General features: G+C 44.3%; 4 protein-coding genes across 5 annotated transcripts in view; 3 read left to right on the top strand and 1 right to left on the bottom strand.

The window, feature by feature from the left end:
- Nucleotides 1-33,915, top strand: part of VPS36 (vacuolar protein sorting 36 homolog) — a 77,873-nt gene extending 43,958 nt beyond the window's left edge. Inside the window, exons 9-14 of the mRNA XM_030200435.1 lie at nucleotides 396-530; nucleotides 3,199-3,264; nucleotides 14,425-14,489; nucleotides 29,595-29,679; nucleotides 32,057-32,133; nucleotides 32,223-33,915. Coding sequence (XP_030056295.1) covers nucleotides 396-530; nucleotides 3,199-3,264; nucleotides 14,425-14,489; nucleotides 29,595-29,679; nucleotides 32,057-32,133; nucleotides 32,223-32,316 — 522 coding nt within the window. The 3' untranslated portion in view covers nucleotides 32,317-33,915. The remainder of the gene's footprint in view (nucleotides 1-395; nucleotides 531-3,198; nucleotides 3,265-14,424; nucleotides 14,490-29,594; nucleotides 29,680-32,056; nucleotides 32,134-32,222) is intronic.
- A 17,937-nt stretch (nucleotides 33,916-51,852) lies between these two features.
- Nucleotides 51,853-76,631, top strand: THSD1 (thrombospondin type 1 domain containing 1). The gene is made up of 6 exons (XM_030200429.1): nucleotides 51,853-52,153; nucleotides 56,609-56,776; nucleotides 58,061-58,209; nucleotides 68,454-69,416; nucleotides 71,516-71,674; nucleotides 73,412-76,631. Exons 3-6 carry the CDS (start codon nucleotides 58,134-58,136, stop codon nucleotides 74,785-74,787), a joined length of 2,574 nt encoding a protein of 857 aa, XP_030056289.1. The 5' UTR covers nucleotides 51,853-52,153; nucleotides 56,609-56,776; nucleotides 58,061-58,133; the 3' UTR covers nucleotides 74,788-76,631.
- A 7,219-nt stretch (nucleotides 76,632-83,850) lies between these two features.
- Nucleotides 83,851-131,381, bottom strand: LOC115468606 (fibrinogen-like protein 1). Its single transcript, XM_030200428.1, has 9 exons — nucleotides 130,975-131,381; nucleotides 116,614-116,690; nucleotides 109,797-109,970; nucleotides 104,252-104,468; nucleotides 101,161-101,320; nucleotides 98,159-98,256; nucleotides 97,954-98,042; nucleotides 88,459-88,649; nucleotides 83,851-85,268 (listed from the first exon to the last, which is right to left on the bottom strand). The coding sequence occupies exons 3-9, from the start codon at nucleotides 109,935-109,937 to the stop codon at nucleotides 85,088-85,090; spliced, it is 1,077 nt and encodes a 358-aa protein (XP_030056288.1). The 5' UTR covers nucleotides 109,938-109,970; nucleotides 116,614-116,690; nucleotides 130,975-131,381; the 3' UTR covers nucleotides 83,851-85,087.
- LOC115468605 (phosphatidylinositol 3,4,5-trisphosphate 3-phosphatase TPTE2-like) lies at nucleotides 130,857-280,780 on the top strand. 2 transcript variants are annotated; one of them, XM_030200427.1, is made up of 19 exons: nucleotides 130,857-131,027; nucleotides 171,086-171,197; nucleotides 196,811-196,888; nucleotides 198,036-198,083; nucleotides 207,280-207,441; nucleotides 218,276-218,395; nucleotides 225,912-226,011; nucleotides 233,220-233,283; nucleotides 235,810-235,874; nucleotides 238,085-238,145; nucleotides 244,167-244,248; nucleotides 244,362-244,450; nucleotides 249,955-250,016; nucleotides 256,927-257,007; nucleotides 259,226-259,331; nucleotides 265,185-265,282; nucleotides 267,157-267,252; nucleotides 274,712-274,782; nucleotides 279,039-280,780. In XM_030200427.1, exons 2-19 carry the CDS (start codon nucleotides 171,115-171,117, stop codon nucleotides 279,139-279,141), a joined length of 1,569 nt encoding a protein of 522 aa, XP_030056287.1. In that variant the 5' UTR covers nucleotides 130,857-131,027; nucleotides 171,086-171,114; the 3' UTR covers nucleotides 279,142-280,780. The 2 variants fall into 2 exon arrangements, with proteins under 2 accessions (XP_030056287.1, XP_030056286.1); XM_030200426.1 differs by lacking the exon at nucleotides 130,857-131,027 and having other exon boundaries at nucleotides 170,900-171,197.
- Nucleotides 280,781-288,358: the final 7,578 nt, after the last annotated feature.

Here is a 288,358-nt window from a genome sequence, read left to right as displayed (position 1 = left end):
GGAAGAAAATGATTTATGTTACTTTTACTAGTGTTTTTACTACTTATAGAATCTGGCTTTCTTGTGGGGGGGGGGGGGTTCAAGGTGACTGTGGCATGACAAGAGCTTGGTGGGCCGGGAGCGGGAATGGAGGCGATTACTTGCGGCAGGGACGGGTTAGATTCCAGCGGGGGTGGGCGGGGATGTCTGTCCCTGTGCAACTCTCTATACCGTATGTGTTATGCAGTTGTGCGCTCTTTAGTTGTACTTTGAACATCTGTGTACCTCAACTCATGAGAGAGGGAGAGAAAGATGTATAAAGTGATGTGACATCTAAAATTATGTACCTTTGTGAATTCTTCCTTCTCAAGCTGGGCAGTATTTTTAATAGGTTTTTTTTTTTCTCATTGTACTAGACTATTAGATTCAAATCATACTTGCTAAGCATGGGCATAGCTAACCCTGTCACCAGAGAAACCTATGGCTCAGGAACCCATTACCACATGCAGCTGGCAAAGCAACTCGTTGGAATACTGCAGTCACCCCTGGAGGTAAAGCCTCAGCTCTGCTCTGTGTTAATCCTCAGTTTGAGGACTTGCAATGATGTCAGAAAAGATAACGTAGAGAAGGATATTACATTACATCATTTCTCTTGTATTCTGCTAATCATATAGTTCAAAGTGGATCACAAAAGAGAACTGGGTCAGTAATTGCAATCAATCAACAGCTGCAATATTAATATCTTGACAACTTGTTTAAAAGGTAAAATGCCACCCCACATTCCGATGTGTACTTGAATTAAGGGACAGCAGCACCACTGGGTAAAATAGGAGGAAAAACTTTGGTGGTTTATTTATTCACCTTGATATTCCCCCTTATTCCTTACATTAAGCCTTAGGGAGTTATAGTGGATCACAAGATAAACAGCTATGCAGCGCCCTTACTATATATCACTTTCACAAGCAGCAGCATTATATAAACACTTTTTTTTTTAAATCACACATTTGCCTGTTTATAAAACTTCAAATACTGACTCTCGTGGGCCAATGCACACAAAGCCTACCGTGCTAGGAATGTCCAATTTTGACTGGTTCTATCCAGTTTAGCATGCTTGTTATTTAGTGAGTATTTCACAAAGGGATTCTGCGTCCATCTTACCGATCGCAGTAGCAGGCAACAATAATCTGTGCAAATGTATTGCAACAAGCTGATTAGTATTAAAATGCTGCACGTCCTATCTTATACCTATGGACCACGTGGCACTTGGTGCATGCTGTCTGTTAGAGCACACTAAGCTTTAATAAAAGGGCTCCTTTATTTCTAATGCTTCCTAAAGGCCTTGCAGTCTTATGAGCAGAATGGAACAGGTAAACAGCTATTGTAAGGGCAACAAAACTTTTTTGTAAGGAAAGTAAATAAAAGTAAGAGGAAAAGAAGGCCGCTTTGCTTTTCAAAAGTAACTGAAAAGGTAAGGAAAAAGAGGTTAGATGTTATAAACTACAAGAGAGTATGGGAATAGTCAGTGCTATTTCCCATGTTTTGTATTATTTTTACTAGGGGTGAGCAACAATTTTAAAATGTTAATCGTGCTTAATAACGGCATGCAGTTTGGGCATTTCTGTCGCCCTTTCTTACTGGCTGTCTCCTATTGAACAGTCATCTCTCTTTCCCTCCTACCACTTCCCTAGCTTTCACTCAGTTTTTCTCATGCCCCCTTCACCCAGTTTCTCTTACACTCCCCCTCCGCAGCCTTCACCCAGATTCTCTCATGCCTGCAGATTTTTTTTTTTTTTTTTATTTACTCAGATCTTCTCCCTGTGAGACTTCCCCAACTTCCTGCTGGGTGTGGCTCTAGTATCTGCAGAACTCCGTGCAGGGGAAGAAGAGGCAGCGAGGAAGAAAAAAGCCCGAGCCCTGCTGTTGATGTAAACACAGGGGGAAAGGGACGGTTCTGCATTAAAAAAAAAATAATAATAATCGTACAGCATTAAAATGCTGTTACACGTTAAAATATTAATGCATTAATTGCCTGCCCCTATTTTTAACATGAAACAAGAAAAATACTGAAATTTTGGGATTTTCTCCTAATATAAATTGTGTGCGCAATTTATGACATAGCATCTAAAAAAAAAAAGAGAGAAAATGTGGATAAACATGAGAAACAAAGCAAAATGAAAATTATGGTCTGTGTACCCCTAGTATATAGGGAGCTTATTCAGTGCACGAGTAAGCTGTGGAATTTACCAGAACGTGTGATCAAGGCAGTGGCAGAGTTTAGACAGATTCCTGGAGGAAAAGTTTATAAACCATTCTTTAGGTAGTTTTGGGAAAGCATCTGTTTATCTCCTAGTATGAGCAGCAATGAATAGATCTAATCTTAGGGATTATGCTGGGTGTTTACAGCCCGGTTTGGCCACTGTTTAAAACAAGATGCTAGACTCGAACCTTTTGATCTGAGCCATTCTTACATTCTCATCACCTTGCTGTCCTTGAGAACTCTGAAAGTTTGATTTTTTAATGACCACATCATATGAAGGAATTGAATAGGATCCAAGAAGGGAATGTGGAATATATTGCAAAATGTTTAGATTGTATTAGTATATTTTTAGGGTTTTTATTTTCATTATGAATGTTTTATTTTATGAGTCATGATTATGATGACTGACCTATGTAAAATGTCATTAATACAAATCTTTAAAAAAAAAAAGTTGCCTAGATTTTTTTTCACATTTTACAAAAGGAAAAAATAATTTTTACAGGATGATTTGCTGTTCAGCCCTCCAAACCTCACATTTAAATATCACTATTTGTCCATTCCTTAGCTAGTTCATTTTAAAACGTGTAATATTTCTTCCCTTAGCGAACAAAATGTTAAAAATAAATTGTAGATAAGTGCAGCAGCTGTGAACTTGTGGTTCTTTCATAGATCCCTCATTTCACAGCTGTATTCCCATTGCTGTAAAAGTCTGTGTCCAGCTTTGCTTTCACATTTTCCTTTGAAACGTAAAAAAAAAAAAAAAAGATCAAAGGCATATGACTGGTCTGTAACTCGGGCAAAAGTCTTAATGTTTTCCCCTTGAGTTTCTGGAAACCTTTCCATCAGCAGACCATGCTTCTACTTTGTTTTAGTATTGTGGCACACACTTGTCTTGTTAACTTGCTTGAATGGATCCAGATGAGCTGTGTTAAGTACTAATAAATTCTTTGATATTCATATAGGAGCGAGGGGGAATAATGTCTCTGACAGAGGTATACTGTCTAGTGAATCGAGCTCGAGGACTGGAGGTAAATGGTCGACTTTTTGCTCTTTAGAAAATAAACCTTTAGTTTGGACAGAATACAGTGATATGTAAGAACCCTCTCCCCCCACTGCCCCGGATTTCACCTCTTATTACATATATGTCACACTGTATGGTTTGCAGTCTTTAAACAAAATGTAATGTTACACAAAGTGGGGCATTTTCGATGTGACGTCTAAGTCTGACTTAAAACATCCAGATTCCGAATAGTAAATATAGTGATTTTTACGAAACAGCAAAATGTCTATCTTTCCTCAGCGTCCCTCCGGACCAACCCAGAAAGTGACTGATGGGTTGTGCGTTCCTTCCAGGAGGTGGAGACTGAGGGCCAGGTGCACAAAGCTTACCGTGCTATTAACCTTTGCTTTAGACTGGTTCTAGCCAGTCTAAATCAAACGTTTAGGTAGCTAGTAATTTACAAAGGGGTTTTCCGTGGCTCTAACGTCTGCCGTTAGCAGCCACAGAGAACCCCATGCAAATGTATTACAGTGAGCTCATTCATAGTCTAATGTGGATTCCAGGGGTTACACAGTTCCAGAGCAGCCCTAATTTATCAAGCAAATTTTACGGCTGCCTTGGAGCTGTTGGAGAGGAGAAAAGCACAAGCAGGAAGCTATAAAGGCTGCCTGCTTGTGCTTCATACCTGTCACCTCCTGCCCCCCCCCCCCCCCCGTATTGTTTTCCCCCTGGTGGTCCAATGGACAACAACACCCCCTTCATCTTTGTTTTCTTTATTTCCCTGGTGGTCAAGTGGACCCTTACCCCACAATCTTTTTTTAAACTTTCCCTGTTGGACCATGAACCCCTTCCCCTATTCAGGCACACAACCCTCCCTCCTGCACCTGATTCACACCCCCGCCCCTCCCTGTACTTTTACAACAAGGTGGAGGCAAGAGGGCAGGAGCAATGGCTCCTGCCTCGGGCCTGCCCGGAGCAAAATGGCAACAACCATTCTGGAATGCACTGGGCAAGGCTAAAATACCATATAAGGGAAAACAAACTCCTTATATGGTGTTTAGCCCTGCCCAGTGCATCCCATAATGCACTGGGCAGGGCCTGGGCACCGCCATTTTGTTCCGTGTGGGATCAGGGAGGTCCAGTGCATCAGAGCTGTCAACTGGATTTGACAATTCAAAGTTGCAAACAGCAAGGATGTACAAAGGGGGATCTGTGCAGCTCATTTGCATGCGATCCCCTTTGTGCATTGCTGGCTGTTAGTGATTTGCTAAATTTTAACGAGGCAGCAGTATTGTTATGGCTGCCTTCGTGGATCAGGGCCTGAGAACTCTGACTCTCGTGACTAGAAGAAGATTCAGTGTTCTCAGTTTCCAGCAGGTGGTGAACCCTTTAGTCTCTTCTGTTTTTTCTCTCTTATTTTTGTCTGTCTTCTGTAAACACCAGATTTTTTTTTTTTAGTCAAATTTTTGGATTTTGACACTTCTTTTGTGCACCAACATTCCTGTTAGAATTGAGAGGCTGAGACCTGTGGGGGTTCTGTGTGAGACTCAGGGAAATCACTCTTGGGTGGCCAGGTCCCTCCCCCCTCAACTTCTTCCCCCCCCTCCCCCCCCCCCCCCCCCCCCCCCCGGTGATTATTCTTGGTGCAGGCACGAGTTTGTTTTGCCTGTAAAATGCTACACTATCTTTGACCCCTTCATGGGAAGGGAGTTCAGAGATTTGGGAGAGACAGCCTCTTTCTCGTTGAAAAAAAAAAGTGTGAACGAGCAAAGCAGCTCTGCTTCAGGTTTCTCTGCAGTTTTTCACAGTATTGACTGTTTGTCTTTGGTTACCTTTGTGTGGTTAGCGGATATCTCCTTTCGAGAGGGTTCCTGTTAAAAAAAAAATGGCCGTGCACCATGGCAGAAAAACTGCTGTATTGTTTGTCAGTGATGGGAGCTCACAGCGGCAGGAGTTTGTACATTTTGTACTGCTAGAGAAGTACCACTGGCCTCAGTCTGCTTCTACATCGGCCTCCATGGTCTTCTCAGCTGGAAGTGGGAGCTTCTCAGTCTCAAGCTCCCATTTCTGTGGGAAACGCTGCCATTTTGGATCAGCAGTCCGTCTCGGTGGAGCAGTCTGTTTCTGTTCAGGGGCAGTTTTCAGAGTCTTCATTGCTTCCCGCTGCTGAGCAGGGAGGGGTTCCTGAAGGGGGATTCCCTACTGAATTTGTCCTACAAATGTATAGGGCTTTTCTCATGCACAAATCAGGCCCTTCTTCCACAGCTCCCTCTGATTTGTCAGCAAAGCCTTTATCTTCACTTAAGTGGCCTAGGGTCTCCTGGAATTTGGAAAAAGAGAATGCTTTGGATACAGATGCAGAAATGCCCTACCTCGAAGAAGATGTTTGCATGGCGGATACAGAACATTCTGAGGACATTGGTCCAGGAGATCCGGGTGAAGATCTGATCCTCTCTGGAGAAGATCCTTCAGTGTTGAGAATTTTCCATAAAGATTTCTTTTGGTTTCTTCTGCCTTGCATTTTGATGAGGAGTCCATGGCCATGGAGGGGCGTAAGGTTGATCTTCTGGTCAAAGGCATTAGAAAAGCTGGCAAGACGTTTCCTATACATCAGGACATCAGGGATATCATGCAGGCACAGTGGGATGTGCCAGATGCTCCTTTTCGGCTCTCCAGATCCATGGTTCGTCTCTTCCCAGTTCCCGATCAAGATAAATCTCTCCTCAGGCCTCCGGTTGTTGATGTGGTCGTCTCCGCGGTTACCAAGAAAACTACAGTCCCTATGTAGCTCTGAAAGATGTCCAGGATCGGCATATGGAAACTGTGTTAAAGAATAGTTTTGATGTTTCTGCTTTGGCGGTAGAAGCAGCCATCTGTGGATCTTTAGTGGCCAGGGCTTGTTTTTGCTGGTGCGAGAGAGTTTTTAGATAGGACCAGATGATTTCTCCTTAATAGATGAGGAGGTGGCTAAGGTAGAGATGGGCTCTGCTTTCTTAGTGGATACCTTATATGATTTGCTGAGGGCTTCCTCAAAGTCTGTGGCATTGTTTAGCTGCATGTTGATCTCTTTGGCTTGAGTTCGGTCAGCTTCTAAGTCTAAGCTTAGTAAGTTTCCCTTTCGAGGATCTTTTCTGTTTGGTAAAGAGCTTGGTAAGATTGATTAAGAGTCTGGGAGATACTAAGGTTCCTCGACTGCCTGAGGATCATCCTAGGTCCTCTGGTCGCAGTTTTCTTTCTAGTCGTGGATGTAGCAGAATTTTTTGTCGGCTTAGTAGTCTCGGTTCTTTCAAAGATTTCAGTCCTTTCGAGGTGCCCGGTATGGAGGCAGAGATGCGGGTACTTTCTTTCAGTCCCCTGCGTGCCCTTCCCATTGAAGGTCTGTGGTCCTAACCTCTAATTCCTGTGGGAGCTTGCTTAGCTCAGTTTTATTGGAGGTGGGCCCAGAATACCTCAGATCAGTGGGTTCTCTAGGTTATTCGCGATGGTGTACACCTTAGAATTTGCGCAGCAGCTGCCAGATGCGTTCCTGGAGTTTCCCTGTTCTGGTCTCAAGGCAGGATTGGTCAGAGATATCTTGGAGAGGCTTCTCAAATTAAAGACTTTCTGTCCCATTCCACCCTCGGAGATCAGAACAGGTTGCTATACCATTTACTTTGTCGTCCCAAAGAAAGAAGGGTCATTCTAACCAATTTTGGATCTCAAAGCGGTCAACCGGATGCTCAAGGTCTCCAGTTTTCATATGGAAACTCTTTGCTCGGTCATAGTATCTGTTCATTCAGGGGCGTTGTTAACGGCTCTAGACTTAAAGCATGTCTGTACATCCTGATTCGGCCATTCCACCAGTGGTTTCTTTGCTTTGCGGTTTTGGGCAAGCATTATCAGTTTTGTGCTTTGCCTTTCGGCCTGCTACTGTTCCTTGTACGTCATGAAGGGCATGGTGGTGGTTGTGGTGGCAGTTGCTCTCAGAAAAGAGGACATTCTAGTTCATCCTTACCTGGATGATCAGGGCAAAGTCGTATCGGGAGAACCTGCAGGTCACAGCTCAAGTAGTCCAGTTTCTTCAGTTTCTCAGATGGGTGGTCAACCCTCTCAAGAGTCATTTAGTGCTGTCTGACTCTCAGCTATCTCAGGATCTCCTTTGATACTCTTGAGGGGCGAGTGTTTCTTCCACAGAGCAGAATTGTCAAACTGCAGGATGAGATTCGTAGCCTTTCGCACACAGTACCGGTTTGCACAGAAGAGTACCTTCAGGTCCTAAGGTCCATGGTGGCAACGATAGAGGTGGTTCCTTGGACCAGAGCACACAGAAGTCCCTCTTCCCATTGGTCTCCGCAGATGGATTCTCTGAATGTCAGACTGCTGCTTGGAACTCTGGAGCATTTGAGTCTCCATTGGTGGCTTTGGATGCAAAATATGGCCAAGGGTGTTCCTTTGGATCCACCTCGGTGGATAATAGTAACAACCAATGTCAGCCTCAGGGGCTGGGGGGCTTACTGTATGGGGCATCTTGCTTAAGGCTTTTGGTCCCAGGAAGAAGTGTGCTGTTCAATCAATCTGTTGGAAACAAGAGCAGTTCGTTTGGCCCTGCAGGCATTTCATCAGCTAGTTGAAAACAAGCCCATGCGTGTTCTTTCGGACAGTGCAACGGCAGTAGCTTATGTCAATTGGCAAGGAGGGACAAGGAGTCGACAGTTGGAACAGGAAGTAGCTCTTCTCATGGTTTGGGCAGAACATCATATCTCGGAGCTGTCAGCGTCTGATGTGGCAGGGACGACAAAAGTTTAGACAGACTTTCTCAGTTGCCACACTCTGGACCTGGGAGAATGGGAGCTCAATGTGGCAAGCTGTTGTGAATTACTGGGGTCTTCAGTCATGGATCTTATGGCAACAAATCTTAATTCCAAAGTGCTGCGATTCTTCAGTCACAGGAAGGATCACAACGTGAAGGGCATAAATTCTCTTCTTCAGCGTTTCCTCCATGGCCTCTTCTAGAGCATCTCATTCAAAGGATCAAGGTGCACAGGGGTCTCGTTATCTTGACAGCGTTGGATTGGCCCCTGAATTGATTTGCTCTTTTATTTATTTAGTTTATATCATTTATACCCCACAGTTTCCCACCACTGGCAGGCTCAATGTGGCTTACAACATTTAGGAAACATACAGTAAAGTACAATAAAGTGATAGGGATATGGATGGCGTAAAGTTACAGGGGCAAGATAAAGTAATTGAGTTCACAAAATCTTGATAGGATTTGTAGTCCAGGAATCACGGATGCAGGACTGGATCTTTAGGGTAAGCTTGCCCAAATAAGTAGGTCTTGAGAGACTTCCTGAAAGTCAGATGATCGTGAACCGTCTTTAGGCAATGCATTCCACAAATGAGTGCTGATGTAGGAAAAGGTGGAAGCGTATGTGGTTTTTCTGACCAATGACAGGTCGTTTATGACCTATGAACTGCATAGCTATAAGGCTCAAACTTCAGCATTCTGTGTAGTATGCTGAGAGCTGTGGAAAGCAGTGAATGCAAGGTTGTGCTGTCCCAGCAAGGAGCACTCTTCCCCCCCCTCCCTGGCAGAGCCGGTGCCACTTATTCAACGATTCACAAGGACACAAGAATGAATGTATAGTTTGAGAGTTAAGACATGTTGAGGTTTAGAGATAACACTATGATAAACATGGGTACTAGAGAAATTCCTATAACAAAATGGCGACTGCAATCCTTTGTAAAAACCTTGGAGGTGCTGAAGTTCTATAAACATTGTTCTATGTTTCATAACATTCGGATAGTATGTTCTATTTTATGTAAACAATGAAGTAAGACAGACAATTAGCTGAAATTGCAAGTTAGGAGGGGATTGATGCCCAATCCACTGTATATAAGGCACTGCTGTTCTGTATCTAGTCAGAGGGCTGAGATGATCAACCAAGTGACTCTTCATCACAGAGGTCTCCCTCTCGTAACAAATTGCTGTTGCCTGATTTCTTTACTATTCGTTACCTGCCTGATTGCTTTGTTATTACATGATCACTTTGTCTGATTACTCTGATTATTCTGATTACTCTAATTACTCTGATTACACTGATTACTTTGATTACTCTAAATACTTCGCCTGATTTATTTTGCCTAATTGCCTTATTGCCTTATCATCTATAATTGATAAGTAATAAAGACTTTTCCTTTAGAAGAAACATAGTCTCCGTCCTCTCTAATTTCTCTGTTCTTTCTGTCCTGTCACACTATATTTTGGGAATGGCTGGTCCACTGTATCTTGGGGTAAGTGTTGGGAGACAGAAACCCTATTGCCTCACATGTCCAAATTATTATATTCCTTATGATAAGTGGAAGGATAAGAAGGAAGACTATTACAGCCTTCTCTGGGACTGGGTAGTTATCAGGGGAGGACCGTATTATGGCCATCCCTAAGACTTCACTATAAACACCCCGCAGACCTTGCTATGCCCATCTTGTGCGTCTTCTAGTGGACACTCCGTTAAAGCTTCCAGAGTCTCCCAGCCTTCTGATCCAGGATCCAGTAGTTCATCCAGATCCAGCTTGATTTTTGTCTTATGGTTTGGCTCTCGAAAGGGCACTGTTGACAGAGAGGTTCCTCCGCCAATGTGATTGCCACAATGCATCATTTGCTACATCGATCGACTTCTCTGAATTATATTCAAACTTGGCGTATTTTCGAGTCTTTGTGTGACGACCGAGCCATTTCTCCATTTCGAGCTTTGGTGGCACAGGTCTTAGTTTTTTGCAGGAGTGTTTTGATAAAGGCTTGGCTTTTCTTAAGGTGCAGATTGCAGCTTTATCTTGTTTTCACGGTCATATCAAAAGAAAACCTTAGCTAGGTATCCAGACGTGGAGCGGGTCTAATTTGTCCTCCTAGATCGTTTTTCCTGCTTGGGACCTCAAATTTAGTTCTTTTGGTCCTTTTGAGCCTTTGACACCTTGCTCTCTTAAAGATTTGACGCTGAAGACGGAATTTTTACACGTATCCTGAGTTGCAGGAGTTTTTCTGTTGCTTTTTTTGGAGTTTTAAAAGGAACAGGTAGTTTCTTTCCTTCCTAAGGTCTTGTTGAGATTTCATTTGAGCCAAACAGTGGTTTTGCCGGTACTAGGTTCTTCTCCAGATCAGAAGACCGGCGACATTGGTGTAAACTGGATGTCAGGAGAGTTCTTAAGCAATATTTGCATTCAACGGAGGAATTTAGACAATCGGACCATCTTTTCCTGCTGATTGAGAGTCACCACAAAGGCTTGGTGGCATCTAAACCCACCATTTATAGGTAGCTTAAGGAGGTGATTACTTCCAGTTACCTTCTTTCCAGGAAACCTATTCCAGAAGGATAAAAGGGCTGAGGGATTCTTGGTGCCGCCTTTGGAAATATATAAAGCAGCAGCAGCATGGTCTCCCTTGCATTCTTTTTCTAAGTATTACAGACTTAATGTTCAGCGTCGTCAGTATGCAGCTTTTGGCACAAGTGTGCTTATGATGGAATTACTAGGGTCCCTTCCATGAATGTACTGCTTTGTTACTTCCCATCAGTCACTTTCTGGGCCGAACCAGAGGGATGCTAAAGAAGGAGAAATTAGATCTTACCTGCTAATTTGATTTCCTTTAGTCCCTCTGGACCGACCCAGATCCCTCCCTATGCTATTGCTTTTAATTAGATTATTTCCAGTTCTTTAAGGTCAACATGATTTACAGGTTCTTTAGGTTCCGTGTAGAGCTGCTTTGAGCATTTGTGGTTTGTCGAGAGTTAAAAAAAAAAAAAAAAAAAACAGAGTGAATTAAGTATTCTAAAAAGATATTTATCTATGAGGGTGTGCTTGTATATTAAGAGTGAATGTTTGAGTTCACTGGTTGCACAGAAGCTGCTCACTCTTGTTTGTTTTTTTTTCTCCTGCTTTGTAAAGATAATACCAAATCTTCCTCTAGCTAGCCAATGCTCTTATTGGCTCTCACAAGTCAGAGTTCTCAGTCTCCACCTGCTGGAAGGCGTGCACATCCCATCAGTCACTTTCTGGGCCGGTCCAGAGGGACTAAAGGAAAGCAAATTAGCAGGTAAGATCTAATTTCTCTCTTTTTTTTTTTTTAATGGCCACTTGCTAGATGTTTGTGCCCTGTTCATTTATCTGTTGGCCCATTTAAAAAAAAAAAAAAAAAGTCCAAGTGAAAAACACAGAAAATCAAGCCATTGGGATGTACGAAGAGCCAGCATTCTTAGTAGACTGGCCACAGACATTCCACAGAGCACTGAGACACCCTAGAGGAGACTGCAGTGGACTTCACCTAAAAGCTCCCAGGTACACATCTCACCATTGCTCTCTTATATCGTATGGTGAGCCCTCCAAAACCCACCAAAAACCTACTGTAGACAACTACAGTAGCCCTTATGGCTTTAGGTGTCACCTATATGTAGGTACGGTAGGCTTTTGGTGGGTTTTGAAGGGCTCACACTTTCTTCTTCTACTACTGTAACAGGTAGAGTGGGCTATTGGCCTGGGTCCCCTTCTACACAGTACACTGCACTACTCCAGTAGGCTACTCCAGGGATCTGCTTGCTGCTGTAATAGGACTGGCTATAACATCTGAAGCTGTCATAGAGGGTGGTATATACTGTTTCTTTCACATCTTTGGGGGGTGGGGAGGGGTGGAGACGACGGGGGGAGTAAGGGGAGGTCATTCCTTTATTCCTTCAATGGTCTTCTGTCACCTTCAAGCATGCTGTAGTCACACCACTCCTCAAAAGACCGTCACTAGACCCTACCTGTCCTTCCAACTACCGCCCCATCTCCCTCTTACCCTTCCTCTCCAAGATACTTGAACGTGCCGTTCACAGCCGCTGCCTTGATTTTCTCTCCTCTCATGCCATCCTCAATCTGCTTCAATCCAGTTTTCGCCCTCTACACTCGACAGAAATGGCACTCACTAAAGTCTGTAATGACCTGTTCCTTGCCAAATCCAAAGGTCACTACTCCATCCTCATCCTCCTCGACTTATCCGCCGCTTTTGACACTGTCAATCATAATTTACTCCTTGCCGCACCCTCCTCATTTGGATTCCAGAGCTCTGTCCTCTCCTGGTTCTCCTCTTATCTCTCCCACCGTACCTTTAGAGTACATTCTCATGGATCTTCCTCTACCCCCATCCCTCTCTCTGTTGGAGTTCCTCAGGGATCTGTCCTTGGACTCCTTCTTTTCTCAATCTACACCTCTTCCCTGGGCTCGCTGATCTCATCTCATGGTTTCCAATGTCATCTTTATGCTGATGACACCCAGCTTTATCTCTCCACACCAGACATCACTGCGGAAACCCAGGCCAAAGTATCGGCCTGCTTATTCGACATTGCTGCCTGGATGTCCAACCGCCACCTGAAACTGAACATGGCCAAGACCGAGCTCATTTTCTCCACCCAAACCCACTTCTCCTCTCCCTCCACTCTCTATTTCAGTCGCTAACACCCTCATCCTCCCCGTCTCATCTGCCCGCAACCTCGGAGTCATCTTCGACTCCTCCCTCTCCTTCTCTGCGCATATCCAGTAGACAGCCAAGACCTGTCGCTTCTTTCTCTATAGCATCAGCAAAATTCGCCCTTTCCTTTCTGAGCACACCAACCGAACTCTCATCCACTCTCTCATTACCTCTCGCCTTGACTACTGCAACGTACTCCTCACTGGCCTCCCCCTTCAATCCGTTCAGAACTCTGCTGCGCGTCTTATCTTCCGCCTAGACCGATATGCTTATATCACCCCTCTCCTCAAGTCACTTCACCGGCTTCCGATCAGGTACTGCATACAGTTCAAGCTTCTCCTACTTACCAATCTGTACCCTCATCTCCCCTTACGCTCCTACTCGTAACCTCCGCTCACAGGACAAATCCCTCCTCTCAGTACCCTTCTCCACCACCGCCAACTCCAGGCTCCGCCCTTTCTGCCTCGCCTCACCCTATGCTTGGAATAAACTCCCTGAGCCCATACGCCAAGCCCCCTCCCTGCCCATCTTCAAATCCTTGCTCAAAGCCCACCTCTTCAATGTCGCCTTCGGCACCTAACCATTATACTTCTATTCAGGAAATCTAGACTGCTCCAATTTGATTGACTGCACTTTTTGTCCTTTAGATTGTAAGCTCCTTTGAGTAGGGACTGTCCTCTGTGTTAAATTGTACAGCGCTGCGTAACCCTGGTAGCGCTTTAGAAATGTTAAGTAGTAGTAGTACTTAGGGCACTTTTGTGGCTAAATTGTTATTAAAACAGGTCTAAACCAAAACATCTTAGTTTTAGTCCTGGACATTTTCGTTTTGTTCCATTATGGCTGTAAAACGTCCGAAGTCTTAGGAACACTCAAATCCCGCCCTTAACATGCCCCCTTGAGAATCGGATGCACTGCAAACAAACAGCATAGAAAAAATGGGTTTCAAAAATACCAATGTGGCTGTTCTGGCGAGAAAAACGTCCAAATGCTGCTTTATGCCACTTTTTAGATGTTTTTCTCTTTTGAAAATGAGAATGTGTGTAACAGATTTTTAAATTGTTAATGTTATTTAAGGGACAAAGTTATGCAACATCCATATCACCCATAAGAAAAAGCAACGGCCCCCTAAATTTAATCTTTCACATCGCAGTTGAGGAATCAGCCCGCTGTTCTTTGTAAAACTACTTTAATTCAGACACATTTGTAGATTTTTGTGTACGACCTGCTCATTTCAGATTCTGCCACAGCATCTCTATTTGGGTTCAAGTCAGGACTTTGACTAAGACAGTCCATATCTTTAATGTTGTTCCTTCTCAGCCATTCAGATGTAGACTTGCTTGTGTAGTTTTGCTGTAATAACCCATTGCTTCAGCTTTAATGTCTGGATATATAGTTATCTGTACACTGTGATCTAGGTATTATAAACAGATAATCCAGCTGGTTTTTGACACGTATACAATGATGTGCCACTTTGAGTGAAGTCCTAGCAATTTTAGCGGAAAGAAATGGATATGTGCGAAACATGATTTACATATTCCCCATCTATCTAAAGGTGGGTTTCTGTCAGGTACTTGTGACCTGGATTGGCCACTGTTGAACGGGAATACTGGACTAGCCGGACTATTGATCTGACCCAGTATGGCTATTTTTATATTCTTATGTGATGTGTTGAACGTGTCCTCTCCTTAATCATGTTTTCATTTGTAACAGTTGCTCTCACCTGAAGATTTAGTGAACGCCTGCAAGATGTTAGAAGCACTGAAGCTGCCCTTAAGGTATGTGCCTTTGAAAAAGCCTGAGGTTGGGCTTGTGACGTGACCACTGGTGATTTGAATGGGGAGAGATTCCACAGTAGCTTTCCTTCCTTAGTCTGATTGTCACATGCATACAGGAACTCTTTTGTTCTGTCCCTTCAGGATGTCCTGTCAAGTTTCGATTCCCTGTTGGAATCCTGTGCTGTTTTCTCTTGTTGGGCCTTGCAGCATTACTTCATTACCAGACTCTAAGAGGATAATTTTATAACAGGATGACTTTGTGAGACGTTCAAAAAAGATGCCTATTTTAGGCTTATTGTATAAAGATGAAGTGGGTACCTATGTGCCTTTAAAAAAAAACAGGCTCCCAGATCGAGCCCTAATAGCGTATAAATGTACCTCTGCTGGGAGAAAGATGTAAAGTTGTGCATGTACTCTAGACATGTGTGCATGTATTTTGTAAAATATACATGTACATCACAACTGCGCCCTTGCTATACCCAGTCTACACCCCAGGAACACCTACACACAGTTCATGTAAAAGTAGGTGTACACTTTCCATTCATGTATTGGTCGTGCAGTTTTACAAAAGACTTTTCTGTTCTGAGAGGGTTTTTTTTTTTCAATAATAGGAATATATTGTAGGATTCCCTCTGGTTATTAGGTGGAGAGCAGGCTATAAGAATCAAAGCTTCTGTCCTATGTTTGAAGTATCTTAGTAGGTAGTACAGGTTTTTTTTGTTTTATGTGAGGTGTGGTCTTTGTGACCAATATTTGACATTTTATGGGGGGGGGGGGTTCTTTCTCAATGGGGAGGGGCGTGCTGGGGAGATTCCGTGCTGTTAGTGGAATATCAGTGCTTTTCATATTAATAGATTTTTTTCTTTTTTTTTTTTTTTCAATCCTCCATTCACCGATACAACTATGTATTCTGTTTTTGTCTATTTTTACTAGCTTCACCATGCACAGAATTCAAATAATGATGGGGAGGGGTACTTGAATGGGGTTGGATATGTTTAATAGTGCGTATTAACAAAACTCAAATACACATTGTACTGTTTACTTCTTTGTTTATTGACTTCTTTAATAATGCAAAGATTTAATAATAAAAGCACTTTTCTGCAAGTAAAGGAGGCTTGCATACAGAAAAGTGTTATCAAATTACTTCCTATGAGGGTTAACTTTATAACAGGGCACCTAGGCTAACAAGGTACATAGATGCGTATCTTGTGCCCATTTTATAATGACCCATGTATAATACACTCTGTAAAATATAAAAGGATCACTTACTTCTCCCCAGTAGCTAGATACTAATATCATACCAAATTGATATGTGACTCTAGAACCTAATAATGGCAACATGTATGCCTATGCACCTTTTATACATTTATCCCAGAGAAAGCAGGTGCTCACATTTACAACCCCTCCAAGTCACGAGTGATTGTGTGTGTGCATTAGAGGTGTGCACAGGGACGTAATCTGGTCCCCATCCCCACCCATCAATTCTTTTCCATTCCTGGTCAATTCTTCTCCATGCCCATCATATTGGTACCATCCCCAGTCAATTCTTTTCCGTTCACATCCCATCTCCATCATATTGCTGTTGTCCATGCAAAACATAAAATGTGTCTTATAACTTGTTAAAATTTAACATTAAAACGATAGGCATTCCTTTCTTAAGTATGCAAGATTTTTTAAATTGTTTCTAAGTTTTTCTTTTTGTTTTTGTTTTTTTAGCTGAGGTGCTGATGTTTTCAAGTTTTCAGAGTTGAGGTGTGCATGGGGACATAATCTGTTCCCCATCTCCTTCCAATACACCTGATGCTGTCCCCATTCACTTTGGATTCATCCCCTCCCCTCCCCGCAGTATTAGTGACTGTTGTGTTACCAACACCGTGGGTATCCCATTGTCCTCTTCCCCGTGCACACCTCGAGTGTGCATGTGCATATGTGCCAGTCCTGCCCGTGCACTGCCTATTGTTACTCTGGGGACACCTTCGTGTATATCGTGTGGAGAGACGCTGTGTTAGGTGATGTTGACCAGAGTGTGTGAATAAGAAAGGTTTAAGTGTGTTTTTTTTTTTGTTGTTGTTGAAAAGCTTCTCTAGTACTTGCAGTGGCGTACCTAGCGTACTTGACACCCGGGGCCGACCTTTTTTTAACCCCCCCCCCCCCCCCCCCCCCAATGAAAAAATTATTTATAGCAATAATCATTAAATGAGATAAATGGTCAGAAAAGAAACAGAGAACATTTTCTTTTATTGAAACTTGCATATGTAATCATCGTGCCAGACCTTTCCATCTAGAGTAGAGAGCTGCACGGGAACGGGGTTTGCGGGAATCCCGCGGAACCCGCAGGATTCCCGCGGGGACGGAGGCAGTTCTTGCAGGGTTCCCGCGGGGATGGAAGCAGGTCTGCGGGGTTCCCGCGGGAACGGAGGCAGTTCCTGCGGGGATGGAAGCAGTTCTGCGGTCTTCTCGTAGAAGTGTAAGCTGCACCTGCACCAGCCTCTCATCTACCGAATACCAATTTCTTTGAGTGCTGTCTTCTCCTCCTCTTCTTCTTCCTTGCTTTAACAGCACAAATGTGGAAAGTCTTCCATTAAGCAGGTGGTAGAGTCACAAATGATGATGGAATTCAAAAAGGCATGGGATGAACACAGAGGATCTCTAATTAGAAAATGGAAGTTATATAAAACCTAACCTTAAATGGCTGCATGTGTGTGGATGTGTCAAGTGACGCATAGATGGCGATTCTGGCTGTGATGAACTAGGGCTGATACCTGGCAGACTTGTATAGTCTCTGTCTCATACATGGCAATCTGGTTTAGGATGGGCTGGAAAGGGCTTAGACAGCAACTTCAGTGGCTGGAACATGAGGACAGTGCTGGACAGACTTTTATGTACCATTAAATTCTTACGGGGATGGGTGGGGATGGGTTAAATTCTTGCGGGGACGGGTGGGGATGGGTAAGATTCCAGCGGGGACGGGTGGGGACGGGTAAGATTCCAGCAGGGATGGGCGGGGATGGGTAAGATTTCTGTCCCTGTGCAACTCTCTAATCTCTAGAGTCTAGTCTGCCCCCTCTCTCTTCCCCTTTCCATCCAGCTGCGCAGTCTGCTCTCTCCCTTCCATCCAGCATATGCCCCCTCTCTCTCTGCCCCTTTCCATCCAGTATCTGCAGCCTCCCTCTGCCCCTTTCCATCCGGCGTCTGCCCCTCTATCTGCCCTGTTCTTCCAGCATCTGCCCCCTCTCTCTGCTCCTTTCCATCCAGCTGCACGTGTGCGTCTTCACTTTCTCTCCCTTCCATCCAGCTCCCTCTCTCTCTCTGCCCCTTTCCATCCAGCCGTGCATGCATCTGCCCTTTCTCTCCCTTCCATCAGGGTCTTTCTCTCCCTTCCATCAGGGCCATCCGGCCCCAAGTCTGTCCCTTCCATCCATCCAGCATGTCCTCTTTCCCATCCAGTGTTCTTGCCCCCCCCCCTCAGTCCTTTCACATTTTGTGACCCTCTCCCATGCTGCCGCAACCAAACTAGTAGTAGCAGCAAGCAAATGCAATATTCCCTGTCATCAAGCCGATCAATCCATAGACTGGTGGGTTGTGTCCATCTACCAGCAGGTGGAGATAGAGAGCAATCTTTGCCTCCCTATATGTGGTCATGTGCTGCCGGAAATTCCCCAGTATGTTCTCTATCTCAGCAGGTGTGTGGTCACACAGCAGCAGCTCTGGCTAGGTCTCCAAGCCTAATTGTTTAGGTTTTGTTGAGTTCCTGGGGTTGAGGGCTCATGAGCAAGTGCAAACCTGGTGGTGCCAGGTCCCTCCTTTTCTCCCCCCTCCCGCTGGCTCCGTTAAAAAAAAAAAAAAAATTTAAACGTTCAAAAAGGACGTCCATTTGCAGCTGCTCACTGGAACAAGTCGTCGCTGCTCGGAGCAAGAAGCAGGTAATTTTTACCTTTTACCAGCGGGCAGGGGGTTCCCCGAACGGTCTCCACGTGGCGATGGCCGCGGATGGCAAGGGCACGAAAAGACGCTTCCCGGAACGCGTGCGCACGCCTAGCGGGGAAGCAGGGGGCTCAAAGGTAGAGTCACCTTTTTTGGGCGCCCTTTCGGAGCCAGGAGAGTTCCCCGGTTTTTCCTCCGGCGCGGCGGCCTTTCCCACCTTAGGCGCCCATCCCCCGCTGGCCGCCCTCCCGGTCGTGACCGGCCACGCTGCTTGGACGGCGTCTTCTTGGGCCGCCCTCGAGGGGGGAGACGTTAACAGCTTGGTCGTCCTTGACTCGGGCGACGGTAAAAAGGTGGCAAAATTAAAGCGCCATTCTTCCCGCACGGCGGCTCCTCGGAGTTTCGCGCCGGACGCCATTTTGGACGCGCAACACTCCTCTCCCCCACTCCTGGGAGCGCTGATGGAGGGCGCCTCTAGGGCCGCGGCACAGGCTGCAGAAATGCACAGACTGGGGGGTTTCTCCCCTGAGTTCATTTTGCTGCTGCATCAGGCCTTTCTTATGCAGAACTCTGCCCCTGCTCACCTCTCTGATAGGGGTGATGAGGCCTCTATGCTTAAGCGCCCTCGGGTGGATCTTCCACCCCCGGGGGACTCGGTCTCCTCTGATGTGGATGACAGCAGCGTGTCTGAGTTCTCCCAGAGATCCTTAGCGGACTCTGGAAGAGACTGATCCTCGCTCGGATGGAGCGGACGACCCCTCTGCAGCACGGCTTTTTCGCTCAGAGGATTTGCCCAACCTGCTTGTGCAGGCCATGAGCATTTTGAAGATTCCCTCTCCGGAGGAAGGCCCTCTCTCAGCCTCTACTGGCTCCGCCATTATGCTGGGAACGAAGTGCCCGCCTAGAACCTTCTACGTTCATGAAGCCATGCAGACCTTAATTTCATCGCAATGGGATGCCCCTGAAGCGAGCCTGAAAGTAGCCAGGGCCATGTCCTGTCTGTACCCCTTGCCTGAGGGGGAACGGGAAGCCTTTGTGTGGCCCACGGTAGATTCCTTAATCACTGCCGTGACTAAGAAAACGGCGCTGCCGGTGGAAGGTGGCACTGCCCTGAAGGACGCTCAGGACAGGAGAATGGAGGCGGCTTTAAAGTCGTCCTTTGAGGCGGCCGCTCTGAGTTTGCAAGCCTTGGTTTGCGGCTCCTACGTGGCTAGGGCATGCCTGACTGTTTTGCAGCAGGCTTCCCCCTCGGATCCTTCCTGGAGGGCAGAATGGCCGACCCTGGAGTCGGGTTTGGCCTACTTGGCAGACTTGCTGTATGATGTTTTGAGTGCCTCGGCCAAAGGTATGGCTCAGACGGTCTCTGCGCAGCGGTGGCTCTGGCTTAAGCACTGGTCTGCTGATCATGCCTCTAAATCTCGCCTAGCCAAGTTGCCTTTTAAAGGCAAGCTGCTCTTTGGGGACGAGCTGCACAAGATCGTGACGGAGCTCGGCACGTCCAAGGGCAAGAGGTTGCCGGAGGTCAGGACTCGGGCCGGCAGTGCCTGTCCTGGTTCCTCTAAGGGCCGATTCCAGGAAGCCTGTCAGTATCGCCCGGGCAAGTCGGCCTCCTCTGCCTCTGCTTCCTTCAAACGGAACTTCTCCCCCAAGCAGCATTCCTTTCGCAGGGACCGCCGTCCCGGAGGTTCGTCCTCCGGCCCGCCCCCAGGGTCGCGTACCCAATGACGGGGACCTGGTCCATGGCCCAATGCAGATAGGAGGAAGGTTGTCCTCGTTTCTGGGCGAGTGGACCAGGGTAACTTCAGACGCTTGGGTTCTGGAAGTTATCAGAGACGGCTACAAGCTAGAGTTCTGCCGACCCCTAAGAGACGGGTTTGTAAACTCTCCTTGCAAGTCCCAGGTCAAAGCAGCTGCCGTGCAGCAGACTTTAAACAACCTGATCCGCCTGGGCGCGATGGTCCCGGTGCCAGTAGATCAGCTTGGCAAGGGGCGCTACTCCATTTACTTTGTGGTGCCAAAGAAAGAAGGTTCTGCTCGGCCTATTCTCGACCTCAAGGGAGTCAATCGAGCCTTGAAAGTTCGGCACTTCCGGATGGAGACCCTTCACTCCGTAGTAGCTGCGGTGAAAAAGGGAGAATTCCTGGCCTCCCTGGACATCAAGGAAGCTTACGTACATATTCTCATCTGGCCCCCTCATCAGCGCTTTCTGCGCTTTGCAGTATTGGGCCGACACTTCCAGTTCAGAGCCCTCCTGTTCGGGTTGGCTACGGCTCCGCGGACCTTCTCCAAAGTAATGGTGGTCATCGCGGCCTACCTCCGCAAGGAGGGAGTGCAAGTCCATCCTTATTTGGACGACTGGCTGAGCCGAGCCCGTTCCTACGCGGAGTGCGGGAGAGCTACAGACAGGGTCATTGCTCTTCTGAGCTCCCTGGGATGGGTCATCAACTGGGAGAAAAGCCAGCTGCGTCCGACTCAGTCCCTGGAGTATCTGGGAGTTCGATTCGACACCCAAGTGGGCAGAGTGTTCCTGCCGGACAACCGGAGCATCAAGCTTCGGACCCAGGTGGATCAGTTCCTAGCCTCCTCTACTCTTCGAGCTTGGGACTATGTGCAGCTGTTGGGCTCCATGACGGCCTCGATGGAGGTAGTGCCCTGGGCCAGGGCTCATATGAGACCACTACAGTACTCTCTTCTGCGGCGGTGGACTCCAGTCTCGGAGGATTACGCCGTACGACTTCCTTTGGATCCAGCGGTGCGAAAGGCGCTGAGCTGGTGGCTGAGGCCAGGCAAGCTGTCCGCAGGAATGCCTCTTACGACCCCGGAGTGGGTTGTCGTCACGACGGACGCCTGCTTGATGGGATGGAGAGCCCACTGCCTGGGACGGGCAGCACAGGGGCTCTGGTCTCCTGCAGAGACGAAATGGTCCATCAACCTCCTGGAACTCCGAGCCATTCGGTTGGCACTTCTAGAGTTTCTCCCGGTACTGGTGCTGAGGCCAGTACGGGTCCTGTCGGACAATGCCACGGCTGTGGCCTATGTCAATCGCCAGGGAGGTACCAGGAGCGCCCCTCTAGCCAAGAAAGCCATGAGGCTATGCCTGTGGACGGAAGCGAATCTGGAACAGCTGTCGGCGGCCCACATTGCGGGAGTCATGAATGTCAAGGCGGACTTTCTCAGTCGCCATACCTTGGATCCCGGAGAGTGGCAACTGTCTGCTCGGGCGTTCTTGGACATCATGAAATGCTGGGGCCGGCCGAGCCTGGTCTGATGGCGTCCTCGGCCAATTACCAAGTGCCGCGTTTTTTCAGGAGAGGACGGGACCCTCGATCTCTGGGAGTCGATGCTCTTCTCCAGCAGTGGCCGGCACAGGAGCTTCTCTACGTGTTTCCGCCCTGGCCCATGATGGGCAGGGTGCTAGGGCGGGTGGCAAAGCATCCGGGCCGGGTGATCCTGGTGGGTCCAGATTGGCCCAGACGTCCCTGGTATGCGGACTTAGTCAGACTCTCGGTGGACGGCCCTCTGCGGCTGCCAGCGGAGCGGGGCCTCTTACATCAGGGTCCCGTGGTATAGAGGATCCCTCCCCCTTTGGTCTTACGCTGGCTCTTGAGCGGAAGCGGCTGAGGAAGAAGGGCTTCTCAGACAAGGTCATCGCCACTATGCTGGGAGCAAGGAAGCGCTCTACTTCTACCACTTACGCCAGGGTTTGGCGTACCTTTGCTTTGTGGTGCGAGGCAGGCTCTGTATCGCCCTTCACTGCTCCAATATCTTTAGTGTTGGCGTTCCTGCAAGAGGGACTGGAGAAAGGCCTGTCGCTCAGTTTGCTGAAAGTCCAGGTGGCGGCTCTAGCTTGCTTCAGGAGTCGTCTGAAGGGGGCTTCCCTGGCTTCACAGCCAGATGTGGTACGCTTTCTCAAAGGAGTTAATCACCTGCGCCCCCCTCTGCACTCGATACTGCCTACGTGGAATCTCAATCTGGTGCTACGGACCTTGCAGAAGCTGCCCTTTGAGCCCTTGCCAAGGGCATCGCTGAAAGATCTGACGTTGAAAGCAGTCTTCCTGGTGGCTATCACATCAGCCAGAAGAGTTTCCGAGCTCCAGGCGCTCTCGTGTAGAGAGCCGTTCCTGCGATTCACTGAGGCAGGAGTATCGATTCGCCCAGTGCCTTCCTTCCTGCCCAAGATTGTTTCTCGATTCCATGTGAATCAGCAGCTTTACCTACCCTCCTTTCGTAGGGAGGATTACCCAGAGGAGTACCCTGCGCTCAAATACCTGGATGTTAGACGGGTCATCATCAGATACTTGGAAGTGACCAATGATTTCCGGAAGTCGGATCACCTGTTCGTGCTGTTCGCAGGCCCTCGTAAGGGTCTGCAGGCATCTAAGCCTACAGTGGCACGTTGGGTCAAGGAGACGATCGCGGCAGCTTATGTGGCGGCAGGGAAGATTCCGCCGATTCAGCTGAAGCCACACTACTAGAGCACAAGCAGCCTCAATGGCGGAGTCTAGATCTGTCTCCTTGGAAGAGATTTGCAGAGCGGCTACTTGGTTGTCGGCTCATACCTTCTCACGACATTACCGCTTGGATGTGGCTGCTCGGGCTGAGGCCCAGTTTGGGGCTTCAGTGTTGCGTTCAGGGATTTCCATGTCCCGCCCTGGGTGAGTACTGCTTCGGTACATCCCACCAGTCTATGGACTGATCGGCTTGATAATAGGGAAGGTAAAATTATGTATCATACCTGATAAATTTCTTTCCCTTAATCATAGCCGATCAATCCATAGCCCCTCCCAGATATCTGTATTGTTTGTGTTCTGGTTATAATTCAGGTTCAAGTTCAGTCTTCATTTCCTGTTCACGAGGACTTCGTGGTCAAGTTCTTCCAATTGAAGTCTCTTCGAGTTGAGACGATTTTGTGTTACAGTGAGCTGCTGCTTCCTCTCCCCCCGTTTTGGCGGTGGCTGGATTGATAACTAAATTATGCCGGCACTCCCGCTTCGTGCGGCTGTAGGGTAGCTTTGTATCCCTCCCGCTTCGGCGGTGTTAGGGTAAGCCAGCTCCTCCCGCGGTTGCGGTAGCAGAATAAGCCAGTTCCCCCCGCGTCGGCGGGTGTGGTTTCCCGCCCACCGCCCCGGCGGTGGTGCGCTGGAATATTTCCCCTCCCCCGCCTCGGCGGTGGTGAGCTGGGCAGAGTGTCCCGTTGTGGGTGTAATTCTCTGAGTGCTGAGTCCTGCGGATGGAGCTTTGATATCGACATACTGGGGAATTTCCGGCAGCACATGACCACATATAGGGAGGCAAAGATTGCTCTCTATCTCCACCTGCTGGTAGATGGACACAACCCACCAGTCTATGGATTGATCGGCTATGATTAAGGGAAAGAAAATTATCAGGTATGATACATAATTTTACCTTATGTGTAAAAAAAAAAAACACCAAAGCAGCACAGTGACAATTTAAATAAATAAATATTAAGATCGCATCGCAGGGCCTAATCTGCTAGTCCTGGAACGGAAGTCGAACGAATCAGAAGGCTCAAAGTGGAGGGGGTCAGCACCAACCTTGGAGCAGAGACACGGTTGACAATGTGACGATGGGTGATCCATTATATATCCACGCCAAAACATCCACTGTTTGATGCTGCGTGCTGCCGACGCTACCGGTGGACCAGCGGGGGTGGAGTGCAGCCTGGAAGTGAAAGACATGCAGACAGGCTGGCGGCGCATGAGCTGGGATGGAGAGAGGAGGAGGAGCAGAGCCAGCCACCTGGAGGAGAGGAGACGTCACTCCCGCAGGCGCAGTGGCAGGAAGACACACGAGCACTGGCACAGGGTGCCGCAGGGACAGAGGCCAGGAGAAAGGTGTTGAGTTAGGAGAGTTACAGTCGGGAGTCTCGCGATAGTAAGAGAGAGGAGCCGCGGCGCTAGGAGGAGACGCAGTGAGTGGTGCCGCTGAAGATGAAGACAGTGCAGTAGATAAGTTATTTAGTTAGGGGAAGGGCGAAGGCAGGGACTGACGAGGACCGACAGAGCAGAAACCCCCCCCCCCCCCCCCAATTGATTGCACCCGGGGCGGTCCGCCCCTACCGCCCCGCCCTCGGTACGCCACTGAGTACTTGGATAAATATAAGCAAGCTGGCATTGATTTAGTATTTTTATTAGTTTTGTGGTGTATTATGACTACAAACTCCTAATAATAATCGCCAACGGAGCAATAGGCAGTCGAATCTTTCATATATCAACACGCACATTAATAGATATTGATTGCGTGAAATATGAATTCTATTTAAATTATAAAGGAAAAGCCTCAATCTTGGCCGTGGACGGGGTTTATATGACTGTATTCCGTTTGTGAGACTGCCCAGAATTTTTCTAGCAGCAAGCTAAGTACCCATGAAATTTAATTTGATTAAAATAAGAAAATAGAAGTGGGTTACTTAATAGAGGTTTTTGAGCCAGTGATGATCAGGCGGTGCTCCCTAACGTTGTTTTACAACACAAGGAGCACACGCCAGGATTGAGGCTTTTCCTCTATAATTTAAATAGAATTCATATTTGACGCAATCAATATCTATTTAGGAGTCAAAAATTATATGTGTATTATGACTACAAACAGTAGGGGGGGGGTGTTTGTAAACTAGCCCTATAATTTGATATTAATTGCTGTTTGAATATCTTTTTAGGTGGAATTCTAGTTTTGTTTTTGTTTGCAAAAATGCTTTGAGAGTTTTGTTAAATATATTTTCAAAAATTAAACATTAAGGAAGCTTTTTACTAAAGTGTGTTAAACAGTTAATGCAGGAATTAACGTATGCTGTTAGTGTACGACTGCATTAACACTAAGGGGTAATTCTGTTTGGCCTAGCTCACACCTCATTCAGTTGTAGCTCAAGGTGACTCACATTCAAATACACTAGGTATTTCCCTGTCCCCAGATGGCTTACAATCTAAGGACCTTTTTTTAACTAAGCTGCGCTATAGGTGCACTAACGTTTTAGCACGTGCTAACGATAGAGACACCCATTATATTCCTATGGGTGTCTCTAGCATTAGCACGCTAAAACGTTTGCGTGCCTACAGCGCAGCTTAGTAAATAGGACCCTAAGTTTGTACCTGAGGTAATGGAGGGTTAAGTGACTTGTGGAAGATCACAAGGAGCAGCAGCAGTTGAATTTGAGCCAGGGTTCCCTGGATGTCAGCCCAGTGCTCTAACCACTAGGCTACTCATCTCCACTCCACTGTTCTGTAAAGAGGTCATCAAGAACATATATAAATGGCCAGAATGCCAGCATATGTATGTAGATACCAATATTCCAGCTATGCGCTGTTCTATAAAATGGCGCCTTAAATGCGATGTCACATAGTTTGAAGGTGAGCGTACACAATGGACAGAGTCTGGGTGGAATGTGGGTGAGGTGCACAATTACATATGTAAATTATAGAATAGTATAGCTTCTGTGCAACTTTTTAGCAATATAGTTGCAAGCTTTGACACTAGCTCTATGACTGGTGCATGTGGTCGCACCTAAAATATAGGTGGATATTTGCCTGCTACACTAGTATTCATTAAAGAATAGTAGGCACCTACTTTCCTTTATAAAATGGGTGCCTATAGGCACATCTTTATAGAATTACCTTGTTAATGCAGTGGCTTGACACTTAAAATTCAGGAATTAATGCATTCTAACTGCATAGTATGGAAAGGAGTTTGGAGTGGGTATGGACTGTGCCTTACAGATAATATGTAGTAACTTACTGTGCATTAACTGCTAATGTAGTGGAAAATAACAGAATATTTAACATTACCTCAGTTACCATGTGTTAATTTTTGCAGCTAACACAGTCGCAACAAGATTTTAGTGTATTTTAATAAAAGGGGCCCCTAAGAACTTTATTGAATGATTTCTTTTTTTTTAATATTCAGTTTTATCTTTTGATTAAAGGTGTGTGCACTATTTGAACGCCTTTTTATTCTGTAGCTCCATTCTTTTTCTTGCTCTTCTTTTTAACTCCAGTTGGTAAGGGTTAGCATTGTGTAACTCGGAAATGTTCTTAAAACTGAATCATGCAAAGTTAATTGTGGACATCTGTAAAGATCCACATGAGAGAGGTTATTTTTACTCATCGTGAAGAAATTATGGAATATTTTGCCAGTGGAAGTAACTTTTATAATGCTGAATCAGTTTAAAATTGAATGCAATGGGCTGGCTTGGTGGCTAAGCAGAAGTGACCTGGGTTCAGTTCCTGGGCCTAGCTTCTGCTCCGTGGGCTATCCAGAGCTGGGGATGCCGAGGAGGTGGTAGCTAGTTACTGCCTTTGTTCATCAGTGACACCTACTGGCTGGATTCAGAGTTCACTTGTTTTGGGTGCCAAACAGAGCCACAGGCTATATACCCTGGCAAAGGACTCTGGGTAATTGAGAGTGAAAACTTAGATGTCATATCGAAAATGCCCCTCTGTGTAATTTTGGAAGTATAAGTGTTTTGAAAATATGCCTCTTGGTCAGCTCCTGGAAGAGAATCACTTTAAAACTGTGGCAGAACTTCAGCAAGAATTGGGGTTACCTCCTACTCAGTTTTACTCATGGATGAAATTTCAGCATTCGATACTACACAATGAAGTAAACCTAGATGCACGTCTTAGTTTTAGGAAACTAGAACATATCAAGAGAGCTGAGCTCATTTTCACGTTTTGGTTTCCAAATACTATAAGCTGCTATGATCAGCCACAAAGGGTGCCAAATATTGGACATAAGAGTGGCACTGTGTTATAAGATTGTAATATGGAAATCTTGGAATTAGAATGGCAATTAAGTAAAGATAATGGTATTTGATTTGATTTTGTGTTGAGATCCTTAAAGCTTGTAATTGATAATTGAAAGACTCTACTTAGAGATGAGCAGGTGGTGGAACACCCTGTGTTTGCTTTGGAAATACGAAAGAGTGGTGGCAGAGAGAAGTAATTATTTTGTGAAGCTGCAAAGTAGGAGTCTAGACCTGTATATTGAAACCCACTTGAGTAACTCTTAATACTTAACCATACCAATGAATGACATTTTTTATGTAAACTACAAAACATTTGGGGCCCTATTTACTAAGCTGTGCTATCATTTTTAATGCATTCTCAACGCTAAAGACACCCATATATTCCTGTTTGTGTCACTAGCGTTAAGTGCGCGTTAAAAACACTAGCACACCTTAGTAAACAGGACCCCTGGGTTTTAGTTCTGGGCGCTTTATATTTCCTGATGATGCTTCCTTGTAAATATCTGGTCGCATATGTCTTCTTAAACCCTATTCACCTACAAAATTTCCTATCTGAAAAATCTGCAGCTTAATTGTACTTTTGGGGAAGGGGAAGTTATCAATGTGGGTTGTTAGTCGTGTTATTTTAGTGCAAGATCTCATTGCATAAAATGGGACTCTATGCAAAAATAACCCGATTTTACAGTAGCCCAAGTTGATAACTTCCCCCCTCCCCTTAATTTGGTCTTTTGAGTGGGTGGGTTATATAAATGGGGTTATATATAATTGGTTTGGCACCTCTTTAGAGTTAATGTTTACTTATTTTGTGTTAAGGTTTTTTTCTGTATGGATGTCTTTTCACTTGATGTGGGCTAGTTGCAATAACAAACTGTATTAATTATGCTTCCTTTTTTTTTTTTTTTTTTTTGCTAGTTTCCTTTCCCTTCTGAGTTTGTTGTCATGTGTAAACTCACTAAAAATCCAAATTAAAAAAATAAGGGCATTTGAACACAAAAACTCTTTCAACCTAAACCAAAGTATGTAACTTTTTTTAATTATTAGATTCCTACCTCTGTTTTTTTTTATAGCTATTTGTGTGTCTGGGGGCAGATGCAGAAAGCTACTGTGGACAGTAACAAGGGGTAGGCATGCAGGTTACCTGCCAAACAATGCAGAAACAGGTTGGGTGTGAGAGTTAGCTCACACCGTAGACGGCAGAATACATTAAAATAAATATAAAACAGGCTATTAGCTATTCAACCTTGATGTAGTGAAGTGTTTTAAGCAAGCACAACATGAGATCTCCAGGTCGGTCTGAGGTGGCACCAGAAGGGTTGTTTCACTCTCTGCATCAGGGAAAAAGCTAAGCTCCCCCCTACCAACATAGACCCCCATTCAGCCCCCTTCTTTTTTTCGGTGGGGGAAGTCAGTGGGGATGCTGCTAGTTACATGAGAATTGTTCTTTAAGTAGTGGGGAGAGCCATTAGACACCAGGGATTCTTTTTTTTTTTTTTTTTGGCGGAGGGGGAGGGTGCTGCTAGACATGCAATGACATGAAGGTGGATATTTTGTATTGAGCTTTGGATTACTGCCACTTTTTTTTTTTACATGGCAGTAATTTAAATGCCCATTGCATATTGCACAACTGAAGAATTTTTTATTGTAGCTTTCTGCATCAGCCCCAAGCGTGTGTAGTTGAATAAATAATGAACTGAGCTGTTTTCATAGATAAGGGGGAAGCCACTAGGTATAGGAAAATGTTTAAGTGTGCTTTAGCAGAAATTATCTTGAGCTTGTTTGGAGGTTCTAGCAAGGGAGCACAGCTATGACCACACTGGGATTCCCTTCCTTTGAATGCATCTGTCCTAATAACTTAATAAAATCATATAATTGCATTTTTTCTCTTTAATTTCTTATTTTTTTTATTCTTATTTTTTTTTTTATTAGGAAATAAGGTTTAAAGATTTTTGATAGCTCTAAAGGAGTGATAGGGAGAGTAGATGGCATGAATGGGCAGACTGGATAGGCTATATGGTCTTTATCTGCCTATGTGTTTCTATGTTTGTTTGTTTATTTATTTATTTATGACATTTATATCCCACAGTATTCCCGCCCAAGGGCAGGCTCAATGTGGCGTACAATAGTTAATAAGCAAACAATAGTACAAAATACAAGGTCACTATATCCTCCTTATATCAAAGGATTTTTTTTCCTGCCTTTTACTTGTAAAGAGTAAAATCTTGTTTGTCTAACAGCTATACTTAAAGGAATCAATTAAGATTCCATGGAAGCTTTTGTGACTCAGAAACTTTGTCCTGCAGCTGTTGTCATCAAAATTTGTACTCTTGGGTCTAAGTGTGAGCACTGTTATATTATAGAAAGTGTATGCCATTAATAAAGCCCAGCTTTTCCTTTCTTTTTCCTCATGTTGCTGTGTGTTACAGGTTGCGTGTATTTGACAGTGGGGTGATGGTGATTGAGCTGCAGTCTCACAATGAAGAGGAAATGGTGGCTTCAGCTCTCGAGACGGTGCGTGAACTTCACTTCCTCCCTCCCTTCCTCTACTCGTTAGCCCAGCCGGGGAACATACACACAATAGATGCAAAAGACAGAGTTCAGCATTTCCTTCTAATATTGGAAGCGGTGCCTTTTCCGTTTCCTACTTACACTATTAGTCTCAAATTTGTATTAAAAAATCAAGGTATCTTCCAAAATTTAAAGTTAAGATGGTTATTCTCCCCAGTAATACAGTACTTTGAGGGATGCTTGTAGAAATATCAAGAAAAAGTCCTGCTTGTGTAAACTGGCATTTGTCTTTAATGGCAGATATATCATCTTGTCGTGTGTTCTGGATGTGGTTGTCTAACAGCTATTATGTAGATAAACCTTTTATTCTGATCTGTTGCAGTGAAAACCCATGATTCGTGGGCTTTGACCTAAAGTCTTGTTTCTTTCCAGTATGTTTCAGAGGAGAAAACTATTATAATAAATATTTTATTGGAAGACAGATTACTTAGGTGTTTAGGTGCTATAATACCACACATTTCTTTACTGAATAAAGGATATGAAAGTGATAGAAAGCATTCACTCAGTGAAGCACAGATATATGCTAGGGAGAAAGTTTGTTTCTCCAGATCTGCTGGCATATTGAACTCTTGTGGCAAAGGATGCTCTCCATAAGAGCATTCCCTTGTATTCCAAATCTATCTGGCAGTGTTTCTTATCAGGGTGAGTGGAAATAGTAAGCTCCTCTAAGGTTTAGTGCCATTTTCCACCTTTGGGAGATCAGGGGGTTCTAGATTCCTGTCCCTTACAGTTCTGTTTTTTCAATGAGTGAAAAACAAAAAAGCCGCTCACTTTCTATGCAAAAGGAGAAACCATCATAAACAATATTCATATTCTTGGGAGGGATGCATGAAGCTCTTCCTTAGAAATGGTACAACCTTGTCTCGTAATCTGACATAAGGGGAAGGGGGTTTTGCTGTATTCCAAGGAGTTGGTTATAATAATGAGGGTCCTCTAGATATTTTTTTTCTTCTAGTACAGAGCACAAGGAGGATGGTGCTGAGTGTCAGTGTTCACTTTCAGACTAGGGCTTTCTCTATTGTTTTCTTCTCTCACGTTGCAGGGCAGGGTTAATGTTTGTGGGTTTAGATTTTGGGACCCTTTTACTAAGCTACGATAAGCACTAATGCGTGCTTACTGCTAGTTAAAACCGCCTCCCACAGGGCACACAGGTGTCCCACAGTAGTTTTGGCATGTAAACGTGCTTCCCGTGTGCTAAATAATTTAAATTTTTTTTAGTGTTGGGGTCATGTTTGGGGGCGGAGAGTGGATGTGTTCAGCATCGATGGGTTAGCGAGTAAACATTGCCATGTGCTAACCCATTAGCGTGTGAGCCATTACCACCAAGAAAATAGGTGTAGTTAAGGACTTGCGCACTAATGGAAAAATTGGCAGATGGCCTTTATTTCTGGTGTACAAAAATCATCCATTTTACCCCTGTGTTAAAAGGTGGCCTCGGCGCAAAGGAAACCCACATGCTAGTAATAGCACAGGCCACCTTTTAGTGCAGCTTAGTAAAAGGGCCCCTTAATTACTTATTAAATTTAAGGAAAGACTTTTTTAAAAAGAAGCTCCACAATTTTCAGTGAACCAGAGTAGCATAAGATTAAATTTTTCAGGACTTTATTGTTCCAGTCCCAGCTTTTTTTATTTCTCTCCACACGCAAAAAGTCCATTCATGCCATATGGCAAAAACCAGAACCAGATGAGCCTGGGGTTAATTTGGCCTCATTGTGAAAATGCTTACGGATGCCTGCTTATAGTACATACGAAACAGAAGATCCACAGATTTAACACCAAGCTTGAGGATTTAAAAAAAAATGATTTTACTGGTGTCAGGGGAAACTATAAGAATCAAAATACAGGTATAACAACAAATATATAAGACATTACTTAAAAATTGTAAGCAAAATAAATAATTATGAATAAAATCTTTTATGATTATATATTTGTTTTATGATTTATTGAATTTACTTTTTTATTTATAATTTTTTAAGTATGTCTTTTATGAGTATATATGTTAATATATCTGTATTTTGATTCGTACAGTTACTCCTGACAAAGATTCTTTTGCAACATGGCCATGTTGGGTCTTATGGTTACATGAACCAATAAAATTTGTCTTTGTCAACAACAAGGCTAAGGATGTGGAATCTGTGGATCTTCTCTTACGTATCGTTTTCAGATGTGGATCCTTACCTCTCACATATTCTGGTGCCTGCTTATAGTGATACAGGATTGGATTTCTGCAAAAAGTTATTCACTGGTCCGTTCACTGCATAGTATATAGGATTGATTAGAACACTGAAGGAAAGTTATTGTTTTATTTCATTTGCAACAGGTATCTGAGAAAGGTTCCCTTACATCAGAAGAGTTTGCCAAGCTTGTGGGAATGTCTGTTCTTTTGGCCAAAGAAAGGTAACTTCTTGGTTTTCTTTTTGTTCATGCTGTCTTGTATCCATGCTCTGCCTTTGAAATCTCACCCAGATCTCCGTTGTTTTCTTTAGGCTACTGCTGGCTGAAAAGATGGGACACCTCTGCAGAGATGACTCTGTGGAAGGCTTGCGCTTTTATCCAAATTTATTTATTGCACAGAGTTGAGGACTATTATCAACAGGTTATCCTCCTTTTAAATAGCTGTTACAATACATGGCAGTCTAAGAAAGCTTTGGACACAAGAGCTTTTGCTTCACTGATTGGCTGTTCCAATATTTCATTCTTCTATCCGGATATCTCATGACAGAAACCAAAGGATCAAGGTGACAAGGGCGTGCATTGAACCAGAAAATCAGTGTTTTGGCATAGTATACACACCAGAGCTGCCTACACACATCTTTTGGAGCAAGTACTGCATGCTATGAGTGGTTGTGCAGGAAGGAACCTAATAATATAGTAATGTGGTTCAAGTATGTTCTTGTGCTGATACTGCATTGAGTTCCATGAGTAGGTTGCAATCAGGCACTCCATAAGAAATGTGCACAGCGAACATTTTGGATATTGAGAAAAACCTACATAGGTTATGTTCCCTGTTGTATGTTTCAGATCACTGGCTAGTGGTGTCTCTCATGAAAAAGTGAACAAGGATACATGAAAATATCCCGTGTCCCAGGGAGCACCAAAAGCTTTTGTAGGGGAATGATACTGCATACTAAAATTATCCTTCCTGGAATTTTGCAAGCTCCCAATCTGGAACAGACAATGAAGTCTGTCTTGGGAATTCTGTGTATTTCTGGTGATTCAAATATGATGCTCTGCAGGTGCTTGAGCATCCCCAGTATTGTTCAAATGCTGTCACTTTCTCCAAATATAGGTAATTTGTGATAGGTTCAGCACTCCCAATAATTGAGAAAAGTTGGCTCCTATGGTGTTCAGAAATTTTAAAAAGGAGTAACTGCATTCAAATAGAAGATACATGATTTCTCTCCAAATAAGCAGCAGCTCTTAGACACTGTGAGCCCAGTATTGAGCAAAACATGTAGTGTAGATGTTTCCAAATTATTGCTACATTCAGTGGCCCTATATGTCTAGCGAGCGCCACTGTATATATAAATATAGTCAGATGTATAAGGTATACATAGAAACACCAAATAACATTTGGCTTGGGCACTTCAAGTTATGTTTGTCTTTTTTTCTCTGCGTCTGAACCAAATGTGGAATCTATATATAGCAGGTCAGATATTACTGCCTGTATGTATACCTTATATGCACAGTGAGGACCATCGCTAGAGCGCCCTAAGTGTGTCCTCAACGTATGGCTCTGTGGTGGTAATTCTATAAGTGGGCACCTCCTTTTAGCTACCCCAATGCCAGACGGTGAAAGCGTATTCTGTAACACAATATGGGTGGCCAAATGCAGCAAGGCCATGCGTACCTTACAGTATTCTGTAGTGACAGCCCCACCCATGTCTGTGCCCCTTGCCACTTAGGGCCAGATGCACTAAACTTTAACGAGCCAATAACGAACAAGTAGTAAACCGTGGCATGCACTAAACAGTGTTTTCCGATGTCGGTAGCAGGTAACGAAAATGGAATATAAACGAGTAACTACCATTGTAATGTGGACGATTCGGGGTGCACTAACCGTACCAACAATTGCACCGACTCATTTCCCGCGATATATTTAACGTGTGGTCAGAGCTGTCGGTAAGGCCGGAGCTGTCATACAGACACGTCATAACATGTCCTTGTGGGCGTCCTTGCCCCCCCCCCCCCCCCCCCCCCCCCCGCCCGAGGTCGCTACTGCTCCCCGCTCCCCCCTGCATTTAAAAAATCATGATTTTAGGCAGCCCCGGCCCCCCTCCCTCCCTCCCTTCCTTCCTTCATCTCTCTCTTTCTAAACAGCTCCCGCCATCCTCCACCCCGTGCCCTGCCCTCACCTCCCCCCCTCCATCTTACTTGGCCCTCGCAGCTCCTCTCGCCTCTGTGTGAAGGCGCGGCGACGGCAAGAACAGCTGATCCTCTTTGCTGAAGAGTCTTCGGACATCCCTCCTTTCATCCAGGGCCCGCCTTCGTTACGTCAGACGAGGGCGGGCCCTGGATGAAAGGAGGGACGTCCGAAGACTCTTCAGCGAAGAGGATCAGCTGTTCTTGCCATCGCAGCGCCTTCACACAGAGGTGAGAGGCGCTGCGAGGGCCCGGTAAGACAGAGGGGGGCCCGGTGGAGGGCGGGAGTGGTGGTGACGACCTCAGGGGGGGACGGCAGGGGCGGGCACGGGGCGGAGGATAGCGGGAGCTGTTTAGAAAGAGAGGAAGGGAGGGAGGGGGGCCGCCTAAAATCACGATTTTTTTTAAATGCAGGGGAGAGCGGGGAGCAGCGGCGACCTCGGGTGGGGGGGGGGGGAGGCCGTCCTTAACGGATGTCCATAGGCACTTTCTTTTTTTTTTTAACGTACCAACACTTTACCGAATGTATTCATGCATCCGACTTTTGAATACCTCACCGAACATTTCTGAGGTGTTTTTTTTTAGTGCATTCTTCGTTTTTTCAAATTCAGTAAGAACTTTACGTTTTACTTTCTTTTACGTTTGGTTAATGCATCTTGGCCTTAAGCTTCCTGCACAGATCCACATCCAAAGTAATTAGTTAATGGGCCATTAACAATCCATAATTGCTGTTAATTGGCACTCGTTTGGGTTTACACACTGATCTGCCCTGTACTATATTCTGTAAAATACACACCTAAATTTAACATCATGCAACTCAAAAGGGGGCGTGGACGGATCAAGGGGCGTTCCCATAAGGTAGGCATGTTATAGAATGCTAGCAGTTGCATGCCCAACTGCCATAAATTGGTTGGGTGCCAGCATTTACACCGGGTTTTGGCAGGTATAAATACTGGTGCACAAATCTGCACTACGCTAGTATGCTGCAAAAGGTGTATGCCTTTTGCAGCATACTATCTTAGCTTGGATCCTCTTGGCACCTACTTTTGGCCACTGTTTATGGAATTCCCCCCCCCCCCCCCCCATAATGTCATCCAGTAGTTAAGTAAGAAACCCTTAGACTTTGAGAAGAATGTCCGATGTAACATAGTAACATAGTAGATGATGGCAGATAAAGACCTGTATGGTCCATCCAGTCTGCCCAACAAGATAAACTCATTGTATGAGCTACTTTATATGTATACCTGACCTTGATTTGGCCTTGCCATTTTCAGGGCACAGCCTGTAGAAGTCTGACAAGCACTAGCTTTGCTTTCCAATTACTGGTGTTGCCACCCAATCTCCGCTAGGCTTTTCTGGATCCTATGGCATAGTTCCTAGTTCAGAAACATTACTGCAGTAACCAGACTAGATATTTTTGAGGGGAGGGGATACAAAAGGGGGTGGGGGAAATCCCCTGGTAGTTCTCAATAAGGGCTGATGGTGTGGCATCCCAGCTCTGTATCCAAGGAGTTGGAGGACTTGTGTTTTTGACATGTACATGTCAGTGGTCTTGTTGGGGGGGGGGGGGGGGGGGGCTTTTTATAAAGTCTACAGAATACAAATTTTGTGTCATCAAAAGGAACATCTGGTCTGTGTAGTCTGGATTTTGAAAATGCTTCAACATGGAACCAGTTTGCTGCCAGATCTGTTTGTCTGATTTTAATGGGCATGACAAGTGACTGTTGTCCCCAAAGGACCCAGCCAGAGCACATTCTTCAGCTGTGGCATTAAGGGACTTTCTGTAATGACTGCTGTTATTCAGCCGGGGGATGAAATTAAACTTGAATTGGCAAGGACTAGTTTGCTTTCTAAATGTGAGTGGGGGGGTTATGTTTTGATTGTACCATTCCTTGATTACTTCTAGAAAGACATGACAAAATAATGTTCAGTATTTTGCACCTTTGGGCGTGTTGCAGTCCAGCTATTTTAAGAAGAATCATTAGAGCAAAAATCTTGATATATCTGGATGACCATTTGGAAGGAAAGAATCATACCTAAGTTTTCCTTGCCCTGCTCTTTGATCATTCCTGGCAGCTGCCCTCTCATCAAGGATGAAACTCTGCAGTGATCACATACCCTGTATTACTCCTGGTGTAAATTCTCATTCCCGTCAAAGGGAAGTATCTTAGATATTGGAGGTATGCCATTATCTCTTACGTATGAAACTCCAAGTCCATTGCACTGCCTTGACTAACACATGATTTTTCAGGGAGCATGGAAGGACTTTTGCATGCAGGAGATAGGGCAGACTCCATGGTGCATCACTAAATTCTGTTGTACCAAAAATTCAGTCCCTCACAGTGCACTCAAACCCTTCTTTGTCTTCTTTCCTCTTGAAGGAAATTTGCCGAGCATCCTATTTCTGAGCCTGCGTTCACTAGGGGCCAGAATAATAGGTAACATCTGTAAAGGTAACAGCCATTTGGAAGAAATATCATTTTCATGATTTGTACCCTCCCCCACAAAGACATAAGCAATAATGTCCACGTTTCCATTTCTTGATACATACCACTTAAAAGGGGAGTGACATTTATAGTATAAAGGCCAGATCGATACTGTGGAATAAGTAGACTTGTGTTTTTTAATGAATGTTAAATCACATTCGAAAAAGGGCCCTAACTTTAAAAATTCTTATTATAGTGCTCTTTATTTCCAAAGGGAGTGGATACAGTAATGATAGGAAAATTTATTTTTTTATATTGAGAGGATGTAAAGTTTCATGATGTTGGCAATTATACCATGTTTTTGTTCAGGATGTAGATCAGAGCAGTAAGGGGCTCATGTTATTGAGGAAGATGTTCTCTGGTTATTTAGCAGAGGCAGGCATGACACTTTATTTCCAACTTTCCAACACTAAGGGGTCCTTTTACTAAGCTGGTGTAAATGCTAGTGCCTGCTTACCACAGTTTTAAAATGGCTTATTGCGGGATGTGCTCAGTCCTGTGGAAAGTTGCAAATCTGCTTGCGCTATCTGCGTGCTAAGAAACATTTTTAATTTTTGTTGGATGAGACTGTATCTGGGTGCAGAGAGTACACATTCCTGCACTAATCAGCACACCTGCATTACCATGTGCTAACTGGATAGCAGGATTACCGCGTGAGCTCTTAGGTATCAGTAAGTGCTCCTGCAGTAATTCTTTTTAATGGCGGTATGCTAATGACAACATTAATAGAAAATCAGCCATTTTTTGGCCTTAGTGTGCGAGAAATCCGCGTAAGGGTGTGCTAAGGTCACTTTAGACCACAGCTTAATAAACAGACTCCTAAATAAAGTAAGGGAAGTATGCATGAAGTGTATACATGAGTAAATCTTTAACACGTTCAAACCATGTTTGAAAAGCAACCTATGAAGAAAGGGGCCTGTATGTGTCTTGGAAGCTCAGGTATTCCAGTCGCAATTTACATTTCTTTTTTCCATCTGATTAAAAGTATCACTGCCAAAAGCCATTCCAATTTTCTCTAAAACCAATGCATCTACTGAAAATCTCCTCTACAGAATAAAATAATCTAGTTTTTCCTTGCTGCCTTTTATTTTTTCAGATTTTTTTTTTTAATTTTCATGAAGTCTTTATTGACATTTTGAAGTGACATCTCAACATACTTCAGAACAGAACAAGCAAACATCAAAGATGCTGGCTACCAAAGCCAGACCAATGTACAATATTATAAAGCTACACATATAGATAACAGTACTACCTTCGCAGCATATAGAAAGCACATGTAACTTCAAAAAATTTTCAAGCATTTCTGTTAATAAATCCTCCCCCCCCCCCCCCCCCCATCTCCAACCTCCCTCCCCCAATTCCGTTTATTGCTTTACAGGACAGGAATACACAACCAGTCAGGTCAATTCGAGCAATGTTTCAGAATAGGCTCCCAGATAGCCTCCCATTTAGCAAGAGAATGACATTTGATGGCCTAGAGTTTTTCCATCTCACAAATATACAAGAGCTTCTTTAACCATTTAGTCAAAGGGGGAACAGTGGGTTGTTTCTAGTGAGCAGCTAAAGTCACACGAGCCGCAGACATCGTATGGCGCACTAGCAGGGATTGGGATTTCGTTAATCCCAGAGGCTTTTAACAAAACAAAAAGTAGAGAGGGGATCATTGAATTGGTCTGGCTAACCGTCTCCGGAGCCTTTATTATATCGCCTTCCAATATGCCTTGGCATTTGAGGCAAAGGTATCCTAAGAAAAGGGGATGGGACTTGATAATACCCCCTTTCAGTGGTTACAATCAAAGCGGTTTACATATTATAAACAGGTACTTATTTTTGTACCTGGGGCAATGGAGGGTTAAGTGACTTGCCCAGAGTCATGAGGAGCTGCAGTGGGAATCGAACCCAGTTCACCAGGATCAAAGGCCGCTGTCCCACTGTTCCTGGGGACAGAACTCTTTAACAAACAAGGTCCGTAGGCTGTAGTTACAACTTTCCCTGTCCACAGGTCTTTGATGAATGAGCAATTATACTTCATATCCAAGACCTGGGTGGAAGAGAGTTATAGTCAAGGTCATTTTCTTCTCACATTCAATATTTGTAATGTGGTGGTAACTCTAGAATTAGCTTTCAGAAAAAAAAACATCCAAAGAGATGGAAATTGCTAGTATAAAATAAATAAAAGTTACATGATCTGCGTGTAAGTGTACCCAGGGGTGTAGCTGGTGCTATGTTGTGATGTGCATTATTTTATAAAATACATGTATACACACAGAGTACATATACACGTTTGCATCTTTAGAGCAATTGTGAATTTGTGTGCAGTTAAGTTCTTAGATCTATTTTACAAAGACCCATGACTATCTATATGTTGTCTGTATAAAACAAGTGCTTTTTCATATTACCAGTAGGTGCCCTGTTTTGAATTTGCTTCCAAAATGGATAGGTAGGGCTAGCATCTAGGCATGGAACGGAGTTTATCACGTTCAGCCTGTCTGGCTGCCTTGTGTAACCCCTCCCCCCCCCCCCCCCCCCCCCCCCCCTCTTATTACAAAGCACCTGTCTGAAGCTCCTCTAGTGTCAAACTGGGCTCTTTCTTTCTTTCTTTTGAAGGCTACAATGCCTTAATCAGATACTGAGCACTGGCTGGTTGACCCAACAAGGAGGTTGAGGTTCCTGCTGCTTGGGCAGCTGCCCTTTTGCTATGCTGAAAAAGTTCTTATTTGAAACTATGGAATGGTGCCCACCTAAAGGTTTTAAGCTTCTTGGTGTTTGGTTAGAGTAGGATGTCTTTTGCTATTGGTTACGGAGCCCTGGACTTTCCAGGAGGCTTACCTTATAAATAGCACCAGCTATGACCACTAATTCTGTACTTTGAATCTGCAGCATTTTTACAGGTGCTATACTCAGGCCTGGATTTACATCTGTGGTGACACAGGGAAAGGAAGTGGACAGTGGGAGAGGACAGCTGGGTCTGTTCGTACTGAAAAGAGAGGAACCCCAGCAAAGATGAAAAATGTGTTTCTATCTTCCCCCACATTATAGCTTCTCTCTTCCACCCCTACTGCCCTACATTCCCTTCATGGTCCCTGTCCCTTTCCTTCTGCCCTATAGTCCCTTCTCACCCCTGCCCCATATCTCATGTCTCTCTCACTCCCCTACCCTATATCTCCCTTCTATCTAGCTCCTTTGTTTCAAGTCCCCTCTCTGCTCCTCCTGTCTGTCCTCCCTCTCTGCCATACCTCTCACCTCGTCTCATTCCTTGCCTGTTGGTTCTTTTCTTCCCTTCTTTGCATCCCCTCTCCTCTACCATTGCAGTCTGCCCCCTCCCACTGATCAATAGACTGCATATCTCCAGTGTCCCTTTACCCATAAGAACGTAACCATTGCCATAACTGGGAAAGACCGAAGGTCCATCAAGCCCAGTATCCTGTTTCCAACAGTGGCCAATCCATATCACAAGTACCTGGCAAGATCCCAGCATAAATCAGATTATATGCTGCTTATCCTAGAAATACATCAATAGATGGATTTAAAGAATTATAAAGTGGCTCGTAGCTTCTGAGAAGATCAAGATAAGTTCTTTATATACTTTTGCATTTTTGATTAAGTTCACCATAACAGCGATATAGTTCTTTTGAAGATCTAGAATTTTACGGCAGTGCACGAAAAACTATTATAAAAAAAGTGATGTGGACACAATGTTGTACAAAAATATGTACATTTAAAATTTAGTATTAGTAAATTCACGATAAGCAAATACTGTGCACTACTGGAGGTTGGGGGCAGTCAATGATTATATCTTTAGATTGTTTTAAATGTGCTCAGACCATACCGTTTACACCCATTATATCCCCAAGAGGAATATGTGGTGGTGTCACAATGGAACCATCATTGCACATATGATGTTCCACCTCCTAATATTTGTGTATGTACATACAGCTGCGCCCAAGTAGATCTTACTCACCAATATATGCGTATGTCTATAATGCATATGTATAAGTCATGAACTACTCACATTAAATATTGCTAGACTTGAGCTCAAACCTCCGCCCATAAATTATGGTACATTCTTTAAAGGGAGCAGTTATTTTGATGGCAAGATTGGAATGGATGAATGATATGTGATTTTAATGAAGCACGAGCACAATATACCCCAAGGGAAGTGAAATAATTATGTGAATATGTGTGTATATCGCATTGTGGGTTGGTTTGTGTAAGATATGTGGGGGAAGAGAAATCAGGGTGTCATGAATTAACATATTCCTCCTTTAGGTTTAAACAAACGTTGAACTGTATGTTTTATTATCCATGTAGGTAATATGGAATGTACCATAATTTATGGGCGGAGGTTTGAGCTCAAGTCTAGCAATATTTAATGTGAGTAGTTCATGACTTATACATATGCATTATAGACATACGCATATATTGGTGAGTAAGATCTACTTGGGCGCAGCTGTATGTACATACACAAATATTAGGAGGTGGAACATCATATGTGCAATGATGGTTCCATTGTGACACCACCACATATTCCTCTTGGGGATATAATGGGTGTAAACGGTATGGTCTGAGCACATTTAAAACAATTTAAAACACTTTAGCATTTTTTTAAGTGCATACATATATATATATAAAAAGATAAATTATTCTGAACCCAAGTTTACTATAGTGAGTTTAAGGTTTAACTTGGCTGGTTGGATTTGATCTTCCTGATTTTTTGTAATTTATTAATGATTATATCTTGTCACAAGTGCAGATGCTTAATATAAGCTAGACACCTAGTGTGCCTGCATGACTATGAGACCTGACGTCCCCTCACTAACAACACACTGCTGTTGTGGTAATTTGCTCTTCCTACATAGATTTGTGTATTCTACAACATTATTAAGGCAGAGCGTAGCCAGTTTTTTCTTTTGAATATCCTAGAACTAAGCAGTGGATTTTCCCAAGTCCATCCTAATAATGGCTTATGGACTTTTCTTTTAGGATTAGCCAAACCTTTTTAAACCCTGCTAAGCTAACTGCTTTTACCACATTCTCTGGCAATGAATTCGAGTTTAATTACATATGGAGTGAAGAAATATTTTCTCTGTTTTAAATTTACTACTTCATAGCTTCATTGCATGCCCCCCTAGTCCTAGTATTTTTGGAAGAGTAAACAAGTAATTCATTCCACTCCATTTAGTATTTTATGGACCTTTATCATATGTCTCCTCAGCCGTCTCTTCTCCAAGCTGAAGAGCCCTAGCTGCTCTAGCCTTTCCTCATATGGAAGTTGTCCCATCCCCTTTATCATTTTTGTTTCCCTTCTCTGTACCTTTTCTAATTCTGCTATCACTTTTTTGAGATGTAGTAACCAGAATTGCAAACAGCATTTGAGATACGATCGCACAATGGAACAATACAAGGGCATAACATTCTCATTATTGTATTCGATTCCTTTCCTAATAATTCCTAATATTCTATTTGCTTTCTTAACCATCTCTGTACACTGAGCAGAGGGGTTCAACTTATCAACGATGCCACCTAGATCCTTTCCCTGGGCGATGATTCCTAATGTGGGACCTTGCATCATGTAACTATAGTTTGGGTTCCTCTTTCCCACATGCATCACTTTGGACTTGCTCACATTAAACATCTGCCATTTGGATGCCCTGTCTCATAAGGTCCTCCTACAAATTTTCACAACTTTGTCATCAGCAAATTTAATTACCTCACTTCTTGTTCCCATCTCTAGATCATTTATAAATAAGTTAAAAAGTAGTGGTTCCAGCACAGACCCCTGAGGGGAACCCCTTTACCCTTCTCCCTTGAGAATACTGACCATTTAACCCTACTCTGTTTTCTTTTAAACAGTTTTTAACCCACAATAGGACATTACCTCCTATCCCATGACTTTGTAATTTCCTCAGCAGTCTTTCATGAGGTACTTTATCAAGTACCTTTTGAAAATCCAGATACACAATATTGACCGGCTCACCTTTATCCAAATCTTCCCTTCTCATTGATGGCAGCTGTGGCCCTAAATCCAACAAGTGGGATTATGAAGTATGGGCATTTCAATTAGATAACTGAAGGATCCAGACCTCTTTACTAGTGCAAAGAAGAAGAAATTAAGAACCTATTTCCCTGCAGATCAGTATGTAGAAGACCTGAAGAAGGTATGTGAATTGCAGCCAATGAGTCGGAGCTGTTCTTTTAATTCATTGAAATTAGTATGTGAAGAGTAGTGTAGTTTCTGTGTTAGGCCACTTTAAAGGCAATATATAGAAATTTAAATAAAAAGGAAATAATGCAATAGAAAAGCTTATCATTTTAATACATTTTATGACCAACGTTTGAAGGCCAGAGTCACCTTCCTGAGGTCAGGATAGTATGAGCAAAAGATGACAAAATATCAGAATATAGAAGTAAAATGTAAATGTATTCCACTGGCAGTCCCGTGGGGTGTAGGAAATGGAGAGTTGGATGAGAACTCCTCAGCCTGGATGGCTTCTACTGTAGAAGCTTTTAGGGCATGGAATTATTTGGACTTTCATCTTATAAGCAATTCATGAAGCAGTTCATATGGGGTTGGGAGGAGAGCCTGATTACCCAGCTAGATTCAGGAGACTTGTTAGATTGCCAGTCATCATATTCTCAGCTGCTCTTCAAATTCAGAGCCTATGAAAAGGGGGCAGACATTAAGGAAGATGTGCTGTTTGGGCATAGTGCAAAGCTTCTGATACAAGCATTGCCTTCTAACTGGAGTCAGAAGTACGTGAACACTAAGTGGGAGTTTGTGCTAGGAGTATTTTCTAGAAGAGGAGACCATGACACTGCTTAACACAGTTACTACCTCGGAAGCCGTGAGCAGACCATCTGAAAACAGAGTGACACAGCTGTCTTCTTGGGTTAAGAAAGCTCCAGGTTTGCAGAGGCTCTGAACAGGTGCGTTTCTCCTGTAATGGTGGAGATCATGGGCTCATGATGGGGAAAGTTTCCAAATTCTGTGAAATCCCTTTTACTTCAACAGAAACTGCATAAGATATTTGAGGAGGAGGAAGGAACATTTATAGTCAGACAAGTTTTCCAGTGCCCCTTCAATACAGGCAGGTACTTTTTGTAGAGGAGGGAGGCACCATTTATAACCCTCTTAAGAGCCCAGATAAGAGATAAGGCATGATCAAACCTTGCTAGATTCTCCATCAGAAGATGCCCCCAACCACTTTGGGGGAAGGTTTGTTCTGCAATGGCCTACTGTGCGGTTCCTTTGTTTGCTAAACATAGGCTGGCAGGTATCATCTGTGTATCACTGGCATTTATCTCATCAGAATCTGCAGTCCTTGGGGCCAGCAATTTCCTTCCCGGTAAATCACTGAAGCTGAGGTGTGGTTTCCCAAAAATAACTGTGGAAGTGGAAATACTTCTGCCATGCATTCCCTGGTTTGTGCTGATCAGAAGAACAAAGTTGTACTTCTAATAGTGGGAACAAATGTTCTGTAAGACTGAAGGCCCTACTATATGCAGAGTTTGGTGTAGATAGAATGTATTTGGATACAGGCAGCAGATGATGTTTTGTATATTCCTGAGAATCTAGCATGTGATGTTTTTGTTCTTTCCTGAGAAAGTAGCAGAATAGCAGGTGATGTTTGTACATTCCTGAGCAGGTTCACGAGCTGTTCATGTAGAGTTGTTCTTGTAAGCAATGCATGATCATGGTTGTGTAAGCAAAATGTAACCAATAGTAATGATAATACATGTAATATCCATGAATATTCATAGAGTATATAAGAAGGGGATTGACTCCCAAATAAAGAGTTTTTTGCCCAGACGCACGAGAGGAGAGTTATTTTGCAACATCTGGTGATCCCCGACGTGATCGGTGAAAACGTGACGTACTTACTACGACTGGAACAGTCAGCGCGCCATTCCTTCTACGGAACACTGTAAGTATGGGGGGAAATTTAACATCATCACATAAACAACATGCACAGGAGCTATATACTATAACGCAAAGATATGGCTCCTCCCGAAATCCAATAACTCTTAAAGATATAGAGCGTTTAATTGAGGAAATAGTTTGTCAATGTCCCTGGTATCCAGAGAAGGGATCATTCGATCCTCAAACATGGGAAAAGATAGGGCAGCAGTTTCGTTTAGAGCCTAGAGTTTCGACTCCTATATTATTGACTTGGAGAGAGATATATTCTACTATAGTAATTCTCTCTTCTGGATTGACAGGCATTACTAACGAAAATATATCCAACAAATTGCCAGGCAAGACCTGGTCTCTTTTACCTCCCGCGACTCTTGGACCTACACCTTCTCCTCCTTCTTGTCGGCTGGCCACCGATATGGGAAGGGAAGAGCAAAACAAAACTCCTGACTTTACTACTACTACCCCTAATAAACCAATTGAAAATATCCAAAACAACAACGCTAATGATAGCGTTATTATTACCAAAACACCAAAGAGCGTAGAACGACCTAGTTTAATTCAATTAGGTATACAGCAAGCACGAAAAAATGGTGAATTCATTTGGAACGATGATCTATGGGATAATTCGGAACCTAATCCTAATTTATACCCAGTTACTAGAACTACAACAATAGAGGCAGGGAACGAAACACATCATGCAGAATGGACTGCTCTACCTTATCAAGTTTTGAGAGAATTACGTAGAGCTATCGTAGAATCAGGTTTAAAAAGTTCATTTGTTCAAGGCATGATAGAAGGGATTAGTAACGGTTACTTAATGACTCCAAAAGATTGGAAAGACCTTTTCCGTATGCTGTTAACTCCTGCGCAATATGTAGTGTGGGATAATGAATATAAGCAAGCAGCACAACTTATCACTGGGACTAATTTGGTGCCTGATCAAATTTATGGATCGGGACCATTTTCAACCCTTGATATGCAAATTCAACAAAACGATACCTGTTTTCAAGCCATAGGCACTTGTATCTTGCGAGCATTTAAAAGAACACCAGAAGGGAATAAACCAACAAAATCTTTTGCATCAATTAAACAGGGTGCAACCGAATCTTACCTTCAATTTGTTAATCGATTGCAGGAAGCTGTAACTAGGCAAATTGATAATCTTGATGCGCAAACAGAGTTATTGATTAAATTAGCCCAAGAAAATGCAAATTCAGATTGCAAAAAGGCATTGCAGACTGTAGCTCATCGCCCAGGAATTACTTTAGCAGATTTATTGAGCGCATGTGCAGATGTGGGGACTCATGGTTATTCTATGAATTTGTTAGCAGGAGCTATACAAAAAGGTAATAAGCCACAGGGGACGTGTTTTAATTGTAAGAAACCAGGACATTTTCGAGCTCAGTGTAGAGCCCCAGGAGGGGGTGCCAACTTTGCAAAAGGACCTTCTCGACCTTCTCGAAAATGTCCTCGATGTCAAAAAGGATATCATTGGGCCAATCAATGTCGCTCTAATCCAATTAATTCCACACCGCCACCCCCAAAAAACTTTGCTCCGGGTTAACTCCTAACCTCGGTCCAAAGGGAGTGCAAGGGTCTTTTGCTCATAGTACTACTGCTACACAAGGTAGTGCAGGAATTGACCTTATTGCAGCGGAATGTAAAACTGCCATCTTACCTCATGAAGTTTTGGTATATAATACTACCTTTAAAGGACCCATTCCAGCGGCTACTGTAGGTTTAGTATTACCTCGCTCCTCTGCATCGAAGGCAGGTATTCATGTTATCCCTGGAGTTATTGATGCTGATTACACAGGCATTGTTAAAATTCAAGTATGGTCCTCATCACCTTTAACAATTTCTCCCGGGGACTCGTGGGCACAATTAATTATTTTACCATATTTTACAGCACCTATTCCTTCTACTGTCTCTCGTACAGGGGGCTTTGGATCTACGCGACAGGTAAGTGCAGTTTTAAAACCGGTTTCTAATGCACGACCCACTGCTCAATTTTTATTGCAACAAAAGCCCTTTGTTGGTATATTAGATACCGGGGCGGATGTTTCTGTCATAGCTTATAAACAATGGCCTGTGGAATGGCCCATTAAAGATACTTCACATGTGACAGGAATAGGGGGAACTCAGTCAGCCTCCCAAAGTTCTCAATGGTTATCTATTACATATCCTAACGATACCAAGGTTCTAGGACATATTAAGCCCTGTATTTTACAAGTACCCTTTAATTTATGGGGTCGTGACCTTTTGGAACAATTAGATGCATCATTGATCCTACCTGATTAACAGTTCATAAATATGTCTTTTTCTCTTCCTTTGGAATGGAAAACTGACAAACCTGTTTGGGTAGAGCAGTGGCCGATTACCAGAGAAAAACTGTTGATTTTACATCAATTGGTGGAAGAACAATTACAATTAAATCACATTGAGCCTACCAATTCTCCATATAATACTCCGGTATTTGTGATCAAGAAAAAATCCGGAAAATGGAGATTTTTACATGACCTACGAGCTATTAATGCGATTTTAGAACCAATGGGCCCGTTACAATGTGGTATTCCAAATCCTAATTTGATTCCTTATGATTATCAATTAGCTATTATAGATCTGAAGGATTGTTCTTTTTCAATTCCTCTCCAGGAAAAAGATTATAAATACTTTGCTTTTACTGTACCTGTTTACAATAATGCACACCCTACTACTAGGTATTGTTGGAAAGTTTTGCCCCAGGGAATGTTAAATTCACCCACTATTTGTCAATACTATGTTCATCAAGCCTTGCAACCATTTCGTGCCTATTTCCCTCAACTTTTGGTATATCATTATATGGATGATATACTAATTGCAGGGATAACTCTTCCCCCTTCTTGGAAATCTACTTTAATTTCTATCTTGGCCTCCTCAGGATTAACAATTGCCTCAGAGAAGGTTCAAGAAAAGGAACCCTATTTATATCTAGGTTTCCGTATGACTAAAGCTGCAGCCCAACCTGTCGCTCCTCATCTCAATTTACAGTCTCCCACGACATTACATCAATTACAAGAGATTTTAGGAAATCTCAATTGGTTACGTCCCTACTTGAAACTTCCTACAGAATTTTTACAACCCCTGTTTCTCGCATTAAAAGGTCATAAAACACCTGCTGAATTAATTACACTCACTGCATCGCAACAAACAATTCTGTCACAATTGGATCAAATCTTACAAACAAAATGGACAGATAGACGAGATGCATTTGCCCTTTTTTGTTTTTGCGTTCTCAAAGACCCCACCCACCGACAACCGTTTGGTGTCTTATATCAAGATACAACTCCTCCGAAATTGATAGAATGGGTCTATTTACAGAATACTCTCCATTCTACTATTACACAATGGCCCCAGCAACTAGCCTTGCTGATTACTAAAGCTCGAGAGCGAGCAACATTCATGACTGGTTTCGACATTCTTAAACTCATCATTCCTCATTCTTTGTGGCAGTGGGAAAAAATGATTCAGTTCTCCGACGACTTGCAATTTATTTTAGCCACTTATGTTGGTATTATAGATTGCCACTATCCTAAAGACCCTCGCATACAGGGCACATCCATTTTGCCAATCACTCTTCATGATCCCATTTCTTTACGTCCACTCCCTACTGCTCTCACCGTCTTTACAGATGGTAGTCCCACTCGTGGGGTGGTTACTTGGTACAATCTGAACAAATGGCACGTCAAATTTACCTCTCCACAAACCTCTGCTCAACGTTCAGAGCTTGCTGCCATCATCCTGGCTCTTTCTTTATTTTCAGATCAACCACTGAATCTTATTGTTGACAGTCAATATTGTGCTAATCTTGTCCGTCGCATGCCCGACAGTTATGTATCATTCAAAATGGATGCCTCTTTTTATGCTTTACTGTTAACCCTCCAAGGTTACTTGGAGAATCGCCTTTCTTCTCTCTTTATAGGTCATATCCGCAGTCATCAACCTTTTCCTGGTGGTCTGTCTGAAGGGAATGCTCGAGCGGATCGCCATCTTCATTTTTTCTCCACAGCACACTGCAGTCATGAACTTCATCATCAAAATGCACCTAGCCTAGCTCGCCAGTTTCAAATTTCTTTAGAAGAAGCTAGAGCTATTATCAAAAATTGTCCACAATGTTCCTTTTCAGCTCCTACTACCTTTTTTCCTGGAGTTAATCCTCGTGGTCTGGAAGTTAATAGCCTCTGGCAAATGGACGTTACTCACTTTCCCCCTTTTGGTCAATGGTCTAAGCTTCATGTGGTTGTTGATACTCATTCTGGATTTTTGTGGGTCACTGCACAAAAAGGGGAAACTACATCTCATGTCCGCTCTCATCTTCTCCAAGCTTTTGCGGTCATGGGTGTTCCTAAAACTCTCAAGACAGACAATGCCCCTGCTTATACTTCCACCTCCTTACAGGAGTTCCTGACCCTCTGGCATATTGAGCACCTTTTTGGTATCCCCTATAACTCCACTGGTCAAGCTATTGTTGAACGTGCTAATCGCACACTGAAAACTGCTTTAAGTAATCTGACTACAAAAAAAGACGGTATTCTCCGTCATAGAGTAAGCATTGATGAATGCTTAGCACAAATCCTTTACACACTGAATCATCTCAATCTCATCAATAATCCTGCTACAAAAACTTTTTCTTCCAGATTTGAACAACATTTTCGTACTCCTGCCCCACCTTTATCTCGTCCTTTGGTCATATACCGACAACTACCTTCTGATCAGTGGAGTTCCCCTGTGCCTCTCCTTACCTGGGGTCGTGGTTACGCTGCTGTTCAAACAGATTCTGGCCCGGTGTGGATTCCAGCAAAGTGGGTGAAACCTCATGTCGTGGCATCAAGGTCTTCACAACCCAATTCCCAATTTCACACTCACCCTTCAAGGACCGCAGATGCAAACACGCAAACGGTCAGTGACTCGTCAACCTAATGCTCCTGTTACTTGGGGACAAATTAAAGCCTTGAGTCAACAAGCTACAGAGACTTTAGAAAAAGCTCATATTGAAAAGACTGATGATAACTTCGTAGTGGCTATTATTGCAGCGCTTAATGCTAATTCCATTACATTGCTTCTACTGTGTTGTTGTTTGTACATACCTTGTGGACAGTCACAATTACTTCCCACAAAAAATATTTGGGAAGCGTTTGCAATTTCACTGAACCAAACTGATTTCTGTCTTTCTCATCAAAAGGCAGTTGGAGAAGTTTTGGCAACTTGCCTGATTCCAGTATGTCATGATCCTAAAGATATGCAAAATGATACTTGGTTTTATTCACAGCTTCCTGTTAATTCATCCTATCGAAATGCTTCTTATGAATACCATAATTGGGGAACACAAACCCTGTTGCCGCCTACTTTGGCAATGCATGTGAGAACCAATCAAATAGCTAGTATCAATATGACATGTGCTCGTATGGTTAATTGTACCCGATCAAATTGTGTTAATTTTGGACCAACTTTGTTAAATTGTAGCTCCTACGAAAATGTTTCATATATTTATAAATTTACTCATTTACCCCCTGGCTGGTTTTGGTCATGTGGAATGTATACCTTTAATTATATTCCAGCTAATATATCTGATGGTACTACATGCTGTCTAAGTCGACTCACTATGGTACTTCCCAGTAAACATATTTTATTTTCTAACTCCTCACATATGCGATCCAAGCGTATGACCCTTGCTGCCAATTGCAATGATAATGTTAAATTTCTGAGTCAAACTGAATATCTGGCACTTGCATTTTCATTAATAGGTGTCCCTGCATTGGCAGCGGCAAATGCAAAAAATATTCGTGAATTAGCCTGTTGGGCAATTAAATCAATCAATGCAACCTCCACTGCTATTAGTTTACTTAATGCTGAGCAACAGCAATTACGTCATGGAGTTTTACAAAATCGAGCAGCCATTGATTATCTTTTATTACTTAACCATCATGGTTGCGAAGAGTTTCAGGACATGTGCTGTTTTAATTTATCTGACAATTCAAAGGCCATTGACAAACAATTAGCTTTCCTACGGAATTTAACTACTCATATTACTATTCATAATAACCTACTCTCTGATGTATGGGATCAATTGTGGCAATGGATCCCTTGGACCTGGCTCCGCCCTATTATCCAGTATTTAGTCATTGGTATTTTTGTTTTCACTATTTTTTGCTGTTGTATACAATGCATTCCTAACCTTTTTTCTTTATGTTTTCCTCGTCCATTCGCTCCAACACGTCACTCTGCTCAATATGTTTATAAGCTATTACAAACATCTCCACCTCCATCTCCAGCTGGCACACCACGGAGATTTCATTAAAAAAAAAAAAAAAAAAAAAAAGGTGGAGATGTAGATAGAATGTATTTGGATACAGGCAGCAGATGATGTTTTGTATATTCCTGAGAATCTAGCATGTGATGTTTTTGTTCTTTCCTGAGAAAGTAGCAGAATAGCAGGTGATGTTTGTACATTCCTGAGCAGGTTCACGAGCTGTTCATGTAGAGTTGTTCTTGTAAGCAATGCATGATCATGGTTGTGTAAGCAAAATGTAACCAATAGTAATGATAATACATGTAATATCCATGAATATTCATAGAGTATATAAGAAGGGGATTGACTCCCAAATAAAGAGTTTTTTGCCCAGACGCACGAGAGGAGAGTTATTTTGCAACAGTTTGGATATATACAAATGGGCTGCAGCAGTGTCTCAGGATAGGGGCAATCAAGAGACTCACTAGCACAGTAGATACTTGAGACACAACACATCCACCGTGAACAGGCTTTTAATTTTATGCAAATGTATTTCGTGCCTATTTGTTATGGATATTCTGAAAACTAGATTGGGTTGAAAATCAATGCACTAGGTTAATGGCAGCCAGATTATAAAGTGCTAAACCTGGCATTTTTGCCAAAGCTGAATTTTAAAAAGTTAAGTGTATCTTGAAGCCTCCTTGGCTCAAATCTGGTAATAAGCAACTAAAAATAAATATTGGGGGGGTGGGGGGAGGACTTGGAAAAACAATAACATGAAGTGCATACTTTTAATTTCTTTTTGTAAAAAAAATGCTGGTCAGATACCTTTCTTCTGCCAACTTAGCACCTCAAAACGTTAAAGTGTATTTCACTAAAGCAAAGCTCTTTCATTTTTTAAATTGTTGGAAGGCCTTCACACAATACTCCAGTGTCTTGCATGTTTCCTGCCTCGTTTCCTGGGGAAAAAAATGGGATGCGATGCATTAAGAGTACAGACTTTTTCCAGTGTGAACATGTCTGTGTGTGGGCTCTGTCTGTCTTTCCTCTGCTGCAGTTCAGGGCTCCATCAGACTGGGAAGGGCATTAGCTCAGTCCAGAACCCCTTTCCCTCCTCTTCCTCCCTCAGGGTGCAGTGTGCACTTGAAGCGTTCCTCCAGCAGCTAGTGTGAAGGATCCCAAACCAGGATCCATTCCAAAAAAATGAAGAGCTGCCTAGGGAGAAAACTCATAGCACAATTTATCAGGAAAAGGGGTGTGGAGAAATTACAGCTCTCTGTGAAAAGATTCTGACTCCCCTCTCGCCGGTGCTTAGAGCAAAGCAGAATGATGGGGGAGTGCATGGAGACCCTGGTGTCTGCCAAGTTGGTGACTTATTGCAAGGTAAGACACTGCCCATCAGTCCTGCCAAGGATGGGGTCAATTTCAGATGGCTGTAGTGTTTTACGTTTATTTTTCCTAGGGGACGTTTTTGTATTTTGTTTCTTCACCTAGGAGCCTTTTATTCGTAGATATATTGCTGGGCTTCATTACACAGTGCTGTTCATAAGTTGAGTTCCAAGACTTAGCCATTTGTTTTATTGCGGGCATGCTTCTGTATGGAGAAGAGGCTCTAGGAGTTAGGGGTCAAATGAAGCTGAAAGGAGACATAGTAGTAATCTAAAGAAATATTTATGTACAGAAAGGGTGGTATATGATAGACAAGGAGACTATCTGAATTCATGAAAGCATGTGGCAAGCACAGAGGATCTCTGAGGGAGAGGAAGGGTTGTAGAAGACTAAGCACTTGGCTGGAATGAGCACACTGAATAGACCGTATGGCTGTCTTCTGTCTTCATTTTCAGTGTTTGTTTTCTATTTTCCTCAGGTGTTTTCTTCTTAGTGTTTATCACAAAAGTTTGGAACAGTGTCCTTTTTTACTAGGTTTTCTTAAAGGAAACACTGTTTTGGATTTTCAATATGGCTTTTGTCATATTGTTGTGTTACTTTTGATTCTGAGCAAGTCACTTAACCCTCCATTTCCCCAGTTACAAAATTAGTACCTGTATATAATATATAAACCGCTTTGGTTGTAACTACAGAAAGTGGGTATATCAAATCCCTTGCCCTTTCCTTTCTTGTTATATACCATTTTACCATGGGGACAGTGTGATCATCTAATACATAAGATATCTAATAGATAAGATATCTGAGGTTTGTTTTCAGTGGTATAATGCTGAGAGTAAACAATAGTCCTAACTGGAGAGACAGAGTTGAGTCCATTATATAGCTCTGTTCAAATTCCAGACTGGCCCTGCCACTAAGTGAACTGAATAGTGCCAGAATTTAGGGGGTTGACAAAGGACAATTTAAAGCTAGCTGATGGAGCAGCATGGCTAGAGGAGATATCCAGGTCCCACCAGCTGAAGAGAGACCTGAGTCGACCAGACATGGCGGTGGGAGCCTGCAGTGCATTTCCCTATCCCCCCTCCGCCTTAAAGCTGGAACTATTTCTTGAGGTTGATCTTGTGCATTTGAGGATAAACGTGCTGGCCCAGGGACCATGTCTTTTGTATGTGCTCACGATGTCAGCATTAAGGAGGAGGAAGCGTAGAAAGCCACAAGGTGCAACCATAATTAGGGGCAGTGTACAGTGTAGGTGTCTTGCACCAACGCTGTCTTATATATTGTAAAATGATTCAGCAGGGGCTTACTGGTTGTACTGAATGAAAAGCAAAGCCATGGAAAAGGGTTGGATGGGAGGGTTATCTAATGGACCAAGGTTTACATTTAGGAGTTTTTTTTTTTTTTGCTTTTTTTTTAAAGATTACTTCCTTTCATCCTGCTGGAGATTTGCTCCAGCAAAAACAGCTTGCTGGAAATCGCACTATTCCAGGCAATGAAAACTTTATAGTTTTTATAATTGTACAGTATATACATGTATATGTTTTCATGGACATGAGTTTGGAAAGATTTCATTGCATTTCTTCTTGGATATCAGGGACAAAGGAATAGCTTTGTGCCAGCTTTGAACCTTTCAGAATGGTTTCCGTGTTGTCATGTTATAAACCTCCTGTTTTCATGACATTTCACTGAATTGTTTTATAATCAGAACGTGTATAGATGGTGCTAGACTGAAATGTGTAACCTATGTTCACCAATATAAAATGTTTTTATTGGCAAGCAGAACCAAAGTCAGAAACTAAAATGTATTAGTTCCATACTGGCGCACAAATTTGGTTAGACTTGATAACCTACATTATTTTTAACAGGGAACAACAGGGAAGGGCCACAACCTAGTTGGGTTTTCAAGATTTCTATAGTTAATATGCCTGAGATTGATTTGCATGTACTGCCTCCATTGTATGCAAATTGATCTCATGCATATTCATTGTGAAAATCTTGAAAACTCGGTTGTGGCCCTCGAGGACTAGGTTGCCCACCCCTGGGATACAATAACAAAAACTTTATAATATAATGGGGAAAAAAACATAAATCAAGCTTCAAATAAAATCTTAATCACAAGGTCTAGCAAGGGAGTTCTTTCTAAAACAAGGGTTCTCAATCCATTCCGCAGGGTACACTCAGCCAATTAGGTTTTCAGTATACCTACAATAAATTTGCACACACTGCCTCTGTTGTACGCAGATCTCTCTCATGCATGTTCATTGTGGGTATCCTAAAATCCTGACTGGCTGGGTGTGCCCTGAAGTCTTGGTTGAGAACTTTGGCCCTAAAAGGAAGGTAGCTAGACTGCAGCCTAGCCTAGCCTCAAAAGGAACTGAGTTTCATAGGGTCGGTATGGGGGAAAGAAAAGTTTTGTGGTAACTCTTGTTGCTGTTGAAAATGTTGGTACAGCCAGCAGAGCTTCTGAGATTGACCCAAGTACATTGGTAGGCTTATAGCAATGTAATAAGTCACTCAGCTATTTTGCTTTTATGATTTAACTTTCTCAGGTATCTTCAGGAATTTACCTCTGCAGTTGGGCTCCAGTGCAAGTCCCCGATATAGCAGATGAATGACAGAGAAAACTGCTGCCCCTGTAGCTGTAGCCAATTTGATCATAGCACACCGCTCTTAATATACAGCTTATTGTCTTGTTTAAATTCGCCGCTTTATATCCCAGCACAATCTTGCCTGGCCTCTCCAATGTCCGTTAACCCTATTCACTGTGCCACTCAACAGCTTTGTTGTTCCCTATACCTTGCACATGTGAGAAAAGCAGTCTCCATAACTCATTTATAACTATCTCTTAGAAAGGGAAAGGGAAATGGGACTTGATATACCGCCTTTCTGAGGTTTTTGCAACTACATTCAAAGTGGTTTACATATATTCAGGTACTTATTTTGTACCAGGGGCAATGGAGGGTTAAGTGACTTGCCCAGAGTCACAAGGAGCTGCAGTGGGAACTGAACTCAGTTCCCCAGGATCAAAGTCCACTGCACTAACCACTAGGCTAAAGTTATAGAAACTCACTCACTGATCGGTGAGAAAAGAAAAGATTTTATTGAGTAGTCATTATATGTTCTCTAGTCATGCAAGTGTCATCTTTGAAATTATATGACATATTTTCCCTACATGTGTCTCAGATCTATGAGAATACTTAGTATTTTATGATATGTTTATTAAAAAAAAATATATATATATATCCTGTTCCATCTACAATTTTGGGTGGTTCACAACTAAACATACGTGCATTGAGACATTATTAAAAAAAAAAAAAATTAGTCCCAGCATAAGAATGTGCCATGAAGAGACTTGCAGTTCTATCAGACTCTAAACTGGCCAGTGCTAGAACAACATTATCAGTGTGGGGAGGGGAGATTTTGATTTAGTTCTAGCTTTTTTAATAGTAGGGCAGGGTGAGTTACTTTCAGATACACTAGGTATTTCCTCCTCCCCTGGAGGACTCACAATCTTAAGTGTGTACCTGAGGCAATGGAGGGTTGTGACATGCCCAAGATAACAAAGAGCAGCAGTAGGTTTTGAACCCTGTCTTTCAGCTTGCTGCTCTAACCAGTGGCATAGCCAGGTCTGCCAACTTGGGTGGGTCCTTCTGATTCTCCCCTCCCCCCCCCCCCCCCCCCCCCCACACACACACACACACACACACTTGTTCTGCATCTCTCTCCCTCTCCTGCAACTTCCCCTCTCTCTGAACCCCCTACCTCAGAACCAGCCAATGAGTAAACAGGAAGTGATGTCAGTGAGGGCTGGATGCAGCAGAGGGAAACTTGCAAGGCTGGTGCAGGCAGACTATGAATTGCAGCTGCTGCCAGAGATGGAACTGAAGTAGGGAGGGGGAGGTTCAGAGAGAGGGGCAGATGCCAGATCCTGGGGGCAGAGGAGAGGGGAGGAGAGTGAGGCGGCTGCTAAGGAGGTGTTTGGGGGCCTCATTGGCTACCAGACTGGATGGCCCTGTTCTCACCCAGGTCTACTCGTAGCTATGCCACTAGCTCAAACCTTTAGGCTATTACTCCAATCCTGTTGACAGCATAGTCTGTTGTCCCACAATCACATTATAAATATTGAACTGTATCTTATTAAACTTAAGCTCAGCTTTTAAAAGTTTTACTGTCTAAATTCATTTAAGTAAAGACAAGTAATTGGCTGCAGTCAAGACCACTCATGACAAAGCTATTGCATTAGGCATCAGAATAGAGTGGGCTATGGCCCAACCAATATTTTGCCCAATCCAGCTTCAGCAACTAGAGAGCTTGGAGGCAGGGTCAGAGGGTGATTGGTTTAGCCATTTCAACCAAAAGCTGTTCCACTGCCTCTGATTTGTGATGCCATTCAAGGTAAGACTCATGCTTGTGGTTTGTGTGGCCATTTACTATCAAGTTCACATCCTACAGCGAAAGATATGTCAACCTATGAAGACTCCATTCTTCTCCAGGGGCAATGCTAGAATTCGACTCTATAAACTGTAAAGAAAACTGCCATGCAGACAGTACACATTACTACGCTGGAAACAGAAGATGGCTTCAACCTCCAAAGCTTATGTCTTCTGCTACTTGCTGCAGGTATTTGTCATTTTAGTATGTTTTGGTCATACAATATGAGCACCTGTTCTTCTGTCCTTCAGTTTCTGTTTCGTCCAAATAGCAAGGCTAAAGTGTTTGTGGTGATATTTCAGCACAGACAGGAATAAAGGTTCCCTCTGAATAAACAATGTGAATTAAATTCCTTTAGTCTTGTGTATTATACAGTATTCCAAGCATAGACATGCAAATCTAGTGGTCTTCATGCATGGTGGGGACATGAGATGAAGCTACAAAGTAGTAAATTTAAAATGAATCAGAGAAAGTTTTTCTTCACTCATCTTGTAATTAAACTCTGGAATTCGTTGCCAGAGAATGTGGTAAAAAGCTGTTAGCAGGGTTTAAAAAAGGTTTGGACCGCTTCCTAAAGGAAAAGTCCATAGACCATTATTAAAATGACTTGGGGAAAATTCACTGCTTTTTTTTCTGGGATAAGCAGCATCAAATGTATTGAACTTTTTTGGGATCTTGCCAGGTATTTGTGAGCTAGATTGGCCACTGTTGGAAACAGGATGCTGGGCTTGATGGACCTTTGGTCTGTCCCAGTGTGGCAATACTTATGTACTTATGGTACTGTTAAGTATTGAAACACTAAAGAGATTCACCCACCATTTCCCTACAAGTTCTAGAAACAGCCATGTTAACAAGAGTCGCAAATGACTTCATATACCTCTGTCAGCGTGGACTCTAGTCCTTGACAGCCCCTACCTCTGTAAACTGTTAGTTCCTACAGGACCGTACCAAGCTACAGTTAAACCCTGTGTGACTCATCCACTGATGCTTCCTCACCCCACCTACTTTGCTATTGCCAATGAAAGGGAGCAGCTATTGTACCCCCTCCATATTTGTGTCCTGTGCAGCCGTAGCACTCTCACAGCCCATTGTTACTGGCCTAATTATTTTTGATGCTCACTGTGTGTTCTGTATTTGTAGTGACTAATGTTAGAACTGACATCAAACACTTATGAACTAATCTGACCTCATTTCTTGTTCTGAACATGACTGCTCCCTGGTATTCAGGAAGATTGCAGGAGCACAGCTGAAAAAAGTCAGAATGAATGACCTATTAATGCCAATTTTAGCAGCTACATTTAGTATTACTCATTACCTACGGCGTATAGTTCTGAAATAATAACCATGACAATAGCTATAGCTATTGTTGACACCCTTTCTCTGCTTTTATTGAATGTTGTTTGAAGTTTCAATGTGCTTTTATTATTTTGTAAGAAGCGGTGGGCCTAATTTAATGGATTCTACTCTCTGAAGGTTGTCTTTCTGATATTCTGGATGAAAACGAATGTCCTTTTAGAGTAGGACATGAGGCAGCAGGAAAGCATCAATGGTTCCACTAATCAGAATGAGACAAATCTTGAAAGACTTCTCCAACTTATTGCTGGTTCTTCTCTGTGATTATGGTAAGCACTGTTAGTACTAAAAGGTAGCTATCTAAAATTGCTCCTTAATACGTATGTATTTTATGAATTCTGTTTGAGTACAATGATGACCCAGAAGATATATGGGTTGCCAAAAAACTCAGCATCGAACCCCCCCCCCCCCCCCATATAATGGTGGTATTCTATATGCTACGCCTAAAATTCAGCAAAGTTTATAGAATTAATACTTCACTGAAGAGGTTCTGTGTAAATTTAGGCATGGCCATTTGCACCAATCAAAACATGGTGCAAATATCCACGCTTAAATTTACACAAGGAACACCGTCATTCTACAATTACATGTGTAGCTCAAAACCACAACCCCGATCCACCCTCAAACACTCATGACAGTGAAGGAGTGGCCTAGTGGTTAGGGTGGTGGACTTTGGTCCTGGGGAACTGAGGAACTGAGTTCAATTCCCAGCACAGGCAGCTCCTTGTGACTCTGGGCAAGTCACTTAACCCTCCATTGCCTGCCGCATTGAGCCTGCCATGAGTGGGAAAGCGCAGGGTACAAATGTAATAAAAAATAAACAAAAATAAAAAATGACCCATTTTGCATCCCCTTTTTTGGACCATGCCTTTCTTTACATGGGTAAGTCCTCATTAAATCTAACTAGTGCCAATAATTGCTTGTTAAAAAGCCAATTATTGGCACTAATTGGCTCATTGTATTAAATCAGGAATGTGCCTAAATTTGTGCACGCAATGTTTGGCAACTTTTATAGAATCAGGGGAATAAAGGGCAGTTCTAAAAAGGGTGTCTATATTTATTGAGTGCACTAATTTATAGAATAGGTGCAGTATGTGCGTGAATATCACAAGTTGGCATTTACATGCACAAGTACTGTTTAATAAATTTATATCCCACTCCATCTAAAGTTCTGGGCGGGTTATAAAAATACATTCATAATAAAAATAACAAAGACAGAAGAACAATCTGGAATACGCACGTAATGGTCATATCTTTTATAAAATGAGCATATTAGTACTAGGCACTGTTCCATAAAAAGTGCGTCTAAGTTGCATAGTGTTGTACTGCTATGGATTTACAGCCTGCTTCACTAACACAGACTACTCAATAATTACCGTGGATTCTTTTGGATTCATATTAGGTAAATGAGACCTTTATTAGAGGTTCTAAAATCTACAATGATTATGATATATACAATGATTAAATCATCTAACTAAAAGAAAGCTATAAGACATATATACATATTATACATACAACATCACTGGTCAGGAATTTCAGGCCCTTATCTGATCAGCCAGGAAGTCTCTTTATCACCAGGAACAGTCTTTTCTGCGCGATGCGTCCATCCACAGATGAGCCTCAGAGCTCTGCTGCAACAAGCCCCCCTTTTTATTAAGCTAAAGCTTATTTTCAAAGCCAAGGAAAATTACAGGAATGTACATGAAGATGCTGTCACACGCTCTCAGTTCAGGTAAACAAACCACTAGCCAGGTGGCTTATCTCCTGAACTTCAGGCATACCCTGCCTCCCTCCTGCACATGCTGGCTTCAGAGATGTGCCTTATATTCTACATTCAAACTTATTTTCACACAATCAAAGTTAAATAATAATTTTTAAACAGAATTACTTCTAATGAACAATACAGACCCCAAGTGCACTTGTTGGTCAAGGCAGATAGAGTTGAAAAGCAATCTCTAAAATTCTTTTTATTACATGTGTGCAGCTGCAAGGGAGGAGCCATCAGTGTGTCATGAGCATTTTTCCTAGTGATGCTCACAACTTACAGAATACTGTTAGTTGTGCACGTTGAAAGATGTACTTAGTTGCTAATAGTCTATAAGGGCAGTGGCGACCCTACTGTTAGGCCACCTGAGGCGAGGTTCTCAGGCGGCACTCTTTTGGAGCGGCATCCACTCCCATGCTCACTGTGCTCTGGCATTGCCCCCTGCCGTTCCCTGAATTTACCTTTTCTTGCTTTCCAAAAGTTAGGGTGGCAGCAGTTCCCATATGCTGCCCTGCTGCTGACCCCTTCTCTCTTATGGCCCGCCTCTCTGATGTACTTCCTCTTTCCTTGGAGGTGGGGTGGGCCACAGTAGAGAGAAGGGGCCAGGGCTGGCAGGAAGGCAGCATATTGGAACTGCTTCCGCCCCAACTTTTGGAAAGCCAGAAAACAAGGTAAATTTAGGGAATGAAAGAAGTGGGGAGATGTCAGACTAGGCAGGACGGGATAGAGCAGAGCCAGGGTGGCAGACCATCCCCTCGTCTCAGGTGGCAGACCGTCTTGGGCTACCCCTGTGAAAGGGCTTAGCTGTGCCCCTTTGGGTACCTAAAATTAGGCAACTAAATAATATATAGCACCACTCTCAACATGTCACAGTATCAGTATGTTGAAAAATCTTATCTTCAGGAAGGTAAAGCCTCAGAATCGTTGTTGGCATTTATCTGTGCTCATCGTACTCTATCATCAGGAAAAAAACAAACCCTTTCCTTAAATATGTTACAACTTATAATGTGAAACAAATTTTTTTAAATCAAAACAGTGAAGAGTGTTTAAATTGCCACACTTAGCTTTCAGTGTTTGCACTATTCTGGTCCTTCTGATGATGGCCAGCGTTTTGCAGTTGAATAATTACTACTACTACTACTTAACATTTCTAAAGCGCTACTAGGGTTACGCAGCGCTGTACAATTTAACATGGAAGGACAGTCCCTGCTCAAAGAGCTTACAATCTAAAGGACACGTGAACAGTCAGTCTGATAGGGGCAGTCAAATTGGGGCAGTCTGGATTTCCTGAAAGAGTTAGGTGCCGAACGCAGCATTGAAGAGGTGGGCTTTAAGCAAAGACTTGAAGGTGGGCAGGGAGGAGCATATTATGGACCTTGCACAATTCTGAAAAAGATTGCTTTAATAGAATGGAGTTTATAGAACAATAAGTTTTATCATGCTTCATGATTCTTACAACATTGAATTCATCTGTGGACAGTACAAAATCGTGGCCTGGCTAATAAAGGACACAGAGTCGTAAAGCAACCAATCATTAATTAGTAGTCCTCTGATTGGTTGCTCAAGTTCTGTTTAGAAAAAATAGAACCAGTCAAGTGCTAGATTTATACCTTTTAAGTTCAATTGTGTTCAATTTATAAATCCCAAACTGCTCTCCATTATAATTGTTTCTTCCAGTCTCTAACTCTAGGATTACAGGGTGTTTATCATAAAAATTTGCAACACATTTAAGGGAAGGATTTTCTTTTTTTTTATTTTCAGTGATAGAGTATGATGAGTACAAATGTGTCCTAACAATGATTCTGAGTCTTTTCCTTCCTGAGGAGTGGCCTAGTGGTTAGGGTGGTGGACTTTCGTCCTGAGGAATTGAGTTCAATTCCCACTTCAGGCACAGGCAGCTCCTTGTGACTCTGGGCAAGTCACTTAACCCCCCCCATAGCCCCAGGTACTAATAAGTACATGTATACAATATGTAAGCCGCATTGAGCCTGCCATGAGTGGGAAAGCGCGGGGTACAATGTAACAAAAATAAAAAATATCGCTTTTTGTGACTTTGCAAATAATTTTACCGATGCTGTGATACATTAACAGTGGAGCTGTATATTATTTAGTTGGTTATTTGTAACTTTGCTTCACTTTTTTTTTTGCCAGTGGTTGTATTCATACCTAAAATTGGGTTCCACTTTACAGAACTAACTCCATAGGTCACAGAAGTCAGTAATACTAGTGTGAAGATGTCTTTAACCAATAGGACTGTTTTGTTGAAGCAGCTCATGAGAGATCAGTAATAATTTGACCGCAGTGTCTGAGTTATTAGCTGTTTACAAAGTCAGTTCTAATTCTTCTACCTCTTTCTGCTCTCATCAACTGTCGATGCATTGTCTCTTTTTGGCTTAAGAACACTTGTCTCTTCCTCAACACCTCTAAATGAGAAGCAATTATCTTCCCTAATCCTGGCACACTGCTTTCCCTCTATTGATAGCCGCCTTCTCCCTTTTTCTGATACAGTCAAATTCTGGGTGTTATCTTTGATTCCAAGTTGACCTTTAAGCCTCAAACTGATTGTCATTCTTTCTGCTTTCTTTACTTTTCATCATATCCGTGCTTTGTGTCCCGTCCTTGACCACTCTCTAATTTGCATCCTTCTCTCTATTGTCACTTTTCACCTTGACTACTGTAACTCTTTATGTTGGTCTTCCTCTCTACTCCATCAAATGCCTCCAACTCATCCAGTCGACAGCCGTCAAACTTTTCTCATCATTTTGATCATGTTATCCCCCTCCTTTACCTAGAAAACTGGCTTCCTGTCTCAGCTCAGGTGAAGTTTAAAATCCTTTGCCTTGTTTTCAAATCGTATCTCCCCTCGGCCCCATGCATACTTTCACTCTGCACTGATTCCCTATCCTCTTACACATTCCCTCTGTTCTTCTATCGCTAATCTTTTAGTGGCGCTCTCTCTCTCTGCCCCATGACTATCTCTCATGAAACTTCCTTCAGCTTCCTTGGCCCTTCCCTCTGGAACACACTTCCCTCCTATATCCATCTAGAATCATTGTTCACAAAATTCATGTCATTGCCCCAAACCCATCTGTTCTCCGAAACATATGGACTAACCTGCTCTTAGTGTCTCCCTTCCTTTTGTCTCCTCCCCTGATGACTCTGTTTTAGTACTGTAAACTGCACAGTAGCCTCCATGGACCCCATGCGGTATATCAAGCTCTGGGAATAAATAAATAAATTAGAACTGCAAAGAAGCATAAAGCCAACAGCTTTTTGTTAAACTGAGCATATAAAAAATGTTTTACTCAAAAGCTGAGACAAAGCCTGTGCGAAAAGCTGAATGAGGGGGGGAGGGCAAAAATTAGGAATGCCAGAACCAGGAGAAGAGTCTTGGACATGTCCTGGGCTTCGTGGTAGCAGCAGGAGACAGTGAGAGTGTCAGTCAGCAGCAGGATTTATTATTCCTCAAGGTAGTGGCTGACTTTGGTTTTACTCCATATTTACCTGTTACACATTGGCAGTAGTCTCAGCAAAAGTCAATGTGTGCTTTCATGCAAGAAAATAATTATTTTTGGACACTAAAATAAAAGTTTGGATTCCTTCTGTTTACTGTAAGATTCACAGAATATTGAAATTAAACATTTACAGCCTGAGGAGATGATGTTTATATAGTGCCACCAATTGTACACAACACTTTATAGACAGTCCAGGTCACACTAAAAGAACAGAGGGCCATTGGAAAGGGGTGGGGAAACAGAAGGCCCCTAGAATGCATGGCGAGTGAGAACATGGGTTCTGGAATCCAATGTAGCATGGTAGAATTTCTGTTGCTGGTGGATAGGAATGTCAGGAGAGATTTCCATGAAATGGGATGGACAAGAATCTGAGGAAAAGGCAGTGGCAAGTTATCTTACAGAAATATAGCTAGAAGGATTCGATAACCGAGGAACTGAGGAAATGGTTCGCAGTGTGATATAGAGACAAGTGACAATGAAATGGACCAAGGAACCCAAGCAAAAAAGGAGTTACAGAGGATGGAAAGAAAAAAAAGCCTGCCTTTTCCATGTATGAGTTTTAGGAAATGCTGCAAAATTATCGGACAATTATGTAATACCTCTGTACTTGCAATTTCACTGGTTGACTATTTTATATCGCGTTAGATTTAAATTGTTGGTATTAGTATATGAGGTGTATTATGAAAATATGCCTTCTTATCTGGGATGTGTAGTTATTCCCTCTACTCAAGGTAATTGAGATCATTACCTCATTCTAGATTGGTTATTCCTTCACTTTATGATGTTTTAGGATGTTATATTATATTTTATAATAAATGTGGGGTTTTTTGCATGCACATTATAGGTCTATCCTATTTTATTATAGTTGTTTATATATAGGGCACTCCCTTCTTGCCTCTAAAAGGAAGCTGAACAGAAGAGACTAGAAAAAACAAGCCTTTCTGTCAAAGGGAAAACACTTTAGAGTTCAGATTTTCTCTTTTATAATAATGCTAACATTTATTAGAGTAAATAAATAGTTACAATAAAAATTCTTTTATCCCAGTATTACAGAGAATTGAATTCTTATTTATATCAGTCCAAATTTCAGTATAAGGAAAATAGAATCTCTCTTTCTTTCTCTTTTCCCTTCGGAAGCTGTCAGACTCTGACCTAGTACAAAAGGTACCCAGTCTGAATACTGAAGCTTAATTTGTCCAATCACTTAATGCCTTACATTTTCTCTCTTACTTATCTGGTATTCTTCAACTCTGACCTCTAAGGTCACCTTCACATAATTCTGTTTCTTTGGTATTTTTCTCAAATATTCATCATTTGCTCTTTGTAACCTCTTTACCTATCACTCATTGTGGTTCTTCACTGAAAATGCCCCTGTGTTATGTTAAAAGCCTGTTTGAAACAAACAGAGAAACAAACATTAAAGTTTATAGCCCATCACTAGGTTTAAGCAAGCCTGTCTATAGTCTGTGAGAAAACCAAGACACAAGCAAGCTATTTGCCCTACTAAATAAGAAAAAGGCATGTTATACAAAGCTGTCTGATTTGAAAAACCACACAGCTCTATACATAGTGTTCCCTTCTTGTTTTATTTATTATTACATGTTTTAAACTGCCATGATCACATATGGCTAAGTGGTACAGAAAATTTTAATAAACTATATCCAGTCTGGAATAAAGAAAGGTGTTGAATTAGAGAATAAGTGAGAGAGAGGGCAGAAAGGAAAATTCTGCATAGTCTGTGATGTATGAACTTACCGGTTCATTTCACGTAGAAGGCGAATCACTTGTGGTCCAAACTGCCAGAATACATGGGGGGGGGGGGGCATTTTAGATATGACGTCTAAGTCCGACTTTGGACGTTTTGCAAAAAACGTCCAAAATCTAAATAGGAAAAAAGGTCATTTTCAAAAAAGAAAAATCTCTTTTTTTTCGAAAATACTGTGGACATTTTGTTTTTTTTGATGTTTTGTGATCTGGACTGGGTTTTTTTTTTTGGCCCATTTAAAAAAAAAAAAAAAAAAAAAAAGTCCAAGTACAAAACGCACAAAATCAAGCCATTGGGATGTAGGAGGAGCCAGCATTTTTAGTAGACTGGTCTCCCTGACATCCGAAGACAGCTGTAGGGCACCCTTGGGGGTACTGCAGTGGACTTCGTAAAAAGCTCCCAGGTACACATCTCACCATTGCTCCCTTACCTTGTCTGCTGAGCCCCCCAAAACCCACTACCCCCAACTGTACATCACTACCATAGCCCTTATGGGTGAAAGGGGCACTTATATGTGGGTACAATGGGTTTCTGGTGAGTTTTGGAGCGCTCACAGTTTCCTCCACAAGTGTAACAGGTAAGGGGAGATAGCAGCCTGGGTGCACTGCACTGCACCACTACTAGACTACTCCAGGGACCTGCATGCTATTCTAATGGACCTGAGTAGAACATCTGAGGTTGGCAAGTAATGTTTTTCATCACATTTTGGGGGGGATTGGATGGGGTTAATGACCACTGGGGGAATAAGGGGAGGTCACCCCTGATTCCCTCCGGTGGCCATCTGGTTATTTAGGGCACCTTTTTGTGCCTTATTCGTTATAAAAACAGGTCTAGCTCAAAACATCTTAGTTTTAGTCCTGGACGTTTTTGTTTTGTTCCATTATGGCTGAAAAACGTCTAAGTCTTAGGAACGCCCAAGTCCCACCCTGAACATGCCCCCTTGAGATTTGGACGTACTTCTGACAGACTCCATAGAAAAACGTCTAAAAATAGATTTTGAAAATACTAATTTGGACGTTTTTGCGAGAAAAACATCCAAATTCTGCTTTGTCACTTTTTAGATGTTTTTCTGTTTTGAAAATGAGCCCAATAGTGATAAGATATGCTAAGGACACAATGGAATGTAACAATGGCCTATGTAATAGTACTAGGCTTTATTGCTGATTTAATAGGGAAAATGACATGGATGAGCCCCTATTGTCTCTCTTCTTCCTAAAATACAAGGTGACAAGTTAAAGCAAAGATTTGTTTATTTATTTATAATATTTGTATTCTACATGATCTAAAATTCTCGGTGGATGACAAAACATACACAATATAAAAAGACAATCGATCAATAACAAATTTAAATTTTCAAAGCCTCTTTCAACAGTCCTAGCGTAGGTTTGAATTTATTTATACAGGGTCTTTAGAGTAACTCTAATCTGCCCCATAGGCTTGCTTAAACAAGTATGTTTTCAATTCTCTATTAAATGCCTCTATATGTTGAATATTCCTTAAGGAAAAAGGAAGGGCATTCCATAATTTAGGTCCTGCAATCTGAAACGTTGAGCCCCAATATTCTTCAAGCCTCACAATGCGAAAATATGTTTCCTTCAATAATGCTCTCTCAGCTGATTTAAGCACTCTAGCTGGTTGGTAAATCTGCAAACTAGTTGAAACTACAACTGAAACCAGGTTATTCAAGACCTTGAACACCAATAATAATTTAAATTTCACTTGTCGTTCAGTTGGAAGCAAGCACAACTTCCTAAAAACTGGAGAAATGTCAAAGCGAGAACAACCAGCAAGGATTCTGGCGGTTGCGTTTTGAGCAACCTGCAGTGCAGAGCTTTTTGTGAGCTCTTTGAGATACCAAATAGAAGAACATTGCAATAGTCAAAATGCAGGGTAACTATGCTCTGTACTACTGACCTAAAATTATTCTCTGTCAAAAATTATCTCATTTTCTAACAAGTCTCAGTTTGAAAAAAACCAGACCTACAATCTTATGAACTTGATGTTTCATATTAAGAGCTGAATCTAAAATAACACCTAAATTACGAACATTACCAAAAGAATAGACATCATCAATCTTAAAGGTTGTAGGAATATCAGTAAAAGAATATCATGATAACACAATAATCTGTGCTTTAGCCATAGTTAACTGGAGATGGTTAGCACGCATAAACTGTTTAACAGTGTGCAAACAAAGATGCAACATATTAAAGCACTCATCGATAGATTTATCGATTAGACACCGGAAACTATATATCACTAGCATAGTCGACAATGGAGTAGATAGCAGAGTAAAACAATAAATAGTTAAAAGCAAGTGCATGCAAATAGATCTCATGCATATTAATTGGGGAGATTCTGAAAACCCAACTGGGTTGCAGCCCTTGAGGACCCAGGTTGCCTGCCCCCCTGTGCTATTGGGTCCCAGAAGGCTTTCAGGTGGGCTCCACTATGACTTCCTACTGGAGTCATGCAGACAGGAAATTTAAGTAAATGCCAAACAACCAGATAAAAAGAGTGTGCAGACAAAAAAAAACATTATTTTTGTTTTCTGGGTTTTTTTTTTTTTGCTTGCTTTTTGTTAATAGTGTGCACTATCACTCGATAGCATACGTTATTCTATAAGAATATGCCTATTGAGTGCGCACTATTAATAACAAGAAAAGCTAAAATGTTGACTTTTTACCTTGCTGTTTCATTCAGAAAACAAATATGAAATGACAGGAAAATATTGGTATTTCCAATATTGTTTGACACATCCCTAGCAGAAAGGTTTGTCCAGTATTATACAGAGAAGTTGTAACTAAACCACATATTGGTTTAGATTTTGAAGTCATATCACAGTGCAAAAAATTGGTGTCATATGGAAAGGTTTCAAAGCCACTATGGAGTAGCAGCCTAGTGATTAGAGTAGTGGGCTGACAACTAGGAAAGCTGGAGTTCAAATCCACAGCTATTCTCTGTGAGCTTGGAGAAGTCACTTAACCCTCCATTACCTCAGGTAAAAACTTAGGGCCTCTTTTATCAAACCGTGCTAGCAGTCCCCAGTGCAGCAGTGCCAACAAAGCCGTTCACTTTGAATGGGCTTCATCAGTATTACCTTGTGGGAACCACTAGTGCAGCTTGATAAGAGGCACTTAGATTGTAAGCTCTCTGGGGACAAGGAAAGGCCTGAATGTAACTCGCTTTGAGCTATTACTTATCATTCCCACCTTAGTAATTCCCTTACCTCTTATTTGTCCTGTTTGTCTGGCCTAATTAGATTGTAAGCTCTGTCAAGCAGGGACTGTCTCTCTTCATATTCAAGTGTACAGCACTGCGTACGTCTAGTAGCGCTATAGAAATGATAAGTAATAGTAGTAGTAATCCAAATAAATAAATACTTTAGAAATGACCCTGAAAATGTTTTATATGCTGACAACTTGTTATACTTAATAGTGACACTTGCATGTGTTACTGTTTCTATTGCAGTTCTTGGTGAAGCTGAGTATCTTCTCTTGGGACAACACAGTCACACAGCTTTAAGTAGCCACACAGTTGTTGTGGATTTCTACTATGATGACAGTGGTAACTTGACAAGCCAGAACAGAACCATAATACTGTTTGACACCAGCACTAACTCCACAGTCACAACCAAACAGCTTCCAACAAACCAGTCGCAAGGTAGTATTGGATTTGAGTGCTTCCATTTTAAGGCTGCAGGGCTATACCAGTTCAGAATAGTCCATGAGGGTGTGAATAGCAGTGATGTTGAATTGGGGAGCTGTGTGCTGAATGTCACCTGGCCAGTGTTCCACATCGATTTGAACCGAACTTCTGAAACTGCAGGAAGCTCCCTCCAGGTTGGAATATTCATCACAGAGATGCTTTGCTCACTAGAGGTTAATAAGACACTGTTCTCATTGGATGTACAACATACCAATCATCTTTATGAATATGAGAAATTAAGCACTGATGGAGACCTAATGAAGAGGACTAGCAAAGAAATTATCCTTTCCAGATCCCAGTGGGTGGAAATTGGCTGCACTTCTGACAGTCAACAAGCCTATGTCATGGTGACATTGACATCATTGGATACCAACTTGGTGATAAGTTCAATTGGACCCATTGACCTCGTCCAGAGGTTTGGATACAAGCTAGTGGTGACGGCTGCACTAATTTGTGAGTCTTTGGTAGGTGTGCATATTATTCCACCTCCATGCATTTCCATTCATGGCAAGATTGCGGTGTACAAGGAGATTTCAAGGCGATCTGGCGTCAGCATTGCCTCGCTGGCCGAAAACATGCTGTACCCAGGGAGGGACAGAACGGAATTTAACTGCACGTTGTTTGACATTGGGAATAATAAATACTGTTTTGAATTTTTTGTATATTCAAGCAAAAGCCATGCCATTCCACGAGCAAAAGAATGTGTGACAATACAAAGGGAAATAGGTTTGTATGGAAACTTTATTTACTGATTTGTTTGTCATCAATGAGCTTATTGCAAAAGAAAATGAACTAGTTCATGCCTGTGCAAAATGGTTTGTAGATCTGTGCTGATTGGAATCTTTGCAGGTTATGACTTCTTTTACTGGACAATATGGATGATTTTCATGGTCACCCTGAAAATGTATGCAAAGTTTTCATTGGACCTGAGATCACGTGGAGGGGCATTTTTGAAAGGGACGTCCAAGTTGTGATTTGGACGTCCTTGCAAAATGGCGAAATCCAGGGGCGTGGAAACCCGTATTTTCGAAAAAGATGGACATCCATCTTTTGTTTCGAATATACCGTTAGAGACGTCCAAAGCCTTAAATTTGTCCGTCCCTAGACATGGACGTTTCTGACTTTTGGCGATTTTCGAAACCAAAGACGTCCATGTCAAAAACGGCCAAATGCAAGCCATTTGATTGTGGGAGGAGCCAGCATTTGTAGTGCACTGGTCCCCCTCACATGCCAGGACACCAACTGGGCACCCTAGGGGACACTGCATTGGACTTCATAAAATGCTCCCAGGTACTTAGCTCCCTTACTTTGTGTGCTGAGCCCCCCCAAAGCCCACTACCACCAACTGTACACCACTACCATAGCCCTTATGGGTGAAGGGGGGCACCTAGATGTGGGTACAGCGGGTTTTGGAGGGCTCGCTGTTTCCTCCACAAACGTAACAGTTGCACAATTAAATATATATTTATTTATATATGTATTTCCAACTGCAGCTTCTTGTGACTCTAGGCAAGCCACTTAATCCTCTATTGCCCCAGGTACAAAATAAGTACCTCTATATAATATGTAAACTGCTTTGATTTGTAACCACAGAAAGGCAGTATATCAAAGTCCCTTCCCTTCCCTAAAGGATTCATAATCTCCTTCCTTCACACTCACAGATCCAGAATCTCTCCCTTTCTGTTCCTTCAGGTCCATTATCTCTCTCTTTTCTGGGGTTCTTTGTCTCTCTCTCTTACCTGGACTGGATGGCATACATCCAAGGGTACTCGAAGAACTCAAGCATGAAATTGCTGATCTGCTGTTAGTAATATGTAACCTGCTGTTAAAATCGTCCATATTACCTAAAGATTGGAGGGTGGCCAACATGACACCAATTTTTAAAAAGGGTTCTAGGGGTAAGCCTCACATCTGTGCCAGGCAAAATAGTGAAAACAATTATAAAGAATAAAGTTACAGAACACATAGACAAATATGGTTTAATGGGACAGAGTCAGCATGGGTTCAGCCAAGGGAAGTCTTGCCTCACCAATTTGCTTCATTTCATTGAAGGTGGAATAAACATGTGGATACGGGTGAGTCGATTGATGTAGTATATCTAGATTTTGAGAAAGCTTTTGATAAAGTTCCTCATCAGAGACTCCTGAAAAAATTAAAGAGTCATGGGATAGGAGGCAAGGTTCTGATGTGGATTAGGAATTGGTTATTGGACATAAAACAGAGGGTAGCGTTAAATGGTCATTTCTCTCAATGGAGTGCCGCAGGGATCTGTATTGGGACTGGTGCTATTTAACATGTTTATAAATTATATGAAAATCAGAATGACAAGTGAGGTGATTAAATTTGCAGATTTTTTTTAAACTGTATTTAGGCTTTTTGATTGAATTCTCTGGATAACTTGTTTGCATTTTATCCATATGAATGTTGTTTTTATTTAACCCATCCTGGATGCTTTTATGGAAGGATGGAATAAAAAAAATCAAATAAATTAAAACAAAGAAATTCTTCAGGCACTGTTATCTCTAAGCTGAGCAGGAGTCCTCTACGTGTATTGCTGCCAGTGGAGGTGGGGGTGTGGGTGCTTCAATATAGTGTTCTCAATTTCTAAAGACAGGCAGGTTCCTTACAGAGGTTGCCTGTCCCCGCTATTGAAAACATGATAGTGAAACAGCACCACCCAGTGGCAGAACTATAGGTGGAAGACTCCTGCTGAGCTTTGAGGGAACAGTGCTTTCAGACCTTGCACAGAGGATTCTTATAACTGCTGCATAGGATATGAATGACACTGCCATAAAATAATGAGATTTTTTTTTCTTCTTCTCCAGAAACATGGAGCCTGTGGCAGGCCTGGAGTCCCTGCAGTGTGAAGTGTGGGGACGGCACCAGGGAGCGGCACAGACAGTGCCTCTCATCCTCTCTAGCAAAATCTGGCTGTGTGGGTACCCAGAAAGAGATTTCATCCTGTTCTCTTGAAGACTGTACCTGTACGTAATCAAACTAAAAATAAATAAATAAATAAAGTGACTCATTTGGAGTGGTGCCATCAATGGGGAAAACAGTGCCCTGGGCTAGGGCTACTTACAGTGTTCCTCTTCCTGTATCACTTTATGACCATGGGCTTACAAATCTGCAGACAGTGAGACTCAATAGGAAGACATGCCACCTCCCTGTCTTGGTGCTCCAAGTGGTCCCCAGTTGTGCTTCCCCTTTACAACAGCCCCAATTTAAACTTTGCCCACATATTCGCAGCTCCCCTCTGTGTGGATAATCCCTTTTTGTTTTTAGAACTACCGGTACTTATACTGTGAATAATCTGTAATATCATCAATGTAGTATGCAAATCAAGTGACTCTTGTACTGCCCTGCTAAACAAGAACAGAGTATCTGTAGTAAATCCTATTTCAAGGAAAGTTAACTTTTTAAAACATTAATTTGCCAACCTGACAATATATTTTGTTTTTGGAATAAACCACACAAACACAAATAGACTTGATGGCTCAAAACAGAACTGTTTCGGAAAGGGTCGCCTGCCTCAGGAGTTACAAAATCTGATCAGCAATATGCTGATGCTAATGCAGTGTGAACACCCTCAAAAGTGGCAATTATAAAACAAACAAGAATAGCAATGTGGTTCCCAAAGTCACCTAGTGTTCAGGCTTGCAGTTAAGAGCAGGAGCTGCCTGGAGCATGCAGTGCACTCATTTTAGGCTGAGATGCAGGCAGATGGTAGGCCAATGACTAAGGCAGGAGCCCAGAGGAAGTTCCATACTGCCTGCAGCTGATGATTCCCCATCTTCTGCCTCTGAGAAGTCCAGTCTAGCAGAATGAGCCAATCAACAGCCAGAGGTGGGGAAATATTTTCTCCAACTCCTTTAGTGAGAAGGTGGTTGGGGGGGGAGGAAAAGAGAGGAGAATGCTTGTGTGGAGGGGGAGGTAAAAGGAGAGACAGCAAGTAAGTGAGGGTGGGGGCACAGAAAGGAGAAAACAGGAGATTGAGCCTGAAAGTTCCAGGAGGGGTGGGGTGTGGTCCTAGATAATGTATGGAAAACGAAAAGGGAGGAGAAGAATCCTCAGTGCAACAAAAGCAATGGACAAAAAAGTGAGGCCAGCTCGAAGAGGATATCAGGAAGTCTTTAATGTGGATAGCTTAAAAACGACCCGATACGGCCGTCTTTCGGCACCAAAGCCTGCATCAGGGGTCAAATAAATCTCTTGTGTTATGGTTGGTGGCTTAACCAAGAGAGATATGTAGCTATATGCCTAGTGGTTAGGGTGGTGGACTTTGGTCCTGAGGAACTGAGTTCAATTCCTGGCACAGGACTCTGGGCAAGTCACTTAACCCTCCATTGCCTGCCGCATTGAGCCTGCCATGAGTGGGAAAGCGCGGGGTACAAATGTAACAAAAATAAATAAATAAGGCTTCCTTGAATTGAGAAACAAAACAAATCTCGGCTGTAGAGTGCCGCAGCTGCAAAACTCATCAATGATGTCATTGACAAGTTTTGCAGCTATGGCGCTCTACAACCGAGAGTTTTTGGCTTTGGTGCCGAAACACGGCCATGTCGGGTTGTTTTTAAGCTATCCACATTAAAGACTTCTTGATATCCTCTTCGAGCTGTCCTCACTTTTTTGTCCATTGCCTAGATAATGTATGGAAATGAAAAAAGCTGACTGTGTGGCTTCCCCTTTTTTTCTGTTTTTTTTTTTTTTTTTTAATACAGCTGTGATGCCACCAAGCAAACCTTCCCCACATCCCATGGAGAACCAGAGGACTGGTAACCTAGTCACAGTCATTGGCATATCCCTGTGCCTGGTTATCATCGTAGTCACTGTCCTCATCACTATGTGGAGAAAGCTCTGTAGGACCCAGAAGTGCAGCCGCTCGGTGCGACACAACTCTGTCCATACGCCTAGCTTCCGCAAGAACTCTGATGAGGAAAACATCTGCCAGCTGAACCCACGAGAGAGTTTTTCTGAAAGCAGTGGAGATGCTGTGATGCGAAAGACGGGAGAGGCTGGTAACATCTCTCTCGCCTACAAACACAGTGTAAAGCATGCTGAGGAGCACGCCCAAGAACAAAATGCACCCACCAATGATGCTGCAAGTGTTCAGAAAATAATTCCCCCCATTTTTAGCTACCGCCTGGCACAGCAACAACTGAAAGAAATGAAAAAGAAAGGTCTGACGGAAGAAACTAAAGTGTACCATGTTTCACAGAATCCTCTGACCGACACAATTCTCGATGCCACCCTTCTTCCACCATTGGCTGCAGGCACCCAAGAGGAGGTGACTACAACCACATTTAGAATCAGATCTCCATTTTCAGAGCAGACCAGTATTTATCCAAAATTCCAGGGTGAAAGGCCTAGCTCCAGGTTAGAGTTTACTTCCAACCCTGGCACTGCTGTAGTAAGCCCCAGCTTGAAACTGACTAGACAGCCTCATCTGAGTTACCAGGACACCAGAGGGGGATATTATACAAACCACACTTTTAGGAGAACTGCCAGCTTTCATGAGAGCAAGCAGGCCAGGCCGTTTAGAGAGCGCAGCCTGTCGACCCTTTCATCCAGGCAGCTACCTGCCTATATAGCCAGGGCTAGAATGCTAGATTGCTCACTGGAAGAGAGATTCAGGCCCAAGCCCAGAAGAATGGATGATAAGCTTGAGCTATCCAAAGACACTGTCTTGACCAGTGTGGCGTTCAGCTGTTCAAGACACCATCAGACGAGGCTTGCAACTGACAAGCCTGATCTGATTCATGACCAGCAGTCTGGAGCAAGATCTGAGAAGCTAGAGCCTAGCAAGAACAGAAGGGGGCTTCAACCAACGTACAGAAGCTCCTGGAAGAGAGTCGGAGATTCCACTTGCAACACCGGAGATCATTATCAGAGAAGCAGCCATGGCCCCTTTAGCCCAGCTCAGTACCGGAGAGAGAAGTGTCAGAGCTTCCCCCGAGATCCTGAATGTGCCTTTTACGACAATACTTCTTTCGGACTTACAGAGGCAGAGCAGAGGATGATCGATTTGCCTGGATATTTTGGATCAAATGAAGAGGATGAAACGAGTACATTAAGTGTTGAGAAACTGGTGATCTGAGAGGCCACTTGCTTGTTCTATGTCAACGTTCCAGTGCACATTTTTCTTAGACTTGCTGCTTCTCCCATGTCAACCTGAACAGGCTCATCTAGGCCTGGCTTTGCCCCAGAGCATGAAGGGAGTTGTGAATCTGCTTTCTCTTCCAGTACAAGAGCTATGTTTCCATGCATGCAAAGCAGGTCTCGCTTCAGCGTGTTTAGATTGATCTGGGTGAGATGGCAACCTGCTATCTCTGCTGATATGTCTGTGGTCAGGTTATTTTCTTGAGCAATTTACATGACCTTACAGCCTATAGTGAGAGACAAATTATTGGGTTCCCAGCTTTCCATGAAATTCCTGTGGCATTTTTTGGTGTTTCTGTGTGTATGTGGGAGGGGGGAGGGGGTTGAAGCCAGGGCTGAGGTGAACAGAGAAGAGGAGGAAGAGGCATTAATGGTAACAAAGCCTCAGTTATTGGGGTAGAGGAAGAGCAAGGGAGTTCCCTTCCTGGCAGTACTTTGGATTTTTCAGACAGGGATTTTAGAAACTCTAAATCCTGTTGCTGATGAATATGCTAGAGGTTCTCAACCCAGTCCTCAGGGATCACCTAACCAGTCAGATTTTCAGGATATCCACAATGAATAATATGCATGAAATAGACTTGTATGCATCTATCTTATGTATGTTCATCAGGTATATCCTGAAAATGTACCTGGCTGGGTATGCCCTGAGGTCTGAATTGAGAACCACTACATTAGAAGGACCAGCTGCTATCAGGCAGGGCTGGGTTTGGCCAAGTCAATATTGGAAATGATACCAACAGCAGAGGTGGTCCAAGGAACGAGGATAGACCATAGCGAGTACAAACAAAACTTTATTGAAGACAAATCCAGACCCAACTTTGGCCATCAAATTCTTCAATATACAATGCATAAAGATATCAGCACAAAAACTCAGCCAGGATCATCACACCCTCTCTCACTGACCTATTCAGTATTGGGCCTGTCAACCTTGCCTTTACTTAGGGGGAAATAAATTGAATCCGGATGTGACTCTCAATGTGACCTACAATCTGGACTATTTGTTTAAAACTCTAGTGGCTGAAGTGAGGCATTAGTGGCACCCTCTCAGCTTTAGCCTGTTCACTCATGACCCCTCCCTACCTGCTACCTCATCCTGTCACAGATGAACTGTAATAGGGAAGTCATTACCTTGTGAAGCCATTTGACAAATGATTGACATTTTAATGTAATTAAACTTTCTATACTTTTTATATTGGTTTCTTTCCTTTAGAAATTTCAAGCTTTTATTAAATTTTGAAAGGAAAAAAATCTGTATTTTTTTTCCTCACAATCTACATCATGAACAGCTGTTCCAGAAAATAGCAAAATCTCTGTTGCCTGCAGATTTTGCTGTATCTGCCCATCTGTGCTACCGCTTTCTAGGGCCAATCAGATGGAACGGTAGGCCTCATCCTGTTCCCGCCCATACTGAAAAAGGCCTGGCCCTTTCACCTTCAAAGCTCATTTGAGGAGTTGTATTCAAGAAGTGAATGGAAAACATAACACACTCCCTGAGTGACAAGAAAAAGGAAGGTGTGTGGATTGCACTGTAATTAGTCCCAGTTTCCAGGCAGATCTTTAACAGTTCCTGCTAGGCCGCAGCGGCATAGTGGGATGTTCACCCAGAATGAAAAGACTATTCTATTACCAGTGGTTTTCTTCCATTTTTTATTGCCAGAACAATCTACCAGTAAAATGTAACTTCTGTAAAGTTTTCATTCTGTTGTTTTCATGCTATAGGAAATAATGGAGTTGAAATAATAGCTTTTATTGTGAAAATTAGGTTGAGTGTATCAAAGAAGTCATCCAAATGATACCATATTATAACAGAGTCTTGTTATGTTTGTTAGGTGGTTGCCTACTGTGTACCCAGAATCAGAGTAACCCCTGTACATAACAATATTTATTTGGTTAGGGCCAGGACCAGAATCTTCTGGGAGGCTGTAAACAGCTTTATTCTTTCTCCACATTCACTTTCTCACTAAGCCAGTCCACTCCAATGGCAGCTGTTCATAAGTTAAATCTCTTCAGGCAGATAAACATGAAGTGGTCAAAGCTGATACACGGTAAGGTGCAACAAATGACAACTTAATTTACAATGTCTCTGATGCATGACACGCATAACTCTGTATCTGGATTTTCAGAAGGCATTTGACAAAGTACTTTATGAGCTACTCCTGAGGAATTTACAAAGTTCATTGGATAGGATTCTATTTAATATGAATCAGAGGAACGTTTTCTTCACTCAACATGTAATTAAACTCTGCAGTTCCTTGCCAGAGAATGTGGTAAAGGTGGTTAGCTTAGCAGGGTTTAAAATGGTCTAGACAGCTTCCTGAAGGAAAAGTCTATAGACCATTATTAAAATTGGCTTGGGGAAAATCCACTGCTTATTTCTGGGATATGTATTGAACTTTTTTGGGGTCTTGCCAGGTATTTGTGACCTGGATTGGCCACTGTTGGAAACAGGATGCTGGGCTTGATGGACCTTCGGTGTGTCCCAGTGTGGCAATACTTATGTACTTATTGAGGCACTGCCTATTGTGGATTAAGAGCTGGTTAAATGGTTACTAAGCTTAATGGAGAAGGGTAAATAGTGGGGTTCACCAGGGATCTGTGCTGGGACTGCTGCTTTTTAACATATTTATAAATGACCTGGAAAAAGGAATAATGAATGAGGTAGTCAAATTGCAGACACCACGAAGCTATTCACAGTTCTTAAATCAGAAGAGGATTTTGAGAAATTTCAAGAGGACCTTATGAGACTGGATGACTGTATATTCAAATGGCAGGTGAAAATTTTAATTTTATGAGAGCAAATACAAAGTAATGAATGCAGGGAAGAAGAACCCAATGATGAATGGTTCCACATTAGGATTCACTGCCCAGGAAAATGATCCAGGTGTCATCATTGATGATATATCAAAGTCCTCTGTTCGCTGTGCAATAGTGGCTAAGGAAGCAAATAGAATGTTAGGAATTATTAGGAATGAAACAGAGAACAAAATAGAGGATATTATAATGCCTTTGTATTGCTCCATGCTGTGCCTGCACCTTGAATACGATGTGCAGTTCTAGTCACTGCATCTCAAAAATGATAGCAGAATTAGAAAAGGTGCAGAGCAGGGCAACAAAAATGATAAGGGGGATGGGATGACTTCCTTATGAGGAAAGCATAAAGTGCTTAGGGCTCTTCAGCTTAGAGAAGAGACAGCTGATGGGAGATATGATAAAGGTCTATAAAATACTGAGTGGAATGGGTAGACATGATGAATTGCTTGTTTACTCTTTCCAAAAGTACATGGAGTAGGGAGTACATAATGAAACTACTAAGTAATAAATTGAAACTAAATTAGACAAAATATTTCTTGACTCAAGGTGGACTTCATTTTCATAGAATGTGGTTAAAGTAGTTAATGTAGCAGGGTTTAAAAAAAGGTTTGGCTAAGTTCTTAAAAGAAAAGCCTATAAACAATTGTTAAGGTGGACCTGGGAAAATCCACAGCTTATTTCTAGGATATGCAGCATAAAATCTGTTTTACTCTTTTGGGGTCTTTCCCAATACTTGTGACCTGAATTGACTACTCTTGGAAACAGGATACTGGGCCTGATGAACCTTTGGTTTGTCCCAGAAGGATTATACTTATGTAATAGCTAAAGAAATTCAAATTCTTATTTAAGCCTAGTACAGTGGTAGCAGGGCAATGCCATTCACTATTATATACACTTAGGGTTCTGCTGTTAGTTGTGATTAGGCTCAAGGGTTAGGAGACTCAGATGCAAGTTATTGAAATCAGGATCAGTTGACGTATACATGGATCCTCAGGAACCCTGTAGTTTAGATGATAAAGTTCTGGTCCAGTAGATATTCCAGGACTACCAATGAATAGAAGAAGTCCAGGCCGCCTTGCTGGAGAATACATGTTACCCAGTCTCTCCTTTCTCCTTAATATCTCAGAAGGGATGAAGAGGGTTCCCTATTTCTTCAAACATCTAAAAGGGCAGCTGCTCAAATTTCTTTCTGCCACCTATATGCCCCTGGATCATTCCTTGACCTTATTGTACTAGTTGGGTTAGCACAGTATATAGAGTCTGTAGATTTCTAGGTCTATATGCCTAAAGGCATGAGGCTTTGAAGGCTCTTCCCTGGTGTGTATGGTCAATGGTTAGGAAGGTAGAAGAACTCCAAAGACACTCGCTTACATGTGAAACAAAATTTTATGCTCAGGAGGAGTTCCTACCAAACTGTTCCCTCCCTCTGATTGTAATATTGGAGTACTAGCTACTCCCTCTTCCTGGAATAGGCTAAAATATCCAAAATTCATGTAGTGCTCTGCCTAGCAACTACTGATGTCAGGCATGACATGAGACAAGGTTTTGCTTATTTAGTAGAGACTCTGGGGATCTTTGCAGACATCCATTCAGATTAGCAGCAGCCCTATAATTGGATGCCAATGAGAAACCTGGAGGGAATATGGCTGCCAGAGCAGTCTCTGCCAGCTGAAAGAACAGTGCTGAGTGTGAAGGTGGGATGCACAAAAAAGGTGGCTTGAAGAGGAAATAAAAATTGATAAAATAGTGATCTGGGTGGAGAAATGAGCATATAACAGCCCAACTCTGACAAGTGTGAAGGGGCAACCTAGTGGTTAGAACAGCAGGCTGAGCACCAGCGAGGCCAGCATTCAAATACTGCTTCTGCCAACCTTGGATAAGTCACTTCACTCCCCAATACCTCAGATACAAACTTAGGGGCCTTTTACCAAGCTGCTGTAAAGCACCTCAATCGTAATGTATCTGAGGACAGAGAGTGGGAGTGTGTGCACTAATCCGAACACCTACATTACTGCATACCTGGGGCGTAGCTAGGTGGGGCCACGGGGGCATGGGCTCCCACAGATTTAACCCGGGCCCCTGCCGCTGACCCTCCCCACCACTTTCAATCCCCCCCTCCCGCCGCCGCTGCCTGGTACCTTTGCTGGCGGAAGTCCCCAACCCCCAGCAGCTGGTCTTCTTCAACACCAATCTTCGGTGCCTTCGCTGATCCCAACCCCCGCCAGTAAAGGTACCATGCAGCAGCGGCGGTGCAAGGGGGAATTGAAAGTGGCGGGGGGGGGGGGGTCGGTGGCTGGGGAGGCAGGCTAAATTGTGCCCCCCCACCTCAGGCTCTGGACCCCCCCTCCCACCGTCTGGGTACGCCCCTGCTGCAGACTGATTAGTGTAAGGGTCCCTTAAACTGTAAGCTCGCTGGAGGACCTTACCACCTAAATTTGTAACTCATATTTAGAAGGGTGAGTAAATAAAAATCAGGAGTACCTTTCTCTGATGAATACACACAGTATAACTTTGTATCTTTATTACCCAGTACAATAAACATACACACTGAACCCCCTCTCCTAACCAAATCAATACAGTAGCCTACTGTGGACGTCTAAACAAGTTTGCTGGCTTTATTTGGTGAAGCATGAAAATATACTTTCCATTTCTCCCCTAAAGATCAATTAAAACAAATATGGCAAATGTGATACTGAATTCAAAAACAACAAATTCTGGTGCAATAAAGATCATTTTCCCTATCTGAAATTACAGAGCTGGTGTTCTGGGCTGGTGAGTGGGTGACAGGATAGAATCTTCGGGTAGTTAATGTTTCCAGATAAGGATACTTATGCCTAAGCCAGAGTATGGTGGGTAGAATCTTAAGGGGCCGATGCACAAAGCCATGTGCCAGAGCAGGGCCGCCGAGAGCCGGGCCCGGGACAAGGCTGCCCCTGGGCCCCCCCACCCGAGGTTGCCGCCCACCCGAGGTCGCCAGGCCCCCCTCCACCCGCTATCGGGCCGGGCCCCCGGAACTAACCTTAAGCCTCCTTTCACTTTGCAGCAAGCTGTGGCAGGGCAGACCTCTCCTCCTTCCTTCCATGCCCCGCCCTCGCGGATGTTACGTCAGGCGAGGGCGGGACATGGAAGGAAGGAGTGGCCTGACCTGCTGCTGCTTGCTGCAAAGTGAAAGGAGGCTTAAGGTTAGTTCCGGGAGTGACGGAGGGTGGGCCAGGCGGCGGCGGGCCCCGGGACTTTTGTCCCCCCTGTCCCCCCCTCTCGGCGGCCCTGTGCCAGAGCTGGCTCCATGCTCAGTTTCTAAAACAAAATTAGTGAGCAAGAAATACCACAGCATGCTGTAAGCAATGAGAATGCAAATTACTGCTGTGTTAAAAATGTGGTGGTAATCTACAGTTCATGGCAAAATATCACCTGACAGGAAGGATGAGAAAAAAAATCAAACCATAGGTATTCTGTTTCCCCTCCTCCCCCCATAATCAATGCCCCAACAATGATTACCTACCACCTCCTCGACCTGACCAGATAACCCCCCACACACACTTAAGACACAACTCTCTGATGTCTAGTGGCATCTGCCCTTCCTCCCTCCCCCCATCCACCCCAAATGAAAAAAAAAAACATTCCCTGGTGTCTAATGGTGCCCCCACCCCCACCAAATCATTCTACCTTTGAAAGAGGCAGAAGTAATGCCCTCCTTAAAAATAGTGCCATATGGCCCTGCACAGTGAATCCTGGGGTGTACTGTGTGGGATCAGCTTGCCAAAAAGAACACCAACCCTTTCAAGTGCATCCCAGGATGCACTTCATGGGCAGTCAGGTATTGCCATTTTCAAAGATGGCTGTGTCAAGGCAAGAGTAAGTTGGCATCACTCCTGTGCTTTTCAAAGAGAACAGGGGTTTGAAGGGCCTGGGGAGAGGTTGGGAGTGCCATTAGACATCAGGGAATGTTTTTAACAGTTGGGGTTGGGTAGGCGCCACTAGACACCAGGAAAACTTTTTTTCAAACATCGGTGGAGGGGGGGGTTGGGGGGGTTGGGGATGGTGGGAGGCGGTTGCTAGACTACCAGGGATATTTTTTTTGGGGGGTGGGGGAGGGATCAGACATTAGCTTTTCTAGCCTATGCAGAGGGGGAACCAACCCTTCTATACAACCTCAGACCTGGCAGTAATTTTCTCACACAGTGCTGGCATTGTGTTATCTTCAAAACTTCTCTGCATTGGGGCAGAATAGCTAATACCCTACTTACAATTGATTTACATATGCTGTGTGCTGATGGTCACTTTATGAGCTAACTCCCATGCCGGGCTCATTCCTCCATGGTAGGCATGTATACACCTCATAATAAACATGCTCTACTACTCATGGTAGTTTTCTGCATTGGCCACTCAGTCTCTCAAAGGTACTGTTAGTGCTCTAAAATCAGCAGTATGTTATCTCCCTTTTTATCTTCAATAACTGTAGTTAGTTTTCTAATTGCCTTGCAGAGAGTTGGTCTACATGTCGTAGAATGAGGTCACCCCACGAAGATACTCATCTATGGTTATTTTTTCCCATTCAGATGGAAGTGTGAGGACTGCCCTCTAGTGAATTAAGGACAGAGCTACAGCCAAGGAAGGCCAAGCACTACACCTATTTCAGCTCTTAACAAATGTAGCACAGAGCAACACACTGCACACTGAGAGGTGGCCCTTGATATGTGATCAGGATTGTATAATTCAAAATGTTTATGGAAATTATGTGAATAGGAGCTGGGCAGTGATGTTCCTAGGGTGGCTGACACCCGGGGAGGATCGCCGATGCTCCCTCCCCCCCGGGTGCAGCGCGACCCCCCCCACCCCCGGCGAAAGGACACCCCCTCCCCCCTGGTGAAAGGACACCCCCCCGGGTGCATTTTTACTTGCTGGGGGGGGGGGGGGGGTGCCGTGCGCCTGTCGGCTTCGCTCGTTCCATGCTCCCTCTTCCCCCGGAACAGGAAGTAACTTGTTCCGGGGCAGAGGGAGCATGGAACGAGCGGAGCCGACAGGCGCGCGGCACCCCCCCCCCCCCAGCGGCGTGCACCCGGGGCGAACCATCCCCACCGCCCCCCCTTGGTACGCCACTGAAGCTGGGGTCACCTTATGATGACCCTGTGGATAGTTGTCCTGAGCTCAGTGGTGTTTCTAGACAGAAATATTTGGAGTGACAGTGGTGTGGGGGGGAGCCAAAGCAAGATTTTCACACATCATGCCCACCACCAGGTTACCCTTCACAATATAAGACACAACCGCCTTCGATGCATTTCACTTACCCCGTGAAACCACCATTATAATTGATAGCATCATTCAGCAAATATAAACCCTGAAGCTCCAGTTCTCTATCACAAATTCCATATTCCCCAACAACGGAGCCTTCCCCCTTACAACTCACTATACAAAAAATATTCAGATTGTGACCATCACCTCGGAACAGAATATAAGCAGGGCAAAGAGAATCAAAAATGCGTTTCGCTTGTACTTAGCTAAATAGAAAATATGTACATTTCCCAAAGCAGGTGCATTTAATTTTTTTAAAAAATGTTAAATAAAAATGGCCTTTTCTACTTTTTTTGTCTGGGCATTTTATTTTTCTAATTGGGTTGGACTTATCTTTTTTCCACTTTCCTTGTGTCAGTCTTCTAAATTATTCCAGGTTTGACTTTCCATTTCTTCTGTCTCCCCTTGTGTTCTTCCTTTCCTTCTCTACATCTGTCAGTATTCTGTTTTTTTTTTTTTTTAATGTTTCTTTTTTTCACTTTTCTCTGCTTCTATACCCACCCATGTGTGATTGTATCCCTCATTCTCCCTTTCTCTTACCTTCTGGTCCTTAGTTTCCTTTTTTTCATCTCTCATCTACCTACTCACTTTTCTTATCTCCCTTTCCAGTACTTATTTTGCTCCCAGTCTCCTATTTTCTCTCTACCTTTCACCCACATTTTGTTCCCCTATTTCCTTCCTATGTACTATGTGTCAGTTGCAACTTCATTAACTTCTGCAGTTTGGAAGGACCTTGGTTTGCTTTCTCCTTCGGCACTGGGGAAAGCTGGAAAAATCTCTTTTAAGCATTGCATAGAGTTTGCAGAATTTCAGAATCAAGTGGCTGGAGAGTGAATGTGTGTGTGTGTGTGTGTGTGTGGGGGGGGGGGGGGGGGGGGGGGAAGGGGAGGAGGAAGTCCTTACAAACTGAAATGGCTGCCAGCTAGAAGGGCAATTCAGAAAGTCTCAAAAGTAAGCATACTGCCAGGCCAATGACCTTCACTGCACTGTGATTTGCAAAAGTGTAAATGTACATACATTTTGTATACCTTATTTGCCCTTTTCCATGTGTTATTTGCTAGGTAATGATTTGCATAGTTAGTGAATGAGTTCATTTACCTGTTTTGCACAGCTAAATAATGCATAAAATTCAATGCTGATCAGTTACTGCAAGAAACATAAAGACTACTCCAGAAGGAAGATCCTGTTGACACAAATAAGTATTGAGGTGAGCACTAGCAGTTAAACTTAACAGATTCAGATCATACCCAATATACCTTGGCTTAGGAGTGAGGTTCATTACTGTCATGGTATCCAGAAAATCCTAAAGAAGGGTAAACAACCATAGCTGCTACCCCCCACCCCCTTGATCTCTTGGATAAAAGATTACAAAAGATACCTGGGTCAGCCAAGGCTAGTTTATGGTATGACCAGGTGAGGCACTGGATCAGACTGCCAAAACTCAAGGGTGCCACAAGATTGTCTCACTGGCTCATCCTTCACAGTGCTGAGAGTATGTTCCTTTCCTCTTGCAAAAGTTGGCTGTAGGGTGCCATACCCTTTTGAGCCTGTCCTGGGGTCAGCTAGTACAAACTGTAAGGCACAGGGCAGCAGAAGAACACAAATGTACACAATATGAGCTGTTTGGACAGCTGTTAAGGGAACTTATATGTTCCTTTAACACTTCAAAGTGATAATTTTCAAAGGTTCCCACCTTTTCACCTACTGGATGAAATTTCAGTGGAGAATAAGTATGGATCTGATAATCTAATCGCCTTTTTGAAGTCTGGCTGAAATTACATGCGCCACAGAGGACCACGTGTACTTCAGCCAAATTGAAGAAGTGTAATTTTCAGACTGCCAGTTCACCTGGGTAAATAACTCTGAAATTTACCCTCTTTGTGACCAGAGAGGATATACAGCCCTCCATTCGCCAATAGGAGAGATACGTTAGGAATGGTAGATTCCTAGTGGCATACTCTGTCCAGCAAATTCAGCTGTAACCTAATTTTTGGAATCCTGCCAGGCATGTGTGACCTGGAATGGCCACTATTGGAAACAGGATACTGAGCTTGACGGACCTTTGGTCTGACCCAGTGTGGCAAAATCTTATGTTCTTACAACAATATAGATGTAAAACACATGACAAATCAATACTAATTGTTCATGTCATCGCCACTGCCCATGTTGACAAAAGATGGCCGTCTGATCTTCATCACTGTGTATTTTAGGGAGTACCACAAACCTCGCCAGGTTGACCAAACCACTCCATTGTCATAAGGCCCTGTGTAGTTTCCATTTTTGTAATACACTCCATTCAGATTAGCAACATGGCATCTGAAAAGCAGAAGAGAAGGGAGTAGGGTATGTGATCTGTAGAAAAGAAATTGCTTACTTGATGGATTTCAAGATGTATACAGTGTTAGCTAGTTATTGGATTTGTTTTTATTGTTAATATATGTGATATTTTATTGTGTTACTGCATATCAAATTAAGTAATAAGCAGTATATCAATAAATCAAATCAAATGAAACAACAGCACTGTAAAGCACTGATCTTTTCTTGTGTTCTCACTAGGAAGGGTCAGTGTTGCACAGTTGAGGTAGAAACCCTCTCAAAACACTGAGGAGGCAGTTCTGCAAATAATGTGGGGCAAGAGCCTGTTCTGTTTGGACACGCAGGCGCCGGCCAAAATCGGCTTTTGATTATACAGATTTGGCCGGGTTAAGGAGATCGCCGGCCATCTCCCGATTTGTGTTGGAAGATGGCCGGCGATCTCCTTTGAAAATAAGCTGGATGGGCATCTGCGTGTCTCAATAGCAGACTATGGACTTTTCCTCCAGGAATTTGTCCAAACCTTTTTTAAACCCAGATACGCTAACTGCTATTACCACATCCTCCGGCAAAGAGTTCCAGAGCTTAACTAATCATTGAGCGAAAAAATATGTCCTCCTATGTGTTTTAAAAGTATTTCCATGTATCAACAATGAATGAGATTTCATCCACAGAGATGAAAGAGATTTGCATCTAATGGAGGCAGTGCATGCAAATCAAGTTCATGCATATTCATTGTGGATATCCTGAAAACTTGACTGGCAAGGGGTACTCTAGGACCGGACTTGGGAAACAATGTCCTACACAGCTAAGTAGAGGAGTGGCCTAGTTGTTAGTGCAATGGACTTAGAATTAGAGGACCCCACTTCAAATACCACTGTGGCTCCTTGTGATCTTGGGCAAATCACTTAACCCTCCTTTGCCTCAGGTACAGACTGAACTCTGAACCCTCAGGGACAGAAAAATATCTAATGTACCTGAATGTGCACTGCTTTGATAGCTTTCAGGCTTGCAGGGGGTAATTAATAAAATAAAATAAATAAATAAAAGTTCATCTGAATATGGACCCCAAGGTTTCCATTCAGTATAGACAGCACGACTCCCACCAGAATACCATACAAGTTCTCCTCCCCCCATCAAGAAAGCAAGATGTTCAATCTCCCCCATTAGAAATGTGCCCCCCACAAATTCCATACAATTCTGCCTATCAATTAGGTAGTATGCAAAGTGATTCATGTGGGAAAGAGGAACTTGAACTATCGTATGTGATGCGAGGTTCCACATTAGGAGTCACCATTGATGATACTTTGAAACCCTCTGCTTAATGTGCAGCAGCAGTTAAGAAAGCAAATAGAATTTAGGAATTAATAGGAAAGGAATGTAAAATAAAAATAAGGACATTATAATGCTTTTGTAATGCTCCTTGGTGCAACTGCACCTTGAATACTGTGTGCAATTCTGGTCATCACATCTCAAAAAAGATATGGTGGAATCAGAAAAGGCACAGAGAAGGGCGACGAAAATTATAAAGGCGATGGAATGATTTCCCTATGAGGAAGGACTAAAACAGCTAGGGTTTTTCAGCTTGATGAAAAGATGGGTGAGAGGAGATATGATACAGGTCTATAAAATACTGAGTGGAGTGGAACAGGTAGACGTGAATCGCTTACTTAGTCTTTCCTAAAATATTAGGACTAGGAGGCACGCAATGAAGCTACAAAGTAGTAAATTTAAAACAAATCAGAGAAAATATTTCTTCACTCAACATGTAGTTAAACTCTGGGATTTGTTGTCAGAGAATGTGGTAACAGCAGTTAGCTTAGCGGGGTTTAAAAAAAGGTTTGGATATCTTTCTTAAAGAAAAGTCCATAAGCTATTATTAAGATGGTCTTAGGGAAATACCACTGCTTATTTATAGGATATTCATCAAAAAATATATATATGGCTTATATCTACTCCTTCACAGTTCTAACGACAAAAAGATATATAGGAGGATATTGTATATACCACTTATATCTTATAGGTGAGGTGGAGTCTTATATTATTGCACACGGCTGTTGCTCACTTCACTCCCGTGGTGAATCCTTGCTCGTGTGTCTCATTCCAATCATCGACTCCTACCCCCTCCTTCCTATGCTAATCTTCATTACAATACGTTTATCATATTGCACTCATAAAATTCATCATGTAAATATACTGGTAAAAAACTTAGCTTCACTTGGCTTGGTGAACTAATGCGCTCCTTTATAACTGGTGTGCCTGTATACTGGTGAGTCGATGATTGGAATGAGACACACGAGCAAGGATTCACCACGGGAGTGAAGTGAGCAACAGCCATGTGCAATAATATGAAACTCCACCTCACCTATAAGATATAAGTGGTGTATACAATATCCTCCTGTATATCTTTTTGTATTTCTAGGATAAGCAGCATAAAATGTATTGTCCTGTTTTGGTATATTGCCAGGTACTTATGACCTGGATTGGCCACTGTTGGAAACAGAATACTTGGCTTGATGGACCTTCGGTCTCTCCCAGTATGGCAACGCATATATTCTTATGTTCTTATTTAAAAAAGAAGAAACAGCTGAAGCCCTGGTTGGTGTGCCAGTTCCAGTTGAACTAGAAGCCTACAGGAGTGAGATGAAACTGCCAGTTGAAAGAAATTAATGCCTGCTTCAGTCTTGTGACTGCAACTATCACACCGAAAGAGAGCTGATGAGTCAGGCTAGAAATCAGCACACACAGTGCCAACCTTCAGCCCTGCCTGTAGTGCTGAGATCTGTGGGACAGGAGACCCTTTTTAGTCTAATCTTGGTACCCACTGATGACATCAGGACTGGGGCGTCTTTTGGAGGAGATATGCCTGGGCCTCTGGCTCAGAAAGAATGAGAGCCACTACAGAGGAAACCCCAGCTAGAAAAGGAGAGGCACTGATAGATTGAGTCTCAGAATAGACTTCTCCTCTGTCTCTTTGCAATGACAGAAGCTGTATTTCTTGGGAAGGAGAAGACGGGGGGAAAGACTAAAATACTGTTCTAGTAAAAGCATAATGCAGTAAAAAATCTTCTCATCTCCCCTTGTGAGCAACACGGATGTACCTCATACACAGATAGCTCAGAATGAAGAGAAAATACCAACATACTACAGTTATTACAAGACCCTTCTCAAAGATGAAATGGAATTCATGTACCTGTTAAACCACCAGCCAGACATGTTCTCCTTGGCGCAGCTGCCTGTGAGGAACCTGTCATTATCCTTGTCCCAGGTGCTGAACTGCATCCCTTTGAGAGAGGCTGACCACTGAGTCTCTGTGTTGCTTCCACCAGAGAGTGCATCCCCAGCATTTCCAGAGTACGTACTCACCCACAGTCTATAATTATCCTACAGGACAGCAGTCAGAGAGTGTTACTATATCAGCAGAGCAATGCAAATCGTTATACGTTTACTCACATGCACTGGATCTTTCATAGGAACATGATAACACTGGTATACTTAATCTCTGTTTCTCCCTGGCAATTTTGGGGCACAGACCATAGAAGTCTGCTCAGAACTGGTCCTATTTTCCAATATTGGAGTTGGGTACCCGGTCAAAATCGCCCCGACAAAAAAGCTCCAAACAAAAAAGCTCTTGACATAAAAGCCCCCGTCATAACAGCAGCCACTGTCAAAACGGCCTGCCCACAATATAGCCCTTGACAAATTGGCCCCCCAACAAAAGGGCTCGATCAGAATATGGCACTGCATTTTTTCCTAATAATCTTACCTTCTCAAACAGGATAAGGTTGGTAAGATTATGAAAATGATGACAATATTGTGGTTTTTTTTAATTAGCATGTTGATGGAAGAATAGTTTCCTTAAACAGCAGAACAGATCATGAATACAAGTTGGTAGATATAGAATTTTGTTTATTTTTATATGCTTTATGCAATGTAATGCTGGTAGGAGCCTTTAAGTTTTCACTTGTAGTTTATCATCTCTTTTTGTGATATGTTATTTTTTTTCTAAGGGGCTATTTTGTTAAGGGAGCTATTTTGTCTAGGGGCTATTTTGTCAAGGGTTTTTTTGTGGGAGGGGCTATTTTGTCAAGGGCTGATTTTTCAAGGGCTGTTTTGTTACAAGGCTGTTTTGTCGGGGCTTTTTTGTCAGGGCTCTTATGTCGGGGTGCCCTGGAGTTACCATCGAAGCCCACTCCAACCTTGATCCTGATCCTCAGGAGCTTAGCCGAGATTGGGTGGCAGAGCCAGTGGTGGGAGGCGGGGCTGGTGGTTGTGAGGCGGGGATAGTGCTGGGCAGACTTATACGGTCTGTGCCAGAGCCGGTGGTGGGAGGCGGGGATAGTGCTGGGCAGACTTATACGGTCTGTGCCAGAGCTGGTGGTGGGAGGCGGGGCTGGTGGTTGGGAAGCGGGGATAGTGCTGGGCAGATTTATACGGTCTGTGCCAGAGCCGGTGGTGGGAGGTGGAACTGGTGGTTGGGAGGTGGGGATGGTGCTGGGCAGACTTATACGGTCTGTGCCAGAGCCAGTGGTGGGAGGCGGGACTGGTGGTTGGGAGGCGGGGATAGTGCTGGGCAGATTTATACGGTCTGTGCCAGAACTGGTGGTGGGAGGCGGGGCTGGTGGTTGGGAGGCAGGGATAGTGCTGGGCAGACTTATACGGTCTGTGCCCTGAAGAGGACAGGTACAAATCAAGGTAGGGTATACACAAAAAGTAGCACATATGAGTTTATCTTGTTGGGCAGACTGGATGGACCGTGCAGGTCTTTTTCTACCATCATCTACTATGTTACTATCTGTTTTTTTGCAATTTACAGAAACCCACACCATAGAAGTCTGCCCTGAATTGGTCTTACTTCCCAATTGAGGAGGCAGTGTTTGCAAATTTATCTCATGTATATTCCTTGTGCATATATTGAAAACCTGACTGGCCGGGTGTGCCCTAAGGACTGGGTTGAGAATCTTTACTCTAATTGACTTAAAGTGCATTAATTCATAAGTTAACATATGTTAAATCAATTTAGTGCACGCTATGTACCAAATTCTATAAATAGCGTTGAAAAACCATCACTGAAAAAATAATGTGCTAAGAGATACTTTATAAATGGTGCTGAAAGTTAGGTGCTGTTTATAGAAAATGCTTACTGCTGGATTCTATATATATCGCACCTAGCATCCTGCGCCAAAATCCAAGTGTATACTGCAACAATGCACATAACTTAATTGGCTTAATAAGCCAATCAGTGTTTTTAACAGCACTTAACAAGCAAGAATGAGCACTGACAATAATTTATGCGCATAACTCACTAAGCATATTCTGAAATGCACAGAGCCTAAATTCTAATGTGCAGAGCCAAAAAGTGCCGTGACTATGGGTATTTCGTGGGCGTTCCGAAATTTATACTCACTGTTATAGAATAAGCCCCTCTGTGCCTAAATCTACAAGCCAATATTTACGCCATGTTTTCCTTGGTGTAAATGGAGGAGTGTAGTTCTAGGTTCTGGGATATCAACTAAGCATATTCTAAATACCATGCCTAAATCTAGGAACCGCTTATAGAATACGCTTAGGCAAAACTTTTTCAGGTGCCATATATAGAATCATACCCTTAGCACCTAACTTTAGACATGAGGATTTACAACAAGTAAACCCTAGTGTAAATTCTCACGCCTGCATTAGGCACAGATTCCCCTTATTCTATAACAGTGCACATAAATTCTAGGAATGCCCCTGATTCACCCTGGTCACACTGCTTTTTCAGAGCTACGCAACTAAAAATGTGTGCATAATTAAAGCCAATTAGCACCGATAATTGATCATTAGCACCCAATTATTGATGCTAATTGGCTCACAAGCTAACCATTCGCTATTCGGTTAGCATGCGGCAGCATAGCTGCGCTGAGTGGTGTAGCCAGACCCAGTATTTTGGATGGGCCCAGAGCTAACTTAAATGGGCCCTTCCATGGCACAACACTCCACAACCCTACCCCCCCCCCCCCCCCCCCCCCCGGAGATATTTAAAAAAAATAGATTTTTTTCACCTACCCCACTTCAACATCTCTCCTTCTCTGTGATGTCCTAGCATCTGCCCACCCGTCACTGAACCCTATCCCTCCCCCATGTACCTTACAGGTGTCCCCAGCACCTGCAGCGATTCAGTTATTGCTGCCTGCGCTGGCCCTGCAGGCTTCTATCGTCCGGGTTCCACCAGACGGGAAATGATGAAAGCGAGGGTGGGACCTGGCCAATGGAAGCCTCCAGGGCTGTCACAGGCAACAATAACTGAATCACTGCAGGCGCCTGGGATGCCTGTAAGGTACACCAGGGAGGGATGGGGTTCATTGGCATGCGGGTAGATGCCGGGACACCGCGGAGGAGGAGAGATGTTGATATGGGGTGCCACCGCTGGGTGGGCCTGAGCCATGAATGGGTGGGCCTCTGCCCACCCAAACCCACCCGTAGCTACACCACTGGCTGCACTAACTGATTAGCACAGAACACACCTACTCTACACTCCCTGACCTGCCCCCAGTGCTAAAAAATAAAGCCTATTTTTAGTGCATGGTTTGTGCACACAAATGGAAAAGTTAGTGTGGGAGGCCTCAGTGCGCCCTGCAGTACACCATTTAACACTGCGGTAAGCACAAGTTGGTGTTTACTGCAGCTTTGTAAAAGGGCCCCAAAATAAAGTGCAGTTTATTGTAACTACAGGCCACTCCATTTAAGCATACTTTGGATAAGCACATACTCTGTTTCCCTGCATGATTAAGCTCCGGACCGTTTTAAAAAAAAATTGATTTCAATGACCAATGACTTAAGTTTGTCACACCAGCTGTAGACAAGGTAACGTTTGACTGTCGACTGTGTATGGCTCTGGACTTTGCGCAGTGGGTCTTAATATACTAGATTTTTGATTTGATGCTACAGTGGTGGAAATAAGTATTTGATCCCTTGCTGATTTTGTAAGTTTGCCCACTGACAAAGACATGAGCAGCCCATAATTGAAGGGTAGGTTATTGGTAACAGTGAGAGATAGCACATCACAAATTAAATCCGGAAAATCACATTGTGGAAAGTATATGAATTTATTTGCATTCTGCAGAGGGAAATAAGTATTTGATCCCCCACCAACCAGTAAGAGATCTGGCCCCTACAGACCAGGTAGATGCTCCAAATCAACTCATTACCTGCATGACAGACAGCTGTCGGCAATGGTCACCTGTATGAAAGACACCTGTCCACAGACTCAGTGAATCAGTCAGACTCTAACCTCTACAAAATGGCCAAGAGCAAGGAGCTGTCTAAGGATGTCAGGGACAAGATCATACACCTGCACAAGGCTGGAATGGGCTACAAAACCATCAGTAAGACGCTGGGCGAGAAGGAGACAACTGTTGGTGCCATAGTAAGAAAATGGAAGAAGTACAAAATGACTGTCAATCGACAAAGATCTGGGGCTCCACGCAAAATCTCACCTCGTGGGGTATCCTTGATCATGAGGAAGGTTAGAAATCAGCCTACAACTACAAGGGGGGAACTTGTCAATGATCTCAAGGCAGCTGGGACCACTGTCACCACGAAAACCATTGGTAACACATTACGACATAACGGATTGCAATCCTGCAGTGCCCGCAAGGTCCCCCTGCTCCGGAAGGCACATGTGACGGCCCGTCTGAAGTTTGCCAGTGAACACCTGGATGATGCCGAGAGTGATTGGGAGAAGGTGCTGTGGTCAGATGAGACAAAAATTGAGCTCTTTGGCATGAACTCAACTCGCCGTGTTTGGAGGAAGAGAAATGCTGCCTATGACCCAAAGAACACCGTCCCCACTGTCAAGCATGGAGGTGGAAATGTTATGTTTTGGGGGTGTTTCTCTGCTAAGGGCACAGGACTACTTCACCGCATCAATGGGAGAATGGATGGGGCCATGTACCGTACAATTCTGAGTGACAACCTCCTTCCCTCCGCCAGGGCCTTAAAAATGGGTCGTGGCTGGGTCTTCCAGCACGACAATGACCCAAAACATACAGCCAAGGCAACAAAGGAGTGGCTCAGGAAGAAGCACATTAGGGTCATGGAGTGGCCTAGCCAGTCACCAGACCTTAATCCCATTGAAAACTTATGGAGGGAGCTGAAGCTGCGAGTTGCCAAGCGACAGCCCAGAACTCTTAATGATTTAGAGATGATCTGCAAAGAGGAGTGGACCAAAATTCCTCCTGACATGTGTGCAAACCTCATCATCAACTACAGAAGACGTCTGACCGCTGTGCTTGCCAACAAGGGTTTTGCCACCAAGTATTAGGTCTTGTTTGCCAGAGGGATTAAATACTTATTTCCCTCTGCAGAATGCAAATAAATTCATATACTTTCCACAATGTGATTTTCCGGATTTAATTTGTGATGTGCTATCTCTCACTGTTACCAATAACCTACCCTTCAATTATGGGCTGCTCATGTCTTTGTCAGTGGGCAAACTTACAAAATCAGCAAGGGATCAAATACTTATTTCCACCACTGTATATCGACAGATTGATGGTTTTTCCATAGACATTCTTGAGAGTGTAAAGACTCCTGAGGCAGGCCGGTTGGCTGAAACACGACTGTGTTGAGTCTTTTAAGCTACACAATAAATTTAGACTGTTTAAGCATCATCTAGAGACCATATCTTTGTGTCCTCTTCACTGTGTCCTTTGTGACACCAGCTATAAGTACATATTCCACTCATATGCCAGCATTTGATTAGCCCCATTGGCAATATTATTCCATTTGGGTGCACAATTACTCAACTGGCCAGCCACCTTGTGTCCTTTCTCCCTTGTGTGCCCCCACCACTGCAGCTGTTCAATTCCTTTGGCGTGCAAAGTTCACTCTCCCTCATTAGTTCCCAGCCTTGTGATGTATTCAGCTCTCTAACCAGCCCCTCATCTCTTGTCATTTCCAAGGAGCTGATCCAGAGCTTAAAAAAAATGAATGAGATTCCAACTGAATAAAAACACTGGCTGCTTAAATGACTCCTGGCTGGTTAAATCACTTGTTTGAGGTTAGATGCTCATTTTCAGTGGCACTTAATTGGTTAGTGCTGCTAAAAATGTCCAGTTAGCATCAACCTCAAAACTGACTATTTTGCAGGTTTTCCAGGGGCAAAGTCAGCACTTGACAGGAGTGGCCTAGTGGTTAGAGCACTGGTCTTACAATCCAGAGGTGGCCGGTTCAAATCCCACTGCTGTTCCTTGTGATCAAAACCAAAGTGCTTAAAATTCCATAACTACTAAAAGTATACCTACAAAATATCTCTCAAGTTCTCAAAAGCTGTCAAAAAGGTTTAAAATGTGGGACGCATTGAAAATGATACTATGCATTTCAATCATGTCTGTGCATTCCAATGATCTCATCAATGGGTTCCAACCCAGTGGAGGAGTGGTTAGAGCACCAGTCTTGCAATCCAGAGGTGACCGGTTCAAATCCCACTGCTGCTCCTTGTGATCTTGGGCAAGTCATTTAACCCTCAATTGCCTCAGGTACAAACTTAGATTGTGAGCCCTCCTGGGACAGAGAAATATCCAGAGTACCTAAATGTAACTCACCTTGAGCTTCTACTGAAAAAGGTGTGAGCAAAATCCAAATAAATAAACTGGTCAGGGAAACTACATAATTAGAACTGCACATAAGTACCCCGCGCTTTCCCACTCATGGCAGGCTCAATTCGGCTTAGGTACTTATTTGTACTTGGGGCAATGGAGGGTTAAGTGACTTGCCCAGAGTCACAAGGAGCTGCCTGTGCCTGCAGTGGGAATCGAACCCAGTTCCCCAGGACCAAAGTCCACCACTCTAGCCACTAGGCCACTCCTCCACTCAGTCAGTTCACCACAGCCAGTTACATGCTGGATATCACACTTAACTCCTATGGTTTAGCTGGTTCCAGAAACCCATAAATTCAATGTGAAGTCTGGGCACGGCATGGCATTGAATTTCCAGGCAAAACGCTGGTGGTGGACAGCAAAACGCTGAGTGCTGCTGGCTATCAACTGCATTGGGTGTTAAAGAAAGTTTGCAATATTCTGAAAGCACGCTTTCTGTTTTCATTTTTAAAATGTTGATGATATTTTGTAGTAATGACAAGGCTGGAGAATATTTCAGCAACAACTATATTAAAAAATTAGAGATCCTTATAAGGCTTTCCCAGTTTGCCCATGGGATATATGGGGTCAGAAATGAGGCCTTAGGACCACTGTTCCCTCTAAGCTCAGCGGGAGTCCTCCATCTACAGTCCTGCCAGTGGGGGATGCTGTTTCACTATCACTTTTTCAATAGTGAGGGACAGGAAAACTCTGCAGGATTCCAGGAAACCTGCCTATCCTTAGCGACTGAAAATACAGTATTGAAGCACTGCCCCCTACTGGCAGCAATGTAGTTGGAGGACTCATGCTCAGCTTAGAGCAGCGGTTCTCAAACGGTGTGTTGCGACACACTAGTGTGTTGTGAACACCCGGGAAGTGTGTTGAAGGGCCGGCACACAAAGTGGCTTTTTTTTCTGTTTGTATTTATTTCTCTGTTTTTAATTTTCTTCCTGCTGCAGATCCTGCATTTCTTCCTTCCCTCTCCGTGAGTCCAGTGCCTCTTACCTGCCGCCTACCCTGAACTCTGACTGTATCTAGATTCTGTTGGACTGCTGTCTTCCTCTACTTCTCTCCGGTCTGTCAACTGCCTTTGGCTGTTATCCACCTTGGATCCTGCTCTCATCCAAAAGGACCTTCTATGGACCAAGTCCTGCTGGCTGTCTGAACTCCAGGGCTCAACCCTTGAGGAACGGTGGCTAGTCAGGTGAAGAACCCAAAGGCTTCCTTCTCGTCTCCCAGAGTTGGGGTGATTCCTTCTTCCTGAGTCCAACAGTGATTCCACTTCACTAAGTCTGATTCCTCCTATATCCCAATGGCTTGATTTTGTGCGTTTTTCACTTGGACGGTTTTTGTTTTTTTTTTCAAAAATGGACCAAAAAGATAAATGCACAGAGCACAAAAGCATTTAGCAAAAAGTCATTTTAGAAAAAAAAAAGATAGATGTTTTTCTGTTTTCAAAATGGCTATATTCCCAACTTGAATTTTGGACAAAGATGGACTTAGACGTCATCCTGGGGAACTGAGGAACTGAGTTCGATTCCCACTTCAGGCACAGGCAGCTCCTTGTGACTCTGGGCAAGTCACTTAACCCTCCATTGCCCCAGGTACAAATAAGTACCTGTATACAATATGTATGCCGCATTGAGCCTGCCATGAGTGGGAAAGCGCAGGTTACAAATGTAACAAAAATAAAAAATAAAAAAATATATTGAAAATGCTCCTCTTTATATTTTGTTGGAAATGTATTTCTGTTTTTAATTTCTCCTGTGTTGTGGTACATGTCTAGTTTGACTTCTTGGGATTGCCAGTTCAATTTTTGTCTTCATATTTGTATTTCAAATTTGTGATCCCTTGTTTTGTATTTGGTGAGGGTCAGTCTGTGTTTTTGTGTGTCATGGAGGTGTGGTATTCTGTTTGCATATAGTTTCTGTGTAGAACTCTGTAGCAGTCCCACTTGTTCAGTTTTACTCATGGGCCATTATAGTTGCCAGTTTCCCCTGAGGATGCCGTGTCAGTGAAACAGGGATCTCCTGTTGGGAATTTCTACTGGTTTTTTTTCCAGCCTTCAGATGAGTATTTTGAAAGTTGCTTTCTATAGCTGCAATATTGCCATTATCATTGATATGCTGGATTGTATTGCTGAAAACTTTCATTGACTGGAACTTTTTTTTGTCTATTCATGTGGTATCTCTGTCTGTTTGCAATCTTTTGTAATTATTATTATTGTGGAGTTTTTTTGACCAATGATTGAAGGGGAGCTTTTCACTACTATCAGTTGTGGCTGTTTGTTTTAAAGCCTTGTTATTGCTGAGGTCTTTTTTCTCCACATTTTTTTGGGATTGCAAGGCAGTAAGAGGTACCTTCAGTAGAAGAGAGGTGATTTTTTTCTTCGAGCATTTGCCTTATCCCCCTCCCCCCCCCCCCAACCTACCATAGCATACCCTGGTAGTCTAGTGGCCTCTTCAGGGCAGGAAAGAACACTCTTTCTTGTCCGCTGACACTGACCTCCCCGGTACCGCCACTTCTTGAAAATGGCTGCTGAGACTTCAAGCGGAGGTGGGTTGAGGCAGGGCAGAATTTTTTTTTTTGTGTCCTCTTTTTTTTGTCTCCATAAATATGGTAACCCTATCTAAGCTGAGCAGGAGTCCTCCAACTGCATTGCTGCCAGTAGGGGGTGGTGCTTCAATATTGCGTTTTCAATTGCTAGGGACAGGCAGGTTTCCTGGAGTCCTGCAGAGCTTGCCTGTCCCTCACTATTGGAAATGTGATGGTGAAACAGCACCCTCTACTGGCAGGACTGTAGATGGAGAACTCTTACTTGGATCAGAGGGAACAGTGAGTATGACCCTTGTCACTGGCACTTATCTGAGTAACAGCACTTGTCACTAGGATTAGTACAACTGAATATCAGGTGATTAGTAATTGACCTGATAATAAATGTTCTTAAATAAATATTTTTCAATAAGCTGCAATAACATAAGTGACCATAAACTTACAGGTGCAGAATCTTTAATAAATACTACAGGAAATCACAGAGGGGCAAGAGTCTGACACACAGTTTTCCTTCTTACCTGCTCATCCTTTATGTGGAAGGTTTCATAGATAGCATATCTTTTTTCCCCCTGCCAGTCCATCAGGTCAACCTTCAGTACCATCTCGTCTGCATATAAAGCAGCATTTGGTTATAATATAAATAGGATATAGCGCCTGGGAGGGCTCTAATGTTAGTATTCTAGAAACTGGAAAATAAATCCTGAGAATAACCGGACCCCTTACCATTGCTTAGTAGATGCAGAATCGGATCATTGCCCAGCCAGTATTCATCATTCTTCTCCTTGTACAAGCCAAATCCAAGCTTGTAATCTGCCCATTTCCTGCCATAAGAAACCAGAGCATTTCAAAGATTCCCACACCCAATGTACACTCATGCTAGATACTGAATTTCAAATTATTTCATTACCAATTTATCAAATGTATGATAAATACTGCTATATGTTTCGTTTTGAACATTTTATAGGGGTTCAGTCCTGGTCATTTGGGAATGGAGGAGTGGCCTAGTGGTTAGAGCACCAGTCTTGCAATCTAGAGGTGGCCGGTTCAAATTCTGCTGCTGCTCCTTGAGATCTTGGGCAAGTCGCTTAACCCTCCATTGCCTCAGGTACAAACTTAGATTGTGAGCCCTCCTAGGACAGAGAAATATCCAGTGTACCTGAATGTAACTCATCTTGAGCTACTACTGAAAAAGGTGTGAGTAAAATCTAAAAAAATAAATAAATAGTTTATCATGTTTACAATCTCAGAATGAAGGAGCCTACCAGGTCTACTCTAACAAACTGGATCCATCATTAGCATCTCATAGTCATTTACTATAATCTCATACAAAGCTTTTCTAGCTGTAGCACTGAGTTTATGGAATTCCCTCCCTGTTGAATTACGAATTGAAAAAAAACCTATCCCCCAGATTCTACATAGCGCACCCAGCATTCTGCGCCAAAATCCAGGTGTGTTCTATAACAGTGCGTGTAACTTAATTGGTTTAACAAGCCAAGCACTGTTGATATCACTGCTTAACAAGCAATTATGAGCACTAATTTGCAATAACTAGAATTTTTGCGCACAACTCACTAAAGGGGGGGGGGGGTCTTTTACTAAAGCTGAGCTTGAGTTATCTGAAGCAGGGCCCATTTAGGGGGTAAAAGATCCCCTAAACATATTCTGTAACTCGCTGCACCTAAATTCTAACGTGCACTTCCAAAAAGGGGCCCGACTATGGGCAGGAAAATGGGTGTTTCAAAAAACCTATGTGCATGGTGTTAGAATATACCTGCTCTTTGTGTAATTTAGGTGCCGGCATTTACAACAGGTTTTACTGGGGGGGGTGGGGGGGGGGAGACATTTCAAAATGGTTGAGTAAGCATGAACAACGATGGAGCTATACATTGCAGTCTATGCAACTGCATGAATTGAACAGACCCTTGGCGTGGGAAGCTTTTTTTTTGATCAATAAAGTGAAGTGTGTTGCTTTAAAAGTGTGCTGAATTCTGATTGGGTGTTTCGTAGCAGCGTTCTACTTAACTCTTATCGCCATTTTGAGCTTTACAGTCTATTGAGGAGTTTCTCACCTCCTGACGCAGCTTTGGCAAAACAAGAAGGGCTCCTTGTTGGGGTGCTAAAGTTTCGAAAATTTGGGATATTATGAAGTCATAGTAGCTGCTGTGCAAAGTTTGATGCAAGATTGGTAGCGAGACAATGGCAGTGCAGCATGACAATTCAGTTAAGTGCTACGTTCCATACAAGCTTCATCTAGTATGTTTTGAGAAACAATTGAATTTAAGACTAAGATTAATAGGAGGTTGTGTTTAACAGAAGAATTTGGGTATGTGTTGGGATTTTTAAGAGTCTGAACTGTTTTTTTTTCAGCGGTGGTTTTTTTCTCCTGTACTGGGAGTTGGCAGGTGTTTTCCACGGTTGTTTTTTCAGTTAGGCTCAAGCTGATAAAAGAAACCCCCATAGAGGTTTTGTTGAAAAGTCTATGACTCTCCTCGAGGTAGTTGAGGTTTTTGTTTACATGATAGCCCTTTACCATATCTTCTGTTTACACAATCAATAGAGCAAAATTTATTTTTATAGTGTTGGAATGTCATTTTTTGCTCTCCAAATTTAAATAAAATTTTAACAAGGTATTCATTACCAAGCTTTGGGCTCTATGTGAAATAGACTACAAATAAGGTTCCCTTATTAAGAGAAATTGTTTTTTCTTGCAGAGTGTGCTCACCGCATCTGTTGTTTCCTACGTTATAAGCGAATGAAAAGTATTCCTCCATTCCCAATAAGATGGCGGCGTAGTGTTTCCCATAAATACCTAATTTCTCTTTGCAGTCCAGCAACAAGACTGCAGGATCTAATTGAGGGTCCCTTTTACTAAGCTGCGTAGGCGCCTACGCGTGCCAAAATGGACTTACCACCTGAGTACCATGTGGCTCTTGTGGCAATTTCATTTTTGGCGCGTGTCCGCTACGCATGTCTGAAAAGTATTTTTTTATTTTCTGGCGGGCGTGTATATATATATATATATATATATATATATATATATATATATATATATATATATATATATATATATATATATATATCTACTATAATAAAACTCACCCTCAACGTTCTGAGGACACTGACGTCAGTGAAGCCAAGCCCTGACTTCCTTCAAAAAGGTTCGAAAGTTCGTGGTGGTGAAGCCACCAAAATTGCTCCAGGCCCCGCCCTCGAGGGCGGAGCAATGGCAGAACAACAAAGGGGTTGGCAGGGAGGGAGGCAGGGAGGCAGGGAGGCGGGGGGGGGGGGGGAATCGCTCCGGGCCCCTCCCTCGCGTAAAACGTCATGATGTTGGGGGGCGGAGCAATGGCAGAACCTCAAAGGGGTTGGCCAGGGAGGGAGGGAGGGGAGGGGGGTGTTGGCGACGAAAACCTTGCTAGCGCCCGTTTCATATGCTCTGAAACGGGCCTCTTTTACTAGTATATATATATTGAATAAACTCTAAATATTGCCAGCCAGCCTTGTTGAAAATCACTTGCTTTTGAGTGTTTCCTGGAGGGAAGGAAGAAAATCCCATCCATTAACACCCTACTTCCTCAGGTGGAGGCACCAGATAACAAGGTCAGGAAATGATGGAGCCTGCCTAAGAAAGACATGCCAGGTTGGTCCTGGATCCAGGGATGCCTGGACACTACACTGATGTTTGTCATATCCAAGTATTGCTCAAACAAAGCTGTTCTTCTTACCTGTTGAAATTCACTTTTCCATTACTGCGCCGCTGTATCACCGTCCATCCCCCTCCATCAGACATGTCACAGTACACAAGAAAAGCTTCTTGTTCAGGTCTGGGTCTGATCCGGAAGTAGCCGCTTCTGGTTTGTCCACTGTCAAACACTGCAGAACAATCTAAACCAAACCACAGGGTTTAGGAAACCAACAGCACTAATACAGACCCTAACCCATCCAACCTCTATACAAAAGGCGTAAAAAAGATATTACTCGGTTAATATTCAGCCTGTGGTGGTCAGCGGTTTTTTAAACAATGACCACACGGGCAGAATTAGCCCCCAATATTCAATACCAGGCCATGTCTGGGCACCATAATTGAATATCCAGGGCTAATTCAGCATGTGCTAGACACCGGGTTTTATGCGGGGTCCCAGCTGATATTCCCAGTAGTATCATGAAGCTGCCACTAGAAGTCATGGAAGCCATTTTGAAGGGACAGCTGTGATGGGCAGGAGTGAGTAGGCATTGCTCCTGCCCATTCTTCACTTCACTACCAGGGATTGGGCAGGTAGGCTTGCGGGATCCTGCGAGGTGGGGGGTCTGTTGATGTTCCGGAGGTGGGATGGAGGCAGGGGGATAGGAAGGGGGGTCTTTTGATGTTCAGGAGGAAGGGAAGGAGGATAGAGGATTGGAAGGCGTGTTTTTTTTGCTGGGCAGGTAGGCTTGTGGGATCCTACGAGGGGGGGGGGGGGTCTGTTGATGTTCCGGGAGTGGGATGGAGGCAGGGGGGATAGGAAGGGGGGTCTTTTGATGTTCGGGAGGGAGGGAAGGAAGGAAGGAGGATAGAGGATTGGTAAATGTGTCTAATGATCCTTATGAATAATGTCTTCATAAGGATTATTAGACACAATTACCAAGACTCCTGAAGAAGGTACTTTTAGTACCAGAACATGATACCGTGTTGAGTCATCCATTAATAAATTTTATATCTATGTTGAACATCCTTGGTCTGTTTTTTGAAGAGCTCGATTCTGTTCCCACTCTTCTCCTTTATAAGTCTAGGCACCATTTTATATTACTGCCTTGATTACTTCTTTTATAAGCAATTTCTGTTTTATTCCTTTTCTCTTAGACACGGGGAAAACCACTAGTTCTTTGGGAACCTTGCTAATATCAGGGATTCTGCCAAGTTCCTGTGACATGGATTGGCCACTGTTGTAAGCAGGATACTGGGTTTGATGTGTTGGAATGTAATTGTATTTTACATGCATTGCCTGTCACCTATTATTTCTCTGTGATTACTCTGTGACCTCTGATGTGAATTACTTAGAGAGGTCACACAGCTATGCAACTTCCTGTAGGGGTTAGATGCAGCACATGCAGCACATGGAGCACATGGAGCTCATGATCTCTCCTAACCTGAGAGGATCTATGGTGGTGTGAGCATCCATTACCATCTAAGCACATGGAAGGAGCTGATAATACAAATGTATAGTAATATGTATATATAAGCCTGTCTGATTATAATCTAACTACAAACTGTGAGTAAACAGATGTTTTGTTACTTCAACTTTAAAGTGACTCAGCAGTGAATTATTCAGGGGTGAATGAGAGAGAGATGAAGAAAGAAATTAACATTTCTAAAGCTGAAGCTGTGTGTACTAAAATCTGCTAATTATTTACTACAAATAATCCAACATGATGGAGTATCAGTCTGACCCAGTGTGGCTGTTCTTATATTCTTTCCCCGATATTCAGTGATTTAAATACAGGTACCACACAAGTACCACAAACTGCTGCAAGGGGTCACGGCAGTCATTTTTATACAGTAGCCGCAAAGGGCAGGAGTGAAGAGACTTCTCCATTGACCCCACTAGGACCACTAGGGCTATCAGGTAGGCCAGGGGGGAGGATACCTAGATAGGGGGGGGGCGGTTCTGTATGGCGGCATCCTGGGATGAGTTGGAGGGAAAAAGGGGAAATATTTATGGGACTGGGAGGGGGATCAGGGGCTTTTTAAAAGAAAAATACTTATGCGGTTCCCGGTCGATATTCAGTCAGGACTCACGTAACTGTCTTATGCGGGCCCCAGTAGAATATCAGCTGGGACCCACATAAGCCCTGATGGCCACAATCAGGCAAATTACCCCTGATATTCAGAGCTGGTGCCTGGACATGACCTTGAGGCTAATCTCCAGCGACAATCAGCGTTTAAAAATACGCTGACCATTGCCAGCTGAATATTGGCCGGCTTGTTTTTGTTTGCATATGTGCTACACTTTGCCTCTTTTTTTTGTTCTCCTCTCTATCAGATAAAAGAGACAGAAATATAATTTGAACTCTGGTTTCCCTGTTTCTCAGTCTGCTGCTCTAACCACTGAGGGAGAATATTATCCACATGGGGTACCATCTAGATGTGCTATTTTACTGTTATCCCCAGTATTTGTAACTAGATTTCACTGTAAAAAAAAATGGGACTTGAGCTAAAATAGCATGAGTTAATGGTATAGTGTCTTATAGAAGCCAACATTGATAATTATTCTCCTAAGCTTCTTCTCCACACCACTTTATCCAACTAACTTTAAGCTGATATATTCAGAGATCAGACTTATCAGGTTAAGAGCACTGAATATCCAGTTTAAGCTGTGTGGCTAACTTTAACTGGATATATCAGCCTGTTGAATACCAGCCTCTGATCTTATCTCCCACAGCAAAAGAATGGGAGAAAACTCTTAGTAAATCAGACCCTAAATGAAAAGTAAACAAAATTGGTGAGTGAGAACATATTGGGGAAAAGAGATAGTCTAATAGTACTAAGTCAATTGTCATGTTTGGTGAGGAAGTAAGTTTTTCCACCTTCCCTTCGATAACTATGTGGAGAACATCATTGGGCAATCAACAGAAGGTTGACTTTACGGAACTCAAGTCATCTTCCAGCCTAAGCAATTATGTAATTATGTTACTCCTGAGCTACAAGCTCAGTGTTACTGTTCTAGAAAGTCTCAGAAAGTCCCAAACCCAACAATGGAAAAACGAGAGAGAGAGAGAGAGAGAGAGAGAGAGAGAATAAGCCGGTAAGGGCTTCTAATGCTGTGTACAAAAGCTCACCTTGGTCATAAACAATCAAGTTGCCACTTGTTGGAGGTAAACGTGGCTCTTCCAGTCTGCTCTTGCTGAAGTTGAATGAGAAGACTCGGCTCTTCACTCTGTGATAGTTGTTGTTCAGAAGGTCCTTCAGTTGCAGGTCACCTAACAGAAGCAAAACTTGCAGTGCTTCTAGTCGCTGCTGTAGCTTGGTGTTATCTATCCTGCATATTTCCTCATCCTAAAAGCAAAAAGAAAAATGAAGAAAAGTCAGTAACAGGCCATGAAAAGGTAAATTTGTTTTAAATCAAGAGTCAGGAAGGGATAGGATGTCTGTTCATTGCCTGAGACATGGTGCATACTGCCCTTTTGTGTTGTTATTGCTGTCTCTTTATTTTCTGATCAAACCACTCTAGCACCCAATTTATAATTTTTTAAATGTGTAAATTTTTCAGTTAACATTTTGATTATAAGCTGGTTCACTCTAGAGAAGGTTCATGATTTCAAAAAGGAAGCTTGAGTGATTGGTACTTCATAGGGCAAATTAATTAGGGAGGTCTTTTACTAAGGTGCGCTAGCATTTTTAGTTCACACTAAAAATTCAGCTGGTGCTGAGACACTCATCCTACTATATAAATGAAGAGTGACCAACGTGCTGCATGCGTGGCATGTCACAAATCTCTTCCGATGTTGATAGAGGAGACAGGAACAGACCTACGGGTGACCGGAGAGCACTTGGCCGGGATCGTCCGACAACAGCTCCGAGGCGCACTCCGACAGGTCCGATGAGCTGCTGCCGCCGCCGCCACTGCTACTGTGACCCGGGCGCTTTCCTCTGCCATCATCCCCCGGGGCGGCTTTCCTGGGCGGGGGCTTGGCTGGACCCGGCGGGGTTCCGACCGCTTTCTTGCCTGTTTTAATGGGCTCAACGGCTTGTAGGAATATAAAGGGCGTCTCAGCATTTAGCGCCAGCTGATTTTTAGCATGAGCTAAAAACACTAGTGCACCTTAGTAAAAAATCCCCTAGGTTTTCTCAAGAACTAATTCCATTGTGAGACAATATGAAAGTTTTCACTATGAAAAATATTGGGGTGAGAGGGGGGCAAAGGAAGAATTGGCTAATCTCACACAGGGCATTAAATAAGTACATAAGTAATGCCATACTGGGACAGACTGAAGGTCCATCAAGCCCAGCATCCTGTTTCCAACAGTGGCCAATCCAGGTCACAAGTACCTGGCAAGATCCCAAAACAGTACAATACATTTTATGCTGCTTATCCCAGAAATACACAAATTCATAAAAGGAGAGCGCATTGACACTACAGGAATATACTATATGTATATATATATGTATATGGGACGTCTCATACAGTCACATGGACACTTGTATGTGTCTGGCTTTTGTTGAGCCAATGTATTTGTGACGACATATAATCATTGACTGTCCCCAACCTCCTATGGTGCACAAAATTTGCTTTCTGTGAAATTCCTTGTGTTCAATTTTAAATATATGTGCCATAATATCTCACTGTGACCATATCACTTTTTTTGTAGTTATTTTATGTGCACTCATGGGGTTCTGAGTCTTTAAAAACTTTTAACTCTGTTGTAGTCAACCAAAGCAATGCAAATAGGACAAATATGTATATAACTTATCTCAATCTTCTTTGGAAGCTGCGGGTCACTTGTGTTGCTTTAGATCAAACAATTGGTGTGTCCCTCGCGCTTCACTTATAGAGTCTTGATCAGATCTCCGAAATCAATGCCCACCCGACAGGAGCCTGTTTCGCAGTTGTTTGCTTTGTCAAGGGCGATAGGCATGTATCTATTAGAATACGGAGAACAAATGCTTAATTTACAAAGCTATTAGTTTTTGCTGAATATTTTACATACCATGTAAGTCTATGGCGTCTGGTCTCACTTTAACAATGCTCAGTATAGGCAGGATCTGATAAAAAATGGCGCTGGCGTTCAGCTTTTCAAACGCAAAAACTCCGCCTCCCAATCATGACATAGGAGACAGCTGTGTACGCTAATTCTTACAGGAAACAGTTCCAATGCAAAGAAGTATTGAGTCCATGAGGTTCTAGTGTGTTAAGACGATAAATCCAACGTGTCTCTCTTTGTAACAGTAACCTATCGATATTGCCACCTCGAGTATTGGGAATAATATGATCAATAACCATACATTTTAAAGATTCACTGGAGTGTTGTTTACTGATGCAGTGTTGTACTAACGGTGCACCCATAGTATTGGCTGCTATGCGTGATCTGTGTTCTACCATTCGTGCATTTAAAGATCTTTTAGATTTGCCAATGTACATCTTCTCACAGGGACATATAATATAATATATGATGTGTGTTGTACGGCACGTAGTTTGGTGTTGCAATTGGTATAATATACCATTAAGACAAAACTGGGTAGAATCAATAGTTAAAGGGCAAGTTTTGCAGCCTGTTTTATTGCATTTAGTATGGCTACCTTGTTGTCTATTAGATACCGATCCAGTTGTGGAGAGATCTGCTGGACTTAATATTTCACTTAGATTGCGGGACCGTGAAAAAGCTGTTCTCATCCGATAGTTTTCAAAGACAGGATGGGCACGCATAATATCCCAGTGCTGTTTGATGATTCTAGATGCTATTTCTCCACCTTGCACATATCTCATCACAAATGTCATGACTTGATCTTCTTGAGATTCTTGTTTTGTATCTTGCAATAATAAGTTTCTATTGACATATTTGGCCCTAGTGTAGGCTCATTTAAGGGCCTTTTTAGGATATCTTCTGCATAGTAATTTTGAACTGAAGATATGAGCCTGTTGTCTGAAGTCAGCATCTTCCGTACATATACGTTTAAAACGTAGGAACTGTGAAAAGGGCAAACTGTCGCGAAGTGTTCTTGGGTGACAGCTGCCGTATTCCAAAATAGTATTCCTATCTGTGGGTTTGGTGTATACCCTGGTCTGAAAGGTACATTGGTTTAGACAAACTTCAACATCTAAAAAATGTATGGTTTTATCTGATGAGGTGGCAGTGAATTTTATACGTGGATGACAGTCATTTAACCATAGTTGGAACTCACTGAGCTCTGCATTGGTACCTGTCCATAACGCAAAAATGTCATCAATATATCTGCGCCATGTAAGGATGTTATGTTTGAACGGAGAAATGGATAACCATTTCTTTTCAAATGCAGCCATGAACAGGTTCGCCATCGTGGGGGCAAAAGTAGCGCCCATCGCTACTCCCGATGTTTGCATGTAGATCTTGTCACCGAATTTAAAAAAATTCTTGCATAAGGCTAACTTAAGTAAAGATAAAAGAAATTTAGTTGGTACTGCATGAGGTCTTTGTCTTTCATCAAGTACTGCGCCCACTATTTCTAGAAGTTCATCTTGAGGAATCATCGTGTATAAAGATTAAATGTCTAGTGTTAGCATAATACAACTGGATTGTGGTAATTGAATATCTCGTAAAATCTGAAGAAAATGGTTTGTATCTTTAATATATGAAGGGCATTGCTGTACCGTGTCTTTTAAGAAAGTATCCAGGTAGATCGATAGAGGTTCTAAAAGAGATCCTCTTGAAGACATAATGGGCCTGCCCGGAGGGTTTTTTGAGTCCTTATGAATTTTTGGTAATAAATACATAACAGGTATCACTGGAGTTTTGTTGTTTAAGAACTGATGTTCTTTAAGTGTAAGGAAGCCGCATTCTAGGCCTTCTTGTGTAATATCTTGAATGGTTTGTTGTAGTTGAAAGGTACAATCGTGGTGTAGTTCTATATAAGACATTGTGTCAGACAGTTGAAGTTCTGCTTCTGTTATGTACTGAGATTTGTTTTGTACTACAACAGCTCCGCCTTTGTCGGCTCTCTTAATAACAATCGAAGAATTATTCTTCAACTGTTTGAGAGCTTGGCGTTCATCTTTCGTCAAGTTGTCATGAGTGTTGTAAGCTCGTTTGTCGTAAAACTTATGTATGTCGCGTAGAACTAATTGTTTAAAGGCAGTCACTATAGGGTCTGGAGGAATTGGAGGAGACCATTGTGATTTATTGTAGACCCTAGAATCTGGGTCTTCAGAGACAGAGCCCGAAAAATAGATTTTCAATTGTAAACTCCTAATAAATTTTTCGAGGTCTACCCGAAATTGGAATGCGTCAAAGGTATTAGTAGGTACAAAGGATAAACCTCTTGCTAGCAGAGACGTCTGAGCTTCTGTTAAAGAGTTATCAGATAAATTGATGACATTGTCGTCTGCTAGAATTGAGAATGAGTCCAGGGTCTGGATCTGGGCTGGCCTCGATATCCTCTTCGACGGCCCCTTCTTCTTCCAGTACCTGGCATTTGTCTGTTGTCTAAAAAATTCTCCTGGTCACTGCCACCTGAGGAACTTTCAGAAAATTCGAACATAACTCTTTTCGAGTTAGTGTCTGTGACATTTAAATCTGATCTTGTGGTATCTTGATGATCTTTATTCTTAGTCCAAGGATATATAGAATGTTTAACATAATCATTTTTGTCACGATTTAGTTTTTTGATCTTGGATTTTCTTAATTGTTCTTTAAATTGTTCGAGAGATTCTTTCAATTGAATGTATCTTTGTTGAAAGACTTGGTCTGAAATTCCTTCTTTTAAACGGTTCAGTTCTTTGTCTAGCACCTCTTTTTCTTGTTGAAGGGCAGAGCGAGATTGCTCTATTATTAGGAGCAAATTTTGTGCACCATAGGAGGTTGGGGACAGTCAATGATTATATGTCGTCACAAATACATTGGCTCAACAAAAGCCAGACACATACAAGTGTCCATGTGACTGTATGAGACGTCCCACATACATATATATATACATATAGTATATTCCTGTTGTGTCAATGCGCTCTCCTTTTATGAATTTGTGTATTCTACAACAATACTAAGGTAGAGCTTAGCCATTTTTTTCCTTTTTTTGTATATCCCAGAAATAAGCAGTGGATTTTCCCCAAGTCCATTTTAATAATGGCTTATGGACTTTTCTTTTAGGGAGCTATCCAAACCTTTTTTAAACCCCGCTAGTCTAACTGCTTTTACCACATTCCCTGGCAACGAATTCCAGAGTTTAATTACACATTGAGTGAAGAAATATTTTCTCCAATTAATTTTAAATTTACTACTTTATAGCTTCATTGCATGCCCCCTAGTCCTACTATTTTTGGAAAGAGTAACAAGCGGATTCACTTATATCCACTCCACTCCACTCCGTATTTTATATACCTCTATCATATCTCCCCGCAGCCGTCTTTTCTCCAAGCTGAAGAGCCCAAATGCCCAATAAAAAGACAAAGATTTATTATGCATCATTAAAGAATGTGAAAGAGTTGCTTTTGAATCTTTAACAAAACAATTTGTGGTGCCGCTCACTCTTTGTACAAGTTTAGCTCCACCCACAAACCACCCCTAAACCTCACCCCAATTTGAAACAGATCATTTTGGTCATAGAATAACTTTCATGACCCACAGTTCTCAACCACATAAGTGCTTTTGAATAATGGATGCTTTATTAATGAAAATGTCTCAGAGTGATACCCACTGAAGGTCGAGTGGCTGGAGAACAGAAGTTCATCAGAAGAAAAAGCAACAGCAGCGGTGGGAACCAAGGCTTCAGGGCAGCCATTTCAGGCTCCCTAGAAGGAAAGATCACTATAGGAATCACTGCTGAATGACAAACCATCGTGTATGGTGCAGTAAGTTCTCATCTCAAGCCCTGGAAAGAATCAAAAGGACACATAAAAATCTCACATCAACAGAAACATTAATACCCAGGACTCACGATGTTAAGCATACCATTTAGCTGTTTCATTAGTATTATGCTGACATTCCATTATATCTCTGTTATTTGAATTTTAGTGCTGTCAAATGTGTATATTTTTTATACTGTTTCATGGTGGTCCTATTATTAGGTTTTAAATTTGCTGCTCTCAAGTTTACCTTATTTACTATATATCTGTTTATATTTGTTAATTTTTTACTATTGTTATGTTGTTAACAAAGTTGTAAATTTTCTGTTAAACTGTATTTGCTGTACACTGCATTATTTTGGGTGAATCTCTTCATAAAGGCAGTTAATAAATCCTAATAAATAAAATAAATAAACATCCTCCAAATTGAAACCTAATTTTAAAATATCAAGATCTTACTATTTATTTATTTGTTGCATTTGTACCCCACATTTTCCCACCTATTTGCAGGCTCAATGTGGCTTACATAGTACCGTCAAAGGCGTTTGCCCAGTCGGTGGATAACAAATACAAGGCTGTATAGTGATCGTATGAGGTATAAGTGGAGGGTCGGAATGGATGAAGATTGCGTGATGTCCTGTTCGATCATAGTCATGCTGTGTTGGTAGGTGAGGAGGTTGTTACGTGGGGTCGTTGGGGTAGGCCTTTTTGAAGCGGTTGGTTTTTAGTGATTTCCTGAAGTTCAAGTGGCCGTGGATTGTTTTCACAGCTTTTGGGAGCCCATTCCATAGTTGTGTGCTTAAGTAGGAGAAACCGGCTGCGTAAGTTGTTTTGTATTTCAGTCCTTTGCAACAGGGCCGTGCCAACGTGGTAAGCGAGGTAAGCGTGGCAGGGGGGCACCGTCCTCTGGGGGGCGCCCCGCCACACCATGCTTGCCTCACCCTCCCGCTTCCATGTCCCAACTGCCCGCCCTCTTCTCCCCCAACAAAATCTCTTTTAAATTTACCTCCGGCCGGCTGGCAGGGCAGCAAACGGTGCAGCGTCAGTGAAGGAGGCGGCGCTCCCGACGTGTCTACTAGTCTTCCCTTCGCTCAATGTCCCGCCTTCTTCTGACGTCAAGGAAATGACGTCAGAAGAAGGTGGGACATTGAGCGAAGGGAAGACTAGTAGAGACGTCGGGAGCGCCGCCTCCTTCACTGACGCTGCGCCTTCGCTGCCCTGCCAGCCGGACGGAGGTAAATTTAAAAGAGATTTTGTTGGGGGGAGAAGAGGGTGGGCAGTTGGGACATGGGAGCAGGAGGGCAGGGGAGAGAGGACAACAATCATCTTCACGGGGGGGGGGGGCAGGGGGGCGCCACAGACCCTTGGCACGGCCCTGCTTTGCAATTTGGGTAGTGTAGGTTTAGGTAGGATCTTGATGATCTGTCTTTGTTTCTTATTCATACATTATATGTGAAAAAACACACTAACACTAGAAAGAAGTACTCAGAAAATAATAGTTGGTGTGAAATTCCGCCTGGCAAACAAACTTACAGCACAAAGGCTGATCACTTAGAGGCCCTTTTGCTAAACTGTGGTAAAAGGGACCCTGCGCTAGCGGCAGTGGCCATTTTTGCCATGCACTAGGGCCCTTTTTTAACCGCAGCAGGTGAAAATAGCCAAAAATGAAATGGCCATGTGGTAAGTTCGCACTTGTCGTGCGGCCATTTCGGGGGGGGGGGGGGGGAGCATTTACCATCAACCATTGATATGGCAGTAAGGGCTCCTGCGCTAACCCAGTGATAACTGGGCAGCATGCAACACTGCCCGATTATTTCCAGACAGGGCTTTTTTTGAGGGGGTACTTGGGGGTACTGAGTGCCGGCACCTTTTCCATTGTCTGCTAAAATTGACCCAAGGACCCCAAGTTTTAATGAAAGAGCTCAGGCTCTGCACACCAATTCTGCCTTGTCATAGATTCTGTGACTGGTTGCAGGGGACCTGGCTATTGTGGGGTGGGTCCCTCAGTGATCACCCCACCCCTGAAGGGTGGTCTGGCATTTGAGTACCGGCACCTTTTTTGCTAGAAAAAAAAAAACCACACTGTCTCCAGGTAACCCCCTGCGGAAATATTTTTCAATATTTCCACGCTGGGGGCTGAAGTATCGCCGGCACCTGCGGTGGGCCAGTGGTACTTCTGGGTTGCCGTGCGCAAGCCTTTAGTAAAAGGGCCCCTTCATAAAGATGCATATTTAAGGGTCTTTTTACTAAGGTGTGCTAACGGATTTAGCGCACACTAGCAATTAGCATGTGTTAAATGCTAAGAAACTTATAGGAACATAATGGGCATCTTAGCATTTAGTGTGCACTAATTTCATTAGTTCGCCTTAGTAAAAGGACCCCTTAATGTGTTCCAGATCCTATGAAACTGGAAGAGCCTGTTGTTTCTTTCTGCTGCAGTCAGTTTGGGGGCCTTTTACTAAAGGGTTTTAAGCTCTTAACCTGTGGTTAGTGCACCAACAGGCTACCGCATAAGGATTTTGCAGGTGCCCTCACCACCTCATATTCCATCTCCCTCCCTCATGATTTTGATCCTCCCTCTCTCCCAATCCCAGTGCCTTGGAGACCTAACCAAGCCACACCCTCTCCCATCACAAGGCTGCCTTTAGAGGTTGCCGCAGCCATTTTGTCAAAGGAGTCGTGAGGGACAGGAGGACCTTCAATACTTCAGGCATGGGAGGGAGAGAGCGCCAGTAGGCCTGATGCTGCTACTCAGAAGTTAACCAGGCACCGACCTATATTAAGACCGGTGCCCGGTTAGCTTGGTGGCTAAAGTTAGGACAGCCTTTTTGCTGTCCTATATTTAGCCATTTACTTAACCAGAGGCTCTCCTGATTGGTTAAATCACTTTAAAAATTGACCAGATAGATTCATTCATATTCCAACCATATTGTTTGTGGCCTCCTCAGCAGATATTCTTAGGGCCCCTTACTTTAGAAGAAAAGCATGACTGGATTTGTCAAAATCTAATATCTTTCTTTTCTTTCTTTCGTTCTTGTCTGCTGAGCTCTCCAAAACCCACCAAAAATCTACTGTACCCAATTGTACAGCACTACAATAGCCTTATGGGTTAAGGGGTCAACTATATGTGGGTACAGTAGGTTTCTGGTGAGTTTTGGAGGGTTCACAGTTTCCACCACAAGTGTACCAGTAAGAGTGGGTTATGGGCCTGGGTCCCCTTCTCTACAGTGCACTGCACTGACCACTACACTACTCCAGGGACCTGCTTGATGCTCTAACAGAACTGCCTTTAACATCTGAAGCTGTCATTTTTATTCACATCTCTGGGGGTGGGAGGGGGGTCAGTGACCACTGAGGGAAGAAGGGAGGTCATCCAGGGCACCTTTTTGTGCCTTATTCGTTCTAAAAACAGGTCTAGATCAAAACATTGAAGTTTTAGCCCAAGACATTTTCAATTTGTTCCATTATGGCTATAAAATGTCCAAGTGTTAGGAACGCCCATGATATGGGGTCTTGTCTGCTCAACTCTGCAAGATGGTGGAATATACAGGAAGACAAAAAAGCCTGCCTTGGATAAGGCCAGATCTTTCAGTGGGAATTCTACAACTTGTGCTCAAAGATAGTGTCACAGAACACCTAGCACCCACCTAGGGCTAACCCTGTGACCACTTAGAGGGTCTGTCCCCAGAACTGCTCAGGCCCGCCTGCACCTGTGTACATGCTCTATACCGACACCCTCTTTCCGCTGACTGGGTCCCGCTTGCCTCTAGGTGAGTCTCTCACTTCAAGTTATTCCCCGGTGATTTCTAGAACACAGGGGCCGCACTCTCAGGGGTCCCACAGTTCCTAGAAAACACCCACAGACCTGAACCACAAACCACCAGAATTCTTAGTCAAACCAGGACAACAGAGCTAATAAACTAACAGGTTTATTATTAAAGTGGAACAGTGAACAAGGAAACAGTGGGTGAAATCAGCAAGCAGTAACAGGTAACTGAATAAGGATCAATATTAAAGCTATCTAAACACTCTGTCACTACCTGGGTAGCACCTGGGGAGTTTCAGGAAAATAACTGCTCACAGGTCTGAACAAGGTCTCAGGGTAGAGATGCTTACCCTCTGCACTCCCTCTCTGCGACTGGGGAAAATCTAGTATCTCCTGGCTGGATTTGAACTCCAGGGTCAATCAGAGCCCAGAGCACCAACTTTGAAAGTTATCTGTCCAATGGCACTGCAGGTTGCCTTCCCACAGGGCTTAAACTGAAAACAGCCGCTTTAAAACAGAAAACAAACACCACCTGCTGGCCATACAAGAGAAATACACTGCATGAAAAGATTCATACAGTTCACAGGTGTGAACCCCCCCCCCCTGTTTCGCCACAGTTAGGCACTGGGATGATCTGTATTAAGTACAAATTCCATAAAGGGTGTCTTGTATGCATAGGAGCCAACTTTTCAAAATTATTGGGGGTGCTAAGCCCAATGGAAATAACCCATCCCTGAACACATACAAGGAATTTTCTCAATATTGGGGGTGCTCAAGCACCCACAGCACCCACAGAGTCGGCTCCAATGCTTGCATGCAACAACCTTTACAATATTAGCTTACTGTGCATATCATGCCTAAATTTGGGTATGAGATCTTATACCTGTCAAAGCACTGTTCCCTCTAAGCTGAGTGGGAGTCCGCCAACTGCAGTGCTGCCAGTGGGTTGTGGTGCTTCAATATTGTGCTTTCAATTACTAGGGACCCTGGAGTCCTGCAGAGTTTGTCTGTCCCTCACTATTGAAAATATGGTAGTGAAACAGCACCTCCCACTGGCAGAACTGTAGGTGGAGGCCTCCCGCTCAGCTTAGAGGGAACAGTGTGTCAAAGGCTAGTGTAAATGCTGGCACTTCTCTAATGTATGAAAAATCTTCAACCCAGCTGTTAATATTTAAGTCTGATTATAACATCACTTGAATCCAAACTTCTTTTTGTATTCCAACCATCTTGAAATTTAATTCATAGAAAATATTTTTCTTCTTGTATAACAATTCCTTAAAACCAGTGCGTTTTTTCTAGCAAAAAAGGTGCCGGTACTCAAATACTAGGCCACCCTTTAGGGGTGGGGTGATCACTGAGGGACCCACCCCACAATAGCCAGCTGTAACCAGTCACAGAATCTATGACAAGGCAGAATTGGTGTGTTGAGCCTGAGCTCTTTCATTAAAACTGGTAGTGCAAGGGTCAATTTTAGCAGACAGTGGAAAAGGTGCCGGTACTCAGTACCCCCAAGTACCCCCTCAAAAAAAGCCCTCCTTAAAACGCCTTACAGCTTCAATTTGTATCACTTGCATATCTTCCTTACAAGATTACATAAAATGCAGGACACGGATGCCTTCACCTATATGCGGCATGTTTCGCAATTTGCTGCCTCAGGTTGTGGTCCAAAATTCAACTAGAGAATAAAACATTCAATCAGCCTGCATTGTATACTATTAGTGGTCAGCAAACATTTCAAATAATATGTCACATACCTAAAGTGCAAAAAAAGTTTCTCCACATTGCATCGGTGTTTGCCATCTTGTGCTTGTTCCACCCATGCTCAGTGTTACCTTACCTAATGGCAGGTAGGCACAGAAATGTAGGTATTCTATAACCCCGTGCTTAAATTCTGGGAACGCCCCTGATCCGCCCATGCCCCTCCCATGGCCACGCCCTCTTTGCAGTTGTGTGCTATGAAAAATCGGTACACATGATATAGAATAGCACACAGGGCAGATCTGCACCTAACTCCTAACAATTGCCATTTAAAGTGGTTTTTAACCCTTTTGTGTCCAATGCTCCCGTAATAAGCCATATGGGAACAGATTGATGGCAACATTGGACACTAAATTAATGCCAGGTACTGATTGTTACCACCAATTAGGTCAATTAGCTTGCATGTGGATTTGTGATCCACGTCCAAAACTGCATGCCCAACCTTGGGTGTCCTGTACAGAATCCAGGGGTCTGTGATTAGCAGCTGGGATGTTTCCTTAACACTGTGAACAGATGAAGTGGGCTGCCTGAAGGTTTCAACTGACCTTTTCTCTACTGCCTTTCCATGTGTTACTATGTAACTGGGTTGATGATGTAGGAAGAATTTATATTTATCCACTAACACAGGGAAGATAGTAGCTACCTATCTCTTTTTGTACAATATGCACAAATAATATTACACGTGAAAATATTTACATGTATTTGTATAATCAAAATAACTTAATCCAGTGTTTGATCTAAAAATACTAGTTGTTGATATAAATATTATGCTGCAACATAGAGTCTTTGTAGCACCACAGCTATTCTGTTTCCCTGCCTCAGCTGGAATAATTAATCAGACATCAGCACTGTTCTAGGCTTTCAGTAGGTTGGTATTTGCCACTATCAAAACTAGCTAGCATTTCAGTTTTACGTAATCATGGAAGTGGGCCAATTTCTAAAAACCACTAGGGAGCGCCAGTCAACTTAAGGCTTAAAGGGAGAAGGTTCAAAGGTGTGAGAGACCAACGGGACCATATTTACCAGAGGAAGCGTCTGGCTTCCAGTGTTTTAGTATGAACAGACTCACGCAGTTATAAAACAGGAAAGAAACAATCCCCAATGAATAATCAATTGCCAAAAAGTATTGTAAAGTTGAAACGTACCTTGAATACACCTAGATTGCTTCACCTTCACTCTTATTATTCGAAGATGTCCATCAGATTAGGCAAGAGACAGAATCCTGTAGAAATCAGGTCTCTGATTAGAAGAGCTGAGTGCTGTTTTCTGATCTCCAGATGGTCCTCATTAGGGTCTCAAATGAAATTTATTTTTGTCATGTTACGTAACGCTTGCAAAATGATTCTTGGAATTCATCTATGTTCTATCTGATTTTATTCAGGAAATAATTTTGGCCTTTGGAGACATGGAGGATCTTAAATGAAATCTTGTAACAATTCTGTTGTTGTTTAGGAGCAAACACTGTGTGCATGGTGCGCACCCATATGTATAAATCACTAAATTCTTTTCAACATTTTTCCTTTGTGGCAGAACAGATCACAATTCACTTTCCCTCAGAAGAAATGGATTTAAATCATACATGGATTTGCATTTAAAACTAATCTGAGGAAAAGTGAAAAGAGCATAATGCTTTAGCTTGAGACCGAAATTCAGAACACAGGGCTGAGGCCTTCTGTTATATTTATCTGGTGTTCCAATGTGTTCTCTGGTCATCCATGCAGCCGAACCAACTTCCTCTACCACAGAGAAAATTGACAGCAGGGCCGGACTGACCATTCGGGCAACCGGGCAGTGCCCGAAAGCCCAGAAGCTTTAGGGGGCCCAGAGACTATGCCCGGTTGCCCGCCACCGCACATAACAGCCCTGGTGGTCTAGTGGCTGCTGCCGCTATTCTCCCTGGTTGCACTGCTGTATTTACAAAATGGCTGCCGAGACTCCCATGGTAGTCTTGAGAGAGGCGAAACTACCGTGGGAAGTCTTGGCAGCCATTCTGTAAACAGGGCGCCACGCCAGGCAGAGTAGAGGCAGCGGGTGGGCATGAAAGAGATTTATTTCCTGCCCATGAAGAAGCCACAGCATCTAGACCACTAGGGCCCTTCAAGGTAGGGGGGACAGCGGCAACCCGGGAGAAGGGAGGCAGCACAGCAGGGGTGGGGGCACTGGTAGCAGCAGCATGGTGCAGCAGTTTCATGGCATGGGGCAGCAGCAGCATGGTGGGGGGGCGGTGGGCACCCAGAGTAGTCTCAGTGTCCGGGGGCCCAGAGTACTCTCAGTCCGCCCCTGATTGAGAGTGAGACTTGTTTTCAGACATCTCTCAAATAGTCAGAAGGCCAATTGGAACTATAAAAAGTAAAAGAATCAAGGAAACTAATTAATAAGCACAAGTTGAGAATTCTTTAGAGCATGAAATGGGTGTAGAGAGATTATAAAGACAAGTGTAGTGGGTACAGATGGGGATTAACATCACATATTTGACGCAGCGAATTACGATTTGCTAATTAGTGCTGGACATTAAAACCACCAGCAATTTAGAATTCTAATGGTGATGTGTTTTCTCCATTGGCATGAAATAAAATATACTGGGACAGTTTAATGGGGAGAAGGATACAATGGTCACATCATATCAGGGTCCCCCATGTTGAGAAGATCTCCCAAAATAGTCCCCTTCACCTTATTAAGAGACATGGATGAAATGTTGAACCTCTCAAATGATACTTGCATTCATGTAATAGCCAGTGATGGTTTTACTTATGGGACGAATAAGCAACACAGGAGTGGAAAGAACCAGCAGGAACTATCTAACAACTTTGTTCAAAGCAGAACATCATTAAAGCAAGTCCAAATGAAGGTGGAAATACACCCATGCACCGATGCACAAAGGCAGCTGTAAAATGCAGCTGCCTCAGTAAAATTTATCGACTCGCAAACAGTGAGCGATGCACAAAGGGGATTGCATGCAATTGAGCTGCACAGATCCCCCTTTGTACATTGCTCGCTATTTGTGAGTCCGAGCTGTCAAATGCACCGGACCCCGACCCTCCCACCCCCACAAAATTCCCTGGTGGTCCTGTGGACCCTAGAGCCCCCTGATGCCTCCCAGACCCTCCTGCATCTCCTGACCCACCTACACCCCCAACAAAATTCCCTGGTGGTCTTATGAAGCCTAGACCCCATCGAATCTCCTGATGCCTCCAGATTCAGAACCCCCTGCACCTTCCAAACCACACCCTCACACTCTGACAAGATTCCCTGGTGGTCCAGTGGACCCCAGAGCCCCCAACACCTCCTGATTCCCCCTGCACCTCTCAATTCCCCTGACAAATTCCCTGGTGGCCTACAGGACCGAACCCCTCCATCCCCCTGGTATCTTTAAAAAAGTGGCACAGGCGGGCAGGAGCAACACCTCCTCCCTCTTGCTTTGGTACCACCTCTTCCAAAATGATGTGCTCAGCTGTCTGGTGCCTTATGCACTGGGCAGGGCTAAACACCATAAAATGAGAAAAACTCCCTTTTCTCCTTATATGGTGATTAGCCCCGTCTAGTGCATCCCAGGATGCACCGGGCAGGGCTGGGCACCACCATTTTGTGCAGGCCTGGCCCTGAGGCAGGAAAGTGGAGGTGTTGCTTCTGCCCTCCTGCCTCTATCTATTTTCAGGTACGGTGGGGTCAGGAAGAGGTTAGGAGGTCACTGGACTACCATGGCTGTTGTTGCTTTTGGGAGGGGGGCAGGATCACTTGACCACCAGGGCCTTTCTTGCTTCAGGGGATGGGAGGGGATTTGGGGGTGCAAGGGGGTTGGGGTCCACTGGGACCACTGGGGATTTTTCAGTGGGGCAGTCAGGAGGATCAGGAGGGGGTTCGAGGGGGTCAAGATCAATTGGAAACACCAGGGATTTTTCAGTGGGGGGGGGGGGGGTCAGGATGTGCAGGGGCACCAGAAGGATCAGGAGGGGGTTTGGGGGGATTGGGATCCACTGGAACCACCAGGGAGTTTTAGCAGCGCATCAGGAGATGCAGGTGCATCGAGGGAGTCAGGAGGTGGTCCACTGGACCTCCAAGGATGCCAAAAGGTTCAGGGGGGGGGGGTCCATGCATGAGTGTCGACCTTATGGGAGGCAGTCTGCTTGCACTACTATAAAGTTCAAGCAGACTGCTGCCCAAGTGCCCATAACAACCTGCCATAAAATTTTGTACGTTAAAGGTAGGTGCTCCATGCAAGGAACTGTCTGTACGTTACTCAGAATGCTAATTTTAATCTTGGCTTTCTCTATGATAGTTCAATCTTGTGAATATCTGAGGGCTTTGATTACGAAGGGTCAAAGACATTTTTGGATGTTGGTTCTTGAAGATGGGGTACAATGTGCACATTCTATCTCAAAAGGTTTGCCAAATTTAATGTAAAGCAAGGATGGATTACCGGGTTCCAGAAATGGGATTCAATTGGAACCTTTGGCTCCCTATCTGATCCCTAGAATATGAAGGTTGTTTCGTCTAGATCTATTGTTTAAGACAAGTCCTCAAGGTCTATTTGCAGAGTCATGACTGCTTTGATTTTACGCTGTAGCTCCATGACAGCTTTAGTATTTCTATCACATTAATGTGAAATGGCTTCAGTTTATAATTTCAGCAAGTTTCTTTTCAAAACATTTTTTTTGTTATATTTGTACCCCGCGCTTTCCCACTCATGGCAGGCCAATATTGAGACCAGTGCCTGGGTAGGTAGCCCAGCGTAGAAAGTTAGGACAGGCTTTCAGCTGTCTTAACTTTATCTACTCACTTTAACTGATTAGTGGACTGAATATCACCACTAACAAGTTAAGTGCTGGCTTTGCCCCCTAGCCGGTTAGTGCTTCGGTGGCCAGAGGGGATATTCAGTAGTACTATCTAGTTAAGAGCTGCCAAAAATCCGGGCATGGTCAGCTTATCAGAGTTTAACTGGGTAGGAGCCTCTCCTGCCCGGTTAAACTCTTTTAAATATCAACCCACTAACCTTTTCATCTGCTTCTTTTATTTATTTATTGGGATTTATTAACCTCCTCTATGAAGAGTCACCCAAGGTGGTATACAGTAGGTACAGTTTAACATAAAACTTACAATTTAATTAACAGCATAACAATAGTAAAATAACCAAGAATAAACATAAATACAATAAATGAGATAAACTTGAAAACAGTAAATTGAAACCTAACAATAGAACTACCGTGAAACAGTATACTTGATCTTATCTCACACAAACTTTCAACAGAACCTAATAATAACAGATATTAAATGGACAGAAACACCCTTGACTGATCACTACAAATTAAATTTATCCCTACACTGACGGAAGAAGGGATTACACCAAATACAAGAACACACATCCTACAACACAAGAGGTCAAGTAGACACGAAAACATTCTGGTAACAGATATACAACAATGAATAGACAGAACAAACAGACTCCATATATTACCTCGTGGAATGGGATAAAAGATGCAAATGCATACTAGATAAAATAGCACCCTTACGAACAAGAACTTCATGTAAGCATAACTCGATACCATGGTTCAATGATTAACTGAAAAAGCTAAAAACACAATCCAGGAAACTCGAACGAGCATGGAGAAAAACAAAAGACGAACACACACTCAACACGTGGAAACAATCACAAAGAAAATACAAATACGCAATAAGACAGACCAAAAGATCATACTATAAAACTAAAATAGGGACAGATTACAAAGACACAAAGAAATTATACCAACTCGTGAACAAACTCCCAGACACCAACTTGGTCACTACATCGAATACAGACATCCCATCTGCAGACAAACTTGCTAAGTATTTTAATGAAAAAATTGCAAACCAACGGAGTGGAGGAGTGGCCTAGTGGCTAGGGTGGTGGACTCTGGTCCTGGGGAACTGAGTTCAATTCCCACTTCAGGCACAGGCAGCTCCTTGTGACTCTGGGCAAGTCACTTAACCCTCCATTGCCCCAGGTACAAATAAGTACCTGTATATGTAAGCCGCATTGAGCCTGCCATGAGTGGGAAAGCGCGGGGTACAAATGTAACAAAAAAAAACACGCTACCTCAGGACAACACTGACATCGAAATCTTCCTTAATGAGTTGGACCCAACCACTGAAGAATACCCGGCTGACCAAACCTGGTTAAAATTCGCCCTCCTTACCATCGATGCAGTTGCACAGGTGATCATCAGGTTCTCCAACACTCACTGTAAACTAGATACCTGTCCCAACTACCTAATGAAATCCGCCCCTGACTGTTTCAAAGCAGACCTCACATCCCACCTAAACGACATGCTTCAGCAAGGTCTCTTCCCTAAGGAAAATAGTGATTTAATTTGTGTTTTTCTTGGTGTCTTTTGGTATTGGAGTGAGTAGGATATTGCCACTACCATGCTTTCCATCAGTTTGACTGACAACGGAATGGATGCTACTGGACAGTAGTTAGTGATTTCATTTGTGTTTTTCTTGGTGTCTTTTGGTATTGGAGTGAGTAGGATATTGCCACTACCATGCTTTCCATCAGTTTGACTGACAACGGAATGGATGCTACTGGACAGTAGTTAGTGATTTCATTTGTGTTTTTCTTGGTGTCTTTTGGTATTGGAGTGAGTAGGATATTGCCAACTACTGTCCAGTAGCATCCATTCCGTTGTCAGTCAAACTGATGGAAAGCATGGTAGTCAAACAACCTACAGATTATATAAACAAATTCTCAATATTACACGAATCACAGTCAGGTTTTCGCCCCCTCCACAGCACAGAAACAGTACTACTCACTCTCCTAGCCAAATTCAAGCAGGAAATAGCAATAGGCAAAAACATCCTCCTCCTCTAATTCGACATGTCTAGTGCATTCGACATGGTAAACCATAATATATTAATAAGATTACTAGATAAGTTTGGGATTGGTGGAAACATACTTAGCTGGATCAAGGGTTTCCTAACCACAAGAACATATCAAGTAAAATCTAACTCAAACATATCATCACCGTGGAAAGCAGACTGCGGAGTACCACAAGGATCACCGCTATCACCAATCCTCTTCAACCTAATGATGACCCCACTAGCCAAGTCCTTATCCAACCAAAGCCTTAACCCTTTCATCTATGCAGATGATGTCACAATATTCATTCCTTACAAATCTAAACTGACAGAAATCACCAATGAAATCAAGATCAGCTTGAACATCATGGACTCTTGGGCAAATGCATTTCAACTACAACTAAACAAAGAAAAAACACACTGTCTCATCCTCTCATTCCTATACAGTGCGGATAACCCCACAATTATCAACACCCCAGATTACACACTCCCTATCTCAGACGCCTGAAAATCCTCGGCATTACAATGGACCGCAACTCAACACTAGAGAGCCAAGTGACATCCAGAACAAAGAAAATGTTCCACTCAATGTGGAATCTCAAATGAATGAAACAATTTTTCCTGATGGGAACATTTCGCAACCTGATACAATCAATGGTACTAAGCCATGTAGACTACTGCAATGGAATTTATGCGGGATGCAAAGAACAAACTTCAGACTGCTCAAAACACAGCAGCTAGGCTTATCTTCGGAAAAACGTGATTTGAAAGTGCAAAACCCCTTCGCGAAAAACTACACTGGCTCCCAATCAAAGAATGCATTGCTTTCAAAATCTGCACTCTGGTTCACAAAATTATCTATGGTAAAGCTTCGGAATACATGACAGACTTGATCGACCTACCAACTAGAAACACATCCGAATCAACATGAACGTACCTAAATCTGCACTACCCAAGCTGCAAAGGACTCAAATACAAATCAACTTATGCGTCCAGTTTTTCCTACATAAGCACACAACTGTGGAACGCATTACCAAAAGCGTTGAAAACTACGAACGACCATGTTCAAAGTGCTTCCACTCTCTTTTTTACTGTTGACATAGGTACAGGGCCAAATTTAAAACTCTATGTTTATTTATTTATTTAGATTTCCTCACACCTTTTTCAGTAGTAGCTCAAGGTGAGTTACATTCAGGTACACTGGATATTTCTCTGTCCCAGGAGGGCTCACAATCTAAGTTTGTACCTGAGGCCATGGAGGGTTAAGTCAGCAGCGGGATTTGAACGGCCACCTCTGGATTGCAAGACCGGTGCTCTAACCACTAGGCCACTCCTTAACCTTCAAGGCCCTTAAAGGAAATGGCACAAAATACTTGAAGAACAGGATCTCCCTCTACATACCTCCAAGGTCACTAAGGTCCTCCCAAGGAGTATCCCTAACCACACCCTCTCCAAAAGACATCACATGATGTGATACCCGCATTGAGCCTTCTCCGGAGTAGCCCCCACACTCTGGAATGCACTCCCTGAAAGGCTTCACTTAACACAAAACTATCTCTGCTTCAGGAAGCAGGTGAAAGCTTGGCTCTTCAACCAGGTCTTTAATAGAAGAAGTAACTAATTTGCTAGTCACACACACACACAAGGAATGACTCTGGCTGCAGATACTATAGCAGGATATGTTTATCCACTCCTACCCTAACTAAGATAATATTCAAGCACCTTTCTGACCTAATTTGAAACTTTCTTTAAAATAGTATCTTATTTTCTTACTCCTGTTACTCTATCTTATCTATCTTAATGCCCTTATTACTATCGCGCGTTAGCGTTTTAAAAGTGCCTACAATTAGCACGCACGTTAACTGTGTAGGTGTGTATAGGGATATTGTAGGCATGTACACGGTTAATGCGTGTGCATGTTTAATGCATGTTAAAGATGCTAACATGCCTATAACACAGCTTAGTAAATAGGGCCCTTAATGTTCCATCTTTGCTTACACCCTATACTGTCTATTAAAACAATTTATTGTGTATTATGTTGACATTGTAATGTAGATTACTCTGCCATACTTTGTATTGTTGTTTGAATATTTTTACTGCTGTAATTGTCTATAGCTTATGTTTCAGTTGTACTTGCTGTACACCGCCTTGAGTGAGTTCCTTCAAAAAGGCAGTAAATACATCCTAATAAATAAATAAATAAATAGGTGTGCCTTGATCAACCAAGGATTTTAACTTGCCCTGCAGAGTCCCATCCTACCCTGCTCTAGATGTGCCCCTGGTTATCCTTTCCAAACAGCTGAATCATTATGAACTGCATACTGATGAAATTACTTCAGAAATGTACAACTGATTACATATTAATAAGGTTTTTCAGCTGTATTATCAATTTGATAAAATACAATCTTTTAATATATTTCCTAAGGAGTACTTATTGCAAACTGAAAAGAGAGACAATCTGTATCACTCTTACAGCGCCACCTAGTGTCAATTGATATATATTACAGGATATGACACCCAGACAAGGTTTTTAACATTTTGCCCGCAAGAAAGTCTGCCTGCATATAACCTTTGTACCTGTCCCTGCTACCTAAGCCCTCTTTGTAACATCAGAACTTTAAGCTTGACCTTTCAGACTTGTCACAAATTAAAAGATTGATTTGAGAGCATAAAGAGAGAAAAAGAATGAGAAAGATTGTATGCACAAAAAGTATACAATATTATTATACTGTTTCAGGTTGTAGGCTTCGATATGCGATGAACAATGGGATAAAACACAGGAAACTGGATATCATATCCTAATGATCTTGTCACCCAGTTAGTGTGTCTTATTGTTAAAGACTACTGCTGTGTGCAAATATACGTTTAAAAATTGCAAGTGTTATAACAAAGAATTAAAAAAGTTACCAGAATCTCATTCTTTATAATACCTTTATAATTTTATTAGTTACAAATATACAAAATATTTTGAGAACCTCAGTACAAAAACCGATTATGCATTATGCAAGTTAGCCAAAAGAAAACAACCATCAAAATGACTCCAGCATGTTCACTATCATAACTGAACACTTCTAAACATACATAGAGGGGCATAATCGAATGGCGCTGGCCATCTCCATGGCCGGCCATCTCTGGGGCCGGATCCGCAACTGGCTGGAGCCAACTGTATTTTCGAAAAGGATGGCCAGCCATCTTTGTTTTCGATAATACGGTTGGGGATGGCCAAATGTCAGTGATGGCCGGGTTTTCGATGGCCGGCATCGTTTTTTGCCCATAATGGAAACCGAAGCTGGCGATCTCAAATCCGGCCAAATCCAAGGCCAATCCTTAACCTTCAAGGCCCTTAAAGGAAATGGCACAAAATACTTGAAGAACAGGATCTCCTTCTACACACCTCCAAGGTCACTAAGGTCCTCCCAAGGAGTATCCCTAACCACACCCTCTCCAAAAGACATCACATGATGTGATACCCGCATTGAGCCTTCTCCGGAGTAGCGCCCACACTCTGGAATGCACTCTCTGAAAGGCTTCACTTAACACAAAACTATCCCTGCTTCAGGAAGCAGGTGAAAGCTTGGCTCTTCAACCAGGTCTTCAATAGAAGAAGTAACTAATTTGCTAGTCACACACACACACAAGGAATGACTCTGGCTGCACATACTATAGCAGGACATGTTTATCCACTCCTACCCTAACTAAGATAATATTCAAGCACCTTTCTGACCTAATTTGAAACTTTCTTTAAAATAGTACCTTATTTTCTTACTCCTGTTACTCTATCTTATCTATCTTAATGCCAACTGTATTTTCGAAAAGGATGGCCGGCCATCTTTGTTTTCGATAATACGGTTGGGGCCGGCCAAATGTCAGAGATGGTCGGGTTTTCAATGGCCGGCATCGTTTTTTGCCCATAATGGAAACCGAAGCCGGCGATCTCAAATCCGGCCAAATCCAAGGCCACTCCTTAACCTTCAAGGCCCTTAAAGGAAATGGCACAAAATACTTGAAGAACAGGATCTCCCTCTACATACCTCCAAGGTCACTAAGGTCCTCCCAAGGAGTATCCCTAACCACACCCTCTCCAAAAGACATCACATGATGTGATACCCGCATTGAGCCTTCTCCGGAGTAGCCCCCACACTCTGGAATGCACTCCCTGAAAGGCTTCACTTAACACAAAACTATCCCTGCTTCAGGAAGCAGGTGAAAGCTTGGCTCTTCAACCAGGTCTTTAATAGAAGGTCGTGGGAGGGGCCAGGATTCGTAGTGCACTGGTCCCCCTCATATGCCAGGACACCAACCGGGCACCCTAGGGGGCACTTCTAAAAAGTAAAACAAAAAATTAAAATAGCTCCCAGTTGCATAGCTCCCTTACCTTGTGTGCTGAGGCCTCCAAAACCCACTCCCCACAACTATACACCACTACCATAGCCCTAAGGGGTGAAGGGGGGGCACCTAGATGTGGGTACAGTGGGTTTCGGGTGGGTTTTGAAGGGCTCCCATTTTCCACCACAAATGTTACAGGTAGGAGGGGGATGGGCCTGGGTCTGCCTGCCTGAAGTCCACTGCACCCACTAAAACTGCTCCAGGGACCTGCATACTGATGCGATATACCTGAGTATGACATTTGAGGCTGGCATAGAGGCTGGCAAAAAAAGTTTTTAAAGTTGTATTTTTGAGGGTGGGAGGGGGTTAGTGACCACTGGGGGAATCAGGGGAGGTGATCCCCGATTCCCTCCGGTGGTCATCTGGTCAGTTCGGGCACCTTTTTGGGACCTGGACTTGAAAAATAAGGGACCAAATAAAGTGGACCAAATTCTCGTTACGGCCGGCTTTCTTTTTTCCATTATCAGGCGAAGCCGGCCATCTGGTAGCCACGCCCATGCCCGCGTCCTGCCTTCGCTACGCCGCCGACACGCCCCCTTGAACTTTCACCAGCTCAGCGATGGGAAAGCGGCGATGGTGTCAAAAAAGCAGCTTTCGATTATACTGATTTCGCCGCTTTTGAGAGATCGCTGGCCATCTCCCGATTTATGTCGGAAGATGGCCGGCGATCACTTTCGAAAATTAGCTGGATAGTAACCTAGTAACATAGTAGATGATGGCAGAAAAAGACCTGTACGGTCCATCCCGTCTGCCCACCAACTCATATGTGCTACTTTATGTGTATACCTGACCTTGATTTGTATCTGCCATTTTCAGGGCACAAACTGTAGATGTCTGCCCAGCACTAGCCCCGCCTCCCAATCACTAGCCCCGCCTCCTAACCACCGGTGCTGCCACCCAATCTCTGCTAAGTTTCTGAGGATCCATTCCTTCTGAACAGAATTCCTTTATGTTTATCCCACACATTTTTGAATACCGTTACCGTTTTCATGTGAAGGGTGAACGGGTAAAACAGGATATCTGAGTAAAAATTTAAGTGTTGATATTCAAAGTGATTTCACTAGCCAGAAATGGCTCCTGGCTGTTTAAATTGCCAATTCATGGTTAACCACTAATTTTCATCGGCACATAATACCTCAGTATGGTACCACAAAGAGAATTACATACGTTGAGTTTTATTTGGATGCTGCTTCTTATTTCTTTCAATATTTTTAATCTTTAAAAATCAAAAATCAGGAGGAAAAGACCTCATTTAGACCTAAACCACACTTTTTGAAACTTATTGTTTCTTGCTTAGGGAGTTGGTCAAACAAGTCATCATAGGTCTGAAAAACCTCCTGTTACCGTTGCTGAACAAGATCAGTCTGCTTTAGTAACAATAACTTAGTTCAACAATTGTATATGTAAAAGTTACTTAGCTTGAGCTGCCTTGCTCTTAAGCCAATCCAAATCATCGTCTAATGGTTTTCTTGTGAAACTTTATCCGACGCTGTCAAATGCTCGGTGGGGGTCCCAACGGGGATCCGTTTCACTATGGCTTCTTCCGGAGACCCCACCTTCCTTGACAATCTCTTTTATTCCAAATGTCTCTTGGCGGCCCTGGCGATCATTGCTACACTATAATTCTAGGGCAAGAGAAAATCCATCTGTGCCTATAATAGTGATATACAGAATGCCTCTCAGGTTAGAAAGGCACTTCTCTAGTGGTGTGTGGGTTGGCAGCACAGGAATCCAAAAGCTATGACCAGTATTATGGCCAGGAACAGTGCTAGCCACCTGCCCTGCACTAGGCTTTACAGATATGTAATCCATCCTGTGGCAACCCTCTTTTAAGGCCTACTGTGGGTCTCTGGCATTGAGGGAGACTAACAGTCAATAACAATTTGCTAGCACAGTCAGCAACTGGTATCAATTCACTGGTCACTATAAGACATTGTCTATGGCCTTTGCATGCGGCCTACCAAGTAACCTGGCTTCCAAGTTCTCCTCCCCCATTCTGTGGGCCAGTAAAAGCGGTGCCTAGCTCGTTCCTTTCCCTCTGTTTGAATAGCCATTGTGGTAATCGTAAGTCGGATGCTGACTTAGTGAAATCTTTATCATCTCACCAGGCACTGTTATTGCCATGGGCCCAAGAGGTATGCTTGGGTAACGTGTCATTTGTACATTCTCTGGGCTATCCGCAGACCCTGGGTTCGCTTTCCTAGGCCCTTGGGTATCACTGCACAGTGCATCTGCATTGGAAAGACGTGCTTCATCTGAGTGTGTTGGCACCAGTTTTAATCTGACAGACCTGCTGGCCCCTTCCCTCCTGCCAAGATGCCATAATCCTTCATTTCGGGCACCATTCTGGGTTCAACTTCACCAAGTATCTGGGAGCATGGTGACAGTCCAGTCCACTGAATTGATTATCTGAAGTGTCTGTTCGCTTGCTCAACATTTGCCTAATTACAGTGGGTGTCAGAGTGTGTGTGCTGGAAACAGCAAAAAAATGTAATTGCCATCTTAGGCGGTCAAAATGCCTTATTTCAGTCAAGATCCAGCACAAGGGAGTAACTCCTTCATTCTTGGCAAGTTCATGCCCTCTTTCTTGACCCAGCGCAAGATTATTCTTTCTCACACCTTCAAACAGGTTTTCGAAGAGCATCTTACTTGACGTGCTTTTGGATGGCTTTATTTTAATTGTAATTATAAGTACATAAGTTTTGCCATACTGAGACAGACCGAAGGCCCATCAAGCCAGGCATCCTGTTTTTAACAGTGGTCAATCCAGGTCACAAGTACCTGGCACGATCCCAAAACAGTACATTTTATGCTGCTTATCCCAGAAATAACCAGTGGATTTTCCCATTTTAATAATGGCTTATGGACTTTTAGGAAGCCATCCAAACCTTTTTTTAAACCCCGCTAAGCTAACTGCTTTAACCACATTTTCTTGAAACGAATTCCAGAGTTTAATTACACGAGTGAAGAAATATTTTCTCTGATTCATTTTAAATTTACTACTTTGTAGTTTCATTGCGTGCCCCCTAGTCCTAGTATTTTTGGAAAGAGTAAACAAGCAATTCACGTCTACCTGTTCCACTCCACTCAGTATTTTATATACCTCTATCATATCTCCCCTCAGCTGTCTTTTCTCCAAGCTGAAGAGCCCAAGCCGTTTCAGTCCATCCTCATAGGGGAGTCGTCCCATCCCCTTTATCATTTTCGTCGCCCTTCTCTGTACCTTTTCTAATTCCACTATATCTTTTTTGAGATTCAGCGACCAGAATTGCACACAGTATTCAAGGTGCGGTCCTAGCATGGAGCGATACAAAGGCATTATAACATCCTCATTTTTATTTTCCATTTCTTTCCTAATAATACCTAGCATTCTATTTGCTTTCTTTGCCACCGCAGCACACTGAGCAAAGGGTTTCAAAGTATCAATGATGACTCCTAGATCTTTTTCCTGATCGGAAAAGATTCCTAACGTGGAATCTTGCATCACGTAGCTATAGCTCGGGTTCCTCTTTCCCACATGCATCACTTTGCACTTGCTCACATTAAAACACCATCTGCCATTTGGATGCCCGGTCTCCCAGTTTCGTAATTATGTTGGGGGGGGGGGGGGCTGGAGCATGCTGTGCTGTCCTGGTCTGCGGCGGGAGCACCTGAGCCAAAGAAGCATACGGACTCAGGACCTAGAACAGGTGCCCTGATGCTACTGGAGGCACATCTAGCTAGAGCCAGCGGTGCTGGACTGAAGCTGCAGGAAGACATGCACAGCTGGAGAGCAAAGTGAATGTGAATTTCAGCTGCCCTGCTGTTCAGTGCACATCATCAGAAGGCCAACCACTCAGCTGGAAAGGAATGGAATATGGAGTACATGAAAGTGACACTGGAATGTTTCTCGGGTGCTTCCTGGATGTTGTTTGATTGCTGGCTAATAATAAAGCTGCGGCCTGCATATGACTTCACATACTTGTGTGGTATATGTTGATTTGCAGAATATGGGAGGTGAGTGATGTGCGGATGAGTATGCATGTCGCCTGCTTATGTTAAAGGCTTTTGTCTTGCTATGGTCAGTCACAGGACAGGATGCTGCCCTTTCTCTACAAACATCAGGAAACTTTGAAAGCCTGCACCAATCTGAAGGCAGGAAGGAGCCTCCTCTCTCCCCCCCCCCCCGGATCCTAGCTGGCTTGGGGCCAGAATCTGTCGCTCCCCCACGGAACAGGACTAAAACCTTCAGGAGGGGAAGCAGAAAGCATGAGCCTCAGCCTGCCCTCCTGATCCCTAGTCGTTTTTACCTTCCTTTTCGGAGACTGGGACGATCTCCGGGAACTTCTCTGCCAGTTAGCGGGTAAGATCACGCGTGGGGTGCGGCGAAGTTGCTCTGCTGCTGAATTTTGCACATCTACAGCCTTAGAAGACAGGGGCGTCCAAAACCGGTTCGTTTAACGCGCTGTAGACGTGGATCGCGCTGGAAGCACTTTTTTCAGACTTTTCTCCTCTCAGCTTTGCTTCGTTTTGGTTTTGTCCCAAAGATAAATCAGTGATTGTGCTGTAGGGTTTTTTTTTCTGCTGCTAGCTGGGTTCTGCTTTTCTTCTCGGGCTGTCAGCAGAAAATGCTTCTCGGATCCTTCGCTACAAACTTCGTGAGAGAGAAATATTGTTTAACTATCTTATTATATGACTTCTTAGTTGTTTTGGTCTCCAGTTTATCCTGGCCAGGGCAGCCTTCTGTATGGCTATAGTTGAAAACAATTTTGCAAAGACCTCTTTACACGTAAACATCTGTAGTCTGCATGTAAAAAGTGTTCTAGCTTCAGAAGTAGTAAAACTTTGTGTGTAGAAATCTTGCAAAGTATTTAATGAGTGACTATGATGCCGAATTATGCAAAACATTTCATCATTAACTGTAAAACTGCATGTGAAATTTGCATCACAAGATTGATTTTGTAAAATCAGGGTTACGAACTGGCTCCAGATCTGCTCGACAGGGTTGATCCAGGCCAGGATTTTTTTCCCTAGTGCATGCAGGGACTTGTAGTCCTGCTTTTCTTAGGGAATCCAGTTAGTCCCTGCATGCAGTGGGGTAAAATCTGGATTGGATCAACTGTGCCCGGGAGACAGTTGTCAACTGATGTAAAGTATTTTAACTGTGCCTTCCATATCATCAAGCTGATCAATCCATAGACTACTGGTGGGTTGTGTCCATCTACCAGCAGGTGGAGATAGAGAGCAAACTTTTGCCTCCCTATATGTGGTCATGTGCTGCCGGAAACTCCTCAGTATGTTCTCTATCTCAGCAGGTGGTGGTCACACACAGCAGCAGCTCTGGCTAGGTCTCCAAGCCTAATCCTTAGGTTTTGTTGAGGCCTGGGGTTGAGGGCTCTTTTGAGCAAGTGCAAACCTGGTGGTGCCAGGTCCCTCCTTTTCTCCCCCCTCCCGCTGGCTCCGTTTAAAAAAAAAAAAAAAAAAAATTTTAACGTCTTTAAAGGCGTTTAATTCGACGTTTCTTTAAACGTTCATTGCAGCTACTCACTGGGACACCAGTTCGTTACAGCTCGGAGCGGCAAGCAGGTAATTTTACCTTTTTATAGCGGGCAGGGGGTTCCCCGATTCTTCTCCTCGTGGCATATGGCGTCGGAGGGCGAGGGCGCAAAGGGTCGCTCCCCGGATCGCTGGAGCGCTTCTAGAGGGGATGCGGGGGTTTTACAACCTGATTCGCCCTTGATGGGTGACAGTTTAGTGACCGATGAATGTCCCGGTCGTTCCTCCGGCGTGGCGGTTTTTTCCCGCCATAAACGCCCATCCCCCGCTCCTCGCCTCCGCCATCTTGGCCGGCCACGCGGCTCGGACGGCTTCTTCGTGGGCCGCCCTTGAGGTTGGAGACATTAATGCCATGAACGCCCTTAATTTGGGCGACGGCACGAAGCGGCTAAAGTTAAGCGCCGTTCTTCCCGCGCGGCTCCTTCGCGGAGTTTCGCGCCGGACGCCATTTTGGATGCGCAGCATGTCTCTCCCCCGCTATTGCGAGCGCCGGTTGAGAGTGCGTCTAGGGCTGTTGCCCAGGCTGCGGAAGTGCACAGTCTGGGGGTTTCTCCCCCGAGTTTGTTTTGCTGCTGCATCAGGCTTTCCTCATGCAAAACGCTGCCCCTGCTCCCTCTTCTGATAAAGAGGTTGAGGTTCCCAGAGGTAAACGCCCTCGGGTTGATTTCCAGGCCTTGGAGGACTTTGTCTCCTCCGATGTAGATGAGGGCAGCGTGTCTGAGGTCTCCCAACGGTCCTTTGCGGATTCCTTGGAGGAGATAGATCCCCGCTCGGATGGAGCGGATGACCCCTCTGCAGCGCGGCTTTTTAGCCCAGAGGATTTGCCCAACCTGTTGTTACAGGCCATGGACACTTTGAAGATTTCCTCTCCGGAGGACGTCTCTCCCTCAGCCCCTGTTGGCTCTGCCATTATGCTGGGGACGAAGCGCCCGCCTAGATCCTTCCACGTGCATGATGCCATGCACACCTTAATTGCGGCTCAATGGGATGTCCCGGAAACGAGCCTTAAAGTGGCTAGGGCTATGTCCCGCCTCTATCCTTTGGCTGTGAGTGAACGTGAGGCCTATCTGTGGCCTACCGTGGATTCTTTAATCACTGCGGTGACTAAGAAAACGGCGTTGCCGGTGGAAGGTGGCACGGTCCTAAAGGACGCCCAAGACAGAAGATTGGAGGCGGCCTTAAGGTCGTCCTTTGAGGCAGCTGCGTTAAATTTGCAGGCCTCAGTTTGCGGCTCCTATGTGGCCAGGGCGTGCCTGACTATGGTGCAGCGGGCTTCCCCCTCGGATCTTTCCTTGAGGGCTGATTGGCCGGCCCTGGAATCGGGCTTAGCCTATTTGGCAGACTTGCTGTATGATGTCTTGAGAGCCTCAGCTAAGGGCATGGCTCAGACAGTCTCTGCGCGGCGGTGGCTTTGGCTGAAACATTGGTCGGCTGACCACGCCTCTAAATCCCGCCTGGCTAGATTGCCTTTTAAAGGCAAGCTGCTCTTTGGGGTCGAGCTGGACAAAATCGTGACCGATCTCGGCACGTCTAAGGGCATGAAATTACCAGAGGTCAGGGCTCGGGCTAGTACTCGTCCCGGTACCTCCAGAGGACGGTTGCTGGAAGCCCGTCGGTACCGCCCGGGCAAGTCGGGTTCCTCTGCCCCCTCTTCCTTCAAGAGGAATTTCTCCCCCAAGCAGCATTCCTTTCGCAGAGACCGCCGTCCCGGAGGTGCTCCCTCCGGTCCTCCCCCAGGGTCTCGTACCCAATGACGGGGCCTTGGTCCACGCCCCAGTGCAGATTGGAGGACGGCTGTCCTCGTTTCTGGGCGAGTGGACCACTATAACTTCAGACGCGTGGGTGCTGGAAGTCATCAGAGACGGCTACAAGCTAGAGTTCTGCCAACCCTTAAGAGACGGGTTTGTACTCTCTCCCTGCAAGTCTCCGGTCAAGCTGTGGCAGTGCAGCAGACCTTGGACAACCTGATCCGCCTGGGTGCGGTCGTTCCGGTGCCAAAAAATCAGATTGGCAAGGGACGTTACTCCATTTACTTTGTGGTTCCAAAGAAAGGAGGTTCTGTCCGGCCTATCCTCGACCTCAAAGGGGTCAATCGGGCCTGGAAAGTGAGGCACTTTCGCATGGAGACTCTCCGCTCTGTTATAGCGGCAGTGAAGGCAGGAGAGTTCTTGGCTTCCTTGGACATCAAGGAAGCGTACCTGCATATTCCCATCTGGCCTCCTCTCCAACGCTTTCTGCGTTTTACAGTCCTGAGACGACACTTCCAGTTCAGAGCCCTCCCTTTCGGGTTGGCTACTGCTCCGCGGACCTTTTCCAAAGTAATGGGGGTCATAGCGGCCTTCCTGCTAAAGGAAGGAGTACAAGTCCATCCTTATCTGGACGACTGGTTGATCCGAGCCCCCTCTTATGCAGAGTGCGGCAAAGCTATGGACCGGGTAGTTGCTCTGGTGAGCTCCCTGGGATGGATCATCAACTGGAAGAAGAGCCAGCTGCGCCCGACTCAGTCCCTGGAGTATCTGGGAGTTCGATTCGACACCCAAGTGGGCAGAGTGTTCCTGCCAGACAATCGGATTGTCAAGCTTCAGGCTCAGGTGGACTAGTTCCTAGTAGCCTCTCCTATTCGGGCTTGGGACTACGTGCAGCTGTTGGGCTCTATGACGGCCACGATGGAAGTAGTGCCCTGGGCCAGGGCTCATATGAGACCACTACAGCTATCTCTGATGCTGCGCTGGACTCCGATGTCGGAGGATTATGCTGTGCGCCTTCCCGTGGACCCAGCAGTGCGCAAGGCGCTGAGCTGGTGGACGCAGACAGACAAGTTGTCTGCAGGATTGCCTCTGGTGACCCCGGAGTGGATTGTCGTCACGACAGACGCCTCTTTGATGGGCTGGGGAGCCCACTGCTTGGGAAGGACAGCGCAGGGGCTCTAGTCTCCTGCAGAGGCAAGTGGTCTATCAACCTCCTGGAACTCAGAGCCATTCGGTTGGTGTTATTGGAGTTCATCCCGGTACTGGTGTTGTAGCCTGTACGGGTCCTGTCGGACAATGCCACGGCTGTGGCCTATATCAACCGCCAGGGAGGTACCAAGAGCGCCCCTCTAGCCAAGGAGGCTATGAGTCTTTGCCAGTGGGCGGAAGCGAACCTGGAGCAGCTTTCAGCGGCCCACATTGCCGGAGTCATGAATGTCAAGGCGGACTTTCTCAGTCGCCATACCTTGGAGCCCGGAGAGTTGCAACTATCTGCTCAGGCGTTCTTGGACATCACGAAGCGCTGGGGCCAGCCGAGCCTAGATCTGATGGCGTCATCGGCCAATTGCCAAGTGCCGCGCTTCTTCAGCAGAGGACGGGACCCTCGATCCCTGGGAGTAGATGCTCTTCTCCAACAGTGGCCGACACAAGAGCTCCTCTATGTGTTCCCGCCCTGGCCCATGTTGGGCAGGGTGCTAGACCGGGTGGCAAAGCATCCCGGCAGGGTAATCCTGGTGGGTCCGGATTGGCCCAGACGTCCCTGGTATGCGGACTTGATCAGGCTCTCAGTCGACGATCCTCTGCGGCTGTCAGTGGAGCAAGGCCTGTTACATCAGGGTCCCGTGGTGATGGAGGATCCCTCTCCCTTTGGTCTTACGGCCTGGCTATTGAGCGGCAGCGTCTGAGGAAGAAGGGCTTCTCAGACAAGGTCATCGCCACTATGCTGAGAGCGAGGAAGCGCTCTACTTCTACTGCTTACGCCAGGGTTTGGCGTATCTTTGCAGCATGGTGTGAAGCAGGCTCACTTTCTCCCTTCACTGCTCCAATTTCTTCAGTGTTGGCGTTCCTGCAAGAAGGTCTGGAGAAAGGCCTGTCGCTCAGTTCCCTTAAAGTCCAGGTAGCGGCTCTGGCTTGCTTCAGGGGCCGCCTGAAGGGTGCTTCCCTGGCTTCGCAGCCAGATGTGGTGCGCTTTCTCAAGGGAGTTAATCACCTGCGCCCTCCTCTGCACTCAGTGGTGCCTGCGTGGAATCTCAACCTGGTGCTAAGAGCATTGCAGAAGCCGCCTTTTGAACCCTTGTCGAGGGCATCTCTGAAAGACCTGACGTTGAAAGCAGTCTTTTTGGTGGCTATCACTTCAGCCAGAAGAGTTTCCGAGCTCCAGGCGCTCTCATGTCGAGAGCCTTTTCTGCAGTTCACTGAGGCAGGAGTGACTATTCGCACAGTGCCTTCCTTCCTGCCCAAGATTGTTTCTCGCTTCCATGTGAATCAGCAGCTCTGTCTCCCTTCCTTTCGTAGGGAGGACTACCCAGAGGAGTACTCCGCTCTTGAATATCTTGATGTGAGACGAGTCATCATCAGATACTTGGAAGTGACCAATGATTTCCGGAAATCGGATCATCTGTTTGTCCTGTTTGCAGGTCCTCGTAAGGGTCTGCAGGCTGCTAAGCCTACAGTGGCAAGATGGGTCAAGGAAGCCATTGCAGCGGCTTATGTGGCCGCGGGGAAGGTGCCGCCTATCCAGCTGAAGGCTCACTCCACGAGAGCTCAGGCGGCCTCGATGGCAGAGGCCGGATCCGTCTCCTTGGAAGAGATATGCAAGGCGGCAACGGGGCTTCGGCTCATACATTCTCCAAGCATTACCGTTTGACTGTGGCTGCACGGGCGGAGGCCCGGTTTGGAGCTTCAGTGTTGAGGTCAGGGATTTCTATGTCCCGCCCTGGTGAGTACTGCTTCGGTACATCCCACCAGTCTATGGATTGATCAGCTTGATGATATGGAAGGTAAAATTATGTATAATCATACCTGATAATTTTCTTTCCATTAATCATAGCTGATCAATCCATAGCCCCTCCCAGATATCTGTACTGTTTATATTCTGGTTGAATTTTAGGTTCAAGTTTAGCCTTCAGTTACTTCAGGAGGACTTCGTGTTCAAGTTCTTCTTTCACTTGGATTCTTCAAGAGTTGAGACGAGTTTGTGTTACAGTGAGCTGCTGCATTCCTCTCCCCTCCGTTTTACGGGGCTGGATTGAGACATAAATTCTGCCGGCACTCCCTCCCGCTTCGTGCGGCTGTAGGGCAGCTTTGTACCCCTCCCGCTTCGGCGGTGTTAGGGTCAGTCAGCTCCTCCCGCGGTTGCGGTTGCAGGATAAGCCAGATCCCCCCGCATCGGCGGGTGTGGTGTCCCTCCCCCGCTCCGCGGGGATGAGCTGGACGGATTCCCCTCCCCCACTTGTGTGGGGATGAGCTGGGTTAATTCCCCTCCCCCGTTTCGGCGGTGGTGAGCTGGGCAGAGTGTCCCTTCGTGGGTGTAATTCTCTAAGTGCTGAGTCCTGCGGATGGAGCTTTGATATCGACATACTGAGGAGTTTCCGGCAGCACATGACCACATATAGGGAGGCAAAAGTTTGCTCTCTATCTCCACCTGCTGGTAGATGGACACAACCCACCAGTCTATGGATTGATCAGCTATGATTAATGGAAAGAAAATTATCAGGTATGATTATACATAATTTTACCTCAATGAAGCATCATTAAACTTTTTGGGAAAAGTTTTGTAGAAAAACTACACAAGTTCTTTTTCTATCAGGTGCATCTGTTGTGTGCTATTTCGTAGGAAGAGGATTCTGTGTCACGTTTTTAATTATGGTATTTAACAAACAGAACAGTATACTAAACTTTTAACATTTTTTTCAAGCTTGTATGAAGGTAGAGATGAAACTTCCCTGAGTCACCACTGTGAGTGGACAGTGGTACAGAAGGGTTAACTCAGGGGAAACTACAAAACTGCAGCTTTCTCTAAATTTAAGAAATCGTAATTGGTTCACAGAAACAACAGGAAAGTAAAGAGCAAGCAAGAACCTTGAATCAGCAATTTTTTTTTTTTTTTAATGATATGAGCTCAGTTTGTGAGCTTGGTTTCAGCAGTAAGAAGATGCAAGCTCAGGCTTTCCAGGCCCTTGTATCATCAAGGGCAGAATACCTGCCTGGCTGACATGTGATCTGCTGTGTCCAGCCTTTTTTTTAAAAATTATTATTATTTTATTTTTAGAGGTCTTTTTATTAGAAGCTGAGTCAACGTTACAAAATAAAGGCAGTATACTCAAACATAAGAAACAAAATCTACACCACGTAAAACAAATCGTTTCTCAAAAATAAAGGCCCAAACAGGAACCTCTAATTTTTATATCTGTACCTACCTATATATCTCTATCTCTTCCCCCCACCCCCCCCAAGTCCCTTCCCTCGTTTACCGGACAATGCAGTAAAACAAATGAGCAATGAATGGCCATGTACAAATTCTATGAGCAATGAGTAAGAGAGGATTCCTATATGCGCTCCCATTTAGTCAGCATCTTGTTATGCTGTGCCATGATCTTTTCCATATTAGCTATAAACCAAAGTTTTGTAATCCATTTTAGGCAGACGGAAGAGCCTCTGATTTCCAGGCAGTAGCCAGAGTGAGTTGTGCTGCATTAAGAGAATATTGGATAAAATGTCGCTGTCTCAAGCGTGCTCCCAGAACCAGTTTATTAAGCAAGTTTTGCTCCTTGTACTTTTTAACAGGTGCTGTTCTGAATGAGACCTTGCTGTCTGATTCTGTCACATAGCCTCTCTGCAGTCAGATTTCCCCCCACACTTGATACTGAGCTTCTCATCTTGGGATTTCTTGGCCGTGAGCTTTCTTCACCAAGTGACACACATATAGGGCTAGATTCTATATATGGTGCACAAAATACCCCCCGCTTAAGTATTTTTGTGTTTATCTCACTACCTCTGCAAGACTGCTGCCCACTGCCACTTGGTCTCGAGAGCTTGGGGGGGGGGGGGGGGGTAGAGAAATACTCAGACCTGAGATCAGGGCCGGTCTTAGGCAGAGGCGACCAAGGCAGCCACATAGGGCCCCGCGCCTAAGGGGGCCCCGCTCAGCGTGCCTCAACTCTGCCTCATGCCTCCGCTACGACCCGGACTGGGACCGCTTCGAGTCACTCAACCTCTCTCCAGCCATAGGCAGATAAAGCATTCCTGGCATATCTTGTACACTGTAGCACTGTGCTGGATCTTTTCTTAATATTTTTCCTTATTTTCTCCTTTGTTATGAGAATTGGAACTACTAATTGTAGTGGACTTGAACTGAATAATTTCTGGGGAGGGGAGGTTTCATGATAGCATTGTGCTTATTATTTCAATCAGTTTTTTTGTACAAGTTTAGCTTCATTTGTCTTTATTTGAAATTTCATAAATAAAAAAAAATGTCTAAAAATGGAATAATCTTATCAATGGGGTGGAGCTAGGGTGGGGGCGGGGCTAGGATGGGGCCCCACCAAATTGGTCTGCACAGGGCCCCGCACTTGCTAAGACCGGCCCTGCCTGAGATGGGGGACAGAGGAAGGTTTAGAGAGATACGGGGTTATTGTATAGCGAGTTTGCAGTGATAGCTCCCTTACCACCAGAAAATGACCTTCAACACAGAATTCAAGTAACTATTCCTCAATGAAACCAAGCATAGTTCATCCGATACTTCTATAACTGTTTGCGTAGATCTTTCCTGTCATCCTTGATCTTGTTGTTACAATTATGCCTGTCGTTGACGTGGTGTAACAGGATGCGCCTAAACGTGCACACCAATGCTGATATTACGCTAGTCCATAATGGAATGTTGGTGCCAAGATGTCATTGTAGTATTGCCGCTATGCGGCATGGAGGTGCCAGTTCATAGAAATGCTCCCTGTACTTTTTAAATAAAAAAAAAACCCCAAAACAAAGTGGAGACTTTTGAGCATACTGTGGGTGCCTTGTACTGAAAATCAGTGCTTGGTTTCTCACTATTTTTCCCTGCCCCTGTTCCCACTTTTTCCACTTGGCCAGGCCATCACTGAACTGGCTCTGCTGTTTGTAAGCAGCATTCACCATCTCTAAGTGAGAATGCACCATACTTTCCAAACTGGTCTTCGAAACAAAAAGAGTAGATGTTGAAACGATGAGTGTAAAATAATCTGAAACATGAAAGAATGACCACAGTTTGAATCAAAAACTATGAGCAGCAGAATGGATTGGGCCATGGGGGCTGTTGCTATGTGGGGCAAAAAGTTAGTAGTGTATCAGCAGCCAGGGACTTGTGAGGTGGCAGAGACAGAACGTGGTTTGGTCCCTCTAAGCAAAACGATGTTTTGCAGTCCCAGCTGAAAGCACTAGGGAAAAGGGGAAGTGGCAAGTAGAGATTTAAGAACTCTGCTTGGAAAAGAGTGAAAGTCTGGAGTTCATCTCTGCAGGATTTCATACATATATACATAGTAACATAGTAGATGACGGCAGAAAAAGACCTGCACGGTCCATCCAGTCTGCCCAACAAGATAAACTCATATGTGCTACTTTTTGTGTATACCTTACCTTGATTTGTACCTGTCCTTTTCAGGGCACAGACGTATAAGTCTGCCCAGCACTGTCCCCACCTCCCAACCACCAGCCTGGCTCCCACCACCGACTCTGGCACAGACCGTATAAGTCTGCCCAGCACCATCCCCGCCTCCCACCACCGGCTCTGCCACCCAATCTCTGCTAAGCTCTTTAGGATCCATTCCTTCTGAACAGGATTCCTTTATGTTTATCCCACGCATGTTTGAATTCCGTTACAGTTTTCATTTCCACCACCTCCCGCGGGAGGGCATTCCAAGCATCCACTACTTTCTCCGTGAAAAAATACTTCCTGACATTTTTCTTGAGTCTGCCCCCCTTCAATCTCATTTCATGCCTTATTTGTTATAAAAACAGGTCTAACTCAAAATGACTTGGCTTTAGTACTGGGCAGTTTTATTTTGTTCCATTATGGCTGAAAAACACCCAAATCATGCCCTTATCATACCCACAACATGCCCCCTTCACATTTGGACGCAGTGCAGATAAACAGAATAGAAAAATGTCTGAAAAATAGGTTTTGAAAATACTGATTTGGGCATTTCCCTGGGTGTGTTCCATGTCTTATCTGTGACTTTATAGGTATCTTAAGTTCTGTCTATCAGGGTGTCGGGGAAGGGTTAAGAGCATGGAATCTTACCTGGATCCTGGATAGAAGAACAGGGAAATACTTGACTTTATTATTATTATTATTTATTTATTGCACTTGTATCCCACATTTTCCCACCTATTTGCATGCTCAATGTGGCTTACAAAGTCCTGTTATGGCATCGCCATTCCAGGGTACAAGATACAATTGGTGTAACAACAAGATCAAGGATGACAGGAAAGATCTACGCAAACAGTTATAGAAGTATCGGATGAACTATGCTTGGTTTCATTGAGGAATAGTTACTTGAATTCTGTGTTGAAGGTCATTTTCTGGTGGTAAGGGAGCTATCACTGCAAACTCGCTATACAATAACCCCGTATCTCTCTAAACCTTCCTCTGTCCCCCATCTCAGGTCTGAGCATTTCTCTACCCCCCCCCCCCCCCCAGCTCTCAACACCAAGCGGCAGTGGGCAGCAGTCTTGCAGAGGTAGTGAGATAAACAGACACCCTGGCTGCCGTGGTTGGGGGTGGGGAGAAAGAGAGAGAGGGGGGGAGAGATGCTGGGACCCGCAAGAGGAGGAAAGAGATGCCAGGACAGGCAGAGGGAAAGGTGCAACAGCAGGCGGCCCCGGGCATTTTGCCGAGCTCACTCAGTGGTAGCTATGAGCCTGCTTCTCATGGAAATACCTGACTCGCATAGAATTGCCATAGGGGTACTGGATCAGCTAGGTAGAGGCTGGTGGCACTTTTCACATCTCCACCCACTTTTACTCTGATTGGTGGAAGAAGGTAGAGGAAAACTGTACCGTGTTGTGCCGTGGCTCATGTCCTTGCCCTCTACTTCCTCAGGCATGACTCTTTTGAGGGACACAATTCAAAGCAGTTGGACCTGAGGTGGCAGATGAAAGTCGCTCAGCACAGCAACCCCTCCCCCCGCCGCCCGCCATTGATCAGTCACTCTCTCCCCACACTCACACCCTGCAGCACTTTGACTTCACCCCACACAACCCACACAGCTCCTCCAATCTCCTCACTTGCTCCCCACCCTATTCACTATCATTTTCCTCCACAAACCCTCAAACAAGTCGGTTATAGAGGTCGAGGAGTAATAAGAGACTTGTTTGAGGGTTTGTGGAGGAAAATGATAGTGAATAGGGTGGGGAGCAAGTGAGGAGATTGGAGGAGCTGTGTGGGTTGTGTGGGGTGAAGTCAAAGTGCTGCAGGGTGCGAGTGCGGGGAGAGAGTGACAGGATCCAGAGGCTTGTGGGAAGGCGAGGGGATCCAAAGTGGGAAGTGGATAGAGAGGCAGTCGGAAGCACCATGGAGTGAGAGAGTGAGGATCATAGCTCACCTCCCTCCTCTTCCATCGGCGCCGCCTGGAAAATGGCGGTGCCCAGCCCTGACCAGTGCCATATGTGGTGTGAAGCCCTGCCCAGTGCATCCCAGAATGCACTGGGCATGCGCCTGCATTGGCTTGATCATCAGCCTGGGGTGCCCTTTATAGAATAGAGCATAGTGTGGATTTTTCCTGGGGTCTAAATTTTAGAAGGAAAACAGGAAGAAATCTCTATGGAGAAACAAGACACAACAAGGAGTACATAAGTAATGCCACACTGGGAAAAGACCAAGGGTCCATCGAGCCCAGCATCCTGTCCACGACAGCGGCCAATCCAGGCCAAGGGCACCTGGCGAGCTTCCCAAACGTACAAACATTCTATACATGTTATTCCTGGAATTGTGGATTTTTCCCGAGTCCATTTAGTAGTGGTTTATGGACTTGTTCTTTAAGAAACCGTCTAAATCCTTTTTAAACTCTGCCAAGCTAACCGCCTTCACCACGTTCTTCGGCAACGAATTCCAGAGTTTAATTATGTGTTGGGTGAAGAAAAATTTTCTCCGATTTGTTTTAAATTTACTACACTGTAGTTTCATCACATGCCCCCTAGTCCTAGTATTTTTGGAAAGTGTGAACAGACGCTTCACATCCACCTGCTCCACTCCACTCATTATTTTATACTAGTAAAAAAGCCCTGTTTCTGATGCAAATGAAACGGGGGCTAGCAATGTTTTCTTCTGTGTGCATGTGGGAGTGTGTGTGTCCCTGCCCTCTGGCCTCTCTCCCCTCCCCCCTCTGAGTCCTTCACTGTTACAGAGCCAGCGATTTGATTTCGTGCTCTGCTGTTTTCCTTCACTGACTGTGTTACAGAGAGGGCGGGGCAGACACTCATAGGGAAACCGGATATCTCGCCCCCTTCACACTTCCGGCTGGAGGCTTCATAGAACGTTGGTTTTGCCTTTTATATAGAGAGATATCTCTATCATGTCTCCCCTCAGCCGTCTCTTCTCCAAGCTGAAAAGCCCTAGCCTCCTTAGTCTTTCTTCATAGGGAAGTCGTCCCATCCCCGCTATCATTTTAGTCGCCCTTCGCTGCAAATTTTCCAATTCTACTATATCTTTCTTGAGATGCAGCGACCAGAATTGAACACAATACTCAAGGTGCGGTCGCACCATGGAGCGATACAACGGCATTATAACATCCTCACACATGTTTTCCTAATAATACCCAACATTCTATTCGCTTTCCTAGCCGCAGCAGCACACTGAGCAGAAGGTTTCAGTGTATTATCGACGACACCCAGATCCCTTTCTTGGTCCGTAACTCCTAACGTAGAGGGTGACTCATGACTCTCAAGCTTCATCAGGGTGCGGACCTTCCACCAGTATTTCCCACCACTTTACTCAATTGTAATGCCTAGTGTTGGTGGCGGATCTGGAACTGATACTGGAAGCTAAAAGCTGAGTTGATTGGTTATATTTATTGAAGACAGACAATATATAAAGAAATACAACAAAGTATAGTCCATGCAAGGATATAGAGAGGTTCAACGTGACCGATGAGGAGGCATGTGAGCCATGAGCTGTGTGCTCATGTGAAACGAGCCGCTGCCGATGTCAGTTGAGAGGTAGCAGCAGAGAGCGTTGAGCTCCTGCTCTTGTAAACATATACATTTTTGGCCTTGTAAAGTGATTTATCCTGTCTTAACGTTTGGCAGGTAACGTGCTAATGGGAATATTAGCTCATGAGCTGCAAAAAATAAAAGTGAAAAAGCCCTCAAATTGCCACATAAAATTTGCAGTTGTGTGGTAAAATCCCCCTTTAAAACGCATTAACAGCAAGTTTTAGTGCACTGAGTGGTAGAAATTATTGTAAGTAAATCATGTGACAGGTTGACTGAAAGGTAAGAAGCACGGAGTTCAGTGAATGGCAGATGGTGAAAATATCTGGAAAATCTAATCACTTCCTTGCTTTAAGTTTTGCCAGGGATATCGTATATTTGTTGCTCATTTATTAAATACCTCGTCTGCACTTTGCACTGTTTCTTTGAATCAGCCATCTGTTCGTGTGTTTGATCTTTCTGCAGTCTTCCATTAGAAGATAGCTGTTGACTTTGCCCAGGCAAGGAGCATTTGCAGCACAGTGTCTTGAGTCAGAGAAACAAGGCCGCTGAGGGGGGCAGGGGGGACAGAATTCCCCGGGCCCCACACCGGGGTCAGGCCGCCGGTGCTGCAGCCCCTGGTCTCACCTGCCTGCCCTCGGCTCCGTCCGCCACCGGACCCCCTGCATTAAAATTGGCAGCGCCTCAGCTGAGCTCTATTTGGAAAGGCAGATCGCCTCCCTTTGGGCCTTCCCGTACTGTGTCACGCCCTCGTCTGAGGGCGGTTTCCGCGAGGGCGGGACACAGGGAGGGCCTGAAGGGAGGCAATCTGCCTTTCCAAATGGAGCTCAGCTGAAGTGCTGCCCATTTTAATGCAGGGGGCCCAGTGGTGGACGGAGCCAAGGGCAGGCAGGTGAGACCAGGACTGCAGCAGCGGCGTCGGGGGGGGGCGGCCTTGCCCCAAGCCCGAGTCTCTTGGCGGCCCTGCAGAGAAACTGTGGGGAAGTGGAATGCCCTGCCTTTAATTCAGTAGCTTGTGCTGAACCCAAGTCCTTCTTGTCTTGTTCCATGTTCTAATAAATAAATAAACAAGTAGGGAAAGCATGCAGAGGCATGGCTTTGGGAATGCTTTCTAACATCAATTTCTAGAAGGGCTGTCTGTGTAGGGGGTGCAATATGTGATTGGGGTTTATTTGGAGGAATAGGGTCATTGAAGTATACCTCCCATTGTGAACAGAGGTAGCAAGGAAGATTAGAAACACGAATAGGGAAAACCAAACTACACTGATTTCAAGAGGAAAAAATTTAATTCCTTATTTAATTTGGAGTGTCTGCCATAAAGCATCAGTTCTGTTAAATTCCTGAATACATGAGTGAATTGCCAAGGTCATGTACAGAGGCTGTTTCAGTGACCTCCTCAATTATAGTCAGTTAACACTGGTTACAGACAACGGACCAAGGGAGGTGATGGTCTCACCAGATATAAATGGTTTTAAAAACTATCTCTCATTACCTCCAAATTCTCTCTGTCCTAAATTATCCGGATAGCTGATTGAATATTTTGTTGCTATCCGAATAATTTCTGGGACCACCCTGGCTCCACTCACACTCTGCACTATGTGGAGGGGGTCTCTAAGGATATTTAGAGGATTACCCAGGTAGCGCCTATGAAAAAAACCCTATGAGTGGAGCAGGGTGATTATTTGGATACTGATAACATTCAGAGGATTATCCAGTAGTGCTTCTGAATGGTACCCGGTCAAAATGACCCCCGACATAATAGCCACTGTCAAAACAGCATTCCCACAATATAGCCCTTGACAAATTAGCCCCCCCTGACAAAAGGGCCCGATCAGGCTGCCCAGAATATGGCACTGCATTTTTTTCCTAATAATCTTACCTTGCCAAACAGGATAAGGTTGGTAAGACAATGAAAATGATGACAATATTGTTTTTTTTAATTAGTATGTTGATGGAAGAATAGTTTCCTTAAACAGCAGAACAGATCATGACTACCAGTTGGTAGCTATAGAATTTTGTTTATTTATATATGCTTTATACAGTGCAGTGCTGGTAGGAGCCCTTATCAGTGAAGATTTCACTTGTAGTTTATCATCTTTTTTTGTGATGTTATTTTTTTCTAGGGGGCTATTTTGTCTCGGGCTATTTTGTTACAAGGCTGTTTTGTCGGGGCCATTTTGTCGGGGCCATTATGTCGGGGTGCCCCTCTGAATATATCAGTCAGCAGCAGTTTGTGGAGAGCAGGAGCTCTTTCTTTTTAATGAAATTTGAAAAAACTATATACAGGAATATACTTGCATAAGAATAATAATATTTAATTCTTAAATCAATGAAAAACATAATATACATCTTTCTCCACAATCTCACACCAAAGTCCACAAATATTGAGGGGACAGAGCTCAAAAGGTTAGTAGCAAAAAATAACATGCAAGAAAGACTAACGGAAAGTCTAACTTGACAAAGGACAAATACAGTTCCGTGGTGGCCCTATACCTGTCTAACGTTGCCTAGAGCATTTACAGAAAGGGAAATGACCTAAAGTGAAGTAGAAGTAACTACAGAAACTGTGGTATTCATTTCAAAGCACAAATCTATGTGCTTTGAAAATTAGCCTCCTTATCTGCCAAAAACATAGAAAGCTGTGAAGGATTATAAAAAGCATACTTATTCTCACATTTTTTAATTAGGCATTTATAAGGATATTTTAACAAAATAAGTACCTCCTATTTGCCAAACCCTAGGACGTTATAAGAGAAATTACTGCCTCCCTTTTTGAGTGGAATGAGCCACATGAAAAAAATATATGAATTTTCAAACCACACAACGCGGAGGGGCATAAATGAACGCGAACGCCCATCTCCATGGGCGTCTATCTCCGAGAACGGGTACGTGAAGGGGCGGGACGGACCGTATTTTCGAAAAAAATGGGCGTCTCTTTTTTTCGATAATACGGTTTGTGCCGGGCAAATGCATCGGATTTGTGCGGATTTGAGCTGGGCAGTTTCGTTTTCAGCGATAATGGAAACCAAAGGCGCCCAGCTCAAAAACGAACAAATCCAAGGCATTGGGTCGTGGGAGGAGCCAGGATTCGTAGTGCACTGGTCCCCCTCACATGCCAGGACACCAACCGGGCACCCTAGGGGGCACTTGTAACAAAAAAAAGTAAAATACCTCCCAAGTCCATAGCTCCTTTCCCTTGGGTGCTGAGCCCCCCAAATCCCCCCCCAAAACCCACTGCCCACAACTCTACACCATTACCATAGCACTTATGGCTGAAGGGGGGCACCTAGATGTGGCTACAGTGGGTTTTGGGGGCGGTTTGGAGGGCTCCCATTTACCACCACAAGTGTAACAGGTAGGAGGGGAGCCTGGGTCCACCTGGGTGAAGTCCACTGCACCCACTAACAACTGCTCCAGGGACCTGCATACCGCTGTGATGGAGCTGGCATACAGGCTGGAAAAAAAAGTTGTTAAAGTTGTTTTTTTTTTTTGGTAGAAGGGGGTTAGTGACCACAGGGGGAGTCAGGGGTCGTCATCCCCGATTCCCTCCGGTGGTCATCTGGTCATTTAGGGCACTTTTTTGGGACTTGTTCATGAAAAAAAAGGGTCCAAAAAAAGTGACCCAAATTTGCGCTAAAAACGCCTTTCTTTTTTCGATTATCGGCCGAGGGCGCCCATCTCTCCTTGGCCGATAAACACGCCCCAGTCCCGCCTTCACCATGCCTCCGACACGCCCACGTCAACTTTGGCCGTTTCTGCGACAGATTGCAGTTGAAAACACCCAAAATCGACTTTCGATTATACCGATTTGGGCGCCCTCGGGAGAAAGACGCCCATCTCCCGATTTGGGTCGAAATATGGGTGTCTTTCTCTTTCGAAAATAAGGCTGAAAGTGTCCTTATACTGAAAAAAAAATCTCAAAATGTTATCCTTATCCAACTCTAAACTCAAGATAACTGTTAAAGTAGAAGAAGTTGTTTGTTGCTCTATAGAAGTCTCTAGAAAAGTAGTTAGTCCCATATCCTCTATTTCCACAACTGGGTTCAAAGAATCTGGAGAAATTCCTAAAGAAGATTTTTGCATTCCCAGTATATAATGTAGATGGATCAGTGGCGTAGCTATGGGGGTGTCACGGGGGCCTGGGCCCCCCCAAAATTGGCTCTGGGGCCCTGGCGTGGCTTGTGGGGGTCCCCAACCCCTGCCAGCTAAAGCGTTAGTCTCACACTGGTCTCACATTGCCTGGCGCCCTGTTCTGTTTTCAGTCGCATGCACAGCAACTGAAAACGGAACAGGGCGCCAGGCAATGTGAGACCAGCATGGGACAAACGCTTTAGCTGGCAGGGGTTGGGGACCCCCGCCAGCCAGGATACCTTCACAGTGGTGAGGGGGAGTGGTGGCGGGGGGGCAGGAGGGCAGCGGTGGGGCGGTGAGCCAAAATGTGCCCCCACACCTTGGGCTCTGGCCCACCTCCCGTCAAAGTCTGGCTACGCCCCTTGACTTTCTGGAAGCTTCAACATTTCAAGAAAGTATTTCCTTAATGTTCCTTTCAATAAAATCTTGGGGACCTTAGGATAGTTTATTAATCACAAATTCTAGATTATAAATCACAAATTCTTCTTCCTCAGAATATTTTCAATGTTCTCAATTTTATTATGCAAGAGCAGATTGTTTTTAATCAAGGCAGAATTCTGTTGAGAAATTCCACACAGGAATCCATTTTCTGAATATCCACTTTCATTAAATCAAATTGCTGTTGATAAGAATTTAACTTGCGAGAAAAGTCTCTGTTTGGTGTAGCTTGAGCTTACACTCTGATATACATAATTTTCATGCAATCACAAAAATAAAACTTCATAAAAACATTAGCATGAGGATTAACATAATCATACATATATGACATAACATAGTCCAGAATACATACAGCAAATACAAACATCCCCCACATCTTTTTTTTTTGTTACATTTGTACCCCACACTTTCCCACTCATGGCAGGCTCAATGCGGCTTACATGGGGCAATGGAGGGTTAAGTGACTTGCCCAGAGTCACAAGGAGCTGCCTGTGCCTGAAGTGGGAATTGAACTCAGTTCCTCAGTTCCCCAGGACCAAAGTCCACCACCCTAACCACTAGGCCAGTCCTCCTCTTCAAGAATACAGTGCTAAAAATAACCAGCATATAATTCCACATATAACAAAACAAAATATAAACCTTGGGCTGAGACAGAAATTTGCAGCGTGATCCTCCCAGACCAGAGTGCAATTCGATAGGGGAAGGAAGTATACCAATACTTGGTATTGGTTGGAAGATGGCTAACAGGTCCATGATAACCCAGGTCCAGCATATGCCAATCCTAATAGCAGGAACATTTGGCCTACTCTAATTGTAGATTGGCAGGTAGGACATTCTGAAGACGAGGGCAGCCACTCCAACAGCAGAACACCTGAGTTTCCAGTCTTTCTACAGTGTAGGTGGCACTCTGTCTATTCCGTTGTAATGACTGAAGCAGATGTGTGGGGGTATATGAAGTCAGTAGGCTTTTCAGAAAAATAGATTGGCTGATAGAAGACCCTGTATTACCAAAATAAATGTATATCCCTCTAAACTCAGCCCAGTCATTGTATTGACATCCTGAGCAGGACATTTGCCCCAGAGCTACTTCTGGAACCTTGCAATCATAGGTCTTGAATCCAATCACTAGATGTCGCCATAGTTCTAATCTAACGATTAACCCTGTACAACCAAAAGGGTGTTCATGCCAACAGCAAAACAAGAGCTATTACTTGTTGTGCTTCCCTCCCATTGTAACATCGCTGGATACGGATACTATTTAAGAGCTTCCCAATAGAAGTTCAGACCTCCCTTTGCATTTCTCAACTGAGTCAACTTAACTTGCTTAAACGACTTTATATTTGTAGTGAACACATACTAGATTCCATCAACAGTGCATGTCTAGAGATAACATGTCCTTCCAGTTGATTATTATAACCCTTGTGTCCAGGTCCAATAGGATATCACAGTTGGATAAAGAAGTGAGTGAACTCTGATAATACAACAGACCTCAATAAATTTGTGTATGGCACGCTCTGTGTGCACACTCTGTTCCATACAGAGTTCCAAAACATAGTAAGAGTTGGTAGGGCTGGGCCAACCATTAGGCAACACTAGGCAGTCTCCTTGGGCAGCATCTTCTCGGGGACAGAAAAGAACAGCTGTAGTACAGAGTTGCACGGGGAGAGAAATCTAACCCATTCCGCTGGAATCTTACCTGTCCCCACAAGAATTTAATGGTACCTAAAATAAATACATAAATTTCTCATAGTCTCTTTGTGTGTGTGTGTGTCTCTCTCTGAGTTTGAGCCACAGCACTGCAGACAAGGAGGGAATGGAAGTTTGAAGTTCAAACTTGGAGCAATCTGGTGTGCACATATAAGACTCATTTCTGATTCGCTGGCACTGTGTGCTGAGAGGTTGCCACATGCATGCGCCAGTAGGTCAGGTGACCTCTGATGCTCATGCCTGTGTCAGAGTGGAGGCCTGCACATCAGTCCACGAGCAGAGAGGATTAATGGAAGACTTTCTGCATCTGCTGGTAAAGCAAGGAGGAGGAGCAGGCTGCACTTAAAGAACTTGGTAGGTGAGAGGCTGGCACAGGTATAGCTTACACTTCCACAGGAACCCTGTAGGAACTGCTTCCGTCCCCACAGAAACCCTGCAAAACTGCTTCCAACCCCATTCCCATTCAGGTCTCTAAGCTGTAGTCGAAGCAAAACAATAGGTCTTGAAAGCCTCACGAACTCAACCATTCGTACACTCTTTTTAACCTGTATTTATGTAGGATGGTTCTATGATGATCATGATTGAGTTTAATTATCAACATCATGGGGGCTGCAGATGAGATGCCTGAAAAATAGAGTGTGTGTATGTAAGGCCGAAGGTTCGTCTAGGGTGGCCAGCACCCTTGCACCAGCTCTGAGAGTTGGATACACGTGTAAAGCATATGTTTTTAAGGTTCCTGGAGCTGTTTTACACCTCCAGTAAATATTCATCCTATTTTCAAGAATCTTATTAGATTTAATAGGTGTCTATAGGGCTTGGTAGGCTAAAAGTAGAGGAACTGCTGGATAGGGGCCAAGGCTAAAGATCTAGTGGACGTCGAGCAGAAAATGCCTTATTGTTCTTTAGAGATCTAGGCCACATCCTGTTCTCAAACCTACCCCATTATGTTTGATCTTGGGACAAACAAATGAGTTGAATGACAAATCTTTCCTTGAAAGATCCTATACCTTATTACATAACTAGTAAAAAAGCCCCGTTTCTGATGCAAATGAAACGGGGGCTAGCAATGTTTTCTTCTGTGTGCATGTGGGAGTGTGTGTGTCCCTGCCCTCTGGCCTCTCTCCCCTCCCCCCTCTGAGTCCTTCACTGTTACAGAGCCAGCGATTTGATTTCGTGCTCTGCTGTTTTCCTTCACTGACTGTGTTACAGAGAGGGCGGGGCAGACACTGATAGGGAAACCGGATATCTCGCCCCCTTCACACTTCCGGCTGGAGGCTTCATAGAACGTTGGTTTTGCCTTTTATATAGAGAGATATACAATATTTTCAAAGCACTTATACTTACAAAGTTACGTGGAGGGGCATTTTTGATATGACGTCTAAGTCAGACTGAATAGGAAAGAAGGTCATTTTCAAAAAAGAAAAACGTCTATCTTTTGTTTTTGAAAATAAACTGAACAGGGTTTTGTGATTTGGACGTTTTGTTTTTTTGGTCCAAGTGCAAAACACACAAAATCAAGCCATTGGGATGTAGGAGGAGCCAGCATTTTTAGTAGACTGGTCACCCAGACATCCCAGGAAAGCAATAGGGCACCCTAGGGGGCACTGCAGTGGACTTCATAAAATGCACCCAGGTACACATCTCACCACTGCTCCCTTATCTTGTCTGCTGAGCCCCCCAAAACCCACTACCCACAACCGTACACCACTACCATAGCCCTTATGGGTGAAGGGGGCCACCTATATGTGGGTACAGTGGATTTCTGGTGAGTTGGAGGGCTCCCAGTTTCCTCCACAAGTGTAACTGGTGGGGAGGGGTGTGGGCCTGGGCCCACCTGTCTGCAGTGCACTGCACCCATCATTCCAGGGACCTGCATGCTGTTCTAATGGACCTGAGTATTAACATCTGAGGCTGGCAAGTAGTGTTTTTATGTTTCAACATTTTTATTGATGTTAATTCAAAGCATGTACAACCAAAAGATAATTATACATCTTTTCCCTATGCAAAGTATGTGCAAGAATCACAAATTTCAACTTATAACATATTGATATCCTTATCCCTGCCCTTTTCAGTAACAAGAGGCTTTAACTTTAATACAGACATGTCATTCTTGTCTTCACTAATGCAATTTCTTCCCTATTCTAACCACACCCAAAGCCTCCCCTCTCCCGAAGGAACCAATACCTACGATTGTGTCATAGCTCCATGAACGAATGAACCCTCCCCATCCCCCTTTTGCTCCACATGGTATATCTCTCAGCCCAACAATGAGAGTAAGAAATATGGGGCCCCCTCCTCGAACCCTTATAAGCTTAAAAGTTAACCTGATAGGGCCCCAAGTTTATTAAGAATATTACTACGGGCCCTATGTGCCAAATTACTTATATATCGCTCCCAAGTGAGATAGAAGTTACGTTGTGTTTTGAAGTTATTTAGGGAGTCCTGAAGTTCAAACATGAGTACAGCATGAAATCTATTGCGCCATTGCCAATATGAAGGGGCCTCTAATTGAGTCCAATTTGCTAAGACACACTTCACACTCTGGCATCATCCGTATCTTCTGGTTCAATATTCCCTCCAAAAACCTAATCACTCTGATCCAAAAAGCTTTGATAGCCGGGCATATCCAAATGGCATGATAGTTATTATTTTGGGAGCCATTGCATCTTATGCAATGAGGGGAGTCTACTACACCCATTCTACACAGCCTCAACTTAGATGTGTAAGCCCCATAAATCACTCTAGCCTGACATTCTGTCAGTTCCGCCCCTCGCAGAGTCCAACGCAAACCTCTCAGCAAATCTTGAGTAGTGACCAACATTTGCAGGTCCGTTGACCACCTGCCAGCAATTTGACCAAGATCCCGCTGAGGGCAAAACTGCAACTATCTTTTATGAAGCAAAGAAATCGATATAGGCTCACTCAATGCCATTTCAAAGAGTTCACAGAACCTAGTGGACAAATCAACACCAAGAGACACCCTAGGTAACGCTGTTATATAATGTGTAAACTGTTTATATGCAAAGCTATCAGCCCAGTCTAAGGTACCCAACTGTAATGATTATAGGGCCTTGATAGTACCTCCTGGCTCCAAGACTTAAGCCCACTTTCCATTCAGGACACCAAATGCGGGTTTTCAGTTCCCGGAGGGAACTCTCCATTCCCCTGAATGGGCAGTAACCTACTACAACGAGGGTCAAAAGACCAAAGTTTTGCCAAGTCATTCCAAAGCGCCACCAAGGGGCGCACCAATACACTTGAGAGAGCCAATGCTCCATATGACGCAGCAAACATGCCATGTTATAAAGTTTAATGTGTGGGACTCCCAAGCCACCTGTACTCCAATTCCCCACCAAGTTAGAGAAACAAATCTGCGGCCTTCTCCCCCCCCCCCCCCCCCCCCCCAAAAAAAAAAAAAAAAATCTTGATAGCATACTCGTTAAGGCTCTAATATCCCTTTTACTAAGATACATAGGTAAGGTCTGTAGGAAATATAGCCATTTAGGGAATATGACCATATTGAACAATGATATATGTCCCATCAGCGATATCGGGAGGCCCTCCCATCTCCCAAGGAGCTCCCTAGTAGCTGATATCAATTTGGCAATATTTACTTCATATAGTTGCCTAGGATTCCCGGTAAGTTGAATCCCCAAGTAGGTGAAAGATATTCTCGCTCTCTTAAATGGACAATTTAATCGTTCCCATTGCTTATGTTGCAAATGAATAGTAAGGACCTCAGATTTGTCTAAGTTAAGACGAAACCCTGAAAAGTCTCCAAACTCAGCAAAAATGTCCAATAGTGCTGGCAAGGATGATTGAGGCTCATGCAAAAGGTCATCTGCAAAAGCAGATATCTTAAACTGTTCAGTGCCTGTCCTGACTCCTTTCACGTCCTCTGCTTCAAAAATATCTCGAATCAAGGGGTCTAAGACCAACACAAAAAGTAGCGGGGAGAGGGGGCATCCCTGTCTCATGCCTCATGCAATCCCGAATGTTTCAGATGACATCCCATTTACCCAGACGTCTGCAACTGGGCCCTGATAGACAGCACTTATCGCCCTGTTAAAAAAAACCAACAATACCATATGCCTTTAAAGTCGCAAACATAAAGTCCCAATGCACTCGATCAAATGCCTTTTCTGCATCAAAGCTGATTAAAAACGATGGTATTGAGTGACGATGCAATCTCTCCAATGCAGCCAAAATCTTTCTCTCATTTCGTGCCACTGAACGCTCCCTAATGAACCCCACCTGTGGAGCAGCTACTATATCTGGCAATACCCGAGCTAGTCTATTAGCCATAATTTTGGCAAATAATTTTGTTTCAAAGGGAAGCAAAGAAATAGGCCGATATGATCCTGCCTTAAGGGGATCTCTTCCGGGCTTTAACAACACCACTATCTGAGCTTTCCGCAGAGTCTCTGGTAGTGCACCCACCTGCACAAAGCGGTTAAACACCACCAACAGACATGCAGCTATGTCCGATACAAGAATTTTATAAAATTCAGAGGTAAGACCATCCACTCCCGGAGACTTGTGTAATGGACTATCACGTATACACCATCTCACTTCCTCTTCAGATATATCTGCATTAAGGCATTCCTGTTGGGCTCCTGTAATCCTAGGAATACTTCGTCCCGAACGGTACATTTCCACATCCAACCCCAGATCTTCTGGAGGAGAGTATAAATGCGCGTAAAATTGTTTAAAAACCTCGTTGATACCCTCGGTTGTGCGATGGTAGCCTCCCTTTGCATCTTGTAGTGGGGATACAAACCGTTTCACTAATCTCACCAGCAACATTCCCTGTTTATTAGCATACTTATACAACTGGAATCGATAATAGATATACGATTTTTGCATTTTAGCGTGAATTAACTGGTTCAAGGAAGCCTGTGATGTTAATAGACGAATTAATTAAGTGTGTTTGGAGTGGCTCCAAAAAGTTGTTTAGCTCTCCTAACTTGGGTCTCCATCCGAAGCAGCTCTGCATCCCTCACTCTCCTTTTATGCGTATAATAATAAGATATGATAGAGCCTCTCAACACCGCTTTAGCTGCTTCCCAGAATAGTATGGGATCTGCTTGATAATTCTCCCTATTAAACTCTGCATATTCCCGCCATTGAGATTGTATATAAGAAGCGAACTGGGCGTCATAATACAGTTCCCTGGGATATCTCCACCTAGCCCAATATTTCCGATCCGTCCCCCAGGAAATGGAGACCCAGTGAATCCAGACTGCCCCAATTTGACTGCCCCTATCGGACCGACCGTTCACTTGTCTATTAGATTGTAAGCTCTTTGAGCAGGGACTGTCTCTCTTTGTTAAATTGTACAGCGCTGCGTAACCCTAGTAGCGCTCTAGAAATGTTAAGTAGTAGTAGTAGATCAAAGCATGATCAGCCACCTGAGTAGGCCCTATCTCCGCTTGAAGTAAGGATGGAGCACAACTCATCGATACTAAGAAATAATCTATATGCGACTGTGTGTTGTGTGCTCTACAAAGATGCATGTAGTCTCTTTTGCCTGGGTGAAACAAACGCCAGGAGTCTACCAAATCCAATAAGGAACACAACCATGGCACCCCCTTTGCATAATTCACAGGCCTCACTCTAGAGGGTCCCGTGTTGTCCACCATAGGGTCAAACACTGAGTTAAAGTCGTCCCCCCCCCCCATAATAATTGGGATCTGATCAAAGGAACGAATATGTTTCAATATGGTTTGGAAGAAGTCCCTGTCATACTGGTTAGGCGCTTAGACATTGACTAATAACAAAGGCTTATGACTCAAGTGAATCTTCAAGATTATAGACCGACTTAAAGGATCCACAATCGTATGCTTCTTTTCAATGTGGAGCCCCTTATGAAATAAGATGATAACTCCAGCTTTCCTATTCTGCGCAGGGCTCTCCACATAATCTCCAACCCACCATCGACATAATTTTTTATGTTCCATAGCATTCAAATGAGTCTCCTGAAGCATTGCTATGTGGGCTTTTTGTCTATTCAATGTCTGTAAAATCTTACTGCATTTGACTGGGGAGGAAATACCCCCCCACGTTCCATGACACCAGTTTAATCATATGACCCCTGAGGACCACCCCCTTCTCATGTGCACTGTGGAATGCCCACTCGGTCTGCAACAAACTTTCCTTCACCCACGATCTCTTCATCTCTCATTCCCTTCACCTGCTTGCCCTAACTGAAACCTGGCTCTCCCCTGACGACTCTGCCTCAGTTGCGGCTCTATGCCATGGAGGCTATCTCTTCTCCCATACTCCCCGCCTAGTTGGCCGTGGAGGAGGCGTCGGGTTACTACTCTCGCCCTCCTGTAGCTTCCAACCCCTCCTCCTACCACAGTCTCACTGCTTCTCATCCTTTGAAGTCCACTCCATCCGTCTATTCTACCCGTTGCCACTCAGAGTGGCAGTCATTTACCGCCCCCCTGATAAATCCCTCCCTTCCTTCCTCACCGACTTCGATGCCTGGCTTTCTGTTTTTCTTGAACCCTCATCTCCATCCCTCATTCTCGGAGACTTCAACATACACGTTGATGACCTGTCCAACTCTCACGCTTCTCAGTTCCTCACTCTAACATCCTCCTTCAACCTCCAGCTATGTTCCACCACCCCTACTCACCGTGATGGCCATTGCCTTGACCTCGTCCTCTCCTCTTCCGGCTCACCCTCCAATTTCCACACCTCAGCTCTTCCTGTCTCTGATCATCACCTGATCACCTTCACACTTCTTCACCCTCCCCCTCAGCTCCGCCCAACATTAACCACTACTTCCAGGAATCTCCAGATTATTGACCCTCCCACCTTATCATCTAGTATTTCTAATCTCCTCCCCTCCATCATGTCCTCCGAGTCTGTTGACGAGGCTGTCTCCGCTTACAATGCCACTCTCTCCTCTGCTCTGGACACCCTTGCACCATCCACCTCCCGTCCCACAAGGCGTACTAATCCCCAGCCCTGGCTGACCCCTTGCATCCGTTACCTTCGCTCCTGCGCCCGATCTGCTGAACGCCTCTGGAGGAAATCTCGCACCCATTCAGATTTCCTTCACTACAAATTCATGCTATCCTCCTTCCAGTCCTCACTATTCCTTGCCAAACAGGACTATTACACCCAATTGACTAATTCTCTCAGCTCTAACCCTCGTCGTCTCTTCGCCACCCTTAACTCCCTCCTCAAAGTGCCCTCCGCTCCCACCCCCCCGTCACTCTCTCCTCAATCACTGGCTGACTACTTCCGCGACAAGGTGCAAAAGATCAACCTTGAGTTCACTACCAAGCCACCTCCTCCTCTTCACCCTTCAACCCTCTCCCTCAACCAACCAACCCAGACCTCCTTCTCCTCCTTTCCTGATATCTCCGAAGAGGAAACCGCCCGCCTTCTTTCCTCCTCAAAATGCACCACTTGTTCCTCTGATCCCATCTCCACCAACTTACTTAACACCATCTCTCCTACTATCACCCCCTCCATCTGTCATATCCTCAACCTCTCTCTCTCCACTGCAACTGTCCCCGACACCTTCAAGCATGCTGTAGTCACGCCACTCCTCAAAAAACCATCACTAGACCCTACCTGTCCCTCCAACTACCGCCCCATCTCCCTCCTACCCTTCCTCTCCAAGACACTTGAACGCGCAGTCCACAGCCGCTGCCTTGATTTTCTCTCCTCTCATGCCATCCTTGATCCGCTTCAATCCGGTTTTCGCCCTCTTCACTCGACAGAAACAGCACTTTCTAAAGTCTGTAATGACCTGTTCCTTGCCAAATCCAGAGGCCACTACTCCATCCTCATCCTCCTGGATCTATCCGCCGCTTTTGACACTGTCAATCATGACTTACTTCTTGCCACACTGTCCTCATTTGGGTTCCAGGGCTCTGTCCTCTCCTGGTTCTCCTCCTATCTCTCCCACCGCACCTTCAAAGTTCACTCTCATGGATCTTCCTCCACCCCCATCCCCTTATCTGTTGGTGTTCCCCAGGGATCGGTCCTTGGACCCCTTCTCTTCTCAATCTACACCTCTTCCCTGGGCTCCCTGATCTCATCTCATGGTTTCCAGTATCATCTCTATGCTGATGACACCCAACTGTATCTCTCCACACCAGACATCACCGCGGAGACCCAGGCAAAGGTATCGGCCTGCTTATCCGACATTGCTGCCTGGATGTCCAACCGCCACCTGAAACTGAACATGTCCAAGACCGAGCTTATCGTCTTTCCACCAAAACCCACTTCTCCTCTTCCTCCACTTTCTATCTCAGTTGGTAACACCCTCATCCTCCCCGTCTCATCTGCCCGCAACCTCGGAGTCATCTTTGACTCCTCTCTCTCCTTCTCTGCGCATATCCAGCAGATAGCCAAGACCTGTCGCTTCTTCCTCTTTATCATCAGCAAAATTCGCCCTTTCCTCTCTGAACACACCACCCGAACTCTCGTCCACGCTCTCATTACCTCTCGCCTGGACTACTGCAACTTACTCCTCACCGGCCTCCCACTTAGCCATCTATCCCCCCTTCAGTCTGTTCAGAACTCTGCTGCACGTCTCATATTCCGCCAGAACCGATATACTCATATCACCCCTCTCCTCAGGTCACTTCACTGGCTTCCGATCAGATACCGCATTCAATTCAAGCTTCTCCTTCTTACCTACAAATGCACTCAGTCTGCTGCCCCTCACTACCTCTACCCTCATCTCCCCTTACGTTCCCGCCCGTAACCTCCGTTCACAGGATAAATCCCTCCTCTCAGTACCCTTCTCCACCACCGCCAACTCCAGGCTCCGCTCATTCTGCCTCGCCTCACCCTATGCTTGGAACAACCTTCCTGAACCCTTACGCCAAGCCCCCTCCCTGCCCGTCTTCAAGTCTTTGCTTAAAGCCCACCTCTTCAATGCTGCGTTCGGCACCTAACCCTTACCGTTCAGTGAATCCAAACTGCCCCAATTTGACTGCCCCTATCGGACCGACCGTTCACTTGTCTATTAGATTGTAAGCTCTTTGAGCAGGGACTGTCTCTCTTTGTTAAATTGTACAGCGCTGCGTAACCCTAGTAGCGCTCTAGAAATGTTAAGTAGTAGTAGTAGTAGTAGTAGATTTATACATTTTTTACCAAAGGACGAGCGCCCCAGCCTGCACCCCTCCTTCCACTCACACCGCCAAGTAAGGCCCCCCACCCCCTTCCTCCTCCCAACGCCAAGCCCCCGGAGCATACCCTCCCTCCCCTTGAAACCCCACCCACTTCCCAGCCCACCATTAACATTAACCCCCTCCTACGAGTTCCAGAGGAGAACTCAGCACGTGTAGGCATCCTACTTCCCCATATTAATGTGTAACGGACAAGCCTAGAGAAAAAAGAAAAAAAAAAGAAGGGGGGGGGGGGGTGAAGGGAAAGTGATGAACCATCTAACCTTTTAATTACACCAACCCCTTAAATTATCCTCCTTATCATGAAGTCATTCTGAATTACTCTCCCCCTCCACCCCACCTCCTCACACCTCAAACCCCCTTGAACCCATTAAGCTTCCCAAAAGAAAACATCAAATAACTTTCTTAAAGGTTGTCGTAAAGATGGCTTCAAGCAGTCCAATATCACCTGTATATACACTATGTTTAGCCAGTCTCTCAGGACATTCACCATAAGTACATAAGTACATAAGTAGTGCCATACTGGGAAAGACCAAAGGTCCATCTAGCCCAGCATCCTGTCACCGACAGTGGCCAATCCAGGTCAAGGGCACCTGGCACGCTCCCCAAACGTAAAAACATTCCAGACAAGTTATACCTAAAAATGAGGAATTTTTCCAGTCCATTTAATAGCGGTCTATGGACTTGTCCTTTAGGAATCTATCTAACCCCTTTTTAAACTCCGTCAAGCTAACCGCCCGTACCACGTTCTCCGGCAATGAATTCCAGAGTCTAATTACACGTTGGGTGAAGAAAAATTTTCTCCGATTCGTTTTAAATTTACCACACTGTAGCTTCAACTCATGCCCTCTAGTCCTGAGTAGACTCATAGAACACAGGATTTCTTCTCACCCCCCAAGTCCAATTGCCAGCTCTATTGTCTGCTTTTCAAAGATCTTCTTCAGTGCCACCAGAATGTTATGGCAAGCTCTGAAACAACCACTCCAGTAGTCATTCCACTAGCCATGTGTTAAGTAGTCACTCAGCAGCCCCACTTGCCAAAGACTTAGCAAATTCTTGTGCTGAGGCAACTGCATCGAAAGTCTTTTCTGATCCCTCGTGGGTTACTCTCAACTTAGCCGGATATACTAAAGCAAACTTGATTTTTCGGTCAAATAGAGCTGCACAAACGGGCGCGAGCGCCCTTCTCGCTGTCGCGACCCTTGCAGAGTAGTCTTGGAAGCAAAGGATTTTTTGCCCCTTGTGGCAGAGAGTGAGGCCGGAACGCAGTTCTCGCAGGACAGCTTGTTTATGACCATAATGCAGAATTTTCAAGGTCACCGCACGCAGCCTAGCAGTTCTATGTCTCTTCGGGCCTACCCGATGCGCCCTCTCCACCCTCAACGGGCCATGCAGGTTGCTTAGCTGCAGCGACTGGGGAATCCAACGTTCGAGAAAACTCACCATTTCCGAATCTTTTATCTGTTTAGGTAGGCCAATAAGTCTTAAATTGTTGTGACGGGAACGATTTTCCAAGTCGTCTAATTTTAATTCCAAATCAGATAATTTTTTCTGCAAAGCCCCCATCGGTTCAGCAGCCTCCGCCATGCAGTCTTTTATGTCACTTATTCTCTGTTGCATGTGGTCAAGATCCAGGTGGAAACCATCCAATCTTTCATGCGCGAACTCTGCTCTGTCAAATAAGGCTTGCAATTTCTTGTCCAATGCCGCTTCCACCGCCGCAGTGACCTCCGCGGTGATCTCAACTGTCCACGCTGAGCATACACTACAGCAAGGCGAAGTCTGCACATCCGCCATTTTAGGGTCAATGATCTTGCTTCTGTCCTTTTCTTTTTTCTGCATTTTAGCTGCCATCGTACCCTTCTTGAACAGCTCACCGATACAACACACTGCCCCAAGATATAAATATTAGCCTCCAAGGTTTAAAGGTTGCTAAGCCCACTTCCAGTCTTGATTAATGCGTCTTCACTCCTGCATGGTACCATGTGACCTACTGGCAAGTAGTGTTTTTAATCACATGTTCCATATCATCAAGCTGATCAATCCATAGACTGGTGGGTTGTGTCCATCTACCAGCAGGTGGAGATAGAGAGCAAACTTTTGCCTCCCTATATGTGGTCATGTGCTGCCGGAAACTCCCCAGTATGTTCTCTATCTCAGCAGGTGGTGGTCACACATCAGCAGCAGCTCTGGCTAGGCCTCCAAGCCTAATTTTTAGGTTTTGTTGAGTGCCTGGGGTTGAGGGCTCTTTTGAGCAAGTGCAAACCTGGTGGTGCCAGGTCCCTCCTTTTCTCCCCCCTCCCGCTGGCTCCGTTAAAAAAAAAAAAAAAAAAAAAAATTTGAACGGCCTTAAAGGCGTTTATTTCGACGTTTATTTAAGCGTCTATTGCAGCTACTCACTGAGACACCAGGTCGTTACGACTCGGAGCGGACAGCAGGTAATTTTTACCTTTTTATAGCGGGCGGGGGTTCCCCGATTCTTCTCCTCGTGGCACATGGCGTCGGAGGGCGAGGGCGCAAAGGGTCGCTCCCCGGGTCGCTCGAGCGCTTCTAGAGGGGATGCGGGGGTCTTCAAGCCAGATTCGCCCTTGGTGGGTGACAGTTTCGCGACCGATGCATGTCCCGGTCCTTCCTCCGGCGTGGCGGTTTTTCCCGCCATAAACGCCCATCCCCCGCTCCTCGCCTCCGCCATCTTGGCCGGCCACGCGGCTCGGACGGCTTCTTCTTGGGCCGCCCTTGAGGTTGGAGACATTAATGCCATGAACGCCCTTAATTTGGGCGACGGCACAGAAGCGGCTAAAGTTAAGAGCCGTTCTTCCCGCGCGGCTCCTTCGCGGAGTTTCGCGCCGGACGCCATTTTGGATGCGCAGCATGTCTCTCCCCCGCTGTTGCGAGCGCCGGTTGAGAGAGCGCCTAGGGCTGTTGCCCAGGCTGCGGAAGTGCACAGTCTGGGGGGTTTCTCCCCCGAGTTTGTTTTGCTGCTGCATCGGGCCTTCCTCATGCACAACGCTGCCCCCGCTCCCTCCTCTGGTAAAGAGGTTGAGGTTCCCAGAGGTAAACGCCCTCGGGTTGATTCCCAGGCCTTGGAGGAATTTGTCTCCTCCGATGTAGATGAGGGCAGCGTGTCTGGGGTCTCCCAACGGTCCTTTGCGGATTCCTTGGAGGAGACGGATCCCCGCTCGGATGGAGCGGATGACCCCTCTGCAGCGCGGCTTTTTCACCCGGAGGATTTGCCCAACCTGTTGTTACAGGCCATGGACACTTTGAAGATTTCCTCTCCGGAGGACGTCTCTCCCTCAGCCCCTGTTGGCTCTGCCATTATGCTGGGGACGAAGCGCCCGCCTAGAACCTTCCACGTGCATGATGCCATGCACACCTTAATTTCGGCTCAATGGGATGTCCCAGAAGCGAGCCTTAAAGTGGCTAGGGCTATGTCCCGCCTCTATCCTTTGGCTGTGAGTGAACGTGAGGCCTATCTGTGGCCTACCGTGGATTCTTTAATCACTGCGGTGACTAAGAAAACGGCATTGCCGGTGGAAGGTGGCACGGCCCTAAAGGACGCCCAAGACAGGAGATTGGAGGCGGCCTTAAGGTCGTCCTTTGAGGCGGCTGCTTTAAGTTTGCAGGCCTCAGTTTGCGGCTCCTATGTGGCCAGGGCGTGCCTGACTATGGTGCAGCGGGCTTTCCCCTCGGATCATTCCTTGAGGGATGATTGGCCAGCCCTGGAATCGGGCCTGGCCTATTTGGCAGACTTGCTGTATGATGTCTTGAGAGCCTCAGCTAAAGGCATGGCTCAGACTGTCTCTGCGCGGCGGTGGCTTTGGCTGAAACATTGGTCTGCTGACCACGCCTCAAAATCCCGCCTGGCTAGATTGCCTTTTAAAGGCAAGCTGCTCTTTGGGGTCGAGCTGGACAAAATCGTGACTGATCTCGGCACGTCTAAGGGCAAGAAGTTACCGGAGGTCAGGGCTCGGGCTAGTGCTCGTCCCGGTACCTCCAGAGGACGGTTTCAGGAAGCCCGTCGGTACCGCCCGGGCAGGTCGGGTGCTTCTGCCCCCTCTTCCTTTAAGAGGAAGTTCTCCCCCAAGCAGCATTCCTTTCGCAGAGACCGCCGTCCCGGAGGTGCTCCCTCCGGTCCTCCCCCAGGGTCTCGTACCCAATGACGGGGTATTGGTCCACGCCCCAGTGCAGATTGGAGGACGGCTGTCCTCGTTTCTGGGCGAGTGGACCACAATAACTTCAGACGCTTGGGTGCTGGAAGTCATCAGAGACGGCTACAAGCTAGAGTTCTGCCGACCCTTAAGAGACGGGTTTGTACTCTCTCCCTGCAAGTCTCCGGTCAAAGCTGTGGCAGTGCAGCAGACTTTGGACAATCTGATCCGCCTGGGTGCGGTCGTTCCGGTGCCAGAAAGTCAGCTTGGCAAGGGGCGTTACTCCATTTACTTTGTGGTACCAAAGAAAGGAGGTTCTGTCCGGCCTATCCTCGACCTCAAAGGGGTCAATCGGGCCTTGAAAGTGCGGCACTTTCGCATGGAGACTCTCCGCTCTGTTATAGCGGCAGTGAAGGCAGGGGAGTACCTGGCATCCTTGGACATCAAGGAAGCGTACCTGCATATTCCCATCTGGCCTCCTCATCAACGCTTTCTGCGTTTTGCAGTCCTGGGCCGACACTTCCAGTTCAGAGCCCTCCCGTTCGGGTTGGCTACTGCTCCGCGGACCTTTTCCAAGGTAATGGTGGTCATAGCGGCCTTCCTGCGAAAGGAAGGAGTACAAGTCCATCCTTATCTGGACGACTGGTTGATCCGAGCCCCCTCTTATGCAGAGTGCGGCAGAGCTGTGGGCCGGGTAGTTGCTCTTTTGAGCTCCCTGGGATGGATCATCAACTGGGAGAAGAGCCAGCTGCGCCCGACTCAGTCCCTGGAGTATCTGGGAGTTCGATTCGACACCCAAGTGGGCAGAGTGTTCCTGCCAGACAATCGGATTGTCAAGCTTCAGGCTCAGGTGGACCAGTTCCTAGTAGCCTCTCCTCTTCGGGCTTGGGACTATGTGCAGCTGTTGGGCTCTATGACGGCCACGATGGAAGTAGTGCCCTGGGCCAGGGCTCATATGAGACCACTACAACACTCTCTGCTGCAGCGCTGGACTCCGATGTCGGAGGATTATGCGGTGCGTCTTCCCTTGGATCCAGCAGTGCGCAAGGCGCTGAGCTGGTGGATGCAGACAGACAAGTTGTCTGCGGGAATGCCTCTGGTGTCCCCAGAGTGGATTGTCGTCACGACGGACGCCTCGTTATCGGGCTGGGGAGCCCACTGCTTGGGAAGGACAGCGCAGGGGCTCTGGTCTCCTGCAGAGGCAAAGTGGTCTATCAACCTCCTGGAACTCAGGGCCATTCGGTTGGCGCTTTTGGAGTTCATCCCGGTACTGGTGTTGAAGCCTGTACGGGTCCTGTCGGACAATGCCACGGCTGTGGCCTATGTCAACCGCCAGGGAGGTACCAAGAGCGCCCCTCTAGCCAAGGAAGCTATGAGTCTATGCCAGTGGGCGGAAGCGAACCTGGAACAGCTGTCAGCGGCCCACATTGCCGGAGTCATGAATGTCAAGGCGGACTTTCTCAGTCGCCATACCTTGGAGCCCGGAGAGTGGCAGCTATCTGCTCAGGCGTTCTTGGACAGCACGAAGCGCTGGGGCCAGCCGAGCCTAGATCTGATGGCGTCATCGGCCAATTGCCAAGTGCCGCGCTTCTTCAGCAGAGGACGGGACCCTCGATCCCTGGGAGTAGATGCTCTTCTCCAACAATGGCCGACACAAGAGCTTCTCTATGTGTTCCCGCCCTGGCCCATGTTGGGCAGGGTACTAGACCGGGTGGCAAAGCATCCCGGCAGGATAATCCTGGTAGGTCCGGATTGGCCCAGGCGTCCCTGGTATGCGGACTTGATCAGGCTCTCAGTCGACGATCCTCTGCGGCTGCCAGTGGAGCAGGGCCTGTTACATCAGGGTCCCGTGGTGATGGAGGATCCCTCCCCCTTTGGTCTTACGGCCTGGCTATTGAGCGGCAGCGTCTGAGGAAGAAGGGCTTCTCAGACAAGGTCATCGCCACTATGCTGAGAGCGAGGAAACGCTCTACTTCTACTGCTTACGCCAGGGTTTGGCGTATCTTTGCAGCGTGGTGTGAAGCAGGCTCTCTTTCTCCTTTCACTGCTCCAATTTCTTCAGTGTTGGCGTTCCTGCAAGAAGGTCTGGACAAAGGCCTGTCGCTCAGTTCCCTTAAGGTCCAGGTAGCGGCTCTGGCTTGCTTCAGGGGCCGCCTGAAGGGTGTTTCCCTGGCTTCGCAGCCAGCTGTGGTGCGCTTTCTCAAGGGAGTTAATCACCTGCGCCCTCCTCTGCACTCAGTGGTGCCTGCGTGGAATCTCAACCTGGTGCTGAGAGCATTGCAGAAGCCGCCGTTTGAACCCTTGTCAAGGGCATCTCTGAAAGACCTGACGTTGAAAGCAGTCTTTTTGGTGGCTATCACTTCAGCCAGAAGAGTTTCCGAGCTCCAGGCGCTCTCATGTCGAGAGCCTTTTCTACAGTTCACTGAGGCAGGAGTGACTATTCGCACAGTGCCTTCCTTCCTGCCCAAGATTGTTTCTCGCTTCCATGTGAATCAGCAGCTATGTCTCCCTTCCTTTCGTAGGGAGGACTACCCAGAGGAGTACTCTGCTCTTAAATATCTGGATGTGAGACGAGTCATCATCAGATACTTGGAAGTGACCAATGATTTCCGGAAATCGGATCATCTGTTTGTCCTGTATTCAGGTCCTCGTAGGGGTCTGCAGGCTGCTAAGCCTACAGTGGCAAGATGGGTCAAGGAAGCCATTGCAGCGGCTTATGTGGCCGCGGGGAAGGTGCCGCCTATCCAGCTGAAGGCTCACTCTACAAGAGCTCAGGCGGCCTCGATGGCAGAGGCCGGTTCCGTCTCCTTGGAAGAGATATGCAAGGCGGCAACTTGGGCTTCGGCCCATACATTCTCCAAGCATTACCGCTTGACTGTGGCTGCTCGGGCGGAGGCCCGGTTTGGAGTTTCAGTGTTGCGGTCAGGGATTTCTATGTCCCGCCCTGGGTGAGTACTGCTTCGGTACATCCCACCAGTCTATGGATTGATCAGCTTGATGATATGGAAGGTAAAATTATGTATAATCATACCTGATAATTTTCTTTCCATTAATCATAGCTGATCAATCCATAGCCCCTCCCAGATATCTGTATTGTTTTTATTCTGGTTGCATTTCAGGTTCAAGTTTAGTCTTCAGTTACTTCAGAAAGACTTCGTGTTCAAGTTTTTTCACTTGGATTCTTCAAGAGTTAAGACGAGTTTGTGTTACAGTGAGCTGCTGCATTCCTCTCCCCTCCGTTTTTACGGGGCTGGATTGAGACTTAAAATTCTGCCGGCACTCCCTCCCGCTTCGTGCGGCTGTAGGGCAGTTTTGTACCCCTCCCGCTTCGGCGGTGTTAGGGTCAGTCAGCTCCTCCCGCGGTTGCGGTTGCAGGATAAGCCAGATCCCCCCGCATCGGCGGGTGTGGTGTCCCTCCCCCGCTCCGCGGGGATGAGCTGGACGGATTCCCCTCCCCCACTTGTGTGGGGATGAGCTGGGTTAATTCCCCTCCCCCGTTTCGGCGGTGGTGAGCTGGGCAGAGTGTCCCTTCGTGGGTGTAATTCTCTAAGTGCTGAGTCCTGCGGATGGAGCTTTGATATCGACATACTGAGGAGTTTCCGGCAGCACATGACCACATATAGGGAGGCAAAAGTTTGCTCTCTATCTCCACCTGCTGGTAGATGGACACAACCCACCAGTCTATGGATTGATCAGCTATGATTAATGGAAAGAAAATTATCAGGTATGATTATACATAATTTTACCTTTTGAGGGTGGGAGGGAGTTAATGACCATTGGGGGAGTAAGGGGAAGTCACCCTTGATTCCATCCAGTGGTCATTTAGGGCATCTTTTTGTGCCTTATTCGTTATAAAACAGGACTAGCTCAAAACGTCTTAGTGTTAGTCTTGGACGGTTTTGTTCTGTTCCATTATGGCTGAAAAACATCCAAGTGTTAGGAACGCTGAGATCCCACCCTTAACATGCCCCTGACATGCGCCCTTGTGATTTGAATGCACTTCTGACGTACTTCATAGAAAAACGTCTAAAAATTGTTTTTCAAAATACCAATTTGGATGTTTTTGTGAGGGAAAACATCCAAATGCAGGTTTATGCCACATTTTGGACATTTTTCTCTTTTGAAAATGAGCTCAATAGTAACCTATGGAACTTTGTAAGTCTAAGTGCTTTGAAAATAAGCCGCAATGCCACTGTATTCGGATATTCCAGTTTCTAGGCTGATGCTCATTGTTGTACCATCACACCAGGGGCGTAGCCAGATAACAGATTTTGGGTGGGCCTAGGCAAGAAGTGGGTGGGCACCAAGTGTTCTCTCCTTCACCCACCACAAAAAAAAATCTCAGCTGGCGGGAAAACGCTTCTTTCCACCTTTTCAGTCTGCAGCTGGCATGCCCTGAAAACTGAGCATGCGCAGGTGCTGGTATCCTGGAGAATAGCGTTTTCATTACCATCAGGGGGAAGTCTTCTGCTGGCGGAGCTTGGGATCCCCACCAGCTATCGCTAATACGTGTGCTGCTGTTGGATAGGCCTGAGCCATAATTGGGTGGGCCCCAGCCCACCCAGGCCTACCTGTGGCTACGCCACTGCATCACACTATGTTTCAGTTGCAAAAATTTTAAAATCATTTGCAGAAGGGACACTATTTAAGTCACAAATGGGGAAAAGCCATAAATAAGAAGCAAGAATTAAATTGATTTAACATCTCTCTTGACTAGAAACGTCCATTTATATGTGTAGATTGATGGATGTGTGAACAGTTTTATTTGATCCTTTCCTGATCACAGCATAGTTTGTGCAATTTATGTAAATCAGACAAGAATGTTGTTCTAGTTACAGAATAAATTATGTGAATAGAAGCACTAGATGGTCTTGGTTTCTGTGCTGCCTAAAACCTTCTGTCCTAAAGCTATATAAATGTCACAAAATAAAATAAAAACAGAGAAAAATGTAGCCAGATAAAGACCATATGGCTTATCCAGTCTGCCTGTCCATGCAATCTACTCTCCCTATCACTTCCTTAAAGATGCCGGGGCCCTTTTACTAAACTGTGGTAAAAAGTGGCCTGCAGTAGTGCGAGTGCGTCTTTTAGGCGCACGCCGGGCCATTTTTTTTATCACGTCTAGGAAAAAGGGCCTTTTTTAAAGGGGCCTGAAAATTGGTTCAAAGGGTTCCTAACCACACGATCATACCAAGTGACATCTAATTCGACTACATCAGCCACATGGATACCTGATTGTGGAGTTCCACAGGGATCTCCCCTCTCACCGACCTTATTCAACTTAATGATAGTACCCTTGGTCAAACTGCTATCAAACCAAAACCTCAACCCATACATATACGCAGACGATGTAATGATCTACATCCCATTTAAACAAGATTTAAAGGAAATTTCCAATGATATCAACCAGAGCCTACATATCATGCATTCATGGGCGGATGCATTTCAGCTAAAACTCAATGCAGAAAAAACCCAATGCCTAATACTCACCTCTCAACATAATACGAACAAATTCACCACCATTAACACACCAAAACTGAATCTTCCAATTTCGGACACCCTAAAAATTCTTGGAGTTACCATTGATCGTCACCAACACTTGAGAATCACACGAAAAACACAGCCAAGAAGATGTTCCACTCAATGTGGAAATTAAAAAGAGTAAGACCTTTCTTCCCAAGGACCGTCTTCTGCAACCTGGTACAATCAATGGTACTCAGCCATCTAGACTATTGCAACGCACTCTATGCTGGCTGCAAAGAGCAAATAATCAAGAAACTTCAGACAGCCCAGAACACTGCAGATAGACTCATATTCGGTAAAACAAAATATGAAAGTGCTAAACCCCTACGAGAAAAACTACACTGGCTCCCACTCAAAGAACGCATCACGTTCAAAATTTGCTCCCTAGTTCACAAAATCATTCATGGAGATGCCCCAGCCTACATGTCAGACCTGATAGACCTACCACCCAGGAATGCTAAAAAAACATCCCGCACATTCCTTAATCTTCACTTTCCCAACTGCAAAGGTCTAAAATACAAACTAACGCATGCATCAACCTTTTCCTACTTGAGCACACAATTCTGGAACGTGCTGCCGCGCAACTTAAAAATGATCTATGAACTAACTAATTTCTGCAAACTACTGAAGACCCATCTCTTTGACAAAGCATACCACAAAGATCAACAAATGTGAACTCCTACACATATATCCAGTACTGCCTAACGATTTTTGCTTGTTATATTACTATCATGCTTTATCATTATCATGTCACCCAAGATATTTTTGCAATACTAAATGTCTATTTCCACTATTCATGATGTATTGTAAGCCACATTGAGCCTGCAAAGAGGTGGGAAAATGTGGGATACAAATGCAATAAATAAATAAAAATAAATGTGTGCTAAAATTGAAACCAGCTCATATCCATTTTCGGCCTGCGACCTTACCGCCACCCGTTGACCTAGCGGTAAGGTCTCACGCGCTACCCGAGCAGTAAGCATGCAGCGTGCCAACTGCCATTTACTGCTGGGTAGGCACCCCGTGGTAGAAAGTAGAAAATATTTTCTACCGCGTGTTTTTGGCATGCGTTGAATTCAGAATTACCACCTGGGGCACGCGGTAGCTGGGCGATAATGCTGATTTAGTGCGTGCTGGGTGCGCGTGGGCCCTTACGAGCCTTTGTTGTAGAACCCCATGCACTTGTCCCAAGCTTTGTTGTTGTTTTAAGGTATTACAGTGGCACTTGTCCTGAAATATCAGCTTCTGAACGTTCTGTTCCTGAAGGATACCAACATGTTTTCAAGATCATCTGAAGTTTTGGCATAGGGTTGACTGAAATTTGCTTTTCTAAAAGAAATTTCTGAGTAAAATAGAGCTATGCTAATTCTTCCTCCTGATCAGAGTAAAACAAAACAAACACAGTACAGCTACAGTTAAGTGTCTCACAATGAATTAGAAATCAGGTTCAAACTTTCAGTATTGTGGAATGCACTGAAAACTGGTTGGAAACCAGTTTCAAATGCACACCGAGAATGTTGAGTGAGGACTTTTTCTGTGGATGCTAATGTATAACTAGCTGAGAGTGAATCTGTCCAGTTTGCTCTCACTGGTGTGTCTTCCTCTGAGCTTACCCTGAAAAACAACAGTCTTGTCAGCTGTCTGAACTGACATCCACTCTGTGCTCCGCAGCAAAAATCAACTCTCCTGCCAGTTGACTAGACAAAGAGAGTCGAGCTCCCAGGAAGCTTACACAATGTTATTGTATTAGTACCCTGGAAAAGGGTATTTGCAGCTTCTTTGGTTCAAACAAATTTTTTTTTTGTTTTTGTTTCTGCTTTTCAGCACTGGATGGTTGGTCTGCTGGAGCTGACATGAAGGAGACAGATCCAGCCACAGTGAGCAACAGGCCATCTGTGAAATTTGACCCCAGGTTGGGCTCCTCTGAAATTAATGGGTGAGTGATCAACCACGATCATTTGATATCTTTTACTTATTGAAGTACGCTCAGCTGCATCTGGCCTTATGAGGAAGGATAGAGGGCAGGTATGAAGTTTCTTATTACAGAGAGACCTGGGTTCAAATCCTGGGGTGTGTTGTCTGCTTTCTGGCTAGGTGAGGGATGTTGAGCAGATAGGCAAACAGGGAAAAGGAAAGGGATTGGGATTTGATATACTGCCTTTCTGTGGTTACAATCAAATCAGTTTATGTATTATGTACAGGTGCTCATTTTGTACCTGGGACAATGGAGGGATTAAATGAGTCGCCTAGAGTCACAAGGAGCTGCAGTGGGAATCAGACCCAGTTCCCCTGGTTCTCAGGCCACTGCACTAACCATTAGGCTACTTCTCCATGCTACCTAGTGGCTGGATTTAGGGTACATATGCAGGGCCGCCGAGAGGGGGGCAAAATTCCCCGGGCCCGGTGCCGGGGTCAGGCCGCCGGCGCTGCAGTCCCTGGTCTCACCTGCCTGCCTCCACGGCTCCAGGCCCCCTTCATTCAAAGCGGCAGTCGCAGATCGCATCTCTTCTGGCCTTCCCTCCCTGTGTCCCGCCCTCGCGGAAACTGGAAGTTACCTCAGACGAGGGCGGGACACAGGGAGGGAAGGCCAGAAGAGACGCGATCTGCGACTGCTGCTTTGAATGAAGGGGGCCCGGAGTCATGGAGGCAGGCAGGTGAGACTGCGGACTGCAGCGGCGGGGGGAGCGGCGGGGGGGGGGGGGTTGGAGGGGGGACAGCGGGAGGGGGGGCAGAGGTGGGGCGGCCTTGCCCCGGGCCCAGCCTAGTCTCTCGGCAGCCCTGTACATATGTGTTTGAAAAGTTCTAGAAGGAGCTCTGATGCCACTGTGATAGCTGGTTAAATATGAGGATATAAAATGAGACCCCCCTCCCCCCCCCATTATGCACAAATGAGGGTTTATGATGCCGGATTGTGCCTGGGTTCCAACCAAACTGGACCCTGAAGGAAAAGGAGGAAACTGTTGGGCCATAAAACAAGTTTTTCATTCATGATGTGTTTGTTTAAAACATAAATAGCTCATTACAGAAGCACCGTATAGTTAGGTAGGTGAGCTGCTGTGACATTTGTTGAGGTGAAGTACTTCAATGAAGGGCTATTAAAATTTTTTATATCTAGTTCAAATGTTGTCAACAACAACATCCGTGGACAGGAAGACAGTGATAAACTGGCTGGTATTGACTGTAAACACTTCTAGGAACATTCCTCTCCTCTGTTTCTGTCATTTTACTCAGCATTCGCATGGCAGGCTAGGAAAATGGAATGGGTAGACAGCAGTCAGGGCTTCTGGTGATTAAACTTTCTCTTTGGGCACTTCTCTCTCGAAGATGCTCAATCCAGTACCTGAAATTTACATAATTTGGTGTCAGTGATACTCAATGCGTTTTTTTCCAGCGAAAAAGGTGCCGGTACTCAAATGTCAGGCCACCCTTCAGGGGTGGGGTGATCACTGAGGGACCCACCCCACAATAGCTAGGCCCCTTGCAACCAGTCACAGAATCTATGACAAGGCAGAATTGTTATGTAGAACCTGAGATCTTTCATTAAAACTTGGGGACCAAAATATGTTTTATGCACATGCCTTAAATGAGAATAATAGACAGTACGTGGCTCTCTGGCTGCGACTTCTCGAGATCTTGAACCACCATAATTCTCAAACACTGCAAACCTGATGGGGAGGGGGGGGATGAAGGGGGGGGGGTTAATGAATGGAGAAGAGAGAGAGGATGGATGCATGGTGAAACGAATGTTGGCTTTTCTCTTAAGTAAGTGTGCATGATTGGAATAGCTGGGGATACGAGAGAGGAATAGTTGGCTGTTCAATGTTAAATATAAAAGTCAATATAGGATTGTTATCCTTCAGGCTATTGTGTAACTTCTGTCAATGACTGCTGATGACATCTGCAATGTAATAGTACCAAATGTAATCCATGTGCGAGTACTTGACATGCATGGGTCAATTTAACAGACAATAGAAAAGGTGCCGGTACACAGTACCCCCAAGTACCCCCTCAATAAAAGCCCTGGTGATACTGTTAAAAGATAATTTATGGTTGCTTGACAGTCAATTCTTTGGAAATATGATTAGAAACATAGAAAAATGACAACAGATATAGACCATCCTGCTTATTTTCGAAAGAGAAGGGTGCCCATCTTCTGACACAAATCGGGAGATGGGCGCCCTTCTCTCAGGTGCGGCCAAATCGGCATAATTGAAAGCCGATTTTGGCTGCCCTCAACTGCAGTCTGTCGCAGGAGCGGCCAAAGTTTAAGGGAGCGTGTCAGAGGAGTAGTGAAGGCGGGACGGGGGCATGGTTAACACATTTATTTATTGCACTTGTATCCTACATTTTCCCACCTATTTGCAGGCTCAATGTGGCTTACAAAGATCTGTAATGGCATCGCCATTACAGGGTATAAGATACAATTGGTGTTACAAATAGATCAAGGATGACAAAAAAGAGTTAAGCAGACCTTAATAGAAAGAAGACATTCAGAGTGAGGGAAGAGTAGTGAAGTGTTATATTTAAGCTATGGATTCTCGTGGTAGGCCTTGTTGAAGAGAGAGGTTTTCAGAGATTTGCGAAAGTTAGTTATTTCATTAATTGTTTTCAAGTTAGTTGGTAGTGCATTCCACAGCTGCGTGCTCATGTAGGAAAAGCTGGATGCATGTGTTAGTTTGTATTTTAATCCTTTACAGCTAGGGAAGTGTAGATTAAGTTCTCCGAGGACAAGCAGGCTGCTTGTTCTCACGACTGGGGGTGACGTCCGCGGCAGCCCCCACCAACCGGAAAGAAGCTTCGCGGGACGGTCGGCACGCAGGGCACGCCCACCGCGCATGCGCGGCCGTCTTCCCGCCCGTGCGCGACCGCTCCCGCCAGTTCCTTTTTTTCCGCGACTGGAGAGAGTTGTGCGTTTGCCTCTCTCTCTGTTCAGCCGCCGGATTTTTCGACCGCGTTTACGCGGATCGTCGCTTTTGGATTACCGTTCGGTTTCCTTCTTTTTCTTTTGTATTGTTTAAAAAAAAAAAAAAAAAAGAATTTTGCCCCCTTTTCCCTCGCTTCTAGCGGGGACGCCACGTTGCGGCCTAGTGGCCGCTCGGTCGGTTAATTTTTTCGTGGTGTGATTTTAGCCACCATTGCCGACTTTGACTTCGCCGACGCGATTTTTCCGTCGATGTCCTCGAAGGTCCCGAGTGGATTTAAAAAGTGTGGTCGCTGCGGCCGGCCGATCTCGCAGACCGACACCCACGCTTGGTGCCTCCAGTGCCTCGGGCCGGAGCACAATCTCAAGTCGTGTGCTTTGTGTCTCGGTCTCCGGAAACGGACTCAGGTTGCGAGGCAAGTTCTGCGGGACCGTCTTTTTGGAACTTGCGCCGGCCCCTCGACGTCGACCTCGACGGCATCGGTATCGAAGGCCGGTTCTTCGGTACCGGTATCGATGCCCGAGACATCGGCACCGATGGCAGCGACCCCAGGAGAACAGGTCCCGTCGGCCCGCCGGTCCGCCGGTTGAGAGTGGGGTTGAGAGGCCGCGTGGGCAGTCGGCCCCGGTCACTCCCTCAGCTCGTGAGCCACGGGACCGAACCCTGTCTGACCCGGTACCTCGAGACCGAGGGGGATCGACCTCCTCCTCCTCCATGCCCTCCGGCGCCGGTGACGTGCATCGGAAAAAGGATAAGAAGCGCCGTCACCGGACGCCCTCGGTGCATCCTGAAGAGGAGTCGACGCCGAAGCGTCATCATCGAGAGGAGAGGTCTCCGTCGGTTGTGGAGGTACCGACGCGTCGGGGTTCCGGCACCTCGGTGCCGTCTCCTGGCTCCCAACAGCTTCTGGCACCGACACCCTTACCGGCCCCCACGCCTTTCCCGGCAGCGGGCCTGGACGAGTGCCTCAGAGCCATCCTTCCGGGGATCCTGGAAGGGCTGATGCGCCAGGCTGTGCCGGCGTCGGGGGTGCTTGCGCCCCCGGCGCCGATGACTGTGGCGCCGGCGAGCTCTAGCCCGGCGCCGGGGCTGTCGACACCGCCGCCGCTTGCGGTGCCGGTCTCGACCGCCACGCAGGTGGAGTCCCCGTCGACGTCGATGGAGGGAGCTCCGTCCCCGCCGGCGCGGGAGTCCACCGCTCGACGACACCGAGACCTCGGTGCCTCGACGTCGAGCCGGGCCCGGTACCGGACTCAGCTACATGAGCTAATGTCCGATACCGAGGACGAGGACTCGTGGGGGGAAGAGGAGGACCCGAGATATTTCTCCTCCGAGGAGTCTACGGGCCTTCCCTCGGACCCCACGCCGTCACCGGAGAGGAAGCTCTCACCTCCTGAGAGTCTCTCCTTTGCCTCCTTTGTGCGGGATATGTCTATCAGCATTCCCTTTCCCGTGGTCTCTGTGGAAGAGCCGAGGGCCGAGATGCTCGAGGTCCTCGACTATCCATCACCACCTAGAGAGTCCTCCACGGTACCGCTGCACAATGTCCTGAAGGAGACGCTGCTTCGGAACTGGGTGCGACCATTAACTAACCCCACCATTCCCAAGAAAGCAGAGTCCCAGTACAGGATCCACTCTGACCCAGAGCTCATGCGGCCCCAGTTGCCCCATGACTCAGCGGTCGTGGATTCTGCTCTCAAGAGGGCACGGAGTTCGAGGGATACCGCCTCGGCGCCCCCGGGGCGGGAGTCTCGCACTCTGGACTCGTTTGGGAGGAAGGCCTACCAATCCTCCATGCTCGTGACCCGCATCCAATCCTACCTGCTCTATATGAGCATCCACATGCGGACCAATGTGCAACAGCTGGCGGACCTGGTCGACAAGCTCCCGCCGGAGCAGTCCAGGCCTTATCAGGAGGTGGTCAGGCAGCTGAAGGCGTGCAGAAAGTTCCTGTCCAGGGGGATTTTTGACACCTGTGACGTGGCATCTCGTGCTGTGGCCCAAGGTATAGTGATGCGCAGGCTCTCATGGCTGCGTGCCTCTGACCTGGACAACCGCACCCAGCAGAGACTGGCTGACGTCCCTTGCCGGGGGGATAACATTTTTGGTGAGAAGGTCGAGCAGATGGTTGACCAACTGCATCAGCGGGAAACCGCTCTCGACAAGCTCTCCCACCGGGCGCCTTCAGCACCCGCCCCCACGGGCGGGCGTTTTTCCCGGGCCCGGCAGGCTGCACCCTATTCTTTTGCAAAGCGTAGGTACAACCAGCCGGCCCGAAGGCCTCGTCAGGCACAGGGACAGCCCCAGCGCGCTCGTTCTCGTCAACAGCGTGCGCCTAAGCAGCCCCCTGCGCCTCCACAGCAAAAGCCGGGGACGGGCTTTTGACTGGATCCATGGGAACATAGCCGCCCTACAAGTGTCCGTACCGGACGACCTGCCGGTAGGAGGGAGGTTAAAATTCTTTCACCAAAGGTGGCCTCTCATAACCTCCGACCAGTGGGTTCTCCAAATAGTGCGGTGCGGATACGCCCTGAATTTGGCCTCCCTGCCTCCAAATTGTCCTCCGGGAGCTCAGTCTTTCAGCTCCCATCACAAGCAGGTACTTGCAGAGGAACTCTCCGCCCTTCTCAGCGCCAATGCGGTCGAGCCCGTACCACCCGGGCAGGAAGGGCAGGGATTCTATTCCAGGTACTTCCTTGTGGAAAAGAAAACAGGGGGGATGCGTCCCATCCTAGACCTGAGAGGCCTGAACAAATTCCTGGTCAAAGAAAAGTTCAGGATGCTTTCCTTGGGCACCCTTCTGCCAATGATTCAGAAAAACGATTGGCTATGTTCCCTGGATTTAAAGGACGCATACACTCACATCCCGATACTGCCAGCTCACAGACAGTATCTCAGATTCCGCCTGGGCGCACGGCACTTTCAGTATTGTGTGCTGCCCTTTGGGCTCGCCTCTGCCCCACGAGTGTTTACAAAGTGCCTCGTGGTGGTAGCGGCCTACCTACGCAAGCTGGGAGTGCACGTGTTCCCATATCTCGACGATTGGCTGGTCAAGAACACCTCGGAGGCAGGAGCCCTCCGGTCCATGCAGTGCACTATTCAACTTCTGGAGCTGCTGGGGTTTGTGATAAATTACCCAAAGTCCCATCTCCAGCCAACTCAGTCCCTGGAATTCATAGGAGCGCTGCTGAATTCCCAGACGGCTCAGGCCTACCTTCCCGAAGCGAGGGCCACCAATCTCTTGGCCCTGGCTTCGCAGACCAGAGCGTCTCAGCAGATCACAGCTCGGCAGATGTTGAGACTTCTGGGTCATATGGCCTCCACAGTTCATGTGACTCCCATGGCTCGTCTTCACATGAGATCTGCTCAATGGACCCTAGCTTCCCAGTGGTTCCAAGCCACCGGGAATCTAGAAGATGTCATCCGCCTCTCCACCAGTTGCCGCACTTCACTGCTCTGGTGGACCATCCGGACCAATTTGACCCTGGGACGTCCATTCCAAATTCCGCAGCCCACGAAAGTGCTGACGACGGATGCATCTCGCCTGGGGTGGGGAGCCCATGTCGATGGGCTTCACACCCAGGGTCTGTGGTCCCTCCAGGAAAAGGATCTGCAGATCAACCTCCTGGAGCTCCGAGCGATCTGGAACGCACTGAAGGCTTTCAGAGATCGGCTGTCCTGCCAAATTATCCAAATTCGGACAGACAATCAGGTTGCAATGTATTACGTCAACAAGCAGGGGGGCACCGGATCTCGCCCCCTGTGCCAGGAGGCCGTCGGGATGTGGCGTTGGGCGTCTCGGTTCGGCATGCTCCTCCAAGCCACGTACCTGGCAGGCGTAAACAACAGTCTGGCCGACAGACTGAGCAGAGTCATGCAACCGCACGAGTGGTCGCTCCATTCCAGAGTGGTACGCAAGATCTTCCGAGCGTGGGGCACCCCCTCGGTGGACCTTTTCGCCTCTCAGACCAACCACAAGCTGCCTCTGTTCTGTTCCAGACTTCAGGCACACGGCAGGCTAGCGTCGGATGCCTTTCTCCTCCATTGGGGGACCGGCCTCCTGTATGCTTATCCTCCCATACCTTTGGTGGGGAAGACCTTACTGAAGCTCAAGCAAGACCGCGGCACCATGATTCTGATCGCGCCCTTTTGGGCCCGTCAGATCTGGTTCCCTCTTCTTCTGGAGTTGTCCTCCAAAGAACCGTGGAGATTGGAGTGTTTTCCGACTCTCATTTCGCAGAACGACGGAGCGTTGCTGCACCCCAACCTTCAGTCTCTGGCTCTCACGGCCTGGATGTTGAGGGCGTAGACTTCACTGCGTTGGGTCTGTCTGAGGGTGTCTCCCGGGTCCTGCTTGCCTCTAGGAAGGATTCCACTAAAAAGAGTTACTTTTTCAAGTGGAGGAGGTTTGTCGTGTGGTGTGAGAGCATGGCCCTAGAACCTCGTTCTTGCCCTGCACAGAACCTGCTTGAATACCTTCTGCACTTATCAGAGTCTGGCCTCAAGACCAACTCAGTAAGGAATCACCTTAGTGCGATTAGTGCTTACCATTATCGTGTGGAAGGTAAAGCCATCTCTGGAGAGCCTTTAGTAGTTCGATTCATGAGAGGCTTGCTTTTGTCAAAGCCCCCTATCAAGCCTCCTACAGTGTCATGGGATCTCAACGTCGTCCTCACCCAGCTGATGAAACCTCCTTTTGAGCCACTGAATACCTGCCATCTGAAGTACTTGACCTGGAAGGTCATTTTCTTGGTGGCAGTTACTTCAGCTCGTAGGGTCAGTGAGCTTCAAGCCCTGGTAGCTCATGCTCCATATACCAAATTTCATCACAACAGAGTAGTGCTCCGCACCCACCCAAAGTTCCTGCCGAAGGTGGTGTCGGAGTTCCATCTTAACCAGTCAATTGTCTTGCCAACATTCTTCCCCAGGCCGCATACCCGCCCTGCTGAACGTCAGTTGCACACATTGGACTGCAAGAGAGCATTGGCCTTCTACTTGGAGCGGACACAGCCCAACAGACAGTCCGCCCAACTGTTTATTTCTTTCGACCCTAACAGGCTAGGGGTCGCTGTCGGGAAACGCACCATCTCCAATTGGCTAGCAGATTGCATTTCCTTCACTTACGCCCAGGCTGGGCTGACTCTTGAGGGTCATGTCACGGCTCATAGTGTCAGAGCCATGGCAGCGTCGGTGGCCCACTTGAAGTCAGCCACTATTGAAGAGATCTGCAAGGCTGCGACGTGGTCATCTGTCCACACATTCACATCTCATTACTGCCTCCAGCAGGATACCCGACGCGACAGTCGGTTCGGGCAGTCGGTGCTGCAGAATCTGTTTGGGGTGTAAATCCAACTCCACCCTCCAGGACCCGAATTTATTCTGGTCAGGCTGCACTCTCAGTTAGTTGTTCTTCGTAGGTCAATCTCTGTTATACCCTCGCCGTTGCGAGGTTCCATTGACCTGGGTTCTTGTTTTGAGTGAGCCTGAGAGCTAGGGATACCCCAGTCGTGAGAACAAGCAGCCTGCTTGTCCTCGGAGAAAGGGTATGATACATACCTGTAGCAGTTGTTCTCCGAGGACAGCAGGCTGATTGTTCTCACCTACCCTCCCTCCTCCCCTTTGGAGTTGTGTGTTTCATCTTTTTGCTAGTCATTCAACTGGCGGGAGCGGTCGCGCACGGGCGGGAAGACGGCCGCGCATGCGCGGTGGGCGTGCCCTGCGTGCCGACCGTCCCGCGAAGCTTCTTTCCGGTTGGTGGGGGCTGCCGCGGACGTCACCCCCAGTCGTGAGAACAATCAGCCTGCTGTCCTCGGAGAACAACTGCTACAGGTATGTATCATACCCTAAATGTGCGGGCAGATCTTTTAGCGTTTCTGGGAGGCAGGTCCACAAGGTCTAGCATGTAGGTCAGGGCATCACCGTAAATGATTTTATGAACAGTCGTGCAGATCTTGAACGCTATACGTTCTTTAAGTGGGAGCCAGTGCAGTTTCTCTCTTAGGGGTTTTGCACTTTCATATTTTGTTTTTCCAAATATGAGACTGGCTGCGGTATTCTGGGCTGTTTGAAGTTTCTTGATATCCTGTTCTTTACAGCCCACGTAAAGTGCGTTGCAATAGTCCAGGTGACTTAGTACCATTGACTGTACCAGGTTGTGAAAAATGGTTCTTGGGAAGAAAGGTTTTACTCTTTTGAGTTTCCACATGGAGTAGAATATCGTCTTAGTTGTATTCTTCACGTGGTTTTCGAGTGTGAGATTTCGATCAATGGTAACTCCAAGAATTTTCAGCGTGTTTGAGACGGGGAGAGAAAAGTTTGGTATATTTATGGTGGTGAATTTACTTGTATTATGTTGTGAGGTGAGTAGAAGACATTCCAGCTTATAATCGAACGAGAATAACGCCCAAGTTCCGACCTAAATCGGGAGATGGGCGTTCTTCTCACAAAAACAAATAAAGCGGCATAATCGAAAGCCGAACTTTGGACGCTTTCAACTGCACTCCGTCGCGGATGCGGACAAAGTTGACGGGGGAGTGTCGGAGGCGTGGTGAAGGCGGAACTGGGGCGTGGTTATCACCCGAACAGAGATGGGCGCCCTTCGCCGATAATGGATGCGTTTGTAGCTAGAATTTAGGGCACTTTTCCTGGACCCTGTTTTTTTGACGAATAAGGCCCCAAAACGTGCCCTAAATGACCAGATGACCCCCAGAGGGAGTCGGGGATGACCTCCCCTGACTCCCCCAGTGGTCACTAACCCCCTCCCACCACAACAAATGATGTTTCACAACTTTTTACTTTCACCCTCAAATGTCATACCCTCCTCCCAAGCAGCAGTATGCAGGTCCCTGGAACAGTTGTTAGGGGGTGCAGTGGACGTCAGGCAGGTGGACCCAGGCCCATCCCCCCCCTACCTGTTACAATTGTGCTGCTTAATGCTACTAGTCGTCCAACCCCCCCAAACCCCCTGTACCCACATGTAGGTGCCCCCCTTCACCGCTTAGGGCTATAGTACTGGTGTAGACTTGTGGGCAGTGGGTTTTGAGGGGGATTTGGGGGGCTCAACACCCAAGGGAAGGGTGCTATGCACCTGGGAGCTCTTTTACCTTTTTTTTTGTTTTTGTAAAAGTGCCCCCTAGGGTGCCCGGTTGGTGTCCTGGCATGTGAGGGGGACCAGTGCACTATGAATCCTGGCCCCTCCCACGAACAAATGCCTTGCATTTATTCGTTTTTGAGCTGGGCGATTTCATTTTCCATTATCGGTGAAAAGCAAAAACGCCCAGCTCACACCTTGGCGAATAAAGCATGGGCGTCTATTTTTTTTAAAAAATACGGTTCACTCCGCCCCTTCATGGACCCGTTCTCGGAGATTAACGCCCATGGAGATAGGCGTTTCTGGTCGATTATGCCCCTCATTGTGTTTTTTCTGTGTTAAGTTTTAACTGAAATGCATCTGCCCAGGAGTGCATGATTTGGAAGCTTTGGTTGATATTGTTGGTGATTTCCTTTAGATCATGTTTGAACAGGATGTAGATTGTGACATCGTCTGCATATATGTATGGATTGAGGTTTTGATTGGCTAGTAGCTTGGCTAAGGGTATCATCATTAGGTTGAAGAGGGTTGGTGAGAGGGGGGATCCTTGGGGCACTCTACATTCAGGTGTCCATGGGGCAGATATAGCTGCATTGGCTGTTACTTGGTATGATCTTGTGGTCAGGAATCCTCTAAACCAGTTAAGAACGTTACCTCCAACTCCAAAGTATTCAAGGATATGTAGTAATATTCCATGGTTGACCATGTCGAAGGCGCTGGACATGTCAAATTGTAAAAGAAGTATGTTGTTGCCGGTTGCAATTGTTTGTTTAAATTTATTCATTAAAGTCACTAGTACTGTTTCAGTGCTGTGGTTCGACCGAAATCTTGATTGAGATTCATGAAGAATTGAGAATTTATTTAGGTAGTTAGTGAGCTGTTTTGTCACCAAGCCTTCCATAAGTTTGGTTATCAGTGGGATAGATGCTACTGGGCGATAGTTGGTTAAGTCATTTGTACTTTTCTTTGTATCTTTAGGTAAAGGAGAGAGTAGGATATTTCCTTTATCCTTTGGGAAGAGACCATTTTGCAGCATGTAGTTCAGGTGCCTTGTGAGGTCTGTTTTGAGTTGATGCGGGGCAGATCTTATAAGGTTATTGGGGCAGATGTCTAATTTGCATTGTGACTTGGCGTATCTTCCAAGCAATTGGAAGATGTTATTGATCGAGAGTGTGTCAAAGTTGGTCCATGATCGGTCTGCTGGGTGTTCCCCAGGTATTGGATCTAAACACTCAAGGAGGTTTACATAATCAGTTGTGTTGATGGGTATCATGAGTCGTAACTTTATGATTTTCTCTTTGAAGTAATTCACAAGATTGTTTGTTGATGGGGTGTCTATGTTGTTAGAAGTAACCGGTGTGGAATTTAGCAGTTTGTTTACGAGTTGGAAGAGTTTATGTGTATCCTTGTAGTCTGGTCCAATTTTAGTTTTATAATATGATCTTTTAGTTTGTCTGATGGTGTATTTGTATTTTCTTTGTAGTTGTTTCCAGTGCCCTCGGACGATAATGGAAGAAAGAAGGCCGGCCCTGACGAGCATTTGGCCGACTTTACTTGGTCCATTTATTTTCCGGACCAAGCCTCAAAAAAATGCCCAAACTGACCAGATGACCACCAGCGGGAATCGGGGATGACCTCCCCGTACTCCCCCAGTGGTCACCAACCCCCTACCACCCAAAAAGGAAAAAGTAATTACATTTTTTGCCAGCCTCTATGCCAGCCTCAAATGTCATACCCAGCTCCATGACAGCAGTATGCAGGTCCCTGGAGCAATTTTAGTGGGTGCAGTGCACTTCAGGTAGGCGGACCCAGGCCCATTCCCCCCTACGTGTTACACTTGTGGTGGTAAATGTGAGCCCTCCAAAACCCACCCGAAACCCACTGTACCCACATGTAGGTGCCCCCCTTCCCCCGTAAGGGCTATGGTAGTGGTGTACAGTTGTGGGGAGTTGGTTTTGGGGGGGGGGGATTTGGGGGGCTCAGCACCCAAGGGAAGGGAGCTTTGTATCTGGGAGCAATTAATGAAGTCCACTGCAGTGTCCCCTTGGGTGCCCGGTTAGTGTCCTGACATGTGAGGGGGACCAGTGCACTACAAATGCTGGCTCCTCCCATGACCAAATGGCTTGGAATTGGCCGGATTTGAGATGGCCGGCCTCGGTTTCCATTATCGGCAAAAACCGAGGCCGACCAGCTCTAAGTCCGGCAATCTCAACATTTAGGTCGACCATCTCTAAGGTTGACCTAAATGTTGAGATTTGGCCGGCCCCAACCATATTATCGAAATGAAAGATGGCCGCCCATCTTGTTCGATAATACGGTTGGCTCTGCCCCTTCCCGGGGCAGTCCCCGGAGATGGCCGCCCTTAGAGATGGGTGCCCCCATTCAATTATGGCCCTCCTTATGGCCTATCAAATTTACCTATCCATACCATCTGTTCTCCCTCCCTATCCCTTAGAGATCCAATGTACTTGGAAATCTTGGGTCTCCATGTTGCATACAACGTGCTCTACAACTCTGTACCACTGCCAAAAGACTAACTCTCCAGTTATTGTGACTTTTTTTTTCTGTCTAATTAAATAATCATGGTTTACAACTATCTCATAGGGCTCCATGGCTGGTAAAGCCCCAGTGTGCTAATGTTATCTGATGTCGTTTCCAATTTTCAGGTTTTTTTTCTTTAGTAGATGACCCTTTGACCTGAATTAAGAATGAAATTCTACTAGTGATATTTTTAAAATGTGGCTTTGTTGTTTCTGGTTTTTGTCTAGCGATGAGACGTTGCAGAGGCTTTCATGGTCTTGGTAGTTGTGATCTGTCCTTTCTGTCTTGGTGCGTATTTTTGTTTTCTCACCTGCTGTTGCATTCCAAGGGTCAGGTCAGAGTCCGTGATGGAGGGGAAGCCTAGTGGTTAGTGCAGTGGACTTTGATCCTGGGGAACTGAGTTCATTTCCCACTGCAGCTCCTTGTGACTCTGGGCAAGTCACTTAACCCTCCATTGCCCCTGGTGCCAAATAAGTTCCTGAATATATGTAAACCACTTTGAATGTAGTTGCAAAAACCTCAGAAAGGTGGTATATCCATGGGGGTAATTTGACTTTTATATTTGGGGGGCAAAGGATGGGGTGGGGCACATTAGCATATTCATTTGCATACATTTATAGTTCATACATATTCATTAGGGTTATTCCCCCAAAAAACAGCTCTTTCTCCCTCCCTCCCTCCCTCCCTTCCTTCTTTCCTCCTTACCCAGCACTCCCTCTTCCTCTCCAGTAGTATTTCCTCATATTTAGAGAAATCCAACAGGTTCAGAATAGTACTAGATTTCCTTCCTCTTCCTTAGCAATCGCAAAGTCACACCCTAAAAAAAACATTAATTTTGATGTCACTGTGGTAACAACAATATAAATTTAATTTTAATATATTCCATCGTCTTTATAAACACTAGGCTTCCCAAGGCAGGTTACAACCAGACAGTTAAGATGAACCCATCAGGAAACAGAATATATTCTCACTGAAATCTGGCCATCTGAATTGTATAGAATAACAGTGAAGAAAAATGAGCACAAACTACAGAATTTATAATTGCTGTTTTTAGCTAGCTACAATACTTTTTGAAGTTGTTTTAGTGATATTCAATTATTTATTTTCTCCTCCACCTTGTAAGGCACTGACTACCCAACAAAAACAGTGTTAGACTTGTTAAAGATGGACCAACAATAAAGAACAACACCGTGGATGCAGGCAGCAGCTCACAGGTTTGCTTGCTGTGTTTTGAGTGAATGGCGATGGCTGCGCGGGGGAGTGGAAACAGACAGAGAGATTTACCAAATGGCTGCTTCCTTCCTTACAGTGGACTAGATAGGCTGGCTCACTTCCACTCCACTCTCTAGTACCGAAGTTGCAGCGACGAATGGGCAGGCGGCGGTAGTAAAAGCAGCAAGCAGGCATGCTCGACTTCGTTCTTCGCTTCCCTGCCCTCTCTGCGTCATTTCCTCTCGGGTGGGCGGGACACTGAGAGGGCAGGGAAGCGAAGGACGGAGTCGAGCCTGCCTGATTGCTGCTTTTACTACTGGCACCCAGAGGCCTACTCAAGACTGTTGCATCTGAGGGTCCTGGCCTGTGAAGTAACAGTTCCAAGGGCTCAGGTGAATAAAACATTTATTTTCACATGTATACACCTTATCTGGCTGAGTTATTCCCAGGGCCACCCCATTACCGATGCCTGGGATCTCGCATCCCCATAAGCACTGAGAGGAGAAGTTATCAACATGGGCTAGGGGTATTTTACCATAGGCAGATTATTTTAGTTAAGTTGGGTTATTTTAGTACAGGAGATGGGCAGGGATGGAGGATATTTCAGTGGGGAAAGGCTGAGATTGGTGACATTTCTGTCCTCACGCAACTCTCTCTTTTTTTAAGGTGGTCTTGAAGTACCACCACTAGTTAGTCTGATTTTTTTTCATTGTATCCATAGTGAATATGTATATGAGAGATATACTCTTATTTATGCAAATCTATCTCTTGCAAATTCATAGTGTATTTTTGAAGCACTTAGACTTACAAACTTCCATAGGTTATTATGCAACTTGGTAAGTCTAAGTGCTTTGAAAATGAGCCCTTAAGGAGCTCATTTTCAAAAGAGAAAAACTTCCAAAAAGTGGCATAAATCTGCATTTGGACGTTTTTCTCACAAAAATGTCCAAATTGGTATTTTCAAAACCAATTTTTAGATGTTTTTCTATGAAGTCCATCAGAAGTGCGTTCAAATCACAAGGGGGCATGTCAGGGGCGTGCTAAGGTCAGGATCTGGGCATTCCTAACACTTGGACGTTTTTCAGCCATAATGGAACAAAACAAAACCGTCCAGGACTAAGACGTTTTGAAGAATTTATAGGCTGTGTTTGGAGCGGGGTAGCCCCCACCAGCCACAGACTACTTGGCCTGCTAACCAGAAGTCTACTCAAGACTACTAAGACGTTTTGAGCTGGACCTGTTTTTATAACGAATAAGGCACAAAAAGGTGCCCTAGATGACCAGATGACCACTGGAGGGAATCAAGGGTGACCTCCCCTTACTCCCCCAGTGGTTACTAACCCCCTCCCACCCCAAAAAAATGTGATTAAAAACATTACTTGCCAGCCTCAGATGTTATACTCAGGTCGATTAGAACAGCATTCAGGTCCCTGGAGTGGTGGGTGCAGTGCACTGCAGACAGGTGAACTCAGGCCCTACCTTCCCCTACCTGTTACACTTGTGGAGGAAACTGTGAGCCCTCAAAAACTCACCAGAAACCCACTGTACCCACATATAGGTGCCCCCTTCACCCGTAAGGGCTATGGTGGTTGTGTACAGTTGGGGGTAGTGAGTTTCGGGGGGGGGGGGCTCAGCAGACAAGATAAGGGATCAATGATGAGATGTGTACCTGGGAGCATTTTATGTAGTCCACAGCAGTGCCCCCTAGGGTGCCCAATTGCTTTCCTGGGATGTCTGGGGGACCAGTCTACTAAAAATGTTGGCTCCTTCTACATACCAGTGGCTTAATTTTGTGCATTTTGCACTTGGACAAATTTGTTTGAAAATGGACCAAAAACCCCAAAACGCACAAATCACAAAACCTTGCTCAAAACAGTATTTTCGAAAAAAAAAAATAGACGTTTTTCTTTTTTGAAAATGACCTTCTTTCTTATTCAGCTTTTGGACGTTTCTTGCAAGATGTCCAAAGTCGGACTTAAGACGTCATATCGAAAAATCCCCTCCAAGTAACAAAGAGGTTTTCTCCTGTTTTCCTTGTTGAAGCAGATAAAGACCTCTGTAGTCCATCCAATCTGCCCAACCGTCCCATTCATTATCAAACCAACAATCCAATATTAGTATTACAACATTTTACTCACCAAGTTCCACTTTACTACTATAAACTACAAATCATTTCTGCAGCGCTTCACAATTGAACATGAAGAAAAGACAGTCCCTGCTCAAAAGAGCTTACAATCTAAAACAGGACAGACAGACAGGACAAATAAGGGATAAGGGTAGGACAGACAGAACACATAGGGATAAGGGACTATTGAAGAGAGGAAGACAAGATAAAGGTTACGAACAAGTGACAAATTAGGAGTCAAAAGCAGCATCAAACAGGTAAGCCTTTAGCCCGGATTTGAAGACGGCCAGGGATGGAGCTTGACGTAACGGCTCAGGAAGTCTATTCCAGGCATAAGGTGCGGCAAGATAAAAGGAACGGAGTCTGGAGTTAGCAATGGAGGAGAAGGGTGCAATTAGGAGAGATTTACCTAGTGAACGGAGTTCCTGGGAAGGAGTGTAGGGAGAGATGAGGGTGGAGAGATAGTGAGGGGTTGCGGAGTGAATGCACTTTGTAGGTCAATAAGAGGAGCTTGAATTGTATACGGAAATGGATAGGGAACCAGTGAAGTGACTTCAGGAGAGGGCTGATACGAGCATAGTGACTTTGGCGAAATATTAGTCATGCATCAGAATTTTGAATAGATTGAAGAGGAGAGAGATGGCTGAGCGGAAGATCTGTGAGAAGCAAGTTGCAGTAGTCTAAGCGAGAGGTGATGAGAGTGTGGATGAGGGTTCTGGTAGCGTGCTCAGAAAGGAAAGGGCGAATTTTGGCGATATTATAGAGGAAGAAACGACAGGTTTTAGCAATCTGTTAAATATGTGCAGAGAAGGAGAGGGAGGAGTTGAAGATGACCCCAAGGTTACGAGCAGATGAGACAGGAAGAATGAGTGTGTTATCTACAGAAATAGAGAATGGGGGAAGGGGAGAGGTTGGTTTAGATGGGAAGACAAGGAGCTCAATTTTGGACATATTAAGCTTCAGGTGGCGGTGAGACATCCAGGCAGCAATGTCAAACAGGCAGGCAGATACCTTGGCCTGGATTTCTGCCGAGATTTCTGGTGTGGAGAGGTAGATCTAGGAGTCATCAGCGTAAAGGTGATACTGAAAACCGTGGGATGAGATCAGAGCACCAAGGGAGAAAAGGAGAGGTCCTAGGACGGATCCTTGAGGTACACCCACTGACAGCGGGATAGAAGAAGAGGAGGATCCACTATATCTTCCCCTCTCCCACTGAGATATATACAGCGCCTGCACTGAATATGCATAAAATACTCATTCTTGATCCTGATCCGTCCTTGCTCTTTTCAGGGCTTGGACTGTTAAAGTCTGCCCAGCCCTGGCCCTCCTCCCCAACTACTGGAGTTGCCATTGAAACCTACCCCAGCCCATACTCAGGGCCGGTCAAACCCGGTAAGCGGAGTAAGCACTGCAGGGGGGCACCTGCCTTCAAGGGCGCCGCCATACTGCGCCGCCCTTGCTTTAAATCTTTAATTTACCTCAGTTCCAGCAGCCGCGTCATTTGAAAGCCCTGCCCTGTCTCTAGCCTTCCCTCCCTTTGTGAGTTCGTTCCGCAGTCCCGCCTTCTGACGTCATTTCCTCGAGGGTGGGACTCTGATTGAACGAACTCACGAAGGGAAGGAAGGCTAGAGACGGCAGGGCTTTCAAATGACGTGGCTGCTGGAACGGAGGTAAATTAAAGATTTAAAGTACCAAGGGCAGCGCGGTATGGCGGGGGATGGGGTGAAGGAGAATCGCTGGACAGGGGCAGGGTGGGAGAAGAGAGAAAGGAGATTGGGGGGGGGGGCGTCAACTCAGTCTGCTGGGGGGCGCCAGAGACCCTAGGACCGGCCCATACTGATCTGTCTTGCCGTACAGGGGACATAGACTGTAGAAGTCTGTCTGGAATTAGCCTCAATGCTGGAGTTGCTATCTAAGCACCATTGCTGCCCATCACAAATTAACTCATAGCTATTGATATGTTTAAGTTTTGGGGGTTTTTTTTTTGGCTACTTTCCCCTTTCTGTTAAGGGATCCTTTGTGGCTATCTCATGCATATTTGAATTCTGTCACTGTTTTTGTCTCACCTCTACCGGAAGGGCATTCCAGGCATCCGCCAACCTTTTCATGATATCATGAAATCAGACTGGCAAGGAGGGGGTACTCCAGGACAAGCCTGAGAAACACCATTATAGTGTACTATATATTCTATGGAGAAAAATAAGTGTAAAAGTATTGCTTTCCCAAAGGTTTGATTGCTTCCAAGTCCTGCAACTAACTCCTGACTGTCCTGAGTAGTGGCGTATCAGCTTTATGGGGACTGAGCTGTAGCAGGGACTAAAGAGAAATCCAGGAAGGAGAGAGGCCAGATAGGCCAGAAGATATCTTAGCATAAAAAATTGTGGAAGATGTAACTTTCTGTTTCAAAGATTTTATTTTTATGCCAAAGGGATCATAACTTGATGTCACAGTGCTGTGTTTTTAAAATAAAGCAAAGAGTAAGGCTTTATTGATTAAGAATATCAGCCCTGATCAGAAATACTGGTGTGCAGTGTCGCAGACTGATTTTAAGATTTTGGTGCCCAATGAGGTGGGGGTGGGGGTGGGGAACACTTATCAGAGAACCAGAAGAGGAGCAGAGGCAGCCATAGTGCCATGGGTGTGCCCCTTTGAAACAGCACGTGCCTATGACCCTAAAATAAACAGGAGCAGGCTTCTTTTTAGCTGCTTTTAACTTCTAACCCTTACTCGTTTACTACCCATGTTTTATCATTCCCACCTTAGTAATTCCCTTATCCCTTATTTGTCCTGTTTGTCTGTCCTAATTAGATTGTAAGCTCTGTCGAGCAGGGACTGTCTCTTCATGTTCAAGTGTACAGTGCTGCGTTTGTCTAGTAGTGCTATAGAAATAAGTAGTAGTGTTTGGCCTCATATTTGGGACCTTTGAAATTTGGCTGCCTTTCTAGGCTTATATTCAGGCTTGTACTGTGTTTACCTGCAGCAAAAGCTCTACATGCCCATCAGTTTTCTAGAGCAGTTTTTCCAAATTGATGTGCCGTAGCATGCTGGCCTACCTTTAGACTTTATCAAGCTTGCTACTGAAAAAAACACCTCTACCTGAAGCTCAGGTCTAGTCTAGCACATGGACTCTGCTCTTAGCACCCGACAGCTACAAGATATATCAACAGTGGCCTTGAAATGGTCAGGAACTATTTTCTAAACACACGTGTAATCACATACATACCTCTCACCTTCCTAGAAACAGCATACATGAGTCACAGAATGTAGGAGTCAACTGGCAGCGTGTAGGACAGTGGGTAACCAGGAAGTGATTTGAGAGTAATTCTATAAAAGTTTGCTTGAGTGGAGAGGCCAAACGGGTTCCTAGTTTGGGCCTATTTCATAAAAACACATAACAAACTATGGGGAAAAATTATCAACGTGCACTACCATTAGGATGGGTTATTCGTAACTAGGACTCTTTGCATAAAATGGGACCCTGTGCTAAAATCCCCATCTTAATGGTAGAACATGTTGATAACTTCTCCCTCAGTGTGTTTATAAAATACTAGCACAAATCCTGCAGAAATCAGGGCTGTTATGAACCCATATACATTTACATTAACACATAAATTGCAGCTCTGACCAAAATTCAGTCCTGAGCATACCTACACAAGTCATGTACCAGTGTGTTTGTGTTCTTGTCACTGTGCTTACTTGTATTCATGGAGTAATTTATATGCATGTGGAGCAGCATTTTAGAAAGGAGCATCCCAATGGCACTTCTCAATTTAAATTTGTACGTCGAGTTCTGCTGGTACTTTAGTGTCTGTTTCTGTTCTAAAATACATTCAGGGAGGGACATGAATGAGCTGGTTACATGAGGTAGCAGCATTCATTTCACAAGCTTCAAAATCTAAAATATTAACGGGGTCCAAATAGCAACATAAATGTGTATAAGCCGGCACGTACATTATATATATATATATCTATATATCTATATATATATATATTGGTGTTTCAGATCATATGTGTGTAAGTTCCGGCGCATACATGTATATGTCAGACATTTTGAAAACCTACAAATCTATCTTTTCAAAATCTGTCACAGTGCCCCATATCCTGTGCCTGCATCACTTTTGGGGACGGGGAGGGAGGCTATAAAAAAAAGCACTGGGGGGATGAAGCAGACTACCAACCCTTATTCCTCCAGGGGACCAATACTGAACATGAGCAACTTCGCCTAGCCTAGATATCCTCGGGAATGGGTGTAAATGCCAATGTTGATGTCAGCATACATCAACCCCTGGATTCTATTTATGGCACTCAAAATTGCGCATGCAAATTTGGGCACGTACCCAATTTGTGTGTTCAATTTAATTGAGTAACAAGCCAAGTAATGCTAATTGGGTGCTAACAATCAATTGGTATTAATTGTCAACAATTTGGATTAGCGCACACATCTTGCTAAGTGCTATTCTATAAAGAGTGGAGGAGTGGCCTAGTGGTTAGCGAACTGGGTTCAATTCCCACTGCAGGCACAGGCAGCTCCTTGTGACTCTGGGCAAGTCACTTAACCCTCCATTGCCCCGGGTACAAATAAGTACCTGTATGTAATATGTAAGCCACATTGAACCTGCTATGAGTGGGAAAGCGCAGGGAACAAATGTAACAAAAATAAAAAATTTAAAAAAAGATACACGTGCAAATTTTATAGCGTGCAGCTGAAAAGGGGGTGTGGCCATGGGCTGGTCAGGAGCATTCACTAAAGATGCACGTAGTATTATATAGAATTTGAGGGATCCGCACCTAGCGTACGCATGAGGTTTCACACCAGGTTTCAGTTGGTGTAAATCCTGGTGCCACAAGCCATTATATGAACTGCACCCAACTCAGAGCATCGTTTACAGAATAGTGCTGAGCGCGCATTTTTTTTCGGCGCCCAAATTTGGGCACCATTTACTGAATCTAGTCCAAAATGTGCCTTTCCCTTCTTAAGGAGTGACCTAGTGGTTAGGGTGGTGGACTTTGGTCCTGGCGAACTATGGAACTGAGTTTAATTCCCACCTCAGGCACAGGCAGCTCCTTGTGACTCTGGGCAAGTCACTTAACCCTCCATTGCCCCAGGTACAAATAAGTACCTGTATATAATATGTAAGCCACATTGAGCCTGCCGTGAGTGGGGAAAGCGTGGGGTACAAATGTAACAAAAATAAAATTAAATGTAGAATATATGTGTATCTTGTTGCCGTGCCCTAGTCCCACCCAAAACATGCTCAGACCACACTCTTTCACTGTATGTACACATTTGCATTTTGGACGCACATATCCTGACTTTCTACAATCAGGATTTAGAATAGAGAGTTGCATGGAGACAGACATTTCACCCATCCCCACCTGTCCCCACTGGACTCTCCTCCATTCCCATCCATCTCCTGTACAAAAATAACCCGACTTGTTGTAAAATAACCCATCTTAACAGTAGTCCATGTTGATAACTTTCCCTCTCAGTGCTTATGGGGATTTCAATACTATCGACCACATCCATTAATTTTTTTTAGTGCTATTATAATTGCTAAGCTAGCTTAGAAACGCAAGGAAAGGATAGGTAGGCTGGCCTGGCACTACACTTCCGCTGGAACCCCGCGTCCATCCCCTCAGGGCCTCCATTCATTCCTGTGGGAGTCCCATGGACATGGAGGTGATCTCCACAGGATTCCCACTAACTCCATTCCCGTGCAACTCTCTAATTTAGAAGTGCATGCAATATGCACATCCAAAATGCAAATAGGGTTTCTAAAATAAACATTATAGCATCATTATGTGCAAAAAAGCTTTTATAAAATTACCCCATAGTGCATGACACCCCATCCTACTTTTAGTCCTTCAGGCTCTGATGCAGAAACCCAGACCAAAATATCGGCCTGCTTATCTGACATTGCTGCCTGGATGTCCAACCGCCACTTGAAACTGAACATGGCCAAGACCGAGCTTATTGTCTTCCCTCCCAAACCCACTTCTCCTCTCCCTCCACTCTCTATCTCAGTTGACAACACCCTCATCATTCCCGTCTCATCTGCCTGCAACCTTGGAGTCATCTTCGACTCCTCCCTCTCCTTCTCTGCGCATATCCAGCAGATTGCCAAGACCTGTCGCTTCCTCTATAACATTAGCAAAATTCGCCCTTTCCTTTCTGAGCACACCACCCGAACTCTCATCCACTCTCTCATTACCTCTCGCCTTGACTACTGCAACCTACTCCTCACTGGCCTTCCACTTTGCCATCTATCCCCCCTTCAGTCCGTTCAGAACTCTGCCACACATCTTATCTTCCGCCTGGACCGATATACTCATATCACCCCTCTCCTCAAGTCACTTCACTGGCTTCCGATCAGGTACTGCATACATTTCAAGCTTCTCCTATTAACCTACAAATGCACTCGATCTGCAGCCCCTCCTTGCCTCTCTACCCTCATCTCCCCTTACGTTCCTACCTGTAACCTCCGCTCTCAAGACAAATCCCTCCTTTCAGTACCCTTCTCCACCACCGCCAACTCCAGGCTCCGCCCTTTTTGCCTCGCCTCACCCCATGCCTGGAATAAACTCCCTGAGCCCATACGCCAGGCCCCCTCCCTGCCCATCTTCAAATCCTTGCTCAAAGCCCACCTCTTCAATGTCGCCTTCGGCACCTAACCACCATACCTCTATTCAGGAAATCTAGACTGCCCCCACTTGACACTTGACATTTCGCCTATTAGATTGTAAGCTCTTTTGAGCAGGGACTGTCCTTTTGTTAAACTGTACAGCGCTGCGTAACCCTAGTAGCGCTCTAGAAATGTTAAGTAGTAGTAATAGTAGTAGTTTTCAGTTCTTCCTCAACATGTAAATTTATTTTTTAGCTATTTGAATCCTCTCTCATGTCCACACTGCCTGTTCTGCAGAGGTTAGTATCCTGCACAGCGTTCTTGTTGATGTAGATTTGCCCTGAGCTGGCAGAGTTTGGGAAAAGCTGCCGTAGAGGACATTGTATAGGAGAATAAGTAGGAAGAAAACTGCACTGATAGCATTTCTGAGAAACAGCAGCCATTGCGCCTTGATTGTATTTAACTGTGCTCATCTCAGCATGGTGGTTTACTTCCGATTTTAATGTGAATTGTGTGCACCATGAGTGCAAAACACTAAAATGCGTTCTACTGAGTTGCATATGGAATTTATTTTGATTTAGCAAACTGTGCTTAAGATTAGTGCAGTATTTTATTGCTGAAACTTTACCTTCAGAGTTGAAATGAAGTTTTTAAGTTCTCATTGATTTCAATGGGAAGGTAAATCCCCAACTGAGGGCCCCGGTTGATAGGATTCCCAAGTTGGGGACTGCGGGTCCCAGAGCACCCCAAGGTTGTGCCCCTACTAGAGAGTCCTTAGACTTTCACCACTCTCCACCCAGGAGACCAGTAATAATTACCTCCCAAGGAGTTGTCCTCCATCACCCTCTTCAACTGGCACCTTCTTGGAAAATACGAGTGGTTCGGCTGGTGACCTTTTCAGCTAAGGTTAAACTGATATCATTGATATCAGTATTATGTAAGTTACGTGGGTGACAGCCCTGCCCATCCTCCACTCATATGTACACCCCCTTGAGCTTGCTATTGTGAAAGAGTGCACACTCTCTTTTTTCCTCATTCTATAATTTTACCGTGCATCATTGATTAAATTAGCCCCGCATATTAAGTGCGTGACTGGACTTCTACTGGTTGTTGAAACATATGTGGGTCCTGGCCAATATTTATTCAGGACCCACATAAGATACTTATGTATATCGGCTGTGATCCTGAAGCTCATTACTGGACCCCCCCCCCCCCCCAAAGAGCCTCAGATGGCCCACTTTGGCCTACTTACTGGCCCTGGTGGTTTAGTGGTCCTTGGGGCAGGAGCTGAACCCTATTCGCTCCTGCCTCTTGTGGTGCCTCAGTGAAAATGGCCACCATGACCACTAGAATTTGTTTTTATAATCGATTGTTGTTGGCTGTTTTATTTATTTATTTATTTATCTGTAACTTTCCTTATTTATAAATGCATTAAATTTTTTTCATAGTGAAGTGTGAGGATTTAAGCTATAGTTTTTGTAGCTTATACATAAATCTTGCCCGGTCTGTCATTGATCTCACTTTGTTCACAACAGTCTGTGATGTGCATTAAATAATTTATTCCTTTTCAGTGACTACATTTTCCTACTGCTACTTGACATCTCGCGTCTAAAACCTTATCAGCTGGTCTATCACTCTGCTTCTGTATGCTCCGTACATTGATTTATACATTTTCCTATGTGTTTGATCTTGCCATCATATATTCCCCATCTCTCATAAGAACATAAGAGTAGCCATACTGGGTCAGACCAGTGGTCCATCTAGCCCACTATCCCGTTTTCCAAACAGTGGCCAAGCCAGGTCACAAGTACCTGGCAGAAACCCAAATTGTGGCAACACTCCATACTACCAATCCCAGGGAAAGTTGCTTCCAGTGTCTGTCTCAATAGCAGACTATGGACTTTTCCTCCAGGAATTTTTCCAAACCTTTTTTAAACCCAGACACGCTAAACGCTGTTACCACATCCTCCGGAAAAGAGTTCCAGAGCTTAACTATTCATTGAGTGAAAAAATATTTCCTCCTATTTGTTTTGGAAGTATTTCCATGTAACTTCCTCGAGTGTCCCCTAGTCTTTGTACTTTTGGAACAAGTAAAAAACCGATTTACTCCACTCGTTCTACACCACTCAGGATTTTTTAGACCTTAATCATATCTCCCCTCATCCATCTCTTTTCCAAGCTGAAGAGCCCTAACCTCTTTAGCCTTTCCTCAAATGAGAGGAGTTCTATCCCCTTTATCATTTTGGTCGCTCAGTCTTTCTTCCCCCTCATATTTTCTCTTCATATTGTGCTCAAGTGGAAAGCAATTTTCAGTCTTCTGGTTCAAGTGACTGCTGTGTTTCTTGTCCCACTTGTATGCATTTTTTTTTGGACACACCACTGGGTTCCAATGGAATTGTTGGATCTTTGTACCTCAGAACACTACTCTATGCTGTATATACAGATAATAGTGGATAATGTAGACCCTAACTGATGTTTATCGGTGGTGAGAGAGCAGGCTTTGGGATCCTCTTTACTAAGCCATGCTAAAAAGTGACCGGCGGTAGTTTTAACGAGTGGCTTTCCCAAGCACTCCATCCAGCCACTTAGCACAGCTCTAAAATGGCCAAATTTCTATTTCTACCATTAATGGCCAGACGCTAATTTCCAAATGAGCATGCGTCTTTTTCTGCCTGAGCCTTTACCGCCACCTGTTTTTTAAGGCGGTAAGGGTTCACACGTTACCTGTGTGGTAATCAGGCAATGTGCTGTGCTGCCTGATTACTGCTAGGCATGCCTAATCCCTGACCCCCACGCTAGAAAATAAAAATGATTTTCTAGCACGGGAAACGGTGCGTGGCAAAAGCAGAACTACCGCAGGGTGCCTGGGCGTGCCCAGTGGTAGTGATGTTTTGCCATGCAGTACCCGTGCGGTAGCCCTACCACGCTTTCATAAATAGGCCCCTTGATTTTCTTACATCTTCTGCAGCTGATGTATGCTCTGTTTCTAGGAAGTGTACAGTGCATGTGATCTCTTTTGGCTTTTTCTCTCTACAGAGTTAGTAAAAAGGAAGAGTCAACAGTGCAGATGGAGGATGGGAAAACTGACACTGAGGAGCCATCCACCTGGGTCAAGTGAGTAATGTGCAGGGTGAATGGCAGGGTTTCTCTGTTCAGGAGTGGGCTGAGCTGACCTGGTGCTCCTGAGTTATATGTACAGGGTGAATGGCAGAGCATTTCTCTGTGGGATTGAATGCTCGTGACCTCTCTGTGTAGAGGGTGAATGGCAGATCATTTCTCTGTGAGGCAGGGCCGCCGAGAGGGGGGGGGGGGGGGGGGCAGGGGGGATAAAATTCCCCGGGCCTGGGCCTCCAAGGGGGGCCTGGTGCCGGGGTCAGGCTGGTGGCGCTGCAGTCCCCGGTCTCACCCGCCTTTCTCCTTGGCTCCGGGCCCCCTGCATTCGAAGTGGCAGTCACAGATCTCCTCTCTTCTGGCCTTCCCTCTCTGTGTCCCGCCCTCGCGGAAACCGGAAGTTACATCAGACAAGGGTGGGACACAAGGAGGGAAGGCCAGAAGAGAGGAGATCTGCGACTGCTGCTTCGAATTCAGGGGGCCTGGAGCCAAGGAGGCAGGCAGGTGAGATGGGGACTGCAGCGGCGGGGGGAGCGACAGAGGGTGGCAGCGGTGGGGGGAGCAACAGGGGGCGGCAGCGTCGGGGGGAGAGACAGAGGGCGGCAGCCATGGGGGTAACAACAGGGGCGGCAGCAGCGGGGGGAGCGATGGGGTGGCAGCGACGGGGGGCGCCCTTGCCCCGGGCCCGGCCTAGTCTCTCGGCGGCCCTGCTGTGAGGTTGAACTGGTGCTCATGACCTTGCTGTGCAGGGTGATTGGCAGGGCATTTGTCTATGGGGTTGAACTGGTGCTTGTGACCCCTTTGTGTGGGGGGTGAACTGGTGCTCGTGACCTTGATATGCAGGATGAATGGCAGAACATTTCTCTGTAGGGTTGAACTAGTGCTTGTGACCTCTCTGTGTGGAGGATGAATGGCAGGGCATTTCTCTGTGGGGTTGAACTGCTGCTACTAGCAGAACATAAGGCAGGAAATAGGCTGTATCTCATGGATGAACAAACTTTAGATTCTTTCAAAATACATATATATAATCAACTTCTACTTTAACTGTGAGATTTATTTATTTATTTATTTTTTTTGCTACATCAGGATGCTTGTTAGTAACGTTCAAATGCATTTGAAATAAGTCATGTTTCCAATTTCTTTTTAACAGTAACATTAAGAAAAAGATTGCTCCATTTGTGACATCATTTGGATTCAGGTATGTAAGGATTTTTTTTAATGATTTTAATTCACTCTTCCACCCAAGAGGAGAATGAAATAAAATGAAATACTGTTTGCGTTTATGGGGTTATTTTAGAACAGAACACCTAGTTTATAAAGACAATGTAAACATGTATGTGCCTTTATAAAACGGGCTGCCGGATCCAGCCCCAGTAGGGCATAAATGCCAACGCCTGCATGAACACCTGCTCTACAGAAGGTGTAGACATGTGCATGTAATCTGTGTGTACCTGTGCATTTTATAAAATACGTGTGTATGTCCCAGCTCTACCTGTAGTCTGCCCAAGCAATGTCCTTGGGGATGCATATATCTACTTTTTATCCACATTGGCAGTCACACAATATAATAATACTACTACTACTTAACTTTTCTAAAGCGCTACTAGGGTTACGCAGCGCTGTATAGTTTTACAAATAAGGATAGTCCCTGCTCAAAGGAGCTTACAATCTAAAGGCCCCTTCCAGCAGCTATTACCATAGAAAAAGCTTTATAAAATTACCACCTTTGTCCACTCTCAAAAGGTCCGCAGTACTAGCATTAGGGTGTACATAAATACATAAGTATTGCCATACTGGGAAAGACCAAAGGTCCATCAAGCCCAGCATCCTGTTTCCAACAGTGGCCAATCCAGATCACAAATACCTGGCAAGATCCCAAAAAGTACAAAACATTTTATACTGCTTGTCCCAGAAATAGTGGATTTTCCCCAAGTCCATTTAATAACGGTCTATGGACTTTTCCTTCAGGAAGCCGTCCAAACCTTTTTTAAACTCCGCTAAGCTAACTGCCTTTACCACATTCTCTGACAACGAATTCCAGAGTTTAATTACACGTTGAGTGAAGAAAAATTTTCTCCGATTCGTTTTAAATTTACTGCAGTTTGTTTACTACAGTGTAGGTAGTGCCATTTTGGAAGATAGCTTCACTAGGGACAGGAGTGATGAGAGAGTGCTCCCGTCCACATTGTGCTCCACTAGACCACATGGTAGGTGCACAGGGGAGTGGTTGGGGTACATGTGGGGGCTGTTGATTTTGAAAAAAATAGATTGGGGACTGGGTTTGGGAGAGCCCTCTTAATTTTAAACATGGAATGGGGTATATAGGGGGTATTTTTTCCAAATCATCAACCCAAATTGGAGCCCTCTGTCTTTGCATTGCTGCAGCCAGGAATGAGTAATGTTCTGGTTGCAACAACGCATAGAAATTTACTATGGGGATTCAGTAATTCATAGTACTGAGATACTGTGGGTTACTGAATTGTGTGGTAAATTTTCTACAGTTAAATAGCACACAGACATACTATTTTACTTCCAGATGGTAAATAGTGTTGTCAGCTACCCACTTATTTGACATGGGGCAATTATGCTAACATCAGTGGTGTCCAGCATTCCAAAGAGTTGTTTTCCTCTGTTCCTTAATTGCTTCCTCCTATATGTGCATTTAAACGCCCATGTGATACTTCTCTCTCTCTTTTTTTTTTAGGATATGTAGGTTTATGAATTCAATGCTTCTGCGAGTACATACTATACATCCTTATATATATTTTATAAAAGTCTCCATGTTCAGCTTAGCCTTTTGTAAAATACTTGGAACTGAGAATATCCCAAACTGAATACCCCAATTCCTATCTAGATGACCTGTGCAAAATGGGCATTAGATCCCTGAGGACTACACTATTTCCAGTGTGTTCTATTAGTTTATTCTTTTTAGGCCTGTTTTTAGGAGGTAAAGCCTTTTGTGGGAAGCAAATATTGGATAACAGATTTCCTTTTACAGGCCACCGAGTGCAACTCATAAGAACATAAGTGTTGCCATTTGGTTTGACCGTTTGAAAGATGGCGTTCTGTTGGCCTGTTCAATTTCAAACCGTTGCTCAGCAGTAAGGTCCAGTAGTTTCGGCAAAAAAGTATCTAGGAAGGCGCTCAAATTTAGACCTTCCAAGCCTTCCGGTAAGCCAAGCAGATGAATAGAGTTCCTTCGTAGCCTATTATGTAGGTCTTCAACCTCTTTTTTCAGAAAATCCACTTCCGTGGCTCTCTTTTGTAAATCAATGAGAAGATTTTCCTGCCTCTCGGTTTTGCGTTCAAGCATCGAATCTAAATTATAATGAATGGTGGAGTTACGTCTGTGTGATCAGAAAATAAGAAGCCCTCCTTGGCCATAAGTATCATAGAGCTAAGTCTGTCTTAAAGACTTGGGCTCGCTTAGACTTATTTTGTCAGGAATCTTATAGCACCAATTGACCTTATGCCTTTGCCTATAGGTATTGTCATGGAACGATGGTAATGTTGTTCTGCTCTTATATTTCTGCTTATTTGCCATGGTGTGTTTAATATTGTTTGTTTGATTTTGTGTGTTCTTTTATGTTGTATGTTTTGAAAAACCTTCAATAAAAATATGACAAAAAAAAGAAATAAGCAGTGGATTTTCCGAAGTCTATCTTAATAATGGCTTGTGGACTCTTCTTTTAGGAAATTATCCAAACCTTTTTTTAAACCCCACTAAGCTAACTGCTTTAACCACATTCTCTGGCCATGACTTTCAGAGTTTAATTACATGTTGAGTGAAGAAATATTTTTTTTCTAGTTTGTCTTAAACTTACTTAGTAGGTTCATTGTGTGCCCCCTAGTCCTAGTACTTTTGGGAAGTGTAAACAAGCGATTCACATCTACCCATTCCAGTCCACTCAGTATTTTATAAACCTCTATCATATCTCCCCTCAGCCGTCTCTTCTCCAAGCTGAAGAGCCCTAGTCTCTAACCTTTCCTCATAGGGAAGTTGTCCCATCCCTGTTATCACTTTACCATCTCTGTACCTTTTCCAATTCCACTATATCTTTTTTTTGAGATGCCACCATATTTGAGGTGCGGTTGCCCCATGGAGTGATACAGAGGCATTATGATATATTCTCAGTTTTATTTATTTATTTATTTGTTTGTTACATTTGTATCCCACATTTTCCCACCTATATGCAGGCTCAATGTGGCTTACATGTTACCATAAAGGCAATCGCCAATATCGGTATGAACAAATACAGAGTGATGTTGTGGCAGAGTAGAGTTCATGTGTGACTGACACATTGGGTAATCGTAAGGAGGAAGAGTTAAGTTATGTCCTGCACGAGCTTTGGTTACGTTATGTTGCAGAGTTAAGACATTTAAGTTGGATCGTTAGGGTATGCCTTTTTGAACAGGTTAGTTTTTAGTAGTTTCCGGAAGTTTAGGTGGTCATTTGTTGCTTTCACGGCATTTGGTAGTGCGTTCCATAGTTGTGTGCTTATATAGGAGAAGCTGGATGCATAGGTTGATTTGTATTTGAGGCCTTTGCAGCTTGGGAAGTGGAGATTTAGATATGTTCGTGTTGATCTTGTTGTATTTCTGGTTGGTAGTTCTATGAGGTCTGTCATGTATCCCGGTGCGTCGCCGTAGATGATTTTATGAACCAGGGTGCAGATTTTGAATGCAATACGTTCTTTGATTGGGAGCCAGTGCAGTTTTTCTCGTAGGGGTTTGGCGCTTTCGAATCTTGCTTTTCCAAATATAAGCCTGGCTGCTGTGTTTTGAGCAGTTTGGAGTTTTTAAATAACTTGTTCTTTGCACCCCACATAGATTCCATTGCAATAGTCTAGGTGGCTTAGTACCATGGATTGCACCAAGTTGCGAAATATTTCCCTGGGGAAAAAAGGTTTCAATCATTTGAGCTTCCACGTTGAGTGGAACATTTTCTTTGTTGTAGCTTTCACTTGGCTCTTTAGCGTGAGGTTTTGGTCGATTTTGACTCCGAGAATTTTCAGGCTGTCTGAGATCAGGAGGGTGTAGTCTGGGGTGGTTATGTTGGTGGGTTTATTCGTGTTGTATTGAGATGAGAGGATGAGACAGTGTGTTTTTTCTGAGTTAAGTTTTAGTTGGAATGCATTTGCCCATGAGTTCATGAGTTTTCCATTCCTTTCCTAATAATTTCTAATAGTCAGTCTTATTCACGTAATCCCCCATTACAGTAGTGTTCCTTGGTCGGCTGCCACCTGGGGCAGATCACCGCTGCGCACCCCCACCTGGTGCATCACCTCGAACCCCCTCCCCAGGTGTATTGCTCTTACCTCCTGGGGTGCTGGGAGCAGCCGCGCTGCTGTTGGCTCCGCCAGTGCCCTGTTCCTTCTGCCCCAGAACAGGAAGTAACATCAAAGAGAGCTGACAACCGCATGGCTGCACCCTGCATCCCCCCCCCTGCAGCACGCACACGGGGTGGACCGCCACCACCGGCCCGCCCTCAGTACACCGCTGCCTCATTATAATGGAGATTTCTAGCAGGGGCATAGCTAGGTGGGGCCACGGGGGCATGGGCCCCCACAGATTAGCCCTGGCCCCCTCTACTTTCGACCCCCCTCCCCCCCGCCGCTGACCCTCCCCCGCCACCAGGTCTCCGGCGCGTTTGCTGATCTGTTTCTGTGAGTCCTGACTCCTGACATCCTGCATGCACATCCTGTATGTAGCAAAGGTACCTGGCGGGGGGGGGGGGGGGGGTCAAAAGTGGCAGGGGAGGGTTGGCAGCTGGGGGAGGAGGGCTAAAATGCGCCCTCCCACCTCGGGCACTAGACCCCCCCTCCTGCCGAGATCTGGCTACGCCCTGATTAATAGACCTGATGAGAAACCCTTCTTCAGAGTCACTGGGAAGAGGGAGTGAGCTAAAAATGTGAAGCTCAGCCCTAAGGGGAGTGTTTGTAGGAAAGTGCTGAGGGAAATGTTTCTGGTTATTGAATGACAGTAGGAGAGGAGTTTGGAATTAATAAATATTGTTGTTGGGGAGAGCACATGGTCTTTTGTTGCCTCTACCCCAGCAGGACCCGTGTGGAGAGGGGATGTCCTGGATGGGTTCAGTGAATTATGACTGAGCTAAGTGGAGGTTTGTGCCAGTAAAAGCATTAACTGAAGTGGAGGAGTGCTCTAGGTGGGAAGCAGGGGAACCCATCCTAGGAGCAGGAACAGGGAAGGAGCCTGCTCAGAGCCAAAGGGAGTAGCCCATAGCAGTGCACCTTTGAAAGAAAGTGGGCAGATTGGGAGGTCTGACCCATAGAGAAGATCGCTTGCTGTACCAGTGCTGCAGGCACAGCCTTAGATTGTTCACCCAAAAAGGGTGGATAATGGACTGGAGGAGTTGTAAATATGTACATACCATAGGATTCAGCATTGAGTTAAAAAAAAAACCAAAAAGAAGCAAATCGCCAAAAAACCTTTCATAAAAAGTTGAATTTATTCCACCACAAAATCTTAAATGTAAGAGCCCGACATGGCCGTGTTTCGCCCACCTAAAGGGCTGCATCCAGGGGCTTGATATACCAACCCAGTGGTATAGTCTAAACAGTTCCACCTACTCAGGGTCGGTCTTAGCAATTGTGGGGCCCTGTGCAGACCAGTTTGGTGGGGCCCCCCAGCCCCTTGCCTAGCCCTGCCCCTAGCCCAACCGTGCCCTACCCCCTGCCTAGCCCCACCCCCAATGACTCACTTCTACCCTTTTTACTCATCATCCTCTTCTCACTCATCTCCCCTGAGAACCCTGGGTATGAGCAACACGGAATGGATCTACTTTCTGGGATCCTGGTGGATAACTGTGGCCCAGACTAACCACTGCGACAGCTAGGATGTTGGGCTTAATGGACTTTTCACCTGACCCATTATGAAATTGTGTTCTTATATAATTAATCAGAAGTAAGAAATAGAGGGGGAAAAAATAAAAGCCATGGAAAGTGTCCTGCTTAAGAACTTTTAATGGGCACCAACCTACATTTTAAAAATTTCCACCCCTGTCTGAAATAGCTTAGTGTTAGGTGGTGAACTGAAACCAGTTAAGAGATTTAAGTACATTTGGGACTATTAAAAAAAAGGGGGCAGTTGGAAGGTTTCTTTTGGCTGCCCTGACATGCGATTACCTCTCATCACACGTATTCAAGGAACTGGTTGAATTACCCCCAGTACGACATCTTTACCTCAACCTCTCCCTCCCTTCAACTCTCTCCAGTTCACCATCGCTTTCCCTGGCCGTGGTCCCACATCTCTCCCTCATTCTCAACCCCTACCCCACCCCCATCCTACCTTTAACTTGTCTTTGAGGTCCTAACAGCAGCAGCAATTCAAACAGGTTGCCTGCGAAGACCTAAGAGCCTTCTTTCTGCCGCATGGCTTGCACCCCGCCCTGCCCAAAACAGAAAGCTGTCTGGGCCAACCAGGTCCTTTGTTCTGTAGTATCCCACCCCTTTGCTGTAACTTCCTTTTACGTGTGGGCGGGACGCTGCAGAAGGAAGGATCGGGTCAGTCCAGACAGCTTGTTCCTGTTACCACTGCTGGCACCACCAGTTAAAAAAAAAAAAAAAAAATCAGGTTTTTGTGGATGGGGGAGGGAGGCATTGGATTAAGGGGGAGGGAAGGGATTGGTACTTGATCTGCCAGGGGAGAGGAAAAAGAGAGGGAAAAACAGGTCTCTAATCAGTGCGGGGCCCCTGGGAGTGCGAGGCCCTGTGCGGCCGCACAGGTTGCTCCTACTTAAGACCGGCCCTGAACCTATTGGACTTAAAGAGCTTCTGTCTTGAGAAACAGCAACATCAATTTACCATGTTAAGGGGCAAATTTAAGGATTTACCACGAATTGCTGCTGCTGTTTCTCAAGAGAAGCTGTTTTAAGTCCAGTAGGTAGAATTGTTTAGACTGCACCACTTAGTTGGTATATAGCCCTTGACACAGCCCGTTAGGAGGGCAAAATGTGGCTGTGATAGGCTCATACGTTTAAGATTTTGTGGTGAATAAATTCAACTTTTTATGAAAGTTTTTTGCAATTTGCTTCTTTTTTTACTCCATGCTGGATCTTATGAGTTGCCTGCCTATTTGTTTCCTCATTCCATTGGAGTTACAAAGATCATTGAAATTTACACCAAAGTCTTGAAATGGCATTTAACCTCATTTTGGATACAAATTTTGGATACAAATTGACATGTTGGATACCTAAAGAACTGTTTGCCTCTAGAATGTACAGTGGGGGAAATAAGTATTTGATCCCTTGCTGATTTTGTAAGTTTGCCCACTGACAAAGACATGAGCAGCCCATAATTGAAGGGTAGGTTATTGGTAACAGTGAGAGATAGCACATCACAAATTAAATCCGGAAAATCACATTGTGGAAAGTATATGAATTTATTTGCATTCTGCAGAGGGAAATAAGTATTTAATCCCTCTGGCAAACAAGACCTAATACTTGGTGGCAAAACCCTTGTTGGCAAGCACAGCGGTCAGACGTCTTCTGTAGTTGATGATGAGGTTTGCACACATGTCAGGAGGAATTTTGGTCCACTCCTCTTTGCAGATCATCTCTAAATCATTAAGAGTTCTGGGCTGTCGCTTGGCAACTCGCAGCTTCAGCTCCCTCCATAAGTTTTCAATGGGATTAAGGTCTGGTGACTGGCTAGGCCACTCCATGACCCTAATGTGCTTCTTCCTGAGCCACTCCTTTGTTGCCTTGGCTGTATGTTTTGGGTCATTGTCGTGCTGGAAGACCCAGCCACGACCCATTTTTAAGGCCCTGGCGGAGGGAAGGAGGTTGTCACTCAGAATTGTACGGTACATGGCCCCATCCATTCTCCCATTGATGCGGTGAAGTAGTCCTGTGCCCTTAGCAGAGAAACACCCCCAAAACATAACATTTCCACCTCCATGCTTGACAGTGGGGACGGTGTTCTTTGGGTCATAGGCAGCATTTCTCTTCCTCCAAACACGGCGAGTTGAGTTCATGCCAAAGAGCTCAATTTTTGTCTCATCTGACCACAGCACCTTCTCCCAATCACTCTCGGCATCATCCAGGTGTTCACTGGCAAACTTCAGACGGGCCGTCACATGTGCCTTCCGGAGCAGGGGGACCTTGCGGGCACTGCAGGATTGCAATCCGTTATGTCGTAATGTGTTACCAATGGTTTTCGTGGTGACAGTGGTCCCAGCTGCCTTGAGATCATTGACAAGTTCCCCCCTTGTAGTTGTAGGCTGATTTCTAACCTTCCTCATGATCAAGGATACCCCACGAGGTGAGATTTTGCGTGGAGCCCCAGATCTTTGTCGATTGACAGTCATTTTGTACTTCTTCCATTTTCTTACTATGGCACCAACAGTTGTCTCCTTCTCGCCCAGCGTCTTACTGATGGTTTTGTAGCCCATTCCAGCCTTGTGCAGGTGTATGATCTTGTCCCTGACATCCTTAGACAGCTCCTTGCTCTTGGCCATTTTGTAGAGGTTAGAGTCTGACTGATTCACTGAGTCTGTGGACAGGTGTCTTTCATACAGGTGACCATTGCCGACAGCTGTCTGTCATGCAGGTAACGAGTTGATTTGGAGCATCTACCTGGTCTGTAGGGGCCAGATCTCTTACTGGTTGGTGGGGGATCAAATACTTATTTCCCTCTGCAGAATGCAAATAAATTCATATACTTTCCACAATGTGATTTTCCGGATTTAATTTGTGATGTGCTATCTCTCACTGTTACCAATAACCTACCCTTCAATTATGGGCTGCTCATGTCTTTGTCAGTGGGCAAACTTACAAAATCAGCAAGGGATCAAATACTTATTTCCCCCACTGTATATGAAGTCTGAATAAACTGCCTGTTGCGGAGTTTAAGTAAAGTTTGCGTTTGGATTATAAAACCTGGATTTGAGTGGTTTCTGTGCATGAGAGTGAAATTTATTTACTCCCGGACTAACAAAGAAAAGTGAATAAAGAGAGTAAAGAGTAAAGGCCCAGCTTAACACCCTATGGCTTCTGGATTTTATCTGGCCCTGGCCTGCGCCCAGCTCAGTGAGTCAGAAGTGACTTAAGAATTTGTTGTTTTTTGTGGTCCTGGTCTCGGGTGCTGACCTGTAAAGAGCCAGCTGGTGCCCGACCTGTATGGAGAGACCAGGGTTACATACATATGTTCTCTTGTGTCCCCCTTCCCCCATTCTACCACCTGCAGAAATAGTAGGTGCAGTATTATGCACCTTTGCAGCGTGCGTGCTTTACGCTAATTAATTTTCAAACAGGAACTGCCTGGGTATATTCTTGTCTAATATTAACCGCAAATAGGCATGGTAAAAGTACCTGCATACTGCATGGGTATTTGAAATTTGCTCCTTAACATCTGTGACTATTGCTTTCCTTGCAGATGTTTTGGGGTTGTGCTCATATTTGTGGATATTATCCTTGTGATTGTGGACCTGTCCTTGACTGACAAAAGTAAGGAAGTTGGCAGGACCATTGAAGCCATTTCGTTGACCATTTCCATCTTCTTTCTAATCGATGTGCTGCTGCGGATCTTTGTGGAAGGGTAAGATTAACACGGCGGCTAGAGGTTACTGTTTCTTGCGTTCAGTGGCTAAAGTGAGCTTGGATAATTAGTGGTGATGTGTGTGTGAATGCCAGGACCTGAAACACTTGTTTTTCCTTTTAGTGTAAAGTCTTTTTATTAAAAGTTTTATGTTACAAGTGTGTGTGGGGGGGGGGGGTGTACATAATTGGGTAGTAATTGGGACTGGAGCGTTTAAGTCTTGTAGGGGGCTTGCTGTTAGGGGGGATGGGAGGGGGGATTGAGCGGGCTCATTATGTCTTTGCTTTTTTGAAGAGGGGAGAGGGTGAAGTTTGGTAGTACTATGGTTTTTTGGTTGTATTCTGCTTTGGGTAGGGGGTAGGGGGGTACGCGGGGTTAAACTAAATTGATCTTGATGGTTTGCAAAGCTGTATTACGAGTTCTTCTTTTCATACTGGTTTGTACTTTTTTAGCCATTTGTGAATTCCTTGTTTTCCATCAATAAAAAATTGTTGAACTATAAAAGTTATGTTACAAAAGAACAACAAATGAACAAAATGGGGTTCCATCAAAGACAAAACATCTAAGGTGTGAAACAATACAATAGAGGAAGTAAAAAGCTCTGACTCTTATGGCTCCCCACTACCAAACACCTCGCTTTGCCAGCCCACCTTTCACACCAGCCCAACCTTCCTTCCCTCCCAGGATGGTCCCACACCAGAAGTGTCCTTGAAAATGCCTGTAATCATAGTTGTAAATCATTAAGGACAAGACTGCACACACACAGAGATTTTGTATATAGGGCTTCTGTATTAACCAAAACTATTTTTTATGCTTAAAGGTAAGGTAAGCATCACAAGCCTCCCATAGCTTTAAAGCATGGAACGCGTTGCACCATTCTCAAAAGGACGGTGGGTGATCAGATATCCAGTTCTGCAGAATACATTTTTCCCCACAACACTAGCGTTATGTAAAAGAAAATGGCCCCCTTTAGACAAACCCACACCCCTTTAGAGAAACCCGAATAATAAACCTTGTGGGAAGGTACTAAAGACATGTGAAGAATGTTCCCCAAAAATGTCAGCAACTGGTGCCAAAACTTTTATTTTATTGAGTACATGTCCAATAAGCATGAGACAAAGAACTGTCTTCTGCACCACATTTAGCACAGAGAGGAGAATTCATACATCCAGCATAGTAAGCTTATGCGGGTGAAAAACACGCTCAGATCAGAGTTCGAACATGGCATTCTCTGAAATAAGCATGGCACACCACCAGTGGGAGTTGTTTTAATGTTCTAATAAGGTCATCGACCCTAAATCTGATACCTAACTTGATATTCCATTTATTCTACTATAATCTCAAATCGCTTCCATGGTACAAGAGCAATAAACTAGAAACAGATACGTGAAACTGGTCAGCAGGTATGAAAAAGAGCAAAGAAGATCAGAGTAGGGAGCCGTGGAGGGGCATAATCGAAAGGGACGCCCAAGTTTTGCTGAGGATGTCCTCACAAAACATCCCGGTGGAGGGGCGGGGAAACCCGTATTATCGAAACAAGATGGACGTCCATCTTTCGTTTCGATAATACAGTCGGGGATGCCCAAATCTTGAAATTTAGGTCGTCCTTAGAGATGGTCGTCCCTAGACTTGGTCATTTCTGATTTTCGGCGATAATGGAAACCAAGGACGCCCGTCTCAGAAATGACCAAATGCAAGCCCTTTGGTCATGGGAGGAGCCAGCATTCATAGTGCACTGGTCCCCCTGACATGCCAGGACATCAGCCGGGCACCCTAGGGGGCACTGCAGTGGACTTCATAAATTGCTCTCAGGTACATAGCTCCCTTACCTTGTGTGCTGAGCTCCCCAAAACCCACTACCCACAACTGTACACCACTACCATAGCCCTAAGGGGGAAGGGGGGCACCTAGATGTGGGTACAGTGGGTTTGTGGTGGGTTTTGGAGGTCTCACATTTACCACCACAAGTGTAACAGGTAGAGGGGATGGGACTGGGTCCGCCTGCCTGAAATGCACTGCACCCACAAAAACTGCTCCAGGGACCTGCATACTGCTGCGATGGACCCGAGTATGACATTTGAGGCTGGCATAGAGGCTAGCACAAAATATTTAAAAAAATTTTTTTTTAGGGTGGGAGGGGGTTAGTGACCACTGGGGGGAGTAAGGAGAGGTGATCCTCGATTCTCTCCGGTGGTCACCTGGTCATTTCGGCCACCTTTTTGTGCCTTGGTTGTAAGAAAAACAGGACCAGTGTAAATAATTTAGGGGGGTCTAGAACCCCTCAAGAAGGCTAAAGTGACCTTAATCTGACTCCATCTCTAAATAGCACTAGTACTGGGGTAATCAGAGGGTTGTGAAGTTCTAAGAGAAATTGCCACTAAGAGAATTGTTAGGTGTAAGGAAAAAGATACCAGCCTTATGACAAACTGGATTTAGATTACAAGTTATACAATGCAGTGAAAGATAGCCTGAAGCAGCAAAAGCATTTGTACTTACAGCCTTTCATCATTAAGTTAAGCCCACAAATCATCATTTGGAATGAAGAGTTTATTTGCACATCAGACTTTAATCAGGTACATTCATCAGACAGATTCTGGGTTCAATTGGACAGAGCCCTGCCCTCCTTCAAATGCGTTGGGGATATGTTCCAACTCTCTGTCTAAATCTCACCCCTTTTATAGTAGTTTGTCTGAATAGGAGTCTATGGCAGGACACTTTTTGCTTAATATTGCACAACCTCTGTGGTGTCCATCTGTGCTTCCGTTTTTGTAAACAACTTGTTCCCTAATACTAAAATTATCTGTTCTAGCTCTTGCAAAATATTGTGCAACTTCCTCTTTTGTCAACATGTGGTTTTTTTTTTCTTCTGCCAGAACATCTTGTTTTTAGCATATCAGTTTCACTTCCTCTTTTTCTATCATCTTATGATATGTGTGCCATAATATGGAAAATAAGCCCCATTTTAAGAACAACATTTTATCCCTCTTACCCATTATTCGTTCATTATAGGTGCCATATTCAATTAGAAAGTTATACCTGGTTGTGTTAAGACTCATTGTTCAGACCTGCTTTTGCAGATTCTTAACTTGCAGGAAAAGCAAGTCCTTGCTCAGCCAGTCATAGATTTTTAAACCTAGCTGGTATTTTTACAGCCTGAGTCCTAAATCTGGCCTTCCACCCTTCCGGTGGGCATCCAGTGAGGGCTTCTTGCTGTAGTATAATTATACATTCCCCACTTGTCACCCCCTCTGAGGAGGGGTGACACAAAGCTCGTCAAGCTCGTCATCATCCATTCCAGAAGGTGGTAAGCTATCAAACGAGAGGGGGAGTTTTGGTCTTACAAATTGTTAGAAGGTATGGTGCAAGATAGGAAACTTCATTCTCAGGTGATATATTATTTGGGCATATGGAATTCCCTTTATATTACCCAATCCCTTGGGCCTTAATCTTGATGTTACCCCTCTTAAGGCTAACTCAAACCTGTAGTGAGAGAGGTTTTATGAATGGGACAAATCCATGAGTTCATCTGCAAAATCTCATGAAGTATAGGTATGTGGGTAATAGCAATTTAAGGTGGATCATACTAATAAATACTTTCAGGTCTTGCTATGACTTCTATTGTATCTGTTGCATAGTACATGGGGAGATAATCTAATGTATCTATCTCAGTGGTCCTCGGAAGGAACAGTGGTTTTGATTAAGCATTGTTATGGTGGCTCAACAAATATATGCTTAGTACTCAGATTGCAGGCTGTTTTAGGTTGTAGGTATTCAGAATCCTTAAACAGGTCGGAATTCTTGGACCCTACTATTACTCATCATTAGCATCCAATCATGAGCACTAAAAAGTGGATAACAAGTATGAGGTTGCCTTATACAGCAAAAATGGTCAATCCTAGGAAAATGTATATTAACCAAGGTCATGCATGGATCTGGACATATGCATAATGACCTGGAAGTATGGGAAGCATTTTATATATCCGTTACCCCACTTGGAGCTTAGTCAAACCTACAGAAAGACATGCAGCTTAAGTAAGCCTATACCAAAGTTAAACAATTGCATAACAGGTTGATACAAACAGGGTTTACACCTGTATTACATAAACAGAAATAACGGGGAAACTCTTAGAAAAACAATTAGAACAATAAAGGAAATAATAGGAAAATAAAAATAAAACCTTTTCAATATATATAGACAGGATTGCTGCTAAACTGGAAAATAAAACAAAATATGAATCTATAATGTCCATAGACAGCAACAGTTAATCTCAAATGAAGTATCAGTTCTGAACTCTCTTTCATCGATCATGGTTGAGGCGGTGGAAGCGCTGAAGAATCTGGAAGATCTAACAGGGCTGGATTTTCAGGCTGGCTTGCTGAAGGAAGTGACTGGTCTTAAGATGGTTAGGCTGGTAACATCTGGTTCTGCGGCTGAGTAAACACGTATATCTTTCACATGGACCCAAGACTTGTGGTCCAGTAGTTTGCAAGGTGTAAAGATCATTGCCACAACCTTAGGGGATCTAACATCATTTGGGCCTGGATAGATCTTGAAGACGTATTTATGGTGTACAAACTTGGATCTTTCCATGTCTTTATTCTAGGCATATACCATCAAGTCCATCAAGAGTCAGAGGCTGGCAAAGGAATAAGCAAAATAACTGTATGCCTGAATGATACATTGCTATATCTTGGTGGGCATAATCAGTGTGAATTGAATAAGCAAAAATAATATATAAATGTCAAGAGAAATGAAAGACAATGTAAACATGGAGAAATCAGTGCTAATTAAGTGCAAAAACAAAAGGGAAACCATAAGGGTTAAATAATGAAAAGCCAATTTTCATAAATAGCAATAGTATATATAAAATTATATCTCCTGTTTGGTAGGGGTCAATTGCAACCCTCTTAATACTAGAAATTGGGATGTGCATAATATATCCCCACTTCTGGCTTGCATAACGTGCGAGACAGATTGGTAATTTTAACGAACACATGATCAAAATAACAATGGTTAAGTATATGGAACAAAATAAGTACAAAAACTAACAATAAAAATTTAGAGATGATGGTAAATGTTCAAGTTATTGATGTATGGAGGGCAATGTGTTGCCATCTATCGCCAATAGATATGGAATCTTCACCTGCGATGACTAACATTCACCAAGGGTTGAGCCCTCAGCTGCAGGAGGCCAGCAGGACTTACGAGCTAGACGATTCAGAAAGAAGGGTAGAGGCCAAAGCTTCTTGCAACTCCAGTAAGTGGAGAGCCTATCTCTTTCGCTCATGGACCAATCGATGTATCTGTTGAAACTCACACTCAATAATGTCTCGTATCTCACACCGGGTAATGTTGGGGTCTGTGCATCTGTCCTTTAATGTAGCGATTCTTTGCTGCAACATAGCCTTCAGATCAGACACATTATCGGGTAGCTCTTCTTTGCTAGCAGTCGTCTCCTCGGTGAGGGACGTCAGCATCAGAGAGGAGGGCCGTGAGGTGTATCCCTACTATGGTGTGTCCCCAAAACAGAAAAGTATCGAAAATGAAAAATTAAAAAAAATTAAAAAATGGAAAAAAAAAACACTCTGAAGGGTGTAAGATAAAAATAGGCTTAAAAAAAAATAAAAATAAAACCAAATATGATACATCTGAATTGCAGCAAGGCATATTCAGAAGGCAATGCCAGAAAAAGGTTCCTTTAAAAAGACAAATGAAAAAAAACATTCAAAAGTTATTGACCTTCACATAGAGTTTAAGTAACCCTTTTTCAATCAGACAAAGAAGTAGGAAGAAGCATATCGCTTCAAGACAAAATCACCACGTGGCAAGAGTTAGTTGAAGCAAGGTGTTAGTTAAATACACAAAGCATACTGTTTTAAATAGAAAGGAATCAGAAAGTTGAATGCATAATTTTCCTTATTTATGACTGAAAGCTTCACCAATTCTCAATTCAAGAATACTACAAAATCTATGATCAGCGCAAAATGTTCCCCCAAATGGCCAGTTCAAGGGAACATTTCTCGCATTTATTCCATAAAACGGATTTTTACAGCCTGAGTCCTAAATCTGGCCTTCCACCCTTCCGGTGGGCATCCAGTGAGGGCTTCTTGCTGTAGTATAATTATACACCAGGTAAAGTTGTCCAAGTGCTCGTCAGGGACGCCCATTTTTTTTCCATTATGGGTCGAGGACGCCCAAGTCCCGCCTTCGCTACGTCTCCGACACGCCCCTGTGAACTTTGGTCATCCCTGCGACGGAAAGCAGTTGGGGATGCCCAAAATCAGCTTTCGATTATGCCGATTTGGGTCGAAAGATGGGCGTCCTTCTCTTTCGAAAATGAGCCTGATAGTCAGAGCTCTTTACTTCCTCTATGGTATTGTTTCACACCTTAAATATTTTTCTATGTTGGAACCCTATTTTGTTCATTTGTTGTTGTTCTGTAACATAACTTTAAATAAAAAGATTTCACACTAAAAGGGCAAATACACGTTCTTTCTTTAAGATCTGCCTTTTGGATTGAAACCTCACTGTCTGAGATAAGCCACATTTTCTGCATTCCCTCCCTCTCATTTCTACCTGGTTAATCCTTGTCTGTTCTGATTGCACTGTATCTTTAACAACTGTTTTATTTGATATGGTTTACTGGGCACTGCACTTGAAAACCATTTTAGTTTCACAGCTAGCAAACCCGCAGATCTTGCGTCTTAGGCTCTACCCCTTAGCCCAAGCAGCGGTGTAGTAAGGTTGTTTAATGCAGCTTTGGAGATAGGTTTCACAACTAACACATTCTACAGATACTTGGTTGTTTAGGGATCTCCAGCAAAGGGAGAGAAGACCTTGTGCAGAAAGAGGACAGCTAGATAAAGGTCACCAGATCCTGCAAAATCAACTCCCCAACTCCATCTTCGGTTGGACTGAAGAATCGGTTTGCAGCCCTGGAGGCAGAAGAGCTCAAAACATCTCAAGAACAAGAGGAGAAAATGATCAAGAATCCCAAAGCCGCTGGATCGGTGGCCAACAAGAAACGAAAGGTAGTGGTTGTTGGTGATTCTCTTCTGAGAGGTACTGAGGCAGCCATCTGTAGACCAGACATGTTGTCCAGGAAGGTGTGCTGTTTGCCTGGTGCCAAGATTCGAGATGTAGCGGAAAGATTGCCTAGACTCATCAAGCCTACTGACCACTATCCTATGCTGCTTATTCATGTTTGCACAAATGATACTGCCAGTTATTCTACTGAACATATCAAACGTGACATCATGGCTCTGGGTCAGAGGATAAAGCACCTAGGTGCGCAGGCAGTGTTCTCATCAATCCTTCCAGTTGAAGGTAAAGGTCGAATGAGAGAAGCTCGCATCCTGGAGCTAAATGTGTGGCTGCGTGGATGGTGCCAACACAGCGCTTCGGTTTTCTGGACCATGTGATGATTTTCTAAGAGCTACTGAGTGGTGATGGTGTCCATCTTTCAAGGAAGGGACAAAGTATCTTCAATAAGACTGGCTAAAGTACTATCAAGGGCTTTAAACTAAATTTGCTGGGGATGGGTTAGAAAAGCCCCAAAGTCATAAATAACCCCCAGGAAGGTAAGACATCAAATACCCTTATAGAAAAGGAAAACAAAGTCACATCTGGAGAACCTTGTATACCAGTTCCCGTAGTATGAGAAACAAATTTCTAGATCTAGAGGCTGCAATGATAGAAGCCAACTTGGATTTAGTGGCGGTCATGGAGACATGGTTCACAGAGAGCCATAACTGGGATATAGTTATACCTGACTATAATTTATTCAGAAAGGACAGGGTAGGAAAGGAGTGGCATCATATGTTAAAAATAATATTAAAGTGACAGAACTGCATTGGTAACAGGGAAAGTAAAATGTATTTACATTGGGGTAATATATAGGTCACCTTCACAGAGAGAAGAAACAGACAGAGACCTAATTGAAGACATCCACAAAATAGCTAGGAAAGGGGAAGTATTACTAATAGGCGAACATGCCAAACGTCGATTGGGGCTTCCCTGCTGCACGATCATGTAGAAGCAAAGAAATCTTGGATTCTGTACTGGTAGAATTGTTTCATCAGTGAGTAAAGGAACCTATGAGGGATGGAGTTATCCTAGACCTGGTGCTCACAAACGGGGAGAATGTTTCTGATGTTACGGTGGGAGATCGTCTGGCATCTACCGATCACCGAATGGTATGGTTCAATATTAAGACAAAGGAGGAGAGGGCTTATTCAAGATTGAAGGTCCTAGATTTCAAAACAACTTTGCCGAGATGGGGGAATTTCTCAGGAATGGGAACAGCTGAAGGAAGTAGAACAGCAGTGGGTGAAACTGAAAGGAGCTATTTTAAAGGTGAGAAACCTTTATTTTAGAAAATTACATAAAAGTAAGAGGAAAAGAAGGCCACTCTGTTTCTCGAGCATAGTAGCTGAAAAGGGAAAGAAGGTTAGCCTTCATACGTTCAAGAACACTCAGAAAGAGGAGGACAGGCAAAAATATCTGGAAAAGCTAAGAGAAGCTGGAAAAGCTGTCAGGAATGTGAAGAGGCAAATGGAAGAAAAGATAGCCAATACAGTAAAATTGGGGGACAAGACGTTTTTCAGATATATAAGCGACAGGAGGAAGTGCCAAAATAGCACTGTGAGACTCAAAGCTGAGGGGAAGGTATATGTAGAAGCTGATAAGGATAAAGCTGAAGTGCTTAATAATTATTTCTGTTCTGTGTTCATGGATGAAAGGCCAGGGGTTGGACTGCAGAAAACAAATGCAAATGAGGATGGATGTGTGGAAGACCGGGACCGATTCTCAGAAGACTGTGTTTGTGAGGAGCTAGCTAAACTAAAAGTAGACAAAGTGATGGGGCCTGGTGGGGTTACATCTGGCGGCTCCGCTGTCTGAAATCTTCGATTCTTCAGAGTCTGGAGTGGTTCCGGAGGACTGGAGAAGGGCAGATGTGGTCCTTCTGCACAAGAGCGGAAGTAAGGAAGAGGTTGGGAATTACAGCTCTGTCAGTCTGACCTCAGTGGTGAGCAAACTTATGGAAACTCTTCTAAAGCGGAGGATTGTGAGGTTTCTCAAATCGAATGGACTGCAGGAACTGAGGCAGCATGGCTTCACTAGAAGCAGGTCGTGTCAGACAAATCTGATTGATTTCTTTGACTGGGTGACCAAACTGTTGGACTTGGGAAGTGCGCTAGATGTGGTGTACTTAGATTTTAGCAAAGCCTTTGACATGATTCCACACAGGCGACTGATACATAAACTGAGTGCCCTTGATATGGAACCTAAAGTGACTTACTGGGTTAAAAATTGGTTAAATGGAAGGAGAAGGTAGTGCTAAATGGAGCTTGCTCTGAGGAAAGGGATGTTATCAGTGGTGTACCGCAGGGGTCAGTCCTCGGGCTGGCTCTCTTTAATAAATCTTTGTGGAAGGGCTGTCTGGTAAGGTTTGTTTTCGGATAATACCAAATTCTGTAATAGGGTGGACACCCCGGAGGGTGTGGATAGCATTAGGAAGGATCTAGCGAAGCTTGAAGAATGGTCCGATAATTGGCAACTAAGATTTAATGCTAAGAAGTGCAGGGTCATGCACTTGGGTTATAAGAATCCAGGGGTGAAGTGCTTCTGTGTACGAAAGAAGAGCGGGACTTGGGGGTGATTTTGTCTGATGACCTTAAGGTAGAATAAGCAATGGTCAAAGCCAGAAGGATGCTTGGCTGCATAAGAAGAGGGATGACCATCAGGGAAAAAAGAGGTGATAGTGCCCTTGTATAAGTCTGTGGTGAGGCCTCATTTAGAGTACTGTGTGCAATTCTGGAGACACACTTACAGAAGGATATAAACAGGATGGAGTCTGTCCAGAGGGAGGCTATGAAATTGGTAAGTGGTCTCGGTCATAAAACATAGGGGACAGGCTTAGGGACCTCAGCATGTATACGCCGGAAGAGAGACAGGAGATAGAGGGGATATAATAAGAGACATTTAAATACCTCAGTGGTGTTAATGTACAGAAGGTAAGCCTTTTTCAAATGAAGGAAAACTCTAGAATGAGGGGGCATACGATTAAGTTACGAGGAAATAGGCTTAGGAGAAATCTGAGAACACACTCTTTCACTGAAAGGGTGGTGGATTCATGGAATGGCCTCCCGGTGGAGGTCATGGAGACGAAGACTGTGTCGGAGTTTAAGAAAGCGTGGGACAGGCATGTGGGATCCCTTAGGAAAGAAAGAGTTAGTGGTTACTAAGGATGGGTAGACTGGATGGGCCTTTTGGCCCTTATCTGCCGTCATGTTTCTAGAAATTCCAGTAGCACAGTTATTTTTAAGCAATTGTGAAACATAATGGGCCAGCCACATAAATGCATTGTGAGATTAAAAGGTTTCAAAGTGCCCGTCTCTGAAAGAAAATCTGCAACATGTAGACAACCACTCTGTCCTAGAAAAACAGAAATATCCATGCCTGGTGTAAAATCCTGATTACCCAAAATAGGCAGAAAGTCGGCATTGCCTGAATTTTTTTATGCCAGTAATGACCTTGGCACGGTCACACCAGATTTGAAAAATATGGAATCAACTAGGTATGAGGTTTTCTGTATGTGGAGTTGCCCTAGAATGTAGTAATGAGTCCATTCATTCTTCAAGCACTGATTTTAGTGATCTAGGTAACTCTGTTTTATTTGTTGCATTTGTATCCCACATTTTCCCACCTATTTGCAGGCTCAATGTGGCTTACATAGTACTTTTGTTTTGTTGACATGCTATAACCCACCTTTCTCCCCCCCCCCCCCCCCCCGAAAATGCTACCTTTTTTGTCTTTCTTTGTGTATTTCAGGTTCAAGCACTACTTTAACTCGAAGCTCAACATTTTAGATGCAGTTATTGTGGTGGTTACCCTGGTAGTTACTATAATCTATGCCTTCTCGGATTTCAGTGAGGTTAATCACATCCCCAGGTAAGCAATATATGATCAGATCAGTGTTAAATGACAGTGTGATGCTTGAAGTCATGTAATGGGCTTAGTGCAGTGCAACAATTTTCACCTGTTCCTGTGGACAAGAAACAAGAGTTTATTTGTACCAATGAAGTAATTTAAAAACAATTTCCATAAATTTCGGAATGTTAGGAGGCTAAGAGCAGCTTTTACAGCTTTACCTCTAAGCTCAGCAAGAGTTCTTCAGCTACAGTCGTGCCAGTGGGGGATGCTGTTTCACTATCCCATGTTCAATAGTGAGGGACAGGCAAGCTCTGCAGGATTCTAGGGAACCTGCTTATCTCTAGCAGTTGAAAACACAGTATTGAAGCAGTGCCCCCAGTGGTGTTCTGGAGCAGGCTTGCACGAGCTGTTTGTTAATTTTTAAAGAATTTTGGGAGCCAATTGTTAAACTTTAACAACCAGCTTCCAAAATTTGGGCTCGGTCCCTTCTTGGCATCGTTGTTCTCCTCCTCCCCTGTGGCTTGTTCCAGTGGTGTAGCTACAGGGGGCCTCTGGGGCCCAGGCCCCCCCATTTCTGTCTCAAACACCCCCCTCCCCTCAACAATAGTGGCCAGCCAGGTGGTTTTTTGCATCTTCAGGCTCCCTACCCCCGCAGACAGGCAGCTGAGCTCTCCCTCCCTTCCTTCGGGTCTAGCCAGCTATCTCTCCTTCCTGTTTTCAGCAGTGAGCCGCGGTGCAGGCAGCGCTGAAGACAGCTGCTTCCAGCTGCCCCAGTCTTATCACTTTATCTTGCCTTTTCAACTTCCTGTGAGAGGGATGAAGCAACGAGACGGACTGGGGCAGCCAGAAGCAGCTGTCTTCAGCGCTGCCTGCACCGCGGCTCACTGCTGGAAACAGGAGAGATAGCCAGCTGGACCTGAAGGAAGGGAGGAAGAGCTCAGATGCCTGACTGCGGGGACAGGAAGCAGGGAACCTCAAAACAAAGCAACCAAACCTGTGAGCTACTTCTTCCACGTTCTCGTTCTTTATTGTTGGCACCATTTTCATTTGATCCCACTTATATTTTCAAACATGCTGGCTTGTGCAGCTTACGGATGTGTAAACCGAGGAAGTATAATAATGAATAACTTTTCATAGGTAGAATAGTAATTTGCTATAAATTGTAATCGGTGTGTCATTTGGAGGGACTGGTTATAGGGATACTCTAGCATGCGTTGTATTTGTGCAGAGTTGTTTTTCTCCTGGTAAAGAGCCATTAAAACAGACATCATATTATGATAATCAGGTGCTCAACATTCAGAGTTTCTATCTATTTATGTATTTTACTTATAACATTTATCTCCCACATTAAACATGAATTAGGTTGAAACCTGACAGCATTTAAAATCTTTTCCTATGCCTAGATCAAAAGAGAAAGATGGTTTGTGGGAACTTGCTCCTTTTGTTTTGTGGAATGCAGTGGTATTATAAAAATGCACTTAATATTGTTTATTACTACTATTTATAAGAGAGATATTGAATAATGAGGGCAGAGCTACCTTCATGCAGTAGTCCAGTCAGTCTAAACATGCCACCATTGTCCAGTTCAGCACACTATTAGCCGTCAAGTTCATACAAAGCTAATTATGTTTAATGGCATATTCTATCACTATTTCATTGTTGCTACCAATAATTACATATTAAGGGCATTTGCTTTAAACTTTGTTTTAATTTGTTTATCTAGTCCTTACATGCACATGGTTTTGCTTTTTAAACCCAAAGGGTAATTGAATAATTACTACTACTACTACTACTATTTAGCATTTCTATAGCGCTACAAGGTGTACGCAGCGCTGCACAAACATAGAAGAAAGACAGTCCCTGCTCAAAGAGCTTACAATCTAATAGACAAAAAATAAATAAATAAAGTAAGCAAATCAAATCAATTAATGTGAACGGGAAGGAAGAGAGGAGGGTAGGTGGAGGCGAGTGTTACAAGTGGTTACGAGTCAAAAGCAATGTTAAAGAGGTGGGCTTTCAGTCTAGATTTAAAGGTGGCCAAGGATGGGGCAAGACGTAGGGGCTCAGGAAGTTTATTCCAGGCGTAGGGTGCAGCGAGACAGAAGGCGCGAAGTCTGGAGTTGGCAGTAGTGGAGAAGGGAACAGATAAGAAGGATTTATCCATGGAGCGGAGTGCACGGGAAGGGGTGTAGGGAAGGACGAGTGTGGAGAGATACTGGGGAGCAGCAGAGTGAATACATTTATAGGTTAGTAGAAGAAGTTTGAACAGGATGCGAAAACGGATAGGGAGCCAGTGAAGGGTCTTGAGGAGAGGGGTAGTATGAGTAAAGCGACCCTGGCGGAAGACGAGATGGGCAGCAGAGTTTTGAACCGACTGGAGAGGGGAGAGGTGACTAAGTGGGAGGCCAGCAAGAAGCAGATTGCAGTAGTCTAAACGAGAGGTGACAAGGGTGTGGATGAGGGTTTTGGTAGAGTGCTCGGAAAGAAAGGGGCGGATTTTACGGATGTTGTAAAGAAAGAAATGACAGGTCTTGGCAATCTGCTGGATATGAGCAGAGAAGGAGAGAGAAGAGTCAAAGATGACCCCAAGGTTTCGAGCTGAGGAGACAGGGAGAATGAGAGAGCCATCAACAGAAATAGAAAACGGGGGGAGTGGGGAGGTGGGTTTGGGGGGGAAAATGAGAAGCTCGGTTTTGGTCATATTTAATTAGGTGTAAATTGTGTTTCTGACTTGTTTTGGACTGCTTGAGGTCCTGATGATCTGTACAGCTGCTGTCTGGAATTTTGGAAGATGGAAATGAGAAGATAATACATTTTGGATGTATTATGTATCTGTCAGTTTTTGAATGTGCATCTTCCAGAACTGGTTTTAGACATGGCTGGAGTCCATAAGAAAAACCTTACTCATTGGCCTTCAATCTCCAAAATAGTGGTGGTAAATCTATAGCTTTGAGAGGGCCATCCTTGGCACCCCTGAATTCCTTTACCTGCAAAGATACCGAGCCCCGCCAGCCAAATAAATGGACTGCTGCTGCTCCCCGCTGTTTGTTTCTGGCTCTGAGCAGCATGCCAGGACTTCTCACGCAAGTATACATGAGAATTCCTGGCATGCTGCTCAGAACCAGAAACAAGCAGTAGTCCGTTTATTTGGCTGGTGGGGCTCGGCCTCCCTGCCAGCAAAGGTATGCCTAGCATGGCCTCATGGGGGGAGGGGGAGAGAGAGGAATGCATTGCCCTCCTAGTCCACCCCGGGTGTCCCCCCACCCCCCAAATTGCAGGGCTGACTATGCCCGAGAGAGAGCCTGTTGTTAAAAATTTTACAGCACACCACTGACTACCCCTTACTGGCAGCAATGCAATTTGCAGGACTTCTGCACAGTTTAGAGGGAACATTGTAACACGAAGACAAATGTACGGCCATTCAACAGAAAATGACTTTGTTACTTGTACAAACTGTAGATCTCAGTCATTAGAAGGGGGTTTCCTTTTTCTGTGCCAGCTGCAAAATGGTGGGTGATTCTTATTAGATTCTTTTATTATGAAAGAATATGGGACAGGCAGACCAGTATCTCTGTTGTATTGCTGTAGCAGGTGTGGGATAATTCTAGAAGTAGGCACCCCCTCTTAGGTGCACTGATGCTGCTTGGAGAGAGCATCATCTGGGCACTCAGATTCCGTTATAGAATACTAGCATAACCCGTTACCAACATGCCTAAAATTTAGCTGCCCACAGTTACGCCAGCCGTAAACCTGGCATAAGTGCGGGTGACTAACCGAGGCAATGGCGCACGTAACTTACAGTATTCTGTAAGTTGTGCGTATAAGTGGCAGCATCACCCATACCCTTCCCATGCTCCACCTATGTAAACACTCCCTTTCCTTAGCATCTCCTCTGGACTGGTCCACACAGATGAGTCATACATGCCTACCAGCAGGTGGAGACTGAGGACCTCAAACCTCAAAGATCTTATATCTAGCCTGTGCAGATCCCAGAAAGCCAGTATTTTCTCAGCCTCCGGCAGGTGGTAGACATACATAGCCTGTGCCAACTGGCCAGGTCAGGTAGGCCTTTGGGGGTCTCTGTTTCTTACAGAATAGCGCTCCGTCACTGTACTACCACTTTCGTTTATAAGTCAGTGTAAACCTATCCACCAAAGTGCTGGTATTCTGTACGTTCATGCGTGCAAGTGGCATGTAAATGTGTATGCCCAGTTATTGAATAGCTTTTAAAATGGCTACCTGGGTGTAACATAGCCAGTAGGTTAGAGTACTGGGTGCCTTGTGATACACTTTGCATCAAGTTTATAGCATTCCAGCTCATTCTGGGTTGATAGGTTGATTCAGTCATCCTTGCATAGAGTTGTAAGTAGGATTTTCTAAGGGAAATCGGTCAGACAGTTGGACTTTGGCTTTGGAAGGTGCTGTGAAAAGATGTGAAGTCCGGCTCCTTAAGAAGCATTGAGCGAAACAGGAGCTCGCTGTTGGGCGCAGACCGGTTTAATCATTCCAGCACAGACCACAGCTAAATACCTGTAGAGTACTTGATGTTGCACTAAACATATAGATGAAAGAGTAATGTATGATTTTGTTGCTATATAAGGCGTTTCAGACTGATGAGGATTCTTGCCAGCGTGAGCCTAAAATGTTCCACGCAGAGCAGAGCGGACAGCTGATTAGTTAAAGAATTGTCAGCTGCGCCGAGTTTCTGAAGTCTGTTCCTCTACACGTTGCATGATATCAGTAGATTAGAGGGTAAGGCTTGCGTTCAGTAGATATTTTAGATTTCGCTCTGTAAGCGTGCAATGTCTTGTTTGGTCAACTTGAGGGGTGGGCTCCATGATTCCACACTATATGTTCTGTCTCATTGTGGTATGTCTGCCTCAGAACTGACCTATCTATGCTGAAAGAGAGCCTCAGAGTCCTATTTCTGAAATGAGCTAGAATCTGAGATCATATTTTATTTTACGTGTCCAGGCTGGTGTTTGTAATTTTTTTTGCTGTTGCTCTGCTGGTGGGCTGGTGGTACTGCATTTTAGTTCCTTTATTTTGGTAAATTTGTTCTGTAGTGGATCTGTAGGAATCCTTGTATCTTCCATGCTCTTTTGGAAATAGTGTACACTGTTGATGGCACATGGAAAAAACACAAAACGTACGATTAGTGTCACACTTAAAAGAAAATCCCCATTTTATAAACCAACATTCAAAAAATGGTGGCATCACTAGGGAGTTACGTAACACTGCATATCATATGTAAGAGGTGATTTTTGCATTTTGTTGTCTATGTGGTGGATTAACCTGTACATCCAAGGGGAGCCATGTTCTGACTTTCAGCTAGAGCTAATGAATGTGCACTAATGCATTTATCAGGATTATTTTACTGCAATTTCATTGTATGCAATGGGATCTAGTTGTTAAGAATACTAGCTGTTTGGCCCATGACAGCTGGCCTTGAACATCATAGGTGATCCTTCCTCCAAGCCCAAGGTCCACAAGAAGCTTGGTATAAATGCCAACAGCTAAAATGACCCTAGTATATGTATATTAGTGTTAAAATCAAGTCTGTGTTGTCAGTGCACCAAACCTTCGACTGATTCCTCGAGTTTTCTACTGACTGACTCCGATTATGTATAGTAAATCTAAGAGAAATTTGATTATTTACAGAAAGATAGGAAATGTACAAAATTTAGTACTAATAAACCTCAAAATATATTTGTTTGAACAAAAAAATATATAAATATAAAATTATAAAGTTACCATATTATAACGTTGTAAGTTTACCATATAATAGTGTTGTACATTGTTTTTGTTTTTACTTTTTTTTTTTAAGTTTGATGCTGAAGTCAGAGTTGATATCGGTGCATTTTTACCGACTTTTGACTCTACCCAAAATTGCTTCTGACTTTGACTCCAGCTCCACAGCCCTGGTTAAAACACACACTTCATACATATCAGGAAGGCTCATCTAGAATGTGCTTCCTTTAAATCCCTCTGTGCTGCCATATACACACATAAGTTGCTATCTCTATGCATATGCAATATATGTGTATAAAACCACTTTAGGAGGGTAGTTTTATACCAGGGCACCTAGGAAAAGAAGTAAACATCAAAGTGCTGGTACCCCGTACATTCATGTGTGCATTTCTCCCTACATTCCTCCCCGGGAACTCCGTTCACTGGGTAAATCTCTCTTATCTGCACCCTTCTCCTCCACTGCTAACTCCAGACTCCGTTCCTTTTATCTTGCTGCACCATATGCCTGGAATAGACTTCCTGAGCCGGTACGTCAAGCTCCATCTCTGGCCATCTTCAAATCTAAGCTAAAGGCCCACCTTTTTGATGCTGCTTTTAACTCCTAACCCTTATTCACTTTGTTCAGAACCCTTATTTTATCATCCTCACTTTAATATTCCCTTATCTCTTGTTTGTTCTGTCTGTCTGTCCTAATTAGATTGTAAGCTCTGTCGAGCAGGGATTGTCTCTTCATGTTCAAGTGTTCAACGCTGCGTACGTCTAGTAGCGCTTTAGAAATGATAAAAAGTAGTAGTAGTAGTAGTAGTAAATGTGAATGTCCAGTTATTGAATAGCCCTTAAAATAGGTACCTGGGTGTAACAGAGCCAGTGGGTTAGAGTACTGGAAGTTTTTTTTAATAAAGACGCTTAGGGGGTTATTCTCTATAGGTTGCCTAAAGTTAGTTGCTTGGAATTCTATAACGGCAATTGCACTTATGTAAATGTATTTTATTGAATATCGTCAGAACAAAGACCAGGAAGGAGTCACAATATCCCATCAACAGATGATACTGGTTAAATAAGTTGACAACACTGAAAAGTTTACAACTTCCTTGTAGAACAATAATATAAAATAAAAGTTTCTATCATTATCCCACCTACCAAACAGGGCAGGAGGCCTTGGCTCTTATATCCTCCCACCATGCTACCCAAACCCCTCCCCCAAAGGCACAACCATTGCACTTATAGAATACTAGTGTAAGCTCAAAGGTGCGAGCACTTATACCATGTCAAAGGCTGGTGTAAATACTTGGGCCCAGGGACGGTCCAAGACAATCTGCCACCTGAGGCAGAAAATGAGCTGCTGCCCTGGCTGCGCTGCTGCCGCTCCCCTGCCCTTCCATCCCCAACCTACTTCCCCGAAATTACCTTTTCTATTCTTGTTTTTCAAAAGAAAGTGGTGGCAGGCGGCATCAACTTCCATAGGCTGCCCTGCCGCCAGTCCTGGTCCCTTCTCTCCACTGCGAAGGCCCGGTCCGCCTCTCTGACATAATTTCCTGTTTCCTCGGAGGCCAGCCACCTGCAGTAGAGAGAAGGGGGTGGGACCAGCGGCAGGGCAGCCTATGGGATAGAAATAAATAAACATATAACATCAAATTCAAGATTTTCTTCTCACATTGTAGTGTTATGGAATCAATTTATCCTGTGCTTCATCAAATATATTTCAATTTCAAATCAGTGCCTGCTAGCTATCATCTGCTCCCAAAATCATCCATATTTTTTTTGTGCTTTTCTCTTTGTCTAGAATGGTCAACTTCCTTCGAGCTCTGAGGATTATCATTTTGATTAGAATTTTTCGCCTGGCCTCTCAAAAGAAACAGCTGGAAAAGGCGACCCGGAGGATGGTAAGATTTTCACTGGTTACAAGAAGACCCTGCTTAAGTCTGTTGCTGGCAATGGTATTGGTTAAAGAAGCGAAAAGGTGCAAGGCAGCAAAACCATGGGTAAAGAAAGTTCTCTGACTTGTAGCTTCTCACAGCACGCTGACACATGACTGTGTATTCAGAGCTGATTTTCTGCCGAGGCAATTCTATATCATGTCACCTAAATGTAGGTGCGACAAAGTGCCAATAGTATAGAATAGTAGCACAAAGCCTCTTTGGTGTGCCAAAACAGGTGCGACAGCTTACGCTAGGTCAATGGCCAGCATAAGCTAGTGCACCTATGTGTGCCTTGCAATATACGCATCTGATGATATTCTATAAGGTTCGCGTATCACTAGGTGAAACCCAATGACATGCCCACGCTCCATCTACAAATGCAGCCCATTTGCTGTTACGTGCCATGTGACTAGCACATCAATTTTAGGGGTCCTTTTACCAAGCTGTGGTAAAAAGGGTCCTGCAATAATGGCAGGGGCTGTTTTTGCCACGTATCAGGGCCCTTTTTACTGCAGCGGGTAAAAAGCCCCTAAAACAAGACATGGCCACGTGGTAAGATTATTCTTGCTGTGTGGCCATGCGGGAGAGAGAACTTATCGCCACCCATTGAGGTGGCAGTAAGGGCTCCCGCGGTAACTGGGCAGCGCGCGGTGCTGCCCGTTTACCCCTGGGTTAGCGCTGTGCTAGAAATTATGGAATTATTTTCCGTAGCGCCAGAAATGGCATGCACTCAAGGCAGAACTACAACAGGGAGCCGCATTGGGCCGACTGTAGATCCAGGTTGCCGCACGGCAACCTTTTAGTAAAAGGGCCCCTTATAGAATAGTGCTACTGTTCCCTCTGTGAGAGTCCTCTATCTACAGTCCTGCCAGTGGGTGGCGCTGTTTCACTATCACATTTTAATAGTGAGGGATGGACGAGCTCTGCAGGACTCCAGGGATCCTGCCTTTCCGTCTCGATTTAAAACACAATATTGAAGCACCGCCCCAGTTGGAGGACTCCCCCCCCCCCCCCAGCTTAGGGGGAACAGTGAATAATGCCTAGTACATACATGCGTAAATGCTAATTTGTGGCATCATTTTATTATATTATTGCACAATTGTCTAAATTTAGGGGCCCTTTACAGAATTGCCCTTATAGTTTTTGGAACTCGGTATTTCACTATCTAGTTCTAACCTTTCTTTTATTTTATTAAATCACTCGTGCTTATATCTAGGGCTGTACTTGCATTCAGTTCGATTCGGCCTTGAATAGTGCCCTGAATAAATTATTTGTATTCGGCCAGATAGTGATTTAAATTTGAGTGTGAATAATCCGGGGCACTACTGTGCTGAATTCTACTGAAAGAAACACCTGATCTCTGATTTCACATTGCTTCTTTTATTATTTGTGTTAAAGCTCTATGCCCATTATTCGTATTCAATATTCTTATTCGGCCGAATAATATTTTTCATTATTCATATTCGATTGAATAGTAAAATATGCAATTTGGTACAGCTCTACTTATATCTCAGTCTCTCTGCAAATCCTGTTCAAAGAACCCTCTCCTGCAGCCGACTGCATTGTAAAGGTGATTTAGGAATAACTGATTTGAGGCGATGGCTCGGTTGCAATGCAGAGGGAGGGACCCGGGTTCAGTTTCTGGCTCAGGTCTTCCCCCTTCCCAAAACTTGGCTGGGGATGGTGTGCATAGTCCCAGAGTAGGGAGAGAGCTGTAGCCATCTGGTGGCTGTATTTAGGGGCTTTGCGTACAGGTTCTGGAAGGAACATCTCTGGTGCATGGCCTTCAGCTAAAGACCATCACTGCAATCGGGGCTTCTCAATCCAGTCCTCAGGACACACCCAGCCAGTCCGGTTTTCAGGTTATGCATAAGATAGATTTGCATGTGAAGAATGCCATAGTCATTGTGGATATTCTGAAAACTGGACTGGCTGGATGTGCTCTGAGGGCAGGATTGAGAATCACTGACTGGACTGAAGAAATTGGGAAAGAATATAAAATGGGGGGAATAATCCCTGGCAAGTTGCAAAGGAAGGCTCATGGTGTGAGAAGGCATAGCCTAGTGGTTACGCATCAGTTTGTGAACCAGGGAAGCCAGGGTTCAAATTGCACTTCTCCTGTGATGCTGCTTGTGACCATGGGCAAGTCACAACCTCCTGTTGCCTGAGGTAAAAACTTAAGGCTAGATTTTTCTGACCTGCATTAAATACACATTATTGCAATTGTGTGTTATTAGTAAATCTATGCAAATACTGTGCATTAAATCATAACAATGCCTGTTAATTCATGTTCGTAAATCTTGCTTCTTTGACTGTAATCTCTTTGGGGACCTGGAAATACCTATTGTACCTAAATGTAACTTGCTTTGTGCCCAGAGTTCAAAAGATATGTAATAGCATTCATAATCTAGATTGCAGGCCAGTGCCAGCCCAAGGGTACCTACTGCCCTAGGCGTGTGCTTCCCAAACTTTTTTCCAATATGACCTCATTCCTAACACTTCAAAATTCAAGTGACCCCAGATGATGAAGAAAACAAAATAGCAAATCTCCCCTACGTCATCCACTACTTTTCCTGCTGCTGCTCCTGTCTCCAAAAGAAGAAAGTGGTAACAGCAGTCAGTACAGCGTCCTGTATATCATTTGTGCTCTTGGATCCAAGTACTATGCACAAGTTTCCAGTCTAACAGGAAGCTAACCTAGGAGAAGAAGGAACAGTCTGCAAATACCCATTGATTCGCAGCCCCATGCTACAGGGAACAGGTCACAGTGGAGGTCCAGAAGGACAGACCTACCAAATCTCATATTTTCACTGGTCATTTCCCACACTCCTGCTGGGGAGCCAAGAATTCCTGGTCAGCAGCCTCCCTGTCCATTTGGCAGCAGGAGGTGCGTTCATAAGACATCTCCTGCTGTTGCGGGAGCTGCAAAATCTCACAGTTCTTATTGCAAGACTGGTCCTGCGGCAGCAGGAGATGACATTTATTAAGAAGCCTCCTGCTGTTGGCAGGGGGGAGCGGCTTCATGGTGTTGTGGCCATGGAATTTTGGTGAGTTAGGGGGTGAAGCCGGGGCAGAGTGGGTGGAGCTTGGAGTCATGTCTTAAAATCTCCCTCTTAAAAATCTGAGGAAGAAGAGCATTCCAGTTTCTGTGACCTCATTTTAGAGAATGACACGGGGACAAAATTTGTCCCCGCCCCGTCTCTGTGGTTTCTGTCTCTAACCCCATCCTGTCCCCGCAGGCCCTGTCTCCATCCCCACCCCTCCCCCGTGAGATCTGTTCTCATCTGCAGAAGAATCAAACACTTATGATTTTATATTTAAATCTTTTTATTAAAGAGTAAAAAGGAATAATATGTTGTGCAACTGTTGTGTATCAATTACAAATAGAAAACATTAATAACAACTAGCAGCTATAATAACCCTCCCACCACCACCACCGTCTACCCTTCCAACCCCAACAATAGCTGACTTCTACTACCCCACCCTGTTAAATTGTCCAGGGATGGGATGGGGACAGAGCCCACAGTGACGGGGCAGGGACAGATCCCATGGGAACGGAGCGAGGATGGGGCCACAGCCCGCGGGGACGGGGCCAAATTTTGTCCCCATGTCATTCTCTAAGATGAGGTCACAGAAAGTGGATTGCTCTTCTTCCTCAGCTGCCAACCCATTCTGTATGCCCTAGAGGGGAGTTTTTTAAAATCTGTGGACGAATAAGAAGTCATCAACAATCTCAGCAGGATTCAGTCTAGCTCTTCTGTCTTCCACTGTCCCTCCTGCAATAGAAGGTGTCTTCTTAGAAGATGTGCTGGTAGCAGGATGTACAGGATCCCCCATGCAAATTTTACTAGCTGTGGCTAGCATGGTAGCTTGTTTTTCCAAAAAAATAAAAATATTATCATCTGCCTCAATCAAACATAAATAACAGTCCAGTTCATTAACAGACTTCAAAGTAGAAAGTGACACAAAGTTTGTGCCCGTGGGATCTGTCCCCGCCCTGTCCCCATCCCTGCAGTTACTGCGGATTGCCATCCCCATGTCATTCTCTACCTCATCTACTGATAACATGACCCCATTTGGGATCTTGAACCACAGTTTGGAAACCACTGTCCTAAATTAATCTACAGCCCTGTACCCCCCTCCAGGTACCCAGCATTTCTTTTCCTCCCTGTCATCACTGCTTCTGCTGCCATTCTACCTCCATCCTGTGGAGCAATAGCCTGTATCACAAACAAACTTGGTGTGGCAGTGGACCTTCCAGCACTGCAGGTACTTATGGCCTGCCGGGTCCTGCCCTCTTTATTGCAGTCTTCCTGTCAGAGGGGATGGGAGCAGCAGGTCTTGGGCATACATCGGATTGGTTTAATCTTTGTCCTTGCTCATATTAGCCCTCTCCTCAAGTCACGTCACTGGCTTCCCATCCGTTTCCGCATACAGTTCAAACTCCTCTTATTGACCTATAAGTGCATTCACTCTGCAGCTCCTCAGTACCTCTCCACTCTCATCTCTCCCTACATTCCTCCCCAGGAACTCTGCTCACTGGGTAAATCTCTCTTATCTGCACCCTTCTCCTCCACTGCTAACTCCAGACTCCGTTCCTTTTATCTTGCTGCACCATATGCCCGGAATAGACTTCCTGAGCCGGTACATCAAGTTCCATCTCTGGCCGTCTTCAAATCCAAGCTAAAAGCCCACCTTTTTGATGCTGCTTTTAACTCTTAACCCTTATTCACTTTGTTCAGAACACTTATTTTATCATCCTCACTTTAATATTCCCTTATCTCTTGTTTGTTCTGTCTGTCTGTCCTAATTAGATTGTAAACTCTGTCAAGCAGGGACTGTCTCTTCATGTTCAAGTGTACAGCGCTGCGTACATCTAGTAGCGCTTTAGAAATGATAAGTAGTAGTAGTAGTGCAGGGACCCTGATGTGCACAAAGATGTGGAAGAAAATGGGTGTGCTGCACCATAGGAGCCAACTTTTCAAAATGATTGGGGGTGCTGAATTTTTCTTTCTTTTTTTTTTTTTTACAGGTGGTGCATTCCCCTGCCCCCCTCCCCTCCCTCCCCTGTCCCTCCCTCCGAGTTCCAGGCCTCCCTCCCTGCCTCCGAGTTCCAGCCTCCCCTCACTCTCCCAGTTCCAGGCCTCCCTCCCTGTCTCTGAGTTCCAGGCCCCCCCTCACCCTCCCAGTTCCAAACCCCCTCCTCCACCACCCTCCCTCCCAGTTCCAGGCCACCCTCCCCTCCCACCCAATTCCAGACCCCCCTTCTCACCCACCCAGTTCCAAACCCCCTCCTCCACCACCCTCCCTCCCAGTTCCAGGGTGGCCCCCCCATCTCCCTCCCTCCTTCCGAATTTAAAAGTCACTCATTTTACCTCCTGATTGGATGAGTTACATCTGCAGCAGCAGTAGCCCAGGAAAAAGCGTGCAGGCAGGAGACTCAGAGCTGTTCCGTTTGGTCTCTCTGAGCTCTGGTCCCGCCCTTGCGTAAACAGGAAATGAGGGCGAGACCAGAGCTCAGAGAGACCAAACGGAACAGCTCTGAGTCTCCTGCCAGCACGCTTTTTCCTGGGCTGCTACTGCAGATGTAACTCCTCTGACGAGGAGGTAAGATGAGTGACTTTTAAATTTCGGAGGGAGGGGAGACGCCCTGCAGGGAACTTCCGGTGGGTGACTATTGGAGGTGCTCGAGCACCCACAGCACCCACGGAGTTGGCGCCTATGTGCTGCACCCAAAAAGAGTAGCTGTATTCTGGAATCAGTTAGACTGTTATAAGAATGGTATTTTAAATCTCAGTTCAGAGCACAGAAGACAATCCTTCCAGAGAATTCCTGGAAGATTTTTCAGTTGAAGAGTTGCTCATAGCTATGCTTGTTAATATATATGCAGTACTCCTCCCTTATACAATGTAAGGGTATTAGATTTAGCCAGCTGAGCAACCTATGTGTATATTGTATGTTAGTTTAATAGCTTATTTTATACATATACGAAACAGCTGGTTCTAACTGGTTGGTTGGATGGAAATGGAAGATGCTCTCTCTGGATCTTTTTACCACCATATTTGGACTTTTTATATCAAATTTCCTGGCCTTCTTATCTTTATTTAAGGGAATGACCTAGGAACTTGACTTCCTGGCATTGGGTAAATGTCTTCTTGGTCCCTTGATAATATTTCTTCAAGGACAGAACTTGCTTCTCTGCTGCTGTTGCTGTCTGTTCAGGTGCCACGCTGCCCTCCCCTTCCCTCAGTTTATTGCATTGTACACATGCTGATGATTACCACCTGGTTAACACATGAAACCTTACCGCTAAGTGAATGGGTGGCAGTAAGGTCTCAGGCCCAAAATGGACGCATGCCAATTTTCATTTTGCCGCACGTCCATTTTCGGACATAAAAAGGGCCTCTCTTGCAGGTGTGCAGAAAAATGGACCTGCGCACGTCTCATACACATGTCTACAACAGTGCAGGCCATTTTTCGGCACACCTTAGTAAAAGGACCCCTTTATTTTTAATATATACTCAGTTCTTAGATAGGTTTACGTCTCAGTTATCTGTAACCATTGACTGTCTATGTTTACTGGGCTGTATAGATTTAGTCTGCCATGCCCACTGTATTAATAGTGAGGTTGTCTTGTATAGATAACAGGTTCCTGCTGTCTCTCTAAGCTAGGGTACCCTTTGCCAGAATGACTGCATCCAATACATTTCCCCCCCCCAAACCTCCCACTGAACTCCAAGTTGGGATGTCTGTTATCACTAGCTTCACTCGGTGCATGCCCACGGAACTCCTTTCGAGACTGAGATAGAGTATGCCCTTCTCCTGATAGGCTGCACCCAGTGTACGTCCCATGGGCTTCTGCTGTGTCTCCAAGCTAGGATGCTGTCTACTAGCAGGACTGCTCCCAGTGTATGCCTATCATGTTCCCACTGAATTCCCAAGCTGGGATGCCTTGTAGTAGTTGTGGCTGCAGCCGATGTGCATCAGTCAGACTCCCACTGACGCTCAAAGCAAAAATACACTACCCAGTTGTATGTTTGTAAAAGGGCAAAACACAATATTGTTTTGAATTTAGAAAGAGTTTATCTTATTGGGTAGACTGGATGGACCGTACAGATCTTTGCCATCATCTCCTGTTACTAAGTTTGTGTTTCTGCTTGTTCCCTTTAAAGGTTTCGGAAAACAAAAGGCGCTATCAGAAAGATGGCTTTGACCTGGATCTCACTTATGTCACAGGTTAGTGTATTTGGTTAAGAGAAAAATTGTGTTCCAATGCATTACAAGTGTAGAATAGACCACTGATTTCCCAAACCAGTCCTGGAGGAGCACTAGCCAGTCAGGTTTTCAGGATATTCTCAATGAATAGTCATATGAGATTGATTTATATACACTGCCTCCTTTGGTATACAAATCTCTCTCGTGCATATTCATTGTGGATATCCTAAAAACCTGATTGACTGGGGTTCACCCTGGACAGGTTTGAGAATCACTGGGCTAGACCAATGTTTGTTTGGTGTTTTCTTACCTCCACCCTATCCATGAAGGCTGTGAAAGGTAGGCTGTCTGCTCAGAGGCTGGGATGAAAATCATGCCCAGGTAATGACCAGTGAAGGCTGTTTCATAAGTTCTTGAGGTATACAAGTCATGAACTGTCATCCCTCTTGTAAGAGCCTGAATACATCATATTTGGGCAACGTGGAGGGGCATAATCGAACGTCGCCGGCGAAATAGGTCGCCGGCGATCTATTTTGGCGGCAGCGCAACAGCTGGCTGGAACCGTATTATCGAAAAAGATGGCCGGCCATCTTTTTTTTCGATAATACGATGTTGGCCGGCCAAATGCTTTGAAGTTCGCCGGGGTTGAGATGGCCGGTTGTGTTTGTCAGCGATAATGTAAAAGACTGCCGGCCATCCCGAACCCGGCGAAATGCAACGCATTTGGTCGTGGGAGGAGCCAACATTTGTAGTGCACTGGTCCCCTTCACATGCCAGGACACCACCTGGGCACCCGTTGAAAAAGTCCTTTATTTGAATAAGCACATTTACTCACAGTTAACTGCAGGTCAGAGGTTGTGCCCCACTGGCAAAGAGTCTCCCTGGTACTGAGATTAGCAGTAGGTCAGAGCTGGCAGAATGGTGTACAGTGCCTTCTTTCAGCACCATTCAAGGTAATAACGTTCTCTAACATGGGTAACACATGAAAGGGATCTAAAACTGGCTTACAAAAATGGCCACCACCTCATGGACTACCGGAAACAAAACAGGGCACACTCTGACCCAGCTAGCAGGGGGAAAAAGCACCATGGGAGTAGAGCCCAGTACCCTACACCCACCACAATGCATTGCTAATGTGACTCTGCATGGCACCTAACAGAAAAGGTGTCACACTCACCCGAGAGCCACATCGCAACCAGGGAAAGGCTGTCAGAGGATACAACACATTCTGCTGTCATGGAGGTGGGTACGGCATTTGAGGCTGGCATACAGGCTGGCAAAAAAGGTTTTTAGTTTTATTTTTTTAGTATGGGAGGGGGTTAGTGACCACTGGGGGAGTATGGGGAGGTCATCCCCCATTCCCTCCAGTGGTCATCTGGTCATTTGGTGTACCTTTTTGAGGCTTGGACATGAAAATAAAAGGACCAAGTAAACCCGGCGATATACTGCTTATCGCTGGTTTTTTCTCCCATTATCACCGAAAGCCGGCCATCTGGTAGCCACACCCATTCCCACCCATGTCCCGCCTTCACTTCGCCTCCGACACGCCCCTTTGAACTTTGACCGGCAACGCGATGGGAAAGCGGCGATGTTGCCAAAAAAGCGGCTTTCGATTATACCGATTTGGCCGCTTTTCCGAGATCACCGGCCATCTCCCGATTTATATCGGAAAATGGCCGGCGATCACTTTTGAAAATGAGCTGGATAGAGTCCTTCAGCCCTGTTAAACAATACATTTAAGAAGGGGTGTTCTGCATTTATCTCTTCAGAATAGATATGTTGAGAGTGAACTGAATAAGTTAGAGATAGATACCACCATGCTACGTTACTAAGAAGGCCATCAGTTAATCTGGGACCCCCAAGAAAGATGGAAAGTGAATACTTGCTGTGGGGCTGTGGAGACTTTGCTGAGTAAAAAGATCATCTGTTTGCATGGAAGTCATTTGTTGATGATGGAAAAGGATTGGAGAGGATGCTAGAAGCACCGTCTGATGTGTCCTATTGCCCACTTAATTGAACAAAAGCATTTCCTAGAAAGAATGTTATCTTAGAAGAACTGATCTACCTTATAGGAGAGTTTGGTCCTTCAGTAGCTGGTGTCCTGATGAAAGTGAAGGGACATCAGATCCCAAGTGAAAGTAACATCGCCTGTGTCATATGTTGATGGTCACGGTTCCACCTCTGGTTGATTTTGTAATATTGGCTATTGGTGCACATGGCTTTACCTTTAGGAGCATGTAAAAACAAAACTTTGCCCCCACTGGGACAAAAACCCCCCAAAATCAGAATAAACAAGGAATGTTATGCAAGGCAAGAGCATGTGGCATTGATAATTCTGCTTGTAATAACTAAAACCATAAGTGACCCTCAAACATCACACTCTTCTCACCCCTTGACACTGCCCTCTCTGCAATATGTGGGGGATCTCACTCTGAAGAGAAACTCACAAGGTGACCTCTACTGCAAAAAGACGCCACACTGATTTTATGTCGCCCATTCATGGACCTGCTGAATTTAACAGAACCATTGTTTTTTACTCCTTCACAGATCGGATCATCGCTATGTCATTTCCATCTTCTGGAAGGCAGTCTTTCTATAGGAACCCTATTGATGTAGGTTGGTTTTCTCCTCCAATTGGGGACATCTTTTCAAGGGAAATGTGATGTGATTTTTATTTATTTATTTATTTATTTTTGTGTGTGTGAAAAAGATCTCGGGGGTTCAGTCCTTTCATAATTTTTAAAGATTTCTCTTGTGGTTGACAAGTTTGAAATTTAAGTTTTGAATCAATGTGTAAACTTTGTTTTTATTGCAATATGACTAAAAGATATCAGATGAATATTCAGCAGGGGTGGTAACCGTATTTTTGCAGTTTTTTTCAATGCGAGCCACGAAATTAAAAAAAAAAACAAACAAACATATTCAGAGGCATTCAGGTAGATGATGGTGCTGAATATACATATATGCACGTGTTATGTGTGTAAATGTTTAGAATATTGGCATATATGTGTATCTGCCAGATTGCCATCTAAGTACTATTCTGTATATGTGTGTATCAAACAACAAACAATGAGTGAGGGAAAAAAAAGATATACAAGGAAAATGTTTCTTCAAGGAAAATGTTTCTTTAAAAGTCCATTATCTTGATTTAAAATTCAAAACTCATGCGGTTCAATCGGAGCTACGCGCCGTGTTTCGGCAATACTGCCTATGCCAGGAGTCCAGTTCTCTATGACATTGGTTCTTCTAGTCCGAAACAGACTGAAAGGTATAATATTCGTAAGACACTGGTAATTGAATGTAAAAATGACAGTCCCTTCTGCGTTCTTGCATTTTGCACTACGGTTGCAGAGGGGATTGTCGTTTTTATGTACAATACGTATCGCCGGATGACTGACCCTTTCACAGGTCTGTTATCATTTCAAGAAGCCCGAGGCTGGGCTACGCTATTTTTGGAATCTTTATGCTGTACTACCGTTGATGCAGGCATTGAGTGCTGAAACACGGCCCGTGTCAGGTCCATGATATACAGCATCTGTTCATATGACTGATTAAAGAACCATTATCCCTATAGGGCCAAATTTGGTAAATGGCATCTAAAATGTAGGTGTGTTGGAATAATGTGTGTAGCACTATTCTATAAACCACATCTATAGTAAGGTGCAGTTTGCAGAATAGCTCGTAGGCTGAGGGACATGCCTATATTTCGGCGCGGCCAATTACGCCACTGTAAACCTGATGTAAATACCCATACTTAAATGTAGGCACATTACTCCGAATTCTATAACACGCATAAATTTGAGTAACTCCCTGACACGTCCACACTCCTCCCGTGACCATGCCCCCTTTTCAGCTACTTACATTGGAATTTACGCGCATCTCTTTTTAGAATATGCCTAAAAAGAAGCACATGTAAATTCCAATTATTACCAATTAGTGGTGATAATTGGTTGTTATCGGCCAAATATCAAGACTAATTAGCTAGTCACTCAGTTAAGGCATGCATATAAATTGAGCGCATGCCCAATTTAACACGCACTACTCACTATGCGTTATATAGAATCCAAGGAATAGTGCTATAGGAGCAGCAGCTAGAGACATTGTCTGCAGCACGTCCAGGCAGATGTTTTTCTTATATATACTTGTGCTTGTTACTGCTGAATGCTTAAATAAAGTTTTTTAAAAAAGCAGCACATCCAGGCGGAACTTAATTTTATAGTAAGCCACCTAAGTCTGGAGGGCAAGCAGGCACCTATTTTTGTCGCCTATATGCCTTCATAAAATTCTAAGGGTAAACCAGAAGCAGTTGTGGCTAGACTGAAGCCTGTTCATTTATGAGAGAGGGTGTAACTGTTGACATGTGTAGGAGGCTTGCATTTTATAAAGAATGTGTGTAAGATGCCACTCTGTCCAAATGCCACAGAGCATTCGTGAGCACAGATCATATAAAAGTGCTCACATTAGCAGCATGTATGCTTTTATGTGTGAAACCCTGGGTTATTTTGTGAAAGCCCTTTTATGCACTTAAAAGGCCTTTATATGCAAAAAATCATTTATAAAATCACCGCCATAGTGCTGCTGAAAATCCACAGATGGGGGAACTTGTATATTTAGTAGAGGCTGCTGGATGGATAAGACCTGTATTTTTTTTTTTTTAAGCAAGAATTTAGTAAACTGGAGGGTGACCAAATAGAATGTAGATAGATGTCACAACGTAAGGAAACGGGGCAGGAGAGATAGGGCTTGCTGTTCTTTTCTGCCATGATGGATAGCCTGTTCCTCTCTGTCCTAATGTATTGAATTTGTCTACATCTTTTTTAAGGATGTTGCAAGATTTTTGGATTTAAAACACAAAGACCACTATAAAATCTACAATCTATGCAGTAAGTATAGATAAATACATGGGAGTGTATGTGTGTACAATATGTGAGAAATGCATTAACAAAATGGAATATATTAGATGAGGGGCAATCAACTTTTCACCTGTGTGGGGGCCAGCTGACAGTATTCCAATATTCTTTTGGCTTTTTGACCCAACTAGTTATTTCCAGCTCAGTTGGCATTATGGGGTCCTTTTACTAAGGTGCGCTGAAAAAAATGGCCTGTAGTTGTGTAGACGTGTATTTTGGGCGCATGCATAATCATTCTGGAAAAAATGCCTTTTAAAAATTTTTGCCGAGAATGGACGTGCGCCAAAATGAAAATTGTCGCGCATCCATTTTGGGTCTGAGACCTTACCGCCAGCCATTGACCTAGCGGTAAAGTCTCACACGGTAACCGGGTGGTAATGACCTACGTGTTTTAAATGCCACTTGGTGCGTGTAGCTGATGCATTCCAGAAAAGAAAAATATTTTTCGGGAGCCAAAAGTGAAATTACAACAAGGGCCACATGGTAGCTGTGCAGTAACTCCATTTTGGTGCGCGTTGGGCGCACATAAACACGTGGCTTAGTAAAAGAGCCCCTATGAGCCTTCATTCTCAGTTACTTGAACATTATTTCCTCATTATTTCCTGTGGTGTATCCCCTCCTAGCTTCCTGCCATTAGTGTCATTGCATTTCAGTGGCAGTTCTCAGCCAAAGGCTGTGCACCAGAACTTCTTGGAACCCTGTAATCATAGGTCCTAAATCCAGCCACTAGGTGTCTCCATTGCACAGTGACTGACCCCCTCCCCTCCTAGGTGCTGAGTGCTGCTAAGGAGAGTGGAAGACTTATCCTGGGAATCAAATCCATGTTCCTTTACATGGCAGTGCCTAATCCATTGGTCCAGCTTTAGCATTGGACAGTTGTTGAGAAATGAAAGTAAATATGGCATCACAAGGCTACCTATGCACAGGCCTCGGGTGGATTATCCTTGCCCAGAATTTCAAGCAGCTGAAGTAACACTAACACTAAAAACAGAAGGGAATGTTCATAAGTACATAAGCATCGCTGTACTGGGACAAACCAAAGGTCCATCAAACCCAGTATCCCATTTCCAACAGTGACCAATCCAGGTCATAAGTACCTGGCAAGATCCCAAAAAAGTAAAAAAAGATTTCATGCTGCTGAGCCCAGGAATAAGCAGTGATTTTCACAAGACCACCTTGTTCAGACCATTTTTAAACCCTGCTACGCTAATCACTTTTACCACATTCTGTAGCAACAAATTCTAAAGTTTAATGAAACATTAAGAGAAAAAATATTTTGTCTGATTTGTTCTAAATATACTATTTAATTGTGTGCCCCCTAGTTCAATGCACGTCTACCCATTCCACGTCACTCATGATTTTATTGACGTCTATCAGAACTCTTCTCAGCCATCTCTTCTCTAGGAATCTGGATGACAAATAGGGGGCGACAGTTAAAAATATGCATTTACGGTTTGTGGAATGTTTAATATCTATGCATTCCACTGCTCATGCTGTAGCAACCTCTAGATTAGATTATTGCAATTTGTTATATGGGGATTCCTCAACAACAATTACAAAGGCTACGATTGGTTCAAAATATGAACGTCTATATTCTCAAGAGCTAGATGCTATGTGCATGTATGCCCCATTATGCCCTCTTTGCATTAGCTCCCAGGCTGAGAATAGGGTTTTTAAGTTCATGTGTATGGTGCATAAAATATTGCACCACAAATCTCCTACATGGAAGATAATGCTGAATTTGATTACTCAAATATCTCAAATTTTTTTTAGGAAGAGGAAGAAATAGCGGATGGTATGAATGGCAGACTGGATAGGCCATACGACCTTTATCTGCCATCATTGCCTATGTTTCTATGTGATGATATAAGTATCAAGCTGTCACAGGCTGTTGGCTATTAAGAAGGCAGCCTTCTCTTTTAGTAGGCTGGGGGTACAAAACTTTAGTCCTGGGGGGCCTCTCAACCAGTGTTTTCTCTAAGCTGTGTGCATGTGTTTGCATACATAGATCCCAAACCATCTACACGCATAGTTGTTAGAAAGCAGCACAGAGAAACTGAACTATCCTCGACTGCCTCATTTTAGTATCTAAGTGCAGTTACTTAGCTTAAACTGACGCTTTGCCAGGTTGAATGGTGCTATGATATTAATCATTCACTACTGGTGACACTGTCATTTATTAAATTTTAACAGTGTTCCCTCTAAGCCATGTGATTCTGTTTTATCCCTGATGTGAGGGAGGGGGAATGGTGTTACAACTACACAGTCCTCAATTAACTTCTATCACAAGTCTGAAATGTGCTTTTAAAATCATGTTAAGTAAGACTTTTATATGATATTAATATGTTACTATTAACGTATTTAATAGAAATCTGTTTTCCCACAATTTGTGCCTTATTATGATCAGGTCAGGTTTTCAGGATTTCCCCAACGAATATGCACAAGTTTTATGCGTGTTGATGTAAATGTGTAAGGAACGTATTTTGTGATAAATATATTATGGCGATTTAATAAAGATTGACATTATTGCATATTATAATATAGTGACATTTAGGAAGTGATAATGAATATGCATGAGATAGATCTGCATATTTATTAGGGATATCCTGAAAACCTGAGCTGTTGGTAGCCCTCCAGGATTGAACTTGTGCACCCCTGATATAAACCTATCTGTATGGAACACCCTTCCTTTGGATTTACAACTGCTAAGCAAACTGCTTTTGTTCCATAAAATATGTGCAGCCTGGCTTTTTCAGAAAGCCTTTAGTTAATTTTTAGTGCTGACAGTTCTACTGTGTTAAAGTTTTTAATATCAATATTTTCATCTTACTGCTATTTTTGTGTACTATCTTGTAACCAGAAGAAATGGGTACACTATGTTTTAAAAATAAAGAGCTGCAAAATACTTCCTGTGATGCACACAGAATGTGCTATCATTTAAAAAATGATACAAAAGTACATTTTTATGCCTTTCGTAATTCTTATTTGTTCTGCTACAACACCTTTCCTCCTTTTGAGTCTATATTCCTTGTACTATTGCCCCCCCCCCCCCCCCCCCATATTCCTGGTTTGTGTCACTTTTTTGTTTTACGTATTTTTTCCTTCATTTTCACAGCCAGGGTGGCACAATTTGGTGAGCTATGCTTGCGTGCTAGGCAGTATCTCTAAACTAGATTCAGGAAGCTTGGGGCCTTGAGGTTCCATGCATGCTCAAGGCCTATCATATCCCACACCCTCTGAACTTCTATTTAATAGAGGGCAGGATGTGGCAGGCCTTAGCCACATGGGTGTTCAAGGGCCCAACCACGCCTAGTTTTGTTTAGAGAAGCTGACTGCCATTTCAGTGGCAACCCCCCCCCCCAAATTCCCAAATTGTGCTACCCTAGGTGGACATCTAGTCCATATAGTGGCTGGGCCAGCCATAATTGAGACTAGAAAGCTCAACTTTGGTTTCCACAGAGCACAAAACCATCTCTTAGCTGCATGTAGCATCCATACTAAAAAAATATATATATATTAAACAAATTTAAAATTATGAAGAAGAATAGAGAGGAAATAAGGGACAACAGAAATAAGAAAAGGGCCGGTTTGTTAATTCAGAAATTTTTAGTTTATACTAGGGGATTAAGGAGCCCTTTTGCTATGCTGTACTTAAGCTAACGTGTGCTTAACACAGGAAAAATGGCCTAATGCAGGACACGCTAAAGCGTTCTACATTAGTCTTGCCATCTGCTCACGCAAAGCACATGATGCTGTGTCAAGGGCAGAGAATGATCGTGGGAAGTGTGTGGCAAAATGGTGAATTTTCCAGCAAATGAATTAAAGGCTTCTTTTACGAAGCTGCAGCAAAAGGGGGCCTGCGCTGGCATTAGCGTGTGTTTTTGACATGTGCTGAGGCCCCCTTTTACTGCAGTGGGTAACAGGGCAAGTTTTTCTTTTTTTCAGGAAATGGCCATGCAGCAAGTGAAGCACTTACAGCACAGCCATTTCAGGGGGGAGCATTTACCACCACCCATTGAGGTGGTGGTAAGGGCTTCTGCGCTAACCTGGTGGTAACTGGGCAGTGGGTGGCACTGCCCGATTACTGCCAGGTACACACTGGTGCTGCAAAATTAAAATATTTTTGTAGTGCCAGATATGATGTGCGGTAGGGGTGGGAACTACCACTGGGCTGATACGGTAGCCTGGCAGTACTTCCCTATTAGCGAGTGGTAAGCCTGCATTGGGCTTACTGCTGCTTTTTAAAAGGGGCCCTAAAAGAATATTTCATGAAGTGTATTTCTCTAGTTTGGCCAGCAGGTGGTGCATGATTATGTTTAAATGAGTTTATCTTGTTGGGCAGACTGGATGGGACCCGTACAGGTCTTTATCTGCTGTCATTTACTATGTTACTATATGTTACAGAGAAATGACTGTTCCTTTAGTTTAACACAGAGAAGAAGTTGACCTGCAGTGATGTGGTCAGCTACTTTTAAAATTTGCTGTTCTGGGCTCTGATTGGCCCAGGAGTTCAAATTCAGCCAGGATGTACTGGCTTTTTCTCCAGTCTTAGCCAGGGAGAATAAAGAGAAAGATCGCTTTGCTGAGGCCCTGTGAACAATTATATTTGATAACATGTGAGCAGCTATATGTCCTGAACTCCCCAGGTACAAGTTAGATAGTAAACAAATGTTTAGATAGTGTTATAATTGATCCATATTTCAATTGCCTGTTATTGTTTGCTGATTGCACCTTTTCTGTTCATTGTTCTAATTTTTCATGACAATATAACATTTTTTAGTTTATTTCCTCTGCTTGTCTGGACTGACTAAGAATCCTGGCGGTTTGTGTGTTGGGTCTTTTGGGTGCTTTCTAGGAACTGTGGGACCACTGGGAGTGTGGCCCCAGTAACCTAGAAATCACTGGGGATAATTTGAGAGTGGGAGACTCCCCCAGAGGCTGTTGTGACCTAGTCGGTGGGAGGAGGGTATTAGTATGGAGCCCGAGCGGCAGGTGCAGGCAGACCTGAGCTATGCTTGGGATAGACCCTCTAAGTGGCCGTGGGGTAGCCCCAGGCAGGTGTGCTAGGCGTTTTGTGACAAAGTGCTATTCAGTTAGCATACTAACATTACTACTGCGCCGACTGGTTGGTTTGTCCATAATGTGGGAGCCCTAAGTGCCTCCTAAATAGGAGGTGGTAAGTGCCCCTGTGTTCATTTTTTTTTTTATGGCTGTGAGCTAATGCTGCATTAGCACACAGTCAGATATTGAACAAATAGGAAAATGCCTCCTATTTGTTGAATATCTGACTGTGTGCTAATAGCCATGCTAGAAATGGGCTTAGCATACAGGAAACACCAGTGTTCGGATGTGCCTAGTCTTTTTACTGGTGCAGCTTAATAAAAGGGCCACTAAATCAGTGCTTCAGATGCTCTCTTCGAAGCACTTCTAGCCAGTTGAGTTTTTAGGGTTGCCGCAATGAGTGTGTGAGAAAGATCGCTATAAAATGGATCTCCAGATTATATAAACCTGTCACATGTGTCTTCACTGTGACAGTTCTGAAATTCCAACTGGCAAGTTTTTTGTCTCCAGGATAGAGGTGAAACTACATTTAAATTCCAGTTGTGAATCAATGAATGAGCAGCTGATCTGGAAGCATAATACACAGGTAAGGAGGGTTAGTTGCTCCCTGACTTTAAAATCACTCTACTCCTGTTTGGTATTTGCCAGTGGAAGGATTTTCTCTTTATTGCTAATTTGTGCCAAGTATAGCCTGTTATTGCTCATTAACACTAATTATTGGTTCATCGTAAAATTTATATATATTCACAACTGATTCTATTCTATAACTTGTGTGCACAAATTTGAAAACAGAGACTTGTGACCGCAGTCATGTACAAACTCTGGAGGAGTAATAGTACGTTGCATTTTGAAAATCTGCGATTGTGTTTTTACAAGTGAAAGTAGATTGGAATGACAGATTACCATCTGCTAACTTGAGTTTATTTCCTGCAGGTGAGAGAGGCTATGACCCCAAATATTTCCACTACAGGGTGGAGAGAGTGTTTGTCGATGATCACAATGTTCCATCGCTAGCGTAAGTTGTTGTTGTTAGGTACAGTTTTATTATTGTTGATAACATGCCAAGAAAATATTCCTGGTTGGAACATGTAATGAGCAGACTATGTTGCTTCTCTTTGACCCATCCAGGGACATGCTGAAATTTACAGCCAGCGTGCGGGAGTGGATGGCAAAGGATGAAAAGAACATCATAGCAATTCATTGTAAAGGAGGTAAAGGTAAGAGCAGATTCATCACATTTAATGAGCCCCTTTCCTTTCACCAGTTCAAATTTTAGTGTGGCTGTAAGCCTGGTAAATATGCAGATGTGAGCACAAGATTTATTTGGGAGGCCTTTTACTAAAGTGTAAAATCTGGGTATAGCATGTCTGAACACCGGATTTTCCACAGCTAAGCCAGACTTTACACAGCATTGTTTTGAAGATTTTTTGCAGGTTGTGAGTGGAGGAGTGGCCTAGTGGTTAGAGCACCAGTCTTGAAATCCAGAGGTAGCTGGTTCAAATCCCATCACTGCTCCTTGTGATCTTGGGCAAGTCACTTAACCCTCCATTGCCTCAGGTACAAACTTAGATTATGAGCACTCCTGGGACAGAGAAATATCCAGAGTACCTGAATATAACTCACCTTCAGCTACTCCTGAAAAAATGTGTGAGCAAAATTCAAGTAAATAAATAATAAATAAATGTTATGTGGTAACTGAAAAAAAGCTAACACAGGAGCACTATTTAGGAGGTGCTAAGTAGAGAATGAGCCAGGGATGGGTCAGAACCTGATGGGATGGGGAAAGGGACTGAGTCTGTGGGGATGGGATAGGGCAAGAGCCTGTGGGGACGGGGCAGAGCTGACGGGAACAAACTTGATCCTATGTCAATCTCTAGTTTGAAGGGTGTTAATGAATTGGACAGTTATGCACGTTTGAGTGATGCAGATGATGATGGAAGACAGACAAGCTAGACTGAATCCTGAGATATTCATCCACAGATTAAAAAATCATAACAGTACTTCGTAGGGCATATTTGTCCCCCTCTAGGGTATACACAGTGGGTTGTATTTTGTTCCCCTGGATATTTAAACAGGGTGGATTAGGGTTCCTTGGAATAGTAGAAGTCAGCTATTATTGGGGTTGGAAGGGTGGGGGGGTTGTTATAGTTGCGCATTGTTATTGATTTTTATTTGTGATTTATAAACAACAGTTGCACAGAATATTGTTCCTTTTTTATACTTTAATAAAAAGATTTAAATATAAAATCATAAACGTCCAAGACTTCTACAGATGAGGACAGAGCCCACGGAGCCGGAGCTGACAGGGATGGAGAGAAACTTTGTCCCCGTGTCATTCTCTAGTGCTAAGTGCTCCTGCGTTAACCCTGCATTAACTAGTTAGCGCAAGGTAATTCTAATGTGCTAGCTGGTTAACGCTTCCACGCCCATTCTCCATCCATGACGTCCCTGGAAAAATATTTTTTAAAAGGTGCATGCAAACGGGCAAAATGCTGCAAAGTTCTTAACACACTTTGTAGTAGCCTGTGCTTCCTGCACTAAGAGGCCGTTACAGCTTAACACCCTTTAGTTACAGGGCCCCTTAGTCTTAAACTTTTATAATATTCACACTTTAAGTTGCTGCCTTCAGTGACAGGCTATATTAACTGTTTATGCTGAAATTTGTTAGCTAAACACTTCAGTGTGTAGCCAATGCCTTTTTAGTCAATTGACTAATTAAAGGCCATTTGATTTATATCCATCACAAGTCAAAAACCTCCTCCTCCCTTTCTTTATTTTGAATCCTTTTAAATATTTTTTTAAATGTTTTAAATTATAACAAATAATGTCCTTTCTTGCTCTTCAAATAAATAAATGTTGATTGGTATAGCTTTAAAACGATGGACATAACAGAAACTTAGCTTTCCAATTGGCTTTTTACTGCATCAGTGTTACTTCCTGGGCATGGCTGTACAAAGCCTCTCCATTTCACATTAGTGCTTCATCAGGAGCCACCGAAAATGTACTGCTAACGCTAAGTTACTCCATCTAGAAAACTAACACATTCATTCAACAATTTCATTGAACTGGTCCTATAGCAAGAAATCAAACATATAAACGGCAAGTGACCGACTCACCTGCAAATGCGCAGTAGAGACTTCCTTCTCTCTCCCACCTTCGCGTCAAGACGTGATGACGTGAGAGGGCGGAACAGAGAGGGAAACGGAGTCGGAGTCACTGTCGGACACTGCCGCCTAGAAACGAACATCGCTCGCACCAACCTCCACCCTGCCCCCCATCCCCGCCGCTGCTCCCGCCCTCCTCCATATTGGGCCCCCTGCACTGACCTCACAGCGCCTCTCACCTCCGTGTGAAAGTGCTGCAGGCAGGAGATCTGCTGCTGCCTGCAGTGCTTTCACACGGAGGTGAGAGGCGCTGTCAGGTCAGTGCAGGGGGCCTGGCACGGAGGGGGGAGGGAGCGGTGGCGAGGAGGGTAGCTGGAACTCTCGCCCGTTTTAACGGGCTTAACGGCTAGTGTATATATATATATATATATATTATATATATATATATATATATATATATATATATATATATATATATATATATATATATATAATGATTCTCATGATTTAGTACCTTCTCTCATGAGTCTGTGTTCTTATTCCATTAAGCTCTGTTCTAAAGATGGTGCCTTGACTTTAAAAAAAAAAAGACATTTACGTCATTTCCAGTTTAATGAAACTCTGGTCTGATGAAATGCATATCAAAATCATTTCATAGATTACTAATCTTTTTGTATTTTTCTGTCTATTAAATCAATAGAACACTCTCCATTCGATATTAATGTTCAAACGCCCAGAATGTGTAAATTATGAGAAAGGCAAACTATTTTTCAACGATCTTGAATGAATACTGTCAAAATGCAGTATGGTGTTTCTATTTATAGGTTTGGTGTACACTGACGTTTTAAAACCAAGTTCTTGTTATTCCACTGTTACATCTAAAAACTGGATCTTCTGCTTTGAATGTTTATTTATTTATTTAGATTTTGCTTACACCTTTTTTAGTAGTAGCTCAAGGTGAGTTACATTCAGGTACAGTGGATATTTCTCTGTCCCAGGAGGGCTCACAATCTAAGTTTGTACCTGAGGCAATGGAGGGTTAAATGACTTGCCCAAGATCACAAGGAGCAGCAGCGGGATTTGAACAGGCCACCTCTGGATTGCAAGACTGGTGCTCTAACCACTAGGCCACTCCTCCACTCATATTGCATTGTAAATCTTATATTTGAGTCCTTGTATCCATCCACTTAAAAATCTTGTAATTGAACTTTATTCCCCATCCATAAGAAAAATATATTGCCACCATTGATAGATATGTCTACTTCATTTATGAGATTGTAGCCATTTCCTCTTAAAATATAGCATGTATAGACATGCTGCGGAGGGTGCAAAAAGTTGTCCCCATTGCAACTGTCTTCTTTTGGGCAAACAATTGATCGTGAAAAAGTTTTCCTTTAAAGCGATTCTGGCTAATTCAAGTATAAAACTAGTTGGAACTTTTTGTGGTCTCTCATATAACTCTAATGCCCAGTGCAATACTTCTAAACATTGTTCTTGTGGGAGTGAGGTGTATAATGACACATATGCATGGTGACTATCAGACATGGAAATACGTACTGAGGTGTTTCTGCCAAAATATTTAAGAAGTGAGTGGTATCTTTTACAAATGATTCACTAGTTTCTACTAACGGTTTCAAAAAATAATCTACATAGTTAGATAGTGGTTCAAGTAAAGAACGGAGAATGGCATGAAGACACTATAGAGTGTCCTGGAGGGTTGTCCATGTTCTTATGTATTTTAGGAACAATGTAAAATTCTGGTAACACTGGATGTTGAGTATTAAGGAACTGAAATTCATGTTTAGTTAAATAACCCTCATTATATGCTAAATTAGTCATGGAATTTTATCGTTTTTCCTTTCTGTAGGTTCTACATCCAATTTTACATATGTTTCTATATCCAACAGTTGTCGTTGGACTTCCATGTTGTATTTTTTTATGTCCAATAGCCCCTCCCTTGTCAGCTCTATTTATATTAGATTATATTTTTGTTGTCTTTTAATTTTTTCAGAGCCAACTTATCTTCTTTATTGAGATTTTGTTGATATTTCCAACTATCTCTTTGTTGTGCTATCTCTTGTAGTTTTAATTTCTTGAAGGTAGCCAGTATCTTTGGACCCAGGTCCAGAGGCAGGGAACGCCTTCTGTGTTCATAAATTTTGATGTGGAGGTGTTCAACCGTGTTTCCTGGGATTTTTTATTTGCAGTGCTGGATAGGTATGGATTTCATGGGTTTTTTCTTCAAGCAGTATGGAGTTAGTATTATAATCTGCAGCTGACTTTTTTGTTAATGATATAAGCTCCTCAGAGGCCCTTCGTACTTTGCTTTATCTCAAAATTCAGGATTTTTTACCTACTAATTGAGAGGATTGTTTCTTAGTTTCCACTCTGCATGCACTTTTATCATGCCTTTTCCCAAAACATGATTTATCCGTTCTTACCTCCTAAGTGGTTGTGAGAATCTGCATTGCTCTAGGGATTCTATTAACCTTCGTTCCTTACTTATGCGAATCCCCCCCATGGATGTCTTTGGTTTCGAAAATCGCCGAAAGTCAGAGACGTCCAAATCCAAGGACGTCCAAATGTAGAGACATCCAAATTCAAGGATTTGGACGTCTCTGACAGTATTTTCGAAACGAAAGATGGGCGTCTATCTTTTTTTGAAAATATGGTTTTCCCTTCCCCTGGATTTTGATGTTTTGCAAAGACGTCCAAATCGCAACTTGGACGTTTCTTTCGAAAATGCCCCTCATAGTAACTTTTTAAGTCTCTGTGCGTGCCATATTTTTTACAGTGTTGGTATGGAGGAGATGAGTGTGCCATAGGCCTACAACATTTCCAGTTGGGACCAATGACAGGAGTAGGGACTCATTATGGAAATTAACAATTTGACTTCCTGGTTCTCAACTCTCTCCCTCAACCCACCACACAAAAGCACAAGGGTGCCATCTGTCAAATATTTGGTGACGCACCTCCCCGCTCTTGGTGACACACCAAATTGTCCCAACACACTGGTTGAGAACTACTGCTTTAGAGGCATTACCAAATCTAGGCCTCTCCAGAACCATACTGTTTTATCTAGTACTGAGTTGTTTCTTTAACGCATGCACGCAAATGCATTATTCCTGCATTAAAGTTACTCTGAACTGTATAATTATGAATGGTTACTGTTTGATTGGAAAACACTTCGTTCACACAGTACCATGGAGAGCAAAAATCACTCAGGCACAATAGGGATGTAGAAAGTAACAAACCAAACTTTCATAGGTTGTAGTTGCAGGTCACTACTTTTAAAAGGGATTTCTCTTCAGACAAGAGGAGACATCAGACAAGCTAGGACAGCAAGGACTTGCAGCAGAAGAAGAGTGTGCAATGGGTGCCTTGATACGAGAGTAAAGGGGTCAAACACTGAAATGAAAGAAGGGAGGTTTCATGGCAGAAACTGTTTGGAAAATTCAGTGAGGCCCAGCAAGTGGAAGATTCCGTCATGTTTCTATGTTTCTAAGTGAAAGTACTGTATTATGGCAATAAAGGGGGCAAGTAAAGGGCACTCCAGTGTATTTTTGCAGGTACATTGACCCCTTTTTTGTTTTGGCTTGTTTTTCTTTTTGATATAGGTCGGACTGGCACTATGGTTTGCACCTGCCTTGTCGACAGCGACCAGTTTGAAAGCGCAAAGGTGGCGTATAAGACAGGCCAGTAACCTGCCCACGTGTCTGACTTTATTTAATTGGGAATGTACTTCTGTGAGGTTGATCAGAAATGCGCCTATCAGGAGGGACATTTTATTTGCAAAAAACTATACTGTGATTTCTCTCTCTCTAACTCTGTCTTCCCAAATCAGTAGGGCTAGTTAGCTTAGGAAAATTATAACCTACAGAGTTGTAACTTTCGTCACTAGTGAGGACCTCTAGGAGTGATGGAAGCAATTACAGACTAGTGAGCCTGACCTCAGTAGCAGTAAAAAAAAGAAAGTTATTGTTAAGAACAAAATCAGTTGTATGGCTAAATAGGACTTAACTGGGAAAAGCTAGTCTGAATTTAACAAAGGAAGCTTTTGCCTTATTAATAATAGAATTCTTTGACGGTGGAAATTAAGCATGTGGGGAAAAGTGAGCCAATGTATACAATTAACTGGATATTATAAAGCATTATTCTCAGCAAATGACAATCATGGGGTAAGCAGCAGTATCCCACTGTGGAATGATAAATCATCAGTTGATAGAATTCCAATCTGAGGAAGAAGGGCAACCTTCGAAATTTAATCAAGAAATTTATTAAGTTATGTCCAATAGAAAAGGTATCATCTTATTTTATTTTCCATGTTTTATTTCTATTGATTACCTTTAAAGTGGACTAACACGGCTACCACACCTCTCTACTCAATTGATAGGAAACCAAGACTAGAACTGAATGGTTAGTTTTCTTGATGGAAAGAGGTGATTTGTACTGGGACCATGATTCAACTGATTTATTAAAAACTGAGCACCTAAATGGCAGGTGGTGTTTAATGTGAAAAGTGCACATAGGCAAAACTAATCCTTGAGCTCATAGAACGTCATTTCGTAAAATTACCATGGCATAAAATGTGAACAGCAGTTCTGTAACAGGTTGCTTATGTTTATTTGCCAGCCCTCTAATTTTGTAAACTTGTGCATTCAAATTTTCGACTAGTGTGCAAATCTGTACACACACATTATAGAGTAAGGTCAGTTGCTCACGTAAATTAATTCAGTTATTAGCCGTGTAACTGCCCTTAGTTGCTAGTCTATAAGTTGTGTGCTCAAATTCCGGAGCACGCAACTTCAAGGGGGCATGGGAAAGTTGTGTCGGGCAGTTAAACACGCAGGTTAGAGACTATTTATCATTTACTTGCCTAACCAGCCACATTTTAGATGCGAGCATTTGCGCAAGCCATTGAGCTGGTATAGCGTGTATTTGTAAGGGTGTGTTCATATGGCCGGGTAGACATTTAGGCAGATTATTTACATAAGAACATAAGCTTTATGAGATAGACCAGAGGTCCATCAAGCCCAGTATCCTGTTTTTATTAGTGGCCAATCCAGGTCACAAGTACCTGGCAAGATTCCAGAACAGTAAAAGCAGATTTTATTCTGCTTATCCTAGAAATAAGCAGTGGAATTTCCCATCTTAATAATGGCTCATGGATTTTCTTTTAGGAAATTATCCAAACCTTTTAAAAACCCTGCTAAGCTTACTGCTTTTACCACATTCTCTGGCAACGAATTTCAGAATTTAGTTACATGTTGAGTGAAGAAATATTTTCTCCGTTTGTTTTAAATTTATTACTTCGTAGCTTCATTGCGTGCCCCCTAGTCCTTGTATTTTTAGAAAGAGTAAACAAGTGATATACGTATACCCATTCTACTCCACTCAGTATTTTATAGACCTCTATCATATCTCCCCTCAGCCTTCTCTTCTCCAAGCTGAAGAGACTTACAGGCTTATTTTTGAAAGAGAAGGACACCCATCTTTCGGCACAAATTGGGAGATGGGTGTCCTTCTCCCAGGGTCGCCCAAATCGGCATAATCGAAAGCCGATTTTGGGCGTCCTCAACTGCTTTCCATCGCAGGGATGACCAAAGTTCCCAGGGGTGTGTTGGAAGCATAGCAAAGGCGGGACTGGGGCGTGCTTAACACATGGGCGTCCTCGGCCGATAATGGAAAAAAGAAGGGCGTCCCTGACGAGCACTTGGCCAACTTTATTTGGTCCATTTTTTTTCTTGCAACCAAGCCTCAAAAAGGTGCCCAAACTGACCAGATGACCACCGGAGGGAATTGGGGATCACCTCCCCTTACTCCCCCAGTGGTCACCAACTCCTCCCACCCTCAAAAAAAACTTTTAAAATATTTTTTGCCAGCCTCTATGCCAGCCTCAAATGTCATACCCAGCTCCCTGACAGCAGTATGCAGATCCCTGGAGCAGCTTTAGTGGGTGCAGTGCACTTGAGGTGTTATGGTATCAGTTTAATTGTCAGGATTATTGAACTATATGTAGCATAATTATTGATTGTGCTGAATCAGATACCAATATAAACATACAGCTTTGAGATCAGCTAGCCTGAATTTCATCTCCCCCTCCCTTTTTCCTGGGAAACGTTTGACAGCCAAAGCTTGGCTAGATAGTTAACACCTCTAGGACTCTGAACAAAAGAACTATTCAAATACAAACAAGTAAGAGGATACTTCAAAGAGTGTTTTTAAGTTTACTCTCTTCCTCTGATCAAAAAGCCTGGCTGGTCAACAGAACAAAGGATCAAAGGTAACTAGTAGATACAAGGAGACAGAAAACCTGTGAAAGTGGGAATCCACACACCTATTGACAAAAGGAAAGTATAATGTGTATCTGCTACAGAGACTGAGCAGGAAGCCTTTTCACTTCAAAAGACCATTTGTCAGCAAAATCCAGATAGGAAGTCTTGTGATGTCATAAGACATGAGACCAAGATACCACAATGTTTTGCAACTACCCAGGGTCGAGTGCAAACCAGGAAGCAAATGCACACAGGACATGCACTCATATTTCCCTGCAAACAGACTATATAAAAGTCTGGAAAAGCCCAGCTCTCTAGCTCTTGGGACCTGACGCTTCTTGGGACCTGCATCTTCTTGGGAATCTGCTGCTCTTGGGACCTGGTTCCTCTGCTGAACTCTACACACATATATCCAGACAAGACTTCTCTCCAGGCTCCAGCAACCGACTTTAAAAGAAAAGTACTCCTTCAGCAGAGAGGATTCCTTCTTCATTCTCTCTCTCTCTCTCAGCTTCAACAATTCTGCAACAAAGACTTTTCTGTATGTTATTTAAGCCTGTTATTTTGTTGTTTTGGCACAAATGATCTGTTCCCAGGTCCTTAAAAGAACTACCTCTTGCAATATTATTTACATGATTTGTATATTAAATAAACCTTTTCTGAAGCTAAATAGATGGTCTTTGTGTTCTGGGTACATGCCTTTAAATCTGGAAGTGCAGGATACTGCATTTCAACAGAGATAATATTTAATTCATTGCAATTGTGGATCTTGTTGCTTTAATCGGCAACTGGTGGAGAATTAAAAAAATATATATATATCTTAAAATTATAAACATTAGCGAGTGCTCTAGAACTATCCCCAAGTATAAATCATTTCTTGTTACAGAGGCAGGCGGACCCAGGCCCATCACACTCCTACCTGTTACACTTGTGGTGGTAAATGTGAGCCCTCCAAAACCCACCACAAACCCACTGTACCCACATGTAGCTGCCCCCCTTCACCCCTTAGGGTTATGGTAGTGTTGTACAGTTGTGGGTAGTGGGTTTTGGGGGGACTCAGCACCCAAGGTAAGGGAGCTATGCACCTGGGAGCAATTTGTGAAGTCCACTGCAGTGCCCCCTAGGGTGCCCGGTTGGTGTCCTGGCATGTCAGGGAGACCAGTGCACTACGAATGCTGGCTCCTCCCACGACCAAAGGGCTTGGATTTGGTCCTTTCTGAGATGGGCGTCCTCAGTTTCCATTATCACTGAAAACCGGGGACGACCATCTCTAAGGACGACCATCTCTAAGGTCGACCTAAATGTTGAGATTTGGGCATCCCCGACTGTATTATCGAAATGAAAGATGGACACCCATCTTGTTTCGATAATACGGGTTTCCCCGCCCCTTCGCGGGTACGGCCTGCGAGGACGCCGTCAGGAAAACTTGGGCGCCCCTTTCGATTATGCCCCTCTTAGCCACTTTAGCCTTTCCTTATAGGGAAGTCGTCCCATTCCCTTTAACAATTTTGTCATCCTTCTCTGTACCTTTTTGTAATTCTGCTATATCTTCTTTGAGATGTGGTGTCAGAATTGTACACAGTATTCAAGGTGCAGTCGCACCAAGGAGCGATACAAAGGCATTATAACGTCCTTGTTTTTGTTTTCCATTCCTTTCCTATTTGCTTTCTTAGCTGCCACTGCACACTGAAGAGGGTTTCAACGTATCATCAATGATGACGCCTACATCCTTTTGCTAGGTGGTGACTCCTAGTCCTGATGTGGAACCTTGCATCAAGTAGCAATAGTTTGGGTTCCTCTTTCCCACATGCATCACTTTGCACTTGCTCACATTAAACGTCATCTGTAAGTTGCCTGTGTGCCTGATGTATTTAGGTGCCCCCATTTGTACCAGGTCTATGGCAGGTGTAAAATAGGGCATCTAAATATATTGGGCACCCAAGTATCCATAGAAAATAGGCTCTCACCCTGTTTTATGGGGGCCCCTAAATGGAGGAACCCTGTTGTAGTGGATCATCTACTTTCATGCAATTTATATGTATGCTTTACTGGGGGGGGGGGGGGGGGGGGGGGGAGGATCAGCAACTTATTCATGTATCTTCTAACCCAGATAACCCAATAATTCTTATCAATATATGCACAAAGTTACACCTGCCTTTGAGCAGTACAAGTTTGTATGGGTGTTTTCATGTAGAGTATTTGATCAAGGCATACAGGCACATATGTCTTTCCTGCCTAGATGTCCTGTTATAGAAGTACCCCTCAAGTAATATTGATCTATGTACAGTGCCTTGTAAAAGTCTCCACACCCTTGTATAGGCTTTCAGTCTGCTGTAAGACTTTTCACTGATCTATACAGCGTACTCTGCACATGTAAGAACAATTATAACACTATTCAAAAAGTAATAATTAAGAACAAGAAATCAAAGTCTTGATTGCATATGTCTTCATATGCGTTGACTTGGCACTTGCTAGAAACATCTTTTGCAGCCTTAAGAGCCAAGAGTCATTGAGGATAAGTGTCTATCAGTTTACATTGCAGGATGATGCAGTTTTTGTCCATTCTTCTGGGCAAAAAGTTGCTCAAGCTCCTTAAGGTTGACTGGGGACCATCTGTGGACTGCAGTCTTCATGTCTTGCACGGAGTTTCTTTTGGATTCAGGACTGGGCGTTGACTGGACCACTCATGGACAATCACTTTCTTTCTCAGCCACTCCAAATTCTGCTTTTGGTTTGTGCTTAGGATCTCTGTCATACTGAAAGGTATATCTTCTCCTCGGCACCAGGTCTACGGAAGACTGGAACAGGCTTTCCTTTAATATCTGTCTGTACTTTGCATCATCCATCTTTTCCGTGGACTTCACAAACTTCTGTCTCCCCATAATGTTCCCACAACATAATGCTGCCTCCACCATGCTTTACCATAGGGATCGTGTTGGGGGAAACTGCAAGCAGGTGGGAGAAGGTTTCGTAGCCCGATAAGGCCAAAGTGGAGCTTTGTGGTCTCAATACCAAGCAATGTATGGAGGGGCAATTCAATCACTGCTCCTGTGTTATGCACCAAAATGCCATTATAGAATACTATAATAATCTGGTCTTCCTAAGTATTCCATACTATGCAAGTAACAGATGCTGTTCTATAAGTTATGTGCATAAATGGGAGACACACCTGTGCCCCTCTATGCTCTGTCCATGTGTAGAGAAAAGGAAAGGGGATGGTTACAATCAAAGCAGTTTACATATTATATGTGGGCAATGGATGTTTAAGCGCCTTGCCCAGAGTCAGAAGGAGCTGCAGTGGGCATCAAACCCGAGCTACACCTTCCTAGCAGTTATGTGCTACGAGTAAGTGCTACTCTTCTGGGTATTTGCCTGCACAAGGTGCGTGTAACTACATGTGCCCAGTTATAGTACAGCCCTTCACATGTAGTGTGACATAAACATAGCATATCACCCTGCTAAGCTTTTCTTTGCAAATAGTGTGGCACATCATATGGCTTTTTTTCAGCAGTGACTTACTATTTGCCACCCTCCCGTTCAGGCCTTGTTTATGGCCTTGTTGAATGGTCAATATTTTCCTCAGTCTCAGCCCAGAGACCTCTGTAGCTCTTTGAAAGGAATCTTACTCACAGTGACCTTCTGTAATAGTTCCCTAACTCATTGCTATTGACTTCAGAGGAATGGCCTGATGGAGGCAGTTTCCATTTTACAGTGATGGACTTGACAGTGCCCAAATGGATATTGTAACTTTCTTCCAATATGTACCTTTCAATACCTTTATCCCAGACGATAGTTCTGTGTTTGGTGAATTTGGAACCTTGTTTTTAATTCACATTGTACAACATAAGCAGGTTGTTTCACCATCCAGGAATATTAAAATCAGTTCTGCTACGGTAATTGGACACAGAGAGTCTCTAACTTCTTTTGGGCCTTGTCTAGGCAATTTTTGGAACCAGAACTAACCTGGATTTACGATGATAAATGATGTGAAGACTTGTGCGATCAAGATTGAAAAAAATAAATTCTGAATTACTTTTTGAAACTTTTTTCTGTAATATTTCACATTGAAAGCACAGTGCGTATTGTGTAGATCAGTATTTTTAGCAATCAAAAGGCATTGTAACTTTTTTGAAATTACCTTTGAAGTGTATTTGGACTGACTCCTGTATGTTCTTTTGATATGTGCTGATCATGTCATTATGTTATGATTTGTCATCGTAATTTGCTCTGTTTTTTTTTTTAAAGAACGATTTAACCAGATTTTTAGTAAATCAAATAACTAACCTAAATCTGTGATTTAATACTGTGTTACAGGAGAGTTTGGATTATTTTGGAGAAAGAAGGACAGATGCAAGCATGAGCACTAAGTTTCAAGGTGTTGAAACTCCCTCTCAGGTAAGTAGACAGTGTTGTTAAATATGTACACCCTCAATTTGCCTAGAGCAAACATTGTTTAAATAGCAGCAAGTGTTTTCTATCTTCACACTGATAGGTCACATGATAGGTCACAAAGCACTTCTTTTGCTTAGAGCTGCAGAACTTGGGACCTCTGCTGAGTGGCTGACGGAGTTTTTAGCTGGCTCACTAAGAGGGTAGTTATCAAAGACATTTCCGTCAGTAAAAGAGAGGGGGTATTTATTTTAATGCATAAATAACTTTTTGTAAGATTACTAGTCTGGGACTATGTCCCCCATTCCAGAAAAGGTCGCCAAAGTGCGCTTGTAAGCTATAGAATGCGAGTTTACACATGAGTGTAGTGGTTAATTTCATCAGTGCTAGTTGGGCACTAAGATGTACTTTATAACTTTAGTGAGCAACTTGCTGAGCATGTGAATGTAAAGGGTGTGTGCGGCAGTGGTGTAGCTATGGGGGGCCTTGGGGGCCTGGGCCCCCTTAAATTGGATCTGGGGCCCCTGGTTTGGTTGGCAGGAGTCCCCAACCCCTGCCTTCTGAAGCCTTTCCCCAGCTTTGTTCTGTGTGCATTGCCTGCCCTGCTTCCCCTCCCATCATGTGCATGTTCGATTTTAGTTTAAGAGTCAGGAAAGGCATGCGCACAGGATCTGAACCTTGGCAAGGATAAAAATAATTTCACTAAAAGGAGCGTGCAGGACATGAGGGGAAGACAGGGCAGGGCAGGCAATGCGGCAGCGCAGGATACCGGCGCTGGACAACACTTCAGCTGGCAGGGGTTGGGGACCCTGCCAGCAAAACCAGGGGCCCAGAGGAAATTGTTTTGGGGGCCCAGGCCCCTGTGGCCCCACATAGCTAAGCCACTGCTGGGCTAGATGGATCTTTGGTCTGACCCAGTGTTGGAATTATGTTCTTCTGATGGGTTCATTCTGCGCATACCATAGTACTAATGAACCTCGATCCTAAGCCACTGTGTGTGGAGTCTGATTTCAGTCTTTCCAATTTACTGCTAATGCTCACCTTAATACTTTCATCGTACAACAGAGCGCTTCCTTCCTTGTGTAGCGTCAGATTTGTGACATAATAGCAGTGGTACATTATCTCCCTTTTATATTCAGGAGCTCACCTCTGATTTTGTCTGTTTGCCCTTCTTTATTCTGTCTTTGAACCATGTGATCCCTGGCTTGCAATAGAGGTTGCAGCATGTATACAGTAGTTTGCTGTAGAGTGTGACATGGTAATGAAAATAGTCCCTATCCCCATCCATTTTATCCCCAACTCCATGCAGTTTCCCCCAGTGGCGTAGGAAGGGGGGGAGGGGCGGTCCGCCCCGGGTGCACGCCGCTGGGGGGTGTCGGCTCCGCTGGTTCCCCGCTCCCTCTGTCCCGGAACAGGTTACTTCCTGTTCCGGGGCAGAGAGAGCAGGGAACCAGCGGAGCCGACGCAGCTCCCAGCGACGTGCACTTGGGGCGGACCGGCCCTCCCGCCTGCCCGCCCCCTTTCCTAAGCGCGCGACTGGTAAGCATGCACTCTGGGGGGGGGGGATGCGCCACGTTGCACCCGGGGGGGGGGGGGTGCGCAGCAGCGAACCGCCCCAGGTGGCAGCCGCACTCGCTAAGGCACTGGTTTCCCCCCATTCCCACCCTATCCCCACTAATTTAGACATAGAAATAAGTCACACATAGCTTGAAGAAAAAAGCTATTACGAAAAATAGATATATAGCTCACCATTTCCTAAAGTCTGAGCAAAAATAAGAGACTGTCAACCATTTAAGGCTTCAGCTGTGTTCTTTGCTCATGTATGGTAATTCCAGTAGGTGAAAATGTCCTTTCAGATGAGGTAGTGGTTAGCTAAAAGAAATAGTTTGGCCTAAACTGACTTAGTTTAGGCCAAACCATTTCCTTGCTCTGCCAAAATGGCAAAACATTCTCACAAGTTTCTGAGTTTGTTAAATATCTGAATTTGTTAAATATCTGTTCTTCCAAATCAGTGCACTGACATTTTGGAGGTATTAGTGCTTTAATGCTCCCCATTTCCATGTTAAAACCGTGATCCTTATTACTGTTACTCTGGTAATACTGTGCAGATCGTCCCTGTCCCCATGGGAATTACCATGGTTTTTGCAGTATTACCGTGTCACACTCCACTTTACAGAAGTGACGGGACCCTTGCTTACCATGCATATTCATTGTTGCTTTGCAGAGTAGATATGTTGGTTATTATGAGATTGTGAAGAACAAGTACAAATTGCAGCTACCACCAGAGAAGAAATTAAGGATAAAGAGCTTCCTAGTTCATTCCATCAGCGGTAAGAAAATTGATTTGCAGTTGGTGAATTTGGGATATTCCCCTTTTACCAGTTGTGCAAGAGTTGGCCATTGGGGAAGAGCGAGACATTTGAGTTGACTGCACCCCAAGAAAATTCTACTAATAGTCTCTAAATATGCAATTTTCTGGAGTGACTTGTATGTGAAGCCCATGGTTAAAACCCAAAGTTCAGTAATCATAGGGAAGCTGGATCTTTTAACTCTGTCGCACTAACTTGGTGGCTGTGGATATTATTGTAGACTAGTAAAAAAGGCCCGTTTCTGACACAAATGAAATTTAGCAAGGTTTTCCTCGGAGTGTGTATGTTTGAGAGTGTGTATGTGAGAGTGACTGTGTGTGAGAGTGAGTCTGGGTGCGAGTGTGTCTGTGAGAATGAGAGTGTGTGCAAGTGCGTATGTGAGACACAGTGAGAGAGAGAGAGAGTGTGTTTCACACAGATACAGTGTGTGCGAGAGAGAGAGTGTGTGTGAGACACAGACTCTCTGTGAGACTGAGTGTATGAGACCAAGAGAGTGTGTGAGTGACTGTGTGACACATAGAGAGTGAATGTGATACAGTGTGAGACAGAGTGTGTGAGAGACAGTGTGTGAGAGTGAGAGAGAGAAAGACATTGACTGTGAGAGAGAGTGTGTGTGTGACAGAGATACCTCCCCCCCCCTCTCTGGTGTCAGCCCCCCCCCCCTCTCTCAGCATTACTGTGCAGGATGCTGAGCTCTGGCTGTGCTTCAAGGAACTGACCAATCCTATTTAATAGAATGCACCTCCAACATTCTGAAGCCGAGAAACCTCGTGTGGTTGGTCACTTCTGCTTGTGACGAACCCAGAAGTACATGATGTCAATTCAGGAGATGGATACAGAGAGCAGGAATGCCTCATCCATGCAGTCAGCTTCAGAATGCTGGAGGTACGTTTTATTATATAGGATATGGTAAAGAAAAGGGAGAGGATCTGGATGTTGGCTTGGGTATTGGTTTTGTGGGATGTACAGTGGAAGATAGCAGAACCTGAAATGGTCTATTAGAAAAATGGCAGCAATTTACATATTTTGGGCACGCTTGGGACAGATGTGGAAGACATGGTATGAAAAGGGTTCAGAGGATAGGTAGAAGATTTAGGGAAGTGAGGAGTTGATGATGGATTTGATTTTTTTTCTTTTGTGTGTGTGTGTATGTGCATTTACCTAAATTGGAGATCTATCTGCTATAATGTGGTGTGTTACATCCATACAGATATGAGAGAGAGGGGAAAAGAAGGGATTTGGGATTTAGCTTGCACCTTTTCAGTAGTAGCTCAGGGCATGTTACATTGAAGTACACTAGGTATTTCCCTGTCCCTGGAGGGTTTACAATCCAAGGGGGTCTTTTACTAGGCCACGGTAGCATTTTTAGCTCACGGTGAAAATCAGCTGGCAGTAAAAGCCGAGATGCCCATAGGAATATAATGGGCATCTCGGGGTTTACAGGAAGCTAAAAATGCTACTTGCGGCTTCGTAAAAGACCCTCTAAGTTTGTACCTGAGGCAATGGAGAATTAAGTGATTTGCCCAAGACCACAAGGAGCTGCAGTGGGATTTGAACCTTAGTTTCCCTAGTTCTTAGCCCACTGCACTAACCATTAGGCTATTCCTCATTTCAGCACGCAAGTCAAGGAGTGTCCCGTGGCCTCCCTTGTTATTAGTTGGAGCAGAACAGAAATAAACCCTTCCCCCCCCCCCCCCCCCCAGTTAAATTCTCATTCACACACATCCATCAACATATCTTTAAAGGTGCATGTGTTAAGGTGCACTAAGTTTCACTATTATGTTTTTTTATTTCAAAACTTGATACACTTGATCCGGATTTATAGTTTAATATTCTAATTGTTCAAGTTAATCTGTCACAAATGAAGCTTAACCTAATACCTTTCAGTTCTTATCATAAGATGAGCCTTCCCTCCTGTAACCTTATCCACTCTGTCTCCTGTTCCTCAACTATGTATTTCTCCTCTCCGGAACTGGTAATCACCACTTACGGAACTATGTAAGCCACATTGAGCCTGCAAATGGGTGGGAAAATGTGGGATTCAAATGTTATAAATAAATACACCACATATTCCAAACAGATGGATCTAAGCGGTTTACAACTTACAAACAGACTCGAAAAACTATCTCCTAGGTTGGGACAACAGATGAAGAAACATACTAGATAACATAGCACCACTACAAACAAGAACATCACGAAGACACAAATCGTTACCTTGGTTTAATGAAGAACTGAAAAAACTAAAAACACAAGTTAGGAGATACGAACGAGCATGGAATAAAAGAAAAGATGAACACACACTCAACGCATGGAAACAAGTGCAAAGGAAATACAAATATGCAATATGACAAACCAAAAGGTCTTACTACAAAAACAAAATAGGGCCAGACTGCAGACACGCATAAACGTTTCCTACTAATGAGCAAACTACTAGACACCACTCCAGTTACTACAACTAATATAGACACCCCATCAGCAGGCAACCTTGCTAAATACTTTAATGAGAACATTGTTAAGAATTGGAGACAGCATTTTCTTGGGTTATTAGAATTGATAGTAATGAGCTCAGAGTAATATCTATGTTTAGCATTGGAAATTGCTAAATTCAATTCCTTATATTTAGAGCGAAATAATGAAGTGAAATAATAGGCAGCGCATTAATGATATCAACAAACAAGGGCATTAGCTCTCTCCAAAAAAGTATGGTAATTTTAGTATTTAGCTAATGCCTTTCCATTGGTAGTTCCAGACAAGTTACAGTAGGTATTTCCCTTTCCTGAGAGGGCTTACAATCTAAGTTTATACCTTGGGCTGCAAGGAGTGTCAGTGGGATGTGAACTCTAGTCTCTATAGTTCACAGCCTGCTGATCTAACCACTAGGTTATTTCTTCACTTCCTAGAGAAGGCTCCCAGACCTGGCACTTTGCCAGATGGTAAAGCCCTTAATAGACTGAGCCATCTCCTTAAATTTTACCAACTTGGGGGGGGGGCAAGATGACGCCAACAGAGTAAGACATGCTGAGCTGTGCTCTGACTGCTTCTTATGTTTACTGGGGTTTTTTTTGTTGACTTTGACATGGAAAAGAAGAAAGGAAGTTCTAAGATTAAGGATGGGCCTCTCCCACTGATGACCCAACAGATGATTCCACAGATAGACAGAGCAGTAGCAGCAGTTAAGGCTTTGGGTGTGAGCCTTTCTGCTGGAATTGAGTTCAGAGACTCTTTCCATCTTGAGGCAACTTTGAGCCCCAAAGAACACAAGCCACCTCCTCAACTGGGGACATCTGTGATGGACAGTCTGATAGCAGTCCAGGTTTGAAGGGAGGAGACAGTATGGCTGCAGGCTTGATGGGCCAACTGGCATTGGCAACTACTCCAGTGGACCCCAGGACCACCATACTGAAGAAGTGGGTGTGTATATATATATATATATATATATATATATATATATATATATATATATATATATATACGAGGTGCTGAGAGTGTGACAGAAACCCCAGTCCAGGAAAAGGGTGAAGCTGGAGGCTTGAGATATTCTTGCCCCACTCTAGTCCCTAAAGGAACTATGCAGCCTGAGGTAATCACATTGGAATCTGTCTGGACTGCTTTAGTGGCCCTGGAACAAATTATGACTAAGAGAGTGAGCACAAGTAGAAGCATCTATGGAGAGACTGAAAGAACATGTTGATGTTCTTGAAACTGTTACACCTGCTCAGGGGGCCCAGATTCAGAACCTAGAAGATAGAATTAAACAGACTGAGTCTGTTTATACTGCTGTTGTGATGGATCTTACAGTACAACAAAATAAATTGGTGATCATGAAGAATAAACTAAGAGTCTTGAATCTGAGAGCTATTAATTTCTCTGATTTCCCTGTTGCACATAGAGGTCTCTTTTAAAAAGTTTTTGAGGGAGTCTTTAGGTTTGAATGAAGAAGCTATGTCCCCCTTTCAAAAGATTGTTTATTTTCCTTATAAGGAGACGATCAAGGGACACAGGGTGCCTTGGAGAATGTCTCCCCTGACAGCTTGAATCTTACCATTTTTTTTTTTGCAACATCTGTGGACTGTGTGAATGAGAGATCTAATCTAATACATCTAATCTAATACACTACTTATATACCGCTGCAATCCCCCAGTAGGGTCCAGTGTGGTTTACAGCATACAATCAAATAATCATATACAACCTAAAAGTACATTAAGGAGTACCGGGCCCCCTTTAGGGCTATAGACTGTAATATAAGCATATTGTGTAATTGGAAAGAAAATCTATCCATAGGGGAACTAAATAGGTCAGTGACTAGAGAAGAAGAGTAGCCATAAATGGCCCGAAAAACTATACTTACAGATTTCAATAAGATGCTTTGCTGCACTGGTCACCAATGTAAGGATAGACGATAAGATTAAATATTGTTTTTCCTCAGATTTAAAATCAGTTTGATAGAAGTATTTTGAATTAATTGCATTTTTTTTGCAGTTTATATACCCAAATAAATAACGTTACAGTGGTCCAGATGTGGAAGCACTAACATCTGATCTAGTAGAGCATAAACTGGCAATTCAAAAAATGATGATCTTAGGTTCACTCTTATTTCCTTTGTATATGAGTCTGATAAAGACACAATACTAAGACTGTATTTCTGTAAAAAAACATGCTCAGTTTATAGGTCAGCGAGTTTGGCTTTAGATCTGCCTAAACAAACACAAGATAAAAGAAAGGAACGAGTCAGGAAGTGTTGTTCCTTTGTGGTCACTTTTGTTTTATGCTTTTCAGCTAAATGTGTAATTAAATTGAACAATCAAGTATATATATTTTGGGACCCTAAACAATTGAAGTATTTCTGGAATCTAAGACCCGGAAATGGCAACCGCCATTATGGCAAATGTAAGCCACATTGAGTCTGCAAATTGGTGGGGAAATGTGGGATACAAATGCTACAAATAAATAAGAAATCTGTTGCTGTTTGACTACTGAAGCTGACTTTGTTTCATGTGTTGTTTTTGAGTAAGATCGACTGTGTGTGAAATGTTGGTTTTGTTTTACTCTGTGGTTTTTCTAGATTAATGTAATATTTTCTTCTATTAGATTTTAATTGATATCATCTCCTGCTTTTCTGTGGCCTCCCCCATTGCAGTTGGTAGACTTGGACTTTCATACACAAAGCTTCTAGATTGTCTTTTTTTATTTTGAAAAAATTCCATGGCTTCGTTTTTCATAATTTGAGTATCATGATTTTGCTGTAGGAAAGTTCTTCTTTGTTTGTTTGTTATGTAAAAAAAAACACCAAAAAAAACCGTTATAAAAATTTAAAAAAGATGTTACCAGCTTGTTCAGACAAACCTTGTTGTTCAGGTGTAAGGGAAGGCAATGTGACTGAAGCCAGATAAGAGTCCACTGTGGCATTATCAAGGTGAAAGTCAGCGGTATACAGATCTTTATAAAATAACTAAAACCTATCACAAATTGACGAAAAACTTCAATTTGTCCATCTCAATCCCTTGCCTTTATAACATACCTTTTAGCTTGCTTCTGCTACAAATGGCAAGCCAGTAATCTAAAAGCCCCAGAAAGTCCTCTGATCGTAACCTGGCATCTAACAGTTGTTGATATACTGGATGAGAGCCCGTACACTTATGCAGCTCCTCTAGCGCCTTAATTCGGTTCCTACATTAGAAAGATGGGCTGTCTAGTATTTAGATGAATTTAGGCAAATAATAGAAAATATAGTTTTAGATGATACATAACTGGACTTATTTGAAATGTGATAGTCATAGATGGAGTTGTAATCAAAATGTTTTTCGTTTGTTATAGGAGTTGGAAAAAGCAATGGAAGTGATCTAAAAGTACAAATAATAATGAAAAAGGAAATTGTATTCCAGTGCATTTGTGCATCTCAAGAAAACTGCAAGGTAACCGGTCTTTTTCCCTCTACTGGCTTTGTCTCCCAAAATGATGCATTTAATGTCTCCTGTTTGGGGGAGGCAAGGGAGTGAGACTCTCACAGAGAAAATTACTCTAGTGGTAAAAATGTGACCATGTTAATGACTTTCTTCTCTGAACAAAGAGTGAAAACACCTTGCACAGTAATCCGTCCTGTTTTATTCTTAATGCTAAAAGAAAAACAGAAAGAGCTCATAAGAAATCTGCACCACAAGAAACAGATTAGGTTAAATTGTGTTGCTGATTACATGCAGTTGATACCTGGATTGGAAGAAGGTAAAAGATGTTAATTTTTGCCATGGTGCATCCAGGTAGCCAGTTAATGACTGAATATCGGCAGTTAACCAATTAAATGCTGACTCTGCCCCGACTCTGTCCCTAGACCACTCACTGAATAGCCAATTGCGGCCAGTTAAGTGCCATTAAATATCAATGGGTAGCCCCACACCGGTGATTTAACCGTGCAGGAGCTTCTCTTGCCCAATTAAATCGCTTTGAATATTGACTCTTAAAGGATTATCTACACCTGAGATAATGTCCTTCAGATTAAATGAAACATTACTAGGAGGAAAATGATATGACGCCTTAGAAATTGCAATTAAATGAGAATTGGGCAACTTCAGAACACCTTTAAAATAATTTTTTTTAACAAAACTAAAGGAGAAAGTAGGTGAGTCTGTGGGGAAATTAAGAATTCTCAGGTTTTTGGCCCTAAGAGAATTTTCTATATACTCCACCTGCTTATGTATAGCTAGAATATCTTTTAATACAAAAGACACCAGAATCCTGTGTGGTCTGAACCTGATATTACATTTTCCACATATCGCTTTCCATTTGAAGCAGTCTAGCTTCATGTTCCTACAATTTCTCAATAGTTCTTTAAGAAATGGTTAGTTTGATCTACAATACCCTAAAGTAGGAAAGTAGTCTTATTAACCAAAGACTAGATATCACCTAATAAAACCTATCCAGAAGGCCTTCCAGTATCCCCCACCCCCAAGTGTCCCTTCTTCTTATGCAACCAATTAGCTTTGGAGAAGTACTGCTGCCCCTGTATCCAGTGGTGCTGCTGAGGAGGGATGTTACAGGAAGTTCTGCTTGGGAAGGAAGTCCTTCTCCTGGCTGCTGAGGTTGGCACATCCACCAGGACTTATTAAAAGCAAGACTTCTGTGGCATGAGCGCAAGACCAAAGGGGAATGCACCCCTTTGGTGCCCCTGTGAGACTACTTTTAAGCAGTTGAAGTATTTTCCAGGCTGGTTTGTTTAAAGGAAAGGTATTCCTCTGGCCATGGGGAAGAGGAAGATAAAATCAAAAGATATGTCAGTCACTCCAACTTCAGTGGTAGGCCTGATGGACTACCATGTTATACAATCACCAATGGTGAGTGGAGTGAATCAAGGACAAGTGGTAACTTCCTCTCCTGAATCTGGGACCTCTGAGCCCCATTATTTTTAAATATATTTTCTAACTGAATATATTTATTTATTTTAGTATTGTTGTATTTGTTTGTGATTTTAAGATTTCTGCCGAAAGCCAACTAGATTTGGAGAGAGTACAGGATATAAGAATTTTTTTTTAATCAATTATTATGACACCTTCTTTGTCTCTAGTATCTGAAAGGCAGATTAGGAAGCAGTTAGGATCCCCTGGTGCCTCAGCGGCTGGAGAGATTTCATTTGTTAAATTAACTATTTCCACCCCTCTACCTACAATACCCCTTTCTAAAACTATTTGTTTGCCTAACTTGCAACCTCCTAGAGTCTTGTGCTTGGGGTCCTTTCACTGTGATAGCAACTATGTCTAAGACACTTTATTGAGATTATGGTTTGTCATCTATGCAGCTGTTTTTTGATGCTGGAAACAATACTGCCATCATCACCTTAGAAGGTTGTCCAGTGATCAGCGATGACGTTAAAATAAGATTTGAATCTAGTGTGGTAAGTAGACTCCCGACTTAAATATTTTGCAGCTTTCTTTGATTAGCCGCAACTCTTTTTTTTTTTCCCCCTACTTGTGTTCATTGTGTTGTTCCCTCAGGAGGGTATTTAATGTTTAAAAACCTGCTGCTGATGTTACCTGTCTGTTGCTTTGGAATTCTCCCTTGTTAGCCTCCAACTTCAGACAATAGATAAGTGTTTAGGACAGTATCTTAGGGGTCCTTTTACTAAGGTGCGCTGAGAAATGGTTTGCGGTAGTGTAGGTGCAGGTTTTGGGCGTGCGCCCAGTGGCGTACCAAGGGGGGGGGGCGGTGGGGCGGTCTGCCCCGGGTGTCAGTGAGTGAGGGGGTGATCCGCTTCGCTCCCGCTGCTCCCACCCTACCTTAAAAAAAAATTTTTTGAAGCGTCGTTGCAGGCAGCGCCTTGCATCTGCCCTGCTTGTAAAAGAAGTAAATCTCTTCGCTTCGTCATCGTCGGGCCTCACTATGTCCCACCCTCCTCTGAAGTAACTTCCTATTTCCGCGAGGGCGGGACATAGTGAGGCCCGATGACGACGAAGCGAAGAGATTTACTTCTTTTACAAGCAGGGCAGACGCAAGGCGCTGCCTGCAACGACGCTTCAAAATTTTTTTTTGTAAAGGTAGGGTGGGAGCAGGAGAGTCGGGTCGGGGTGGGGAGGGGAGGGGGCTCCTCAGATGGGAGAGGGGTATTGTGGGGTTCTCACATGGGGAGGGGAGGGGGTTTTCATATGGGAGAAGGGGACTGAGTGGGGAGGGGGTTCTCAGATGGGAGAGGGGTGTTGTGGGGGTTCTCACATGGGGAGGGGGTTTTCATATGGGAGAAGGGGACTGGGGTGGGGAGGGGGTTCTCAGATGGGAGAGGGGTGTTGTGGGGGTTCTCAGATGGGGAGGGGAGGGGGTTTTCATATGGGAGAACGGGACTGGGGTGGGGAGGGGTTCTCAGATGGGAGAGGGGTGTTGTGGGGGTTCTCAGATGGGGAGGGGAGGGGGTTTTCATATGGGAGAAGGGGACTGGGGTGGGGAGGGGGTTCTCATATGGGAGAGGGGTGTTGTGGAGGTTCTCACATGGGGAGGGGAGGGGGGGTTCATATGGGAGAAGGGGACTGGGGTGGGGAAGGGGGTTTTCAGATGGGAGAGGGGTGTTGTGGGGGTTCTCACATGGGGAGGGGGTTTTCAGATGGGAGAAGGGGACTGGGGTGGGGAGGGGGTTCTGAGATGGGAGAGGAGAGGAGTGTTCTGGGGGTTCTCAGATGGGAGAAGGACTGGGGTGGGGAGGGGGTTCTCAGATGGGAGAAGGGGACTAGGGTGGGTGGGGTTCTCAGATGGGAGGAGGGGGCTCTCGAATGGGAGAAGGGGGCTGGAACTGGGGTCTGAGAAGGGGTCATGACGAAAAATGGGGCATGCCTGGGTCAGGTGGGAGAATGGGTCGGGCTGAAAAGGGGGGCAAGGCATGTGGATGAAGGGGGCTGAAACTGGGGGCTGAAAGGAGGGTAGGTGGGATAAGGGGGCTAGTACTGGGACTGGGGGCTGAAAGGCGGCAGGGGCTGAAATTGTGGGGACTAGGGCTGAAAAGGAGACAGGGAGAAGTGGCTGGGGCTGAAGCTCAGGACTGGTGAGAGAAAAGGGCTGGGGCTGAAACTGGGGGCTAAAAAGGGGACAGGGAGAAGTGGCTGGGGGCTGAAGCTCGGGACTGGTGGGAGAAAAGGACTGGGGCTGAAACTGGGGACTGGTGGGATAGTAGGGCTGGAACTGGGGGCTGAAAAAAAGGGGCAGAGAGAGGGGACAGATCCTGGATGGAAGGGGGAGGAGAGGGAGGGCAAATGGTGGATTGAAGGGGCAGAGAGAAAGGGCAGACAGTGGATGGAAGGGATAGAAAGGGCAGACAGTGAATAAAGGGGGAGAGAGAGAGGGCAAACAGGGGCAGATGGTGGATGGAAGGGGCAGAGATAGAGGGCCGATGTAGATGGAAGGAGCAGGGAGAGAGGGCAGACATTGGATGGAGGGGACAGCAGAGAGGGCAGACACTGGATGGCAGAGAGAGAACAAAGACAGATGCTGGATGGAAGGAAGACAGTGAAAAGAAGATGAGGAAAGCAGAAACCAGAGAGAACAAACTGTAAATAAAATATATCTTTTTATTTTTTTTGCTTTAGGATAAAGTAGTATTGTAGCTGTGTTAATGTTTATAATAGAACATGTAAACAAGGTAATCTTTTTATTGGACTAATTTTAATACATTTTGGCTAACTTTCGGAGAACAAAACCCCCTTCCTCAGGTCCGGATAGGATATTGTAATAGAACTATACTGTATTGACCTGAGGAAGGATGTTTTGGCCTCTGTAAGCTAAATGTATTAGTCCAATAAAATGGTATTATTTTATTTTCCATATTTGTTTTATTTCTGTTAATTTGTGAAGTGGTGATTGGTATTTGTTAGTTTTTTCAAATTTACATCTGCTGTCTTTATGTTTTGCACAGTACTAGGGGACATTTTCTGTTTCTGTGGTGTTGCATTGTATGCAGAGTCTGGCATCTTGGGGGTTCAGTTTAATTTTTGTCTAAATAGAAAGTTTATTATTGCTTATTCTATAGTGGATTAGGGTGTATCTGTGTTTGTGAAAAAGACATGGCTTTCGGTTGGCATTGACTGTGCAAGATGGACGATCTGTACTATTCTGTCTGATTTTATTTTACAATAGGTGAATTGATATTCTAGTGCTCACTGTAGTGTTTAAGATGCTTTCTTTTTCCTTGTGTGACTTGTAGAAATTACTGCTTATGGTATGCTAGAATTGCTCTATAGGTCCTGAGTGTTTTGTATTCTCGGCATGCCTAATACTAGATTTTGGAGGGGGGGGGGGGTGTTAAAAAATGACCGGCCCCGGGTGTCAAGTACCCTAGGTACCGCTTGAGACTTTACCACTAGGTCAATGAGTGGCAGTAAGGTTGCAGACCAAAAATGGACGGGCAGCAATTTTGATTTTGTTGCACGTCCATTTTCAGCAAGCCTGTAAAAAAGGCCTTTATAAAAAAATTTTGCCGAAAATGGACGTGCAACAAAATCAAAATTGCCGCGCGTCCATTTTTGGTCTGCAACCTTACTGCCACTCATTGACCTAGTGGTAAAGTCTCAAGCGGTAACCGGGTGGTAATGACCTACGCACATCAAATGCCACTTGGCGCGCATCTGATACGTGCGTCCAAAAATAAAAATTATTTTTCAGCCACGCATATTGGACGTGTGTCAAAAATGAAATTACCGAACCGGGTGATAACTCCATTTTGGCACGCGTTGGGTGCGTGTAGATGCTTACGCGGCTTAGTAAAAGGGCCCCTTAATGACTACCTTGTCACTGTGTTTTTATTCTTCCTTTGAGAGCATGGTGCAAAGCAGTCTTTTCTGGACAAACTCTCTGTTTCTGTTAAAAATGATTTATGGGGATCTACAAACTTGCAGCCTTATTCACGTTTGCTATACTTGTCTTCATTTTAATATTTACACAACACGGAGGGAAAAGGTCTCATTATTACCAATGGTGGTAGTTTTTAGTGTCAGCTCTTCCAATTCCCTTCGGCCCGAAGGGAGGCGATCTGCAGACTTGCCACTGCTGCGCTTCTTTCACATGGAGCGAGGTTAAGGTGAGGTGCTATGATTTGAATTCAGGGGGGCGGGGGCGGGGCCCTGAGGGCGACCTTGCCCCAGGCCCGGCCTAGTCTCTTTGCGGCCCTGCAGCAGTCTTCACTGCTTGCAGTTGGTGTAAAATACAGCTGCTTGTTTGATAACGGGGTCAAAAAGATTTGATCATATTACACCAATATTGCACCATCCGCATTGGTTGCCTGTGGCTGCACACATTTAAGACATTGTGGGGTCCTTTTAATAAGGTGCGCTGAAAACAGGGGCGTATCTGCGTGGGGCCACAGGGGCCTGGGCCCCCGCAGATTTCGCCCTGGCCCCCTTCCCCGCCGTCAACCCCCCTCTCTGGCTCTGGCCCCCCCTACCGCCGGATTCCAGATACGCCCCTGGCTGAAAATGGCCTGCGGTAGTGTAGGCGTGGGTTTTGGGCATGCGCAGAATCATTTTTCAGTGCACCTGTAAATTTTTGCCGTGCGTCCATTTTGGATCTGGGACCTTACCCACCAGCCATTGACCTAGTGGTAAAGACTCACGGAGTAACCTGGCGGTAATGACCTACACTAGTCAAATGCCACTTGGTGTGTGTTGCTGACGTGCGCCAGAAGATAAAAAATATTTTTTAGACATGCGTAGTGGACGCCTGCTGAAAATGAAATTACTGTAAGGGTCATGACTGGATTTCAAGGTATTATATAAGGTTACATTGGCTTCCTAAAGAATCTAGGATTTTATTTAAGTTTTTTTTTGTTTTTTATTTAAGGTTTTAGGTGGTATTGGCTCAGAATATTTATTTATTGGTACTTATATCCCACATTATCTTAAGATCTGGTTATTTAAGAAATATGTTGTAAACTGAACTATTATTGTATATTACTTTTCCAGTATTTTTATTGTAATTCCTGGGAATGTGTCTTAACATAGTAACATAACATAGTAGACAACGTCAGAAAAAGACCTGCATGGTCCATCCAGTCTGCCCAACAAGATAAACTCATATGTGCTACTTTTTGGGTATACCTTACCTTGATTTGTATCTGTCATTTTCAGGGCACAGTAGGGTTACCATTTTGTGTCCTCTGAAAAAGAGGACACATGTCACGCCCCCGCCACGCCTCATGCCCCTCCCCCTTCGGGTCCTCGTTCCGCCCCTATTCCCCGCCCCCCCCGTCACATAGTCCCCTCCCCCCTGTCAAATACCCCCCCCTCACTTACTATCTAGCCCTGGTGGTCTAGTAGCGTCTTCTCTTCGGGGCAGGAAAGAGCCCCCTCTTTCCTGCCCGGAGCGCTGCCTGCCCTTGCCTGCTGCATCCTCCTCAGTCTGGCTGGGGATTCAAAATGGCCACCGAGAGTTGAAGCGGCCTCGCGAGAGTTTAACTCTCGGCGGCCATTTTGAATCCCCAGCCAGACCGAGAAGGATGATAGACAGGGGAGGCAGCGCTCCGGGCAGGAAAGAGGGGGCTCTTTCCTGCCCCGAAGACGTCACTAGACCACCAGGGAACATGGTAAGGAAGGGGAGGGGACGGGAGACCAGACCCACGGCGCCGATCGCCCGCCCACACGCCCACCGCACGCACGCGCCTGCCTGCCAGCACCCGTCCCACGTTTGTCCAGAAATCCGGACAAACGTGGGTGCAGGCAAAATCCGCCGGACGCCCCGGACATGCCCTCAAAAAGAGGACATGTCCGGGGAAATCCGGACGAATGGTAACCCTAGGGCACAGACCGTATAAGTCTGCCCAGCAATATCCTCGCCTCCCAACCACCAGCCCCGCCACCTAATCTCAGCTAAGCTTCTGAGGATCCATTCCCTCGGAACAGGATTCCTTTATGTTTATCCCACGCATGTTTGAATTCCGTTACCGTTTTCCTCTCCACCATCTCCCGTGGGAGAGCATTCAAAGCATCCACCACTCTCTCCGTGAAAAAATACTTCCTGACATTTTTCTTGAGTCTGCCTCCCTTCAATCTCGTATCGTGCCCTCTAGTTCTACCGCCTTCCCATCTCCGGAAAAGGTTTGTTTGCAGATTAATACCTTTCAGATATTTGAACGTCTGTATCATATCACCCCTGTTTCTCCTTTCCTCCAGGGTATACATGTTCAGGTCAGCAAGTCTCTCCTCATATGTCTTGTAACGCAAATCCCGTACCAATGTCGTAGCTTTTCTTTGCACCGCTTCAATTCTTTTTACATCCTTAGCAAGATACGGCCTCCAGAACTGAACACAATACTCCAGGTGGGGCCTCACCAACGACTTATACAGGGGCATTAAAACCTCTTTTCTTCTGCTGGTCACTCCCCTCTCTATACAGCCTAGCAACCTTCTACTTACGGCCACCGCCTTGTCACACTGTTTCATCGCCTTCAGATCCTCAGATACTATCACCCGAAGATCCCTCTCCCCGTAGGTACCTATCAGACTCTCTCCGCCTAACACATTCGTCTCCAGTGGATTTCTACTCCCTAAGTGCATCACTTTGCATTTCTTGATCTCTTTGACTATGTGAACATCTTAGAACTTTATGGTTGTAGCAGTTTATAAGTACTAATGTTATTGTTATGTTGTTTGTTTTTTTATGTTCTATGTTATGCTCTTGCATTTACATGCTATGTCACATACCTAACCAGTCAGGTTTTCAGGATAGTCATAATGCATATGCATGAGATAGATGTACATACAGTGGAGGTAAACCATGCAAATTTATCTCGTGTACATTCATAATGAACTGGCTGGGTGTTTTCCCAAGGGTTGGATTGAGAACCCTGGTTTAGACAGTAATTGGAACAAAACTACCAGCTTTTGATTTATTGATGCAAACTCTCTGTAAGTGAATTTACCTGCAGAGTTTGGCAGTTATGAATATTGCCCCCATCGTAAATAACTGCAGATAAAGACCAGTGTTCCCCAGCTGTCTGTGTTTCTGATTTTGTAACCTCTTTGGGTATGTAAGCATAGTGTGTATATACAGTAGATTCCGGTTAATTGAGACAAATTGGGGCCACAGTACTTTGTCCCAATTAAGCGGATGCTCCAAAAAAACAAACTTGCCCGGATCACAAAGAGGTACAGTGGGAATCAAATCTGGTTCACACCCACTCCAGTTACATTACTCTGCAGGGTGGAAGTTAAAAGCTGCATGGACGGAAGTGACACTTCGGGGTGGAAGTGGTTGTTTTGGGTTGTAAAAAGGGAACGCTAGGTGGCCCCACCTTCTATACACGTCATCTCATTAGCTGACTGCGCAGAGATGGATGCGGGGAGTAACATCCAGATCGTGGAAGAGTACTGGTGAGAGCACGAGCCCCATGTCTGATTCGGGAGTAGGGCATAGTAATGGTATGGGGGGAGGGGAGGACTAGAAAATTTGCACTGGCCCGGAGAATAACAGACTAGAGAGTGCAAATACAGATGCTACTGGCCCAATTAAATGACACAGTGGCCCAAATAAGCAAAACCTTTCCGCTAGTATGATTTTGATTTTGTGTTTGTTCTTCCAGATTTGAACCAAGTAAGCGGCTGCCCCGATTAACTGGTGTCCCAGTTAACCGGAATCTACTATATATGTCCTATAGTTAAGCCAACATGGGCTTGCACATTTTTTATCCAACCTATCAACCCTGTTCCTAGTCCTCATTGTTAGGGTTATTGATTTATTTTAAATTAGAATTTATTAATTGCCAGACATGGCCACTTTTTGGTTAGCCTGGACTTCATGGAAACCCAGGGTTGCTATACTGCTGATAATGAAATTGGTTTCCTAGCAGGAACTGAAAAGTCCATTTTTTTAATATTTGCATTTAGGGCCTTCCGAAAGGATATGACGACTGTCCGTTCTACTTCTGGTTCAACACATCTTTCATTGAGGATAACAGGTACAGCTACTGCCGTTGTTACACGGATCAATCTGCCTCTGCATCATTTCCTTTTCTTTGCAAGCACATATACAAATAGATGATGTACATATGAAGTCTGGATGTGAAGATCATTTCCAAGAAAATCAGATTTCTGTGGCCATCTTCATTAACAGCTTGCACAGCATGTTTTAAAGGCTTTTACAGTATTAACATATATTTTCATAAGTCTCCTTCTGGTTTCTGACACTGCCAGCCAATCAAAATGAAAAAGCCAAGGACAAAAATAGATGTCAAAGCTTCAAATTTATTCTACTGGATCAAGATTTCAGGTTCTGAGCTTGACAGCAGTTCAGGATAAAAATGTTGGTAATAGCAGCCAACCAAATTTTGGTTTTGGTTTTGGTGTCAAAACAAGCACAAAATTCACATTCAGCCGTGCTTTGATTTCAGCTGAAAATGTCAGTGTATTTTCAGCTGAAACCAAAATGTTTTTGCTACGTCCTATGGCTTTCCTCCTCCTTCTCCCCCCCACCCCCCAACCAGAAGTTTTCACTCCCTTCTCCTGAACAGAAGCAGCCCTCCTTTGGGCCTGCCTTATTGCCCTAGTGGCCTAGTGGTCAGTCAGGGCAGGAGTGATCCCCACTTGCTCCTGTTCTTGCCATCTCTGCACTCAAAATGGCTACCACAACTTCCAGCAGCAGTCTGCCATGATCTCCATTGGCAATTTTGAAATCGGAGCCAGCATGGGCAGGAGCAATCCACAGCAGTTATCTCACAAGACTACCAGTGGTGGTAGCTCTTTTGGACTAGCAGTTTTCTTCTGTTTTTTAGGGCCCCCATTCAGGAGGGATATTATCAACATTAGCTGATGTTAAGTCGTGTTATTTTACTCTTAACTGCAATTATTAATAGCTAGATATCATTTCATAAAATAGGATCGTGCTAAAACATAATGTCTTAACAGTACCCATGTTGATAACTACTGAGCTACAGCACCATGAGTCTTTATAACTACACAGCATTGTATCCCTTGTTTTATAACCTTCACCTACCTCTACTGCAGTGACAGTTTTTGAGCAGAAGCCACAGATAATAATTTGCTCTAGAACAGTGTTTCCCATGTTGGTCCTGGAGTACCCCATTGCCAGTAAAGTTTTCAGGATATCCACAGTGAATATGCAGATCTCTTTTATTCATATTCATTGTGGATATCCCGAAAACCTGACTGACAAGGGAGTACTCCAGGACTGACTTGGGAAACACTGCTGTAGAACCTGGTGTGCCTGCATCCTAAGTCCAGCCTGTGGGTGTCTCCACTGAGCAATGATTGACATATTTTCCCTTGTAAAGGGCAGTAAACACTGTCTTCACAGCGGCCTTGGTCCCAGCTCACCAAAGGAACAGAAGCCAGACCTGGGAACTGAACCTGGCTCTTCCACATGGCATTGCAGTGGAGCCTGTACATTACATTTTGTGGGTCACAATCTAACGAGAGCCACAACAGTCATCTGGGAAGAAAACAAAACTAAACATAAAATTACAATTCATAGTAACATAGTAAGTAGATGACGGCAAAAAAAGACCTGCACGGTCCATCCAGTCTGCCCAACAAGATAAACTCACATGTGCTACTTTTTGTGTATACCTTACATTGATTTGTACCTGTCCTTTTCAGGGCACAGACTGTATAAGTCTGCCCAGCAGCATCCCCGCCTCCCGCCACCGGCTCTGCCACCCAATCTCGGCTAAGCTCCTTAGGATCCATTCCTTCTGAACAGAATGAATTACAATTCATTCTGTAAAGCAAACTTCTGAAAAAGCCATCTGCCATACTGTTGCAATGCAATAGGTCTGGCAGTGCGCTCTGATTCACATTTACAAGTTTAGTACAAGGTTCTTACAAGCCCTGGTTAACAGAGCCTCGCACACCTCTGCTGGGATAGGGATGGAAGGGAAAGAGCGATGGCTGCCTTGGCATGGGGTATGTCAAGAGGGAGAGTGCAAATGCAATGCGTGAAAGTCTGGTATGTTTATGGTTCTTGAGGATTACTGAAAATGGTCCAGCATTGCATTTCCGGGCATAACGTTAGAAGTGGTCAGCAAGAGCCCCTCTGGCTGAATCTTGACCCCTTAGTGTCTGTTTTCTATAGTGCACAACTGCAAGGGGAGTGAGGACATGGGTGGAGCAGGAGCATACCAAGCAATTACACACTAACCTTACACCATGTAAATGGCTACTGTAAAGGCTGTATCCACTAAACACAATTAAGTATAGGGTGTGGGATTACACAGTCGCAAGATATACAGTAACAATTACTTCCATGCGATGAAAATGCAAAAATCTGCACTCTGTGTGAACGAGTGCATATATCAAAGGAAAATGGCCTCACAGAGCTCCTAGATCAGCAGAATCTATTAGAACTGAAACAGATCCAAAGTGATCCTCTGTTCATCAGTGGCCAAAAAAACCTTTGCTCTCGATGACAGGTAGCTAGTTGCTGCTATTGCTTTCGTTGCAATAAAGTTTTAATTTGCGTTGCTGCTGTTTAAACAACTATGGCTACACATAGATAAGAATTATTGAAAACTGAAAGGAAACTTATCTTTCAGTTGCATTTCTACCGGCACATGTAACTTCTTATGCTGGAGCTAGTTTCTTCTCCCCCTCACCACTTGCCGACGATGGCCAGCATTTCGTGCCACTGCTTCAGGGTCTAAGTGTCGGGGCTGTTTTTGAAACTGGCTCTAGTTAACTCCTCCGTGCCTTAGTGCACTGTAAAGGCTGACAAGTGACAGTATTCTGTAAGTGCTTCTGCCTACAGTTACATTACGTTGCATTGGGGGTTATATACTGCACTAGCCTCATGAGTTCAGCGCAGTTTACAAGATCAAACAAGACCAGTAAAATCCAGAATGATTACAGGTTGTTCAGATGCCGCCTAACAATAAATTCCTGAAATAGAAATGTCTTTGGTAATCTTCGAAACATGGAGTAATCACTAATCATATTTGTTCAGGGAGAGAATCCCACCATTTGGCAGATTGATAAGAAATTAGTTTTGACAAGAGTAGATTTATATATAGCTTTTTTTTAATGAGCAGATAATTTGTAAATGCTGACTTAAGCTAATATTCTATCCATAACAGCAACTATGTGCATAATTGCTGATATAAAATTTGTGCTTAATTATCCTAGTACCCAACTTATGGGCCTTTTAACTAAAGGGTTGGCGTGCAGCAGCAGGCTTGCTGCGCGCCAATCCAGAACTACCGCAGGAGCCCAGCCGTAGTTCCCACCCCCAGCATGCGCCATTTCCAGCGCTACAAAAATATTTTCTGTTTTTGTAGCGCCGGTGCTTACCTGGCTGTAATCGACTGCCCGGTTACGCCAGGTTAGCACGGGAGCCCTTACCACTACCTCAGTGGGGGTGGGGTAAATGCTCCCCCTCCCCCCCGAAATGGCCACGCAGCAAGTGGTTCACTTACCCCATGGCCATTTCTTTTTGAGAGAAAAAAAAAGACAGCCTTTTACCTGCTGCGGTAAAAGGAGGCTTCAGCGTGCGTCAGAAACACTCGCTGATGGTAATAGAGAATTACTTCCTACATGTTTTCAAGGAAACAACTGCTCTCAAGGGTTGGGTATTTCAGATCTCTCCAGTATTCTTTCCTTTTTGATAGGATAATCATGGCAGGATGAATAATTTCAGGCGGTAATAACAGCATTTGCCAGTGTGACATATTGACTGTATCTACCACTTGGAATTCCTAGAGTAAGGAATGTAAGTCATCACCCATGTGTTGTAGTAATAAATAGTACAGTAATTACTGAATTTGACATCAGAGAGAATTGCTTCTAACTGTCCAAATTGGATAATTATCTATAATTATTTATAGAGCATAAAGGTGGGTATCTGTAGTAAGTTCTTCAAAAGATTATGGTGATGCATCAACGCCCTGTTTACCGCGTTTATGGCCCATATACAGCAGCTGTGGATTTAGGCAGTCCCTTGGTTCATGTCTAGGTGTGTTGGTATCCAAAAGGTCTAGAATAAAGAGCTGTCGGTGCCAAATTGTAGACACATAAATACTCAACTGCTAGAAAGAAGAATGCAAACCATGGCCTAGTATTTTCAACAGTTCTCTTTTGCTGCTCCAATGCCCTTGTAGATGGTAATGGGTCAAGCCAGAATGGACAAAGGGACATGGAAATGGTATAAAAGAAAAACCTCACAGGGATAAGTTTGTTGAAAGCTCAATTTATAATTTTATTGCAGGCTTTATCTTCCTAGAAGTGAACTGGATAATCCTCACAAGGTGAAAACATGGAAAATCTTCAAAGAAGACTTTGCAGTGGAACTGATCTTTGTGGATGCATGAAGGGTCTTAGATATCCTACAGCTTATGATAAGATGTAATTGTCTCACTCGGTTTTCAGCTGGCTTGAGAAACCATATGAAACCAGTAGATGTCATTACTGAGTACTTACAAGGATTTTTTTTATCTTCCACTCCAAGTATGTATGAGCACTTTGTCAAAGCCTACTTCTTAGGAAATAAGCAGTGAGCCCACCAACCATAATTTCTATCAATATGAAGTACCCCTTATCAAAACAGATTGTCCAAGTGGTTTATATAGAGCATGTGTGTCGGCAAGAAACTGGGTTGCTCAAAAAGCACACAAGATGCATTAAGACTGAAATGTAGTGATGCTGTAATCTCCTATCTTAATCCTCTAGGGTAAACTAATTGCAATATTAACTAAAAGGTGTCATTGTGCACTATCATGCATTATTTACCACAGATACCATTTTATGCAGTGGGACCTATTCACTAAGAAGGTTCATGGCCAAACACTAATTTGGATTATTTTGGAATAATCTGAATTTTTCATGGTTTTTGGGTTCATTCCAGGCATTTTGGATATTTTTTATGCATTGTATCCAGTTGAGAACATTTTCTGTCTGCAAATTGAATCTCATTAAGGCATAAGTTTATGTATATATGATTGAGTTTGTGTGTACTTAATTTTGAAGGTGCCTCATGAATCGAATATCACACACCTACTGTTCACCAATTATGTGTGTTAACAGTGTTAGCAAGTGCAAACATGGTAGTGCACTGTAATAAATCTAGCCCTAAATATTTTACCTGCAGAAAAGTTGTTCCCGTAATATTTGTTTCCCTCTCTAGTGTGTTTTGGCTTTGAGACAGATTTCAGCATTAGCAGATAGTCTATTGCGGATTGCCTTTCTATTTTCTGGTACCCACTCCTCTCATCTCTTCCCTTTTGGAATTCACTACAAATAGTTTCAGGGCCTGGTGTAAGGTCATAAGTCAGACAACACACGGCCACCCAGTGTTGTTTTCAGCCTGTTTTTAATTTTTTGGTAAAACATTATCATATCTTGAAATTACAACTGCATATTTTGTAACAGAAATAATTCAGTTTTATAATATGCCGTGTACTTTTTTTTTTTTTTTTGCAAAATGTAAGGGGAAATAAATGTCTCCATGTTGTTGGTTTATAGTATTTTTGTTTTTTTCTTTATTTACAGATAGTCTGTATCCAGTTGACTGTTTTCACAAATCTGTCCACAACTTTTACAACAAGTCTCTGTCTAAACTAGAAATGTAAGGTCTGATATTCAGCCACCGACTGAGTTATTCCTGGATATTCAAAGCTGTGCACTGTCAGGCCTTTGGCTTTTAATATCCGGTTATTTTTGAGCCGGCTAACACATAGCCCTTAAGTCGATATTCAGATCTTAAGTGGCAATGGGTTAGCGTATAAAAATAGGACAGACTTTCATGTGATCCCATTTATGTACTAAACCTGGCCGCTTAAGGACTGAATGACTCCGCCTCTGGAATGCCCCCAACATAACTGTCTTTGAATTTGAATTTGGTGCTAACTGTGAATTTCAGTGGCACTTAGCTGGTAAACTATTGCTGAAAATTAGCAGTTAGCCCCGCCTAAGTGATGTAACCGGTCAGGAGCTGGCTAAATCGCTTTGAATATTGGTCCCAAAATGTTTGGTAACTAACATTCTCAAAATATTTTATTTTGAATGATAACAACCAACTTAAGCAGAAGACCACTTGTTAAAACTTTTAGTACCCTTTGTTTTGGTCCATGACACAACAGAATATTGCATGTATCACCTTTTCTTCATGTAAAAAGATGGTCTTGGGAATATATCCTCGTCATCTACATTAACAGCAATAGCAATGCACCTGTGTTGCTATTCTCAAATATATAAGTTACAATACTCTTTTTTAGCTCATGCTTAGTAAAAATCCAATCTTTAGCAGCTCATATATAACCTCTCCCCAGCCCCTGCCTACTAAAGAATGCCCTAGACCATGAGATGTACCCAAAGGAACTGTTGCTTATGTCTGTACAGTGCTAAGCATTGTATAATACCAGGCAGTGGAAGACTATGGGGGGTGTCAAGTGGCATAGCCAAGGGTGGGCCCACCCACTTTAAGCTCAGGCTCACTCAGCAGCAGTACAGCTGGTTTGTGAGTGGCAAGAATCCCCAAGCCCTGCCAACTGAAGACTCAAGCGATCCAGCATCTCTTCACTTCACTTCCCCCAACCCCCACCCCAGTAACTTTTAAATCCTTCAGTGCTGGGCTGGCAGTAAGCAGCAACTCATACTGGCTGCTCGTGCTGCCCCAGAGCCTTCCCCCTGACACAACTCCCTGTTCACAGGACCAAGAAAAATTGTGTCAGAGGGAAGTCTCAAGGCTGGCGTGAACAAGGTTGGAGGAGTCAAGTTAAGAGATGCTGGATCTCCTGGTGGTGGGGAGGGGGGGATGCGGTTCCCGGCCCACCCACTTAGGGCTGAAGCCCACAAAGAATTGGCTGTCTGGCTATGCCTCTAATGGGGGCAATTCTATAAAGTGGCACATAGAAGTAAGAGCCCACTTATGCACATCAAAGGCACCATAAAGTGGCAGGTGGCTATGTACACTAGGTGTTATTCTATAAGGTAGTGACTAAGAGCTCTGCGAGGGGGAGAAGCCTAAGCGAGCCATGAGCATGTCTCCCAATTAGTTTATAGTGTACTACACGTGCCTATGTACATCAGTTGGCGCACCAACTCCTTCCATTGACATGGTGTAAGAGGGTGCACCTACACATTGGTGTGCAAAGATGACCTTATGCTAATATTCTATAACAGAATCTTGGTGCCATTATTGAATTGGCCCTAAGCTCATAGTATTGGGGTACTAATTTATAGAATTGCCCTGTATATTTTCAGTGTAATAGTGTTCACTTTCTAAAAGAAGCAGCTCGGTGTTTTTGAAACTAGTATACATCTATCTCATGTACTCCTAACACTGACATTAGCAGACCTGCCAAGTCTCCCGCCAGAGAGCTGGGATCTCCCGCAGAGCAGACTCCCTTTCCAGCGACAGCATGAGACACCTTCATACAATGTCATCTCCTGCTGCCGTTGGTCCTGCAGTAGCAGGAGATGTTTTATGAAGGTGTCTCTTGCTGCCGCTGGAAGGGGAAGCTACTTCTGCACCCTTCACTGCAAACTGGCATGTGCCAGGGGCAGGGGGGCAGGACTAGGTAGAGTTATGGACAGCCCCAAAATCGCCTGCCTGGAAGTTTGGCCCCCTGGGCAAGCTCTGCATTAGGTTACAAAATATGTGAATTCTCTACCTTTAAAAGAACAAAATTAAAGCAGGAGTCCTTATAGGACTTCAAACTACTTTCTAGAAAGACATCACAATAAAAAAAAATCTCTAGATGTAGAAGTTAAAGCAACGAGTAGTTATCTTTATTTTTTTTTGGGGGGGGAGGGGGCGCAGTAAGGACATGCCAGGCTTTTCATGGGTTCCATAGTCACTACTAATCTATTCTCACTATATATTCAGCCCACACATGGCCCCAGAAACTTCCCTGAGAAAGGAGGTGGAGTTTACAGTGCAAGGATTCAGAGGTTAGATTGAGAACAGGAGCTGGTATGAGGCTATCTAGTCCATTATAGTTGGAGCTTGCTGCCAGTAGGCGGAGATTGCCGCCACACTGGTTCACCCAAAACACTAGCAAAAGATTATTAGAAATAATGGACTGCCTATGCGTGGTCCATCTGTAAAAAGTCAAAAACTATTCGTTGGATAGGCAATGCCTTAAAAGGTGGAGGACAAAAGATTTTTTTTCTAACTTATTTGACAGCTTTTTAATTTATTTGGAAGCTTCCCATAGGTAGATATTCAGTTTTTATTTCATGATATTTATATCACTAAAACAGCATAAAAATTATTATAGCTGGTAGAAACAACACTAATAAAGGCTGTATTTTGTGCACATTTTTCTATACAATACAGTAATACATTGCCAAATTTCAGTGAGGATATCCTGTTTACTGAGGGGTTCATCTTAACAGTTGTTGTAATCTGCATTGGGAAGCCTGATGTTATAAAGATTGGAAGTAAACTCAAACTCTGCTTTCATTGGAGAACATGGAATCACATCACCTCATCTCTGTTGTACAACTGGATTATTCGGTTTTGAGCATGTTTCAGGGACAAGTGTTTTCATAAGTCAAAATAATACAAATAAGTATTTTCTTTCATGTAGATCTCTCATTTGTTTAAACGTAACTAAATGGGCTGTAAGCCCCTAATACAGTCTGTTGGTTTTCTTATATTTTGTCCTTGCGATAACTTGTGCCCAAACTGGAAATAAATTGACACACAATAATAGAATTCAGTATCATCCAAAACTTATTAACATTATAATTGTGTTTGCATTTGGGTAATAACTGAGAAAATGCTGTTATCAAATCATATTAGGAAGCTTGACGTTGACTTAGTTAACTTCTGCTGAATATCATTCAGCTAATAGTTTTAAGGCTAGATTTTGTTTGCTGAACTCATGCTGACTCATTTCCCCTCCACCAGATTTGTCCCTTCTCGGTTAATTTAAAAAAGGAAGGTAAGAAATGATTCACTGTGGTCTTACAAGGACATCCCATCAAGCTGTGCATAACTATTATTCACTTCCATCTTTTCCACTGCTGCTTACCCATAGCTCTCATTATTCCCAGGACTCATCTCTATACAAACACACAGCTGGGAGGCAAATATTACCCCCCCCCCCCCCCCCCCCACACACACACACACAAAACAAACAACCCAAAATATGTCTGTGGAGAGACTTGTTGACCTAAACATATATACCCTGGAGGAAAGGAGAAACAGGGGCGATATGATACAGACATTCAAATATTTGAAATGTATTAATCCACAAACAAACCTGAGATGGGAAGAACTAGAGGGCATGAATTAAAAGGGGGAAGACTCAGGAATAATGTCAGGAAGTATTTTTTTCACTGAGAGGGGGGTAGATACCACCCCCCCTCCCATGCGAAGTGGTAGAGTTAAAGAATTAAAAAATGCATGGGACAAACACAAAAGAATCCTGCTTAGAAGGATTGAATCCAAAGAAGCTTAAGGAAGATTAGGTAGGAAAGCCAGTGCTGGGGCAAACTTCTATGGTCTATGCCCTAAAAAAGGCAAGGATAAATCAAGATCAGGTATACATAAAATATATTACTTTATACCATATGTAATGAGCTTTATATTGTTAGGCAGACTGAATGGACCGTATTGGTTATCTGCCACCATATACTATGTTAGGTATTATTAGGAAAGGAATGGAAAACTAAAATGAGGATGTTATAATGCCTTTGTATCGCTCCATGGTGCGACCGCACCTCAAATATTGTGTTCAATTCTGGCTGCGCATCTCAAAAAAGATATAGTGGAACTAGAAAAGGTGCAGAGAAGGGTGACGAAAATGATAAAGGGGATGGGACGACTTCTCTATGAGGAAAGGCTAAAGCGGCTAGGGCTCTTCAGCTTGGAGAAAAGGCGGCTGGGGGGAGATATCATAGACGTCTATAAAATAATGAGTGGAGTTGAATGGGTAGATGTGAAGCGTCTGTTTACACTTTCCAAAAATACTAGGACTAGGGGGGCATGCAATGAAGCTACAATGTAGCAAATTTAAAACGAATCTGAGAAAATGTTTCTTCACTCAACGTGTAAACAAACTCTGGAATTCGTTATGGTAAAAGCGGTTAGCTTAGCCAAGTTTAAAAAAGGTTTGGATGGCTTCCTAAAGGAAAAGTCCATAGACCATTATTAAATGGACTTGGGGAAAATCTACTATTTCTGGGATAAGCAGTATAAAACATTTTGTACTTTTTTTGGATCTTGCCAGGTATTTGTGACCTGGATTGGCCACTGTTGGACACAGGATGCTGGGATTGATGGACCTTTGGTCTGTCCCAGTATGGCAATACTTATGTTACTAAATTTTATAACCAAACAGACTTGAAGAAGAAATAAATATATATCACAAAACAAAAGGAGCAAGTTTTCACAAACCATCTCTTTTGATCTAGGCAAAGGGAAACATTTTTTTAAGTGTGCCCAGGTTTGAACCTAATTCATGTTTAATGTGGGATATTGACACACTGATTATGATTTATAACAAATTATAACTCTAGCTATGAAAAGTTATTCCTTATCCTGGGTTACATTCCCACTGCAGCTCCTTGTCACTCTGGGCAAGTCACTTCTCTCCATTGTCACAGGTACAAATAACTGCCTGTATATATTATGTAAACCGCTTTGAATGTAGTTGCAAAAAACCACAGAAAGCGGTATATCAAGTCTCATTTCCCTTTCCCCTATATGCGAGTATCCACAGGTCCAACATTTCTCTTCCCTACCTCACACCCCCCCTTCCCCAGGGGTCCAGTGTCATCTTCCAGGTCCTCCCCCAGTCAGCATCCTCTTCCCTCTCCTCCATGTGGCCACTGCCCCCTATATCTCCTGCTCTAAAGGTGATGTGCGTCAGTGCAGGGCCATCCTGTACAGGCTTGTGCTGAAGCGAACTGCCATGTTCTGCCCTCTTTCCCATAGGAAAAGCGTTATTGGAGTACCAGCATCCTCTCTTCCTATCCTCTCATCTGTTCTCCCTTCTCCATCAACATCCCAGAGATTTTATTCTCTCCTCTCCTGCGATCCCTTCAAGAAAAATGCAGACAATTCAAGTTTGGAAAAGTACAGTCCTTTATTATTTTTTTTTTTATCATGCATAATGGACATCAATATGAAAACTGATTCAGATTTATACAAATGTACCACAGAATCATGTAACAGGAAACCAGAGCCCAAGCATAACAACTGATTTTCAACAGTTGCTATGATTTGACATTCATAACTTTCTATATGTCAACAACCCAACCTGGGCTTCCTTTGCGCCAGTTTAGTTTAATTTGTTTTTCTTTACTGGCCTCCATTTGACCACCATAATTGGAATTTCAAGTTTTTGAAGTATTAGCAACAGTAACATTCAAGTACCAGAGCCTGGAGTTACAGCTCATTCAACCCATCCTCACCATTCTGCTGCTTGTCCTTTAACAGCCACTGCCCTGATGAGGTCTCAAGTGAAATATAACACAGTGCTCTATGCAAATCTTAAAAATACACAGAGGTAATTTTCTCAAGGATGTTCACCGACTACTATTCACACATGTATCCCCACTGTGAATGGGATACATGTGTGAACAGTAGTCATTGTGCCTGTGTTAATGTCACATATGTATATACGTAAAATACATGCATATTTACACCTTTGGAGCAGGTGCATATTTGTTCAAAAGCATTTGTACAAGTTTATTTTATAAAAGCACATGGGGGGGGGGGTATGCCTTGATACAGCTTGGTAGTGAAACAGTCTGTCAGATGGATAGTCCCCTGGCAGACAGAAAATTGTCATCTATAAGATGAGTATTCTCCATATCCATTAAAGATAGCTAAAAGAATGATCAAGCGAAGTAAAGTTTCATATTAGTCAATAATAAAGGGGTAATAAAAATTAGATTGAGAAACATTTTAAAAAATATATTTTTAAAGATTTTACCCACTGGACCTATACCAAGGTGGGTGTGTGAGTCTCACTGGCTTATAGTTGATGGTCAGTAAGGGGCACCACCGAGGTCTGTGGAATTATTTGTGTCATGGAAATCTCATAAAAATTAGAGGGGGCCCTTTATAAAGTGGGCATCTTTTTGAACATTTCCATAAACTCTGAGCAAAAAAAGAATTGTGCTTCAGTCATGGTCCCATGCAAATGGCATTAACCCTTTCGTACCCAGAAGTACTTAACTTATTTCAGTTGGCATATGCGACAGGAAAGGGTTAAAGCCAGATTTTCCCTTAAAAAACAAAAACAATAACTCTATTTAAGCTTCATATTCAGATCTCAATGTGCAACACTGCTCTTGGAACCATACCATTTCAAATGTCTAAAACAATTTCCCATCCTATTACATGCTTTGCTTGCAGTTTGACAATTTTTACCCCATTAGCAGTCCCCCCCACAACCTTATCAAAGTTAACCAAGCCAGATTTTCCAAGTCCATAGTTTCCCCTCTCAAAACGTTCTACGTGGCAGGGGGTAAGACTCCCCACCAGAAAGGAGAGAGATATTTAAAAACAAACTCCCTGAAGTACTTTTTCTATTCTTTTTCTCCAAATAGGAGGTTGTTGCTTGAAAAGGGGCTTTTTCTATGGTTAAACCCATTTACCACAATGGATCTCAGTTGCCTGTTCTAAGCGTTTTATAGAGACAGCTTTCATCTTGGCTCCTTCCAATCTCTGTTTGAAACGCTCTCCAAAGGTACAAAAGCACCAAAATATAGCAGCAAAAGCCCAATTTTGTAAAGAGTCTAGATGGAAAAAGGGACAATCAAAAGCTAGGAGTTATTCTACAAAAGGCTTGCTAAGTGCATAGCCTTTTGTAAAACTCATGTAAAGCTAGGAGAAATATACATGGGTTTTGTGGCAGAGTGGGAACGTCATTTTACAAAAATACATATTCAAAAAGTGAAGGGCATTGCTTGGTGCTTTGTATGTGCAAGTGGCAGAGGCTGCAACCTGCACATGCAGGGGTGGCTAAACTGCCCATACAAACAAATCAAATTAAGGGTTCAAGCTGTAAAACTTAAATGTTTAGATTGTGAGGTGATTTTTTTTTAACTCCACCGTGATAAGCACAATTGCATTCCCCCCCCCCCCCCCCCCCCACGCATCATTCCTCCCAAGTCCAAGCAGGCAGCCTGCTGGACATTTATGTGTGACTTGGAGCAAATGTAAAGGCCAGAGGTTTTCTGAAATAGGCCTGTACTGGCATTACAAAATCAAATCTACACACATTTTAAACCACACCCAGACCATGCCCTTTTGAAATCTGTACATGGCATGGGCATACGCATGTAAGTAGCAGCTTTTCTACAATTGCTATCTACACAAATTTTAGCCTTTTACCTTTGTAAATTAACCCTTCTGAAATGACACCTGAATTTAGAAAGTTATGTTTACTGTAATTCTACAAAGTAGGCTCGAGAGCAGATAATGACTGAGCAGCCGAGAGTCCTACTTCAAAAGGAAATAAGCCCTACCTGGGAGAGATGCTCAGCCCCCTGTCAAAGGAGATAAGTGGTAATAGGATTTTTCTCCTAGCTACAGCACCATCTATTTACAGGAAGCATTTCACCCTC

The sequence above is a fragment of the Microcaecilia unicolor genome, chromosome 4 (genome assembly GCF_901765095.1).
Source record: "Microcaecilia unicolor chromosome 4, aMicUni1.1, whole genome shotgun sequence".
NCBI lineage: Eukaryota > Metazoa > Chordata > Amphibia > Gymnophiona > Siphonopidae > Microcaecilia > Microcaecilia unicolor.
The sequence above is the reverse complement of the archived record's forward strand: the minus strand, read 5'-3'. Positions and strand labels throughout refer to the sequence as shown.

Bases quoted from the DNA above. Each gene is read 5' to 3' on its own strand.
- THSD1 (XM_030200429.1), top strand. From the start codon at position 58,134: ATGGTTCCACTAATCAGAATGAGACAAATCTTGAAAGACTTCTCCAAC. The intron at 58,210-68,453 runs GTAAGCACTGTT...TTTCTATTGCAG, and splicing joins GGTTCTTCTCTGTGATTATG to TTCTTGGTGAAGCTGAGTAT. The intron at 69,417-71,515 runs GTTTGTATGGAA...CTTCTTCTCCAG, and splicing joins GACAATACAAAGGGAAATAG to AAACATGGAGCCTGTGGCAG.
- LOC115468606 (XM_030200428.1), bottom strand. From the start codon at position 109,937: ATGGTTTGTCATTCAGCAGTGATTCCTATAGTGATCTTTCCTTCTAGG. The intron at 98,257-101,160 runs GTAAGAAGAACA...TTCTTATGGCAG, and splicing joins GGAAAAGTGAATTTCAACAG to GAAATGGGCAGATTACAAGC. The intron at 98,043-98,158 runs GTAAGGGGTCCG...CTTTATATGCAG, and splicing joins TCTGCATCTACTAAGCAATG to ACGAGATGGTACTGAAGGTT.
- LOC115468605 (XM_030200427.1), top strand. From the start codon at position 171,115: ATGAAGGAGACAGATCCAGCCACAGTGAGCAACAGGCCATCTGTGAAA. The intron at 207,442-218,275 runs GTAAGATTAACA...TGTGTATTTCAG, and splicing joins CTGCGGATCTTTGTGGAAGG to GTTCAAGCACTACTTTAACT. The intron at 257,008-259,225 runs GTAAGTAGACAG...GTTGCTTTGCAG, and splicing joins GTGTTGAAACTCCCTCTCAG to AGTAGATATGTTGGTTATTA.